The 255,679-nt window shown below is 41.6% G+C and overlaps 5 protein-coding genes across 10 annotated transcripts; 2 read left to right on the top strand and 3 right to left on the bottom strand.

Moving 5' to 3' along the window:
* The first annotated feature begins 39,621 nt into the window (after positions 1–39,621).
* On the top strand, positions 39,622–69,271 carry SWSAP1 (SWIM-type zinc finger 7 associated protein 1). 2 transcript variants are annotated; one of them, XM_070741717.1, is made up of 3 exons: positions 39,622–39,880; positions 40,300–40,738; positions 68,830–69,271. In XM_070741717.1, the coding sequence occupies exons 1-3, from the start codon at positions 39,647–39,649 to the stop codon at positions 68,877–68,879; spliced, it is 723 nt and encodes a 240-aa protein (XP_070597818.1). In that variant the 5' UTR covers positions 39,622–39,646; the 3' UTR covers positions 68,880–69,271. The 2 variants fall into 2 exon arrangements, with proteins under 2 accessions (XP_070597818.1, XP_070597817.1); XM_070741716.1 differs by lacking the exon at positions 68,830–69,271 and having other exon boundaries at positions 40,300–43,848.
* On the bottom strand, positions 47,021–74,739 carry EPOR (erythropoietin receptor). The gene is made up of 9 exons (XM_070741681.1): positions 74,537–74,739; positions 74,071–74,313; positions 68,780–68,921; positions 67,521–67,705; positions 66,332–66,483; positions 66,087–66,237; positions 56,197–56,284; positions 51,342–51,429; positions 47,021–48,698 (listed from the first exon to the last, which is right to left on the bottom strand). Exons 1-9 carry the CDS (start codon positions 74,604–74,606, stop codon positions 48,126–48,128), a joined length of 1,692 nt encoding a protein of 563 aa, XP_070597782.1. The 5' UTR covers positions 74,607–74,739; the 3' UTR covers positions 47,021–48,125.
* Positions 74,740–80,233: 5,494 nt separating this feature from the next.
* Positions 80,234–145,657, bottom strand: RGL3 (ral guanine nucleotide dissociation stimulator like 3). The gene is given in 20 exon segments (XM_070736817.1): positions 80,234–81,020; positions 85,947–86,061; positions 93,056–93,205; positions 95,153–95,297; positions 96,485–96,574; positions 98,201–98,335; positions 98,337–98,368; positions 98,532–98,564; positions 99,517–99,594; positions 100,952–101,020; positions 101,212–101,296; positions 101,508–101,611; positions 105,376–105,591; positions 105,971–106,104; positions 128,727–128,905; positions 132,675–132,889; positions 133,500–133,604; positions 141,233–141,521; positions 141,660–141,930; positions 145,600–145,657. Coding segments are annotated over 20 exon segments (3,078 nt in total). The 3' UTR covers positions 80,234–80,445.
* Positions 145,658–148,913: 3,256 nt separating this feature from the next.
* Positions 148,914–170,928, bottom strand: ODAD3 (outer dynein arm docking complex subunit 3). 2 transcript variants are annotated; one of them, XR_011558177.1, is made up of 13 exons: positions 170,159–170,683; positions 167,062–167,183; positions 164,775–164,852; positions 162,154–162,333; positions 157,716–157,817; positions 157,190–157,315; positions 156,137–156,259; positions 155,690–155,845; positions 153,106–153,266; positions 152,751–152,907; positions 152,231–152,382; positions 150,644–150,728; positions 148,914–149,557 (listed from the first exon to the last, which is right to left on the bottom strand). XR_011558177.1 is itself a non-coding variant. In XM_070741682.1 (13 exons), exons 1-13 carry the CDS (start codon positions 170,238–170,240, stop codon positions 149,427–149,429), a joined length of 1,659 nt encoding a protein of 552 aa, XP_070597783.1. In that variant the 5' UTR covers positions 170,241–170,928; the 3' UTR covers positions 148,914–149,426. The 2 variants fall into 2 exon arrangements, 1 of the variants encoding a protein (XP_070597783.1); XM_070741682.1 differs by having other exon boundaries at positions 152,231–152,386; positions 170,159–170,928.
* PRKCSH (PRKCSH beta subunit of glucosidase II) lies at positions 170,750–245,317 on the top strand. 4 transcript variants are annotated; one of them, XM_070741685.1, is made up of 18 exons: positions 170,750–171,024; positions 174,185–174,297; positions 175,170–175,286; positions 179,798–179,893; positions 179,987–180,044; positions 183,043–183,160; positions 183,443–183,572; positions 197,900–197,984; positions 198,679–198,757; positions 200,598–200,684; positions 205,569–205,730; positions 213,874–213,970; positions 229,958–230,027; positions 239,933–240,022; positions 240,597–240,671; positions 241,810–241,909; positions 244,399–244,535; positions 244,758–245,317. In XM_070741685.1, exons 2-17 carry the CDS (start codon positions 174,210–174,212, stop codon positions 244,528–244,530), a joined length of 1,584 nt encoding a protein of 527 aa, XP_070597786.1. In that variant the 5' UTR covers positions 170,750–171,024; positions 174,185–174,209; the 3' UTR covers positions 244,531–244,535; positions 244,758–245,317. The 4 variants fall into 4 exon arrangements, with proteins under 4 accessions (XP_070597786.1, XP_070597784.1, XP_070597785.1 ...); XM_070741683.1 differs by having other exon boundaries at positions 170,918–171,070; XM_070741684.1 differs by having other exon boundaries at positions 170,983–171,282.
* Positions 245,318–255,679: the final 10,362 nt, after the last annotated feature.

Genomic DNA, 255,679 nt, shown 5'->3' with positions numbered 1-255,679 from the left:
CCTTACAGATCAGGAAAACACTGGAACTCCAAATAGATACACGAAGGCAATTGTTCATACAGAAACAGACGAGGCTGTTGAGCTAACAGACACACACCTCCCACCAATCTTCAAGGCTGCTGGTCCACGAGCCAGGAACAAAAACGCTGAGAGAAAATGCAGATAACACCAACTCCCCTTTGATAACACTCCACGCTACCTGAATGGTTCTCATGCCTTATAAATCCTTCCCTGCTAATGAGGACCACACCCAACCCCCTGGTGTTTCTCATTCAACACTGATAATATCTACGCAGTTGATTTCTCCTTTGAGCTATGCATCTCTGCCGCATACTAATGATAGCTTGTGCGTCATCATCCAGGGACTCCAGGGAATCACAGCTACTTGCTTGAGATAGCCCTTCCCCAGGGCTCCCAGGCCTTGCATCACCTTCACTTTCGTGACTGCTGTCTGCACTGTCTGACTGCAAAGAACTCTCCTCTCCACTCTCAGCCTCCCCCGGGCATGGAGCCAGCAGAGACGCAGCTGGTCTTTGATCTGGCTCAGGCTGAACCACAACAGTAGTTTAGAATTAGAATTATCTAGGACTATGGAATTACTAATTCCACTCTATAAAGCCATAGTTAGACTACACCTTGAGTACTGCATTCAGTTTTGGTCACCACACTACAGAAAAGACCTTGAAAGCCTAGAGAAGGTGCAGAAGAGCGTAACCAGGATATTAAGGGGACTGGAAACTAAAACCTACGAAGAGAGGTTGCAGCAACTGGGCATTGCTAGACTAGCAAAGAGGACCAGGGGAGACATGATAGCAATGTTCCAATACCTGAGAGGCTGCCACAGAGAGGAGGGGATCAGGCTATTTTCCAAAGCACGAGAGGACCAGACAAGGAACAACAGATGGAAGCTGACCGAAGAGAGATTTAACCTGGAAATGAGGAACTTTCTGATGGTGAGAGTGATCAACCAGTGGAACAGCTTGCCCGCAGAGGTTGTGAGCGCCTGGGACTTTCAAGGGGAGATTGGACTGCCATTTGTCCGAAATGGTGTAGGGTCTCCTGCTTGGGCAGGGGATTGGACTAGATGACCTACGAGATACCTTCCAACTCTAATAAATAAATAGTTCCAAATCCTTGTATAGGTATGAGTTTCCTAGATAGTTACAGGCAAGTTTCTTTTTCTCTGATTCTGTTCTCATGGTGACCTAAAAACACTATTGCTATCTTCAGGGCAGGCAACAGGTTTGAGAGATACTGTATCTAATTGAAGTGTCCATAAGAACATCAGCAGTGTCCTGAATTCGAACCCCTGGCTCACCTAGTCCAATAGTCTGTTCTCATAATGGCCAACCACTTTACAGGAAGCCTACTAATCTCCCAGTAGATGGCTTTCACAGGAAGTCACTGCCACCAATCTTCATGACTTCCATGCATTGATCCAATCCTATTTTGAAGCCAGCAAAAGCAGTAGCCATCATCACCTCTTGTAGTCCCCCTGCAACAAAATGTCTACTTTGTTCCCATATCTGCACAACAGTACTATTACAGACCCTTCTGTATGTAGGTAGTTCTCTATCTATGATGGCAATTGGAACTGGAATTGCTATAGCTCAGCAACATGATTATAAAGTATGACATTATTGACTGCATCATTTACCAACAGCAATTTTGGCATTCCTGTTTGCCATAGTTAGGTGAATCATTGTGGGTCCTTAAGTAAGAATATCATGCGGTCGCTATTTGCAACCTCCTGCCAGTTTACTCATTGATTTTGCTTACCTGCTAAGACTTTTTCTAGCTACAGCGATGTCCAATCTCTTAGCAAGGACCACTATGGGATCTTGCCTGCGATAAACATATATCCATCCTAAGATAAAATACAGAAAATAGTATAAGGGCAGACTAGATGGACCATGAGGTCTTTTTCTGCCGTCAGACTTCTATGTTTCTATGTTTGTTCAGAATTGGAAACTAAGCAGGGTTGGCCTGAAGAGGCATTTGTATGAGAGACTCACAGAAAACGTTAGTACACAGTTTGGATTAGGGAAGCAAATGACTTCTGGAAGAAGGAGGCAATAGCAGGCCATTTCCATGCTGCTATCAGGGAAACAGCCTTAAGATGTCCATATTTAATTATTTAATAAATTTATATGAGCACCCAATGCATACATAATATGGGCTGCATAGAATAGCAGCTGAGAATAATCAGAAACACCATGCAATCAATATAACTAGACAACAAGCCCATCCCTACTACTCAAGGTTCCAGGCTTGACAGCAAAGCCCAGTTTTAAATGCCTTAGGAAAGGCTAGCAAGGTCAGGGCAAGTCTCATCTTGGGTGAGGAGGGAATGAAATTCCAAAGGGCAGGTGCCATAGCAGCAATATGCAGGTAATGCCAAGAGTCTGCTGAACTATGGCTAGTATAGGCATGTCACTGGTCTAGGTATGCGCAGACCTGAGAAATGGCAATAATAATTGATTGTGAATATTTCTCATGTGCATTTGAGTAAGGCAGTTTCCTGGGCCAGCATAGATCAACGTGTCCCTCCTCCTCTATCCATGCATACAATTATGAAAAGTTTTATAACAGTCAAATTCCTTACTTATTATAAGGTTATATGCTGTTTAATCAACTTAATGAGATTAAGTGGATTATAAAAGCTATTTAACTTTCAGACTTGCACATTTCTGTTAATGTAGCCTTACAATAAAGTTAGAGTTAGTACTGTCAGGTGTGCTAATTATCTGGACTATTCGCAAAGCTTTCAGATCTCAGGTGGATACTCATTGCTTCTTCAATCCCAAAAAGGCCATTTAAGAAAACTACTCTGACTTTTCAACATGTGTATCTGCAACAGAGAAGACTAGATAGAAATTAATTCAAATTAATCCATTGTTCCCCAAGAAAATACATTTGGCAGGTTTAGCCACACAATAGGAACTTACAATAGGAGACAATTTCCAGGTTTGTATGTTTCTCTCGAACTTTAGCTTGCCTGTAGCAGTTCTGTAGACTGGAGGCCTTGATAATCAGATCCAGGGGGGGGGGCAGTCTGGACTGTGGACATTCATGTTTTCCCTCTTATATGGATTATTTGAATCCTTTTCACTCAGAATTCAGGGCAGGGTATGGAACAGAAACAGCACATAATGACTTCTGGTGGTGGTGGGTAGATATGTGTCCATTTTTGCCTTACTTGACCTCTTTGTAACTTTCATATCATCGACCATATATCCTTTTGGATCAATTCACAGGACCAGAGATGGGTGTTGTTGTTACTCTCTTCAATAACCCCTGTTATCTGGGACTGATTCCAGTCAGTGATAGTTGGATGGGAGAGATAACACATTCCATAGCCCCTATTATGTCTGGTGCTGCAGGAATTTGGTGCTTTCTCCTATTTAGCCTCTATATGAGGCACCAGGTTTGTTCATTAGTTGCCCCCAGTTATACACCTCTGCCCCTAATGAATTAGGTGATAACTTACCCTGATCCTGGAGGCTATGAGGATCTCATAGGGGAACACCAGCAACAACACTCTGACAAGCTGAATGGCTTGGATTTTCAGGGCTGCTGGTTTAAATCTATGCCATGTTTGCTGCTGGATGGGGTTGTGTGGCCCTAGACAGATGCAGAATGCAATCTGGGAATCCTCCTGGGACTCACAACTCCTACTCAAACTTCTAGTTGCAATCCTGGCTAGGAAATTCTTTGCACAGCTTTGATGCTGGATTGGGAGGGGTAGGGGAGGGATCTGCCCACTTTATACATGCCCTAATCACCACCCCCCATTTGAACCTCTGTAATACTAGAGAATATGAGACTGCCATTGAATTATATCTAGAGTTTCAACTAGTGCCTAATGCAGTGGCACAGGTAGTATATGCCTAGAAAACCACAATCATTATTTGTTAGCCACATTGGTCTGCTTCTGAATCCAATGCAGACTTACAATCCTGGGCATAGAATGCTTAGAACTAAGATCCTTAAACATGATCTAAGTATTTCCCACAAGATTATATGCTGCAACGTCCTGCATGTCAATGACTACTTCAGCTTCAACCACAACAACACAAGAACACAACAGATTCAAGCTCAATATTAACCGCTCCAAACTTGACTGTAAAAAATATGACTTTAGTAATAGAGCTGTTGAAGCGTGGAACTCATTACATGTAGTATCATCCCCTAACCCCCAACATTTTACCCTTAGACTATCCATGGTTGACCTCTCCAGATTCCTAAGAGGTCAGTAAGGGGCGTGCATAAGTGCACTAGAGTGCCTTCTGAACCCTGTCCTATTGTCTCTCCTATATCCCATATATCTTCTCTTCTCTTCTATCCCTATATCTTTCTTCTATTCTCTCATCGATTTATTTTATCCTATATTCTCTCTTCTATTCTTTCTCTAATTCTATTTCCTCGAAGGTGTCTTCTATTACCTTCATTGTGTATTATTGTGTATTGGACTAAACAAACAAACAAACAAACAAAATACAAAGTGAAGGTGTTGACTTTTAAAAGTATTCATGGCATAGAGCCAGGTTACTAAAGATCCATCTCTTCCAGATTTCATCTGCCCAATCCATCAGATCCAGCATAGGCGGCAACTTATGGGTTCCATCAGCTAGGAAACTACATTTGGCAGGCCTTAGCAGTGGGGTTTTTCTGCTGTGGCTCATGTATCGTAGAATTTTCTCCCTCTGAAGTGAGGCTGGTCTCAACACTTCTGAGAGCCATTAAGACTTAGTTATGCCAGCAAGCCTGGAGACCCCAGAGGATTGAGGATCTTTTGAGATGGCTCCATGTATTTACATTTATTTATAGTATTAAAACTCGCATGGATGTTATCTTTAATTGGGAGAAATGGTGCAGGACAAAACCTTTTGTTCCCAAAAATTAAAATTTGGCAGATCTTATAAAACATTTTATGACATAATACAAAGTATCATAAAGTATTTCCTGAGATCAATTCTTGAAGCCTGAAGTGGTAAACAGTATAATATGAGCTACCTGAATTTTAAATAACTTTTCAAATACATTGGAAGCTCTGCTAATTTTGAAGGCATTGGGGAATCTGATAAGGAAATATCCTTGAAAGGATGACCTTTGACTGGGCCAAAGTATGCACCTAAAGTGGGGCAACAAGTTTTGAAGCAGGTACCCTAAAATAGTCCAACTTACAGAATGCACCCAGAATTCAGAACCCATGTCTCCCATGAGATTGAAGTTTGGCAAATTCTATAAAACATTTTATGATTAACAAACAAACAAACAAATAGGATAGCCTGCTTCAATCATTGCCAAAAGCTGACATTTTTTCACTCCCACAGCTGGGAGGAAAATTTCTCCGTTCTTCTCATTGTCTTCCTCTGTCAGTGAATGATGTTGTTGTATCAGATATTACATTCACTGGGGATGTATATAGACAAGCATTGGATCCAGCATACAATTAAAGTTGGGGGAGCATTAATGAGATTTTAACCAATTGCCCTTGGTAAGCCTCTTGTCCAGATGAGGGCAGTGGAAAGCTGCATCTGCTATTTGTACTGAGAAGATGGCTCCCCTGGGTCCCAGCTTTATTTTTTCCCACGTGACAATAAAGAGCAGTCCCATAGTTTTGTCAGCACATGGGAAAGCAGCATGCTGGCTTTCCAGATTTTCTTTTTTCCTTTCCTTGCGTGGTTTTTCATCTGAATTTTGCATCCCAGGCCTTTGTAATTTTCATAGAGAGATGCTAGTCATCTCATTCCTCTGATAAGGAGCAGGTGCTTCAGTTTATCGATGCAATCTGTTGATAAATATTTCAGAACCCCCTCCAGGCAGGCATTGCCACCATTAGCCTCCCATTAACAGAGTTCAGGTACATGAGATGGATTCTTGGCCAGACTATGATTTAATCATTGCCTTCCCAAGGGTCCTCCTTTTATGAGTGTGGCTGTGCTGTCATCGCAGGAAGGTAAGCATGAGAACAGACAGAACAGGCTGCTGTTTGCACAGGCTTGGCCAAAGTGATGGATGAAGAAGATGCTCAGAGCCTGGATTGTGGCTGGATGATGGCCCTTTACAGATTGTGCTCAAATCAAAGTTCAATATGGTGGGCATGGAAATACCATCATGTATGATTATGTCTGAATTATGAAAATCCAGAATTGCTCACAGAAGAATGCCTCCTTCTTTGAGCAATCTTCTGTGCCTGTAGTATCTGTGTCTTCACGTATATTAAACATGAGCATCATACAACATATAGCATTTAGCTTAAGAAGCTATTATAAGAAAACCTGCAGATCTCATTAACAGATAAGAAAAGAGCATGTTTTGCCATGTGTATCTATGTTAGCCCAAATTTCTTTTTGTTTTTTTTGCTGCTCTTGGTGAAAATACATGCTCTTTCCTTGCATTTTATCAGGCAATTCCCCTCCCATTTGAATTTGCTCAATAGGGGAATTATTTTGACAAGTGTCCTGGAGGAGCACTAAATTCTCACTAAAAACAAGCCTAATGGGCTTTACCTGCCAAATCTGCCTATCAGTGCCCTTGATGTGAGTTTTGGCAGTGGGCTTTCCACTCCAGGCTTCATGAATTCAGTAGACAAGGTGCTACAACACTAATTTCATTGTTACAGATTCAGTGTTTAAATTATTGGTGTCAAAGCTTTAGGGCAGTGATGGGAAACCTTTTTTCCCTCAGGTGCCGAAAGGGCGTATACACACACACACTATCATGCCTGAGCGAAGGTCCACACCCATAATGCCTGGGGAAAATTTCCTCCCCCCCCCACCCCCACCCCCGTGGCCTCTGGAGGCCAGAAACAGCCCATTTTCCAACTTCTGGTGTGCCCGGAAGGCTTATTTTTCACCCTTCCCAGGCTCCCCAGGCCTGCCTGGGGAAGGCAAAAATTACTCCCCCCCCCCAGAGGCCTTCCAGAAGCTGAAAATGTCCTCCCAGAGGATCCATGCGAGCCAAAAATCAGCTGGCCAGTGTGCATATGAGTACTGGAGCTGAGCTAGGGCAACAACTCATGTGCCATCAGATATGGTTCTGCGTGCCACCTGTGCCATATGTTCACCATCACTGCTCTAGGGGTTCTTGGGAGATGTCTCTTCCACAGAGTTGTGGAGAAAGCCCCCTAAGTTTCATCATGGAATATATCCTTGACCTTCCCTTCCTTTCCCATAGATGAGTATTGTATTCTGGAATCTATGGCAAGAGAAATCATGTGGCCTGAAGTTATTGTATAGATAAAGTATCAGCTCCTTCTCTTCCCTTCAGTTCTCCTTTCTAGATTTCACCAGACTTTCCAATATGTGAAATAAGCCTAGTATCAGCTGCAGAGGGCAGTGATGTAAGGGAGCAGACAGGCATCATGACCTTTGTCCCTGCTTAATCAAGAGTAGGGAGCTTCAACACTTCAGAGGCCTTTGCTTTGACATCAATAATTAAAACACCGAATCCGTGACAATGAAATTAGTGTCTCAGTACCATGTCTGCTGAATTCATGAAACCAGGAGTGGAAAGTTGAGACTTTGCTCTACAGGTCAATCTTTTGACAGACATTGGGCAGCAAGAGTGTGTGCGTTTTAGTCTCTGTTTCCATGAAGCAAAGGAAATAGTGGGTGTCATTGAAAGACATCAGTGTAAGGAACAGGAAAATAGTTCTGACAGGTAGTAGAGAGATTTTTCTGCAGAGGTATACTATACCAATGAATTTCCCCCCTAAAATAATATCACTGGGGGTTGTTCAAAAGACACTTCTCACTGCCACCTTCTCTATATTAAGGATTTGTGAGCATGTATTGTATGTGTGTGAACTGCTACATAAAACTCCTTATCCTTGTGCCTATTGCCCCTGTTTTGCTGTACAATTGAATTATGCTGCCCTATCTTCATATGGTGAATTCTCTGGATTTGTAATCTTCCCATTTTCTAAACAGAGAAAACCCATCCACTAATCAATGTATGAAAGCTGGGATAGAGAACTAGTGACTTTTGATAGGTCAGTAACCTGCTTTTCTCACTTCATTGTAGGCATCAAAGTAGGAGACCACTCCTTGTAGGGGAGCCATGCATTAAGGCCAGAAGAGAAAACACTTGCAACCAGCTACAGATCAACTGTTTTGAAAATTATGGCTACCAATATACAGCTATTGAAAGAAATTTGGAAAAGATTTATGGTTCAGATATTTTTATGTATGCGTATAATTTGAATGTAAATAATTTCCAACTAAAATACATAAATATTTATATTTATATTTATATTTATATTTATATTTATATAAATACAGCAAGATCTCAAGCAGCCTCTCTGTGAACTGCAAATACAGACACACAATTGGTCCTGTATTTAGAGACTAACTTATTTACAGTAAGCAGTAGTCATCTTGGCTATGCAATTGCTATTGTTAATTTTAATTGGCCTAATAAAATTTTTCCCTCCATGGGTTTTCTTTTTTCCTCATGGCCAATATGTCTTCCTCAAACTCCTTCAACTTCATCATTTTACCGTTCATCACCATTCATCATCATTTAACTGACATAATAGGATAACTGACAGCCTGTGAAATGCCAGCTTTAAGATGCAGAAATGCGAAAATGGAGATTAGGAAATGTAAAACAACATTTCCCAAGATAAGCCCTCATATTGAAACCCGGAGGGGTGAAACCGACAACAATGTCCCGGGCTCTTTTGTGCCCTCACCCTCCCACCATTCCTCTCAATTTGCACTAGTTCCTTCAATTTGTGGGGCCCTCCAAATCATTTCCGTGGGGAGGGGACGAAAGCGATACGGGCCTTTTCATTCAAGGGCGCCTCGATGCCTCCTCCTCTCAGGTTAGGACCGGCTCGGGTGCCCTGGTCCTCGAAAGCGACTGAGGCGTCGGATCGCCCGGGCGGTGGCCCAGCACGCGCGGCCCGCTAGGCTCCAGCTCCACCTGGCCCTACCCACGCCTTCCCAGGCCAGCCGGAGAAGCGACGTGGTAGCAGGAGGCGAGGTCGGGCCGGGCCGGGCCCAACCATTGGCCCCTAGCTGGGCTTCCCACCGCTCGGCTCGGCGTTGTCTCACATCCCTCCTCGCCTCTCGCCTCCAATGGGCGGTGGGCTTCGGCCCTTGCGCGCCCCGAGAGACGGGCTTCTCTCCGGCGGAAAGCGTCTGGGGTGTCAGAGCGGCAGGCAGAGCCCGGTTGGGGTGGGGGCCGCGTTCTGGGCGTCCTCGCAGGTCGGTTAAGACGCAGGAGAAGGCAAGCTCGGCCGGTTGCCTTCTTCCCCCTTTGTGCTCGGCCGAGCGGCTGAGAGTGAAAGGTTGAGGTTCTCTCTCCAGAAACATGGAGGTTTGTGGACCTGGGTGGGTGGGGAAGAGGGAACCTCGCCGGGATCGTGGAAAGGGGGAGGGGAGAGGAGCGGGCAAAGAGAGAGCGGGGGGAGGCGTGATCTTCCTACACATCGGGATGGGATTCCAAAAGAAATCCAGGGCTTTCCTTAGCTGGGAAGAGAGAAGGTACCAGATCGGAGGCGAGAGGCGGATGGAGCTCCTGGGAAGAGTGAGCTCTCCTGGGGCGGCGGAAAAGAGAGGGAGAGAGAAACACACGGGTGAGTCGAGGGCTGTCTTGTCGCGGTGTTTTCGCCTCGGTTTCAGTCAAGGCGGCATTTCTGCTTGAAGCCTCCGGAATTCGGGGTCGTTCGAGCTTCCTTCACTGCCTTTACTCTTGCACGTTGGAGATCGGACGAGTTTCAATGGTGTATTTTGGCTTCTCTACCGAGATGGCATTAACTAAGGTGTGGCAATGTGGAAGGGGGAAAAGCAGGGCTTGCCAAAATAATCCTCCCCCCTCCACACCTTCACATTTCCCTCTGTTTCCACCGCTACATCCTTTCCTTTTGTTTGGGTGTGTGTTGTTTTGGTGTGGTTTTATAATGATCCCCACCTGACTTTTCTTGCTTCCTCTCCTCAAGGCTGTGGGTTAGTTCATATTTTCTCTACCAGATTTTTCAACAGGCATTCTTTATTACATGGAGTTTTTTCTGAGGAGGGGGAGAGAAATGATTTAATTGTGATTTTTTTTGCTCCCTCCCCACCTCAACTCATCAGATTAATTGCATTTTTTTTTTTTTAGGAAGCTGGGCTTTTAAAAAGGAAGGTTTACCAGACAATAATTATTAAATTAAAGACATACCCAATATTTCTTTTTTTTTTATTATTACATGGGTTGCACTATTAGAAACATGATGATTTCTGCATCTAACTTACAGCCTTGGAGGCCTCTGGTGAGTCAAAATATGGGATACATGGAAAAATCACATTGTGGTGTGTTTATGTATATGTGTGCATGTATGTTTTCCTAAGAAACAATTTCCTTGCTCCCCTATGTGCTAATTCATACAAAAACAGGCACTCGTTCTAAATCCAAGTGTTTATGCTTATTCATATAGTTTTTTAACTGGCATACACATACAATATAATCACTCTATCTCTCAAACAAGAACATTATTGTTGTTAATGCATTTGATGACAATATCTTTAAAAATGCAATGCTATAAATGTCTTGATTTGCTTTTGGAGGGAAACCTTGCATTAGAAGTTGCATTCAGAGTTACTTAAAGAAAATCCATCTAAGTATTAGCAAGAGTACGATGACATGTCTAGTACTGTCAAATGTAGATGAGGCATAGAAATTTGGGTTTCTTCTATCTACTTTCATTTCCTGTCTTCAGAGCAAAAACATCTACTGTCTTCTGAACTAAAACCAGTCAGAAATACATATTAGTGCAAAGTTAATGAAAGCTTCTTTTTCCACCCAAAGCAAATCCAATTGCATTACTGTATGGCTCTGGTAGCTCTCTGTAGTTTCCAATCCATTTTGCCTGGTGCAGTCTTCTTCCAATACAAGTAAAACAGACTGAATGTGTGAGCTGCAATCTGGAGCCCTCCATTAATGGAACTCATTGCCAACGCCTCCATATTTCCACCAGGCATTCTGCAATTACAGTATTACTTTGGTCAATTAAGAGAGGCTGGTGGGAGCTGTCCTTGGTGCTGGAGGTAAAGCAGCCGTGGCAAATAAAGTAGCATCCAAGTAGGAAGTTGGCCTGCAATTCAGTCCATTCTTTATTACTGTCAGGGACAAGCAACAGGATGAGGTGATTTGCTTCAATGTCATCAAGAGTGTGTGATAAGGTATAGACATGACAGAAATGTATGCATGAATTGGCATTTGATAAAGTTGACCATAACCTACTACTAGATATAGTAGAAAAATGTGTGTTAGACAGCAACACCATCAGATGGATTCAAAACTGTCTGACCAACTGCACTCAACATGTAGTGCTCAATGGAACTGCATCTACATGGAAGGAAGTATGCAGTGGAGTACCCCAATGCTCTGTTTTTGGTCCAGTGCTCTTCAACATTAATGACTTGGATGAGTGGATAGATGGGGAACTCATCAAATTTGTAGATGACACCAAACTGGCAGAAATAGCCAACACTCCAGAAGATAGGCTCAAAATACAGACGATTCTTGACAGACTTGAACATTGGACGCTATCTAACAAAATGAAATTCAACCGTGAAAAAAGTAAGGCTTTACATTTAGGCAAGAAAAACAAAATGCAAAGGTACAGTATATGTGATACCTTGCTCAACAGTAGTATCTATGACTGGCATCTTGGAGTCCTAGTGGACAACCATTTAAATATGAGCCAGCAGTGTGCAGCAGCTGCCAAAAAAGCCAACACAGTTCTAGGCTGCATTAACAGAGGGATAGAATCAAGATCAGTGAAGTGTTAATACCACTTTATAAGGTCTTGGTAAGACCACACTTGGAATACTGCATTCAGTTTTGGTTGCCATGATGTAAAAAGGATGTTGAAAAGAGGAACAAAGATGACTAGGGGACTGGAGGCTAAAACATATGAAGAACGGTTGCAGGAACTGGGTAGGTCTAGTTTAATGAAAAGAAGGATTAGGGGAGATATGATAGCAATGTTACAATATCTTAGGGGATGCCACAAAGAAGAGAAGTCAAACTATTCTTCAAAGCACCTGAGAATAGAACAAAAAGCAATGGGTGGACTAAGCAATGAGAGAAGTAGCTTAGAACTAAGGATACATTTTTTGACAGTTAGAACAATTAATCCATGTAACAGCTTGCCTCCAGAAGTTGTAAATGCTCCAACACTGGAAGTTTTTAAGATATTGGATAACCATTTGTCTGAAGTGGTGTACGGTTTCCCGCCTAAGCAGGATTAGAAGACCTCGAAGGTCCCTTCCAACTCTGTTGCTGTTGTTGTTGCTGTTGTTGTTATTATTATTGGAAACTGGCAGCAGCAATTCTGAATCTCTGTGTACAAACATGTGCCTTTTGGACATAAAAAATGCTCTGAGTCTGCTTAGCCACTCTGAGTCCACTTTGGAATGAGTGGCATATAAATACAATAAATAAATAAAATAAATAAATAAAAACAAATCAAGCTTCAAATCAGGAAGAAGATACAGTATTCCTAAGATTTTGCTTTTAGGGGATCTGACAACAGAGGTTTAAATAGAGTTATATGGAAGTGAAGGGATATAATGAGATACTTTATCTTGGGGAAAGCTACAAATGCAGAAGCCCTAATCCCCATGTAGTATGATTTTCCAGCCATAAAAGCCACGTCCATTTCCTTATTCCAGTTCCCATTTCTTAATCTGACAGAAAAGGTCAGTTTATCAGGTGCAACTAGGAATTATCTGGCCCAATCACTTTTCTACCTCAATTTCTGCAACTAGAAAAGAGGAATTCAAATCAACACTTATAACAGGATAGGTTAAAACAGTAATGGCAAACCTATGGCACATGTGCCCCATACAGAGGGCACGCAGAGCCATATCTGAGGACATGTGAGGCGTTGTCTTATGTCAGCTCCATGCATATGCTGGCCAGTTTATTTTTGGCCATCTTTTTGGCCTTTTTCACTCTCCCCAGGCTTCAGGAAACCCTCCTGAAGCATGGGGATGCCGAAAAATGGCCCAACCGGACATTCACTTGTGTGCTCACCCCCAGTCTCCTTTTCGCTATCAGAGGTCTTCAGGAACTTCTTGGGCTTTGGACAGTTACAGCCAAGCTTCCCCCACCTCGGCTCATTTCTTCTTCAGCCTGAAAAGTTTTCCTGAAGGCCTCTGTAGCCAATAGCAGATCTCCAAATCGATCTGGAACTTTATTATTGGCTGCAGAGGCCTTCAGGAAAAACTTGCAGGCTGCAGAAGAAAGGGGCCGAGGTGGGGGAGGGCTGGTTGAAGCTATCTAAAGGTAAGTAGTAGAAGCCAGCTCCACTGAAGGTAAGTAGTAGGGCAGCTTCACAGCTTCAGTGAAGCCTGTGCACCTACGCGGGGCGGGGGGCAACATGGGAGTTGTGTGCAGATGTGTGTGGAAGGGCATTGCACTATGGGTGTGGGCACCCATGGGCACGCTATCGCGCACACGCACATCCTTTTAGCAGCATCACTGGTTTAGAATATTGTGCATAAAAGAATTTGCATCATGACATTCATCTATAATATTACATAAAATGTGCATGTTGATGGGGTTAGTTTTGCTATACAGCTTTGCATTGTAATCAGAAATAGGATAAAACATGAGCAATGGTGAAATTTGAAGAACAAAATGCTAGGAAGTACAAATACTTTGGTATTTACTGTATATTGGTATTATCTTCGTGATTAGTCATCTATTTGTGTGTGGTGTCTTTGTTAGGCCAGAAAGTCTTAACATTGTCAAAAAAGAGACATAATGATTGCCAAAGTAAAGCAAAACCCTCCCTTAATTCCTTCTGAGTGTCTGGATTTAGCTGGTTAAAGATCCACTCTCCTCCACATTTAAACTACTGCTTTCAACGGACACTATACAACTATGGTCATTTGGAGCTATGAGAAAGGCAACTGTGAAGGTTTTCTGCTTCATGTAATTCCATGTCTTCAAAAGAATCTTTATGACACCAGGTTTAGATAGCTTTACGAAGTGAGTCATCCTCAGTGGGCATTTGGACGTGCTTGCACACTGGTCTGTGCAATTAAGAGGAACACTAAGGTTTTGTTTTTTAAAAAACTTTGCGCTAATATATCTACAAATGAGTGTCCTGCTCTATTGCCTGTAAGGTGAAGTCACATTGTAAGACCTCTATTGCAGAAGTTCATGGTGTGTGCGCACACAAAGGGTCACAAAGCTCTAAGTGTTAGTTTCTTGCCCCACTTTTATTTCCATTCTCCATTTGCCTATGTTGTCAATTCTTGTGTCATCTGAAGCTCTTTGCATTGGAGCCTGCTAACTTGAGGTTTTATTAAGGATTTGGAGTAATTATTTAGATCAAGTTAGATCTATAAGTAATTCCATTCCAAGTGTTAACATAAAACAATATTCCCTTATTTTACTTTCATGTCAGATTATTTTGAAATTTCACAGGTGGAGCATGAAGTCACACTGTTATGATAGTCTTGGATTTGAGTTCATGTCAGCCATGGTGTAGCCTCATGGGCATAGCAAAGAATTGTTTTTCTATGGTCCTTGTTAATGACATAAATATACAGAAATACTTGTCCCATAAGGACAAATCAATTAAGATGATTGCTGTTGATTTTTTTTCTTATTGTTGGCTGTGTCATTAAGACTACATAGCTGACTTGTTCTGCATTTGGTTTTTAGAATGAATCCTTTGAGGGCTTGCCTCTGTTTGAATTCTCTTTTTTTTCTTCCTCTCTTGCAGACCAAGATCCATTAACTGGGACATTTCGCTTTATGAGGGATTGCTGAAGAAGACTCAGCAGGTTGGCTTGGTGACTATGCTCCTTTCGATGACGGGTATTCTTGGGTATATAATACAGATAGCGTTGTTATTGCTTGAGAATACGCGTAGTTGAGGGGAAGTTGCTTCAACTCACTTTCTCTTCAATCTCCTCCTTTCTTTATCCTTCCTGTTATATGCTCAGCAAACAAACGTGTCTCCTGATTTTCCTTGAAAGAGTCAAACGGACAAATCAGCCATTTCTTGGATGGGTCCCACAGCTTCTTAGTACTTGTTTTTTTCTTGCCCAGATTTCCAAGTTTCATGTTTGTTTGTGGAAGTTACCACCTTATGGTTTTACTAAAAGACAGAGCTTTGTAAACTTCCAAGTAAGAGTGTGATAGAATATCTCTTTCTTTTAGGTTTATGAGAGAAATTTAGGGTGTATTTGGGACTTTTACAAGTTGGGAAAATTGATCTGAAAGTATCTGTGCCACTTGTTTTTGAAAAACAGACAAATCTGGACTGGCAACCTTTATTTATAAGATTCTTCTGATATTCATGAATATATTTTGGACATATTTTTCATTAAGTTTTGATATGTCATCCTAACAGATATTGTCCTTGCTGAGGGAAAGAAAAAAGACAATATCCTTACGTCTCCAGTTTATATCCTTAACTGCACATATGTGAGGAGAAATTATACAAATGAGACTCCAACTTACAGAAAGGGAGTTTTGCAAACTTGCCAACCAAAAACTAACTTGGACCTGCAATTCAGATTCCAATTCAACTTGGATTTTTTAAAAAAAAGTAGCAACAAGGCAAGAAAGGCACAAAAGGCAGAAAAAATGAGGTGTGATTCAGGCAATTCACAATGGAATGGAAAATTGTTTGTTTCTATGAAGTGGGCATGTGTATGTGTGTATCACTTGTGTATCGCTGTCTCTCTTCCTTTCTCTCGGATTATTATTATCTCTATATCTTTCTGCATATATCTATGTATAAATATAAACAAGTCCCTGTAAAGAAAATATATTTGAAATTTATATATATACATACTTAAATGTGGTAGGATTGAAGGATGTTCTACACTATCTCTTTGACAACATTTTTGAAACCTCAAGGCAGAAGTGCCTATCAGGAGGTGGCAATTCCTGCATTTGTCCTATGTGCCCTCTCAGGTGTTTTATTTGGCTTTTGTTCATTACATGCAAATTAACAAGGCAAATCAGACAGTGTCCTGTATTAATCTGATTTTTTTAATGTCTGGATGCAAGTTTAGGACAGTAGTAATATCTCCTATTTTTTTTGTTTAAAAAGTGATAGAAAGTTAGTCGCCAGAGTCTACAGTCTTTGTTTCAAGACAATGCATTATTAGAAGAATTTTACATCTTTGCAGTAAACAAAGAAGTGAAAGAGATATTCTGTCCATGCATTTTAATTGGAGTGTTTGTGAAGACATTTGCATCAACTGCATCAATTGTTATGATAATTAATAGTTATTAATTAATCATTGTTATTAGTTCTTGTGATGGAAGAAAGAAAAATTTTCTCCTTCCACAGCATAGCTCTAAAATAACCCTCAACACCTTTCTCTTCTGTAACATCTGCCATGTGTATCTTTATCAGGATTGGGTACATTTGTTCTTGTTACTAAGAAACACATAGAAAGCACATATTGAGCAAGATTTCCCCTCCCCCCCGTCCCCAATGCCGTGTGTGCCCGACTTTTTCATCCTGAAATGAAGCCATCATTTCTAAATAACTGAATGAGACTATATGGGGTGTTATGTTTTTTGTAATTAATAAGGGCAATGGTATTATGCCATTCAGAAGGTAATGCAGGATTGTTTTTTCCATGAAATTATTTCTTGATTCAGTTTTATGGAAATGAATGATCTGACAGCTTTCCAGTTATGGACAGCAGAAGAAGGGATTATATGCTTCACACTTTTATATCATCTAGTTGTCATCTAGAGCCCTATTTACTAAAATTGAAGTAAGAAGTGACTAAGAGTCCTGATTGTTTTTAGGAGCAAGGTATTGAGGGCAGTTGTTCAAAGAATGGTCCAATATGCAAAATAATATTGCCTGATAAGCAAAGCAGTGAAATTTATCCAATAATTCCAAGCTTCGTTTATTTGGTTTGGATTTTATCACATGCTACTATTTATTTAACCATTGGCTTTAGTGGCCAAAATATTATGTAAAAAAGAATCATATTGCCACTAGAAACAAAAGAAGAAATATGATGGAGAAAATGAACATTTTGTCCTGGATTCTCAGAGCCTTAAAATACCATGGGTAAGTGAATATTTTTCTAAATATTTTTGAGCATTTTAATATATGTCTTGATTATCTAATCTCATTAATGGTGGAAGAAAGAGGAACTGCCATTGATTATTTTGAATACAATTACTACAGTACCGAGAGACAAGCCAATGGTGAATAACATGCAAAGTTTCACTGATTCTACACAGACAAGGGAGGTTTCAGTGTGTGGGTGAGATGATGCTCTTGAACAGTGGAACTTAGATGTCTTACCAACAGGGATACATTTTGGCTTGACTTAAAACCAAATGGAACCAGATTCTGAGTATTTAGCAATTTTAACAGCAACTTTAACATGGCAATTTTAAAGGCAATTTTGCAAGGAAATCAATTACTAGATTTTCATTATTTAAATAGTAATACTGTAAGCCCAGCAAAGAAGATATAATAAAGTTAGTAATCAAGAAGGACGTAGGGCCACAGGGGTAATCTCAGAAAAAAATGGAATGATATTTCATTTACATGCAAATCCTAGACGAATCTTGGACTAAATGAGAAAGTCTGAGAACTAGATGTTTAAGAAAAACACAGATATAGAAAAAATAATAGAAAGTCGGATGAATGGTAGTAACTATGAGATACAAATCTAAAATACACAGCTTGAATATGTAGTGAATATGACCAAAATAATGACCATGCAAGTTTGAACACTTCCAACCATTTCTTTAAGCCAGATATTATAAAACACAAAAGAAGGGAAGAAGCAAGAAAGTGTAAGGAAGGCTGAGAAGTTTGCAGTTTGAAGTTAGCCTTGACATGGACTTTGTAATTTTATGCAGAATCATTGTTAAGTGTTGCTAGATTATCAGCTTTTAACAATCTTAGGGACAAAAGCAATGGTTGTTTCATCAAGCCCATGAACAAAGTGGCTTTGGCAGGAGTCAGAAAGAAGAAAATAATATGGTCTTCACACCAGTAAAGCTAGAGAGTCAAGTTGGATGGTACATTTTGTATCAATTCAAATTAAGTTAAATAGAATAGTATTATTTAAAATGGTTATTGCCAATCATTTTGTCTGAAATAATTTCAGTCACATGAATATAATAAGTGACAAAGCTCAACTTTTTGAACTAGCCCTGAAGGATGTTGGAATAAGAGAAAACTTTTTTTTTTCTACAAGGTAAAGGCATCCTCCTGGAAGCAATTCATAAAATGTTCCCAAAGCTTATTTCTGCCATGGTTAAGTGCCAATGGGAAAGATCCTCAGTCAGGAATAACTAATTAGTAATTTACTGTCCAATTTAAATACAGAAGTCCTTTGCTGAGCTACTATTAAATTTATTTAAAATCACTTGAGAGCAGGTCTTGTGTTTTACTTATATTTGAAGTTGTAACATACTAGATTTATAACATAGTAATTTTGAATTAGGCAGAACATCATGAACCTTTGATCTGTTATAAACGTAATTACAACAACTATGTACCTGAAGTGATTAAACTATACAAACACTATATCAGCTATATAATTACAATAATACAAGTACTCTTCCCTGGAAAAATAATTCTTACAATTCAGATCCTGTGATTTTAAAGCATTCTTTATTCAGAAACAAAACTCCCAAAAGTTTATTTTAAAACTTGGAAATAAGTTCACCCAAACCATTAGAACAAAACGAAACAAATGGTTTAGATTGTTAGCAATTTGTGGTATAATGTATGTATGTATGTATGTATGTATGTATGTATGTATGTATGTATGTATGTATACAGGGGCGGGCAGCAGGCAGGATGGGGTGGAACACAGTTCCACCAGTGGAAATGAAGCTGTGTGCGCAGCTCCAGCTGATCGGCAGCAATCACTTCCTGGATTACCAGTCTTGGCTTGGCTCTCCTTTTTGTCCCTGCTGCTGCCGCTGCATCTGTACTCCTTGTTTTTTCTCTCTTTCCTCCTTCCTGGCCTCGGATGAGGTTCCCTCTCTCCTGCTTGGTTCCCCTCCAGCCTCCTGCGGCCATCTTCCGCCTGAGGTGCAAGCAGAAGGCATGGATGAAAACAGCGTTGGCAGCATTTATGCTTCTGGCAGCACCCGTTCACCTAACTATCCAGCCTGAGGTGGTGGTGGGGGCAACCCAGGAAGGAGAGCACGGGAAACGCGAAGCAACTTGTCACCCCAGAGAGTGACATTGGTAAGGTTGTAAGTCGAGGACTTAACAGTTCCCTTTGATGATGATGATCGTTCAACCCACTCCCACCTGGTCACATGGCCAGCAGGTCACTCCTACCCAGTCACATGACCATAAGCCACACCCAGAGTGTGGCAGTAAAAATTTTGGTTGCCCATAGAGGGGCGGCATACAAATCCAATAAATAAATAAATAAATGTATGTGTGTGAGTGGAATCTCCTGTAAAGCTTTCATGTTATTTGCAAGATCTGTTTATCAACTAAATAAACACACCCTGTTTATGAAACAGAAGCTGAATTATTTTTTATTTATTTATTTATTCTTTGTCCAATATACAATACATATGAGAGAGAATATACATTAGGAATATATATATAAAGATAGGAAGTAAAAAGAAGGGAAGTGGATAGGAAGAGAATATGTATAGAGGAGAGAATATATAAGATAAAAGAGGTAAGAAAAGAGAATTGGACAGGGGACGATAGGCACATCAGTGCACTTATATACGCCCCTTACTGGCCTCTGAGGAATCGGGAGAGGTCAATCGTGGAGAGTTTAATGGAGAAGTGTAGGGGATTGGGGTTGACACTATTGAGTCCGGTAATGAGTTCCACGCTTCGACAACTCGATTGTTAAAGTCGTATTTTTTGCAGTCAAGTTTGGAATTAAAGATGGATAGCTTAGCCTTAGGGCAGTGATGGCAAACCTTTTTTTCCTCGGGTCCCGAAAGAGCATGCACACATGTTATCACACATGCACAAGTACCCACATCCATAATTCAATGCCTGGGGAGGGCGAAAACACCTGCCCTCACCCCCCAGAGGCCCTCTGGAGGCTGGAAATGGCCTCTTTTCCAACTTCTGTTGGGCCCAGTAGGTTCGTGTTTCTCCCTCCCCAGACTCCAAAGGCTTCCCTGGAGCTGGGCGTGGGTAAAAATGCCTCCCCATCCCTCTGGAGGCTCTCTGGAAGCCAAAAGAGAGAGCCTCTATGCGAGCCAAAATTCAGCTGGTCGGCACACATGTGCGCGTTGGAGCTGAGCTAGGGCAATGGCTCTCATCTCAGCAGATATGGCCCTGTGTGCCCATAGGTTCACCATCACTGCCTTAAAGTATCTCTTTTTACAAAAAAGTTAGTTTAAATGAAAGTTCAGTTCTGACTAACTGCTAAAACTCAGTACAGTAAATAAACAATTCATGTTGGATGTTGATTAATGGTGATAATGGTTTTTCTAGAACCTAATTGTACTTTGGCCATCAGGATGACAAAAAATATATAGGAATCAAAATCTAATATTTGAAACTAGCATCTTTGGCAGAAAATAGATGATCTGATCATTTAGAGGAAAATTTCATCAAGAAAAGAAAAAATATTTTATACTTTGCTTCATTTTTAAGCACTTTGAAACAAAAATTGGGGAATTTGGGGGGTTTAGGATCTTGCTGGTTTATATGAAATCTTTAACTGTATTATGCATTTATCTTCTAACCGGAACTAGAGGGAAATATTGGTGATTTGCTATTAAATTGTGGCAGTGTAATCATGTGACCCACAAAAAGGCTTAAAATGCATGTAAAGCATGGGACTGGTCACCATGTTTGATACCCCAACTGAAAGCAGGCATCTATGGTTTGCACAGCTCTGCTCTCATAATTTATTCTGTGGGTTTCAAAACAAACCAGCTCCATGTGATACTTCATTCTTTAAAATTTTTCGTGATGATTCTGCTGCAGAAATGAACGGGAGGATTATCATCATTTTTCTTTATTTATGAAAGACTGAAATTTGTTGTCACTAGCCACAGCACAGGAGAGGTGCCTCTGACCAACATCATCTCTCTTAAAGATGTCTTTTGAGCTCTGCTTCCCAATTGATGGATCTGGGGAATGCTTCTGAGGCCAAAGATTTTTTTCCATTCTCTTCTGAGAACCCTGAACCCTGAACTTCATCATACAGCTTCCACTAGGTGACATAAGAAGTGGACTACTCATTATTTGGTGGACAATACTGTGTACAGTATTAAATGTTGGTAAAAGACATCTAGAAATGTGATCATCAACAGTTTTCAAAGGATGATTGAAGAGAGATCCTTCTTAGATCTGTGAACAGATCAATGAGATTCAATGTCAGGAAACAGAGCAAATAATAACCATTTCCCTTTTTGCTAAAGGGTTTCCATGTTGATTAATTTTCCATGATTTTGCTGTTATTTACCCTGCTATTTATCATATTATATATTAGCAGTGGCACATGTTCTACACAGTAACAACTATCTCTCTCCAGGGATTTTCATAAACTGTACTATTTGATTTAGAGCTAATCAAGAAAACAGGCTCAATTAATCTTCATTGTACTTGAAGTACAATTTCAATATCACTCAAACCTCAATCTTGATCCAGAATTCCAAAATCGCCTATTGGATAGCGATAAAAGTTAACAGCTTCTACAAACCTTTTCAGTATGACTTAGAATAATAGGACTAGTACTAATATATAGTAGTAATTTTGTTTATTTATTGGTATCCCACCTTTATTATATTTATTATATTATTATTATTATATTGTTATATTTATTTGTATTAATATATTTATATATATTCAAGGAAATGAACACATCCAAAACATTTTATTCCTCCTACTTTCTCCACAACAACAACCCTCTGAAGTGTTCTGCTGGCATGTCTCAACAACACTGAAGTAGGCTGGCTGAAAGAGAGTGACTGTACCAAAGTCACCCAGTTGGCTTTCATGGCTAAGGCAGGACTTGAACACATGCACTTCTGCTTTCTACTTGGTGCCTTAGCCACTAGACCAATCTGAATAATAACAATAGCAGCAGCAGCAGCAGCAGCAACAACAACAAAAGAACAACAACTGTATTTTGGGAATAATAGAGCCCTATTTAGGGGAGAACCATGACATATTTTGTATTGATACATTTCATTGTTTTAAATAAAGCAAACAAGATAACCTTTTTTTTGGTTTCATTATAGAATTGTTTTTGATAATACGTACAGAAAAACACCATTCTATTGAAGGTGTCTAGCCAACCAAATCCGAGTTAAAGAATCTTTGTGCAGAAATACAATTCATGGTATTTTGTTTTTGTGGTAATTGTTATGAAAATGGCTTACAGCATAGATTCTAGTTAAGAAACCTGTATGATATAAGGATAGCAGGATTATGCTTGTGTAAAAAGAAACTTTGATTTTCTCTTCAATACAAATTCCATATCAGTATCTCTCTTCATTTGAAAGTGAAATAACATCACCCAAGAATCACACTTTTTGGAGGAAATAATAGAAATGTGTAGGAAAAATGTATTTGTAGTTTTGTTAAAATAAACAGAAAGAAAAAAATGGTTTTCCTCTCCCTTATGAGGCCCGGAACCTCCCTGGAGGGGAGGTGAAGAAGGGGTCTTGTCGTCCTCTGTTTTTGGGGTCAGCATACCACACGGAGGCCTGGCAACTGATGACTACGTGCTAGAAAGCGAGAGTTAAAGCAGTGGGAGCCATCTGGGAGGAGAAGTAACACCAGTTTTTAGTGCTGGAGATTGAGGAGAAGAAGAGCTTGGAAGAAAGGATGAGCTATTATGCCGGAGGAAAACTTTGTTAAAGAGCTGATATTTTTTCTTTGGAACTTAACTAAAACAGAAGAGGGAAAGCAGCTGTATTACTATCAAAATTCTTTAATTAGCACCAAATCAACATAAAAAATTAACTAAAACCCAAGAACTATATTTGTCAACACCCCATGTATAAGAAGGAGGAGTAGGCATGGTGTAGGTAATATCCGGACATTAATTGAATAAGATCAAAAGGAAATCAATATGGAATTCAATTAGCAGAAAATTGTTTATCTAGATGACAAAATTAGAGGCCAGGGTTTGGAGATTTAATGTACATCGAAAGTAACTATTTTGGAATCAGTAATTTTTGAGGGTGATTATACTTGTTGTACTAACACGATACTGTTTTTATTATATCGGGAATAGAAGGTATTTTGAAATGTATTGACAAGGATTGTATGGAGGAAAAAAATAAAAAAAAATAACCTGAAGAAAAAGAAAAAAAGAAAAAAGAAATGAACGGTAGAACTAACAGAGAAAATGATCTTAGTAAAGTTACTGGAAGCTTATAAAAAGGTTGTGTTTCCAAATTAATGCACTTGTTTTCTTTCTTCAGAAGAAGCTAAGTAGTAAGTTAGAAGATAACCATTTTCCGTAACTCTTGGTGACTACATGGATTCAGAACACACAATCCAGCACTGCAAGGCAAAGGTATCCAGTCAGGTTCTTAGGTTCTCTAATTTCCTCTTTTGACAAGCACTGGGGAAGAGCTGTCATTCATTCCCTCCAAACCATTGGCCCCCAAGCTTTGTACACCAAACAGCTTCCAGTTGGGATGCTCTGGCTAAGCCTGCTCACTCGTCAACTGCACTTCAGTGTGCGCTGAAGAACTTATTGTCCAAGTGACTTAAGCACACACAGTGGGTCATCCCAAACTCTCAGTTTGAGAGCATTTTAGCAAATGTCGGGGCAAAAATTTAAGAGATCCTGCTGTTGTAGAGTTGTCCTGAAGTGGCTTGAGATGAAGCAAATGGCTTCAGTGAGGAAAATTAGGTCAATTCCTTGCTACAGTCAAGTAAATTACAGAATTATGTCACTTCCAAGACAGGAATGGCTTCACCGAAGCAAATCTATGTTGCTTAACAACTGGCCCATCATCTGCTCTATTTTGATATTTGGTGATGGTTGTAAATGAGCAGTAAAGATCCAGTTTCCAAAAGATATGTTGAAGGAACAGATAGAAAAGCCTTCAATATCTTTCCACTTAGAAATTTGTATTCCTTGTGGTTTGCATTTAGAAGACTTCTAGTGATTTTTTTTATCCCCTGTCATTTCAGTGATTTCTGGGGAAAGATATGTGAGCACCTTTCAAGGTGTTCAAGCGAAGTGTCTCACCTGGATTTCTACAATGAGCAGGAAGTTGGACTCACTGCCTCCATGACTCTACCCATGATTCTTCCCAAGAGCATGTCAACAGAGCACTCTGCTATGTGGGCCTGTTTACAATTTTAAGTTACTGAATTCAGTGGAGTCTACTTTCAGTATAGCTTCTGTATAGCTGTGGTGCTGAAACTCTTAGCCAAATCAGGCAGGAGAGCTAGCACAGAAAATTCACATGAATGGTAAAGTTAATGTTTGGAACCTTGGATTATGGCTCCAGGTAAAAAAATTCTCACTTCAGAGAAGGAAGAATTAGAACAAATCTATCTAAAAACATAAGAACATAAGAATGGCCATGCTGAATCAGGCCAAAGCCGATCGAGTCCAGCATTCAGTGTCACACAGTGGACCACCAATTGTACATGGGGTCTTGAGCAGAAAGAGAAGGCAAAACCCTCTTTTTTCCTTGACCTCCAACAAATGGTACCCAAGGGAATCCTACCTGCCTCAACCAACATAGAGGCAGCACTTGGACATCAGTTTCAATAACCACCGATACACTTGGCATCCATGGATCTGTCTAATCCTGCCTTGAAGCTATTAAGGCTGACAGCTGTCAAGACCTCTTCTGGAAGTGAATTCCATAAACCAACGACCCTCTGGGTGAAGAAATATTTCCCTTTATTTATCCTCACTTTCTTACCTATGAGCTTTAGGGAATGCCTCCTTGTCCTAGTATTGTGTGATAGAGAAAATAATTTTTCTCTACTCATCTTTTCTATCCCATGCATGAGTTTAACACATTTCTCCACTTCATCATCAGGGCTGCTATATGAATCCTTAAGCCCATATTTTTTTCTCACCATCTGCTTTTTCTTTCTATTTATCTTACCACTTAGTAAAAAGGATGGACCATTATTTCATTCCATCTGCTAGGTTTCTTTTTTGTTGTTGTTGTTCAGAATATAGATGCTGACTGTGTGTCTCTGATTTATTTATTTATTTATTTATTTATTTCTCTTGGCTCTAGTAGTCTTATTTCTAACAAGCCTGACTTTATCACACTTCATTGCTGGACATGCTGCATTTCCATCTCAGTTTTGGCCTGCAACTTGTACAAGTCTTGTAGATGGATTCAGCCTACCATCAATCTCAGTCTGTTAGCAGTATGGCATCTCATTCTGCAAAAACAGGATGTTTAACTGAGTTGTTTGTGTGTGTGTGTATGTTTAAACGTGCATCACAATATAGGATTCTGAAGCTTACATTTGGGTTGTAAGTTGCCTTGGCTGATTCTGAATCCAAGCATGAACAACATTTAGCTCTGCAACTAAAATACCCAGTAGCCCAATCTAGGCTATCCTCCTCTATTACCATTGCTGTGCAGATCCTACAAATTAGAAAAGCCCCCGCTGAGTAAAATTAGGTATGGAGAAATGTAAGTGAATCAAAAGAAGACTCCCCCCTCTGTCTAATAATATTATTCCTTGAGGTCATCCAATGAACTTAATTATCCATGGCTTGAAGACAAACAAAAGATAGAATTATTCCATATAATTAACTTATTGAATTCATTGTCACAACATGTAGCAATGATCACAATATGAGATGGTTTTAAAAGAGGATTAATCAAATTCAGAGGAAGCTGACCTATTTCAGACTAATTGTCTACCTAATCAAGTGCTTCTTATTATGATAGACAGCAAGATCTCAGAGAGGGAACTGTCATATAACTTGCTAGAGACAGAATCTTATGTTACATCCTTTATATATTTATTGGGTCATTTTTGTCAAGTGGACCAGGTGTCCACTTGACTGACTTTTGCAGCCTTATTTGAAAAAAAGCCATCACAAAAATAAGATATATATGATAGAAGAACTTGTGCTCTTTCTAATGAAATAAAAATGAAAATGATTCAAGATGAGAAAACAGAGTGCTCTGTTTCATCACCTTCAATCATATTCATTAGCAAGAGCAAGTATTTTTTCTATCGCTCTGTTTTTTCACCTTTGATCATCTTCATTTTTATTTCATTAGAAAGAGCTAGGATTTTTTATCATATATGTTGTTTTTGTGATGGTTTCTTTTCAAATAAGCCTTCAATTTCACCTAGTCCACTTGACAAAGAATGACTAAGTTTTACTTTTAATTCCTACTTACCATTCTAAAGCATGCACATCTTGCATCTCCCATTCTTCATGCCCACTAGAACTCCTGTCAACTCTGACTTCAGATTTTTAAAAGGAAGTTTATTTTAAAAGAGACTTTGATTTATAGTTGTTTCCTACTATTTTTATTGATTTTTTAATTAGTTCTTTTATTATTTTATTTATGCTTCACTTATTACCTATTACAATGGAAAATTAATTATACTATGGATGTTTTAGATCAGTGATGGCGAACCTATGGCACGGGTGCCACAGGTGGCACACGGAGCCGTAATTGCTGGCACGTGAGCTGTTGCCCTGGTTCAGCTCCAACATGTATGCGATTTTTGGCTCGCACAGAGGCTCTGGGAGAGCATTTTTGGCTTCCAGAGAGCCAAAAATCCGGAGGGATGGGGGAGGATATTTTTACCCTCCCCCAGCTCCAGGGAAGCATTTAGAGCCTGGAGAGGGTGAAACACAAGTCTACTGAGCTCACCAGAAGGCCCTCTGGAGGCCAGAAACAGGCCATTTCTGGCCTCCAGAGGGATATGGGAAGCTGTTTTCGTCCTCCCAAGGCACTGAATTATGGATATGGGCACTCGCATATACGCGATAGCGCACACCTACACTTTTTCAGCACCCAAGGAAAAAAAGGTTCGCCATCACTGATATAGATAGTAAAAAAAAACAACAACTTGAATGTAGTGTGGAAAAAATGAAATGAGTGAATGCATAAAAATACATTTTAAAACTGATGGACAAAAGCTGATGGACATCCTGTAAAACCTCAAGAATAACACTTAGTTTTTGTCTGAAAACCACAATTAAGACCAGAATTTTTGTTGCCAAGTAAGGCAGTTGGTTAAGTGAGTCACACACAATTTTATAACAGTTGTTAAGCATATCATTGAATTAAGTGAATCACATAGTTGTTAAGCAAATACAGTTTCCACTACAGACTTTGCTTATTGGAAGCCAGGTGGGAAGGTATCATGGCCTCATCAGATCCCAGAGATCTGATGGGAGAAGGAGGAGTTGGAACTGGGACCATTCGACAGGCGTGGTGCATTTCCCTTGGAATATTTGGAGAGACCTGCTGAAGACGATGCTGTCCCAGGAATTGGGGGAGATGGTCGACCTGATGGAGAGTTGCCTGCCCTCAACAGACATGGGGGAGGATTGGTTGCTGTCAGGAAGTGGTGTTAGAGGCAGCAGATCCCCTATGATGAGGAACAGCTACCTCTCTCCCTTGCTCCGAGGGCATGGAGAGTTAGAGTGGAGGCAAGTTCCAAGGTCTGCAAGGCTATGCAGGAGAAGGTCACCCAACCCCTTCTCACAAGGAACACCTGGCTTCAGCAGAAGCCGGAGCAAATTGTTCTTTGTTGGAATTGTTTGCTTTGGCACACACTCCCCTGGCTTTGTAAAAACTAAGCTTGACTCATGTTTTTGCCTGTCCCTTGCCTTGTGTCTTTGCCTTGTGGACTTGCCTTGCCCTATGAACCTGGACCCATGAATTTGCACCTTGTTTTTTGAATTCCTCTCTGCCTTTTTGAATTGGTTTGTTGCTTACTGACTTTTGCTTGTGGGATTGCGGTTGGCTGCCTAAAGGGAAATGTGGGATAGAGCCTTACTGGCCATTGTAGGGGAATGTTGTGGAATTTAACAGAACAGTAAAGGACTCTATTGAAGACTATCTCTGCCTAGGCGACCTGGGTCATAACAGATGGTCACTAATGGTCATCATATGACTCTGGGGTGAGTCAATCAGAATACAGCTGGAAGGGACCTTGGCGATCTTCTAGTCCAGTAATGGCGAACCTTTTTCCCCTTGGGTGCCAAAAGAGCATGCATGCACACTATTGTGCATGCACAAGTGCCCACACCCATAATTCAATGCCTGGGGAGGGCAAAAAAAGGCTTCCCTGGAGCCAGGGGAGGGTAAAAATTCCCTCCCACATCCACCCAGAGGCTCTCTGGAAGCCAAAAATGCCCTCCCAGAACCTCTGTGCCAGTCAAAAATAAGCTGGCTGGCACACACATGCACGTTGGAGCTGAGCAAGGGCAACGGCTCATGTGCCAGCAGATATGGCTCTGCATGCCACCTGTGGCACCTGTGGCATAGGTTCGCCATCGCTGTTCTAGTACAATACCCTGCTGAAATAGGAGATCATATAGCCGTGATGACAAACCTATGGCAGTGACGTGCAGAGCAATTTCTCCAGGCATGCAGAGCCATCACCTTCCGGATTCCAGTGCACTGATCAGCTGGTTTTCACGTACACAGGCATGCCAGAAATGGGAAGAACGGCCGCCCATTGTGCATGTTGTTGCCAGATGAGATGCTGTTACTGGCTCTACACATCCCCCCAAGACCAGCAAGCTGCCACTACTCGGGGCCACTGGCCACTACCTGGGTGCAGAGGAGTGTGCATGAAAAGCTGGCAACAGCATGCAAGTAGACAGAAGGCACTTTTTTTGCCCCCAACTTGTTTGAATGGGCACTTGGAAGAGATCAGACAGCGGGTTCTTTTTGGATGGTGAACACGGGGGTACTTCAGCAGGGAGGCTACGTAGGGAGACCCATTTAGATGGACCTGGGAGGGGTCTATGAATGAGCTGGGGGCATGAAAAGTACTTCTCCTCTACTTGCATGCTGTTACTGGCTTTGCACACCCCCAAGACCAACAAGATGCCACTACTCAGAGCCACCAGCCGCTACCTGGGTGCAGGGTGTGTGTGAAGAACAGGTAATAAACAATATGTAGGTATAGAGGGGAAGAGCTTTTCCTGCCCCCAGCTCATTCACTGCAGAAAGCAGGTGAATGGAAGAGCTTGGAAGGTGGGCTCCTTTGGGGTGGATAATCAATGTCAGGTCACATAATTCAGCATGTAGGCTATGTAGGGAGACCTTTAAGGGGAGCTGGGTGGGGCGAGTCTCACCTAATTTGGCTGTGTTTTTTTTCTTTCCAGACAAGCTCCAAGTAAGTGGTGCAGGTGGCGGCAGAAGAACTGCTGAGGTTTGTGCACAGCTTGCTTGGAGTTAGTCTGGAAAGGGAAAAAAGAATCTGGCAAGGGGGAAGGAAACCCCTGCCTGCTGTTTCTGCTGTCCCCACTCCTTCACATTTGGTGGCAGCAATTCTCACATTGTTACTTCCCTGATGGCTGTGGTAAGTGGTAAGAGGTGCGCTGGCCAGGAATGGGAGGGGGCATGTGTGGGTGGCACATGTGTGGGAAAGCACACATGTGCGGGGAATCGTGCACATGTGCACGGGAGGCAGTCATGTGTGCATGTGCAGGTGGGGCATGCATTACATTATGGGTGCCTGCATGCGCATGTGTAATCACAGATGCACACACACAATTTTGGCATGCAACCAGATATAGATTTGCCATCATTGCTCTAATGGGACAATTGACATACTGAAAGAGTTTTGGTAGCTCTTTCCTTAAGTTTGCCTTGTTTAACTCTCCCAAAATAATGGCCTATGAATCCGGATATTTGGCTTCAGCCTCCATAATTTGGTCAGCTAGAATTCTTAATACCTTGTTGACACAGGTGTGTGGCGGGACATACCCAGCAATTAGTAGAAATGATGAAAACTCACGTGGAGAGTAAAACGGTTTACAGTTGAAGTAAAAAGTTTTCATCACAAAATTTATATATTATACTTACATCCTGAGACCAGCTATTGTTGATATATAAACATAAACCTCCTCCCTTCTTTTTACCACATGTTCTTGCAATCCTGTCTGGTCGTTGAATCTGAAACCCTGGGATATGCAGGCTGCTATCATCAAATGATTCATTTAACCAGGTTTCAGATAAGAATAATATTGCTGAGTTGTAAAAATCAAAATTGTATCTGTTTAAAAGGAGTATTTCATCCATCTTATTTGCAAGTGAATCTAAGTTGGTTAGGAAGATTGATGGGGGTTATTTCTCCTATTCCTTAGCCTGTTTGAAATTCCTGCCTTTTTACCTCTCTATCTTCATTTCCTCTGTTAGGTTTTTTTGGTAATCCATATCTGTGGGGAAATTGCTCCTTGAGGTGTTAAAATCTCCTCCACATTTGTAAAGACAGGGGTGGGTGGGATCACAGAAAGCTGCTCTTTAAAGAAACATTCCTTAATTATGATGGTTGCATCATCCTAAGATCACATGACCACTTTTTGTGACCTCTCCAGACAGTTGCGAACAAGCAAAGTCAATGGAGGAAGCCAGATTTGCTTATTGACTGTGTCACTCATTTGACAACTATAGAAAAAAGGTAATAAAATTGGCCATGACTCATTTAATGACTGTATTGCTTAGCAACAGAAGTTCTAATCCCAACTGTGGTCTTTAATCAAGAATCACCTTATTTATTTATCTGTCAAATATATAATTGCATATGAAATAAAAATTTAAAAAGAAACAAAAGCATTTGAAAAAACATCCATGGTGGAACTAGAATAAAAATATTATAAACATTAGTAAAATTAATTGATGTTTTAAGGCTGACCATATCCATTGCAGTTACTTTCACTTGGATAACTCTTCAATGGCAGCCATTTTTAGAACACCCACAGTGTGTTATTTTTGTTTTTTCTGCCAGTCTCAAAATTTGGAGAGGATGGGACATGGATTTATTAAGTTATTAAGGAGAGGTTGAGACATGGAAGAGAGCAGTGGAAGTATACACATTTTAATCAACTGCAGCATTCAGTTGTAGAGAGTTTGTTGTGCAGTTTTGCTTGTTTTGGCATTCAGACTTTAAAAACACTTCATCGCATAAACATCAATTGCTCAGGGCCAAAGCAACAGTAATTTAAAAGGCCACTTTTATCGCAGTCACGTTTCATTTTTCTGAGCCTCTAACTCTCAGGTCATCAGCAGTCAGGGGATAACATCTGTAAAAATGACTACCAAAAAAATTAGCTAGACAAACTCCACTGAATCTGTGGACATTATGCAAGCAATCTAATTTTGAGGGCTCTCACAATTCACACTTTATGAAAGTAAGATGCAAAGAGAAGCATAAATGTACCTGAAAATCAATTGCAGCTGCTTATTGGTTTAATAATTACTGGATTATTATTCATCTTGGGAACTTACATTACTTATTTCAACAGTGATTAGATCATTAAATGAAGTGAGAAATTGGGATTTAGCTCAGATTAAGACTAGTCTGCAAGTGATTCATGCTGCTATTTTTCACAGAATGGAGCAAGAAAATTTCAGAATACTAAGGAGTGAGCTTTGGACATTGTAGAATTTTTAAAAATCCAGTTCTTAAATAGTTTTATCAACATTGACAATTAATAAACTTGTATACAAGTGATCACCTGCTAATTTCTACATATGAAGATACTATTCAAACAATGGACTATTTATTTATTTTATTCATTCATTCATTCATTCATTCATTCATTCATTCATTCATTCATTCATTCATTCAACTTCTATGCCGTTCAATACCAAAGGACTCAGGATGTAGATATATTTGCTGCCTGGTTTATGATTGAACCTATTATATTTATCATGGTAGGAACTTTTATAGATGAGAAGTTAATTCTCCCATGTTTTCCTTCTATGAAGGGAATTAAATCATTGATTGGGGAATACCAACTGTCCACATGAGATGAGATATAATCAATGCACTATGTCTGCTTGCCTATCCAATCATACATTTCTGCCAGAGAGCTGAAGTACATGTTCTTACACACCATCTCAAGGTACTTTACCACCTTGAGATAGTGTATAAGAACATGTACTTCAGATAAATAAATAAGGTGATGGGACAGAAAAATAAATAATTGTAAGTTGCTATCTCTTTTTGTCTAGGGACCTTCTGTATTAACCCAGCTGCTGTGGCCTAGAGGTGGAGTTGTTGCCTCCCAATCACGAGGTTGTAAATTCAATGCTAGGTAGAAGCAGATGTAGGGTCTCCTGCTTGGGCAAGGGGTTGGACTAGATGACCTGCAAGGTCCTTTCCAACTCTGTTAATCTGTTAAATATTTTGGCAACTTAAACAAATGAACAGATTTCAAATAAAATGAATATTTAAATAAAAAAATTAAAATCTGCCTCAAATTTAGTTTGTACAACATGCAATAGACTGAGTATTTGGCAGGGAACTCATGTTACACCTATGTTGTGGGTCCAGCAGTGGCTTCCCATTAATTTCTGAATGTAATTTGAAGTCCTGGTTTTATCTCCATGCTTCTGTAAGAGCCTAGAAAAAAACGAATTTGCTTTTAAGTAGTTACATTAAAAGACACAGTACTGCAACTTTAAAAACCCAACTCCTTATAAGTCTTGCCTTTCTCCAGACTGTGGCTTGTACAGTTCTTTCTGTTCCAACCTGTGCCAGGCAGCCAAGCAGAATTAGGTTAAGAAGGGAGCAGCCATTAACCCTCAGAGTCATTGCCCAAGAGCACTGGGTAGATTCCTTCAGGATTTCTTTTCTCTTGAATCCCCAGCTGGATGCAAACCATGGTCAACCTGCCATATCACCTTTGATCCCATTTTGTTGATTATGCTGCTGATGGAGAGAGGCAGACATGGTCCCAAAGTCCATTTACACAACTTCTTTCTAACATTCTGTTCGATTGGAAAAATTAAAATCAGAGTGAGGGATTGTCATATGGGGTCTGTTTCAAACATAATCAAATACCTGCTGCAGGTGGATGTGTGAGCAGATTTGAGCCTGTGTTCCCATGGGTGGCTAAGATTGAAGCAGAGGGAGAGCTGCACACAGACATACTAAATTATCAGAACAGTGAGGTTGCATTGTGATGTTGGCCAGCCAGAACTCCCCAAAAACAGAAACCATCCCCTCGCCATCTGAGAATTCCCTCCAAGGTATGGTATCTGAATGGCTAAGTACAGTGATCCCTCGAGTATCGCGAGGGTTCCATTCCAAGACCCCTCGCGATAATCGATTTTTCGCGATATAGGGTTGTGGAAGTAAAAACACCATCTGCGCATGCACGCCCTTTTTTTCATGGCTGCACATGCGCAGATGGTGGAGTTTGCATGGGCGGCAGGCGGCACCCAGGGAAGGTTCCTTTGGCCGCCCAGCAGCTGATCTGCTCCGCAGCGCGGCAGCAGCGAGGAGCCGAAGATGGGGTTTCCCCGTTGCCCAGGCAAAGGGGAAACCCCATCTTCGGCTCCTCGCTGCTGCCGCGCTGTGGAGCAGATCAGCTGCTGGGCGGCTGAAGGAACCTTCCCTGGGTCTTCCCGCCGCCCAGGCAAAGGGGAAACCCCAAGATCGCTTGCCGCTTGCCCGTCACCCGCCCGCCCGGCCGCTCGCTTGCCGCTTGCCTGTTCACCCGCCCGCCCGGCTGCTCGCTTGCCGCTTGCCGCTTGCCCGTCACCCTCCCGCCCGGCTGCTCGCTTGCCGCTCGAGAGCAAGAGGGGGAGAGATAGAGAAAGAGAGAGAAGGAAAGAAAGAGATGAGAGAGGGAGGAAGAGAGTGTGAGAGAGGAAGAAGCAAGATAGAGAAAGAGAGAGAGAAAGAAAGATGAGAAAGGAAAGGAGTGACGTCATCGGGTGGAAAAATCGCGATATAGCGTTTCGCGAAGATTGAGATCGCGAAAATTGAGGGATCACTGTATTGTTGAAAACAAAATCAGAGACCAATATAGCACTCTAAGTGGGTTGGTTGCATGAATTTAGGGAGAAGAGATGGGGGAGGGATAGTTTGATTTCATAACTATAAAAGTCCACCCATTGGCACCTTGAAAGGAATTCCTTGCGTAACCCGGCAACAAGCTCAGCAATCACTAAGCAACATGATTGCTGGGCAGCACAATGGATGATTGGCAGCTCTGACTGGGAGGCTGGAAGCAGCCCTTGACCCAGGAAACTACTAGTAAAAGTGGTGCCGCCTCCACCCAGGGAGCCATGGCCTTTTCTAAGGCTCCTAGTTCCTCTCTCTCGCATGTTCACCTGCGATTGGAGCGGATGGAACAAAGGCTGTTGCTATGTGGGTGGCTGAAGGTGGTTGGTGAAGGCTCTGTGAATGGTATGTCAACCAAAATACTTTAACTTGGATAATCGATATGTCAATCAAAGTACTTTAACTTGGAGAATCGAAAGAGAAACAATGTGAAATTTCTTTTCCAATTTCTGGTAAAGATAGAAGGTGGGGACAGAAATTTTCAGCTAAATAGGGAAAAATTAAGTATTCTTTCAGAAGTGTAATGTCCTAGTTCTTCATGTACACAAGAAGGAAACCCGAGAGTGTTTTAAAGCATTAGCTAAAACCATTTCTTCAAAAAAAAAAAAATTTAAAGTAATTGTAATGCCTTTTGCACCATTTCCTGATTATAATAAAGCCTAATAAGATGAAATGTTGTTAAAGTTAATTCTTCCTGCTGAAAATTTGAAATTGTTATTATTATTATCATTATTAATTAGATTTGTATACTGCCCCTCTCCGAAGACTCGGAAATACTTAAAAACACATAAAATCAGTACTGTGTTAAATAAAAAGTATTAGAGTGGGGCTAAAAATACTGCATTGCAATAGCTTGAAATAAATGTCGCCTGGCGGGACCCAGGGGAAGAGCCTTCTCTGTGGCGGCCCCAGCCCTCTGGAACCAACTCCCCCCAGAGATTAGAACGGCCCCCACCCTCCTTGCCTTAAAACCCACCTCTGCCACCAGGCATGGGGGAATTGAGATCCTCTTTCCCCCTAGGCCTTTACAATTCTATGCATGGTATGTATGTATGTATGTTTGGTTTTTATATTAATTGATTTTTAATCATCAATACCAAATTACTGTTGTACACTGTTTTATTGTCGCTGTTAGCCGCCCCGAGTCTCTGGAGAGGGGCGGCATACAAATCCAATAAATAAATAAATAAATAAATAAACACTTTCAGACATACTGTATTTTGATTCTGGAAAAATATAATCAAAAATTGAGAACACAGAACATCTTCAAGTACTGTACTTAGTTCCAATCTTGAAGTTTCTGAATTTATCATTCCTAGAATAAAATGAAGGGGATTTTATACAAAACAGCTTCCAATGCCTCTTCTTATTTTCAGACTCAAGTAAAACTTTAGTATAGATCAGTGACCCAGACTTCATTAAAATATATAATACAAATTATAACATGTATGATAAAAATAAATGTCATACTTTGCCTACTTTGCTGTCAACAATACACATTTTTTACAGGTTACAAATACAAACTTGGAACAGGAAAAGTTATCTTGTGATATTTATTTGTCCAAAGAAGCTGCATATAGAATACTTTGGAGTTAGGAAGAAATGGTAATAACTCACTGCAGATATCTTGGTAAAAATTACAGTACAGCAAATATGATCTTATGATGCAATGATCCTATCTTTGTAAGGATGAAGTCTTTCAGTGTTAGGGACTTGCCTGGCAAAAAATTTTTGCCAACAGGTTTCTTTTATGCACCAATGGGCAATGTTAATTTATTTTGGCTGTCTTACCGGTACTTCTTTTTCATTAAATCAGTTAGGGTTACTAATCAGTAATTGATAGATATCTCTTGAATGTATGTTGGTGCTTTTGAGTCCCTGCAATTTTATTGGCAAGATTTGGAAGTAGTTTGTCCTTGCCTTCTTTCCACAGCTGACAGAGAATTGGGAGACTGAGGATTCTAGTCTTGCTTGAGGTATGAATCCAATTTTTAACCTGGTGCTATATATATATCACAACAGAATAAAGAGCCCCTAAAGTTTCTTATTTGTAATTTGGGTGAGATATGTGCATGTGCATGGATTAACAGTTGGCTGACTAACCACACCCAACGAGTAGTCCTCAATGGATCCAAATCTATATGGAAGGAGTTAGGATTCAGTCCTGGACCCAGTGCTCTTCAATATATTCATCAACGACCTAGCTGAGGGAATAGAGGGGGAACTAATCAAATTTGCAGATAGATAGATAGATAGATAGATAGATAGATAGATAGATAGATAGATAGATAGATAGGTAGGTAGGTAGGTAGGTAGGTAGGTAGGTAAGTAAGTAAGTAAATAAATAAATAAATAAATAAATAAAAGATCTAGATAGATTAGATACTGTGGGCTCAAACAAACAAAATAAAATTTAATGTTGAAAAAAAGCAAAATCTTACACCTAAGTAAGCAAAACCTACGACACGGATACAAATCGGAAGAAACCACACTTAACAGCAGTGATTGTGAGAGAGATCTCAGAGTCTTGGTGAATAACCAACTAAATATGAGTCAGCAATGTGCAGCAGTGGCTAAAAAAGCCAATACAATCTTAAGCTGCATCAACAGGGGGAGATACACTCCAAGAGTAAGGAGATACTAATACCACTCAATAATGCCCTAGTCAGACCACACCTGGAGTACCCCTTTCAATTTTGGTCGCCCCCTACAAAAAGGACATTGAAACTCTAGAGAAAGTACAGAAAAGTGTGATCAGAATGATAAGGGGACTGTAAACCAAGACATACAAAGAGAGGTTGCTGGAACTGGGCATAGTCTAACAAAAAGGAGGGCCAGAGGGGAAATGATAACAGTATGGAGATATTTGAGGGGTTGCCACAGAAAGGAGGGGGTCACACTATTTTCCAGGGCACCAATGGCCCAGACCAGGAGCAACAGATGGAAACAGACCAAGGAGAGATTCAACCTGGACATAAGGAAGAACTTTGATGGTGATGGCGATGAACCAGCCAGCGGAGGTTGTGAACGCCCCATCACTCGACACATTCAAAAGGAAATTGGACTGCCATCTGGCTGGAGTGGTGTAGGGTTTCCTGCTTGATTGAGCAGGGGGCTGGACTTGAGGCCCTGCAAAGTCCCTTTGATGTGATAGGAAACAGAACAAATAAGAATGGCTCCTTTGTCCAAAGATGCTGGTGATACTCTCTTGTTCCTCAAATGCATCAAAAGGCTGTTTGGGATACGGAATACAGTATAGTCTTGTAAACTGTAAATTGAACAATTCTACCACCACCATGAACACTAAAAGAAACACCTGCTGGATCAAGTAATATTTCTACCATGACCAACCAGATGCCTAGAAAAGCCATTGTATTAATAGTACCACACGCCTAATACACTTAATACTACCACCATTGTGGTCTCCTTCCCATTACATGTGCATGTAGTGCGGACTCCACCATGATTGTACCAGGATTCCTAGCATAGCCCATGTTTATTTTTATTTGTCAAACATGTACAGGATAGTAGTAGTTTGTATAAGCATAAGTAAAAAATGATAAGAGGACAGTAGGACAGACACTCTAGGCACAGTGGTGTGCTGACGCCCCTTACAGACCTCTTAGAAACGGGGAGAGGTCAACTGTAGACAATCTAAGGTTAAAATTTTTGGGGTTTGGGCAGCGGTGGGCTACAAGCCGGAACGCTAAATTACGTTCGCCACCGCGGCTCGTAAGTTCCTGTGGGGCCAGCACGATTTTGCTGCTGCACCTGTGGAGGAAGCAAAATTGTGCACAGAGCTGCAGGTGTACCCGTGTTTCAGTGAGGTTTTTTGCTTCCATGCATGCCGAAACACGGGCATACCTGCAGCTCCATGCGCGATTTTTCCTCTACAGGTGCAGCAGCAAAATCGCGCTGGCCCCGTAAGAACTTACAAGCCGCGTAAGTAACCCACCGCTAGGTTTGAGGAAGAAACCAGAGTCAGGTATTGATCACTATTGCTGAGGTTGTATTTTCTGTAGTCTAATTTGGAGCATTTTATATTTAGTTTAAATTTATTACATGTTTGTGTATTGCTGCAGTTGAAGGTGAAGTAGTCATTAACAGGAAGGACATTTTGGTATATGATCAACTGCCAAACTATACTATTAACTACATTCAGATTGGAGATGACTAGTTATAAATTGTCTAATCCCAGTATTTCATCTGGTGGAATGAGGTATTTTGATGCAAGCAAAGGTGTGAAGGACTCTTCTTGTGAAATATTTCTGGGCTCTCGATCAGTGTTCCCTCTAATTTTTTGGGGGGGTGGGCAGGAAAGTATAGTGTCTGAGCGGCAGTCCCTTCGGGACTGGGCGGCACAGAAATAATAAACAAACAAACAAACAAACAAACAAATAAAAAACCCACCCTGTTTTGCCTCAGAGAATTTCAAAATAAAATACTGTACTGTGTGTCTATAACAGTGAGCTCATAATAGGGCAACTCTATCAATATCAAAATGCCACTTAAATAGTTGAGCTAGTTTCAAACTAGATTTTGATTTTCTTTCTCTCTTCCTTACTCCCATTCTTTTTCTTTCTCTTTTCCTTCCTCTCTTTTTTCTATCTGTTTCTCTCTCTTCCTCTCTCTCTCCTTCCCTCTCACTCTTTCCCTCTCGGCTTCTGGGCAGGTTTGGAAAACTCTGAGTGATTATGATTTTTAAGTGAGCGATTGCTCACTGCTCAGCTTAGAGGGAACTATGGTCTCGATTTTATTAATGTCTGATATGCAATATGGGTTTCAGACAGGTGAACTATATTCCAGAATTGGTTTAACAAATGTTTTGTAAACTCTGGTTCGCAGTATATTACCAGAGAAGTAGCTGCGTAAAATTAGATTAACAACTCTTATTGTTCTTTTGGCTATGTTGTTACAGTGAGCTCTAGCACTTAGGGGCATTGGATACCAGTATTCCAAGACCTTTGACAGAGTGAGTGTCATCTACAAGTTCGTTTCTTCAAACTTTGTATTTTGTATTCTGATTCTTTTTTGCAATGTGTAAATCTTGTTCACGTTTCTGTTTAAATATCCTAGTTCTGTATCGAGCCAAACGCAGGCGTTTCTGCGGAGCAGCTGCATTCTCCCCCACTGTGAATCTGCTATTCTCTTGGCAGCCCACAGAAAAGCATATCAGGCAGCCACGTATTATAAAAGAAGAGAAAGTTGCCAAACTTTCTTGCACGTGCTTCCTCCGTAATTTTCCATAACAGTTCCTAGAACAGCGCTTAAAGAAAAAACTAATCAAGCCCCCAAGGAAATAAATAGATGAAATGCAACAGGCAAGGAGCCTGTCGTTTTATTAAGAAATAAAAATACATCCCGAAATCGGCGCTCAAAAAAATCGCAGCGTGGGCACAATTTCCTACACTGAAGTTGCGAAAACCAAAGCAGCGCCCATCCTCAAGGCTGTCTTTCTCGGCGTCAAGTTCCAATTCACGTGTCAGAAAGTTCTAAAAACGTATCCGTGGATTGGTCGCCTTTAGATGACTGTTGTTTGCGATTGGCTTAAATTGTTGGTTTTACGTACCTCTTGAATACGGCTACATTGGCGTCGTTAATCATTGGCCGACTCACCGTATACAGACTTTTGATTGGTTGCTGTGCGGCCGGGCTTCTAATTAGGGTAGTGCTCTGGCAATGTCGGCCGAGCTGCTGGAGATGGAGATGGTGGGAGCGGGAGCGGTACCGGTTGGGCCACGACCGCGGCCGTTACTGCTTCTCGGTCCTTCCTGCTCGGGTCGTTCAGCACTGTTGTTCCGCGCAGCACTAACAGGTGCTTCCATTGTCTCCTCCGCCCGCGTGTTGTTTTTGGCACCGCGACCCCTGGAGCGGCTGCCCGGCGGCAAAACAGCTGGAGGTGGAGCAATCCAGGTGTGAATGACACGGGGACAGATTTTGCAGTTCTAGGCCCGCAATATGCTCGAATATATAAACAGTATATCTGTATGAATTGGTGGGAATTTACTTGGGATATTATTTTACATTTAACAGGTAGCAACTTTTTCTTCTTCAATATTTCCTATGATTTTAGTCATGGGGTGGAGGTGAAGGGTATGACTGGAGTTTTGGGGTATTTATTAATTTTCTGTCATTTAGCCTGCCATGGGGATTAGTTTTAAAATTAGTTACTCTAGCCAGTGCTGGGTATTTATTGCAATATGTAAATTGTGGGTTTCAGATTTTCAGTATCTGCCATGATTTAGGGAAAGTGTTTTTACAAAGGCTATCTTGATATCATGACTTTGTGTCTAACACCCTTGGTCACTAATGTGTTGTTTTTTTGTCTCAAGAAAATCCATTTCATCTACCCGTCTTCCTTCCAGGAGCTATTTCAACTGTTGGCCTCCCTGCACCAAACCTTACCTAATAGCCCCTCCATGATTGTGCTGGATGATTTGGAAGAATACCTGAACAGTTGTCCCACTGCCTGTACAGCAGCCCAGTTTGTAGCCCTGTTGGTGGACACATCTAATCATTTCATTCAGAAACGTAGCCATTTGCCTGTGGGATGCCAACTGATTGTTTCCATGAGGTTTCTGGGAGAAGTTGGGGAAGAAGCAGAACGTTTCTCAGCCATTGAACGCTACTTCCCAGCAAAGCTGTGGCTGTATCCAGACACTGGGAAAGATGGTGTTTTAGATAACCAAAGTTTAACCAGGCTGATTAGGGCACAACTCTTCCAGCCAGGAACAAAGGATCAAGAATGGATGGTGAAATTTGATGCACAAGGTAGTATGACAACCTCTTCATTGCCATGCAAAAATGAAACTGAGAATGAAACAGTTTCTGAAAATAGGCTTTCTGATTCTGAAGTTGATAGCACTCTGCCTATTTCCCAGATTTAAGGACTTCTAGACAATCCTTTGATCTACAGCAAACACACCTTCCCTTAATACTGAATGTGATTTTTTTTAAAATCAATGTTTGGGTTTTTAATTTAGACTGAACTGGCAAGTTGACAATTAGACATTTAATCAATTTTAGTGTTGCACAAAGTTGGAGGTAGCTTGTATGCTATTCGATCAGTTAGGAGAGTATTCTCTGCATTGTGATTCCTTTGCAAGGATGGTGGTTTGGGCTGGTTCAGTTTCTTCTCATTGATATATTTGTTAGCCCTTGGAAGAAAGGAGAGGGTCCCATAATAGAATATACTCTGCACAATAATTGTCCTAAATTCTCCCAGGAAGCTATGTAGGAGAAGACTTCTGAAATGTCTACTCGGAGAGTGTCAGAAGGGCTTTTCGGCACAGATCTTCAGCTGCTATTTGCAAACTGGCTGAAAATGAAACCAGATTAAGGAATCCCTTTTCAAATTTCAGCCCCCGTCTTTGCTTTGGCTAAAGTAATTGCCTGATATTCATCGTGCATTACGTTTACAGGGATCTTTATCAGTGGATTTTCCTGTTTATCTCCACTGAATCAATAAAAAGGCCATCCTTTTCATTGGTCTATTAGTAAACTTGTAAAAATACTTTTAATGCCACAATTCCAGATGCATACATACGTAAAATGCAGCTTTTGCTGCTGTTCTGGTGAACCTGTGGGGAAAAAATGCAGTGAAAGACGATGACTAGATGGAAAGGATCTTCCAATAGGGCCAAGTGGACCAAGTGAAATTGAAGTCTTATTTGAAAAGAAACCATCACAAAAACAACATATATGATAGGAAAAAACATGCTCTTTCTAATAAAGATGATTGAAGGTGATGAAACAGAGCTCTCTGTTTTCTCACCTTCAATTATCTTAATTTTTATTTCATTAGAAAGAGCACGTTTTTTCCCCTACCATATACAGTATATTGTTTTTGTGATGGTCTCTTTTCAAATAAGGCTGCAAAAATCAGTCGTGGACACTTGACTTTTCACAATTGAAGTACATGGAAATATATGGTGATGATGATAAACCTGAAATATTCCTTAAAAGGAATGTTTCTAGAGCAGGGATCTCTAACCTTGGCAACTTTTAAGACTTGTGGACTACGACTCCCAGAGTTCCTCAGCTACCTTTGCTGGCTGAGGAACTCTGGGAGTTGAAGTTCACAAGTCAAAATGGCCAACATTGGAGACCCTTGGATATATATGGTACAGAGTCCTTTCCAAGTCTTTCTCCCTCTGTGTGTGTGTGTGTCCGATTTTCCCCCTGTTATACATCCTCTATATTGAAATACTACTGAATAAAGTAAGAGCCAACCAAGATATTAAAAGCTTAAAAATAAAAGATGAACATTATAAAACTCAGGTCTTTGCAGATGATATAGTTTATATTATTGAAAAGCCATTACATTTGGGACCCAAATTATTAAAAGAGATAGAAAATTTTGGGAAGGTAGCTGGCTTTAAGATGAACAAAAACAATACAAAAATGTTAACTAAAAACTTGCCTAAAAAGCATATAGAGGAGTTGGAAAAGGTCATGGGAATAAAATATACTCTTATGCAATGATTTAAAAAATCATTATATCAGAGGTATTCTAATCAAAAATTGGTTGGAAATCAGGAAAAAATTCTATGTTCAGATCCCTAAATGGCTATCGCCCTTAGAAGCAGTAATGTACCTGAATTTATTGTGTGCAAATAATACAATCACGTACAAAAAATTACTAAATGAACCAAATGAACTCAAATCAAGGGCAAAATTAGCAGAAGAGAGATTAAGCATTGATTGGTGGCCTTATTTCCAACTGCAAAATAAATATAAAACAGATTTGGCAAGATGTGATTTTCAATCGAACGATCAAGAAATTGACAAAATTTTAATAGGTCTTGAGGAAAAAACAACTTCACGTCTGTACAAATGTTTACTTAAATATAATATGGAGGAAGAGAGAGTAAAAGAAGTTATGATTAAGTGTGCTCAAAATATAGGCCACTCAATTGAGTTGGATGACTGGGGAAACATTTGGAATTATAATTTGAAATTAACTATTTCCTCTGCTTATAAAGAATGCCTTTATAAAATTTTCTATCGTTGGCATCTTACTCCAGTAAGACTTGCAAAAATCTACGGAGGGATCTCTCCCAAATGTTGGAAATGCAAAAATGAGCTAGGAACATACTTTCATATGTGGTGGACTTGTGCAGAACTTATTGGGAAAAAAATTGGAAGTGGATAAAAGAAATTACACAAATTGACATTAAATTTGAACCAGAAATCCTCTTACTAGGGATGGTTGACACAAATTTTAATAAAGATGACAGATACCTAATTGTATATTTGATCACTGCCGCAAGAGTCTGCTACACCCAAAACTGGAAAAAAGACTCCACTCCCACTAATGTACATATCAAAAATAAAATAATAGAATTGGCAGAAATGAATAGATTAACCATGTGCATTAAAGAGAAAGAAGACTCAGTCTTCTACAAAATTTGGGATAAATGGTATAACAGGCTGCAAAACAACAAGAAAGGGGAATAAATTCTTTTTATGTCACAATGAGGAGATGTAAGAACGAAAATGGAGAATTCTCTCTTTTTGGATATGCTAAAATATACATAAATAAAAATCAGATAAATATCAGATGTTTCACGATCTGGTAAGAATTACTTATTTGACTTAAAAAGAATCTTATTTGTAATTTACATTTAACTTCTGTTTTTGTTTTTATCTTATTTCTTTTATATAATGAACTTAAGTAACTACTACTTATAAAAGACATAGATTTAAGTTTGAAAGCATGCAAAATATCGATATGATAATCTGCATACTAAAGAGATAAAATGTAAGGGAAGAAAGAGCTCTAGTTTTTTAAAAGTTTGTGTGTACTTTTGTTTGTCTTTTTATAATGTACACGAATTTATCTTTCGTAATAAAATTTAAAATTAAAAAAAAGAAAGAAATGGGGCAGAGTTGTCATGCATATGACTCCTAGAGCAAGACTCTGCAAACTTCAATCCGATTCAGATGATCCATTGATCCCCATTTATTTATTTATTTATTCATTCATTCATTCATTCATTCATTTATTTAATTTGTATGCCGCCCCTCTGGGTATGCTTGGTACCTAAAATTCTCAGCTTATGCACAAGAATATGTGGTGGGATTGCCTTCTGCTTGTTCTAAGACAAAGGGCAGACAGGTTCCAGGGCTGGGTATCCACTTGTTCTCAATTCAGGCCCAGAGAATCCACGGCCTAACTGGAAGGCAGTATCTTCACCCTAAGGCTAGACCTAAGACAGACCAGCAGATTGGACTTGCAAAGAGTGTGGATATTATTTCCAAGGACCCATGTGTAGTCACTACAGTGTTTTTCCCCTTCCACAATCCCACCGGTAAAAGACTTCCCCATGTTCTAGACTGAAAGTCATCTCTTAGCAGCTGGAAGAGTTGAAAATTTGCATAGTGACCACAAAGAGGCTTCTGTTACATTGATAGAAATTATCATTACCATTAAGCAGGACCAAGCCCGGGACTCTAGCATGGTGTTCAAAGGGTGTAAGATTAGATGTAACAGTTTCTGAGTGTAAACTCAGAAGCTGAAGTCTTCAGAGACTGCCCACTGTCTAACTTTCCTGTGTGCTTTTTACAAGATTGAATCTGTGAAATCAGAATATGCTAGTAAGAAGAAGCTTTCACTGAGTTCCAGCAGATTTGATAGTATTAGCAAGGTTGTGGAGGTTATTTGGGGAGAAAAAAATGCTTAACATTCTAATGGAGTAGAGCAGTGATAGTGAACCTATGGCAGGGGTGCCACAGGTGGCACATAGAGCCTTATCTTCTGGCATGGAAGCCATTGCCCTAGCTCAGATCTAGTGTGCATGTGTGTGCCGGCCAGCTGATTTTTGCCTTGCACTTCCTGGGAAACAGGCCCTTTCCAACCTCCAGAGGGCCTCCGGGGGGGCAGGGGGAGCTGTTTTCGCCCTCCCCAGGCACTGAATTATGGGTGTGGGCACTCGGGCATGCGTGATAGCACGCACGTGCAAGGACACTCTTTCAGCACCTGAGGAAAAAAAGGTTCACCATCACTGGAGTAGAGCAATGCTTCTCAAACTCAATAATGTTAAGATGTGTGGAGTGACTCCCAGAATTCTCCAGCTAGCATAAGACTGGTCTATGTTATGTGTGTGTGTGTGTGTGTCTCAGTGGACTGGTGACATTTTAAGATGGCTCCATCATTAATATTTTTAATATGGGCTGTTTTTATATTTTTAATAATGTATCAGATCTGTCATGTTTGGCTTGGCACCTCACTGGCACCCTGCCATTCAAAGACTAGGTGGGAGTGGGCACAGGGAGAACAAATGGGCAATAAACATGTATGGGGATGTGAAAAGAAGTAAGGAGGGAGGTGACAGCTTGACTAAGACCAGGGAAGTGTGGAACTAGTTTGTGCCAGGGCTTAAGGCCACACATTCTGAGATCGAAATGTGAATTATCACATTCTAGCATCTCTCAAAATACCTTTGCAGCTTTGTAAGTTTTTGTAAGTTTTTATGTGGGAAATTTAATTCTAGCTTGTCTTTACTGCAGCCAGCAGCCTTTAGAAAAAGAACCTTTCCCTTTGCCCAAATGGAGTTGAAGGTCTTTTACTCCTAAGGGACCAGATTGAGTCTTATCTAGAAAAATGCAGAGAAGAGCAACCAGGATGATTAGGGGACCAGAGACTAAAATACACGAAGAGCAGTTACAGGAATGGATATGGCTAGTCTAGAGAAGAGAAGGACCTGGGAGAGATGATAGCAGTGTTCCAATATTTGAGAGGCTGCCACAGAGAGGAAAAGGTCTATTTTCTAAGGCACCTGAAGGCCAGACAAAGAATAATGGTTGGAAACTGATTGAGGAGATATTCAACCTAGAAATAAGAACTTTGCTGGCAGGCTGTTCCACTGGTTGATCGCTCTCACCATCAGAAAGTTCTTCCTTATTTCCAAGTTGAATCTCTCCTTGGTCAGTTTCCATCCGTTACTCCTGGTCTGGTCCTCTGATGCCCTGGAAAATAGGGTGACCCCCTCCTCTCTGTGGCAACCCCTCACATATCTGAATACTGCTGTCATGTCCTCTCTGGCCCTCCTTTTTGCTAAACTGTCGATGCCCAGTTCCAGCAACCTCTCTTCGTATGTCTTGGTTTCCAGTCCCTTTATCATTTTAGTTGTTTTCTGTACTTTCTCTAGAGTTTCAATGTCCTTTTTGTAGTGGGGTCGGGTGACCAAAATTGAAAGGAGTCTAGGTGTGGTCTGACTGGGGCATTGCCTTCAGAAGTTGTGGGAGCTTTCTCACTGGAGGCTTTTAAAATGAAACTGGATATTTTTTTAGATTTATGGACTTTTCATAGAAGATAGTAACACCACCCCCTCTACTTTAATCACTTTAAAATGGAATATAGGTTTGAGTGTTATTGCTCTGTATGTTCCTCAGTATGATTCTCAGCTGGTAATGGATGTGACTCTCACAGCTGAAAAGATGGCCTGTCTAATGTCTTAACTACAGTCATCTGTTTCAACTACCACCTTAAACTGTGGCTTATTTAGTGTCTGGGTTTGCCTTGAACTAAGCCATTACTAATAATTTAGTACTTGTGAGCCACCCGAGTCTGTGGAGAGGGGCAGCATACAAATCTAATATATTATTATTATTATTATTATTATTATTATTATTATTATTATTATTATTATTATTTAGCCCATGATCATTGCAGATCAAAGGTCTGTTCCTGGCTGATTACAGCCATAAATAGAAGTATCCTGTCAGATAAAATTGCCCAAATCCCTGGACTGTAGATAAATTTGGGAATTCAAAAAAGCATATTGGAAAGAATCAATTCTGTACCATCAAGAATTATATTGTTCTGTTCACAAGGTCACCTGGAGTGGGATCTGACTTGAACAAAATCTTCTTTTTCTTTTAATCCTGCAACTTGGACTTCTTAGCCGCCCCGATACAGGGCTATCTACACATTTATTCACAAGGCAAAAGAAAACCTCACCTGTTCATCAGCTATGTGATGCAAATCAAATTTAACCATATGAAGTGATAAGGGCTGAGAGAAGGAATGAGAAAGCACTGTAATAAATGTAAGATGATAAAGTTGTGTCCTCGTTCAATTCTCTCAAATGAATGAGAAAATAAGGATCTTTATTTTTAAAGATCTAAGTTAAACATACACATATTTCCAGTCTAAATTACCATAATAATTACAAAAAATACTATGTAGTCATGTCAATGACATTTAAATTAAAATCTTGGTCTGAAACACCTGTGATTTCAATCCAGTGTGCTGATTTTGAAGGAACTCAACACAAGGGACTTGCCTAGAGGAGCATGAACATGCCGAATCATCCTTATGAGGACAAATAACAGTAATTTTCTATACAATCCATGCACGGTGACAGTAAACAGCTGGTGGAATACCAAAGCAGTGCTCTAAAAATCTGATAATTGGGGCATCTTGTCTGTCAGATATTTCCTTAGTGTTTTAGCCAGTTTTTGTAGATAGGGAAGCAAAAGCCATTGAATGAATTGCAGTTGAATTGAAACTCCAGACATCCTGAATTTGTAAGAATCCTTGCTCCAGCCCCTGAATTTTGCTCTCTTCCTGCTGCTCGAAAAAAAATTGCAGTCTCCTGGCCCAGGCCCAGCTGGTATATTTAAAATATTTGTTTTTATAAAAGATCATGAAAATATTTTTTTCTTAAAAAAAAAAAAAAAGATAGTCTCACCCAAGAACTTAGGCAAAGACAGAACCAAAGAAAACTGTTCATTCGTCACCTTATTCTTTGAGATGACATAAAGAGAACGCCATGCAATCTTAATAGGGAATATTGGGGCTGATAGTTACAGCTAGCTGGAAAGCTGCCGTCCCATGCCTCTTAAGTTTAACAACTTGTCTGTATGAGCACAAATACGGTTGGGGTCAAAAGTAATGCCAATAGTTTCAGTGCATAATCATGAAAATAATTATGCTGCCTGCTTTTTATCCAGTCTTCCCCATTCCTTTTGTAAACCACTTTTTCTCCTATAGAAGCAGCTTGACCAGCCTGAGCTGTTGTGGTAATCCATGGCTTTCCCACTACTGCAGCTTTTTCTCCTGGGAGGAGCGAATGTAGTATGGAACAGCTGGGCTGGTACCTTTTCTGCTTCAGTTCTTCTGATTTGTCGACGGGTTCCATGCTTATCAAAGCTATGAACATGCAATGTAGGTAGGCAGAAAAGGTGGTGGTGGTGGTGGTGCCCTATCACAGAGGTTGGTGTAAAGACTGGTGGGGCCAGCAGTGGAGTCCACCAGGCTGTAGTCGGCAGAGATCCCTGAGTCAGAGACCATCTGGTAGCTGCTTTTGAACTGAAGCTCTGCCTGTTGACCTTGTGGAGAGAGACTCTCAGAACTTGGATCAAACACAGTGTATTCAAAACTAGAAGAAGCTTGGCTGAGCTCTGTAAACCTTACTTCTTCAGCCAGCACCAGGTCTGAATCCTCACTGCTGTGCCTACCCAGCAAAACTGGGGAGCCATTTCCCCCTAAGCAGCATGGCATCACATTTTTATCCAGTACTAGGTAATCATCCAGGGACAGTTCTGGAGCATAAGGGAGCTCCATTACAGAGCAACGCTTGGGGGGAAGGGGAGGAGGAAGGGGAGGGTTGTCTACTTTGTGGTTATTACATTCGGATAATAGTTCCACCAAAAATGGCTGCTCCTCCAGATAGTGGGTATTCTGGCTCCACCATGGGTAAGTGCTCTGATGGCCCAACCACAACTGCAAAAAAGGGAAATGTTTGTGTCAAAGAACAGGATGTAATTTCCCTTCTCTCCCTTTTTTGAATTAAATTTTTCACCAGTGTCTTCGTATTTCCCTTTTTTGGCGTCCCATTATATGAATTTCTTTGGATTTTCACTTTATTGCATAAGCATTCACATTTTCAAACATTTTATATTAAGCTAGCTACGTACAGCTGGTTAATAGCAATAACCAGAATATATTGAATACTGAACAGTCTCAAATCCCCTAAATCCCACCTTCCTAAATCCCACCTTCATTTTCCTATAGGGTACCAATATTTATTTTTCATTAGGATTCTTTGGCCCCACAAGTATGCTTGTCAAACAAGTGGCCACGACGAAAACATGTAATACCTTACCCCTATGCTTATCATTAAGAGACTTCATTTTAAATAGCTTTCACTGTCTTATGTACTCTTGTCTGTTCTAATAGGTAAACTAATGGCTTATCAAATAAGTTGTCAATTATTGCTGAAAAATTTCAAATGCTGCAGATTTATAATTCTTTTTAGAGAGCGTGGCATTTTGGGGAAATACAGTGATCCCCCGATCATTGCGAGGGTTCCGTTCCAGGACCCCCCGCAATGATCGGTTTTTCGTGAAGTAGCGCTGTGGAAGTAAAAACACCATCTGCGCATGCGCAGATGGTGTTTTTACTTCCGCAGCGCTAGCGAGGAGCCGAAGATTGGGGTTCCTGGGAAGGGGACTCAGCTGGGAAGCGGCGCTGGGGTTTCCCCACCGCCCACGCAAACTCCTCGCTGCCGCTCGCCCGCCCTTCGCCCGCCCACACCGCTCGCTCGCGCCGCTTCCCAGCTGAGTCCTGAAGCCAATTCGCTTCAGGACTCAGCTGGGAAGCGGCGAGAATGAGCGGCGTGGGCGGGCGAAGGGCGGGTGAGCGGCAGCGAGGAGTTTGTGTGGGCGGTGGGGAACTCCTCGCTGATGCCCGCCGCTCGCCCTCCCGCCAGCAAGAGGGGGAAGACCCAGGGAAGCCGCCCAGCAGCTGATCTGCCCGGCGCCATCTACGCATGCGTGCCCATAGGAAAAAGGGCGCGCATGCGCAGATGGTGTTTTTACTTCCGGGTTCAAAAATCGCCATATAGCCGTTTCGCAATGATCGGGAACGCAATACCCGGGGGATCACTGTATACCAATTGGTCCACACTATTCTTATTCTGTATACAGTGGTACCTCGAGATACGAGTTTAATTCGTTCCGGACCTGGGCTCTTAAGTCGAGCAGCTCTTATCTCGAACGACTTTTCCCCATAGGAATTAATGTAAATAATTTTAATTGGTTCCAGCCCTCAAAAAACTCACAAAGTTAGTCTAAATTATGCAGAAAGACAAGTTTTTAATGAAGAAATGTACATGTACATATAAATGAATAATGAAGTTTCTTTCACTTAACTTGTAAACTTTCTTAAACTTTTAAATTTACATATGTTCAACTTCTCTGCCACCCAATCCTGTAGGACAGAGGTCCCCAACCCTTTTTGCACCAGGGACCGGCTTTAAGCGATCAAGAGAGGAATGGGTGAATGAATGGACGGAGGGTGGGAAGGAAGGAAGGAAAGAGGGAAGGGACAGGAACAGAGGAAGGAAGCAAGGAAACTTATGAAAGGGGAGAGTAAGAGAGGAATGAGTGAAGGGAGGGAGGGAGGGAAGAAGGTGGGAAGGAGAAAGAAAAGAAGAAATAGAGGAAGGGAAGGTAAAAGAGAGAAAGAAAAAGAGCTAACTTCCGCATTCAGCTTCAGGAGACAGCTGCCAAGCCGCGCGCGTGTTTTAAAAGGTTGCAGCCGGCCTGGGGGGCTCGGGGGGGTGCTGGCAAGGCCCCCAGGCCGGCTGCAAGCACCCCCCGAGCCCCCCAGGCCGGCTGCAACCTTTTAAAACACGCGCGCCGCTTCGCAGCTGTCTCCTGAAGCCGAACGCGGAAGTTAGCGTTCGGCTTCAGGAGACAGCTCCTTGGCGCTCGTATCTCGAATTTGGGCTTGTAAGTAGAACAAAAATATCTCTCCCCTCCCAGCTCTTATCTCGAGTTGCTCGTAAGTAGAGCAGCTCTTATGTCGGGGTTCCACTGTACAGTATTAATCAAATATTTGCACATGCTTTAATGTGCTTTATTTTTCAGACATTTTTCAGTTCTTTGTTTTCTAGTTAATCTGGATCCCAGTTTGGATAATGGGACATTAGAAGAAATGTGTTTTAAAACTTGTTAGTTGTGTCCTTGTCATTTTTCAGATTCCCATACAAAGGGAATATATTTTATGAGTACAGTTTCACTCCAATGTGCTGGCATACAAATGCATGCACATGGACATGTATTTTCATCAGAGTCAACAAAACGAACAAGATATTGCTGTCTACATGTTGGAGGATTTTTCATAACACCCTTAATGAAATTCTAGTGCTAAAATTTCCAAATTCCTTGCCCCATTTATATTCTTTTAAATGCTTGTTCCTAATTGTCCTTTTTGATACCCTCTGATTGAAAGCGTTTGGCCACCAGTTATTCCTTAATTTAGAATTAAGAATGTAACTGGAGTGCTCTTAAGAACGCCACTGAACTTTGCTGTAGTGAGATTAGGAGGAAGTAGATTAGGAAGGGCAGGCAAAAAAAATACCTGGAAGTTGCCTTTGTAGATGGTGAAAAGGTCTTTGAATTCATGCTCTGGGGAGGGTATGGCAGGCCAGATCTTCTTTTTCAAAAATCTGGTGAAAAATAGTATGACAGAAGAATACTATTTAAAACAAATATGAAAGCACTTCTCCCCATCCTTCATGCTTAGCATAGGTAGTCTATGACATACAGCTATTCCTTTAATAACCATTCAAAATTACAATGATACTGGGGGGAAATGTGACCATTTTTCACAGTCATGTGATCAAAATTTGGGCACTTGGTAACTTATATGTATTTATGACAGTTGCACTGTTCTGGGGTTGCATGATCACTATTTACAATTTTCCCAGTACCTTCCAACAAGCTAGGTCATTGGGGAAACTGAATTCACTTAATGACTATGTAATTCACTTAACAACTCTAGTGGTTCACTTAAGAACTATGACAAAGAAGGTCATAAAATAGGGCAAAACTCACTTAACAACTGCCTTGCTTATCAACTGTGGTCATAAATCAAGGGCTGCCTGTACTATAGCTAAGTCTAAAATGCTTTTATATTGGCTCAATCTATAACTCTGGAATAAAGAAGAATAAGGAATCTGAGCTTCAGGGGGTAATTTGCATACTCCTGGTGCATGCTGGGAAGAAGCTAAAAGCTCACCGCGAGGCAAAAGAACACCAGGTTTGCTGACCAGGGAAGTAGAGGAAATCACCAACCCAGCAACAAGAGCAGACATGTCACCTCTGCACTCTCCCGCACCCACCCTGCAACCTACCACACACATAAAGAACAACACAGAGAGAGAGAGAGAAGATACACCAACCATGCACACAGAAGTCACTCCCCGAACATGCATAGATGAAGACGGAACTGAATCCATGGTGTGCTGCAGTTTGTGCTCCATGTACTCACTCCTCCCCTCAAACCTCCAAAACTTTACCTGCAACAAATGCAAACTCATCCAGCTACTTGAGGAAAAAATCGAAAACCTAGAGAAAAACCTAACAACCCTGAAGCACCAACATCACAATGAGAAAATCCATCAGACTCCCAACAAAACCAACACCCCAGAGGAGCTAAGCCGAATCCACGCCCCAGAAGCAGTAAATAGCTGGACACACATCACCCTAAGACGAAAAAACAAGCCTCCACCAACTCCAACCCTCCTCCTCCCAATCCCACTGCCTACAAGCAACAAATATTCAGTACTCTCGGAACAAGAAAACCTGCAAACATCTGACAAAGAACCACCAAGAACCAAGCACAACACAACTCCACCAAAAGCCTCAACAACAGAAGCTAACCTCCCTCACCCCAAGCCAGCCAAAAAGAAAAGGAGAGTACTGGTAATTGGAGACTCAATCCTCAGGGGAACTGAGCCTCCCATCTGCAGACCAGACAACCAATCTAGAGAGGTGTGCTGCCTCCCTGACATAACTGAAAACCTCACCAAAATACTCAAACCCACGGACTACTACCCACTATTGGTGATTCATGCGGGAATCAACGACACAGGGAAAGACATGAACCAAATTATGAAAGACTATGACCACTTGGGCAACACAATCAGAAAAACAGGTGCTCAGGTTGTTTTTTCTTCCATCCTCCCCACTAGAGGACGACACCCCGCCAGAGAATGCAAAATCCCGCAGATAAATCACTGGCTTAAAGGATGGTGTCGCCATAAGAACTTCGGCTTCCTCGACCATGGCCTGCACTATCTCCAAGAAGGGCTTCTAGCAAGCGACGGGCTACACCTCACTAGAGCGGGGAAGAACCTCCTAGGCAACCGACTAGCCCAACTCATCAGGAGGGCTTTAAACTAGCTCTGAGAGGGGAGGGTGACCAAACTATACGACAAAACACTGAACAAAACAAGGAAGGGGAACGGGACAAGCCTACAAACAAACCTGAGAATAAAAAAATTCTACCTGCAAACAAACACAAACATCTAAAATGCCTGTACACGAACGCACAAAGCTTGGGAAACAAACAGGATGAACTGGAATTATTAATACACGAGGGCCAATACGATCTAATTGGAATCACAGAAACCTGGTGGGACGAAACACACGCCTGGAACACACAGATAATGGGTTACAACCTCTTCAAGAAGAACAGGTCAAACAAGAAAGGAGGAGGTGTTGCACTATACATCAAAGACCACTACACTGCCACAGAACTACATCCAACCAAAGATGATAACCCCCTAGAAATCATATGGGTCAACATAAAAGAAAAAAAGAGCAACACCACAATTGGAGTATACTACAGACCACCCAATCAAACAGACACAATGGACGACCTCTTCACATGCCAACTAACAGACATATGCAACAAACACAGCACGAAAATAATGGGGGACTTCAACTACCCAGACATCAACTGGAAAACTAACTCAGCACCAAGCGGAAAGTCTGCCAAATTTCTTTCCAGTCTAGCTGACAACTTTCTAACCCAAAAAGTTGAAACAGGAACCAGAGGGAATGCTATACTAGACCTAATACTAACAAACAGGGAAGAAACAATAGAGGGAACAGAAGAAGAAGGGAAACTGGGAGAGAGCGACCACGTCATCCTCAAATTCAACATAGTGCAATCACTAGCTACTATACCCAACACCACTACAGTCCCAGACTTCAGAAAAGCGGACTTTAACAAGCTCAGAGCGAACCTTGAACAATGCCCCTGGAACGAACTCTTAGAAGGAAAAACCACTCAGGAAGCCTGGGTGATCCTAAAAAACAGCATCATAGACGCCCAAAACAACGCAATCCCCATGAAAAGGAAAAACAGGAAAACCAAAACTAAACCTGCATGGCTAAACAAAGCCCTCGCAGATGACATAAAAGGAAAAAAAAGCTAAGTACAAACAATGGAAAGAAGGACTCATAACCAAAGCGGAATATCAGCAAACAGCCAGTTCCTGCAAACAAAAAATAAAAACAGCAAAGGCACAATATGAACAACACCTTGCAGCGGAAGTCAAAGACAACAAAAAAAGATTCTTCCAACACATCAACAATAAGAAGAAAATCAAAGAAACAATCGTCACACTAAAAAACGAAGAGGGTAGAGAAATCACAGACAGCAATGACCAAGCACAGCTACTCAACGCCTACTTTGCATCAGTCTTCACACAAAAGGGAACCTCCCTCCAACCAATCTGCAATTTAACTGCAACAAACTGCCCCAGAACCGAACTCAACATAGACAAAAGCACAGTGAGGGACTACCTGAGGGAACTCAACGAATACAAATCACCAGGGCCAGACGGACTTCACCCCAAAGTCCTAAAAGAATTGGCAGACACCATAGCGGAACCACTCCTCCTCATCTACCAAATATCCTGGATCACTGGAGACCTACCGGAAGACTGGAAGCGAGCTGACGTAGTCCCCATCCACAAAAAAGGCAAAAAGACCGACCCAGGTAACTACAGACCTGGAAAAATACTGGAGAAAATAATCAAAAAACAACTTACCCACTTCCTAGAAACAAACAAGATCATATCCAATAGCCAGCACGGATTCATCAGAAACAAATCATGCCAAACCAATCTCATATTATTTTTCAACACCATAACCAAGTCAGTTGACCAACGCAACTCAGTGGACCTCATATACTTGGACTTCAGTAAGGCTTTCGATAAAGTCGACCACAATCTCCTAATCCACAAACTAGAAAAAAATGGAGTAGATTACTACACATGTAGATGGATAAACAGTTGCCTGACCAACCGCACCCAACGAGTTGTCCTCAAGGGCACCAAATCCACATGGAAAAAAGTAGACAGTGGAGTACCACAGGGCTATGTCCTGGGTCCTGTACTCTTTAACATCTTCATCAACGACCTGGATGAGGGAATAAAAGGGGAACTAATAAAATTTGCAGATGACACCAAGCTGGCGGGAGTAGCCAACACCCTTGAGGACAGGCTCAGAGTACAAGAAGACCTAGACAGACTATCACAGTGGGCCCATACCAACAAAATGAGGGTCAACACCGACAAATGCAGAGTCCTCCACCTCGGCAAAAAGAACCCTAGACATACATACAGCCTGGGAGATACCCCACTCAGCAGTAGTGACTGCGAAAGAGATCTTGGAGTCTTGGTGGACAATCAACTAAACATGAGTCAGCAATGTGCAGCAGCAGCCAAAAAAGCCAACTCAATCCTAAGCTGCATCAACAGAGGAATACGCTCCAAGACCAGGGAAGTACTAATACCACTCTACTATGCCCTGGTCAGACCCCACCTGGAGTACTGCATCCAATTTTGGTCACCTCACTACAAAAAAGACATCGAAACTCTGGAGAAGGTGCAAAAAAGAGCAACCAAAATGATTAGGGGACTCGAAACCAAGACTTACGAAGAGAGATTGAGAGAACTGGGCATGGACAGCCTAGAAAAAAGAAGGTCTAGAGGGGACATGATAGCAGTTTACAGATACTTGAGGGGTTGCCACGGTGAGGAGGGGGTCTCTTTATTCCCCAGGGCACCAAAGGGCCGGACGAGGAACAATGGTTGGAAGCTGACCAAGGAGAGATTCAACCTGGAAATAAGGAAGAACTTCCTGACGGTCAGAGCGATCAACCAATGGAACTGGGTGCCAGGGGAGGTGGTGAACTCCCCAACTCTGGACACCTTCAAGAGGAGATTGGACTTCCATTTGGCTGGGGTGCTGTAGGGTTTCCTGCTCAGGCAGGGGGTTGGACTCGATGACCTAACGGTCCCTTTCAACTCAATCAATCAATCAATCAATCAATCAATAAATAAATAAATAAATAAATAAATCCATTTGATTGATTTCAATGGGAAAAGAACACTAGTTTCTCAATGTGATAGCTGTACCTGCGGTTAGACATCAGGGTGATGAAAGCCAAAAGCAAGATAATCACAATTAAAATGGCAGAGAGTATCAGAATGAGTGGGTCCAGATCTGCAAGGAAGAAAATTGGGTTAGGTTAGCAAAAGTTACTCTTAAAAAGGTTATATTTCTTAATTAATTATCTTCACTGGAAGGGCCTGACCTTCCACAATATAAAACCACAGATATTATCTAGTGAAGAAATTGCATAAATTGAAGTAGCAGCAAATTTTGAAAGATGATTTACCAATACTGATACTTTTTCTGTATTGTAATCAACTACCATAGTTTTTTGAAAAGTGAACCATGATGATAAAGTACTGAAAATTAACTAGAACACTATTATAATTGGATCACCATGTTAGAATCTATGGAATAAAGTTGTGATGATGATTGTCACTGCATTTTAAGTAGTCAAATTCATGCTCACAATGTATTTTTCTGTGACATCAAGACATCATTCCTAATGTCTTCCTGAAAGTTGTAATTGAACTGGTGTGAATGAATAAATCTTTTGGATCAAATAATGAAGCAAATAAGTTTTTAAAGTGCATTTCTCTCTCTCTCTCTCTCTCTCTCTCTCTCTCTCTGTGTGCGTTTTACAATGCATTCAGAAAGTATTCAGACCACCTTCACTGTCAATTTTGTTATGCTGTAACCTGATTCTTACAGTTTTGAAATTCATTTTTTCTCAAAATTAAGAGAGATATAATTTTATTTAATGCCAAATTCTAACAAAATATTAATAGTATGGCAAAAGTGCAATCCTTGCCTCTGGATTAAATTATTATTATTCTGGAAATTTTTCATAGTATTTCATTTTGACAGAGAGTTAAGTACAATAATTCCGTATACATGCCAATAAACAAATAGCAAGAAAGCGGCAATACAGGAATACGCTAGCAAAGGCACACTTTGGTTATTCTAAATAAATAGACCAAAATTTGAAGAATTTGGGAGCTTGGGGGCTCAGAAAAATTCTAGAGCAAAGATGTTCCATCTCTTTTCAATGTTTAATACTTGGAACCTCAGAACAGGTGGCAGAACTTATAACTCAGAACAAGTGGCAGAAAAGTGGCAATAAGACAAAATATGCGCTATTCCTTTATGAAAATGTATAAGTTACAGCAATTTAAATTTCCAAAAATGAATGTTCCACCTATTGTATCAGAAACTACCCACACACATAAATGTAAAAACAAATGATTTATTGTGCCTGCACTATGCCTTTTTCCAACGTACAAAAAAATTAAAATTTGAATTCCACAATTACTTAGGAGACTAAGGTTCTAACCAGACCAATCAATGTTCAATACGTGAGCTATGATTACTTTTCCCTTCAAATTATGGATGTCTCTGACTGCTCAAATGCCCTTTTTAGGGGTTGGGGTTTTCTTTTTGTATTTTTTTGGGCCCTGTATTCTAACATGGAACTCTTTCTTGCAGAACCTCATGGTTCCAGGAATCAATCTCAGTTTTAAAAATCCTACTTTGGAGAAATTCTTTCATGGAAGAATGGAAGATTTAGCTCATATTGAAATGTGAAAAAAATAGGCATTGCCATGTCAGCAATGGAATTGCCCATAGTTAATTATCTAAATGTACCACTCAAAGTACAAATGTCAGTTATGAAAATGGACTCTAGGAAAGAAAAGGAAAATGAGATGAAAAATAAAAACAAATAGAGAACAGTTGAGTCATAGAAAATGAATTGGGTACCTATATCCACAAAATAGTTAAAGGATAATGTATAGAAATCATAATCTACTTTTTATATTGGTGGGATAAAATCAGATACTTTATTACATTTTAATGTTGAAAATGTTTTCAGAATATTGGTCTTTTCTTTTTGAAATGTTAATGTCTAACTTGGTTGAAATTTTGATTGAAACTATTAGTAACTGCTCAGTTACAAGAATATAAGCTAAAAGCCACATTTCAAAGTTATTCTGTTTGAGTACAAGTACAAGAAACAATGTCTTTATTTTCTAGAAATCTTCAGGAATAATCCTAAAATTGCTTTTAAAACAATAGGTGTAGTGAACAAAAAGTTGGTTACTTAAAAAAATAGCTAATAAAAGATGACACTATTTTAAACCGGAATGTCTTAATAGCAGAATGTAAGTTTTATCTGGAGCTGGAGATGTTCATTTCAATACTGTCTTCAAGCCTTAAAATTAACAAAGATAAAACAAAAACAATCAGACTTCTGAATGCATATTGTATTACTTGTGACATACTACAGTTGTTAAAATTAGTCTCTTGCAATTACTGGTTTTGACTTTGCTCATATTGACAGAAAAATCATATTTATAAATGTAATTAGTTTATGCAGCTGATCAAGTGCTTTCAGTTTGAACGCCTGTTTTTTTTAAAGTCTGCCAAAAAGGGATTGCTAAATTCTATTGAATTTCTTCTAGCTATTGCCTCTTTAATTAATAATTTTGTGATTAGAGTCAGGAATTGCTATTTCCTCTTTCTAGCCAGAGCAATATAGCATCAGTCCTTGATGTCTCTATACTAAGTCAGGAAAATAAAAGCCTTTATAGCTTTACTGCAGAAGAACACATCCCTTTTTTAAAATTTCAAGCCAGTGCCCTATGCATAGCTTAGACACAAGCCTTACAAAGGAGTTTGATAGAAAACCTTGTTGGCAATGAAAAGGTTAGGAAACTAGCCAAGAATCTTGGATGAAATTGTGTTGCATCCAAAAATCCGCTTAAATATATTTTATTTAGTATTACGGTACTTTATTATTTTCCTGGACACACTTAAGAATTTTTTATGTATGCCATCAAATTTCCTTGACAGAGAGAATATGTTTCTCTCTGGCGTCTTAAATACTCATTATTTTTTTTAATTGAGGCATTATCTTTTGTTAATTAAACTCATTTGTAGGGAAAACAAATTACAGAAAACTATGAAGTTAATTTCACATTGCATGTATAGCATTCACACAGGCATCTAATATATCTAATATCTTTATGCATGAAGATTTGCAAATCTGTTTAATTTATTTGACTTCTTTGCCGCCTAATCCTGTGGGACTCGGGGTGGCTTACAACAATAAATAATACAATACATTCAGGGGTGTTCTGCTGCCCGGATAGGTGGGTGATGCAGTGGGGAAAAATGTAAAATAGAGTTCCACCCCACCCCAGAGCACCCAATTTGCACTGAAAGATGTTGAAAGAAAATGCAGGGCGTCCTGCATAAGCCATACCAACAGTGTGGTAGTAAAAATTTTGGTAGCCCTTCACTGATAAAAAAAAAAGTTAAATATTAAATAATTAAACAATAAAAACCTCATTATAAACCTCATTATACCCAAGCGAACTATCTAATCAAACACACGCATACAAGTCAATCACAGTTCAGCCGTGACTGAATGTTAACATTCATGGCCCCGAAGCCTGCCGGCAGAGCCAGGTCTTTGTGGTCTTTTGGAAGGCTAGTAGGGTAGGAGCAGTGCGGCCATGTTAGTTCCATAGGGCCAGGGCAGCCACAGAGAAGGCCCTTTCCCATGGGCTCACCAACCAGCATTGCTTGGTCAATGGGACCCAGAGGAGGCCAACCCTGTGTGATTGAATTAGCCCCTAGGAGGTATGTGACAGGAGAGGGCCCCATAGATATTTGACAAATCTATCTGAACTTGATCTAGACAGAATTGTACAATTCTTAGCTGAAGAGGGTCCATCTGAATGAGTTCCCTTGGGAGCAAATATTTATGACCATGCAATCTGGATATTGTCTACTGGGTATTCTCAAGCTTTGTGATGCCATAACCTCCTAAAACCCCCCGTGATCCATCCCCAATGAGGATTTAATTGGGGCGAGGTTGGGCAAAAAAGAATATGCTACTTACTGAAAGATACACATCATTTTCTTGAATTAAGCTTGCTGTTTATCAGCATTATTGGTCAATTGATTACCTTAGTTTTTCTCTTACAACCCAGCCATTTTAAGATAGTAGCAAATTAAAACAGTGGATAAAAATACAGACGTTCCCTATCATGTATATTTGTACAAATTCTCCAAAGATTATGAATATTACATGCCATGCCATAACTGGCAGGAAGCCATCCACCAATTAAACCAGTGTGATGACTGAGACTTGGTCTGACAAATGACTAGATCTACAAATGCAGTATGTCTCACATGTAGATGACTTTGTGCCACAGCTCAGGCTGTTTCTTTTGTTTTCACTGGAGATTTTCTATGCTTTAATTTACTGCATGTAGTTTCTAACTTAAAACCACTTATTTAGTGACCATTTGAAGTTACTATGGCACTGAAAAGTGTCTTATGACAGCTCCTCACACTTATGACAAACATAGCATCCCCATAGTCATACTTTGGGATTTGTAACTGGCATGTATTTTCAATTATTGCAGTGTCCTGGAGTCATCACCATTTGTGATCTTCCTGGACAGTTTCCAACAATGAGGGTAGCCAGTTTCACTTAATAAATATGTGACTCATTTAACAACTGTAGTGATTCATTTTGTAAAAAAGTTGTAAAATCAGGCATGACTTAATTAACAACTACCTTGCTCAGCAACACAAATGGTGCCAGTTGTGGCTGTAAGTCAAGGGTTACCTGTAATACACTCCATATTAAGCTCTACTGGTGGGACTTTCCCTATTGGATTGTGTTCTAATCTTGATAAGATTATGAAGCCTCTCTGCTCTTCCTTTCCATTTTATCTTGTGCTATATATTGTTTTACCATAGTTTTTACTTTATGTGACATTTACACTGTGTTTCAAGGATTTGGTAACAGTTCCGGCATGTTTTTTATTATTATTATTGTATTGATCATTGACTATAAAGTAATTACTATAAAGTAAAGTTGCGTTGATGTTGTTGTGACTGGTCCATGTCCCGCTCAGCTTGTCATAGATTTTGAGGACCAGGAGACGGATGAGTATTGGTATTCTAGGCCAGTGTTCTTGTCATCCGAGTCTGAGATTGAGAGCGAGGTGGAGTCAGAGACTGAGGATCAAGTAGAGGCCTGTAGCACCCCCAGTTGTGGTAGTGAGGGAATCAGAGGACGATGGGGAATTGGAGGAGCTCCATCTTGGTGTTAGTAGCTCTAGGGAACACTTGGCTACACCTTGTCCCTGTATAATGGACAGTCTGGAGATAAGGGGACATGGTGAAGAACGTTTGTAAAAGATCATAGCTGCTTGTGAACGGAAGCTGAGAGAGCATTTTCTGATTCCAGAGCACTTTCACTCATGCAATCTTCATGTTCTGCAAATCTTTTATGAACTGTAAGTAAGTAAAACTGCCAGAATCACTTTAAAGACAAACCTTAATGACTCTTTGGCTCTCAGCCTAGACTATTCTTATCTCTGAGTCATTCATCCAGGAACGCTACCAGAATGAACTAATTAGAATTAACCATTTTTTGCCTGAGAGTGTTTTAATCAATGTACTTTTGATATAATCATCTTTGGAGAGTGTGTGTCTTTTTATTCTGATCTTTGACCCATCTAGACAGAACAGATGGTATGTTTAGCCAAATTCCATGTAGTAGGGGAAATTTAAGTCCACACCTGGAATACACATCCAGTTTTGGTTGCCACATTAAAAACATGGTGTTGAGACTTTGGAAAAAGTGCCAACAAGAGCAACTAAGATTATTAAAGGGCTAGAGACTAAAACATATGAAGAATGGTTGCAGAAATTGGCTATGGCCAGTCTAGAGAAAATAAGGACTGAGGGGGGACAGGATAGCAATATTCCAGCATTTGAGGGGCTGCCACAAAGAAGAAGGGGTCAACTTATTTTTAAAAGCATCAGAAGCCAAGACAATAAACAATGGATGGAAATTAATCAAGGACAGTAGCAATTTGGAATTAAGGAGACATTTTCTAACAATAAGGACAATTAACCAGTGGAACAGTTTGCTTTCTGAGGTTGTGGGTGCTTCATCACTGGAAATTTTAAGAAAAGACTGGACAACCACCTATCTGAAATGGTGTAGGCTGCTTGAGTAGGAAGTTGGACTAGAAGACCTCCAAGGTCCTTTCCAACTCTGATTGATTGAGGATTTAAAAAACAAACAAACAAACAAACAAACATACAAACAAACACATAGCTTATCCAATTGCTATCTCCCCAGAGCTTTCAGCCCTCTGTGAAAAGACATGTAGCTCCTTTTGTTTGATTTACAGAAAAGGGTTGGTTGGTTCCTTAGTCCTGAAAGGAGTTGGTATTTTGTCAAGAATCAAGCACCATATAGTTTGTATTTTTTATATTCTTCCATTCTAGAGAATGAACAAATGAAGGAAGAGGATCCTCTTGCAGGTATTCTCACCAATGAAAAATATAAGAAAAATGCATATTCAAGCCACTGACATACCGTGTTTCCCCGATAGTAAGGCAGTGTCTTACTATCTTTTTACCCCCAAAAGCCCCACTGTGTCTTACTTTGGGGGTATGTCTTACATTGTCCCGGGCACCGGGGCCGGCTCGTCTTCGGGCGCGGGGAGCTGCCGGAAAGGAGGCGGGCGAAGGAGGGCGCCTGACCGCGGCACTCACCTTTCCGCTCGCCTCGGAGCCGATCGGCCTCGCTGGCCGCTTGTAGCTGAGCCTCGGCAGGGGAAGAGGCAGTGGCGCCGTGGCGAGCGAAGGCGAGGGGCGCGCAGGGAGCTGCCGGAAAGGAGGCTGGTGAAGGAGGGCGCAGCTCCGGCCGCTCGCCTCGGAGCCGATCGGCCTCGCTGGCCGCTTGCAGCTGAGCCTCGGCAGGGGAAGCGGCCAGCGAGGCCGATCGGCTCCGAGGCGAGCGGCCGGAGCTGCGCCCTCCTTCACCAGCCTCCTTTCCGGCAGCTCCCTGCGCGCCCCTCGCCTTCGCTCGCCGCGGCGCCACCGCCTCTTCCCCTGCCGAGGCTCAGCTGCAAGCGGCCAGCGAGGCCGATCGGCTCCGAGGCGAGCGGAAAGGAGGCGGACGAAGGAGGGCGCAGCTCCGGCCGCTCGCCTCGGAGCCGATCGGCCTCGCTGGCCGCTTGCAGCTGAGCCTCGGCAGGGGAAGAGGCGGTGGCGCCGCGGCGAGCGAAGGCGAGGGGCGCGCAGGGAGCTGCCGGAAAGGAGGCTGGTGAAGGAGGGCGCAGCAATAGTATTTGTCTAGTTTTTTCCCCCTCTAATTCCTTTTATACTACCGTGTTTCCCCGAAAGTAAGACATATGTCTTACTTTCGGGGTATGGCTTATATAAGCCGACCCCCCTGAAACCCCCCATATGTCTTACAATCGGGGGGGTCTTACTATCGGGGAAACATGGTAGCAATGGAAGGAAAAGCTGGTCTTATCAGAATACAGGGAAAGGAAAGCTGCTCAGGTTTTATCACTGAGACCACTGTGCAGCACAGGTCCATTGTAGATATTATGTCCTTCAAGAGAAGAAATTTAGGGCTCAGCTACTGTGTATTTAGTTAGGAAGTTTGTACTTGACCTAAAAGGTCAGCTTCACTGTCTGGAAATGTGCTTGATTCTAATGTTGTCCCCAGTGACTGAAAAAGTAGCCTTGATCGCTTGAACTGCTTTTTAATGAATTTTGAATGGCAGGGCAATACTGATCTACAGGTAGGCTCCAGTTATTTTTATTTCATGTATGGCAATACTGAAAGCTTTCTTTGCCCAGCCCTCATTCAACTAATATGCCTATTTTCCCACTGTTAACAAAATGTGGAAATGGCAATCCTGAGTAAGGCCACAATGGTGAGGTTTTCATATGCCCTCTTCCTGAAATCAAAATGCAACTGAAACTAGTTACTATTTCAGTTACTTTGTGCCTAGAATAGCAGTACAGTAGCAGAAAGTACAGTAATTGATTGCAATAGAATTACAGAGAATCACAGAGAATTGAATAGTTTTGATATTCTTATCATTCCCAGATCATTAGCTTTAGGGGGGAGTATTATTATTATTATTATTATTATTATTATTATTATTATTATTATTTATTAGATTTCTATGCCGCCCCTCTCCGTAGACTCAGGACTCACAGCAATAATAAGAACAATATACGGTAACAAATCTAATAATTAAAAAACCAGAAAAAAACCTTATTTAAAATAAAACATACACTCAAATATACCATGCATAAAATATATAGGCCGGGGGAGATGTCTCAATTCCCCCATGCCTGACGGCAGAGGTGGATCTTAAGAAGTTTACGAAAGGCAAGGAGGGGGGTGCAATCCTAATCTCCAGGGGGAGCTGGTTCCAAAGGGTCAGGGCTGCCACAGAGAAGGCTCTTCCCCTGCGTCCCACCAGCCGACATTGTTTAGTCGACGGGATCCGGAGAAGGCCAACTCTGTGGGACCTAACTGGTCGCTGGAATTCATGCAGCAGAAGGCGGTCCCGGAGATATTCTGGTCCGATGCCATGAAGAGCTTTATAGGTTATAACCAACACTTTGAATTGTGACCGGAAACTGATTGGCAACCAATGCAGACTGCGGAGTGTTGGTGTAACATAGGCATACTTAGGGAAGCCCATGATTGCTCTCGCAGCTGCATTCTGCACGATCTGAAGTTTCCTAACACTTTTCAAAGGTAGCCCCATGTAGAGACCGTTACAGTAGTCGAACCTCGAGGTGATGAGGGCATGAGTGACTGTGAGCAGTGAGTCCCGGTCCAGATAAGGCTGCAACTGGTGCACCAGGCGAACCTGGGCAAACACCCTCCTTGCCACAGCTGAAAGATGGTTCTCTAATGTAAGCTGTGGATTAAGGAGGATGCCCAAGTTGTGGACCCTCTCCGAGGGGTCAGAGATTCCCCCCTCAGGGTAATGGATGGACAGATGGAATTGTCCTTGGGAGGCAAGATCCATAGCCACTCCGTCTTATCAGGGTTGAGTTTGAGTCTGTTGACACCCATCCAGACCCCAACAGCCTCCAGGCACCGGCACATCATTTCCACTGCTTCGTTGACTGGACATGGGGTGGAGATGTACAACTGGGTATCATCAGTATTGTGTATTGTGTTGTGGCCCGTTTGTGTCCTGTGCAATTAGCACCTGAGACTGACAGTGAAGAGGACGTGGTGTCAGAGGCTGAAGAGCAACCAGGGCCTTCTAGAGCTCCTGAGATGAGTATTTCAGGAGGAGGAGCATTTCCTTTATGCTAGGATTTGCAGGGCCTATAGAAGGCAAGAGTGGTTACTCAGGGGGAGGCTTCCTTGTGAGTAGCACTGCTGACTATTGGGCCACACCCTCAGGCTATTTAATGAGGAGTCACACGATGCTTAGGTGCAGAGGACAACGCAGTTCATTCTCGAATCTTGTTGTAGCTCTTGTCTTTAGCTTGTGTTTTAAGAGAATCACATTCTTGTCTGCAAGAATGTGCTCTGGGCTTCCAGCCAACCTCTGTAAGTCTATGATATGCAACTTTGCTACAATCTAGTAATTACTGTTGTCTTTACCTATTCTTGGGACTCTGGTCAGCTGCTGAGATATTATAATCAGCGTGGTAAAGACTTTGTTAGATTTTACTCTCTTTTTTAAAAAACTGCTAAAACTTTTGTTACTAGTCAAACTTGTAGTATTAAATCCGGTGATGTGCATCTTATTTTGGGGGCTCGATGCTGAGACAGAATGAGGGGCGGGGCTTGGAGATCTGTATTTCTTCCTCTTGAGTTGGAGGATCTTTTTATGTTTATAGGGTCCTCCATAAGAAAATTATTTGTGCCGTAATAGTGTGGACCCAATTATTGAGCAGAGTATGTAGCTATTAAAACCCCAAGATGCTTCATGGTGGGTTGATGCTGTCTAGAATGCACTTTATCACTTTGTGCTTTGTGAGCTCTCCAGACAATGGTGGCACTGGGTGATCAACATTTAACACCACAAATAAATGGGACACTTGCCATTTGGTATTTCCACTGATACTTCCTGCGACCACTCACTCCAGTAGCCTTCATAGCTGACTCCATTAGGCTTGGCCCGAACAGCCAAAGTGTAGTGAGCGCCTCCTTTGAGATTCAGGAGATAATATGTCTGCCCACTGGTACTTTCCACCTGAGGAAAGGAGGATGAAAACTGAGCAAGGAAGAGGAAAGCGGGGAGGAGGGGGGTGTTATTAAAGTCAAGGAACTGAAGGCTAGAGACTTACCCGTTGGGGTCTGTAGCCCTTAGGGGAGACAGACACTTCATAGTGGATACTGTTTTCCATGTATGCGATGGGGGGTGATTGCCAGCTCACATTCAGCTGCCGAGAGGACTCCATAAACTGCACTGTCAGGTTAGAGGGGGGATCCAGGAAAACTTGGGACAAAGAAATATAGTGGTGAGAACAGGCAAGCAACCTTCATCTCTCCAGTTCAGCAGATATGTCAGGCAGTGGCCCTGCAGCTCCTATTTCCCATCTAGAACAGACCACAATTTATAGATGTATTTCCTTATTCTAGCATTCCTCCTAAACACAGATATGCTGTTTAGGACAATGGGAAACAAAAAGCTCAGACACATGTCACCCTAAGAAGGAAAAACAAATCTAACATCATCAATGACCTAGACGAGGGAATAGAAGGGGAACTAATCAAATTTGCAGATTACACCAAGCTAGCGGGGCGGGTAGCCAACACCCTAGAGGACAAGCTCAAAATACAGAAAGACCTCCACATCCTCCACAAGTGAATGCCAAGCTGAGCTTCCCATTGTTTGCAAATAGGAACTTTCAACATTATTTATATATTAGATGCATCTCTCACAGTTTTTCCAGGAGCTTATTTTTTCCTCAGCTCAGTCTCAGTTATTTCTACTTTCTTCCCTTGAATTATTTTAGTTATAAGAAAAAGGAATAAATAATAGGATTACAACTGAAAGATGGTGATATGACTATTTGGAAACAGCTTTAAGTATTTTATCTTTCAAGGGACTAGTTCTTAATTTTTGCTTATGAGAAAGCCCTATAACCAGGCAAATTAAACTTTCCAATCTGTTTGTCTCCTTATCAAACAAAGCTTCAGTGATTAGATATTCATATATCAGGTAGTTATTAAATGAACCAACATACTGTGGTGGGGAAAACTCCATGCTCAATATAGTAGATGAATTTCCTGCATCACATTAAGCTATTGGCTTAGGTTTGGGTTTATTATATTTATTATGCTGCATGTGCCTATTGTATAAGAAGAAACCTGAGTAGGATCAATCAGTTGTAGTCTTGCTACCAAATTTTGAATGCACTGAATATGGATTCCTTCTATTTCTGGGTCAGAAATGGATCAGACTCCAACACACACAAACATACACAAAGATATACAGACATACAGACAGAAAGCCATCTGCAGAAGACTTACCAAGTCTTTCCACATATATTGTTCGGGTGTAAAGGGTGTTATTAGAGGACAGCCCTTCAAAGACTTTGATCTCCAGGGGGCTGAAAGCTGAGATATCCTGCCTTTGAAAGAAGCAGGTGTAGAGTGTTGTATTCCTGGATGTGTTCTCCACAGTCAAATTACAGGACTTCAGGAAGTCATCTTCCCTGGGTGAAATCAAGGGACAAAATAGGATTAATCTTGGGAGGAAACTATTATGAAGGGGTTTTCTGCTTCCCCCACTGTTCCCAGCAGAAGCCACAGAGTCAAAGCAAGAGGATAGATTTTCAGCCTTGAGATTGGAAGTGTAGTACCCAGCCCCCTCCTGAGAAAATGAGATATTTTAGGAAATATTAAAAGTGCAGAATATTTCTCCTAAAAGGGAGCCAGAAACTCAGCCCCCCTTCCCGCCACCTTTGTCAATGAGTTATTAAGATCTGGCCAGTCTATTCTATATAACAAAGATCTACCTCCTTCAGACAGAGCCATAGTAGAAATTGCCCAAAACCCTTTCATCATAACATCATTCAGCCAGGCTCAACCAAGCCTGGGACTCAGGACAGTTTATAAAGTTTCCCCTGTATAGCCCCATGGGAGTCTCACAACCAATCAGAGCACAAACTCAAATTCAAAACCCAACAGAGGGCAAAAAACCCAGGACCTCCCAGTATCTCTTCCCTTCCCCCCCCCCAGGACCTCAAACCATGTGATCCTGTTTATCTTTCCAATCAGCCACCATGTTTTCAGCGTCTTTCTCCCCATTTGGAACTGAACCCAAAAGGATATTTTTTCAAACAGAAGGTTGACTGCTACTACATAATTTTTTGCTATCTGGCTTTTTAAAAGCTCCCTGGCAGTACTAATTAAAGTATGGGACTGACATCTGCAAGTATTTTAATGAGGACCTGGTTGATTGTTTCAAATTCACATGTGAACTCTTCCTCATTTTACAACTCCTGAGTGGGCTTTTCTCCTGAATCTCTAGCAAAGGATTAATCAAACAGACTTAACTGATAATGATACTAGTCTACTCCCTATAGTAAGATGAAAATAGGTCTGATATGACAGGAAGTACAGATCGCAGGAAGGGAGCAGACAGAGTCATTTGAGGAAAGAAGATGCTTGGTCAGGGCTAAGCGGATTTAAGACAACAAAGTAGTGCTTGACATTCTTAAGAAAAAAGTTTGGAATGAGACCATGGCCTGGAACAGGCTAACTACTACAATGTATAAATCACTTACTCAAACTTGTAGCAAAAACTGTACATGCTCTGGTTTTTTTGTTCCTTCAGATGATCTGATATTTCCCAGAAACAGGCCAGATCTTCTAGCTGCTGAGTGAAGCATTTGGGGTTCAAGAGCTCTTCTGCCAACAGGCGTGAAACTGGATGCAAAGCAGAGAGAGAAAAGTTTAATGTTACCCACTAATATGGGATAGCAGCGATCACAACACAACCATCCCTATCTCATCACTGGGCAGCAAAATTGTACCTTCTGAAGGTCACACAAAAGAGTGCTGTAGGGTTGTTTGCCAATTATGCCAATCTGTTATGTTCCCCCAATTAAATAAAGTCTCAGGCAAAAACAAAACACAAACAGCCCAAAACTGGTAGCATCAGTTAATTTAAGTCAGAAAAAATAAGTTGGTTATTTGAAATGGAATTACACATACTGGAAATGTAAGAAACTACATAAGTTACAAGGATTTGAAAAAAAATAAAGAAAATACCACATTATGGCTTGGTTAGATCACATCCACATTCATCATGAGAAGTTATTTTTTTAATGGCTCTCAGTACCTAAAGAAATTCAGTCTACAACACTGCGTCCCACAAACACATTCAGAAATACCTAAAAGGGGAATAGTTCCTGCTGTTTCTAATTCGACCCTTATCTACCAGGAACTGCAATTCTGCTAATATATGATTCCAGGGAAATGCACTCCCTATATGCTTGAGAAAGCAGCTTAATAGCATTAAGGCTAGTGCTACTGGACACAAGCTGTAAAACCCCAAACAACTACAGTATTAGGGGTTAACAGCTGCCCTGAGTCTTCGGAGAGGGGCGCCATACAAATCTAATAAATAATAATAATAATTATTATTATTATTATTAATCTCTAACAGGTTTTTGTGTCTCTCTCAGGCCATCTAGCGGTCAACTGATCTTTGCAGTTCAGCCTTGAGAGCCCTGCAATATTGTACAGCACAGATTCCTTCTTTACTATTCCTGATTGCAGCCTTCTGTAGGTTGGACTGAAGCTGAAAACTAGTTTATAGCGGCTCTGCAAATACTGTTTATTGTCTTCCTTTCCAAATGTAGGTTGAACTGTGAGCAATAGCAATAGCACTTAGACTTATACACTGCTTCACAGTGCTTTACAGCCCCTCTCTAAGCGGTTTACAGAGTCAGCATATTGCCCCCAACAATCTGGGTCCTTATTTGACCCACCTTGGAAGGATGGAAGGCTGAGTCAACCTTGAGCCTGATGAGATTTGAACTGGTGAACTACAGTCAGCAAAAGCAGCTTGCAGTACTGCATTCTAACCACCGCGCCACCAAGGCTCTTATAGAGCATACAATAGCATCCAGTGTATTGTAAGGCTGGATTGAGAAATAACTTTACTGTAACCTGGTAGTGCAGTCCCTTGTTAAAATTATACACTGCAGAATGAGTTTGGTTCAAAATCCCAGTCAAAAGTGTCTTGCAGCTTGAAGGGGGTGCATAGCAAACTTTGATTTACTTAAACTCTTTCTGGATGAAATAGGTTCAGACTGATAGACAGGTTAACAGAGTTTGACCAACACCCCACCCCCAAGCAGAGATCCGACACCACCTTCTCTAGGAAGTCTCAAGTGTTGGACCTCTCACCACCTCAGAAGGCAAGCTGTTCCACTGGTTGATCGCTCTCACTGTCAGAAAGTTTCTCCTTAGGAGAGGGAGAGAAGAAGTAAGAAGGTAGAAGGAGGAAATAGAGATAAATGGAGGACAGTGTAATGGAATGAAGGGAAACCGACAGATGAACAGGATAAAAATAGGTGCAAAATAGGACATTGATTTTTGATTAAACAAAAATGTATAGATATATATGTCATTGCTATTTTAAGGTATATGTGTTGATATAAAAATGGAAATTACGGAGAAAAATTAAAAAAATAACAACAATAACAGAAGAAAGTTTCTCCTTATTTCCAGGTTGAATCACTCCTTGCTCAGTTTCCATCCATTATTTCTTGTCTGACTTTCTGATACCTTGGAAAATAGCCTGACCCCCCCTCCTCTCTGTTCCTAGTCCTCTCTGTCCTTTGTTCCTAGTTGCAAGGCAGAGCCTTCTCCATTGGACTAAAAGTAAAGAAAATAAAAGCTTTTCTGTCCAAACAAAAATTATAGTGCAGAATCATGGCTGTAATTTTCCTTTCTTTCAATTTCTTCAGCAATATGTATACCTCAGGGATATATAGCAATGTGCTCTGGATTCTAGCTGGTGGCAGTGGATCATAAAAACAATAAATCGTTTGCCAGAATCACATGATCCATTATACTGTATGCATTGTATGACTCTGCTTCCTTGTGAGTACATATACCTACACACTCACTCACACACTTCTATAACAACCATCTTCATCTGACATGTGTTTCCTGAGATAAGGGACTCTGTCCCTGCTTTCTGTTCCCGCCATAGGTAAATTCACATTAACCAAAAGGTTCAGTTATACATAGAAATGCAGTAAATAAATGAATACAAATAGTAAGGCATCGGCACATAGCATTCTTTTGGGGTTTTTTACATTCCTCATGCTTTCCTTTATACTATGAAATAACCTGCATAAACATAAGAAGAGCTGATATACATGCTAGAAATTAAATAAGTCTTGGTAAGTACTTTCTTCCAAGACTGCTGAGTTTGCTACTAAGGTCTGACTATAATTTCTTAACCATTTATAGCATGGGGCTATTGGTTGGGAGATGGGAGTAAACTACAGGGCTCCAGAGATGCAGCAGAGTATGTGATAGCATTTGTGCCCCCAGCTTGCACATGGTTTCGTTTAGAAGCACTTTACAGTTCTTTTTTAATGAATGGGATTTGAACAAAAGGCTTCTTTTGAGTAGCTTTTTGGGTTTCACTCTGGAGATTCACAAATCACATATATGCACACACATGCACGCTGATGAGGACACCCACAAGAAAAAGGTCAAGCGCTCTTAGAGAGTAAACTTGAAGTGGGGAGTGGAGGATTAAAAGGTGGGAATTAAGCACAATAGGTCCATTCTAGAGAAAACACATGTAAGAGAGAAAACCTGTGAAGAGTCTCATAGATACGGTATTTAGAAAAATATTTGCTAGAGAGAGGACAAGACAGAAAAGGATGTGGTGAGAATCTCCCTTTGATTAAAACCTTAATTCCTTGGCAAGAAATCTGCATGCTTTGAGGCAATTTTTTCAAAGGTCTTTGTGGGGCAATCCCTATGCCCTATTGCAATGTACAACGTGCTTGAAAAGAAGATGCTGAAATAGCACATGCTCACCAGTTGAAAAAGTACCCTCATTTCCTATTGTTAGATTAAGATCACATTTTCAGTGGAATCTTTGGTTTAAACAAGAGTCTACCCTGACTGAATATTCAACCCATGACACTTTTCATCCTACAATGTAAACTAAAGCAGAGTTCAAAGTAGCACAAAGACCTGCTTTATTAGCAGAGCTAGATCTGTCAGGGTTTATTTTTTATTACAAGTCCTCACTGGATGTTGTAGTCAGAAAATTGAATTGTGAAAGATGCTTACACACACAAATGCATCGAGTGAGACAAATCACACATGCTTCACAAGGCTTGGGTTGTAACTTACCTCGCTGCCAGTTCGCTTCCTCCTGGACTGCCATGCCGCACTTGCATGCGCTGCTTGGCTGTGCCGCATGGGCGCAGGTATACTTTGTGCAGCTACAGCGCATGTGCAGTGCTGAAAACTCAGCTTATGCACAGAAGCAAAACACAGCTTCTCCACATGCTCAGAAGTGGAAAAACAAGATGGCGGTGCCATCACTCCCTCTTCGGTGAGCAGGGGGAATTTCTCACTACCTGTTCTAAAGAACCGGTCTGAACCAGGAGGAACCCACCTATGATTACTTTCACTCATAATTAGTTCTGGATATTTATAACATTGGTTATACTCTTTTTTAAAATAAACATTTGCTCCATGTTATAAATAGGTAAAATGAAATAAAACTTAGACAGCACTTTTTCTATTATCTTTATATAAATGAATATTTTTGGATTTCAGAATGTTAAGATTACCATAGCAGGTAGAAACCATCTTGAAGTGGGAAGTATATGTGATAATATCTTTGGCCTCCTATGCCTGCTTTTGCTGATGTATGCAACACAAGCCAAAAATATTGTAGATGCTACTAAGGATCTCTGTCACTTTGTGTAATGTCTCTTTGTAATCCACCCCTCCCCCACTCTTGCTTAAACGGCTATAACTGAGCATCAGCCTTTTCTGACTTGATGTTCTCTTGAGAAAACATCTCTTAAAGCCTTTAGCCAGCATGGCTTTTAGCACTGCAGAAAAGTGCTAAGCTAAATCTGAAAAGCTGCTACAAAGTTGACATCTTTAGAATATCAAAGCATGGAAGGCTCGGGTTGTGCCTGCAGGTCTCCAGGGATCATCCCTTTGATGCCAGAGAGCATTGTGGATCTCTGCTCCTCAACAGAGGCATCAGCAGTTTCCTCTCTTGGCCCACTTTGACTGTTTTCTCTTCCTCCTTGTTAACTGTGCAGTGGGATCTAACCTGCACAGGGAGGGAGTTTTCCGATCCCTGTGGCCTTACAAGAAACTGCTCTCAAAGAGAGAAAAAAGAGACCCGTAGTCTGCCAACGTTTTGGAAGTCTGGTAGCAGCTTTTCTGACTCTCATATATTATTAAAAGGCACATACTTTCATGAGTTCCAGCTGACATCATTCCATGCAGAGAATGGCTTATCCTCTCTTGATCCCTTGTGACTTTTGCTACATAAACTAACATGGCTCTCCTCCTCCTCCTCTTCCGCTCTCTGCCCAAAATGTACAGGCTAATTTTGTCAATAGTAGTGTAGTAAGAGTAATAAAATGACAGAGAAAGAGATTTTGGACATACTTCAGATAAGGCAGGTTATATGTGACTTGATTCAACCAATTTTGCATAGAGTGACTCTCCTTTAAAAAAAAACTCTTCCCAGTAGCAATGTTTGTCAAGCCCCAGCATGGCTGGCTGGGAGTTCTGGGAGCTGAGGTCTACATGCCTAGGTTGAGAAGAACTGCTCTGGTCCAATATGGACTGCGTGAATTCAAAGGTGTTAAAAGCAAACAGCACATTAGACCCTGGCAGGCTGGCCTCAAATGCCACTTCTTGACAACATGGTACCTCACCTTTCATTCCTTGACACTATCTCCTCTGCCACCACCACCCTGACATGCTATAACGACACTCACCAGATTCCCCCCCCCCTTGTCCTTACTAGCCCCGCTTAGCCCAGCCTGCTCAAGAAGGGTACCTTTGCTGTTGAAGTGTGTACCAAGATTCCTAGGACGCTCCTGAAGTGAGCCAGAAGCCCAGAACACCAGGATCCAAAAGGCAGCAATGGATCTCCAGGCCTGCTCCATGCTTTGGTGGGAGGAAGGGCAGCCGTTCTTCCAGAAAAGACTTTTCACCTGATCTGCCAGTTGGTAACTGACTGCAGAAGCTGATGCCTGGGTCTTTGCTCCACAGCTGGAGGTTGCTGATAAGAGGGCGGGCTCTGGATTGAGAGAGGTAGCGGCAAAGCAACAACAAATTGCTGCAACTGCGAGCAGACTGGAGCCCCCTCTCTCCCTGGGGATTTCTCCTGTGCATGACAAAGTATCATCTTCTTACATTTAGAGTACAGCTATGTCAAAATTATTGTAACCCAAAGGAAATTGCAAGTCGAACTCCAGACCCAGCATACTTCTAGCCCACCCCAAAGCTTGAAACTTGCTTACTTTCCACAATCATATTCTTCTTGGGACCAAGATCCAGATCTGTGTCTCTCCAATCCCATGCCAAAGGCATTCCTTTTGCTATTCAGTGTGCAGTGCAGGTTGCGCCTACTTCACAGAACACCCCAAAAAGCAAAAGGGAGAGGAAAAGGATTGTTAAAAATCTAATGGATGAAACAGGAGTAAACAATACCTCACAGAATAAACAAATTGCCATAAAGATTATGTTAATGTCAGGCAGGAGTTCCCAAGTCCAGGAATTCACAGGAATAGAACCTTTAATTGTTTATGTGGCATATAGTCATTATTTGGGATCCCCACATTGCACTAAAACACAATTGTGATGTATTTGGATTTGGCTTTAAATTGTAGGAAGTTGGCTACTGAAGCTTGTGCCCTCTGATTTATGTCTTCCAGTGGCTGTGGGAATAGAACATAGAATAATAGGTTGGGGAGAGCCCTTGGAGGTCTTCTAAACCAGGGGTAGGCAAAGTTGGCTCTTCTGTGACATGTGGACTTCAACTCCCAGAATTCCTGAGCTAGCATGATTGGCTCAGGAATTCTGGGAATTGAAGTCCACAAATCATAGAAGAGCCAATTTTGCCTACCCCGTTCTAAACCAACTTGCTACCTGTGGCAGAAGATTCTATTTGTTTTTGGACTTGATGGCATCATAGAAAGACTAACAGAATAGAACAATAGAGTTGGAAGGGATACTGGAGGTCCTCTAGTCCAACCCCCTGCACAAGCCATTTGAGACTAATTGTTATATCAGGAAATTTCTCCTTATTTCTAGGTTGTTTCCATCCATTGCTTCTTGTCCTGCCTTCAGGTACTTCGGAGAATAGCTTGATTCCCTCTTCTTTGAGGCAACCCCTGAAATATTGGAACACTACTATCACATCACCCCTAGTCCTTCTTTTCATTAAACTAGACAGACCCAATTCCCACAGCCATCTTTTATATCTTTTCACCTCCAGCCCCTTAATCATCTTTGTTGCTCTTCTCTACACCCTTGCTAGAGTCCCAACATCTTTTTTTATATTGAGACAACCAACAATGGATACCATATTTCAAGTGTGATCTAGTATCCTCTTTCAAATCATCCAATCATCTCTATAAGTTTAAAAGGAATTTTCTGGATTTGCAGAGGAAAAAAACCATATCTCTAGCCAAGACTAGGGAATAAAGACATGATACAGATTATTTATTTATTGGATTTGTATGCCACCCCTCTCTGAGGACTTGGGGTGGCTCACAACATATCAAACAATATATAATATACATATCTAAAAAAATCAATTAATATAGCTAAAAACTTTTAAAATTCTAATAACATTTAAAATCATTCATTCCCATTCACACCGCAAGACATACTATATTCATCGGCCAGGGGCCTAGAGTCTAATGGCCCCAAGCCTGGTGGCATAGATAGGTCTTTAAACTTTTACGGAAAGCGAGGAGGGTGGGGGCAGTGCGAATCTCTGGGGGGAGCTGATTCCAGAGGGCTGCCCCCCCCCCACAGAGAAGGCTCTTCTCCTAGATCCCACCATTGTCTAGTTGACGGGACCTGGAGAAGGCCGATTCTGTGGGACCTAACTGGTTGCTGGAACTCATGCAGCAGAAGGCGGTCCCGGAGGTAATCTGGTCCGATGTCATGTAGGGTTTTATTATACCCTCTGACTCTTCTTAATGCTGCAAGGGAAAAGACCTTTCTTTGGGGATTCAACTGGGCACCTCCAGGGGATTATTGGCACTAGAAAGCCAGACAAGGAATAATGGTTGGAAGCTGACCAAGGAGAAATTCAACCTGGAAATGAGGAAAATCTTTCTGATGTTGAGAGTGATCAATCAGTGGAACAGCTTGCCAGTGGAGGTTGTGATAACCCCAACACTTGCGACCTTCAAGGGGAGATTGGACTGCTACCCGTCTCAAATAGTATAGGAACTCTTGCTTGAGCGAGGTGGTTGGACTAGATGACCTACAATGTATCTTCCAACATAGATAGATGGATGGATGGATGGATGGATGGATGGATGGATGGATGGATGGATGGATGGATGGATAGATAGACAGACAGACAGACAGACAGACAGACAGACAGACAGACAGACAGATTTCTGATGGCATGGGTAGCATAGAGTAGAAAATAGGAAAACCAACAGATTTAATTCCTTTTTATTCTGAATCAATTTGGAAATTATTTCTCTTTGCATTTTTTTGTCTTTTGATGAGACCAGTGGCTAGTAGTGAATGTGCAGCCTGTGTTAGGTGGGGAGATGTAAAGCTGAAGGCGAAAAGGAGGAACTACAAACAGAAAGTTGTTTAGGGTTGATAAGAAGGCTTCTTCTGCAGAGGACTTGTTTATTTCAGGCACTTGTGCTTTTTGAAAACAGATAGTAAAGCTGTAATCCCTTATCTGATCCCCCCTGCCCCCCAAAATTGGCTGTTATTCAGCTTTTAAAAAACATTTATTTTCAAAGAAACTTTTCTCTTTATAAATACATTTATTGATTTGCTATATTGCTATTGAAATAGTAATGCCATAATTTAACATACCTGATACATTTGTCCAATTTGTAGGATCTACTTTATTATTGTTTCCTAGAGAAACTCCAGCAGTAAAAGGTTGGGCAAAAGACATTTGAGAGTACAGAGTTCTGAATTTGATTAATGCATTTTGAGAACTAAACTGAATGGAAGTCACCAGTCTACCACCCTCACCCCCACCCCCAAAAAGAAATGAATTTTTTGTTTGTTTGTTTGTTTGATTGATTGATTGATTTCTATGCCACCCTTCTCCTCAGACTCAGGGCAGCTCACATCAAGAAGAAAGTACATCTAGAAATCTAAATCTAAAAACATTCTAAAACACCAATTTCTTAAAACCAGTCACTCACATTCACCTAATCACATATACTGTATATAAATTCATTTGTCAGCCCGAGCTAAACTTAGTGGCACCAAGCCAATCAGGAGAGGTAGGTCTTTAAGACCTTATGAAAGGCGGTGAGGGTGGTGGGGTACTAATTTCCACTCATCCCAATACAATTTTCATCATTTTAGTAGAATAATTTATGACACTAAAAATCTATTTTATTGCTGTAGTCATTGAACAAGTTGGGGTTCTTGTGCTCTCTGAACTTGGTTGTTTTCTTGCAGATTTTATTATCAGGCTAGGTAACTTCAGCAGTGTGAGGAGAAGTGAGTTTGCTGGATATTTATAAGATAAATTATCAGATAAACTATCCAAGAAGAAGCAATACCTTAATGAAGGAACATTTAAGGAGGAAGTGACATCCTCATTAAGACTGACAGGGCAAGCTACTCTCTATAAACAGCCAGCAAGCCCCATTCCCCAACACACTGATGGTGTTACCCAGTTAGATAATGAAATGTCTGCAAAACAATCAAACTCAGAGAACACCAGGTCCCCAACAATTCAACCCTGAACTACACACACACACATATGATGCCACACATATAGAATACATCCATATTTTATTGTTGAACAATTTTAAACAATTCATTTTAAACCTCTCAGATTTTTGGCCACTTCTTTTATTTTGTCAAAACTGAACAATTTCCTTCTTCTTTTAAAGAAGATGCTATAATATCTACATGAAACTGCTGGGTGAGATCATCCGGTGACACAGGGTGAGTTACCATCAGTATGCTGATGATACTGAGCTGTACATTTCCACCCTGTGCCAATTCAGTGAAGCAGTCAAGCTGATTTGCCAGTGTCTGAAGGCTGTGAGAGTCTGGATGGGTGCCAACAGACTCAAGCTCAACATCGAGAAGACGAAATGGCTGTGGACATTACCCCTCAAGGACACTACCAACTGTCCATCCATCACCCTGGGGGAGTTCTTTGACCCCCTCAGAGAAAGTCCGCAACTTAGGAGTCCTCCTTGATCCACAACTGAGTTTGGAACAACATCTCTCAGCTGTGGCAAGGGGGACATTTGCACAGGTTTGCTTGGTGCACCAGTTGCAGCCTTATTTAGACAGGGAGTCTCTCCTTACAGCCACTCACACCCTCATCACCTTGAGGTTCAATTACTGCAATGCTCTCTACATGGGGCTACCTTAAAAAACGTTTGGAGACTGCAAACTTCCCAAACGCAGATGCGCAAGCTGTCGTGGGGCTTGCTAGGTATGCCCATGTCTCGTCAACACTCCATGAGCTGCAATGGCTTCTGATTAGTCTCCAAATGCAATTTAAAGTGTTTGTTGTTTCCTATAAAGCCCTATATGGTTTAGGACCAGATTACCTATGGGGCCGTCTCTTGCCTCATGTATCCCAGCAACTGGTCAGGGCTCACAGAGTTGGCTTCCTCCAGGTCCTGTCAGCCAAGCAATGCTGGCTGGCGGGCCCTAGGGGAAGAGCTTTCTCTGTTGTGGCTCTGGCCCTTTGTAATCAACTCCTCACCAGAGATTCACATTATTCCTACTCTTCTGGACTTTCAGAAGTTACTGAAGATACATCTTTGCTGGCAGGCTTGGGGCTGTTGAATATAGATAATTCTCCCACAGCTACTTATGATCCAGTTTTGAAGTTCCAACAACTGCTCCCTCCTGCAGTCACACAATTGCTTGTCCATCAACATGTATTTCAAGTCCTTAAGTCTCAAACATCAACAAAGGAAAAGAATCTAGCAGCTATGTATGCAGGGGGGGGGGTTCCAAGCTGGAACGCTAAATTGGGCTCGATGCCGCGGCTCATGGGTGCTAACGGGGCCAGTGTGATTTTGCTTCTACACCTGTGGAGGTAGCAAAATCATGCATGGAGCTGCAGGTGCACCCATGTTTCGATGGTTTTTTTTGTTTCAGCGCATGCCGAATGTTTTGCAAGATTCTGTCTTGTGTGGAATAATAGAGAAATCTATTTGAAATCTATTTGGAAACCATGTGTCTTTCATGGTTTCTGGACCTGACACATTCTCAGTTTAAGACAGCAAGAATAAAGTCCTGACCCCTGTTGTTTTTAAGCCTACAGGTAATCTATTTTTTTTCCTCAATCAGGGAAAGAGTTAAATGATTGAATTATATCTTTGGGGGAGTTGGCAGTATCTTCAAAACCTCAGGGAAGTTGGGCAGGCTTGCCTTAGCAACTATATGGACTACTGTTTGGTTCTTATATTAGCTGTCTCAGGCATCTTGTTGATACAGTTATTCCAACCCCATTACTGATAACTGTGATAGAATTGAGCAAGCCATACTAAATTATTTTCTGGCATTTCTGCATATTCTGGAATTCAGAGAATTTTGATTAATTTAATTTTAAAAAGATTTGTATTGCTATATGAAACATGTGTACATTCTCACAGTAACTGGGATATTTGGAGAGCAGGAAGGAAGAAAGCTTAAGGGATGCAGCACAAGTTATTGATGCTTGTCATACCACTGTGTTTGGGATTTGGTGGGTTTCTGCAGCAAAACTGGGATAAATTGTGTGGACTCCACATGGGTAGTTCTACAAGCAACAAAAATAGGAAATATTACAGAATCATTTTTTAAAATGTATGCTTTCACAAAGCATAGATAGCACTATTATAGAGCATCTATCTACACCAGTCTGCTCTTGACTACACTATGTATTAAATTTTGGGAGTAATTAATATATGGACATTACCTTCCCTTAAAACCAAAGACTAGCTCAGTTTTTGAAGCAACCAGGCACTATCATTTGGGGACTTCTCAAATTGCTCTTTATAACCAGAGATGGCAAAAGCTGCCTTTTGGAATTTATGGCCTTTGGAAGTATGGCTATAGATCTCCCAGGAGGAATCTGAGTGAACCAAGCAGGATTCCACAGATGACCAATTCAGAATAATTAGAATCTTTCATGGGTTCTTTGGTTCCTTAGCCACTTGCATGTGTTGCAGAAGTGTTATAATAAGACAAGCTATCTCTGGCTTTGAAGATCTGTTCCTACGCTGTTCAACTCTTGATTGCTTTGGATTTCTAGAGGAGAAGTTGGTGGGGACTTTGACCAAAATGATGTCCTCTTGGAGGCATAAGAAGGTGATTGTGGCAGAGAAGGAGGTGCCAACAATTTCTGCACAACATGAGGGAGAACTGGGGTCCTGGTTTCCAAGGGAAGTGGGTGTTGAGGAAGAGACAGACAGGGAAGCGGAGAATCAGAGTTGGCTATTGCTGACTCCAGAAACCAGGAGGAAGGAGCTGGAAATGGGTGTGTTGAAAGACATGTTCTAAAGTGTGGATCCTCAGCAGGGGATGATGGAGAAAGGGAAACTGGGCTATTTGGTGCACTATGTGAAAATATGAAGCATGAACTGGCAGCAAGGGAACTAGTATCAAAATCTTTGAGAGAGGGAATGCGGCAAAGAGCAGGTTTTCTGCTAGGCTTTATCCTCAAGTGTGGTTGGCTGGTGATTCCCTTTTTCTGGAGGAAGAAGTCATGGGGTCCAGCAGGATTCATGGCATAGAAAACATTTGCACTGTCTGGAATCAGCAGCTCTTCAGGGGATAAAAAGAACAAAAAACAAAAAGAATGAGAATGAGCAAGACTAGCAGCACCTCCCCTCCATCTATCTTAACAGAATAACAGAATTGGAAGAGACCTTGGAGGTCTTCTATCTAAAGTTCATGAGTTCCCCTTCTATTCCTTACATTCCAAGGACAATTCCATCTGTCCATCCATTACCCTGGGGGGGGGGATTACTGCCCCCCTCAGAGAGGGTCCGCAACTTTGGCGTCCTCCTCGATCCACAGCTAACATTAGAACACCACCTTTCGGCTGTGGCAAGGAGGACGTTTGACCAAGTCCACCAGGTGCAGCAGTTGCAGCCCTATCTGGACAGGGAGTCACTGCTCACAGTCGCTCATGCCCTCATCACCTCGAGATTCGACTACTGCAACACTCTCTACATGGGGCTACCTCTGAAAAGTGTTCGGAAACTTCAGATCGTGCAAACTGTGGCCATGAGAGCTATCCTGGGGCTTCCTAGATTTGCTCATGTCTTGGCAACAGTCCGCGGCCTGCACTGGTTGCCAATCAGTTTCCAGTCACAATTCAAAGTACCTCCGGGACCATCTTCTGCCACACGAATCCCAGCGACCAATAAGGTCCCACAGAGTCGGACTTCTCCCGGTCCCGTTGACTAAACAATGTTGTCTGGCAGGACCCAGGGGAAGAGCCTTCTCTGTGGCAGCCCCGGCCCTCTGGAATCAACTCCTCCTGGAGATTAGAACGGCCCCCACCCTCCTTGCCTTTTGTAAGCTACTTAAAACCCACTTATGTCGCCAGGCATGGGGTAACTGAGTTACTCCTAGGCTATGGTAGATTTGGGTATGGTATGACTGAGTTGGATGGTTTTAATAATGGGTTTTTATGTGCTTTTTTAACATATTGGTTTTGTGATATTGTATTCTGTTGTGAGCCACTCTGAGTCCTTGGAGAGGGGCGACATACAAACTAATAAATAATAATGATAATGATAATAATAATAAAATGTTACATTCCTCACTATTAAATTTCATTTTTTTAGAAAGGGCCCAGTGTTCATGTTGAGATCCTTTTGGATCTTAAGGCTATCTTAAGTGAGCAACCAGGATGATAAGGGGCTTGAAAATTAAAACATACAAAGAGAGGTTGCAGGAACTGGGCATGGCTAGTCTGTCAAAGAGAAGGACCAGGGGAGATATGATAGCAGTGTTCCAATACATGAGGAGCTGCCACAGAGAGGAGGGGGTCAGGCTGTTTTCCAGAGCACCAAAAGTTCAGACAAGGAATAATGGATGGAAACTGACCAAAGAGAGATTTAACCTAGAAATAAGGATGAACTTTCTGAGGGTGAGAGCAATCAGCCAGTGGAACAGCTTGCCTGTGGAGATTGTGAGCTCTCCAACACTTTAGACTTTCAAGGGTAAATTGGACCGCCATTTGTCCAAAATGGTATAGAGTCTCCTGCTTGAACAGTGGGTTGGACTAGATGACTTACAAGGTCCCTTACAACTCTAATAAATGAATGAATGAATGAATGAATGAATGAATGAGTAAACAAACAAACAAACAAACAAACAAATAAACAAATCTTCTGGGGTGTTGGCTATTCCTGCCAGCTTTTTGTCTGCAAATTTCACGAGTTCCCCTTCTATTCTTTCATTTAAATAGTTTATGAAGATATTGAAGAGTACTGGGGCTAAAAGAGAACCTTGGGATACACAGTCTTACTTTCCTCCATTAAATAGGGTTCCATTAATATGCAGATGATATCCAGCTTTACATCTCCAACCCTTGTCCAGTCAGTGAAGCAGTGGAAGTGATGTGCCGGTGTCTGGAGGCTGTTAGGGCCTGGATGGGTGTCAACAGACTCAAACTCAACCCTGATAAGACGGAGTGGCTGTGGGTTTTGCCTCCCAAGGACAATTCCATCTGTCCATCCATTACCCTGGGGGGGGGGAATCACTAACCCCCTCAGAGAGGGTCCACAACTTGGGCGTCCTCCTCGATCCACAGCTCACATTAGAGAAACATCTTTCAGCTGTGGCGAGGGGGGCGTTTGCCCAGGTTCACCTGGTGCACCAGTTGCGGCCCTATTTGGATCGGGAGTCATTGCTCACAGTCACTCATGCCCTCATTACCTCGAGGCTCGACCACTGTAATGCTCTCTACATGGGGCTACCTTTGAAAAGTGTTCGGAAACTTCAGATCGTGCAGAATGCAGCTGCGAGAGCAATCATGGGCTTCCCTAAATATGCCCATGTCACACCAACACTCCGCAGTCTGCATTGGTTGCCGATCAGTTTCCGGTCACAATTCAAAGTGTTGGTTATGACCTATAAAGCCCTTCATGGCACCGGGCCAGGTTATCTCCGGGACCGCCTTCTGCCGCATGAATCCCAGCGACCAATTAGGTCTCACAGAGTGGGCCTTCTCCGGGTCCCGTCAACTAAACAATGTCGTTTGGTGGGACCCAGGGGAAGAGCCTTCTCTGTGGTGGCCCCGGCCCTCTGGAACCAACTCCCCCCAGAGATTAGAATAGCCCCCACCCTTCTTGCCTTTCGTAAGCTTCTTAAAACCCACCTCTGTCGTCAGGCATGGGGGAATTAAGATATTCTTTCCCCCTAGGCTTCTACAATTTATGTATGGTACGTTTGTATGTGTGATTGGTTTTGAAATAAAGGTTTTTAGCTTCTTTAGTATTGGATTGTCGCATGTTGTTTTTACCACTGTTAGTCGCCCCGAGTCTACGGAGAGGGGCGGCATACAAATCCAATAAAATGAAATGAAATGAAATTAAGGACTTACAAATTGAGTGTGATTTGTCAGCTAGTTACAATTCCATCTGGTAATGATGCTGTCCAACCCACATTTTTAAAGCTTACCAATAAGTAGGTTGTAGTCTATTTTTTCAAATGCCTTACTGAAATCCAAGTATACTATGTCCACAACATTTTGCTGATCCACTAAATCAGTCATTTTGTCAAAGAAAGAAATAAGATTTGTTTGGCATGATCTGTTTTTGACAAACCTGTGTTGGCTTCTGGTTATAACTTTGTTTGCTTCTAGGTCATAGGCGTCAAACTGGCAGCCCGTGGGCCAGTTGTGTTATTTATTTATTTAATTGGATTTGTATGCCGCCCCTCTTTGAGGTGTTATGTACTAGCCCTGACCCTGCCCAGTTTAGTGAAAGGGAAAAAAGTCCCCATATGTCACATTATGACACTGTGACAATGCGAGTTTGACACCTCTGTTCTAGGTGTTTGCAGATCTGATGGTTGATTAGCTTTTCTAGGATTGTCCCAGGTACTATATTGATGTTAGGCTGATTGAGCTGTAGTTTCCTGTATCTGATTTTGCCACCCGTTTTTTGGAAGATGGGAACCACATCAGTTATTTTCTGATCCTATGGTAGCTCCTTAGAGCTCCAGGGTCTTGAAAGATATGTTTCAATGGTCCCGAGATGATCAGGACCATCAAGTGTCTGATGAATTGAACTCATCTAGAGTGGACAAATGTTCTCTTACCATTTTCTTGCCTATTTTAATTGGAATTCCTTGTCTGACTTTCATGGTTCTGTCTTTTGTAGTTTGGGATGTCTTTTCTCTTTGTGCGTGAAGACAGAGGTGTAGAAAGAATTAAGCAGCTCTGCTTTTTCACTGCTGCCTGTCACTTCCTTGCCATCTTCTCACATTGATGGACCTTGTTTTTTTATATGTTGAAAGCATTATTATTGTTATTATTGCTGACATTTGTCTTAGTTCATTCTGAGCCTTAGCCTTCCTGTCTTCATCTTCATAGATTCAGACTATTTGTTAGTATTCTGCTTTAGTTATGTGTCCTTCTTTCCATTTTTTATACGGGTTTTATACAATATGTCTCAGATACTGGTTTATGTTCTGTTGCTTATGTCTACATTATGTTGAACTCTAATATGGAATGGCCACTCTTGCCCAAAGTTCCTGCACCTTCAATCCCCTCTATCATTTGTTCTTTATTAGTAAGAATTTGGTCATGCATACCTGTATCAGTGTCCTTTTAATTCTTTCCTCTAGCTTTTTAATGACAAAATTGACAGCTAGGTTGGTCAGGAACTTGTTCGATCTCCTACAATGTAGAGTTTGTCTCCTGGTTGATGTCAGGGTAGTTAAAGGCTGATAATTACTGTGGTGTGCTTCCTACATACATTTGTTAACTGGTTAGGAAAAACATTGTCTATTTCTTCTGCTTGGTTGGGTGGCTTGCAATATATGGCAATAACATTCTTTTTTATTTTCATATTAATATGCATGCTAAAAGGTTTTAATCCTTGGTTTTAGCATTTCTGTGGAGATATAGTGATCTCTTACATATACTGTAATACAATAATAGGTTGAGGGAGTCAATCTATACTCCAAAGCACCAGAAGGCTAGAGAAGAAGCAATGGATGGAAACTAATCAAGGAGAGACGCAAGAAGAACTAAGGAGAAATTTCCTGGCAGTTAAAACAATTAATCAGTGGAATGACTTGCCTCTAGAAGTTGTAGATGCTCCAACACTGTTGGTTTTAAAGAAAAGATTGGATAACCATTTCTCTGAAGTGGTATAGGGTTTCCTGCCTGAGCAGGAAGAACTCCAACGTCCCTTCTAAATCTGTTATTCTATATTCTGTTACAATGCAGTTCTACTTCCTCTAATCTGTTTCTTTGTACAGTTTATATCCTTCCATCAATACATTCCAGTTGTGAGTTTCATCCCACCAAGTTTCAGTAAGGGCAAATATATCATACCTGACCTCATGTACTAATACTTCAAGCATTCCCTGTTTGATACACTTTGAATTGGTGTATCGGCATCTGAGTCCTTTATGGCTGATCCTGCCAATCACATGCTGCACCACTGTTTTGCTGGTCTATGGCTGTCTCGGCTAGGATATCTTCTAGGATTCTGTGATTCTTACCTTGACCATCTCCCAGAAGTTGCAGAAGTTGGTAGTTGCATGGTGAGTCCTCTTCCAGTTTGTGCTTCTGCAAGGCCCGTTGTATCACAGGTGTGGTCTTATCCTGGCTAGTGATCTGTGGGGAGAAATCATCCACTTATAGATAACCACAGGTGAGTCTGATAGACCCAGCTACATGACAACACAGTTTAAAACATTGTTAAAGATTAAACAACACATATAAATGGCATATTACTGGCCAAATAGAAAAGCAGTCTCAGTGAAGACATTGTGGGTTCTGAGTTACCCATTCTCCAGTGCAGTGATGGCAAACTTTCTTTTTGCTTGGGTGCCAAACGGGCACACACACGCAATGGCATACACGCACGTGCCCACACCCATAATGTAATATCCTCCCACCACGCATATATGCACAATCCCCCCAGTGCTTCCCTCCCCACACACACTTGTGCGCAGACCTCACTGAAGCTTCCCGACTTTCAATAGGGACATTGGGCCACTTTTCACCCTCCCTGGGCTTTAGGGAAGCACTCTGAAACCTGGGGAGGGCAAAAAAAAGCCCAACAGCCCAACGGGAAGTTGGTTTCCGAACTTCTGGTAGGCCTGTTGGGTCCTGAAGAGTCTGAGGCAGCTCAGGCTTTTTAAAACGGTTCCTTTATTCAGCTATTTAGACAAGTGACTCCAGCAAGGAAAGCGTCTGATTTTACACAGTGACAGACGCTCCTTTTATACTCTCAAGCTTCCCGCCGAAAACCAACTGTCAGCGTCTTAGCCAATCAGGCGCTTCTTCTATTTTTCCAACTATTTACATGGAGTATACAGTGATCCCTCGATTTTCGCGATCTCGATCTTCGCGAAACGCTATATCGTGATTTTTCCCACCCGATGACGTCACTCTCTTCCTTTCTCATCTTTCTTTCTCTCTCTCTTTCTCTATCTTGCTTCTTCCTCTCTCACACTCTCTTCCTCCCTCTCTCATCTCTTTCTTTCCTTCTCTCTCTTTCTCTATCTCTCCCCCTCTTGCTCTCGAGCGGCGGGCGGCGGGCGGGCGGGCAGCAGCGAGGAGCCGAAGATCGGGGTTTCCCCTTTGCGTGGGCGGCAGGGAAGACCCAGGGAAGGTTTCTTCGGCCGGCCAGAAGCTGATCTGCTCGGCAGCGCCGCAGCAGCAAGGAGCCGAAGATCGGGGTTTCCCCTTTGCGTGGGTGGCGGGGAAACCCCGATCTTCGGCTCCTCGCTGCTGCGGCGCTGCCGAGCAGATCAGCTGCTGGGCGGCCGAAGAAACCTTCCCTGGGTCTTCCCCGCCGCCCACGCAAACTCCACCATCTGCGCATGCGCGGCCATGGAAAAAAGGGCGCGCATGCGCAGATGGTGTTTTTACTTCCGCACCACTATATCGCGAAAAATCGAGTATCGCGAGGGGTCTTGGAATGTAACCCTCGCGATACTCGAGGGATCATTGTACAGATACTCAACACCCCTCCCTCCTTAGTAAAAAAAAAACAGTTCACACTGAACGCCATGTGACAAAGTCCTCCAATCGGCTTGGTCTGCGTGCAATCCTTTCGGACCTGCGCAGATCATTCGAGTCCTGGCAATCGGCCGAAGAGGAGGTCGGTTCGCTAGCAGCTCCACTGGCAGTCCAGGGCCGTGGCTGTGGAAAGGCCCCAGTGTCGAGTCTGCAGGCACAACACCAAGCTCCAATGAAGAAGGCTCGACATCGCTGGAGGAAGACCGACGGCTCGGTGAGTCAATTTGGAAGTCCATTACATTTTGTTGTACAGTCTGTGCGTTGTAGTCTAGCGAAGGGGAACAATCCATGTTAGTGTCTCGGGTCGTTGCGGTGTTGGAAACAGGTGTGGACTCTTGGCACCTTCATAAATGGTCGATGTGCCTTTTCCACACTCGGCCATCGTCCAAACTGACATAGTAAGTTTTAGGCGCGGTTTGTTGTACAATTGTTCCTTTTACCCAATTGAGTCCACCATCAAAATTCTTTGCAAATACATTCTGTCCTAAATACAGATTTCTTTCTGGACATATAACAACATCTTTAGATTCACAATACATAGGATGGAGTCTTATCTATTGGGGATCTGAGCTTTCTCCCCATCAGGATCTCAGCAGGGCTCCTTTGAGTGGAAGCGTTTGGTGTGATGTGCTGAGTCAACAAGAATTGGTCCAGGTGTTCTTGCACCTCCCCTGGACCTGACCTGCGCAAGGCCTCCTTTGCCACGCGCACGTACCTCTCTGCCAATCCGTTAGCCCAGGGGGAGTAAGGTGAGATGAGGACGTGCCTAACCCCTAAGTGATCTAAGAATAGCTCAAATTGCCTGGCTGTCAATTGAGGACCATTATCTGACACCAATATGTCAGGACAGCCATGAGTGGCGAAGAGGTGGCACAGGGCCTTAATAGTGATGTTACTTATGGCAATAATCTCGACCCACTTAGAATATGCATCTACAATTATTAAGAAATATTGTGACCCAATTGGGCCTGCAAAATCGATATGAATTCTTGACCATGGTCCCTTTGGTTGTTCCCAATCCATTGGTGTTGTCCTAGGGGGCTTTGGCCTAGACTCTTGGCATGGATCACAAGTGGCTACCCATTTTTCAATTTCTGCATCCAGTCCTGGCCACCATAAGTGTCCCCTGGCCAAACTCTTCATTCTTACAATCCCAGGATACCCCATATGCAAAAGCTTTAAGACCTTGTTCTTTAAGCTAGAAGGAATTATGACTCTATCTCCCCACAAAAGGCATCCTTTTAGATAAGACAGTTCAAGTCTTTTGCTTTTAAAATCCTTCAACTCATCTCCCTGGCTTTCGTTATGCCACCCCCTTAATACACAGTTAATTACTTTTTGTAATAATGGGTCTTGTTGAGTGTGCTCAGCTACCTCTTTGGCTGTCGTTATTGGGTTTTCTTCCAATTCCAAAATTAATACATCTGCAGCTGGGGCTGGATCTTCTACAGTTACTGTCATGGGGCATCTACTTAACCCATCTGCGTGGTTAATTTCTTTTCCTCCCTTATGCTTAAGTTCATAATTATATCCTGCTAAAAAGATAGCCCAACTAATTAGATGTGGTGACATAAAAGGAGGTGTGGGCTTATTTGGCGCTAAAAGGCCTAATAATGGTTTATGGTCTGTTATTAATTGAAATTTTCGACCAAAAATATAATTGTGGAATTTTTTAACCCCGGCTACTAGGGCTAAAGCCTCTTTGTCTAGTTGGCTGTAATTCTGCTCGGCGTTAGATAATGTTCTAGAAAAGTATGCTATCGGGGCTTCTGTGTCGTTTGGCAATACATGTGCCAAAACAGCGCCTACCCCATAAGGTGACGCATCACAGGTTAATCTTACAGGTAGCAAGGACCACTACATATATTGGACCACTACACTGTTTGATGTTAAAAGGTTTTTTTATTTGAGAGAAAGCTTCATGCTCAGTTCTCCCCCAGGTCCAAAGAGTTCCCTTCTGTAGCAATTTGTGGAGAGGCTCGGCTGCTGTTGCTTTCTGTTTTAAGAAAACAGAATAGAAATTTAGAAGCCCCAGAAATGCCTGTAATTCTGTCTTGTTTTGTGGTTCAGGGGCTTCTCTAATGGCTTTTATCTTGTCTGGTGTTGGATGGATGCCCTCTCCATCAATCCTATAGCCTAAAAATTCTACACTGCTGGTTCCCCAAACACATTTATCTGGTTTGATTCTAACGCCCTTTTGCTGTAGCCTTTTAAAGACTTCTCTAATTCTTTGGTTTAACTGAGACTGACTTTCCCCTGAAATTAAAATGTCATCAAAGTAAGGGATTGCGGCTTTTATCCCTGCTAACAGCCTTTCCATAAGGCTCTGGGAGATTCCAGGGGCTACGCTCACCCCGAATTGCAGCCTTGTGCATTTAAATGCACCTCTGTGTGTGACTATTGTCTGTGCGAGGGCGGTTGGCCCATCAACAGGTAGCTGCTGATAAGCCTGTGCCAAATCGATTTTGGCGAATACTTTCCCTTCCCCCAGGGAGTGAAGCAGTTGTTGAGCCACTGGGATAGGGTATGGATGGTGTTGTAGGGCCTTGTTAAGCGTTGACTTGTAGTCAGCGCAAACCCTCAGTGAGCCATCAGGCTTCAAAGGAGTCACTATGGGACTTTCCCAAGGTGCTTGGTCAACAGGGACCAAAATGCCTTGACTAATAAGTTTGTCCAGCTGTTGATCTAGTTTTGGAAGGAGAGGTAGGGGAACCCTACGAGGTTTAAGCCGTACAGGGGGGACTTTAGGGTCTAAGGAAAAAGATATAGGTGGCCCATTGTAAGACCCCAAGGTGGAGCTAAAGACATCAGGAAACTCCTGTAGGAAGTTAGGAGTTCCTTGAGAGCTGACATTGTAAATACCAGAGATTTCAATCCCCAGGGGAGCCATCCACTGTAACCCCAAAAGGGAGTGCCTAGCTCCCGAGACCACAATTAAAGGTAGCATACATTGTACAGATTTGAACAAAATTGGTACATCAATTTTCCCCAATACAGGAATAATTCCCCCTTGAAAATCCTTAATAACCAAAGCAGTTGGTTTTAGAGCAGCTTGGGTAAGATGAGGCGTATACAATTTTAGTTTTTCCCAAGGCATTATAGTATATCTAGATCCAGTGTCTAGTTCCATCTGGCACGGTTTTTTGTTAAGGAGCAGGGAAATCACAATTTTGCTCACGTTTTTTGTTACCGTGCTATTAATTGAATTGTCAAAGTTACCTCGTGCGTAGTCTCGGTTGGTGTTTGCGTAGTTTCTGCGGCCAGGAAAGTGATGATTTCTGTTGTTGTGCGGCTGGGCTGGTTGACCCTGGAAACGAGGAGGACGTTGAGAAGAGAAGGAGTCCTCTGGCATGGCTTCAGCGATGTGCCCCCGACGGTTGCATCGGCGGCAGATGGATTCCCGGAACGGGCACTTCAAGCGCGGATGGTTTCCTCTGCAGCCAGAGCAGGGAAAGACGGGACGAGGTTGTCTCGGTGGCCTTGAGGTGTCATGTTGGAGCAGGAAACAGTTGTCCTCGGAGGTGGCAGGTAGACTGTGGTCGTCTGGAGACTCGGCTTGAGAGTCAATCTTTGCGACGACTTCCTTCTTGTCGTTTTGTTTGAGTTCTTTGGCGGCAGCTTCAGAGATTTCCGCTGTTTGGGCTGTCTTGATGACAGCTTGTAGAGAAGGCTCATCTTCGGTGAGGAGCTTATTTCTGACAGTTGCATTTTTCATGCCGAAAATCAGGGCGTCGATGAGCCGGGCTTCTGGGTTGTCAAATTTGCACTTTGACAGCACGGTGCAAAGACGGGTGGCATACTGGTTGATAGTTTCGGTTTCGAGCTGGCTCATTCTCGAGAATTGATGCCGGAAAATGATGGCTGGTTTTGTCGGCTTGAAGTGGGCGGCGAGCTTGGTCTTCAGGGCGTCCCAAGTCATGGAGTTTGCCGGTAGCGGATCTGTCAACGTCTGGGCGAGATCGTAGATCTCCGAGCCGCAATAATTCAGGAAGATCGCTCTCTTCCTGTCACTTTCGGCGTCCTTCATGCCCGCAGCCTCGAGGAAGATGTTGAATTTCGAGATGTAGTTGTCCCATGTGGATTTCCCAGGATCGAAGAAGTCAGGAGCTCTTCCGACAGGCAAGTTGTCCATGGTGGAGAGCGTAGGTTCGACCGTCCGACGTCGCCAGTGAAGAGTCTGAGGCAGCTCGGGCTTTTTAAAACGGTTCCTTTATTCAGCTCTTTAGACAAGTGACTCCAGCAAGGAACGCGTCTGATTTTACACAGTGACAGACGCTCATTTTATACTCTCAAGCTTCCCGCCAAAAACCAACTGTCAGCGTCTTAGCCAATCAGGCGCTTCTTCTATTTTTCCAACTATTTGCATGGAGTATACAGATACTCAACAGGTCCATTTTTCATCATCCACAGGCTCCAGTGGCTTTCCTGAAGCCTGGGGAGGGCAAAAACAACCTCCTTCACCCTCCAGAATGCTTAAAATCAGTTGGCCAGAGCACAGCTGACTTAGGGCAAAGCCTCACATGCCTTCAGATATGGCTTCACATGACACCTGTGGCAGGCGTGGCATAGGTTCATCATCACAGCTTTATTTATTTATTTATTTATTAGATTTGTATGCCGCCCCTCTCCGCAGACTCGGGGCGGCTAACAACAATAAAAAGACAATGTAAACAAATCTAATATTAAAAGTAATTTAAAAAACCCCAATTTAATGAACCAATCATACATACAGACATACCATGCATAAATTTTATAAGCCTAGGGGGGAGGGAATATCTCAGTTCCCCCATGCCTGATGACATGTATTGCTTTAAAATTATCCAAAATTATCCCTTATCCAAAATTGCTGTCTGCTTCTGGAAAAAAAAATACACTAATTATATCTCCATACACATCACAATCCTCAAATATGAAGTTGGCAAATCTTCAGGAATGCCTTCTCTTAACTAATGTCCTCTAGTCGCATAGGGCAGCTCCCATAATTTCCAGTCTTTGCTCACAGCAGATAGGAAGTGTAGAGGCTTGATATTGAGTACATTTGAAAAACATCAAATTGGAAAAAAAATTGTTCTAGATGATGGAGCCAATCCAGTCTTATTCTCATCCAACAAAAATATTTCCAAATGCTCAAGGTATAACCATCATAAAATTTTCAGAGGTATGTATGGATTTGCTTAGCTCTCTTCTTTCCTGTTCATTTCTCAATCTTGGCATGTAGATTTAAACTCACAGCAAGCATGGCTGTTGTTGAGATCTCCAGGAATTGAATACCACACACCTGAAAACTGTCAAAGCTGAGAAACCTTGTTCCAGATACTTTGGTTCCTTTTGGTTCACTTATTTTGTGAGATTTATTTTTTGCTTTTTCAGTTCAATTTCCATAAACAGAAATTCTAAACGGGAGGAATTCCTGATTCTCTTCACCTTTCTGGGACAATCAGAGAACCCTCATCACTTTAATCATGTGTAATCTTTTGGCATGCTTTCTAGTCATGTCCTTATTAAACCTGTCCCGGATAGTTCCTGCAAGCCAGAACCTGTGGCTTCCCTTCCACAATACTGCTCTCTCTTGGTTACTTACCAGAATGCTGCGATAAAGGTTTCCATTTCCACAGATATTGTTCATATAGACACGGACAATGCGAGATTCTGTTTCTCCCTGTTTAGAGATTGAAGGTGGCACAGGCTGCTCACGCAGAGGACAGGTTTTCCATTGAGTTACAGGTGGATCCTAAGCACAGGAAAATGACCAAAAGTGAAATAACATGGTTTTAAAGTGATGTACTTCGCCATTTTTTATGGGCCACAAGAGACTTTTGTGTATGCAAATTGTAACCTATGATGTTGTGGGAACAAATAGTAAATTCTTAGAGCCTAACCAGAGAACTAAGTGTCAAAATCTAAAGTAAAACACATTCCAGAATTCTGGGATGTGTTTCAGGAATTCTCCAGGTTTATAATTTCTGTGCATGGAACCTGAGAATTGAGAAAGTGAAGAATAAATCTCACAAAATAAGTGATCTAGAACAAAAATGAACCAAAGTATCTAAATCAAGATTTCTCAATCCTGGCACTTACTTCAGGTATGTAGATTTATATTCCTGATGACTTCAACAAAAGCCAGGCTGGCTGTGAGTTTCTGGCTGTTAAAGTCTGTAAATTGCCAAGATTGAGAAATGAATGGGAAAGAAGAGAGCTAAGAAATCCATACATACCTCTGGATTAGGCAGTGAAAAATAATTGAAATTCATTTAGGAATTAGGGAACTAATTGATCACATCATTTAGCAAAATTCTAATTTGGTAGAAAAAATGACTAGGAAAATTTAAATATTTTCTAAATAGCATTTGTGAATGATCAATATTTTCCAGCACAGTATCAGGTTGCCATCCATGTAATATTTTGGGTAGAAACTTAACATAGAAACATAGAAGGTTGATGGCAGAAGAAGACCTCATGGTCCATCTAGTCTGCCCTTATACTATTTTCTGTATTTTATCTTAGGATGGATATATGTTTATCCTCACCTACAAAAAGATATTGATAAAATTGAACGGGTCCAAAGACGGGCTACAAAAATGGTGGAAGGTCTTAAACATAAAACTTATCAGGAAAGACTTAATTAATTCTATCTGTATAGTCTGAAGGACAGAAGGGAAAGGGGGGACATTATCAAAACATTTAAATATGTTAAAGGGTTAAATAAGGTTCAGGAGAGAAGTGTTTTTAATAGGAAACTGAACACAAGAACAAGGGGGCACAATCTGAAGTTAGTTAGGGGAAAGATTAGAAGTAACATGAGCAAATATTATTTTACTGAAAGAGTAGTAGATGCTTGGAACAAACTTCCAGCAGACATAGTTGGTAAATTCACAGTAACTGAATTTAAACATGCCTGGGATAAACATATATCCATTTTAAGATAAAATACAGGAAATAGTATAAGGATAGACTAGATGAACCATGAGGTCTTTTTCTGCCATCAATCTTCTATGTTTCTATGTTTCTATCCCAGGTATGTACAAATATAGAGATACAATACATACTATAGTTTCTGTATTGGAATATCAACTTCAACAATTGTTATTCATGTTACTTTATTATCCTTTACAGCACTTATTAGTAATGATGATATCCATTTCCTTCTATTAGTCTCTGGGTCAATTTCTTCATGATGCCTGCATTTAATCTTGTTTGCTGTGTCCAAGATCAGTAGTCCATATCTATATCATGTTCTGTTATTCCTTGTAATGTTGTTACAGACCCAACATCTTTGGAATAACACCATGCAGAATGTTCTCATTCCCCCTCCTGCCCCCCATAAATAGGCTGGGTACCCTCATTAATACTTTCCAGCTTCTTGGTTTTAATTAATTCATTGGAACCAAAGAATATGCATTTGTTGTTGAAATTTTCTTCCTTTCTATTCTGTGGCAACAATATAATAATGCCAAGTTTTTAAATCCTGTTTTTGACAATACTTATGATGATAATTTCCCAAAGTAGCTTTGTCCAACTGCAAACATCAAAAGAGTAAAATATAGCAATTTAAAAAGAGAGATATTATAAAAGCCAATTGTGGCATTTGTATTGGTGATTGTGTTCCACCAATTGCATGTCCATTTCTGATTTGCAAGAATCCCAAGACTATTTTAGAAATAAAAAATAAACATGTCACCTTGACACCAGGGGATACCCATGTTGGAGAGCAAGGGGCACTGGATCCATCTTCAGAGTTAAGGCTGCTAGAGGAACTCAATGGCATAGTTCCAGTCTTTTCAGGTCCAGAGGTAATTGCAGATGGTTCTGAGCTCAAAAGGAGTCTGCAGAGAAGGAGAGAAAAGGAGGCCAGACAGAGAGTTAAGGAAAACATGCAGCTCCACATTTTCTTAAAAACCAAATGGATCCCAGCATATCCATCTGATTATTTAGCCTTCATAATATTCTGATCTAACTTGGTTTCAACCCAGAAGCATAAATTATCTATGTGTATCTGAGCAGCCCATATATGAGTGGCTAGTATAGATCTGGGAGTAGAATGTGGATTTTGTACTTCAGAAGCTGCTCAGGTCAGAGTTATTCCTTGGCATGTAATTAATCACTGGATTTATGTTATGCTTTCATCATTTCCTCTGAGTATCATTTTTCTAACTCTCAGACCAACCTTTTTGTGGTTCAGAAATAATTTCTGAATTTTTGTGGTTCAGAAATAATTTCATTGATCATTTGGAAAGCTTTACCAGCTTGCAAATCCAGTTAGAGTGCCTCCTTATTCAAAGGGTCTAATCAAAATTAGTAAACTTCTGAATGTGTCTCCTCATGAGTATCTAAACATCTAATTCTAGTACTAGTTATACATTTAAAATATTCAATCATTCTGCATATTGATTATATTTCTGCAACAGCCCATTTCTTCTGAAAATTCCCTCTTAGGAAATTTATTTTAATTTAGGAGCGCCATTACTTCTGACTTGTATTTAATACTTAGAAAAAATTAACTTGCAGAAAGCTGAGTACTAGGACTTCTCACATTATACTAGGGAAAGTGGGTTATAATTTTACTCTGAACCTGGAACTGTATGATCTGGAAAGCCCAGACTTCTTGCAAATCTCCAGAGGTCTAAGTTGCCTGAATTTGATGGTATATGAAGAGGGTGTCATTATGCCCCATATTTCTAAGATCAGCCTTAAGTGCAGCCCTGCCCCTCTGAATACTACCCTATTTTAATAATGGTGAGCCAAAAATGCTTCAGAAAACCCCACAAATAAAGCATGAAGTAAACAGCTTAATTTGTTGATTTATAATTGCACCCTGGTTTAATCTGTCCACACACAAATTAACCCAGTTTTGGTTATCCTTCCCCTCAGCATGACAAAAGCAGACTATAGAAGCCCACCTCCCCAAAAATAAACCTCAGAGAGTGGAGGGAAGGTTTGGGTGGCAGGTGAAAGGGCAGAGGATAGAAAGAAACAAGAATGCCTCCTCTCACCAGTTACTGCGATAACTTACGAGCTGAAGCGTTTGGTCAGACTGCGATGCAGCTTTGGTGAGTTGGGACAGGAGTTAGCAGGTGGCTCTATCATACAAGATATGTAGTAGCTGGAGGAGAACAGTGAAGACACATTATGTAGCTACATCTTCTCAACTGTTGACTGAGGATACACATGGCACTTTGGGGTTTATGGCCTGAAGTCTGAGCTCCATATCTCCCCTTACTGCCTGTTTACTCATCAATTCCCAGATTCCTCTCTGATTCTTTGCCCTGTCCCATGCTCTCATTGATGTACTGCTCAGTACTGTTCACCCATCCTTTAGCTGACAAATACCAGTATAACATTTACTGCTCTCATTGCTAACCCTATCTTGCCTCTTTTGAGGCTATTCTGAGTCATTGCCAAAAGGTATTGTCTTCTTTGAGTAAGATGCCTTTGCTGTCTTTGCAACTGTCCCCCTTTCAGCATTCTAAGGGGGAGCTTTTACTATCAGTTCACTGCAGCCGCAATTGAACTATTTTATCTTCAAGACTCTATCTGGGCTTCTTGAAGCTGGTTTCACACCATATTTGGCATGTTCCAAGTTGTAGTAAAACAATATGGAATATAGGGGCATGGAAGGACAACTGGGCCAACAGTCTCTTTTTCTCCTTTCTCCTGCCTTGATTGTACGATGATCTATATCTTGAAAAGCAGAAGAGCTGAATCTAACGTCATAGTGGACAGCCACCCTCTTCCTCTGGTAATCAGGAAGGAGAGGAATGACTGAACTTTACAAATATAACGAATTTGTGAAATTAGCAACAAAAGAACCATAAATATCATCATTAATACCATTTCACAATCCCCTTCCCTGGTACAGAGCTGAAGGGATTGAATACTGTAGCTTAAAGGTTAATTCTCTGCCTTACAAGACAAAGGTTGCAAGTTCAAGTCCTAGTGAGGGTATGGCTAGCTGATGAGGCCAAAATAAGGCCGAAATAGATCTATCCTAGTCTCCCTTAATTTTCGAATTCAGCAAAAAAAACATGTGATATATATATATATATATATATATATATATATATATATATATATATATATATATATCATGTGTTTTTGCTGAATTTTGCTGAATTAAGGGAGACTAGGATAGATCTATTTTGGCTATAGATATGTAGGTGTTGGCATATTCGTGTAAGGTTCAGAGAAACCTGGTGACATTTCACCGAGGTCCCACTCATCATTTCAACGAGGTCCCACTCATCATCTTCAGGCTGGTGCTTTCCGCTTTCGAACAGTTTGCCTGAGTACAAAGCTGAAAGCACAAATGCCTCCCCACCTCACCATTTCCTGATGGCAGCCAATGCAGTGAAGAAATGAAGAATAATGCAGACAGGCTGACAGATAGATAGATAGATAGATAGATAGATAGATAGATAGATAGATAGATAGATAGATAGATAGAGATAGAGATAGATGAACTGCACTTAGGGACTAATCCAGTAAAGTATATTGGAAGGAAACTATTTGGATGATTTTTTTTTCAGCAGGGAAAGGGCACACATAGCACAGAATCAAACTGCTTCACATCTGCAAATGATTTTTTCTGATGTAAAATTTGCAATTATTGTTGCATTTCAAAAGCACTAACTAGAGTTGCAACCTGAGTGATACAAGCTTTATGAGTGTCTAGTGCTTTCGCCCACCAAACAATTTTTTGTCCATCCCCAGCAAAAATCTCCCTTCCCACCTCTGGTCTTCAGAAAGCTGCCGCTGGAGATGGAAGGCCAAGTGGAATGATGGATGGGGGGGCAGGCTCGGGGGGGGGAAGGGGGGGGCCAGGGGGGAAATTGGTGGGGGGGCAAAATTGTATCCCTGACACGTGCAGATGGCAGATGCGGAAGAGGATTGCTGCTTCCTGAAGAAGAGGGGTGCATATGACAGAGTCATGGTGTTGCTGAGATTGCACCCATGGCCATTCTCTTGGTGACTAATATGCCTCCCCATCCCAGAGCTAAACACAAAACTAGGAAATATTAGATCCTACCCCTATCCTTCCAGTTCCTCTATCTTTGATTTACCTTGCGCCTCTTCTCAAAGTTAATGAGCTGACCCTGTGGAATTGGAAATAGAAAACAAAATGGAGACAATGAGTAGCACATGGGGACAGAATTTAAGCAGCAGCTATTTGAGCCAGCCCCCATTAACATTTTGTGGGCAAAGTTTTAGGCTCAATCATCCCCCATTTATTTTTAGCAAAAAAGAAATACAAATAGGACCCTGAAAATTTAGTCAACTGAGACCAGCCAGAAAAGTAAGAAAGAATATTTTAAAGAATAAACAAGGTTTTGGGACACATGATAAATTGGACAACACTTCATGTGATACAAGGCAAAAATAGCTCCTTAGCAACAACTAACAAGTTCTCCCCTACTCATATATGCACACACATACAATCATGGATGGCCAGCAAATACTCCATCCTCAATTACCACTGTCCTCTAGAGGTGAACTGGCAAGCAAGTCCATAACAGAACCAGTACTCCACAAGATTCTCAGTTTCTAAATTGAATAGGGCCTTGTACATAGTAACAGATCATTTAAATTTGACTCAGTAATGGACTGGCATCCACCTTGGTACAGTGTCTTTAGAACAGGTGTTGATTACGGTAGTTATGGAATGTTTCTTTCTTGAGTAGTTGTGCCATTTGGTGTGAGCTGTAGATTCCTTGCAGAGTGATAGTAGAGGAATCCTGTAGATTCCTGCAGAGTGATCCCAGATACATCACATTGCAAAAGTCCAAACTTATGTGCTAATCATTCTTTAATTAATTTATTTACTTATTGGATTTGTATGCCGCCCCTCTCCGCATCCCTTCTTCTAATGATGTTTGATACAAATAAAGTCATTCACATCCATTCAGTATTTCAAATAATATGAAGTTGAATAAATAAGTTAATTTGAAATGCCTACTTATGTGTCATGGGAACAATTGTTTGTCCTTTCACCAGATGCTCACCACATTCTCCTTCCCCCTCTTTAAGCCCTCTTTCAAAGATGCTCACCTCCACAAAATCTGGCAGTGCAGTATCCAACATGATGAGATCAGTTAAAAAGATGCCAAGATATGGGATGGTAGGAATCTGCAACAAAACCCCTGGATTCATTAGGTGACTATGTCATGCCATAACACTAGCAATTCCAAGCAAGGAACGAGGATGATATAATTCTCTCTGTCTCCTTGTGAGATTCTACCCACATGTGTGCATGTGTGTAAATCTAAGATCATGATATGAAAACAAAATTGCAAAACATTTAGAAACATAGAAACATAGAAGATTGACGGCAGAAAAAGACCTCAGGATCCATCTAGTCTGCCCTTATACTATTTCCTGTATTTTATCTTAAGATGGATATATGTTTATCCCAGGCATGTTTAAATTCAGTTATTGTGGATTTACCGACCATGTCTGCTGGAAGTTTGTTCTAAGCATCTACTACTCTTTCAGTAAAATAATGTTTTATCACGTTGCTTCTGATCTTCCCCCCAATTAACCTCAGATTGTGCCCCCTTGTTCTTGTCTTCACTTTCCTATTAAAAACACTTCCCTCCTGAACCTTATTTAACCCTTTAACATATTTAAATATTTTGATCATGTTCCCCATTTTCCTTCTGTCCTCCAGACTATACAGATTGAGTTCATTAAGTCTTTCCTGATACGTTTTATGCTTAAGACCTTCCACCATTTTTGTAGCCCATCTTTGGACCCGTTCAATTTTATCAATATCTTTTTGTAGGTGAAGTTTCCTTTTTTAAAAATATATTTTTATTGATTTTTAATTTCAAGACAAGGACACATACAAAAATACATAGCATAAAAAAGATGCCCAAGCTGCTCCATACTTTTCAGAAGTCTAAGAAGTTTAAATAGAAATCTTATAGATCATATTTAGATATTTCCAGAACTGAACACAGTATTTCAAATGTGGTCTCACCAGCGCTCTATACAGCGGGATCACAATCTCCCTCTTCCTGCTTGTTATACCTCTAGCTATGCAGCCAAGCATCCTACTTGCTTTCCCTACTGCCTGACCGCACTGTTCACCCATTTTGAGACTGTCAGAAATCACTACCCCTAAATCCTTCTCTTCTGAAGTTTTTGCTAACACAGAACTGCCAATACAATACTCAAATTGAGGATTCCTTTTCCCCAAGTGCATTATTTTACATTTGGAAACATTAAACTACAGTTTCCACTGCTTTGACCATTTATCTAGTAAAGCTAAATCGTTTGTCATATTACAGACACCTCCAAGAATAGCAACCGTGTTGCACACTTTAGAGTCATCGGCAAATAGGCAAACATTCCCTATCAGACTTTCCCCTATGTCACTCACAAACATTTCTATGAATACTGGCACATGCAAGCAGTAAGCAATTATGGCTGGATGCAATCAAGAAGGCAAAGCTCTTACCACTTGCTCCAGTTAAAATCTCACCTTCAGAGAAGTCCTGGCTGGTATTTGATGATTTCTCCATCTATCACAAGGACCCTGAGTATCTCCTTCCTAAAGAAGAGCGCCAAAGATCAAACTGATGTTCAGGTGATATAAAATTAAAATGTACCAATTGATCATGTTAGACTACACCCATAATCAGTCAGTGAAAAATGTTAGTATTTTCCCTCACTACTTCCATGAGAGTTGGAGAACCATTTGGAAAATCACACTTGTGCACTACATTCTTTTATTTCCCTTACCTGCAGCAAGATTTCTCGGCAGTTCAAGTGATTGTGGTCTTCAGAGAAGATCTCTGAGAGCTTTTGAAAAGAGCTCCTGGCGTCTCTGCGGGATAAAATGCAGAACTTCCTGATGTGTGGTCAGTCTAATGTGCTGTGTGGTCAATCTAATATGCTTCCTTTCTTCTAGAATTGCTTTCCAAGAAACTCCCCGGGATTTGCCATGTCATTGTAGCCTTTTTCCAAAGGGAAGGCAGTGAGGTACATTTGATCAGCCCCTTCCCCTCCTTTTATTTCATTCCCTTATAAAGACTTACCTGTTGACTGCAGCCCAGGTGCGCTTCAATCGGTAAACAGAGTTGGACTGGAGAGCAGAGAGGATGGCATACAGTGAAGAGAAATTCCTTAAGGCCCAGCATTGCTAGAAGTTTGGTGTTGGGGAGGAAAAGATAAATAGTTCAGCAAGGAGTGACAGGTAAATTTTTTGGGTCCTTTCCCAATAGTTAAGATTATCAACCCAGTCACAATTCAGTGTGAATTACCCAGAATATTGGGAAAGATTCATCCTGTCTTCCATTGCAGTTTATTAAAACCTGTGATTGGGTCTAAGCATAAGACCACAAAGTCAACCACCTCATTCTCAAATAGTGATTCAAGGGGAGACTCATTACAAAGTGAAGAAGATTTTAGACTCCAGAATGTATAGGGGTCGTTTACCATATTTAGTACGTTGAAAGGCTACTCTTTGTCTGAAGCTACCTGGGTAAAAAATTGGAATGTGAAAACTGACAGATTAGAGAAGCTATTCCATGATAAATATCCAAATAAGCCAGAGTCCCCTTGAGGAGAGTGGGGAGATGTGTTAGTGTTACTGTGTTAATCCCCTATGTTATTTTCTCTCTCTCTTCTTTAGGATACTTTTTTTCCCCTAAGGAGAGGCTGACTATCAGGCTGAAGCCATTTTATTTGGGTTCTTAGGCCTGCTACACTTTATACTATTTCACTATGCATTTTCTACTATGGGAAAATGGGAGGGGGGATTGTATGAGGTTGTTAGTATGTAGCCATAACCAATTCTTTCTAGAAAGCCATTCTTTCTCTCTGCACCTCTGCACTTGCACAGAAAGAGATGGGTAGATTCTGCCAGCATAGCAATAGAAGATTGGGCAATGTGATGGACTTGTGGATGTGGGGGGCAAGGATTTGAACTTTCAACGGAGTGGTGAAACCTGGGGGAATTCAAATTGTGGTTCACCCAGATTTGTCAACATGGCTCTATTAATAAATTAATAAATTACTTTGGACTCTTGATTTACTTTTGGATGCTATTTGTAACCCTGACATTGTCAGGTCCCGGTGATTTATATGGATCAAAGTCTTACCATTTTCTTGCTTATTTTAATTTTAATTTTATTTAATTTTAGTTTGTCTTTTACAGTATTTTTTTGTACATTGGGTTATAGTTTCTTTTTGCGTGAAGACTGATGCAAAGAATGAGTTAAGCAGCTCTGCTTTCTCTCTGCTGCCTACCACTTCCTTGCCATCTTCTCTCTTTAGTGGACATTTTCCTTGACTTTTTTCTTCATATTAATATGTTGAACTAAACTTTTTGAATTATCTTTAACTTTTGTTGCAAATCTGTTATTTCTGAGTCTTTGCTTTCTTGACTTCATCTTTGTATATTTTGGCTCCCTGCTCATAATTAGCCTTAGTTAAGTGTCCCTCTTTCCATTTTCTCTCCAGCCAACCAACAATTGACCAGAGTAGCTTCCCATTTAATATTTTTGCACCTTGGATATTGGAACATCTTATCTGTGGAGGCTGTGAAGATGGAATGATTTTTTTATTTACCTATTTGTGGAGATAAAAAGACTGTATTGTTGCTGAATGGTGGTGATGATGTTACATTATTTGAATATAAGGAACTATAGAGTTTTTTTCAAGCATTAATTTGCAGTTATACAATTATTTTACAAACTTCTGGAAAGATTCTTAGATTATGGATTGTTGGCATATGGAAACAAGATTGGGACAAAGTGGTGGATTTCAATATCGAGGATTATTATGTAGACTTATAGTACACATAGTGAATTTATAAAGATGATTTTGTAATATGCAAATACGACTGAGAAAATAAGAAGAATAGTAACTATTTTGAAAATATAAATATGAGGAACTAAAAAGAAATAAAGAAAAGTGGAAATAAGAAGAAGAGCAGATGGAAGATTTAGACAATGAAAAAACTAATCATAATTAATTGGTTTAAAAGGATAAGATGAATTTAAGCTTAATGATTATTTGAAATATATGATTATTATATTGGAAATTAAATGGCAAAAGAGAAATGCAGATGGATTGGGGAAATGGAAACGGAAAGATGGAGGGTGAACCAAACAGTAATTATTAAAATAAATCACAATAAGGTTTTAAACTACATATATAGAGTAAGATTATGAGAATTACCTGTTGGGGTGAATATTGGGGATAATGATAAAATTATAAACATATAAGATTGCTAAATGGACTTATAGAGATAAATTTGAATCTATTGATTATTTGAATTATAAGATTACTATAACGGGAATGATAATGGAAAAGAGAAGCAGGGGGAAATAGAAAATGGAAATAATAAAGGTCTGATTATTAAAGGAGGATTAATCTGGAGAAAATAAACAGTGTAGAGTGTAATTAATATTTTTGGAATTATCTTAGGGAAAAAATTAATAGAATAGAATTGGAAGGATATGAATGTCATAATGATAGTGAAAATAAATAGATTGGTAAGATTACACATTAAATAGATTAGGGAAGATTATTATACTGGAAATGACAGTGAAAATAAATAGATTAGAAAACATTACTACACTGAGATTGACAATGGAAAAATAGATTAAGGAAGATAATTTACACTGGATATGACAGTGACAGATATATAGATTAGGGAAGGTTACTACACTGGGAATGACAATGACACTAAATAGATTAGGGAAGATTATTACATTGGGAATGATAGTGAAAACAAATAGATTAGGGAAGACTATTACACTGAGTTTGACAGTGGAAGATACATAGATCACAAAAGATTATTATACTGGAAATGACAGTGAAAAAATAAATTAGGGAATATGATTATGCTGGGATTGACAGCAGAAGATATATACAGTGAAAAATAAATAGAAAAATATGTTATACTATATTTTTTATTTCTTCAATTTGAAATGATATATTTGCAAAAGGAAAGAAATGATATAATGAATAAGTACAGAAAGAAGATAATGTAATTTGAAATCTTAATAATAATTTTTGTTTTCCCCCTGTATTGCTATTCTTATAATTAGATTCAAGGCATGAAATAGCTGGTATGAATTGATATTTTTTGTTGTTTGAAGAGAAGTAAATTTGGATTTTTCTTCTTAAAGGGAAGTTATATTAAAATAAGAATTAAAAAGCATGAACGAGATAGGTAAGAATACAAGAAATGGACCAAAGCACTTTGGCATGGATTTATTAGATAAAAGCAAGTAGTGAATAGAAATTTTGATAGCTAACAGCGTTTTGAACTTGAATCAGAACAGAAAACAATCTTTGAAATACAGGCGATAAAATTAGAGGTAGTACACGATAAATAGTGTAAAATAGATATAAATCAAAAATTTCAATTAAGAATTTGGTGATTGATATTACATTGTATTGTATTGAAATTTGAAGGTATGTGATTTTGTATGTCTTTAAGGGCAGAGAAAAATAAAAAATATATACCTCCCTCCCAAAAAATATTTTTTCTCCTCTTGCCTGTGTCCATATGCATTCTGTGCCCATCAAGCACGCTTCATTTTCCCACTTGCAGTTTTCTACCCTATTTTTTGTATTCATCCAGAAAATTCAGGATCCTTTTACTTTGGGGAACAGAAATGTACAGGCTCAGAGCATACAATAATTGAGAGGAATTCGCCTCGTGCAGAAAAATAACAAGAAAACACTTTCAAGGATGTCAGTTGAAAAAGGTTGCAAGAGGCATTTGTGGTTAACATTGCCAAGAAATAGTCACAAATAAGGAATGCACCTCAGCAGTCACTACATCTCTGGCTCACAGTTTCCCAAGAGATGAACTATGCAATCCCTAACACCATGCTCAGCTCTGCTTCATTTTCCACTTCCCCCACTCTGACCCTCTTCCTGACTTACTCCAGCAATTTGGATCCACTTCTCCAGCAGGTGTGCACGCTGGGGAGTACGCATGGCCAAATCTCCCAGCACAGATGTGATGACACAGCTGGTGACTGCATTAAACTGGGTCACAGTAGCACGGACACTGGGAGCCATGTGCTGATTCTCCTTCTTGTCTCGTTGGGACCAAATGCAGCCAAGGCAGTGGAAGGGTAGCACTTCTCTAAATAGGAGCTGGGGAAAGGGAAGGGGAAAGAAGGAGCTTGGCACCATTTGAAAACCATTCAGTGCATTAAGTGATTTCAGAGCAGGTTTTCAAGATCCAAGGCCTCAAATAGACATGTTGCAAAGCAAAGAACACCCCAAATTCACCCCACAGCAGCCACATCCATCCCATCCACTTCATGGTCCTTAGCATGTTGTATTTTTACAACATAAAATATAGCTCACGGCCACAAAAAGGTTGCCTACTGAGACTGTAAAAAGTGATATAGGTTCTCTGTTATGCCATCAAGCCAATTTCAAAAGATTTTCAGAACTACCCTATTCATCATAGCCATAGCCTATTTTCTTTTCCAAGTTATTTTCAGTCCCTGGCCCCAATAGGTCTTACAGCATCCATCAGTGTCAGCTGTTCGGCCACTTCATCCACAGAGAAGGACATCAATGTTGGTATCTCCTCACAGTCATTTGTCCCAACTGCCTCTGTGATAACCTGTGATGGTCTCATTCCTGGGGAGTTGCCTCCTGTAGAAAAATAATGTAATCTATAGAAAAAAGAGGATTCAAACAATGACTGTAAGAAAGCCATTGCACCAGACCAAAATGCACCATCAAAAACACTCATTCCACACTAGTTTTTAATATTTGCTTCCTCAAGAAGTTCTGGACCTCTGAGAGGTGACGTGCCAGTTATGGCTTATTTCAGAAGAATGTTATAAACAGCCCTTAAAAGTTCTCTTTGGATCATACATAATTAATTAATTAATTAATTAATTAATTAATTAATTAATTAATTAATGCACAATTGATTTAATAATTTAATTAATTGATTTGCCCTCTGTCACACTAGCCCAAGTCACTCTGGACAGCTTACAGTTGTATAAATACAAAAGCATTAAAATTAACAACTAAAAGGCCAAAAACCAAGAACACAGATGGAATGAGGGTTGGGTTGTTGTCTGTCTGTCTGTCACTCACCAACCACCTCCAGCATAATGTGCCCTTATCAGGACTCCAAGCCAATTAGCATAGCCAAGTTTTAAGGGCCTTCTGGAAAGCCAGAAGAGTAGAGTTTAAACTCACCTCCAATGGCAAATTGTTCCAGGGAGAGGGAGCCATAGGAGAGAAATATTTTATCCTGGACCCCACTAGCTGAAATTTTTGAGCCAATGGGGTTTGCAGAAAGCCTCTTCTGCTGGAGCAACTAGAATGGGCCAATCCCATTGTGGTGAGATGGTTCCTCAGACATTTTGGTCCCATGTCATGAATGGCTTCAAAGGTGAACAACTTGAATTGGATTCAGAAGCAAACCAGCAGAGGAGGGGTGGAGTTTTGCAGCATTACCAGTCACAGTGAACAATCTCTCCATTCACATGCCGTGTTCTCCCTGTTTGTGTGCTCTGAAAAGACCCAAAGCTGCCTTATAAAGGCAGCAAAGGTAAGGGGGGCGCTCTGAAAGGTCACAAGAGAGATTGCAACTCTCTTGTTGAACTCTCTCTATATTTTTTCTCTTTGCCATGACAAAAAACTGTCTAGATGGCTGCCAAAAAGCTGATGACTATTTAAACACAGTGCAGGAGCGGACTTTGGTGAATAGCGTATGAGCTGGGTGAGAAAAATTCTTTTTATTCAAATTTTAAAGTGTAAAGTGGGCTTGCTTGGAAAACAAATTGATTACCATCAAAATGATTGCATTTCCTCCCCTTTCTGGGAGCTCAACTATAAAATCCATTGTAATCTCCTCCAAGGGACACCTGGGGTTAGCCACTTGTTGGAGGAGGCCAGGTTTCCCTGGTCTCATCGTCATGGTGGCACAAGTAGCACAACTCTTTAGGTAGTCATCTATGACAGCTGGATGTCAACTTGCAAAAATTTCAAGTTGCCATGAAAAGAAAGGAGGGAATGCTGGAGGAAGGCTGATTCCCTAACTGACAATGCATTCCACAAATGTTTATTTTACTGGTTGTATCCTAGGCTATCAGAGTCAGAAGAAGGGGCGTGTAGATCACAATCCAGATTCAGATCGTGCAGAACGCAGCTGCGAGAGCAGTCATGGGCTTACCTAGGTATGCCCATGTTTCACCATCACTCCGCAATCTGCATTGGCTGCCGATCAATTGCCGGTCACAATTCAAAGTGTTGGTTATGACCTTTAAAGCCCTTCATGGCATTGGGCCAGAATATCTCCGAGACCGCCTCCTGCCGCACGAATCCCAGCGACCGATTAGGTCCCACAGAGTGGGCCTTCTCCGGGTCCCGTCAACTAAACAATGTTGGTTGGCGGGCCTCAGGGGAAGAGCCTTCTCTGTGGTGGCACCGGCTCTCTGGAACCAACTCCCCCCGGAGATTAGAACTGCCCCTACTCTTCCTGCCTTCCGTAAACTCCTTAAAACCCACCTTTGCCGTCAGGCATGGGGGAATTGAAACATCTCCCCCTGGGCATGTTTAATTTATACATGGTATGCTTGTGTGTGTGTCTGTTAGTATATGGGTTTTTTTTAAAGCTTTAAATATTTTAACTGATTGGATTATTTATGATTTGTACTACTTGCTGTGAGCCGCCCCGAGTCTTCGGAGAGGGGCGGCATACAAATCCAAATAATAAATAATAAATAAATAAATAATCCACCAACATGATTAATTGGACAATGATTTATAACATGGCTAACGAGAAGGGGGAAAACAGGGTCAAGATGATGTGCAGCTGGGTTGAATTCAGTTCTGGATGGATGGTATATTGCCAAGATTCATTTTAAATAAACCTTTATATTTCTTTTGGACTTTGGCTCACGGGTTCTTTAATTAGGGTGTTTCTCAGAAATTTCACAGACAGCCAACTCCTAAATCAACAGGATTTCAGAGCAACTTGAATCCTGCACTCCCAAGCCATCCCCCGATACCTGGAGATTGGAGAGAAAATCAGGCAAGCATGGAAGAGGGAGGGCTATCCAAAGAAAGTCTGCTAGAGGTTACTGCAAAGAGGAGACTGCAGTCGAAGCATATCTACTCCCAGACATCAAAGTTGACACGGTTGCTCCAAGAAGCAAGAAAGGGTGAGTACTGGTTAAAATTAACCCCTAAAGCTGTTGAAGCTGAATTCCCCTATCCAAATGTCCAGGAAAAGAGAAAGCCTCTGAGTGAGCTGGGAAAAGTGGATTGGATGTGGGACTGGGAACAAGCCAGACTCTCAAAGGTCCTGAGAGAGCCCATGGGGAGGTCCATAAAGCAATTGAGGGAGGAATTTGACCGAGCCACTATTCAGGAGGGGGGGCTTTCATGCTGGCCAAAAGAGGTGGGAGGTACAGCTGATCCTTTTGGAAGGAAGAGATACACACAAGAGCACAGCCCCCTCTCATGAATCAGAAAGGGGAAGAGCCTGGGACTGAAGGCCCTACCCCTCCCATGTAGTAAGCAGGCCACCCAGGACAGACAATTACCTCCCTCTCTCCAAACCAGAGATGAGGAGGAAGGCCAACTGCAGTGAGCACATGCCTACAGAGGCCAACAGGAGGAGGGAGAAGCAGTACTAGATGAACCACCCTGCTTTAGGGGAAAATTTGATGGAGGCTCAGACCAACTAGCCTTATTCTTCGACTTGGTTGAGGTCCATCTAGAATGCTATGGACACTTCTACCCATCCGCAAGAGCTATAGTGAACACCATCACAGAGGGGCTAGAGGAAGAGGAAGGGAATGGCTAGCAGTCATCCATAAGAGGAAAGCTCCTCAACTGCAAAACATAGATGACTTCCTACAGCTGCTAGAAGCCAGATTTGAGGAGGCAAAGGAGGACCTGTGTGCAGAAGATAATCTCAGAAACCTAATGCAAAGGGGCCAAACCATCAGAGAACAAATCCAGGAATTTAGGAGAGTCATCAGAAGGCTACTTCACTTACCAAAACAGCTCTTGGTACAGTTCTTCAGAACAAGTCTAGACAAGCAAATCGCCGAGGTAACTGTTTACCAGGACATCCTGAATAAACTCTCCAAGTTGTTCTGAGTGGCCATAAAATTTGACAATGGGCTGAGAGTCAACAATGTTAGAAAGCTACCAGACACCAGAGAGACAGGTCAACCAGACCAGGCAGCACCCAGCTGACTGAGAACCACAGCACTGCAGCCAACCCCAAGTCCAGCTATCCTACAATGTCCACTGAAATGCTACAGATGTGGGGGGATGGGCTACATGGCATCAGCATGCGCAAACCTGGCCCCAGAGCCAAGGCCAGAGCTGCCACCCAGGGCAAGACCAGAACAAGACCCCAAGTGTTGCATAAATACATCCTGGAATGCCCTCAAGACTGCAGGGATGCCTCCCTGCTCAATCAAAGGGGGAGAGCCCCCAGGCAGCAACGACCAGTCACCAGAACCCTATGACAGTGAGGACGAGGGCAAAAATGACCCAATGAACAGTGAACCTATTCTCCCTTTTGTTTTCCCAAAACACCTGATGGCCCCAAAAACAGAGACCCAGGGGGATTTTCAGATCCTGGTAGACTTGGGCTGCCTTAGATGCCTGATCAACTTAGCCATGGTCCTGAAACTGAGAGTCAAAGCTAAGAGGCTGGCCCACCCAATCCATTTCAAACAGGTCGATGAGTCCCTAGTTGGGGGACCCCATGCCACCCACCTAACTGAACCCATGAGGCTGGAACTAGCAAACCAGTGGAAAGTAATTCCATTTGTCATACCTCCAAAAATGACAGACACATTCACACTGGGATCTCCTGACTGGAGAAGTGGGGGGGACTGACCATCTGGTGGGAAGGGGGCACCTGCAGACTGAGCATAGCAGGGGGTTCCCACCCCCCTCCACAACAGCATGCGGAAACACTGCAAAGGCAGGAAACCCCCCCAAAAGAGCCCACCAGAACAACTGGCAGACACTTCTGACATGACTCCAGAAGCCGTTCAGATTCCAAGGGAATATCAAGACCTTGTGTGAATGTTCAGCAAGGCCGAGTGCAACATCCTGCCTCCCCACCATGAGACAGACTGTACCATCAGAATCATCCCCGGGACAAAACTACCCAAACCTAAACCATACATTATGACATCCTGGGAAATGCAAGAGATGCACAAATACATAGACAAAAAGGGAACGTGTAGAGTGTTTTATCACAGATTTGTAAAAGGGAAACTTGTCCAGTTTGGAATATAGATATTCTAACAGACATTTAAAGCTTAAAATTTGGGGGGACTTTAGCCAAGCTAGGGGTTTAAGGTTCTAATATTTAAAGAGTGCCTAGTTTATAGATTTAAAGTTCTATAGTTCTAATTGTCTAATTTAATTTTTTTTGTTCTAGTTAGTCTTTTATTTGCTAGTATTTAATATGTTAGGCAATCAATCAGTTAATCAATTGTGATAGACATTCAATTATATTGATTAGTTAGATAATAAGTCAATTTTTGATCAATCAACTAATCAATAATAATTAATGACTTTGGTAGACTATCATTTAGTTACTTAGATAATAAATCAATTAATTAATCAATCAACTAAACCAATTAATTGTTTAACTAGTTAATTATGTTAACTAGCCAGGCAATGGATCTATTAGGACAACCTATTCTTTTAGTAGTTAGTCATTGCCTTGGACGGGAAATGAACACTCGGACACCAAGCTGGGTAAAACGGGTCACTTTATTAAATATTAACAGAAAGACCTGCAGGGGTCGCTAAATGGGGCGGAGTTTCCTGAACACAACATACTTGGGCAACTCAAATGGGCGTTACTCCATGCCTGGTCAGGGTGAGGCATGCTCCGCCTACTCCCGACCAGTAAGCCACGCCCAGCATGTGGGAGGGCTCGCCTTGCATGACCCGGAACCGGAAATGACGTAGGTGAGCCCCAAGGGCACCCCCTTCACACCTCTCTGTCCGTGGAGGAAGCATGAGTTGTGCAATGGGGGTGCCAATCATCTTACAAAAGATGCCCAAAGGAGAACACAGAGTTGCTACTGATACCCTTTCCGCCCCGTTTCTGCCATATAGTGACCAAGAATATAAACATCAAATTGCTGAATCAGAACCTATTTACATACAGATGCACCCCATAACCACAAATCCTTACCCTCGTCCAGGATGGAGTAGGCGAAAAACAATCCGTAGCAAATGCCCAAAGATTGCAAAAATTCCTACTCGGCCCCTACCAGGCGACCTATAAAAAACATCCTGGATTGAGCGGAGGGTGGGTGGGTGTCCGTTCTGCGGCGAGCTCGGGGGGCAAGAGAAGCCGGGGGGGCAAGCAAACCCTGATAAAGGGCACACGCCCCGCCCCCTCGGCTTTCCCAGAATGCCCGAGCGGCCGCTGATTGCTCTGGGGCGTTCCCGCGCTAACGCGGGGAACGCCCCACAGCTGATGGGGGGAGCCGAGTTGCTTCCCGCCATTGGCAATTTTCGTCCAGGCGTTATTTCGCCTGGCCTCTCATTTGCCTTGGACGGGAAATGAACACTCGGACACCAAGCTGGGTAAAATGGGTCACTTTATTAAATATTAACAGAAAGACCTGCAGGGGTCGCTAAATGGGGCGGAGTTTCCTGAACACAACATACTTGGGCAACTCAAATGGGCGTTACTCCATGCCTGGTCAGGGTGAGGCATGCTCCGCCTACTCCCGACCAGTAAGCCACGCCCAGCATGTGGGAGGGCTCGCCTTGCATGACCCGGAACCGGAAATGACGTAGGTGAGCCCCAAGGGCACCCCCTTCACACCTCTCTGTCCGTGGAGGAAGCATGAGTTGTGCAATGGGGGTGCCAATCATCTTACAAAAGATGCCCAAAGGAGAACACACAGTTGCTACTGATACCCTTTCCGCCCCGTTTCTGCCACAGCAGGGGGTCAGATCTCTATCTTGGCCCCCAGCTCCCCACCTAAGCCTGCTCCAGCTCACGCAGGCACCACTGCAGGTCTGTGTAAAATTGCCACTCCTGACATCTTCCTAAATTGACCCAGCGAAAGCTAGGGGGGGGGGTTAAAAACACATGCCCGTGTGTCAGATCACTTTGCCTCCCCCTGCCAAGTTAACCCATAACCTGGTCCCGTCAACAGCTGTTGGTGCGACGGCGACTCCGCCTCCCCTCCATGTGGGGGGTCTCAGAACCACACACCAGAACCACACACCACGGCCGTAGGCCCCGTACGACCGGTGGTTCACCATGACATGACATCACTGTGCCAAGTCCTTCACCGACACCAGGTCGTTGCCACCTGTGTGCAAGACCAACAATCTGTTCCATATGCTCTGCAAGCCCCGGGGGACTGCTACGACTTGACGCCACTGGGCCAAGTCCTTCACCACCACCAGGTCATTGCCACCCGTGTGCAACACCAGCAATCTGTTCCATATGCTCTGCAAGCCCCGGGGGACTGTCATGACTTGACGCCACTGAGCCAAGTCCTTCACCACCACCAGGTCGTTGCCACCCGTGTGCAACACCAGCAATCTGCTCCATATGCTCTGTCAGCCCCGGGGGACTGCCATGACTTGACGCCACTGAGCCAAGTCCTTCACCATCACCAGGTCGTTGCCACCCATGTGCAACACCAACAATCTGGGTCCGGCCCATCACTGCTCCCGACTTTTCACAATGGAAGAGACCCGTCTCCAACGAAGACCTCCGAGCTCGAGCCTTTCGCTGAAGCCCCAGCGACTCAGCAACCTCCATATTCCTGAAAATAATGTTGCAGCTCAACGTTCAGCCACCAAGCCACGCTGTGGCCGCAGTTCGCTACTGTGGGCAACGGAAGGGCAGCTCCTTCGCACTTCGCACGTAATAAAGTGGAGCAGGGCCAGGACCTAGAGAAACAACAAGGATACCAAGACAGTGTTAGCCACCCGATCCCAAAAGCGCTTGTACTCAGGTGCTCTGAATCTACTTCATGAAAGCCACTGACTTCCATCTGCCACCGGATTCATTACTTTGCTGAGAACTTGTTGAAACCTGCATTCAGTATTGTTGAGGGAATACCACCCGATATCGGCCCTTAACTGTTATTTATTCAGTGGAGGCCTGTCTTGTGGTAAAAAGGGGGACCATTCCCTGGCTTCATTGTTTTACTTGCACTGAGTCCATCATACCCCGGCATATATCCTTGCTTGATATACCCGGGCAGTGATCAATCCCCCATCTGCGTTACTGGTCAGCCACCGTGCGTAACCAACGCGGCTGCCGTAGCCCCCATTTAACATCAGTTTGCAGGCCCGGGGAACCTTGCATGATCCACTACTATGCGATCATGACAGCACCTTGCAGACCTACCATATCCCAAAGGCCATTTTTATGGCTGTCGTGTGAAACAGCCTCGCCTCGTTGGGTGAGGATCTGGGTCTCATCCAATGACCGCTGCCCCTGAAACTGGGCAACGTATAGTGGCTTACTAATTTCTCCCCAATCTGAGTCCTTTCCTTGGACCATCTCTTGATCATTCCCCCTATCCTCAAATAGTTTGACACCAAGGTCTTTTGTTAGGAGAGCTAAGCCCACCTGTTGCCCCTACATGATGGCATGTAACCATGTGGTCCAACCTGCACTCCTTTGCTTGAGCGATGGCGCCGTCCACCAATTCTGGTTACCCTGCGCCCCAGCCTATGCCGTGTGGCTGCCAACCGCCTGCCCGTGCACACATACTCCCTGTTAACGGATTGGGCCTCCTGTTGCTGCCTCGCTTCCTTCCACCGATGGGCCAGCTGTACACCATAGTCGCAGGCCCATGTTCCTGTATTCCTCTCAGGCAATCATAATACTCTTCCTCCCGCATTAAAATGCCAGGGAAATTAGCCAATATGCTGCGTGGCCCTGCCTGCTCACCCTGGGAGTAGAATAATTGCAAGAAATTTATGAAGATAAGCAAAGGCCCATGCCAATGATTTCTTTACCGTTAGCACATGGATTAGCTTTACCAACATGACTTAATCAATATAACCATAATATTAATGGTACCATCCTGACACCACGACTTCCATATTGTTTATGATAATAACATTTCTAAATTATTATTCACTAAAACAATTAATATAATGCTTAATAACTCATATTAAGCTAAAATCAACTCAAGCGTGAATTTGATTCAGATGCCCTCAATGCTTAGCGTTCTTGCAAGCCCCCCATTCCAGTAAGTGACTACACCATTTCTTATGAACAAACTAAAGGGGGCTGAGATAAACTGACTTATTTATTTATTTATTTATTCGAATTTTTATGCCGCCCTTCTCCTTAGACTCATGGCGGCTCACAACATGTCAGCCATAGCACTTTTCAAACAGAGCCAGGCAATTGCCCCCACAATCCGGTTCCTCATTGTTTTACTCCTGAGGGGATTAACCAGAAATTAGGAGATTTCCAACCTTCAGCATGGTAGTGACATGGGGATCTACAGGCTGTAGTTATGGTATTAATAGTATCTTTCAGTTTTGTTGGTACAGAAAAAAGGCCTGCTACCAACTGCACCCGTACTGTTATAGCTTTCAGTACAACTTTACATTTGGAAATGTGGCAAAATTCAGAATATTAGTAGCACCATTCATGGAGACATAATGACTTCCATGCGCAACTGCTCCAGGCTCCGGCACATCATGAAAATAATAATAATAATAATAATAATAATAATAATAATAATAATAATAAAATTACCCAGGAGCAAGCACATAAAACCCTGTTACCAAGTAATCCCTTAGTGCAGTACTTCAGTAGTTAAGTATGGCCATCACATTAACAAAGATAATTCCTCAGGAAAAGGGATGGGGCCTATTTGACCAGGAGGATTGCCATTAAGCCAACTTGAAAGTGAAGAGGAAAACATACAAAAGTAAACCTCCGGTCTGATAACATGTATATATTCTCGACAAAAGCTTTAATAAGCCAATTTTTACTATGTAAGGTGTAGAACATAGCTCACTATATTCGACTTCCTATAACACTTTATATTAACACTGTCAACCCTTATTGAAGCGTGAGAGCAATTATTTATGTATTTATTTTAAATTGAGGGTAAGGGAGCAGCATGAGGCTATATTTACTTACCGCCCAATAACCTCATTGCTATTTTCATTGTGGTAAAGAAACATATGCCAGACCTGTCTGCCAAATAGCTTCTTAGGTCCCCCATTCCACCGTGCTTCAAAGAAAGGCCAAGATATATTTCTGCACAGTACTCTCAGTAGGAGATCCTTACATAGGAAAAGACAAATCCTTTTATATTCAGCAGCGCTGTTCCAAATGGAGTGCAGAGGTATATGTTTGATAAAAGTGTAATAAAGGTTAACAGTCTCCTAAGCAGCAGAAAGCCTTCATCATTTGTTGTAGTGTTTCTGCTAAACCCGCTTATGAGCAGAAGCCAAGGTTTTAACTGCAAAGTTGCTGTCAGAAGCCAGCTAAGTCCCCTGAAGTTATGATGAACCAAAGGGGCCAAGGTCTATAGTAATGCTACCGTCTTTTGATCACTAAAAGCCATTTTTACTGACAAAGCAGTCTTTCCATAGACCCAGTTGCTGAAGCCCCACCTAACCTGGTTTCATGGCTACTATCCCTGATTGACATTGTACCTCTTGTGAGAAAATGCCATAGGAGGGCACCATTATCCACAGGTATGAAAGAACTGTTAACAAATGGTGGTGAGACCAGACTGCTGAAAAGCATTTCCGAATATGAAAGTTTTAATCCCCTTACCATTTCTATGTCCACCACATTATGACTCAATTATAAATCTTGTTCTAACCAGTGCTCAAAACCTAGTGGCTTGTTTGGCCTGCAGGAGCCCTATTTCTCGCTAAAATTGCCTTAAAGGGATGTTCACAGTGCCCTGTGGAATTGGTGGGGCGCGCAGAGGGGGGGGTTTTGCCCCACCACCCCCACTGTCATATCACAACCCATGTGTTGTGCCCCCCCAGTAAATTAGTTTAATTGCAAATTAATTCATTTTAAGCTCACTCAATTCAAATATATTAATTTAATAAATTAAATCATTTTGATAAATTATTAAGCACATTCAAGTTTACCTGCTTAGATAAATTAAATCGTTTTAATTTGTCCATTTTTGTCCCAAGCAATTCAAGTATACTTAACTTTACAAGATTGAAACATTTCCATTCCGCCATTTTATGCACAATCAAATCAAGTAAACCAACTTAAATAAATTAAGGCATCTTAGGATGGATATATGTTTATCCCAGGCATGTTTAAATTCAGTTACTATGGATTTACCAACCATGTCTGCTGGAAGTTTGTTCCAAGCATCTACCATTCTTTCAGTAAAATATTTTCTCACATTGCTTCCGATCTTTCCCCCAAACAACCTCAGACTGTGCCCCTTGTTCTTGTGTTCACTTTCCTATCAAAATTGCTTCCTTCCTGAATCTTATTTAAGCCTTTGAAAAAAAATTACATGTATTAAATGCCTCGTGTGCCTTCAGATATGGCTCTGAGTGTCACCTATGGCGCACGTGCCAGTTTCTCCATCATGATAACATTTATCTACTTTAATATATCTGACAACTTATTTACTGAATGTAACAGCTCATTTGCATACTTTGGGAAATCATTCTTCTAGGTAAGTTGCAACTTAATATGAGGTGGTAGCTTTGACAGTTTTCAAAATGCTGCTAATATAATTATAAATTTAAATTCTACTTCACGAGGTAGCCCCCCAACGCGGCAGCCCCCCCTCCAGCGCCGCCCTGCACGCGGAACACAACCACGTGGGGGAAGGGGAAAAATTTGCCGCTACTCGTTGCCAGCCGGGCCGCCAGAGCCCTTGATCACCTGCCCCGGCGGACCCATGGTCCCTGAAGCCGCGATCCCAGCAGGCAAGCCGGCAAAGCCCCTGTTGTCTTCCCGGCCATCCCCCTTCTCCCTCCAGCAAACCTGTGTTGCCCCTGGTGATCGCTTTGATCCCAGGGGCTCCGAAATGGTGCTATTTCTGCGCCGTCCAGGAGGGAAAGGAGGGTGGCTCCATGAGCCTCGATCCTGTCTGCACGAGCAGCAGAAGCAGCGACAGCGGCAGTTTGGGAGGGGGAGGAGACGCCTCGGATCGCTGCTCATGAGGCTGCATTTATTAACAGCCAGACCGAAGAAGGAGAGAGCCGTCTGCAAGGGCGACGTCCTCCTCCTCTTCTTTTGACTGATGGGCGCCCGGTGAACAGTATGTTCCCGGGTGCTGGATGCCGTTGCCCCCTGCTCGCCCGCAAACCTGAGCTGCCCCTGGCGAACGCTATCGATCCCAGGGGCTCCGAAAAGGCACAGTCCTCGATTTCTTCCTTCCATCCAGCGAGGAGAAAAGGCTCGCTGGTCCCTTTTCTGTCCGTTCTGCGGCGAGCTCGGGGGGCAAGAGAAGCCGGGGGGGGGGGCAAGCAAACCCTGATAAAGGGCACACGCCCCGCCCCCTCGGCTTTCCCAGAATGCCCAAGCGTTCGCTGATTGCTCTGGGGCGTTCCCGCGCTAACGCGGGGAACGCCCCACAGCTGATGGGGGGAGCCGAGTTGCTTCCCGCCATTGGCAATTTTCGTCCAGGCGTTATTTCGCCTGGCCTCTCATATCTATCAAGTAGTGGGTATTAATTAGTTAATAAGGCAATAAACTATACTGTAATCAGTCACAGGTAATTGTTAACTATTAACTCTTTTAACTCTTTAACTGTTAACTCTTTTAATAGAGAAACAGTTTATGTAAGTAGGGCAATAAGGTTTAAGCTATAGAAACAACACCAGAATGTTATAATTCCTTTTAGTATTAACCTTGTAAAGTGGTGGCGGGGGACAAAGGAGATTTCTTCTAACAACCGGTTCTCAGAACTGCTTAGAAAGTTAACAACCAGTTCTAACAAGCTGGTGAGAACCAGTAGAATTCCAGAAGACTTGATTATCCTGGCTGCTGTAGATTACATTGCTTCAGGCAGCTTGACAGGAGCTTGGTGGCCCAGAGTCCTCTTCATTGGTTTCTCTGAGTTTGGCTTCCTATGCAGATGACTTTCCAGGTCCATGGCCATGGCTATGTTGTACAAGTCTTTGTATGTGATTGAGAACTCCTCTGAAGCAGCAGGTTTGGCTGAGGTTCTGGTCTAGGGCCTCTTTGAAGTGGTGGGTGAAAAGTGGCGGGACCCAGGGGAAGAGCCTTCTCTGTGGTGGCCCCGACCCTCTGGAACCAACTCCCCCCAGAGATCAGAATTGCCCCAACCCTCCTCGCCTTTCGTAAGCTCCTTAAAACCCACCTCTGTCATCAGGCATGGGGGAATTGAGATATTCCTTCCCCCCAGGCCTATACAATTTATGCATGGTATGTTTGTGTGTATGTTTGATTTTTAATAAGGGTTTTTAGCTATTTTAAATATTAGATTTGTCATACGCTGTTTTATTATTGTTGTTAGCCGCCCCGAGTCTATGGAGAGGGGCGGCATACTAATAAATAAATAAATAAATAAATTTGGGCCAGTCTCTTGGATTCTTGGCTAGCCTCCAGAATTCCCACACTGTCTTTTGGGGGCTGACTCACTTGCTTCAAGGTTTTAATCTGGGCTTTGGCTTCTTGCCTGCGCTGTGTCCTCAAATTGGGCTCAGAACAGCTGGACAATTTGTCAGTGACCTCTAGCTCCAGGGCTTCTTCATCGTGTAGTTCAGCTATCCAGTCTACTGTGTCCCCCTCATTTATACTATCAGAAATTGCCAATATAATATCTCAGTTGGTCTGACATTGGTCCCCATATCAGTTGATGTGGGACCAAATCCAATTGAGAAAGTAGGCCAGCTTTCCTGGGGTCCCATTGAACTTCACTCTAAACCATGGAGGGGGGAAATGGTGAGTGGGGCAAGTTGTCAGGGCGGTGCTGATGGTGGGATCGGAACTGGCATCCACTGGTATTGAACCCACATTAGCCAGGAGGGACCTAGTCAGCAGGAGGCAACCTGAGGACCAGTTGGTGAGGGGGATGTTGGGTTTTGGCAGCCCAATAGTTCTCCTAGAAACTCCAGACTGGACTGTTCCAATGGACCTTGCAGCTGTGCTGCACTCGTTCCAGAAGGAGCTGTCATCCCAGTAGACCAGGCCCGATAGGGAAGGCTAAGTTGTGATCTGCTTCACACTGAGTGAAACAAGGCCGCTGCTCCACTATGGGCAGTTGTGGTTCCCTGGCCCAGGAAGGTAAATGTGGGCTGAGCCAGAACCCATCCAGGTGGTCCAATGATGGGAGGTTGTGTGGTGGTCCCCACGCTGAGCTGATAGAATCACTCAGGTAGACCTACCAGTGACTGGCTTCGCATTGGCAGTGGAAGGCCCCACTCCCGGGAATTTCTGAGATCAGCGGGGTTTGGTGCTCTCCACTCAAGGGCCTGAGGGTGCTCCACTCTGCTCACCCCCATTTGCAGTTTCTGCAGCATCCACCCAATCAGCAACTCCTAGGATGGTGAACTCCCCAACTTTGGACATTTTCAAGAGGAGATTGGACTGTCATTTGGCTGGGATGCTGTAAGATTTCCTGCTTAACCCTGCTGTTCTGTTTAAGAAAAGTAACAAATCTTCTGTTCCCGGGTCACCCTGACCCGGACCGAAAACTCTTCATTTGCAGTGCTTATGTTTGGTCTTTTTGAAAGCTTTTTTCACTTGGAAAGTAGTCTGAACATTTCTGCACACAATGATATGAAAATTGAAATGAAAAAAGTAAATCTTATTGGTTTATTTTGCGGATATAATGCACGCCCCCCCCATTTTTGTGAAATTTTTTTCAATTTATGGATAGTTTTGCTTGCAAAATGCATTCTATTTTACTAAAGTTGGTATGGGATTGGTAGCTTGAACATTTCTGAACATAATGATATGAAAATTGAACTTGAAAAATTGATGCATATTGGTTTATTTTGTTGATGAAATGCATGCCCCCCCGTTTTTTTTAAATAGTCTTCACTTTATGGATAGTTTTGCTAGCAAAATACATTCTATTTTACTAAAGTTTGTGTGGGATTGGTAGCTTGAACATTTCTGAACATAATGATATGAAAATTGAACTGGAAAAATTGATGCATATTGGTTTATTTTGCACATAAATGTATGCCTCCCCCCGTGTTCAATTATTTCAATTTATATAAAAATTATGCTGTTAATTTCAAACTTACATACTTTTTTTTAGTAAAATGGATTTGTTTCATAAAATTAGTCCTCTGGCTACAATGTGGTTGATTTTCAAAAGGATATTCCAAATATTTCTAGACAAATATGTATAAACAGTGACAATAATGGCACATAGCAAGGCCGGGGGTGGGGGGTGGCCTTTTTGTGGCAAAAATAAACCAATAAGAACCATTTTTTTCAGTTCATTTATATTTTTCTTATATTCAGAAATGTTCAATTTAGTATATCAAACCTTTTGGGGGGAAATTCCTTAGGGATTTGTAGCCTTAAAAAAATAGAAATTGACACGAAATTAAAAAAGGATGGGGGGGGAGGGGCTTTTTGATCAAAATAAAAATATAAGTCTCAATTTTTCCAGTTCAATTTTCATATCATTATGTTCATAAATGTTCAAACTAGTTTTCCAGTTGAAAAAGTTTTCAAAAAGATCAAATTCAAGTACCTAAAAAAATTATTTTTGGTCCGGTCATATACGAACAGAAACAGACTCGAAGTTATGATTTTTTTTTGCCCAGAAAACAATTAGCCACCACCCCAAAAATATTTTTTGATGATCAGCATTGTTAAATTGAGTAAATGAATGCCTAAGATTTTAAAGAATATTTCGGATTTGGAGGATAAAAAAATAAAAAGTGAAAATGGTTGCAAGCAGCCGAGGGGGGGGGAGGCCTTATTTCTGATATTAAAAAACCAATAAGAATCATTTTTTTCAGTTCCTTTATATTTTTCTTATATTCAGAAATGTTCAAGCTACCAATCCCACACCAACTTTAGTAAAATAGAATGCATTTTGCAAGCAAAACTATCCATAAATTGAAAAAAAAATCACAAAAACGGGGGGGCGTGCATTATATCCGCAAAATAAACCAATAAGATTTACTTTTTTCATTTCAATTTTCATATCATTGTGTGCAGAAATGTTCAGACTACTTTCCAAGTGAAAAAAGTTTTCAAATTGACCAAACATAAGCACTTCAAATGAAGAGTTTTCGGTCCGGGTCGTATGTGACCCGAACAGAAGATTTGTAACTTTTTTTGCCCAGCAAAAACTAAGCCCCCCACCCCCCAAAAAAAATTCTCATAGAGAGAACCCCTGAAGTGATGGATAGTCATGAAATTTCAAGTTTCAGATATGCAGGGAAAATTTTTTACAGGGACTCAAACTTGGCTTCGGGTCACATACGACCCGAACAGAACAGCTTAAGCAGGGGGTTGGACTTGATGACCTGCAGTGTCCCTTTCAATTCAAACAAACAAGCAAGCAAGCAAACAAACAAACAAACAAACAAATATCCTGGAATTAATAAATTCATTGGAGCAAACTGTCCAACTCTAGTAAGAGGGTCCTCCTCCTCCTCCTCCTCCCCCCGTTACAGAACCAGCATTCTCATGGGAAGAGAGATTGTGGCAGATTTAGCAGCCACCATTGCTTCTCTTCTTGCTATTTTCTTCATCCTGGGATCAGAATTGTTATGTTTGCAAGTTGTTAGAATAAAGATGATCTTGTTGCCTAAAGCTTCCTTTGCCAGCCTATTACAATTCTTATCATCTATAACTAAGCTGGTGTGAATGTGCATGCCTTTTTGCTTCTGTAAAGGAAATGGATTGCAATTTGAAACTTCCTTTGTGGAAATAGCAAGCCTGCTTATACTTTATTAATGCCCCCATGCTTATTCACAGATGTGGGAAACTTCAGGGTCTGTTGAAATACAATTCTCAGTAGCTCCAGCCAACATAGTAACAATCTTTTCCTCATGTTTTAGTCTGCTACATATAGACAGTCTTTTATAAAAAGAAACATTTAAAAAAAGGCCAAACCCCTTTTCACCTACAGCAGAAAGAGGTACAGTTCAAAATTTTACCACCTCATTCCAGAGGTGTTAATTTACCACCTCTTCTAGCAGCAGGGAATTACAAGATAATGTTTCTTATTCCTGCCAGCACATCACTAGATGATGGGCTGAGAGTTTTAGCCTCAGCATCCGAATGGCACCAGTTTAGAAAAGGCTGTTGTAGAAAGACTAATAATAGCAATTTTAAAAGAGGCTAAGTGTGAGCTGGATGATGCCCTGGGTTGATAAGCAGAAAGGGGGAAAAGGATAATTTCAGCTCAGTCTAACCTGGTGTCTGCCCCCCCCCCCTGGGATTACATGTATGAGAAGGCAGCCACCATTTGTATTCTGTTTCTTTGAGCTGAGAAAGTTTTGCAAAATCTGTGCAACCATGTTGATTTGAGTGCACAGGCTCTAATTTGATCTATTTTAAATAATGTTGCATATGTAGTACTAATATATTAACCTACCGTATTAAGAGCTGTGGTGGTGCAGTGGTTTGAATGCAGTACTGCAGGCTATTGCCCGCCCCCCTCTCCAAAAAAAATCAGTGTAATTTAGGGTGACTAGACATCACACTTTTGGTGGGACAGTCCCACTTTTGGATTATTTGCCCCATGTTCCATGGTTTTTGAAAAATGTCCCTCTTTTTTAAAAGATCAACTGCCACGCAGAGGTAGCCGACAAAACAGTCAGTCTTCATTGGCAGCTCCAGGGCGAGTAGCCTCCCATCAAGCCACCCCCAATGGCCTAGATATCCTCCTGGATATGACCCGGGCAGATTCCTGAAGAGGCAGGCAGAGCCAGCAGCCAGTAGGAGAAAGCCGAAGTGGCCAGGCATTTGTCAAGCCTCGGCAGCTCAAGAAGCTCCCCTTCTTCCTCCACCTCCCATGTCAGTCCTTCTAGCCAGCTCCTTCATTGAGAAAGGCTCAGGCAGCTCAGAGGGAGGGAAGGAGAGAGAAAGAGACAGGGAGGAAGGAAGAGAGAGAGAAAAGAAAAGGAGGGAGGGAGAGAAATAGATAGAAAGGGAGGGAGAGAGAGAAGGAGAAAGAGAGAAATAGAAAGGGAGAAAGAGAGAGAAAGAAAGAGAGTGAGAGGGAGGGAGGGAAGGAGGGAGAAAGAGAGAAAGAAAGAGAAAGGGAGGAAGAGAGAGAGAGAAAAGGAGAGGAAGAAAGGGAGAGAAAGAAAAAGCAAAAGGGAGGGAAGGAGGGAGGGAGAAGGAAAGAGAAATAGAGAGGGAGGAAGACAGAGAAAAGAGAGAGAGGAAGAGAAAGAAAGAGAAAGAAAGAAAGAAAGAGGGAGGGAGGGAGAGAAAGAGAGAAAGGGAGAGAAAGGGAGAGAAAGGGAGGGAGACAGAGAAAGAAAGAGAAAAAAGAGAGAAAGGAAAAGAGAAAGAGAAAGAAAGAAAGAAAGAAAGAAAGGGAGGGAGGAGAGAAATAGAAAGGGAGGGAGGAAGAGAGAGAGAAAGAAAGAGATTTTTTTTTTGCTCCATATACTGTAGACCAAAATTTTAATCAAGAACCCCCCTCACCCCATTAATGGTGTCCCGCATTACCAGTGTTAAAATCTGGCCACTTTAGTGTAATTACATAGTTTTCAGGGTGAGCAGGCTATCATGCCCGAGAGTAGATGGTTTGTGTCAATTAATTTGAAAATTAATTTAGCCAGTAAGGAGCTGGATTGTTAGTACTCTGTGCAAAACACTTGGTTTTGCAGTAAATAAACAATGAATGTTTGTATTGAAGTACTATAGCTTTAAGAAATTGTGTTGCAAATTGCCATAAGAGAGAGCCAGAAAGCATGATTTTCTCTCTCTGCTCTGTCTGTTCTTTCTGCTGATTCACTGTGAGTGATGTAGTAAGCTCTGATAGTTTGATGTATTTTTAAGCTGTAATGTATGTCTGATACGTAAGACAAAGGCAAGTTTGTAATATTATTATTGTATTGAGAGATATTGACTGACTTGAATGTGTATAACTGGGCTGTTTGACTTGACTATGCTATTCCATAGTACCTTGTGGAACTTGGGGTACTGCCCTCTTTGCATTAGGACATCTAGGTTAGATGGCGAGATCTCTAGATTGCAGTCCTTAGTTTGTAGCTTGCAGTCAGAAGTGGAAAGATTGTCCCAGCCATGTGCTGCAATGCAGCCATGTGTCCAGCCTCCACTTCCACAGCGCCCCCCGAGGAGGAGGGCTGTGTGGACAACTGTCGGTTCAGGAAGATTGCGTGCAGTTGAGCAAAAACATAGCAATTTTGGTCTCTCTGTATCTAATCCCTATAATGTTCTTGCGGATTTAAATAGTAAGGATGTTGGAGATATTAGCAAGGCCCCTCAGGCAGAGAATGAGGGGATGTTCAAAGGGGAAGTTGTCGTAAATGTCACCGAACCATCAAGTGCAGTTAGTAGAAATAAAAAGAGGACACATTTTCTTGTGGGTGATTCGACTGTTAGAGGTGTTGATTTGGGACAGAGTAAGGACGTGGTGAAGGTGCTGAGGTGTCTCCCAGGGGCCACTGCCAGCAGGGACAGGAGGCGGATTACAAACATTGTCAAGGCTGTGAGTAAAGGTAATAACATTGATGTGGTGGTGCATCTTGGCACAAATGATTTGTCCCAGAGAAATGTCAATGTAGTGAAAAGAGATTTTCAATGTCTAAGTGTGGAGCTGGGTAAAATAACAGATTCAGTGACTTTCTCAGAGGTGTTACTGGTTTGTGGTCAAGAGGATAAAACAACGTGTATCAGAGAGTTTAATGTGTGGTTAAGGCAGTGGTGTAAAGCTGAAGGTTTTGGCTATGTAAGTCATGATGTCAGTAGGTGGTCTAATAGGGAGTTGTTTAAGAGGGATGGTTTGCATCCATCATACAGAGGTACCAGGTACTCGGTGAGGAATTCAGAACTTTTTGGGACAGGCATTTAAACTAGGTAAAGGGGACAGAGATGTAACTGATGTGGGTGATTTCTGTCCCCAACCAATGAGGATAAAGCAGTTTTTGGAAGCTTATGAAAAGGGAGCTGCAAATAAAATAGATGTTGTTGTTGATGATGAGGGGCAAACTAATAATGAAAATAATGTTCTTCGGGTAATGTGCACGAATGCTCGAAGCTTGAGCAACAAGCTCTGTGAATTAATGGCCATAATATCTAGAGATAATTTGGACCTGGTTGCCATATCTGAGACATGGTTTAAGGATTCTAATGAATGGGAAATATCCATACCAGGATATACACTGTATAGGAAGGATAGAATAGAGAGAAGGGGAGGTGGAGTAGCCATTTATATTAAAGAAAGTCTAAAAACAACACTAATTCAAAATACATGTCAAGATCTAGAGACTCTCTGGATTTGCATGCAAAATAAAGAAGGTTCTGTCATTAGAATTGGGGTGATCTATAGGCCTCCAGGGCAATCTGAGGAATATGACAACAAGATGGTGGATGAAATTACCCAAATGGCAGTAAAGGGAGATATTGTGGTTATGGGTGATTTCAACATGCCTGATGTTGACTGGAATATCCCCAGTGCCCTTACATGCAAAAGTAAGAATATAGTAGAGGCCTTTACAGGAGCAGCTCTGGCACAGCTGGTTAAGACACCAACTAGAGGGGAGAATATTCTAGATTTAGTTTTTACGAATGGGAATTGGGTTTCAGATGTCAAGGTGGGAGAAAATTTAGGTTGCAGCGACCATCTATGTTTGTGGTTTGATGTAAAAACGCATTGTGAGCAATCCTATAATGCAACCAAAGTATTGGATTTCAGAAAAACAAATTTTAATGCAATGGGGGAATATTTAGATAATGAATTAAAGGGGAGGGATAAAATGGCAGGAGCGAGCACCCAGTGGACTGTATTAAAAAAGGCCATCTTAAAAGCCACTGGACTGTATGTAAGACAAATAACTAAAGGTAAAAGGAAGAAGAAACCGCTATGGTTTAGCAATGATGTAAGGGCTATAGTCAATGAAAAAAAGGCTGCCTATAGGAGGTATAAAGAGTCTGGAAGTATAGCTGATAGGGAGGTGTATAAAATGAGACAGAAGGAGGCGAAACAGATAATATATGCTGCTAAAGCCTCAAAAGAGGAAGAAATTGCCAAATCTCTAAAGAAGGGGGATAAAACCTTCTTCAGATATATTAGTGATAAGAAGAAGAAAAACTGCGGCATCACGAAGCTTAGTACCGGGAATAATACATGCATTAATGGGAATAAGGAGATCGCTGACCATTTCAATAGCTACTTCTGTTCAGTTTTCTCAAAAGACACCTTACAAAATAAAACTATAGGGGGATATAGCATTGCTTCCAGCTGTACGGATTCAGCTCCAGTGATCTTAGAAGCCGATGTCTTAGAAGAACTTGAACGATTAAAGATAAATAAGGCAATGGGTCCAGATGGCATCCACCCCAGAGTTCTTAAAGAACTCAGATCTGTCATTGCTACCCCCCTGACTGATTTGTTTAACCAATCCTTGTTAACAGGAGATGTTCCTGAGGATTGGAGAATGGCCAGTGTTGTGCCTATCCACAAGAAGGGCAGTAGAGAAGAAGCTGGTAACTACAGGCCAGTTAACTTGACATCAGTTGTAGTTAAAATGATGGAGACTCTACTCAAAAAGAAGATAAATCAGCACCTAAAAAACAATAACTTATTGGACCCAAATCAGCATGGCTTTACTGAAGGCAAATCATGTCAGACTAATCTCATTGATTTCTTTGACTATGTCACAAAGGTGTTGGATGAAGGTGGTGCCGTGGATATTGCCTACCTGGACTTCAGCAAAGCCTTTGATACGGTTCCACATAAAGAGCTGATAGATAAATTAGTGAAGATTGGACTTAATCCCTGGATAGTTCAATGGATTTGCAGCTGGCTGAAGCGTAGACATCAGAGAGTTATTGTTAATGGCGAGTATTCTGAGCAGAGTCAGGTTACAAGCGGTGTGCCACAAGGGTCTGTTCTGGGTCCTATTCTTTTTAATATGTTTGTGAGTGACATAGGGGAAGGTTTGGTAGGGAAGGTTTGCCTATTTGCTGATGACTCTAAAGTGTGCAATAGGGTTGATATTCCTGGAGGGGTCTGTAATATGGTAAATGATTTAGCTTTACTAGATAAATGGTCAAAGCAATGGAAACTGCAGTTTAATGTTTCCAAATGTAAAATAATGCACTTGGGGAAAAGGAATCCTCAATCTGAGTATTGTATTGGCAGTTCTGTGTTAGCAAATACTTCAAAAGAAAAGGATTTAGGGGTAGTGATTTCTGACAGTCTCAAAATGGGTGAACAGTGCAGTCAGGCAGTAGGGAAAGCAAGTAGGATGCTTGGCTGCATAGGTATAACAAGCAGGAAGAGGGAGATTATGATCCCGCTATATAGAATGCTGGTGAGACCACATTTGGAATACTGTGTTCAGTTCTGGAGACCTCACCTACAAAAAGATATTGACAAAATTGAACGGGTCCAAAGACGGGCTACAAGAATGGTGGAAGGTCTTAAGCATAAAACGTATCAGGAAAGACTTAATGAACTCAATCTGTATAGTCTGGAGGACAGAAGGAAAAGGGGGGACATGATCGAAACATTTAAATATATTAAAGGGTTAAATAAGGTCCAGGAGGGAAGTGTTTTTAATAGGAAAGTGAACACAAGAACAAGGGGACACAATCTGAAGTTAGTTGGGGGTAAGATCAAAAGCAACATGAGAAAATATTATTTTACTGAAAGAGTAGTAGATCCTTGGAACAAACTTCCAGCAGACGTGGTAGATAAATCCACAGTAACTGAATTTAAACATGTCTGGGATAAACATATATCCATCCTAAGATAAAATACAGAAAATAGTATAAGGGCAGACTAGATGGACCATGAGGTCTTTTTCTGCCGTCAGACTTCTATGTTTCTATTTCTAAAAGTAAACACTATTTTATAAACTTTAATGTATCTGTTTTGTATGACTTATACCTCCTGGATATTTGCTGGAATCCCACATTTCCTCTGTACATGTCCTTGATAACTCATGGGTTCTGTATACTCCTTAATATGGATCAGGTAAAATGCATGGGATATGAAAATAACATCTCTATTTGAGAACAATAGGATATTGATGGGAGCAGAAGTCAAACTAGAATGGATCCAAACTAGAAACTCTGAGAAGATAGGTCACGCTTGGCAATTTTGGTACTAAATTATTCTTACCATTTGCTTCCTTTTCTTTGTGGGCTTGTAGCAGTCCCTTTGCCAAACCACACACTGAGGAGTTAGGAGCAGATTGATGAAGGAAACACAATACTTTGTGTAGATTAGGGTAGTCTGGGGGTTCCCAGAAATCCTCAGGTTGATGCTGTAGCCAGTGTTCCAATAGATGAAGTACTGCCCTGAAATCAGAAAATAAATTCAATCAGGAGTGGCTTGGGGATAATCACCCCAAGCCACTCCTGGCTTTCAACTGTCTCTACTTTACTCTAATAATCTCATTCAATAAAGTTGCCTCTCCTGTATCAAGATCACATTAAACTGGAACCTACAGGTAGTCCTCAACTTTCACTTTTTTGAAAATATTTTTTTATTGATTTTAAAAGATAAAACACACACACAACATACGACAAGTGCTCAGTGATTTGTGCCCACCACCAGACAGTCCTCAACTTTCACAATTGGGATCAGAACAGTGATAGGCTACCAAAATTTTTACTACCACACTGTGAGCATGGCTTATGCATTTTATTTCAACATCTTTCAGTGCAAATTGGGTGCTCTGGGATGGAGCTCCAATTTTGCTACCGGAACTGTGTTCCTGACCGTTCCCGTAGGAGCCTGGATCAGAATATCTATTACTAAGCAATGCGATTGTTAAGCGAGTTTAACTCAATTTTATAACATTTTTGCCATGGTTGTTAAGTGAATCACTTCAATTGTCAAATGAATCAAATGGTTATTAAGCAAATCCAACCTCCCTGACCAACTTTGCTTGTCAGAAACTGATTCTGAAGGTCAGAAATGGTGATCACATGCCAATTGCCAAGCACCCAAATTTTGATCTTGTGACAGTGGGTATGCTGCAGCTATTGTAAGTGGGAAAGATAGATTGTAAGTCACTTTTTCAGTGATGCTGTAACTTCAAATGCTTGCTAAACAATTGCTTGTAAGTCGAGGGTTACCTGTAATGGTTTTTTTGCATAAGAAAACCTCTGATAAGAACCTCCCTTTTTTTCCAAAGACATGAAATGAGATTTTTAAATATCCTTATTGTTTATTTATTTGTTTATTCATTTATTTATTTATTACATTTGTATGCCGCCCCTCTCCGAAGACTCAGGGCGGCTAACAACAATAAAGAAAACAAAGTAACAAATCTAATATTAAAAAATAATCTAAAAAACCCCAATTTAAGAGACCACTCATACAAACAAGCATACCATGAATAAATTCTATAAGCCTAGGGGGAAGGGAAAAAAATTCAATTCCCCCATGCCTGACGACAGAGGTGGGTTTTAAGGAGCTTGCGAAAGGCAAGTAGGGTGGGGGCAACTCTGATATCTGGGGGGAGCTGGTTTCAGAGGGTCGGGGCCACCACAGAGAAGGCTCTTCTCCTGGGTCCCGCCAAATGACATTGTTTAGTCGACGGGACCCGGAGAAGGCCAACTCTGTGGGACCTAACCGATCGCTGAGATTTGTGCGGCAGAAGGCGGTCCCTGAGATATTCTGGTCCGATGCCATGAAGGGCTTTATAGGTCATAACGAACATTTTGAATTGTGCCCAGAAATTGATCAGCAACCAATGCAGACTGCGGAGTGTTGGTGTAACATGGGCATACCTTGGGAAGCCCATGATTGCTCTCGCAGCTGCATTTTGCACAATCTGAAGTTTCCGAACACTTTTCAAAGGTAGCCCCATGTAGAGAGCATTACAGTAGTCGAACCTCGAGGTGATGAGGGCATGAGTGACTGTGAGCAGTGAGTCCCGGTCCAGACAGGGCCGCAACTGGTGCACCAGGCGAACCTGGGCAAACGCCCCCCTCGCCACAGCTGAAAGATGTTTCTCTAATGTGAGCTGTGGGTCGAGGAGGACGCCCAAGTTGCGGACCCTCTCTGAGGGGGTCAGTCATTCCCCCCCCAGGGTTATGGACGGACAGATGGAATTGTCCTTGGGAGGCAAAACCCACAGCCACTCCGTCTTATCCGGGTTGAGCTTGAGTCTGTTGACACCCATCCAGACCCCAACAGCCTCCAGGCACCGGCACATCACTTCCACTGCTTCATTGACTGGACATAGGGTGGAGATGTATAACTGGGTATCATCCGCATACTGATGATACCTTACCCCATGCCCCTGGATGATCTCACCCAGCGGTTTCATGTAGATATTAAATAGCAGGGGGGAGAGGACCAACCCCTGAGCCAACCCACAAGGGAGTAACAAATAACAACCCTTCTGTTCCTCCTCCTGGAAATATTTCCTTTTATTACTGAGCCATACTGTCAAAGGCAGAACATTCTTACTTTTTTTTTAAATAAAGTCTTAATTATATATGGTATCCTTTTACAGCAGCAAAAGTTTTATCTTAGCCCCTCTTGAGCATCATAATTTAGACTTAGAGCAGCTAGAACTAATGACTTGGGGCTAGTTTTTGATACAAGAAATCATTTGCAACTCTTGGATTAATCACTAGGTTGAATTGTTTGTTTGGATCCACAAAATGTACTATGCATAAATAACCTTTTCTCAATCTGCATTCTCTCCAGATATGTGGAGAATTCTCCACTCAGCAAAGCTATTGTTAATAATGCTGGGAGTTGAGATCTCACAAATAAGGATGAATCAAAGATAATGTTTGTAATTGTAAGCCTACCTAGTCGCCTCTGTGTGAGATAGGCAAGTTGAAAAACCATAGAGAAAGCAAAAGGAACTTTATTTAAAGGCCAATTTTAAAGGTGTTTTCTTTTAAAAGACTGGGTGAAACTAAAAGGATTGAAAGTGACTGAAAAATAAAATTTAGAAAAGAATATTTTAACACTAAGTGAATTTTAATATACAAAGAATATATTCTATAAAGAAAAAATTGAGTTGTGATGTTTGGGGTGCATGGTTGGAAGACTAATTGCATCACACTATGGGAATCTATTTGTGTTGACAGTTGAAACTGTCCTTAGGCAGAAAGAGTTACCTTGGAACTGAAAAGAAACTCAAAAACAGTGCTATGATTTGGACTGGATTGTGCTGTATTTGTGAAACTTGGTGAACTGGATTAGATTATTTTAAAAGATTATTAATGAAGAACTATAAAAAACTGGTATTCTTTGTGCCATATGCTTTAGTCAATGTTGTGATTCAGCCTGAGGCTCCTCAGGGAACGGCTGGAACTCTGCCAGCTCCATGCTCTGAGGGGGAGGACGAGGAATAGGAGGAGGAGGAGGACCTGGCAGATGGGGAAGAGGAATGTCAGGATGAGGAGGAGGGAGAACAGCCTGAGACCCCCGGGGGGGAGCTCTCCCCAGCGAGTAGCCTGGAATCATTAGATGAGAACGCACAAGCCATCATAGATATGAGGCAGAGAAGGGCAGCACAACGAAGGGGACAATTAGCCAGGTATTTCCATCCCTAATAGGCAACAGCTGGGTTTGGGTGTGGTTCTCCTCAGAAAGGTTGAAAAGGCAGGCCCGCCCTTCCTGTATTGTGGAGACTTATCTTTTGGGAGTCCTGTGACCTTGCTTCGATCCTTGGCGTCTCTGATTCTGGCTTGTGGCCTCGAAGGCTGAAAACTTGGGGGAGGCGTGGGTTTTATTATCTACAGTGGTGTGTGTGCCAGCAAGAAGCCTGTTGTATTGTCTGGCCATCGTGACTCTTCTGTGAAGCTTCATAGTATTCCAGTTTGTAAGAACAGTTTTTGTTATCTGTGTTTGTTTTCAAAGATATAAAATGACTTTGCTTTTTACCAGCGTGTCTGGCTACTCTTTTTAGTTGGTGTTGACGTCTGGGGGAACCCAGACAGAACAATCAATAATTAGTTTTTTATGAACCTACACTAAGCTAGGGTGAACTAGCATGAAAGAGTCTATTTACAGTGAAGCTGCCACTTTCTTTTCTGCATCTACACCATCCACTCTGTCTTACTGTCTTTCTCCATATCTACAGCATCCACTCACTTGTCTGGTCCTAGAGGCAGCAGCAACTCCAACACCTGCACGAGAGTAGCAAAGGCTTGATAGGTAGCCAGGAAGCTAGATGTGTAGTCGAGGTCACCCTCCTTCTTGGCTGTCAGCAGCCATTTCACTACCTGGGGAAGTGTGGCAGCCCGCAATGTGCGCCTCTTGCAAGTACGGTACTGGACAAAAGGACATCCTGACTTTTCTGGATGCTCCTGGGAAAGAGGTAGGCATGAGATAAATGGTAAATCATGCAGCAATACTGTTCTTGCATATAAATAATTCAAAAGTATGTATTTGAAGCTCGCCAAAGTAAATGGTTGCTGTTTGACTGATCTGAAATGGTTAAGCTAATGGGACATTGTACTTAAGTAGAAAACCATCAGCACATCTCAGGGTCTTATCAACAGAAGCTGCCAAGAAAACCACATGCTTGTGTTCAAGGAGTCATCATGATCAGTTCAAAGGCATTCTCAGCTCTGAGTGCAGGATCACTGGGGCTTTGGAAATGCAAAATATTATGAGAAGGCAGCATAACTTTCCCGGTAACTGCTATTGAGCAGTAGGTTGCTCAATACTGTCAGTATCATGTAGCAATTGAGGCCATTGGCCATTCAGTGCCCTTTCTGCCAGCTAACATTAAACCTAGGGATAGGTTCCATCATTTCATGGAATGAATGTTTTTCTTAAAATTAAATTAATACTAGCTGCATGAAAAATGCCTCATTTTCAGTGAATTACTTTTTCCTCCTGACCTGCCCCAATTTCTGTCCCTTGTGATAAAAGAGGAGAGGGCCTCGTTCTTTGAGTGATAACAGAACCTACCAAGGAAGAGGCTCCACTGGCTGCAGGCTCTGCCTTCACTCGCTCAAGAGCGATGCTATAGATGGCTCCATCTTCAGCCTCTTCTCCCCACGGCTGTAGGGGCGTCTGGTAAAAGATAAGGAATAAAGCTAGAGAATGCATTTTCTTTGTTTTCAAGAATGCTTCTATTCTGATATAAGCGCCAGAGATATTATTAAAAATTAAAAATGACAGGTGATGCGCTGGTCCACCAGAAAAAAGAGGGGGAAAGGTAAGTTGCAAAGGGTCATAATGAAAGCCTTAAAGAGCAGGAAGCCAACTCAGTGGGATTAGGCAGCCTCATCTGTTGGCTAATGTGATAAATGTGTTTTTTGTGAGAAAGCTTCAAAGGGTTAGGAAACCCAATTTTATTTCACTCACAATCTTTGTAACGTAAGAGTACTGTATTTTTTATCAGGCTTAGTCATTTTCAGCACATTGTAGCAAAAGCAAAGCCACAAATAAGCTAGAGATCTGTTTATGAATAAGATTTGCAAGTTAGGAAAAAGGCCATCTATGAAACTGTGCTGAGTCTATCTTTGGAAGCCAATGACCTGACCTGCACATTATTATTATTATTATTATTATTATTATTATTATTATTATTATTATTATTATTATCATCATCATCATCATCATTGTTGTTTTGTTGTTGTTGTTGATGTTGTTGCTGATGTTGTTGCTTGTTGTTTGTTGTCGTTATTGTCATTGATGTTATTGTTGTCAATATTGTTAATAATAATAATAATAATAATAATAATAATAATAATAATTATTATTATTATTATTATTTAGATTTGTATGCCGCCCTTCTCTGAAGACTCCGAAGACTTCACTTCCTAAGTGAACATGCAGATTAAACAAAATTAACCTTTGGATTTCATATGTCTCCAAATATTGTGATGTGGTTGTTAATCAAAAATATGCACCAAGATCTATATATATTTAATGGTGAGATATTTTTAGAACAATGTATTTTGTCAAAAATTGAAAAAAAAATGTTTTAAAATATTGTTTGATGCAGCATATTTTGAAAAATTACAAATCAGTTTGGCAATCTGATCATAACGTACTTATTCATAGATATTTAAGAAAAACTGCCATGGATGATAAATAAGTTAACTAATCTATCCCTAATTAATGTATGTATTATTTTTCCAGTTCTAAAAACAAAGAGGTGGGAGAGCTAAGAAACATTAAATATAGTTTCCAGAACTCTAACACATGAAATTTCACTCTCTTCAAATCAGGTGTAGATGTGCAAACACATGCTCACAATCCCAATGAGTGTCATTCATAGAGACAGTTGTAGAGATGAAATAAGTCTCTCCCTGTTTCATCCTGGTCTGCTCACTTCCATGTCATGCTTTACTGCTCAGGAGCAGCAGATTCTTATGAAATCAGCCAGGACCTATTCCTATCATAATACTCTTGGGATCTGTTTCTTCATGCAAACCATACAGTAATTGATTAGAGGGACACGCTTTGTGTTTTTACAATTTCCTCTGAAAATAAGTTGCAGGTGTTGTGGAATGTACATAGTATGTACAAGGCAGTATCTACAAGGAAGCCTGCCGCACATATTTTGGTTGTCTCAATATGTAGTTTTGTCCCCTGGAGGAGTCTGGAATAAGAGACATAGCTAGGAAGGAACATCAGCTAGAATTCACCCCTTCCTCTCCATCTCCCTCCCTCCCTCCGTCTTCCTCTCTCCGTCTCCCTCTCTTTTTCTCTCTCTCTCCCTTTCTCTCTCTCTCCCTTCCCTTTTCTTTCTTGGAAACTCTTCTGTAAGAACTGAGATGAGAAAAAAGTTGCCTTTAAAATAATAGTAGGGGGGAATTTTCAAGATGGTGAAATCTTGACCCAGCTGGAAGCAGAGTGGTTTGAAGTACAGGAGTAACCATGAGTCTTATAGACTTATTGTTTCCAGCCATATAATTTATCTGCCAGGTTGAAGTCCTGGATACCATTCTTATACCAGATAGCTTGAAGCTGATAGCATTAAATGTTAGTCCAGTGTTTCTCAACCTTGGCAACTTGAAGATATTTGAACTTCAATTCCCAGAATTCCCCAGCCAGCATTCGCTGGCTGGGGAATTCTGGGAGTTGAAGTCCAAATATCTTCAAGTTGGCAAGGTTGAGAAACACTGTGTTAGTCCTCTGAATGACCACTTTCTTCCTGCAATCACTGAATACAGAGCATTCTTCGATGGCAGAGGAAAAGGATCAAGGGGCTATCTTCACAGATTTCCAAAACGCTTCCTGACCTGGAATTCCTAGTCATATAAACAACAACTGTGCTTGAATATGCAGCTACAAAGAGGGCCCTTTTGTATGGAGAGGTCGGTATATTGGCAATGTTTTCCCTATAAATGATATTAGAAGGTACAGGCTAGACAACACATACTCCTCTAGAGCAGTGGTCCCCCAACTTTTCTGCCTTTGTGGACAGACGGAAGAGGAAATGGTTCTATACATGCAACTCCATTTGCATGAGTAGCAGACACTCATGCACATGTGCATGAAGCCCCATTTGTGTGAGTGGCAGGCACCTGCTGATCATACAAATGAAGCTTAACACACACACAAACACACACAAAAGTACCCACCACTTGTTGTGATTCCGTCTGAGGCTCCTCAGGGAACGGCTGAACCGCTGCCGGCTCCATGCTCAGAGGGGGAGGATGAGGAACAGGAGGAGGAGGAGGAGGCCGAGGCAGACGGGGAGGAGGAATATCAGGCCGAGGGAGAGGGAGAACAGCCTGAGTCCCCCGGGGTGGAGCTCTCCCCAGCAAGCAGCCTGGAGTCCTTAGATGAAAATGCACAAGCCATCATAGATCTCAGGCAGAGAAGAGCAGCACAACGAAGGGGACAATTAGCCAGGTATTTCCAGCCCTAAATAGGCAACAGCTGGGTTTGGGTGTGGTTCTCCCCAGAAAGGCTGAAAAGGCAGACCCACCCTTCCTGTATTGTGGAGTATTATCTTTGGGAGTCCTGGGACCTGGCTGTGATCTTTGGCGTCTCTGATTCTGGCTCGTGGCCTTGAAGGCTGAAACCTTGGGAGAAAAGGTGTGGGTCTTATTCTCTACAGTGGTGTGTGTGCCAGCAAGAAGTCTGCTGTATTGTCTGGCCGTCAGGACTCTGCTGTGAAGCCTCATAGCCTGCCTGTTGGGAAGAACAGGTTTTTCTCTGTGTTTATTTTTCAAACTATAAAGTGCCTTTGCTTTTACCAGCGTGTCTGGCTGTTTTTTCCAGTTGGTGTTGAAATCTGGGGGCACCCAGACAGAACACCACTCATGCAAATGGAACTGTGTGCACACATATGTGCACCTGCCACTCGCGTGGCCCAGTTCCCAACACGCCATGGTCTAAGAGTTGAGGACCCCTGCTTTTGCCAAACACAGAAAACTGGGTAGAAATAAATCAGGGCTAATATGTGCACCTGCCACTCGCGTGGCCCAGTTCCCAACACGCCATGGTCTAAGAGTTGAGGACCCCTGCTTTTGCCAAACACAGAAAACTGGGTAGAAATAAATCAGGGCTAATTTACTGTAAATGTGACGCACAAGTCTTGAGAGCTCTGTTTAAATCTTGGATTAAGAGCTGATTAGTTAATTATCCTAAGTTCTTTGTTCAAATTAAACTTTTCCTTCAATAAATAGCCTGGAGTTGAGTGAAGCTTATCTTACATTATGTTATGTTAACTACAAACAGTATAAGAGCTAGTTATTCTCCTAAACTGCAAAATTATATTAAATTGTGCTTTTAATTTGGCTGGTTTTGTTTTATTATTTAGTTTTTTATTACTCTTGCTGAGTAGGGAACAGTTACAGAGAAACTGAATGTACATATTGTATTTAATGGATGCATAGTTACAGATTCTTAGTGAGTTCTTCATTTCAAAATGTATTTATTTATTTTTATTTATTTATTTATTTATTTTGTCCAATACACAATGAGGGTTTTAGTGGGTATACTGTATATCTATATACACATAGTAAAATACATGATGAAGGTTATAGTAAAATATATCTAAGAAATAATAGAAAAGAAGGTATAGTAATAGAACATATCAATGAAAGAAGAGAAGAAGATATATAGAAATAGAAGAAAGGTATAGGAGATATAGGAGAGCAATAGGACAGGGGACAAAAGGCACACTAGTGCACTTGTACTCGCCCCTTACTGACCTCTTAGGAATCTGGATAGTCAACCGTAGATAATCTAAGGGTAAAGTGTTGGGGGTTTGGGGATGATACTATGGAGTCCAGTAATGAGTTCCACGCTTCGACAACTCGGTTACTGAAGTCATATTTTTTACAGTCAAGTTTGGAGCGGTTAATATTAAGTTTAAATCTGTTGTGTGCTCTTGTGTTGTAGTGGTTGAAGCTGAAGTAGTCGCCGACAGGCAGGACGTTGCAGCATATGATCTTGTGGGCAATACTTAGATCTTGTTTAAGGTGTCTTAGTTGTAAACTTTCTAGGCCCAGGATTGAAAGTCTAGTCTCATAGGGTATTCTATTTCGAGTGGAGGAGTGAAGGGCTCTTCTGGTGAAGCATCTTTGGACATTTTCAAGGGTGTTAATGTCTGAGATGCGATATGGGTTCCAAACAGATGAGCTGTATTCGAGGATGGGTCTGGCAAAGGTTTTGTAAGCTCTGGTAAGTAAATATTTACTGACCCCTCACATCCTGGACACAAATTGTTTCAACTCCTACCCTCAAAACGTCGCTACAGAGCATTGCACACCAAGACAACTAGACACAAGAACAGTTTTTTTCCGAACGCCATCACTCTACTAAACAAATAATTCCCTCAACACTGTCAGACTTTCAACTAAATCTGCACTTCTATTCTGCTAGTTTTTCTCATCATTCCTTTCACCCATTTCCTCCCATGTTGACTGTATGACTGTAACTTGTTGCTTATATCCTAAGATTTTTATTAATATTGCTTCTTCATTGCTTATTTGACCCCTATGACAATCATTAAGTGTTGTACCACATGATTCTTGACAAATGTATATTTTATTTTATGTACGCTGAGAGCATATGCACCAAGATAAATTCCTTGTGTGTCCAATCACACTTGGCCAATAAAAAAATTCTATTCTATTCTATTCTAAGTAGTGTGAGATTGACAGAGCAGAAGCTACGTAGGATTAGGTTTACAACTCTTGAAGCCTTCTTGGCTATGTTGTTGCAGTGGGCAATGTATCATTCCATTACTTTCTTTATGTCAATTAAGTTTCCCCAACTGCTTAAGATATAAAAATATAGAAATGTAATAAACAAATAAATAACTATGCCTTTTATGCCAATGTTTGGACATGCTAAGAAACTAACTACCATAGTTTCTTTCCAAGTGTTTGTCAATAGGGCTTTCCTTTTTGGTGAAAGGGGTATCAAAGAAGTCTCTCCTTCTTCCCCTGGAATTCCATCAGCTTCCCTCATGCCAGATATCCATATCCAAGTGTAATCCTCTCCTCAGTGGGAAAGCTACCACCAAAGTTCACAAGCCCACATGGCCCCGAGAGAGGCATTCAACCCTCTTGGCCTCTCTTCTTGATCCAGTTACTGCTGTTTCACTCCAGTGACCTTCTTTGACATTCCCTACAGAAGAAAGCCACAGGACCGGTCTGGCAAGAGGTATGAATGTAATACTACCACCATGTGTGCACTGCCCAGTGCCAGGCACTAGGCAGGGCATATTTTGGTAAATGCTGGCTCCTTCAACATTGGCAAGAAAGTAAATTGCTGTATCTTTCTTCTCACTCCTCAAAGACACATATCTCTATTTTCTATATTAACTGGAATTACTCTACAAAGGCACGAGCTTATGAAATAAAAGTACACAAGTAAATTGACTAATATATTACTCAATCTCCCTGGCTCAGATTTTCATATATACTGTAAGATTCAGCATACTGATTGTCTAGTATTAGCAACCTTAAATAATCGCTGCACCAGATAAGAATATTGACATTAAGTGTTTTTATAAAGGCAGCACTGCCATATATATGGGGAGGAAACAAATTCTGCAAATTCTTTAATATTTCTCCTTGTTATATTATTAATACACACTCCAATTCTCTCCCCCTTTTTCTTTATATATTCCTTGACATGCATGTCCCTTTTTGGTTATTGAAGAGAAATCTTTACCCTTTCCTCCTGGATTCAGCATTTCACAAAGAGTTGATGATAGTCTCTCTATATGTTTCTGAATTACAAGGAGGTCAAAGCAAGGGACCTGAATCCAGGTTTCTAGGTTTAAGGTGATGCTGATGATGGATTCCTCTTTATAATGTTTGATGCTTACATAATTCTTTACAGGAAGTCAAAATTTTGTAGCACTTCCAACATGCAATACATCGCATCAACCAGTTATTGCTGTGAGAATAAAAAGTTGTCTGCATCATTAATGACATTATTACTAATATTAACATCATTCTCTATATTGTTTATGCAATACTGTATTTTGTGTGGGGGACAAGCAGTGATGGGCTGCAAAAAGTTTTACTGCCAGACTGTGAGTATGACTTATTTGTAGCTTAATGATCATGTGATTGGGTAGGAGTGGCTTGCTGGCCACATGATTAGGTGGGAGTGGCTTAAAGGTGATGGGGTGGCTTAAAGGTCATGTGACTGGGTGGGAGTGGCTTATCGATCAAAATAAGTTTTCAAATGGGTGTTTGGGCTCTTTTTCAGTTGATTAAGTCACATTATTTGAAAAGCCACAAAAACGACAAACGATAGACAGCATTATTGGTTGAGGAGCACAGTAACATTTTAAGGTTTTGTACCAAACCCACAAGGTTCAGTATGATAACAGATTAGGCAAGTATCTCAATTTTCTTTAATTACTATAAAAGTTCAGTTCTAGATAATGATTAAAATTATTAAAGCATTTATGGGTAAAAACATACTATTTAATTATTTTCTATTTTAAAAGTAATTAAGGATCATACTAAGGTACTAGAGAAGGAAGGACAATAAAAAACTATTAAGTATTCAATAAATAGTGCATAAACTTACTACCCCCACATCGTCGCCACCCCCCCCCCCGCAGCAGCCCATTACTGGGGACAAGACACTAATGGATTGTGCAATGAGGGGGGGGATGTTTCCTATACTGAGGAATCTTCCCTTCCTCAATCAGTCCGGTTTAAGGGCAAGAAAAGAGAAGGGGCTAAACCAGCAGCTCTGCCTCTTATCCGAGTAATTCATTCAGGGACATTCTCTGTCCAAAGATAAGCCCCAGAGAGTACGGAGGTCGTCCCTCAGGTCGCTAAGTTGCGGCTGGGGAGGGTGGCTTCTTTAGACAAGATCCATACAAGGTCCTGCAGTCCAATTTAAAAGGCACTGCGAGAACTAAGCGGGCTTTCTCTTGAGCTTGTCTTAGGCAAAGGTGGCGAAACTCTGAAAAGCTGGACAACTTATAAACAGACCCCATCCTCCGGAAGTCTGAGGGCGACCAGTCGCCAAATAAGACCCAGTGAAGCCTGAGACTTGTTGAGAGTTGGGCCGAAGGGGGAGGTCAACCGGCGAAGCCTCACGCAGTCCTGAAGGGAGGAGGAGGTGCACGGGTCGAAATGCCTTTTTCTCCCGCAGCAGCCCTACGAGAGAGCACCGCCCCGCGCCTCGGCTGCACCTGATGAGGCACCAAAGCCAAATAACGCCCCCCCCCTCGCCCTTTCCCAAGACCTGCCGCGTACCATCGCCATCTCCGCTTTGTCCATCGCCTCCTCGGGAACGCTGGGCTGCCACTGCTCCTCTACTTCAGCCGTCGCTTGCCGGGAGGCACCGACAGCAGCGCGTGCCTTGCGGGTGGGCGGGACTGAGCCTCTGGCCCACCTGACGATTTTCCCACACAGCCCTCGGGCTCCACAGGGATGGCAGCAGCCCAGCGGATCGTCAGGGCTACGGTTGCCCAACCTCTTGGAGCAGAGGAGAGACCAGCCCAAGTCTTGCCTACGGCTCTTGGTTGGCCCTTGGGGATCAGGTCTGAGGGGAGGATAAACGTGGAGGCGCTCCGATCTCCTTCTCCTCGAAAGATCGAAGGAAAGAAGTGGACTATTGGCGGATTGTAAAGCGGCGCATTTTCTCTTTTTGCTACGCCTCTTTATTGGGCACCAGCCTTACTTTTCGGTAGTTGTGCGCCAACCCGGGTGTGATTCGGATACTGACATGAAGACGTGTCCGCAGCTGTCCGAGCCCTGCAGTTTCCCTTCCCGATCACCCAGACAGATACCAAGGCTGGGCTCGGCCGTCACCGGCCCACACCGACCACATATGAGTAACGAAATACCCTCCTCAATGGGCAGGCCCGAGATTTCTGGAGGAATCCTCTCAAGCCCCGGGTCAGCCCCAAGGGAACTCCCTGGGGAGCCACTTTTTACCTTCTGCGCCAGTCCTTTATTTTTTTGAGGGAGAGATCACCCTGGCCCTCCAAACCTAAGAATTCTGCTAAATTTCCTCAAGTTTTACAGAGTGACACAGAAAAAATAGGAAGTGTGGATTTGCTGTTAGGCTTCATTGGGAAGGAAATGTGAATAGCAAACACGAGGGGGGTGGGGTGTTGGATGAGGTGCTATTATAGGAAAGGAAAATTGTTATAAAGAAAACTTTCAGCTTACAACCATATGCTAACTTGAAGGTAAAATGGGCTGCACAACTATCTGGGGAGAAGGCACATGTACATGTGTTTTTAAGCAAATGTAACCAAGATAAAACAAATAATAAACACAACTTGCTTCTTTATTGGGCACAATCAGGTTTCTAAATTTCCCAGGTGAACTGAAGTCCACGGAAAGTGTTTGTATTCACTGCAATGCTATTCCAGCCCTAAAGAGCAAAGTGCAAGGAAACTGGAGCTAGAAGCAAGTTTCCCCTCAAAGACCTGGAGTAGTATATGAAAATGATACATTTCCTTCTTGCAATAACTAAGAAACTACAATTATTGCAGGTACCACTTTTTAAAGATCCAGCTTTCCTCCTTTAGCATGCTGCAGGATATCAGAATACTTCCACACTATCAGATACACTGGTTGTTGTTGGATGTGAGTAGAAGAACTGGAAAACTGGAATTTAGAAAAAGAGATTTTGTATACCTAAAATTTTGAAATTAAAATGTTCGTGTTTTTATGTTTTATTAAATTTATTTGCTGCCCATCTCCTATAAATGTGTTCATGTTTAATTTTGAAATACATAAAACTACTGAAATTGCAATCACCTATTTTTCTAAGTTTTCTAAGTAAGTTTCATTGTCAAATAGTGAGATATGCATTAGAGCACACACAATAGGACTGCAATAAACATAAAAAATAAAAACAATTAACAATTTCAGCATTGTTACATCCTGTTTTCTAAAACCTACATTTATAATTCAGCTATTTATTTGTTACCTCTAGATCAGGGGTGTCAAACTGGGGCTGGATGTGTCATGCACAGGCCACGTCCTCAATTATGTCATGCTATATCATGATATTTCATGTGACGTGATTGTGCTTGACACCCAGACTCTAGAGTCTAGATTAAACTTTCAGAGAGCTTCAATTCAAAGTCACTCAGAGAGCTCCAACAAGTTATCTTCAGTTTGGGTCATTGAAATCTTAGAATAACAGAGTGGAAAGTGACTTTGTAGGTCTAATCCAACTGTCTGCTCGAGTAGGAGACCTTACATCATGCTGGACAAATGGTTATCCAATGTTTTCTTAAAACTTTCAGTGATGGAGAACCCACAGCCTTCCACGGGAATGAGCAAAGGAGAAATATGAGTTGCTCTATATAAAAAGTGTAGATATTTGAATTTTTTGAAATCTATGGCAGGAACAGTTTTAAAAACAGAAAGTACTAAAAACAGGAAAAATATAAATATTTTTGTAGATGACAAAAATATGCATTCATAAGCTGTTCTATGTAAGATGAACTTTTAGCTTTGTTTTTTTTCTCTGCGTAAAGAATTTCATCATACAGTCCTAGCTCTAAAATTAAAATTGCAGCATTTTGTTAGGAGCAATTCAGAATCTGATATAAAGATCAGGTCCAAAACAGCAAATAATTTAACCCTTATATATGCACGTTAGATTACATTTCATGCATTTGAACTTTGCAGTTTTTAATGTATGGTTTTCTTTGCAAAATTAATTTTTTGTGAAAATGTTTTGCATTATAAAGACTAATTTATATTAATTTAGCTTATATTTACATGATCTTAGATTTTTCTTATTTCTTAGAAAGAAATGTTTACCATTAAAAAATACTTGAAAGATCTTATGTAAAAAATAAAAGACTACTCGCATTTACCAGGGATTAAATTATATAGAAAATGACTGAGACTTTTGATGTTTATATACAAATGATAGCATCATTAAAGAGTTATTCCTCACTTTCAAAATAAAATTCTGTCAGATAATTCTTGAGATAGCAGGAAACTATATCAGCACAAAATGTACCGTCCCTATTGACAATACTTATCCTGCTGCTCTTATTTATAATTTACTGAACGCCTTAAGGAGAAGATCTAGTGAGGTTTCCTAGCTTTGTTTCTTTCTTTTTCCCACAAGTAGCCCCAACTGGTAGGGAAACATCTACCAATCACTGTCCTTAGCATGGAATTGAAAAGGGGCTCTTGTGAGTCTCAAAGCAGAGAACTACATTGGCAAGATGAGCATAATTCAAACTCCTCAGCATTTTCCATCTCTGAATGTTGGTGTAAATTATTTCAGTGCAACTCAATCAAGACATAACTGTCTAGTGCAGTGATGGTGAACCTTTTTTCCTTTGGGTGCTGAAAAAGCACGCATGCGCTCTATCATGCATGCACAAGTGCCCACACCCATCATTCAATTCCTGGGGAGGGCAAAAACAGTTTCCCCCACCCTCTGGATGCCAGAAATGGTCTGTTTCCCAACTTCTGGTGGGGCCAGTAGGCTTGTGTTTCACCCTCCCCAGGCTCCAAAGGCTTCCCTGGGGCCCTCATCCCCCAGAGGCTCTCTGGAAGCCAAAAATACCATCCCTATAGCCTCTGTCTGAGCCAAAAATCAGCTGGCCGGCACACACATGCACATTGGAGCTGAGCCAGGGCAACAGCTTGCATGCCAGCAGATATGGCTCCGCGTGCCACCTGTGGCACTGTGCCATAGGTTAGCCATCACTGGCCTAGTGATTTGCAGTAGTCTTTCTTATTGGGCCATATCAAACAGAGATGGTAGGGGACTCTCCTGTTTGACATCTATGCTGCTCCTTGTCCTCCACATTGTTCAACAGTGAAATTGCTTAGACAAATTATCCATAGAGTTGGAATGGAATATCATCAATTTGCTGAGGCTGATGACACCATACTCTATTGCTCTTACCATCTGACTTAATCCAGTAACAGGCTAGACAAGATATAAGTGCTGTGGGTAATAGAAAATTAGATTTGGGAGCTGAAATTCAATCTGGTTTTGACATGGTTCAATTTTTCCTGGAAAAGAAAAAAATGAGCAGCTTTTAACTTGGATTCATAGGATGCAAATGAGGGCCTTTCCACAATTATGCCTGGTACTCCAGTTGTGATTCTTTCATCTGGTTGGATCTGGATTTGATAACAATTGATACATGCTTTTACATTATATTCTGCATGAAGCTATTGTACTATTAAAAAGGATCTGAAACTTGCAAACTGATGCAAATATACTAAGTAGATTACTGCTAAGTCATGCAGAGTAATGGAACTATTTATACTATTGACTTGGCATCCTTTTGGACCGGCTGCAGGGATGGGATAGGTGGGACAATTCTGTGCTGGCTCAATTCCTTTTTCTGTGGCAAGTCCCAATTGGTATTTATAGGGAGTGATAGGTCTAGCCACAAGCCACTATTCTGTGTGGTACCAAAGGATACTTTCTCCACCCCTCCTTTTAAACATGTATATGAAATCACTGGTGAGATCATCCATCACTATGGATTAAGGTATATATGGTATGCTGATGACACTATATTTCCATTCTTGGAGACTCAAGTGATGCTGCGGCTGCCCTTTCTCGATGCCTGGAGGCTGTGGGGGCCTGGATAGGGGACAACAAACTTTGATTGAACCTTGGTAAGACTGAATGGCTTTGAGTACGCAGGGCTCCAGGATCTGGGACTTTGTCATCTTTGACTCTGGATGGGATGGCACTACCTCAGAAAGATCCAATCTGCAACTTAGATGTTCTCCTGGACTCACAATTCCCATTTGAGGAACAGAGACCAGTTACGGCTAGGACAGCTTTTACACAACTTCATATTGTGCGCAGGTTGGGGCCTTTCCTGGAACAGGATTCCTTGTGCTCAGTCATTCAATCCCTAGTCATCTCATGACTGGATACTATAATACGCTCTACATGGGACTATCCTTGAAGAAGATTCAGAAACAATGGGGTCAAGAATGGCTCATTGTTCGGTGTGCTTCTGTGTGCAATTCAATGTGTAGGTAATCACCTACAAAGCCTTTCATGGCATGGGTCCAGGTTACTTGAACAACCATTTCACCCCACTAGGATTGCCTTGTACCACTTGTGCCAGCAGAGGCAGCATGCTGTGGGTTCCATCAACCAGTTATTCTGGTTGGTGGGGTCCAGGAAGAAGGTCTTCTCTGCTGTCACTCCTGCCCTCTGGAACATCTTGCCTCACCCCCACCCCCATGTGAGGTTGGCTCCAACCCTCCTGTCTTTTCATAAGGGCCAAAAGAATGCCAGTTCAATAGTATAAAGGGATCAGTGCAATGAAGGTGTTTTGATTAACAATACTACCTCCACCCCTGCCCTCCCCGTGTTTGATTTTAATGTTTGTTTGTTTTTTACTTTTCATGTTTTAGCTTATATGTAAGTGCGCAGAATTACCCTACGGTAAGATGAGTGGCCAATAAATTGTATAAACAAACAAAAGCTAACTCTGCTGGTTTCCAGTTGATCATCAAGCATAATTTAGTGCTCCAAATGATTGGTCTTTCTCACCCATCTGACCACTAAAACAGCAAGAAAAACCTTTTGGAGCTCACGTGCTGGCATGCAGAAAAGGACCTCTTCCTTTGCTGTTCTCAGACTAGGGAATGAGTTCTCTTGTGGATTCTGTTTGGCCTGTATTGTCAGAAAAATCTGTAGGCAGTGTTATCAGGTTTCTAATTGTCACTTGATCTTAGCAACATTAGCGCACATTTTAATTTATATTTGTAACTTTTTTATTGTGATTTGTAAAGGTTTGAGTAGCTGCCTTGAGAACTTATCAGTAGGAAAAGATGAGTAGTTTATGTCAAAGGCAGTCTTTGCAGCACTGAAGGAAAAGGCTGAAAAACCCTAGGCCCATTCTAAACATGTATATCTTTGTAGACTTTTATTTACATCACTCACTATTTATCTTTTCCTTCACACACCTTCTAAGAGGAAGCAGGATCATTGACCATCACTGGATCTTTCCTGGCATCGTCACTAGTGGGAACCAGTTATGTTCTTCCTTCTAGCAAACTGATGCAGATTACATTGCTTGTTTCCCACCATTAATAAAAATGGGAAACTAACAGTCCATTTCCTGCTTGTTAGAAATTATTCCGATCAGTGAGAAAAGGCAAGGACCCCTGTCATTTTACTGATCGCATGTACGACTGCAGGTTGACCTATTTACATGGCCATAGGTTTTAAAATACTAAAAACCAAACAGTGTTAGCTGTTTGATGTTAGATGTCTATTCAATTGAATGTTTTCTATTACTATTTTCTTAACAGCATTATTTGAAATCTCTGATATTTATTTACTTTGGATTTGGACCTGGGTGTTATAACTGGACTACTGGAATTATTGAGTTTGTCATTTGTACATTTATAGCTTTCTAGTTTGGAACAGCAACCAAACAGGACAGATACAAACTCCAATTGATAGTTAGAACTGCAGAAAAAACAATTGCAACCAGACTGCTTTCTATATACAGTGATACCTTGTCTTACGAACTTAATTGGTTCCGGGAGGAGGTTCATAAGGTGAAAAGTTCGTAAGACGAAACAATGTTTCCCATAGGAAACAATAGAAAACCGATTAATGTGTGCAAGCCCCCCCCCAAATTTTTTTTTGCAAAAACAGCGCTCTGCTGAGCGCCGCCGCCCAGCTGTCACTTTCTGAAACAGCCGGGCACTTCTCGGCATTCTCCCGAACACCGAACCCGAAAAGTTTGGCAAAAGTTCGGGTGAACACCAAGAAGCGCCGCCGCCCGTCTGTCACCTTCTGAAATAGCCATGGGGCTTCTCGGCATTCTCCTGAACGCCGAACCCGAACTTTTGCTGAACTTCCGGGTTCGGTGTTCGTGAGAATGCCGAGAAGCGCCCCGGCTGTTTCGGAAGGTGACAGCCGGGCGGCGGGACCGAGCAGAGCACCCATTTTTGCGATCCTGGGAGGTGGGGTTTCCCATGGAGGGGAGCCTCAGTGGAATCCCAGGATCGCAAAAACAGGCGCTTTGCTTGCAACGGAAGTCCGGAGGCAGGGCATCCCGGCGCCGGCGGGTTTGTAAGGTGAAAAAACTTCGTAGGAAGAGGCAAAAAAATTCCGAACCCCGGGTTCGTATCTCGAAAAGTTTGTATGACGAGGGGTTCGTATCACAAGGTACTACTGTACCTGTATATTGCACAAGTCAGAAGGAGGGCTGAGAAAATATCTACAGGCATCTCATGTAAACTGTTTAAATTTCTCCCCTTGGAATGCCACAATAGGGCATTACATGCCAAAACAACTAGACATAGGGATAGGTTTTTTACCCCCTTGTGCCCTCACTCTGATGAACATCTAAATGTATTATCTTATATCTAAGAATATTTATCCATGTTGTATGGCTGTAGTATTATTACCCTTCTCATCCTCTCTACTTCTCCCTTTTATTTGTATAATTATTATGATTATTATTACCCTGTTGCTTTTTTATATATACACTGACAGCTTCTGCACCGGAGACAAATTTCTTGTGGGTCTTGCTCAAATAAAGTTTTCTAACAGGGTAGAAGAAAGGTGCCTGGGTAATCAAGAACAAGGAAGTATAGCAGGGGAAATGAAAGAATTCACATCATCCCATGCATACATTTGGAAAGTTAAAATGAACGTCTGCCCTCTGTTTTTTATATAAAAGGGATCAACAATTATGGTTGCAAACCTAATTTGAAATGTTTTTATGAAACAAAGGAGGAGGAAACTGCACAGTTAAAGAAACATCAAGCTTATGTTCTAAAAGATCAAAACATTTCTTCCCATTTTCTTGGGACAATACAGTATTCCTAAGTAATTACCCATATTTATTGAGCTTGGTTTTAGAGCCATATTTGTTCTTTGGGGCACTGACAACAGCTCTGAATGCATTTTTTTAATCTAGGCAGAGGCAGACAAAGATACGGTCAATTTCAGCCTGAACAGGATTTATTGCATTATACACAGCAAACAAAGAGTGATCTAATCTACAAAGAAAGTCACAGAGCAAGTGACACCCACTCTTGTGATACAATGTTGGGATGGGTGAGTGGCAAAACCAGTCAAATTTAGGTTCAGTAGTGTACAAATTTTATAAATTCTGAGAAATAATCCGGATTATTTGGATGGGAAACTAGATAAATTTTCCTTCTCTCTTTCAGAAGTCTCAAGGTCACATCTCCAATGATGAACCCACTCTTCTTATATAGCTGAGAGATAAAAGGCAGGGAAATAGGAGCTAGGCACTGGCTTCAGCTTACTAAGTTCCTGTGTACTCTGCACAGGGAGGTGGAACAATCCACAAATGGGTCATTTCCCCCACCTGAGTTCTGCAAAACTCATGGACATAAGATGTGGGACTGGCTCATGCCAGTAACTAGGAAGCACTTTTAATAGCCAAGGAGGTTGAAGCATAGCAGGAAGATAGGGCTACACAAAATGCGATCACAGCTTCCCATCCTTCTTTCTGTAGCGAGTGCGACGTTTGGTCTTGGCTTCAATGATCTGTTGAGATTGCCGCTTCAGAGCTGCCCTTGTCACCACATCAGCATCATCCTCCCCACTGTCCTCCTCATCTGCAAATAGATTAAAAAATAGATCCAATATATCACACCGCCATAAAACGAGGAAGATTATCCACCATGACAGGAGAATATAGTAGATGAGTGGTAAAATCTGTCATAAAACAAAGGTCAGAGTCAGAAAACCACAACTCTATAGCTGTCTTATAACTAAAGGAGATAATGTATTTTTGAAGCCAAAGCCATGAGTTCAATGTCACTAGGACTGTACACAAGAGTCATAAAAGTAAATTAATAGAGACCATAACCAACTGGTGCAAGACTGTGATAAATTTAGACAATCAATTTTCAGGTTAAAAATAAATTAAAATTAGCATGCTGTCTACCTTATGTAATATACTCATCATGTGTGGTTTTGCAAAACTTTATGGAGTTTTTTCATATTGTGGAAAAGCCAAAAAGAAATGCTAAGATATTATTCCCAGCACTGAAAGTTACACCATTCAAAGTAATAAGGTTGGGACAGTCAATAATTATATTAAAAGTATAAATAAAGGACATTTTAGATCACTTCTCTTTTTTGTTTGCAAACCTATTTTAACAGCCCTAAAGGCAAGAAATTTATGTTTTAAAATGGCACTGAAAATCTCAGTAATATTCAGTAATTCCACTCAATCATGGCATAATTAAGATCACAAACAGTCCTCAATCATAAGAAAACAGTAACTTTAACTGCTGGATAAAAGTTGATTCTGTACTGCCACCACCTGTTGAATCCGGATACAGAGCCACAGAAAATGCAGGATATAGTTTTTGTTCTGTGGCCACATTGACCACCTAATATAAGAGTGTCAAACTTGATTTAGTTGAGGGCTGCATCAGGGTTGTGTTTGACCTCGGGGGGCATGGTTAGGGGGGCATGGCCAGCTCAACCTCATTCATGTTGGAGATGCCTGTGGGGGCCCAAGCACTCTGCCAGCAAAAACGGAACTCCTGAGCTCCATTTTCATTGGCAGAGACACTTGGGCTGGTTCTTCACTGTTTCCAGGGCATCCCTGTGGGCCAGATCTAAGCACCCCATGAGCCGGACCTTGAGTTTGCCATCTTTTTCCTAATCCCTATCTAGACTTGCTTACTTACCATAATACATGTCCTGCTTCTGTGCAATGGGAAGTTTCACTCTGGTATTGAAGGCAGGCAATCTCCTCTCAAGTTTAGAATGAAACTGCAACAACACAATTGCACTTTAGACTGTAGACATGGGGGAGGGCAGCAACAGCTGGTACACTGAGGTAGAGTCAAGCGAACCAGATAGTTCAGCAATTGTGATCTACATTTTTCTCACCAAATTAATAGTGTTAATTCAGAGGCACTAAAGCTTATGAAACTATAGGATATATCCTATTTCAGTGATGGCGAATCTTTTTTTCCTTGGGTGCCTAAAGAGCATGTGCACGTGCTATCGCCCATAATTCAAAGCAAAAAACTCATCTCCCATCCCCGGAGGCCCTCTGGAAGCCAAAAACACACTCCCAGAGCCTCTGGGTGAGCCAAAAATCAGCTGGCTGGCACACACATGCATGTTGAAGCTGAGCTAGGGCAATGGCTCGTGTTCCAGCAGATATGGCTCCACATGCCACCTGTGGCACCCATGCAATAGATTCACCATCACTGTCCTATTCAAAGAAATGAAGATTAGAAAGAGCTACTGGGTAAAGTAATGAGTTTTGAGCTAAAAAGCAACATTACAATTCTTTAACAGTACTTCCCAGGATGACTTCAAGGCTTACAACTAGCCTATCACAAAAATATCTATTGGCTGATTAAAAACATGCTTAATTAGGTCAGTGAAAGATCTAGAATCTGCATTTGCCTAACATGCTAAACCTAGTTACTTCAAATCTTACTTTGCTTTTGTGGTTTGTTGTTTTATGCAAACCTAGCCCATTTGATTAATTTATGGTTCACGATATCCTGAAAATGTAGAAAAGGATTAAAACAGTGCACATGTTAAAAGTGTTGTGCAAACATGGCCATTAAAAAAAGAGTTTGCATAAAAACTCAAAATCTCACCTAAACGGGCCTGAGATTTAATTTTAAAAAATGTCCTTCAAAATTGGAAACCTTTGTTAGTGCAAAAATTTAAATCTAAACTTGGGCAGTCCAGAGTAGGCCCAGGACCTGTTTCTATTTAGAATTATATGAATCATGCATACAGACAAAGAATGCCTTGAACAGTTCTACCAACTGTTATGTCTACTATGATCACTGACCACCATTAACCTCTGTAGAAGCTTGGAGGAAAAGTGCTTTCTTTGGTCATTTGTAAACATTTGACCATTAAAAACAACCTTCATTCAAAAGAAACTAAACTTCGGACTGTTATTTTTAGAATTTCACTGCTTGGTAAATAGGGAAATAGATAACTATAAAGAATCTCTTTAAACTGTGAAGTCCTTGGTGCTGCTGAAGATTGGCTATTTGCTCCAGATGTTTTGTTTCCAGACTAGGCAACATCTTCATTGCTACTTTCTTTTTTCGATCCACTTCAATAACACTTTTCTTGCACATCTGCAAGAAAATGACTAAGCTCAGAGAACACCAAGGACTCTACAGTTCAATCCTGAGTTACATAAATTATCTTCTATTAATCCTTATAAAACAATAATCAAATACATTTTTAAGAAAATATAATTCTATGTTGCTCTTAGCCTGATCTGGACTCACCTCCACTTCTTCAATTCTCCTAAGAAGCTCTGCCTTGTCTCGATCCTTCAAGTATTCCACCAAATATAGCAATTTCTCTTCTGTTTGTGCCATGAGATCAAGAACATATTCACTTGCTTTCTCATCCAACTCCATGGAAGCAAAGCGGCTATCTTCCTAGGAAAAAGAAGTGCTGCTAACTGGCCCGTGTTTCAATATAGCACAACAGGAAATTTAGAAATTTGCTAGAAATCTAATCTGCTTAGGGTCATAAAGAGAACCACAAGAAAACACCAAATGCATTGCTTTTCAGTTGTTATTGTTTCCAGTAGAGCCTTTGTAGTGTTTGTGCAAGGACACAATTAGCTCTCCCTTTTGAAAACATGGGGAACAATCATGGTGTTAAACAAACTGAAAATGGGAAGCCATGGTGTCCGCTGGGTATCAAGCAGCTTAGAGGTACTCTTCATTAGAAAGCTAATAGCCCCAACTCTAGAAAAAGGCACTTGGTGACTGCAAAAAGTAATCATTTAATACTCACCAGTTTGATATGCTGAACTTTGGAAGCCAAATGTTCAATGCCAGCCTTGGCATTCAACAGAACCCGGTTCACCTTGTCCAGTTCAGCCTGAGTTGCATCACGCCTCTTTTCTTCCTTTTGTAGGTGATCATGTAACTCCTTCATCAGATTCTGTGCTCTGGAGCAAAACAGGAACAATACTAAACTCCAGAAAGGAGCCTATGAACTTCAACTCCTAACTTTTACTGCTCAGTTTGCTACTTGCTATACATTCCTTCATACTGAAAAGCAGAAAATAAAAGTTACCATTCTGCAAGTTGGTGGCCAGTATGTGCTTAGGTTCACATCTCACAGCCAAACAAAAGCAAGTACTCACCCTACTTTCCGGGCCTCTCCCGAGTACTTAGTATGCTCTAATTCATGTAACAGTGCATCCTTTTCTTCTTTAAGCTGTTCCAAGGACAATTCATTCTCATTCTTCATTTCCTCCAGCTGTTTGAATGTTTCTTCTTGGGCCAGAAAGCAGGCCACAACATCCTATCACATGACCATGAAGTAGGCAAAGCATCATCAACCAATCCAACTTGGCTTCTTCCACAGGCTAGTCTTTACAGTCAAATTAGAGACAATGTGCCTATATAATATATCTCTTGGGGAGCTTGCAAATATTGTTAATCAAATCTAATATATTCATCTTTAAAAAAAAATATAAGTAAAAGAAAATTCCAACACCAACATAGCTCTTTGGATCTATATGGATTTTAATAACAGACTGGTTTTTATCTTATAACTTAACAATCAAGTTGAAAGGGGGGCAATCCACAACATAGATGGTGTCTTTCACAAACTTCACAATAGAACTATATGATGCAGATCTGAGAAAGATGGCTGGAGGAAAGGATAATGGGAGGACTCTGGCAGTACCAAGAGCAAGCTCAACAAAGGGCATCATTTCAGTTTAATATCATTGCATTCCCCTGGGAAGATCCTAATGACCTAGGAATGAAAAGGTATCTAGGAGCAAGAAGAGGCTTTCTTAATGGTTTGGGTTTCTGGTGATTTTCTTTGACAGATCAAATTCATTTGAGATTGGTTCACAGAACAGTTTGGGAAAAACCCACAAGGGTTAAGACCTTTCAGTGTGTGTTTTGTTCAGAACGCCAATCTTACCATAAACTACATATTCTGAGCACTAATGGAGAAAAAATCCAGGCCTTTTCTAACTATGGATTCTGAAGAGATGCGTTCCTTAGAAACCTCAGCCTTCTGCTGGCTAAGCAGCATTGTGCTTAGGGACATGATGCCACAATGTAGGAGAAGATTTTCATACTGTATTAGTTCTATTAGTACATTGTGTAGGTGGATGACTATGAGAATGGGCAAGGACAAATAGCAGGCAGAAATAAGCCTCTAATGCTGCAAGGTCAATGTGATAGGAAAAATTAACCCTGTCTCTAGAATAATGGGGAAAAAACAATTTCCTTGAAAAAAATTAAGATCCTAAATAGATGGATGACCCTAAGTGTATATTGTGTTTCCTAAATGAAAGACTAGTGGCAGCTGGTGCATGGAGTATTTTTTAGGCTGTTTTTTAGTCACACATGAATGATGAGTACTCTAAGCAGCTCTTGATTGTTGACGTCAAGTCTGCCTTGGCATGGAATGATCATGGGATGAGATGGTTGCAACAAAAACAGAGCTGAAAGAATACAAATCGGAACTGAACTTTATAACTAGCCCTTCTGATTGAGAAACAAAAAAGGCCGATAGCTACAATTATTTCAGTCTGGATCACCTTGTGCATACATTTGATTTATTTTCTGGTATTTTTCTCCTACTGATTTTGATTGATTCCTCCTGAGTTCTGTAACATTAAACTCTGTCATGTAAACTCTTGGTGATGAGGGTTAGGGTTAAGGTTAGGGTTCTGCTTGAATTATTCTTCATTGATTGATCCATCAATTAAATCCATCAATTAAATTTGGGTTACTGGGCATATGAAACAGATTTTTTTTCCTGGCTTCAACAGTCCAAAAAACAAATATCTAAGGATCACACTGCTTACGGTATAAGGAAATGTGACCGAACAGGTATACTGGATCAGAGTAAAGACCTACATAGATCAATATTTTGTATATTGGTCCAAGCGATATCAATGGGAATTTCACAAGTAGGACAAGAATGTAAATTCATTCTATCTTTTTGGTTTCTCTTATTACTTGTTTGCATTTTAGTGCAGTTTTATTTAGTTTTGTTCTCATTTGAACTAGATTTCTGGTCATTCTAAAAAACATTGGATCTCTTGATTTCAATTTCAGTTTCTATGTTACCAATCCCCTATGTTTTTGAACAATCACTTTGTTCAAGATAAATTAAACTTAATGTCATTGTAGAAACTATTTCAAATTGTTCCACAGCACTCACATTTTTTTGCAAATGTGGATGATATTTAGGATTAAATCCAGTGGCCTTTCCCCTCCATTAAATTTCCATCGGTTCTAGGATTCTAAAGGGCTTATCAGTCTTTTATTGAATTATATGAGGACTGATTTAAGTTACCAATTACAGAAAATTCTATCCTTTATCTAGCTCTCTAATTTCATTTTCTAATATACGAGTACCTTGAAAATTTTGGTCACAGGAATGACCAAAATGACAATGTTATCTACAGCACTTCCATGGAATTGTTTTTTCTTCTGGGCTTTCTTTTTTGTTTGACATGCTGTTTGTGAGCTACAAAACAGTACTTTCTAAATGTCCTCTTCTCTTTTCTTCTAACTAGGGTTTCTAGAAGTACAACCAGACCCTTCCACCATGTATGTTTGGCCATTTTATCTACCTCTTCATGGAAATCAAATTCCAAATTCTCCATACCTGCACAGAGCTGAATGGGAAGCCAAAACCCCACACTTTAGGAAGGAATTACAAAGGATTTGCAGCACAATACATAAAGCTCTTACATTAGCCTCGGTGACTCCAGTGGCTGCTCGGACTTTGTCAAAGTTTTCAGATGCGATGAGCACAGCCTGTTTGGTTTTCAAGATGTTTGTTTTCTTAAACTGAGGTTCTCTAAGCAGATCTTCAGTTCCAAATGCTATACGATCCTTCTGGGAATGCTGGAACACATGAAATATACATGGGACATGAAAATTGTAGGTCAGCAAATAACTGTTGCATGACTTTTTTTATTCCATTTTTATATATACATATCAAAGCATAGAATGTGGTAGTGGAAAACAAATTCATAATAAACTGTTGAACTGTTTTTTATGATTTTAGAAATTGCTTGTTTTTCTTCGTACATCTTTTCTTTTGTCATATGCCAGGCATAACAACTCTTGGTCGGTAATCAAAATGAAAAGAAAAATAGGCAGTCACTTCATGGATAACAAAAAATGCTACACTACCCGTCTTTCTGCACGCTCATTCTGTGCTCTCTTTTCTTCTGTCATTTTCTTTATGTCTTTCAGTTTCTTATCTCGAATCTTTCTTTCTCGGTAGATGGTTTCTTCTTGAGTCAAAAGCTGCTCCTGCATTGTAAGGGTAAATAAACATGACATACTGCCCTGATCTGCATAGTTCTGCTATTCTTAAGGTTGTTTGAAATGGTCCTTTAGATACATTGATGCGATGATAGCACTGGTTTATCCAAAGCTGATAATCCTTTTAAAAAGGTTTGGGGATTAATGGCTATTAGTGTTTATGGCAGTATGACTGACTCTGAATGCTATCTGCTGGGTTTCCTTGAACAATTGGTTGGCCACCGTAAAAACAAATTGATGGGCTACAATGGTCAGAAATAATCTAGCAAGACACTGCTTAAATTCTTATTATTCTTTCCCCAACCTATATCAATTTTTTTCATGGAAATCCACCCCATTTGCTCCATTTACCTTTAATAAAAATCTCCAAGTATATTCCAGGAATTTGTCAAACAGAGAGCTTATTATTGGGGACACTGTTATAAACAGCGACCATATCAGTTTTTATTTCCTGTTTGTTTTAACAGGAGTTTTTCCTAATATGATTCTTGAAAGATACCTCTATAACAAATCATATCTTATTTAAAAGCTTGGAAAAAATAAAATAAAATATGGAAAGATATGTCTGTATACAAATATAATTAATTTTGCAAAATTATGAATCCAGGTAAATAACTAATAAGATAGATCTCTTTCCACGGGCTTATCTTGGTATATCTCCTGACATTCACCTGCACACTCCTGGATATCTTAAATACCATGCCGTTTCTCTCATGGCAAAGTGGCTCCATTTCTGGCAGTTATGATCTTTCCTTACAACTGCTAATACCCATTATAAATGGAGCAGTCTGGACAGAATCAGTATCTTATCTGAATTAGATCCTAAGCTATGGTTTGTGATACTGCACAGAGAATTGCATATTCTCTTCCACTGCTGATACCTCATCTCTTAATACTGTGTTTCTCCCATTCCCCTACCCTAGCAACGTTGCGAGCATGTTGTGCATCAGTGTTCACGCTTTCCAGTTCTTGGAGCTCATGGCGCAGACGTAAAATTTCCGCTTCCAGGGCATCCAGCTTGTTCTGAAAGTGCAAGCTTTCCTCCTGGAAAGGGGATGAAAATTTCAGAGTGAATTATAGAACTATCCGTTTTAATGTTCTTACATTTTCCACCATGGGCCATAAAGTTACAGGTATTTATTTGTTAGATTTATTTATTTATTTGTTAGATTTTGTTGTATTGTTAAATTATTTGCATTGCAGATATAACAAAATTATTGAGAATATAAATTCCTAAACTAATCCAGATATTAACAGGAGTTCAGTGATTAGGTACCTCCTCCACAGGAAACCCATGAGCAAAAGCTGTTGTTTTTTGATCACTTCAAGTTGAATAGCACTATGCTAGTGGCTAAAACGTATCTTCTTTCTTTCAAGATTGTGGGGAATGCCTAGAGTTGGGTATCTTTTTTTGAAATAATTTATTTTGACGAAGGCATCAAACCTGCATATGTGCTTTTAGCTTCTTATACATGTTGGTGATGCGTACAGCCTCCTCAGTCTTGAATCGGGCCTTTTCCAAACGGTTCTCCAGTGTTCGCAGAGTCTGGATGCAAAGAACAACAAACTAAGACAGCAGCTGAGCCAAGGATATTGAAAAGCCTCTAAAACTCCATTCAATTTGATTTTGTCCCTGTTGTAAAGTGCTATATAGTTGCTGAAAGGTGAGAAATTTAATTGCTTTAAAGTAGCTCAATGCCCCAAAGAGTCCAATTTTCCTTCTCAGTGTTTTTCACATTGTAGAATTTAACAATTTAAAAACAACACATCATGTCTGGAGTCACTCAACTCCATATAGCCACAATACTAATAGTCTTGTCCAATGTCTGGGGAAAGAAACAGATCTCCAGTATCTCACAAAAGATTAGCAGGACCAGGGACTCAAGGGATATTTTGTGCCATGGGGGAATGCTGCACACAGACAAGGCAAGTTCCTTCCTTCTATTAGGCATCATGGTTTAACAGAAGGGTCACAAATATGCCTACCCTAAGAGACCTCTGGAGATGGAAATAAATTACTGGAGACATGTTGTTCCTTTATATACAGTAATCAGCACACTGAGCTGCACTTGGAAGCCCACTGAGAACTAGTGAAGTTCACAAAATAGATACATTACACAGGTATACCAATGTGTACTCAAAAACATTTTTGCTGCTGTATTCTGGACTGGCTGTAGATTACAGCTGATCTTTAACAGGAGAGAGACAACAGTAACAGTGAGCAAGACATTCTAGACTAGGAATGGAATGTCCACATCAATCACACTATTATTGAAGAAAAGATTTCCAATACAGTATTTTTTGGAGTTTGAGGGAATTTACAAACAAAAGAAATAGAATAGTTTGCCTCCTGGGGATGTGGATACTCCATCACTGGAGGTTTTCAAAAACAAACTAATAACCATTTGACTGGTATAGTATAAGACTCCTGACTTGAGCAGGGGGATTGGACTAAAAGACTTTCAAGATCCCTTCCAGGCTATGGTTCTATACGTCTGTGGTGTTGCCTTCTTGTTAGATTATATTGTTCTGTTCTTCAAAAAGCGTGAGTTGTAATTTGGTAAAAGTTCTTATTGGACACTTGGCATCTGGTTATTCTTTTCCCCTTTTTTCAACATATATAACTTTAATTGTACAGCAGGTATTGTATGAAGTGATACATAAAATGATCTTGTGCATTTTATTTATTTTGAGCATACCAAAATAATGATTGATCTGTTTGTGGTCACATTTAGAGATGCTTTTGTTACCTAATGAATAATTCAATCATCTCAGTACTTCAGTCTTGTTACATATTAAAGAGCAACTGTATCTGACTAAAAAGCGTTCTCCCAAAAAGACATTTTATCAAATTTTAAAAGAAGTTAAAAAAAGCCCCAGAGCTTTATACAAATTGATTATAAATGGAAGACAGCAATATCTGGTCTCGACTCTACAAAAGTCAAATATATAAACACCTGAAACTCTTAAGCTATTGATAACTTCCAGTGCAGGACATCTATCTCTGTTTTTAAAAATGCCTTTAAAAAAAAAAATTGTAATTATAAATACAAACACACCCCTTCAGAAAAGAATCAAACAATAGAAATACTTGTCAGAATTTCTAGAATAGTACCTTGTATTACAATTTAACCCCATAACATATAGCCTCCTATGTGAGTATAATGCTAGAATGTGAGTCCAGGGATCTTCTCAACTCAAACCAAGTATTGAATCCTTGAATTATGGGTCCTTCCCTGGAGCTCTTTTTCATTATAAGCTAAAATGTAAAGAGCTAGCTATTATAATGTGGCACATGCACAGAGTTAACAGAATGTATCTGTGTATCATTCTTCTTTATTTTCAGGTGAGCAATAATTCAAATCAAAATAGCTGAACATTCAAAATGGCAGAACATCTCTATCAAAACCATATGGAAAAATAAAGAAATCTGGTATAGAAATTAATAGTAAGGATCCAAAAGACCAAATTTTTGTCCATTGCTTAGAAATCTAATCATGCTACTCCTTCATCTTTCCAGCTTATCTGGAATTAGAGTACATAAATCATGTCTAATTTTAATACCTGGATGTACATCTAATAGCTAGAATTAGGACAGCCTTAAGGGAGAAAATGGTAAACTTGTTTTTTGCCTACCTCTTATGGTAGATTTACATACTTTTACAATAATAACCAACAAACTACATATTAAAGCTTATAATTAGCAAATACATGCTTGATTTTCATTGTCAAACAGAGGAGGTGGTTAGGAAATGCATTTATTTATCAACTTTATATAGGTGTCCATTGCATAAAAAATTATTCTGCAATCATTACTGTTGTCACAATTCCAATCCAAATCAGCCCATCCCTCCTATAACTACTAATTGTCCCATGAGGACAGCTGCCACTAATAAAAAATGAGAGCTGATATCTGATAATGTTTGGAATGTCTAAACACTAACTTTGAAAAGTGTTCGGAAACTTCAGATCGTGCAGAATGTGGCTGCGAGAGCCATCGTGGAGCTTCCTAGATTCGCCCACGTTTCTGCAACACTCCGCGGCCTGCACTGGCTGCAGATCGGTTTCCGGTCACAATTCAAAGTGTTGGTAATGACCTTTAAAGCCCTACATGGCATTGGGCCAGAATACATCTGGAACCGCCTTCTACCGCACGAATCCCAGCGGCCGATAAGGTCCCACAGAGTTGGCCTTCTCCGGGTCCCGTCGACCAAACAATATCATTTGGCGGGCCCCAGGGGAAGAGCCTTCTCTATGGTGGCCCCGGCCCTCTGGAATCAACTCCCCCCAGAGATTAGAATGGCCCCCACACTCCTTGTCTTTCGCAAATTACTCAAGACCCACCTTTGTCGCCAGGCATGGGGGAGTTAGGATATTCCTTCCCCTAGGCCATTACAAGTTATGTATGGTATGTTTATGTGTATGTTTGGTTTTTATAATAAGGGTTTTTAGTTGTTTTATTAAATTGGATTGTTACATGTTGTTTTTTATCATTGTTGTTAGCCGCCCCGAGTCTGCGTAGAGGGGCGGCATACAAATCCAATAAATAATAATAATAAATAGCAAAACAGCAAAATATAAGAGATCTTTTAGTCATCACTACATTCCATGAAGAGAAATTGCAGGAGGGCAACAGTAACATCTTTGTTTTAAAGCATGACCCTTGTGCTGCTATCTGGATGGCTTTAGATATTGGCTTCGCTCAGATTGAAGACATTTTCATACTTTAATGCACTGATTCCTCTGGTCCCTCTTTTGTAAGAAAACAAGGAAGGCTAGGATCTTGGCTCTCAAGCCCTTCCATCCTACTGCTCTGCACTTCTAAAAGGGAAGATTTAGCCTTCAACACAAGGTTTTACGGTAATGCTTTATTTTAGATAACCATGAGGAAAGACATCACCAATTTGAATATTGGGAAGGGGCCCCAGCAGTGGTGGCCTGCTCCCGGTTCAGCCTGGTTTGGCGTACAGGTAGCAGTGGCGGCAGGAGGCTCTGCCCCCCAAACTGGGCTGCTTTTGTGCATGTGCATTGCACATGCAGGCAAGTGCACGCACAAACCAGTAACAACAGGTTTTAGAACCCACTACTGGGGCCCCACCCATGTGAGGAATGGAATAGGATAACTCACCATGGCCAAATTGTAGGGAGGGCTCCCGATTTTCATCACTGCCGGTTTCCTGAGTGCATACTTCACTGTATGCCCAGTTCAGAGGGAAAATAACTTCTACGTTGCAAACTAGGCAAGGTTGCGAAGCAAAAATTCAATCTGCAACCCATGATCAGCTGGGCTTTGGAAGCAGAGATAAAGGTCAGTATAACCCAGGGGCGGGTGGGCAGGTCAATTTTCACAGATACAGAGATCTGGTTCTCTCTCGGCTTTGAGTCAGCGCTACTGGGTCTAAAGAACTGGTCCAAACAGGAAGCAACCCACTACTGCCAACTTGCCATGGTCAGTTCGCCGCAACCAATTTGTCATAGCCAACTTTCTACAGACAACTCGCTAATGGAAAACTCAACATGGGCAACTTGTCACAAGACAACTTGCTGCTGGACAATTCAACACTTCAATTTCATTATTTAAAATAATTTTAAAAATATTTTAATTTTTGTCATTCACTTTTCATTTTGTCCCTCCTTTGGCATCCTTTCTTTAATTATTCCATTCCACCATTCCTTCAATATTATTGTAACTGTTGTCCTGCAGTGAGTTGGCCATGGTGAACTGTCCCACAGTGAGTGCCAAATTGTCCACAGAAAGCTGGCTGCAACAAATTGGCCATGGTTGGTGATGACAAGTTAGCTGTGAGAAATTATTGTAGACTTTTGAGGAAAGCTTAGGGAAGGTATTGGCTTCCTCTTTCCAAGGGATTCAGGCTTCTCACCTTGGCTGCCTCGATGTTCCCTTCTTCCATTTCTTGCATATCATTGATTTCTTGTGCCTTAGTACTGTACTGAGTCTGCAGCTCCTCCAGCCTGAGCTTCCTCATCTCCACTTGATGCTTCAAATTGTTTAACTGATTGATTTTCTCGCATAGTCGATGATTGATTATCTGAATAGCACCCTTTAGTGAGGAAAGCAAAGGTTTAACACAATCTGAACAATTGAAGAGGCTGCTCATTTACTGACAAAAGGACTACAGTGTTACCTCTACCTAAGAATGTCTCTACTTATGAACTTTTCTAGATAATAACTGGGTGTTCAAGATTTTTTTTGCCTCTTCTCAAGAACCATTTTCCACTTACAAACCCAAGCCTCTGAAACTGTAACCGGAAAAGGCAGGGAAAAGCCTCTGTGGGGCTTCTCTAGGACTCTCCTGGGAGGAAACAGGGCCGGAAAAGGCAGGGAGAAGCCTCCCTGGGGCCTCTCTAGGAATTTCCTAGGAGGAAACAGGGCCTCCATCCTTCCTGTGATTTCCCCAATCGCATGCATTATTTGCTTTTACATTGATTCCTATGGGAAAAATTGCTCCTTCTTATAAACTTTTCTACTTAAGAACCTGGTCACGGAATGAATTAAGTTAGTAAATAGAGGTACCACTCGATTTGAACTATAGACAGAAAATAATTTTTAATAGATCAGAAAAAACTTAAATTGAGAAATCTTCCTTCTCATGAATCTTCAATCTCATGGTTTTGTCAGGAATAGACATTAAATTGCAATGCTTGTTTTGTCATTTGACCCTCCATAGTTATTCCAACCTCCCTTAGATATTCAGATACTTTTGGACTTTCATTTGAGCAAGTAGAGTCTGCAGAGCAGAGGTGAAATGTGAATTTTTTCCCTGTCACTTCTGTGGGCATTGCTTATTTTGTGGGCTTGGAGGTCAGGGGGATGTGGCTTCAGGTGGCATGGCCATGTGACTAGGTGAGCATGGCCAAGTTGTCATGTGACTGGGTGGGTCCATTTTGCCAGGAAGCAGAGGGTTGGAGATGAGCTCTGAGGTCCCTTCCAGTTTTTGCTGTGCTGTTTCAAACCATCCTCTGAAGCTGTGTCTAGTGTCAGCAAATTTGTGGTCCTCCCTCCCTCCTTTCTCTCTCCTTCCTTCCTTCCTTCCTTCCTGAAACAACCCCCCCTCCCAATAAAATACTACTCATAATAAAAGGCTCACAGAAAAACATGGAAAAATCAAGGTGCTAATGAAGAACTTGCCTGAAGCTCATTCCACATTCCTGCCCTATAGAGGTAATGACTGTATAGAAAGTGGAAGGCTGACGGTTGGCTCCATTCACACAAGCAGGCAGACAGATCTCTAGAAAAGCATTCTAGATGGGCTATTTTGAAATTTTCCCATGGCAAGATTTGACAGCTAACAAAACATAGTACTGTAGTAGAATTAGAATAAGCAGCCCCACACTCGTGACCCGACACAGGATGAAAGTCATTTAGCCACAATGGGAATCACTCAAATCCTTTTAGAAACACAAAGCCCATATTGCACAAATCCCAAAACTTCAAAAACATAGAACCATATAAGAATCCTTTTATCCACTGCTGAATGTCACTTTGCTTTTGCGGTCAAAAACTTCCTGCTGAACAGTTTCTGAAGGCTTTTCAATTTGAAGCAGGGGTCTCCAAAGTTTGCAACATTAACACTTGTGGACTTCAACTCCCAGAATTCCTCAGCCAGCCATGTGGCTTTGGAGATTCCTAATTTAAGCAATAGCATTTGTTTTTCTTCTTTGCCAACTGATCTCCCGGCTGGAAAGTAAGTCCTGATTTTTTTCCTTCTAACACTTCTCTCTTTCTTTCTCCCTTCTCCCCTCCCTCCCCTCCCTCCCCCTCCTTTCCTTCCTCCCTCCCTCCCTCCTTCCTTCCTTCTTGGGAACTGGCAGGGAAAACCCAGGAAGTGATGATGTACTGCCATCACAGTTCTCCAAACCAGCAGTTGCAACTGTTACCTACTTGCCCAAACCGGGCCAAACCAGTAGGATTTCACCTTTGCTGCAGAGCCTGAAATTTTTTTAAAAAAACACAACAAAACGGTAGTTTTCCTTTCAATTCTGTTAATTTTAATTTTCCTCATTTAACAAAATTAAAATATGTAAAGAAAGAATATTTAGAAAAAGCAAAAGTTAATATAAACCCACATGCTACAAACAGCTAGATGAATTCCTTATTCTCTAAAACTAATTATTTGTTTCTGATTAGAATGTGATCAATTTCAAGACGGCTGGTTTCTTGACGCTATTTCTTGACGCTATTTTTTGCTTCTACGCATGCGCAGAAGCTTGGTTTTCTGTGAACTGGCAGCGAGGTAAGTTAGAACCCACCCCTGCCCTTCATGACTTGTGGACTTTAGCTTCTAAATTCTTGAATCAGATGTGCTAGTTCAGGAATTCTGGAAATTGGAGTCCACACGTCATAAAAGAGCCATAGTTCCCCACCCTGCAGTAGAGGCATCTTAACTTGAGTTTGCCTAGAATTCTCAAACTTCTTTAATCCTGTAATGCAACTCCCTAAATGCCAGCTTTTTATATAGCAATGAATTTCAGAAATGTTTACCTCCCCAGTTTTATTTTTCACAGCTCCTTGTTCACTTGGATGTTCCTGAAATGCAGCTTTAATTACTTTTTCCTCTCCCTGGGGGAAAAAATATTCCAAAACAATTATAGTCATTAAGTGAAGGTAATCTAAATCCATTTTTTTGAAAAAAGTAATACCATTATTGACTGGGTTTTGGTATTAATTTTTGTTGAATAAGAATTTGTTGTCTGGTTCATACATAATCCTAAAACACAATGAATGGCTCCATATATCACAATAAAAGGCCAAAAACAAATAAGTCAGATTATAGGTTCATATAACCCCTGAAGCAAGCTCAATGGAGGATGAGAAATGGACATAAACAAAAGGCTCTGCTGACTTCCTTCCTTCCTTCTTTCTTAATATAAAATATACAGAAGATACAGAAAGGCTTAAAATACAATTTTCTGATAAATACTACATATTTATAATAAACCTTGCTAGTAGAGCAGCATTAGGAAAGAAGCATTTGTGTTAAGTTACAAGCAAGCCAATCAGATACAATGAAAAGAGAACAGTTTTTAAATAATATTTTAAGCTGTAACTCTGATTTTTTTTAAATCACAGAACCACAGAATATGTATGTATGTATGTATGTATGTATGTATGTATGTATGTATGTATGTATGTATTATGTTTCGGTGAGTTCAGGACTTTTCCCATGTAAGATTGAGTGTCTTTGCAACATTTCAATGAGATCACACTCGTCATCTTCAGGCTATAGTATAGATCTATTTCAAGCTATTTTGCTCTCATCAGCTAGCAATACCCTTACTGGGATTTGAACCTGAGAAGTCTGCCTGTAAGGCAGTGGCTTTAACCTCTAAACCACAGGCTCTCCACTTCTCAGCTTTTACCAGGGAAGAGTTATATTTCTGTCAAATATACATTCATATATACAGTGCTCCCTCGATTTTTGCGGGGGATGCATTCTGAGACCGCCCGCGAAAGTTGAATTACCGTGAAGTAGAGATGCAGAAGTAAATACTGTACACCATTTTTGGCTATGAACAGTATCACAAGCCATCCTTTAACACCCCTAAATTACCATTTCCTATTCCCTTAATAACCATTTACACACCATTATTACTGGTATTCACCATTGAATAAGACACTTAGTGTTCCTGATATTTATAAACATAATTATTTATTAACAATTTTTTTTTTGTTATTTATTTGCAAACATTATTAGTTTGGTGATGATGTATGTCATCATCGGGTGGGAAAAACCGTGGTATAGAAAACCCCCCGCAGAATATTTTTCAATTAATATTTTTCGAAAAACCGTGGTATAGGCTATTCGCGAAGTTCGAACCCCCGAAAATCGAGGGAACACTGTATATATGTATGTATGTATCATTGTATGTATGTATGTATGTATGTATGTATGTGTGTGTGTGTGTGTGTGTGTGTGTGTATATATATATATATATATACCGGTATATATATATATATATATATATATATATATATATATATAAAAAATATAAAAATGAGTGTGAGTGTATGTATATACGTAACGTAACATAATATAATGGTATTTCTAAACATTGAAGGAAGAGGCAAATGGCTGTTCCCTGTCACTTTTGGAATATAAATGCAGACATACACACAAATGGATAGATACACAGACACATAAAGGCATAGAACTGCTACAATATTCAAAAAGTGACAGGAACAGTGACTTGCATTAAGCTACCAGATCTGAGCTGAAAAATACAGACAGACTTCAGATGCCCAGAAACGGTTTTTGTGTTCTGATTCTTTTTGCCATTTCAAACTAGTCAGGATATGTGCCACTTTGATCTGGCATCTGCACATTTATAGTCAATGAAATCAGAAGTTACCGTGCTTGACAAATGAACTTGCCAGTAACATGTTTCAATCTGGCAAAATTGTAAAACAATTTGCCCTGAAGACAACATAAACATAGCAGACTGTTAGAAAATCCATTTGATGAGAACCCAGATTGTTGGGGTCTGTAAACAGCTTAGAGAGGACTGTAAAGCACTATGAAGCGATATATACGTCTAAGTGCTATTGTTATTGCTATAGAACAGAGCAGCCTGAATTGAATAAGCAGAAAGCTTAAAGATATTCCACCAAGAGAAGATGAGGTTAGAGTCACTATACTTTTCTTTTCCAATGTCATACTGTATGAACCCACAAGAAAAGATAAGACATTTCAAAGACAGGGAAAAGAAGTGGGGATTATGATTTGACAAAGCCTCACTGAGACAGGGCAGTGGAAGGCTACAAAGCTCACCGCTAGAAGGTCTGCCAACCTCTGATGCAATTTCTTATTCTCCTGCCTCAACCGCAAAATGGACTCCTTGTTCTTCTTGATGTTCCATTGGGAATTCTCATAGAAAGCTTTACGGTCACCTTCTGTAATGAGCAGAAATGAAACCACTCTGCTAATCAAGTAGTTATTGGCTCATTGAAAAAAAATGACAAAGCCAAATAATTTCAAACTGACAGGTTATTAATTTTGAATGAAGTTGTTTAATGCATCACTAAAATGAAGGAATATTGCTGTAAATCAGAAGATACAACTGTGATGATAGAATTTCTATCTATATGAACTTATATTTTATCAACAGAAAATGAGATTTTGAAACTATATTCATTCCTACACTTCAAGCGTGAAAACAGGTGAACTTTTACATGTTTCCATAAAAGAAAATAGGAACTTTGTATAGTATGATATTGTAAGGCCATTGGCCATGGCAGAAATATCTCCGATGCACTTTCACTAATTCCATATTCCATCAAAAATAAATTAAATTGAATATATTTTGCTAACTTTGGTTAGATTGATACTATTGGAATATTTAGATGAATACAGATAATACCCATAAAGGTTGACTCAGCCTTCCATCCTTCAGAGTCCAGTGAAATGAGGATTGAGATTGATATGGGCAATAGGCTGACTTTGTAAATCACTTAGAGGGGGTTATAAAGCACTGTGAAGTGATGTACTATAAGTCTATTGCTATTTTCCTGTGATTCCGTGTGTCTAATTGGACTTGACAACAATAAAAGTATGGTTGTGATATGATCCTAAAATGCCTTTTTCATCTTTATGGGGATTGTTTATACAAAACCGTATTACTGTATTATCAAATTCTTGTTAAATTCAATCGGGTGTGTTTAATTTGAAGAAGTGAGCAAGGAACTCTTAAGTCTTGCAAAAGCCTATTCTTCCAAAGAATGAATGGAACTACTTGTGACCTTTATAGCAACTACCAACTCATTATCCTTCTTTCCTCCTTAATTATCATAATCTTTTCATCCCTTTATTCAATCTATTTTCAGTCATCATCATCATCCAGTTTTTTTCTATTGTCAGCAAAAAGTCAACAAAGGATTTCCAGTCCATTATAAAAATATTTATTGTGTTGTCCCTGATTAAACAAGTCACTTTTATCATTTCTGCTAGTCCTGACTTCTTCAATTTCTCTATTGTGGGTTCAGTATTTCAGTATTTCTCTATGTATATAGCTCTTCATAATTACTGTAAAGTCACCAAGCTTCTTGAATGGCTACTTAAACTATTTTGATTTCAGCCAGGATAAGAACTGCAAATCTAGAAATAGCTATTTACCATAACTTGCTTCCTCTTGCTTTCTGGTCATTTTCACCTCATTTTTTGTTTCTCAGTTTTTTCAAAAAGACAGAACAGAACCAGTTTCTGGTTTTCTTTTGAGGAATATCAATTATAATTTGTTTTTTAAAAAGATTCCCCCCCCCAATATTATTCAATAATATTATTTAGTTCTCTTTGTACTAATTATAACTTCTAATACAATAAATGTTTGATTGCAAGTTTTATCTTACTCCAGGTATTGAAATCCCTAAAGGACCTTAATCAACATAAAATCTGACATATTTCAATAGTTATTCTTAATTGTAACAAATGCTTAATAACTTATTTCACTTGTTTTAGTATAAAGTTGGTAGGTAGAAAAGTCTATCAACCTCTTTTACATTCATAAACACAGAACCTGTTTTATTAGTGAAACAGAATTCAAAATCTCTTTCATAACCTCATTTGAACAGTACCCCATAGAAAAAAGCCAGCCTATGGTTTAAGTTGGAGAAGTGAGGTAGGATCTGGGCAGGCCACTTATTCACATGCAAACTATGTATTATGATCAGGGGTGGGCTACTGCCTGGACCGGGGGGGGGGGGAATCGCAGTGGGGTAGCGAAAATGGAGCTCCACCCAAGAGCTCCCAATTTGCACTGAAAGATGTTGAAAGAAAATGCAGAGCGTCCTGCATAAGCCATGCGCACAGTGTGGTAGTAAAAGTTTTGGTAGCCCTTCACTGATTATGGTTTTCTTAAGAAAATCCTACTTCCCATATGTTGTGTCTTTTTAAAGTTATCGTTTTCCACATGTTAAGCTGATATTTCTTGAAGAAACTTTTGTGCTTTTTTGGCCTTGAATGAATGGATCTCATGTATTCTTTCACACAGATTGATTCACATAAATACATAGCATAAAGTTACACATTATTACTACATCTAACAATGGACTGTATGGTACCAAGCATTATGTGCTAGGGACCAAATTCTAGTATTAATATACTATACCGATACGTTGCACTCCTCACAAGAAATTCAGTTTTTTAGATTTAGATTACAGTGTAGTTGTAATTATTCCAGGTTTGGGGAAGGAGCTTTTTTCTTCTATCCAGTTAAAAAAAGGATAATTCAGATCTAATTTTAATGCCAACAACAATGAATGAATAAAATCTTTTGCTAGGTATTCTGAAAGTCTCATTAGCACATATGTCTAGGCAAACAAGGTGTAATAATTAAAATTTCTCTAAGGGATTAAAACCTCTTAAGGGTTTAAGATGATAGTTGATAGAAGGGTGGAAGGCATTAATGTATGTTTTTTCAATGTCTTTTTAATCTTCGTCTTTATTCTGTATATTTTTTTTAAAAAAATTGAATGTGTGGACTATTTGGTGTAATTACTTACTTCAGGTGCCATAGAAATTTACAAGAGCAAAGAGTCACTCTCTAGGCATAATGAGGCTTCTTTCTAAATGCCCAGTTTTGCAATTTATACACTGCTCAAAAAAATAAAGGGAACACTAAAACAACACAATATAACTCCTAGTAAATAAAACATCTGTGAAATCAAACTGTCCACTTAGGAAGCAACACTGATTTCACATGCTGTGCACATTTAACTTTTTATAGAACAAAGTATTCAATGAGAATATTTCATTCATTCAGATCTAGGATGTGTTATTTGAGTGTTCCCTTTATTTTTTTGAGCAGTATATTTAGTGGATGTACGTATCCTGTCCTTTTCCTCTCACCCTCTATATTTTCAGCACCCCTTACCTAGAAGCTGAATCTTGCTTTGCAGCTCCGATATCTGCTCATGAATAGGGGGTTTTATTCCTTCCAGATGTGTTACTGGCATGGCAGCAGTGATGGTGGTGAGAGGGTGAAGTCAGGAAATATTAAAAGTGGACGGGAGAGAAAACACCAGCTTGGTTCAACCCGGGCTTCCTGAGATAAAAGCAGGCAGAGCCTGGCGGTAATTCTTCGGATGCAGAGGGCTAAACAGGGACTGAGAAGGAAAATGAAGTTAGCACACGCATACAGACACACTTGACAGCAAATGGGCTTCAGCCTGGGAAGTCTTAGAGCCCTCTCTCGTTAGCCTTCCACAAAGGCCACTGCCGCCCATCCAGGCTTTCCTCGCGTCTTTTGTTGGAGGCCGCAGCTCACTTGCCCACCAGCATCCCTACGCCTAGATGGGTCTCCATGACAACCACTTCCGACGCAAAGCGCTCATTGGTGGAAGGAAGCGAGTATTGCAGGGCACGATGGGAAAAAAATCAAACTCTCCATGCATCAGCCGGAAGTGAGGCCGGAAATACACCTCGTAATCATCACACGGGGGGATAATCCCAAGTTTATTATTAATTTGTCACGCAGGAGATTGAAATGGAAACATTTCATTTTCCACGTGGAACAAGAAACAAATAAAAGACGAACTGCAGTTAAATCCTCTTTGGTCAATCCTATCGCATTGGCAACATGACTGGGAAAGAAAGCACTTCCGCCACTCTCATGATGGTCACGAAGGAAAGCCGAAGTCAAAACAGCGACCCGGGAGAAAAGGGCCGTTTAAAAAAGCCCCACCCATTCCGCGCGCTTTGGGAGCGGATCTTTCATAACTTACTTCCGGTTTCGAGGCGGTGGGACTTGGGACCTTTTTCCACGGGAATTTTCGGCGGGAGGCGGGTAAGGAGGGCGGCGGGGGTGCTGCATTCACGTGGAGGGGCGCGCCTGTCGGAGGTTGCTGTTGGGGGCAGATTTCGCGGGGAGTGGGGGAAACGCGGAGCTCTATTGGACTTGCCCCTCTGCTCGGCTCTCGGTGTCAGTCGCCACGTAGCTAGAGAGCCAGTTGGGTTAAAAGGCAGAGCATGGCACGCACCGCATCGCGTTCACACTCTGTAAGCTTACCTTAACCTGCAGCTGTTCTGACAACTTGTTTTGTACCTTCACCCTCTCTGGACAAGTGTGGACAGAATTCTAGTCCAGCACGTCTGGAGGGCTCTGGAGACTAGGAATGGCTGAGATAATTAGCCATTGTTGCCTTGAATGTACTGTACTCTCGTTTCAGTGCGAGTTAGGTTCAAGGTCTGCCTTTCTGCAAAGCAAACATTCACGCTTTGTATTATTGTTCAAAAGTTTAGAAAGTGGATTCGACTAACATTCTATGTATTTAACAGTATTTAACTATTAAGTCTTTGTCTTTTAGGTACAAAGGGCAGTGAACACTTAATCTTAGTCCTTAATAGCAAGACTCTGGGTGAACTCAACTTTTAAACAGAATGGCTAACATGAATGAGAGGCATTTGTATTGTTCATTTTTTTTGCTTTATGTGCCTATCAGGATATTTCACTTTATGAAAACGTTTGAGGCTTATCTCAGCTGATTAAAAAAAGATGTGAGATTTCAGTTTTTCAATTTTCCAAATCTGGTTAAAATGCTGAGCTATAGTTTTAGACAAGTTACTGTTTCAAAATGACTCTGGGTGGTGCATCCAGGCATTAAGTAGTTTTAGAGTTACTGAGCAGTAATTAAATTATTAATTAGGAAGGTGGGAAGATAATTAAAGTTTGACTTAAGTATTGCATTGTAATTTACTACCTTAACTCTCCAACAGGAGGATTTGTATTTCAAAATGGCAACTGGTAATAGGAAGCAAGTAGAATCTTGACTCTGTTCATCACAGCAGAATTTTAAACTCAGAAAGTGGGAGGTGCATGTTTCTGATTTGTAAGGGCTGCTGCATTTGTGTTGTAGCTCAGAAAACAATAGTTTCTTGAGAAGAATTTGCCTCTTACCAGTTTTATGGGTTTTGGGGTTGTTGTTTTTTTGCAACATTAAGGAAATGGTTTACCATTAAAAAAAACATTGTGATTTAACCTATAGCTTCTAGGGCAGTGATGGTGAACTTTCCCCCCCATAGGTGCCGAAAGAGTGTGTGTGTGCGTGAGTGCCCACATCCATAATTCAATGCTTGGCGTGGGCAAAAACAGCTTCCCCTCCCCGGAGGCCCTCTGGAGACCAGAAATGGCCTGTTTCCCATCTTCTGGTGGGCCCAGTAGGCTTGTGTCCCCCCCCCCCCAGGCTCCAAAAGCTTCCCTGGAGCCAGGGGAGGGTAAAAACGCCCTACCCCATCCCTCCGGAGGCTCTCTGGAAGCCAAAATCATCCTCCCAGAGCCTCTGTGTGAGCCAAAAATCAGTTGACAGGCACACACATGCACATTGGAGCTAAGCGAGGGCAACGGCTTGTGTGTCAGCAGATATGGCTCCACGTGGCACCATGCCATAGGTTCGCCATCACCGTTCTAGGGTATCTTGTGGTCTCATTGAAATATGAGCTGTAGAGATCTGAAATTCTAGAAAGCAGTACAATGCTAAAGTTCAGGTACTGTGAGTTTCAACATGTAGTAGAAATACTGCCTATATAAGCATATTCAAGCAAGGTATTGCACAGTAAGGTTGGTAATCAGAATAATCAATATTTGATTAACATCTGTGGAGGCACAAAATTGACCCAGCTTTCTGAGGACAATAAAATGACCCAGATTGTTGAGGGCAATTGCTGACATTCTAAACTGCCCAGTGGATGCTATAAAGCCTGTATTTAAGTCTAAGTGCTATTTCTATTTGTAGGAAGCTTGTAGCGCCTGAGTATAGTGCTATTGATTTGATTTATTTTAAAGGATGAACTGAAATATCTCTTGAGGGAAAAGAAAAATTTCCCTAGATCTTTTGTCAGCTCTTGGAAGTTGAATATGTGAAGCCATACCAAATCCCCAGGCACCAGAGCTTATGTTTGCCATGGTGATGATACCTAATTACTTCTATTCTGGGCATAACAACTTTATCATCTTGCAATGGGAAAAACCATAAAAATACTTAGTGTTATGATGCTGCCCATATTCCAAGTGCTTTGGTATATTTTGTCCAGAACATGAAACTTTGTTAGCATCCTTATGGCAGGTGCAATGAGCAATCTTAAGAGTTGTAGAGGTCATTTGGAAAAGCAGACTAACTTAACTGGTCCATGTATATTCTTGTTCAATTTTGGGATAGTCCTTAATTAAAAATCCTTAATATTTGAAATACGTCATTACCATAAGTGGGAGGGAGACACATTGGAATAGTTTAAATATCTTTGGAGTATTTGTCTAGTAGTAAAGATGTTTACCACCACCTTGAAATGTGGAGAGTTCATTCCTAGGTAGAGGCAGATTTTTCCTAGAATGTAGAGAAAAAATACCTGCTGGACATCTGCATAGGCAACAGGAAGGGCATTTACCAGCAAAATCTCAGTTCCATTCAATTACCTGGACCTTAACCTGAATTAGAGGGTTTTAGGGTCATAAATAAAGAGAAAATGATATCAAAACAAGTACAAGTCTTGGTCAAGTATTTACCAATTCTGTTAGAAATTGAAAATAAATCTTTGGGCTTGCATTTTAGGCACTCAGGAGATGAACTTCATAGAATTTTTTGACTGCAGATTAATACAAATCAAGTGAGGATCCTACCTGAAACTTGGGCAACTTAATAGGGAGTTTTATTTAAAATAAAGTTGGATGAGAGGAAGGAATATTCTGCCTCTTCCTCCTCCATATATTCATGGTAACAAGGATTTAATTTATAGGGCTACCCATCTCTAACAATTGGCTCTGGGTGGCAGACCATTAACATAAAAAGCAGTTATAAATATTGCAAAAATTAAAATTCAAAACAACTCTGAAATGTCAACTTATCAGTAGCAACCAAGAAATGGAAATTTCTAGAGTAACAAGTCCTTTGTTTGCATTTTCTTCCAGGAGTTGCTGGTTTTGAGCTTACATTATGTTGCTTCTATATCTTGGACTGCTCTCACTTTCTGGCCTGGCCTATCCTGTGGAAGTGAAGCGTCCACGAGGTGTCTCCCTAACAAGTGAGTTTTCAAGCAGATAAGTTATACCCACAGTTGAGCCCAAAATTTATGTTGCTAAGTGAAAAATGTGTTAAGTGAGTTTTGCCCTATTTTTACAACTTTTCTTGCCATATTTGTTAAGTGAATCACTGCAGTTGTTAAATTAGTAACATAGTTTAGTGAATCTGATTTCCCCATTGGCTTTGCTTGTCAGAAGGTTGCAAAAGGTGATCACATGACCCCAGGACATTGCAACTGTCATAAAATGTAAGTCAATTGTCAAGTCTCCAAATGTAAATCATGAACATGGGATACTGCAGCGGTCATAAGCATGAAAAATAGTCATGGACACTAAGTGAACTGTTGTAAGTCGAGGACTAGCTGTAGGTTAGATGGCAGGTGTGATCTCCTCTTGCAATGTATCACTTGGACAAGTTTCGCTATTTCTAGCAATCGGAGGTTGGAAACATGACTATGTTTTTGTATTATAAATCAAAAGATTGCATCCATGTTGTATAAGGAAACCCCCATAATTCTGCAGTGTTTTTCTTGGATTTAAAATGGAGGTATGAGAGAGAAAGCTGGTCTTCAGATGAGTGATTTAAAGCAAACTTTAAAGATTTAAAGAGTTATTTAAAAGAAAACATTGTAGTGTTTGAAGTTTGTTTAGAAATTCAACTTTCTCTTGCCCTCCATACCTATTTGTTTAGAATGCTAACAAGCTACAGAAGTGGAGTGATTACTAATTGCATCCTGCTCAGCATCCTTTTTTGTTATTTAAATGTGCTATATAGACATAAAATATGGAATGGCTGAACTAGACATAGAATATTAAATGCTGAATACTTTTCTGAATTGACATTTGTGTGTGCGCGCATTTCTATTGTTTTTAGACCATCACTTCTATGACGACTCAAAATCATTCACTTGTCTTGATGGCTCTACAACAATATCCTTTGATAGAGTCAATGATGATTACTGTGATTGCAAAGATGGTTCGGATGAGCCAGGTAAGTGGAGCATATTTAATTTTGCCTTATTTGTACATATTCTCTTTCCTATACAGATTCTTGTAATTACTGCTCTAAGGATGTTTGCTAGTACAGTGATACATCGTCTTACAAACGCCTCGTCATACAAACTTTTCGAGATACAAACCTGGTGTTTAAGATTTTTTTGTCTCTTCTTGCAAACTATTTTCACCTTACATACCCACTGCTGCCGCTGGGATGCCCCGCCTCCGGACTTCCATTGCCAGCGAAGCACCAATTTTTGCGCTGATTCCCCTGAGGCTCCCCTCTATGGGAAACCCCACCTCCAGACTTCTGTGTTTTTGTGATGCTGCAGGGGAATCCCAGCAGCACAAAAACGGGCGCTTCGCTGGCAATGGAAGTCCGGAGGTAGGGTTTCCCAGCGAGGGGAGTCTCAGTGAATTCGCAGCATCGCAAAAACACAGAGGTCCGGAGGTGGGGTTTCGAAGCACTCATTTTTGCGATGCTGGGATTCCCCTGCAGCATTGCAAAAACACAGAAGTCCGGAGGTGGGGTTTCCCATGGAGGGAGCTTCAGGGGAATCCCAGCAGCAGAAAAACGGGCACATCAGCTGGCAAAAGGGGTGAATTTTGGGCTTGCACGCATTAATCGCTTTTCCATTGATTCCTATGGGAAACACTGTTTCATCTTACAAACTTTTCACCTTAAGAACCTCATCCCAGAACCAATTAAGTTTGTAAGACAAGGTATTGCTGTATTGCATTTCACATCAACCAATATGTATCTCTCTCTTAACAAGGGACAGTAACTGATCTCCTAGTGCTCCCATCCTCATTAATTTTATTAGATTGCTTAAGCAGTTAAACACTAATCTCTGAAGATTTCCTTAAAATTTGGTATCCAGACATAAAGCCATATGTCTGGATGACATTTATGACATTTATGATATTCATTCATTCAATTTTTTTAATGCCGACCTTCTCCTTAGACTCAGGGCGGCTTACAGCATGTTAGCAATAGCACATTTTTAAACAGAGCCAACATATTGCCCCCACAATCTGGGTCCTCATTTTACCCACCTCGGAAGCAATGTTCCCTCTAATTTTTTTTCGGGGTGGGCGGAAAAGTATAGTGTCTGAGCGGCAGTCCCCTTGGGACTGGGCGGCATAGAAAGTATAAATAAATAAACAAATAAATAAAAATCCCTTCTTTTTTATTAAAAGAAATTAACAATTAAACCCCCCCCCCAAAATCCATTACTATTAAAACTAAAACAACCAGCAAAACCAAAAACATAACTATTAATAAAAACAGGTGAGGGATGGTGTTTTTTTCTCTGTTATTATTTAAGTGCTTTTACCATATGCTTTAAATCAAGAGTCACTTCTCTCTCTGTTTCTCTCTGTCCTGTCATTTTCTGCCTCAATCATTTTCTCATTTCTCTTTTTTCTCCCCTTTTTTCTATCATTTCTCTCTTCCACTCTTCTCTCTCTCTTGCTTTCTGACTCTCTCTTGCTTTCTTCCTCTCTCACTCCCTTCCTCTCTCATCTCTCTCTCTCTTTCTTGCTCTCTCTCTCACTTTCTCTCTTTCTTCCTCTCTTCTCTCTCTCTTGCTTTCTTTCTGTCTCTATCTCTCTCATTTTCTTTCTCTCTCTCTCTCTTGTTTTTTCTCTCTTTCTCTTCCTCTCATTCTCTTTCTCTCTTGTTCTCTCTCTCTTGCTATCTCTCTTTCACTCCCCCCTCTTTCTCTCTCTCTCTTTCTCACTTTCTATCTTGCTCTGTCTGTTGCTCTCACTCTCTCTCGTTCTCTCTCAGTTCTTCAAACAGCGGAGGCCGGCAAAGGTTTTTCTTATTTTGAATGTTCCAGGTGGGCTGGCAGGGGGATGGGGAACCTGACATTGAAAATCACCTTCACCTGCCTCTGTTGTGAGAAGAACGCCTGCCCCACCTCTCCTGTAGCCTCCTCGCTGACAGCCCGGGACGAAAGCGCTCTCGGTGAAGGGACTGCGAGAGGAGTGGGGCGGGCATTCCCAAAGTGCTCGGAGCGGCTAGCGGCCAGATGAGGAGGACGAGAAGCCGCTGCCGCTGCAGGAGGCTTCCCTGCCCCTCACCTGTGGCCGGCAGGACTGCCTCCCAAGTGCTCTTGCCTGGCGGGAGGCGAAGCACTGGGGTGGGGGGTGTCAGGACACCTCCCACCCCAGCGCTTCGCCTCCCGCCGGCCAAGAGCACTCGGGCAGCAGCTTCTGCCAGACACGGGCAATGAGTGGGACAGAGCGGCAGGGAGAATCAGGAGGCTTAAGCCTCCTTTGGCAGCTGGGGGCTGCCCGGCTTTGTGTTTTTGGCTGGAGGGGGGAGGCAGGAGGGCCAGCCTGGCACCCCCCACCAGCGTTCCTCGTAAGCTGCGAACATGAGCCCACGTGCGCCCCCCAAAATACCCCCCCCGCGTGCACCCTTTTCCACGGGCACTCCCCATCCCCCTGCCAGCCCGCGAGGGGGGGGGGCGGGGAGGCGCCAGCAGTAGAAGGAAAGGGAGCCGCGGCCGCCCCAGCCTCCCCACCGTGCCTCCGGCCCCCTCGTGCCCCTGTCCTCTCGGCGCTGCCCCCTGCCCGATCCGCCCCCTCTACTCCTCTTCTGACGAAAGAAAAGCGTGGAGGCTGCCTGTTTGAGCCTCCCATTGCTCCACGCCGCTTCGGCTGTCATCCTGGACCTCCGTTGTGTTTTCGGGGGGGGGGGGTGGCGGGAAAGCCCTGTGCCAGCCAGGAAAGCCAGCTTTCCGGGAAAGCAGCGCGCCTTTTAAACACGCTGCTTTCCTGCACCTCTTTCCTGGGGGGGGGGAGTGGCCTCCTCCCCCCCCCCGCCCAGGAAAGAGTTGCAGGAAAGCAGCGCATTTGAAAAGCGCGCTGCTTTCCCGGAAAGCCGGCTTTCCTGGCAGGCACAGGGCTTTCCCGCAACTCCCCCTGGTTGTTTTAATTTTAATAGTAATAGAGTTTGGTTTTGTTTTATTATTAATTTCTTTTAATAAAAAAGAAGGGATTATTTATCTATCTATCTATCTATCTATCTATCTATCTATCTATCTATCTATCTATCTATCTATCTATCTATCTATCTACCGCTCAGACACTATACTTTTCCGCCCACCCCGAAAAAAAATTAGAGGGAACATTGCCCCCCACCCCAGCACTTCGCCTCCCGACAGGCAAGAGAGCTCGGGAGGCAGCTTCTGCCAGCTTTTCTCCCTTAGGTGGACCGCCTCTTGGGAAAGAAAAGGAAGGAAGGAAAAGGAAAGAAATAAATAAATAAAGAAGTTAGGAAGAAAGGAAGGCAGAAAGATGGTAGATAGGAAGGAAGGCAGGCAGACAGAGAAAGAAAGTGGGCAGAGAAGAAGGAAGAAATAATCAAGGAAGGAAAGAGACAGAAAGAAAATGCCAGACCGTAAATTGCCTGCGATTTCGACGAGGGAAAGGAGAAGGCGAAAGTGGAGAGAGAATCAGGTCACCCGGGCTGACTTTGCATTGCAGAGCTTTGCATGGAGACAGAGAAAGTGTGTGGGGGGAGAAACACACAGCTACTTTGTCAGTTGCAAAGACTGATTTGATGTCCTTGATTGTCATTCGAGGGAACTCCCTTCCCAGCCCCCCCCCCTCCGTCTTCCCAGAGCAGTCCGGAGTAGTAAAAAGCAGGAGGAGGAGGTGTGTGGATTCCGCCTGGCTCAGCGATCATGGGAGCCTCCGCATCGAAAGCGGCCGCCAGGAGGGTTGGGTGCTGGCCAAGCCAAGCTTCCCAGCCGGCTGCTGTGGAGGTGAGGGGAGCGCGGCATCAGGAGCTTCTCCCCGAGCTTCTCCCCACCGATTGGGAGGGCAAGGACACCGTGGGGAGAAACTCCTGACACCCCCCTCACCACCACAACAGCTTCTGCTGGCTGGGAAGCTTGGCTTTGTACGAAGCTTGTGGGGGCAGGAGGGGCATCCGAACCTGGAGAATTGACACCTCCCCCAGCGCTTCATCGCAGAAAACTTTCAAGGAGGGTGGGAGCACCGCAGGTTGACAAGCCGCAAGGCAGCTTCCCTCACGTGTCAATGCACCCAGGAGGCTACCTCCAGGCAGCCTGTGCTGTCTCCACCCCCTCCACCCGCCCCCCCAACAAGGATCCGAATGCCGGCAGCAATGACGCAAAAGGGGTGAATTTTGGGCTTGCACGCATTAATCGCTTTTCCATTGATTCCTATGGGAAACATTGTTTCGTCTTACGAACTTTTCACCTTACGAACCTCCTCCTGGAACCAATTGAGTTCGAAAGACGAGGTTTCACTGTACTGTATATTTCACTGTCATAGCTTTTCGACACCTTATTAATAGCAAATAAATTGTGATTGCTAGGAGAAATTAAATTAATATAAATTAATCAACACATGCAAGCTCTGTATAGTGAAGAGATTTCCTGTGTGACTTAATTTATACTTTCTTCTCTTCCGCAGCCCGCTTTTCCCGTTTTGTTTAATATACAACTGTCTTTTCTTTCTGCCCAGGAACTGCTGCATGTCCCAATGGCCGCTTCCATTGCGCCAATGCTGGATACCGTCCTATGTACATCCCCTCTTCCCGCATCAATGATGGGATCTGTGGTAAGTATTGCTACTTGTTGTGAAGGAATCATTTGGCTCTGAAAAGTAGAACTCAAGTGACAGATGTCAATAGTTCTCCCCTTGCCCCCTTAGATTGCTGTGATACAACTGATGAGTACAACAGCGGCACAATGTGTGAAAATACCTGCAGGTAAGATGTCACTTTTTTTAGAAGAAGCCCCTTCTTTGTTCAGAGGACTGATTCAGAAGCAGACTCAAGTATTAGTCATCAAATATGCAACTTAGGGTAGAGGGGTGAATTTAGAACAGTTATTCTTAAGCAGGTTAGTAATAGTAGCACTTAGATTTATATACTCCATAGTACTTTACAGCAGGGTTTTTCATCCTGTGGGCCACTAGTGGGCCATGAGGGGATTGCAACCGGGCCACAGAAATGATCAGCAAACACAAATGTGCACACAGACATTGTCAGTTATGCAAGCAGTGGGCAAATATGTGTGCCATTTGTGTGAGCAGCACATACAAATGCATGCCTCTTGTGTAAAAAGAGTTGTGTGTGTATGCTTGCTGGCTGCTCGTGCAGAACTATCTTCTCTTCTCCACCCCACACCCATGGCCAGTCTATAAAGCCAGAAACAATGGGGAACTCTGCTTTACAGCTCTCTCTGAACAATGTTAGCATATTGGCCTTAACAATCTGGATCCTCATTTTACTGACCTCATAAAAATGGAAGATTGAACTCCTGGCATTGAGCAGAGTCAGCCTGCAATGTTGCATTCTAACCACTGCCCTGCCACAGTTAATCCTCCATTCAGTAATATGGGCATATGCCGGAGCTAATGGAGCAATTTGTAATTACAGTGGTAACTCAAGATACGAACCCCTCGTCTTACGAACAACAATTTGCCTCTTCTTACGAACTTTTTTCGAGTTACGAACGCCAAACCCGAACTTCCGGGTTCGGCGTTCGGAGGCTCCTGGGAAGCCGCCCGGCTGTTTTAAAAGGTGACAGCCGGGCTGGGGGGCTTCCCAGCAACCTCCCGAACCCCGAACTTTTGCCGAACTTCGGGGTTCGGGGGGGTGCTGGGAGGACCCCCAACCCGGCGGTCACCTTTTAAAACAGTCGGGCGGCTTCCCAGGAGCCTCCGAACGCCGAACCCGGAAGTTCGGGTTTGGCGTTCGGCTTCGGGAGGCTCCTGGAAAGCCGCCCGGCTGTTTTAAAAGGTGACAGCCGGGCTGGGGGGCTTCCCAGCAACCTCCCGAACCCCGAACTTTTGCCGAACTTCAGGGTTCGGGGGAGTGCTGGGAAGCCCCGCCGCCCGGCTGTCACCTTTTAAAACAGCCTGGGGGCTTCCCGAACGCCGAACCCGGAAGTTCGGGTTTGGCGTTCGGCGTTCGGGAGGTCGCTGAGAAGCCCCCAGGCTGTTTTAAAAGGTGACAGCCGGGCGGCAGCGTTTTTTTGCGGGGGGGTTTTTTTGGTTGCACGGATTAATTGACTTTACATTGTTTCCTATGGGAAACAATGTTTCGTCTTAGGAACCTTTCATCTTACGAACCTCCCCCTGGAACCAATTAGGTTCGTAAGGCGAGGTATGACTAATTGCTTGTGAGCTGAAAATTCAGTTAAGAATTGCTGCAGAGATGTAAAATAGGTTTCTTTTGTGAATAACATTATTCACGACCAGTAAAAACTGGTCAAACTGTTTAAAATCTAGAATTTGAGACTGTCATGGATGCTTATATAATAATAGAATGGAATTCTTTATTGGGCAAGTGTGATTGGACACACAAGGAATTTGGCTTGGTGCATATCCTCTCAGTGTACATAAAATAAAAGATACATTTGTCAAGAATCATGAGGTACAACACTTAATGATTGTCATAGGGGTCAAATAAGCAATGAAAAAACATTATTAATACAAATCTTAAAGATACAAGCAATAAGTTACAGTCATACGTGGGAGGAAATGGATGATAGGAATGATGAGAAAAACTAGTAGTGTAGACTTAGTAAATAGTTTGATAATATTGAGGGAATTATTTGTTTAGCAGAGTTACGACGTTCAGGGGAAAATGTTCTTGTATCTAGTTGTCTAGGTGTGCAGTGCTCTGTAGTGACGTTTTGAGGAGTTGAAACAATTTATGTCCAGGATACGAGGGGTCAGTAAATATTTTCACAGCCCTCTTTTTGACTTGTGTAGTAATCAGGTCCTCAATTGAAGGCAGGTTGGCAGCAGTTGTTTTTTCTGCGGTTCTGATTATTCTCTGTGTTGGTCTTGTTGGGTTGTCTGTCTTGTAAACCAGACAGTTATAGAGGTGCAGATTACAGACTCAATAATTCCTCTGTAGAACTATATCAGCAGCTCCTTGGGCAATTTGAGCTTCCTGAGTAGTCGCAGAAAGAACATTTTTTCCTTGTGCTTTTTTGATGATGTTATTGATGTTACGTTATTATTTTAGGTCTTGAGATATGATAGAACCTAGAAATTTGAAGGTCTCTACTGTTGATACTGTGTTGTCTAGTTTTGTGAGAGATGGATGGGAGGGTTTCTCCTAAAGTCTATCACCATTTCTACGTTTTTGAGTGTGCTCAGTTCTAGATTGTTCCAGTCACACCACAAGGGTAGTTGTTCAATCTCCCATCTGTATCATAGTTGTCTAGAATGAGACCAATCACTGTTGTATTGTCTGCAAACTTCAGTAGTTTAACAGATGGATATTATTATATAATAATTGTCATGGGAGTTGTCTGTTCACAATTTGGCTGCTAATGGTTATGAAAGGAAATGTCACTACCACCAGGTAAACTGGTGAACGTGTAAGATTGTATTTCCCTCTTAGGATATTATCTACTACTACCAATTTTCTTTCATTATTTTGCAGATCTTTTTTTAAAAATTGCATAATGTGATGTTTTGTGGAATACCAACTTTATAATTGTTCTTTTAAGATTATTTACTGCTATATGGTGTTCAGAATTATGTGCCATGCTTATAAATTTGAAAAGCAACAATATCTTTCAAATTGTTAAACAGTGTTCTTCATCCATGCCATTCTCTAGAGTTATGCAGAATTTTTCACTTGTGCAGATTTTTCTAGGATAGGATTCCTTTCCACCCATTGGTAGATGCCATGACTGAACATCTTGTCCTAAACCTTGGCATTCTATTCCCTTGTCCCTTTACAGAGAAATGGGACGAAAAGAACGGGAGACACTGAAGCAGATGGCCGAGGTGGCCAGAGAAGGCTTTGAAATCAAGAAGGCCCTGATGGAAGAAGCAAGTAAGAGAAAGGAAGAAAAACAGGTGAGAGGCAGCCTGTAGAGAAAACGCTTTTTGCTAGCTGCAGTTGTAAGACTGGATATTTTAATTTTTGTCAAAGCACTTTAAGAAAAGTGAAAACTTTCTGATTGTAAAAGCAAAGTTTGGGAGTGTGCCCTATTCTTGAGTATCTTCAGTAGACTGAATTTTTCTATACTCTGTAATTTGTTATAGAGCATAGCAATTGGTTACAGATTTGTATTGATTTCCTATGAAGCTATTTGGATTTGGATAAAATTCACAGTCCTTTCCCCCCTCTCTTTGCAGAAAAAACTAACAGAATTGCAGGAGGGTAAGAATTCTGTGGAGGAACAAGTGGAGGCACTACGGTTAGCAAAGGAAGCTGCTGAGAAACCTGAAAAAGAGGCCAAAGATATCCACCAGAAAGCCTGGGAAGGTCAGTCTGGGATACTCTATTGAAGGCTTTAATGACATTGAATATTAGCATCTTTCCTCTTAAAAGAATGAGGGAGATATTGATCTATGTTAGAACTACAATGGATGGCAAGTTAGGAATGTAAACAATGACATTTTTTCTCATCTGAAGTGAAAATTTAGTCCAATACGTGAGAAATTTTGTGAGATTTGGGGAAACAATGGGAAATGTATGAATCTGGTTCAGAAAGCTACATTTCCTATTAGGGATGTGCAAAGCTGAATGTTTTGGTGCATTGGCATGGTCCAGAGGAGAAATTAAGTGTTTAAGAATCATCTAAAATGTGCAGTTTGTAGAACTCTTGGTCTTGTTACATCGCTGTTATTATTATTTTTTTGCTTTTTCCTCTTCAACAAAACAAACAAATGTTTTTAAGCAAACTTTTTAATGTTCTGCTGTTGTAGTTGACTTTCTTGCAGGTTGGGTCTCCCCAAATTAGGTTTTCTTGGAACCAGACTTAAGATGCTTGATGCAACTCTCTAAACTGATCATGACTACATTGTTCACTGTTGAGCCTTCCCTCCAAATGCTTAGATTAGACTAAGGATGCCAGAGAGATTATTTTCTTTTTTTCTAACTATGGGAGAGTCAGATGCAACTTCTTGTCTACATATATGTTCTAGAAGATTTAGCTTATATGCTATAAGATTTGGCCATTGACACTGGTTTAATGCACATTAATAAGGGAAAGTTTAATATAGAATGCTTCAAAATATCATTTGTATAATGATATTGATAGTATAGGAAAATGTCATCATTATGATTGATAAATATCATGTATATCTTATTCTGACTATACTATAATTAGAAATAGAGTGTTGATTGAACTCATCTTGGCCTGTGCCAGAAGGACTGAACTTTTACATTTTTAGTTTTGATTACAAACCAGCACAATACCAGCTTAAAGAAATAACACAAAATTCTTAATAAGGAAAATGTTAGCTGCAGTTGAGGGGAAGCAGAATTTCATTTAATTTTTTAGGAATCCATTACACTACTTTAAAAATGTGAGTAGTTTAACCATTGCTAAGAAATATAGCAGTATTTAGCCCTGCTGTTCTGTTCGGGTCTGTGAGACCCGAAATCAAGGTTTGAGACCCTGTAAAAAATTTTCCCTGCATATCTGAAACTTGAAATTTCATGACTTTTCATCATTTCAGGGGTTCTCTCTATGAGAATTTTTTTGGGGGGGTGGGAGGTTTCTTTCTTGCTGAAAAAAAAAAACTCCCTAATGTTATGTTCCCGGGTCACCCTGACCCGGACCGAAAACACTTCATTTGCAGTGCTTATGTTTGGTCTTTTTGAAAGCTTTTTTCACTTGGAAAGTAGTCTGAACATTTCTTCACACAATGGAATGAAAATTGAACTGAAAAAATTAATCCTTATTGGTTTATTTTGCCCATAAATGTGCCTCCCCCCCCCGTTTTTGTGAAAGTTTTTTCAATTTATGGATAGTTTTGCTTGCAAAATGCAGTCTATTTTACTGGAGTTGGTGTGGGAATGGTACCTTGAACATTTCTGAATATAAGAAAAATATAAAGGAACTGAAAAAAATGATTCTTACTGGTTTTTTAACATCAGAAATAAGGCCTCCCTCCCCCCCTCGGCTGCTTGCAACCATTTTCACTTTATATTTACGCAGGCTTCAAATCCAAAATATTTTTAATATCTTAGGCATTCATTTACTCAATTTAACAATGCTGATCATCAAAAAAATATTTGTGGGGGTGGGGAAAAAAATTTTTTTCTGGGCAAAAAAAAAGTCACGTTTAGTCTGTTCGGGTCATATAGACCCGGACCAAAATGATTTTTTTTAGGTACTTGAATTTGGTATTTTTGAAAACTTTTTCAACTGGAAAACTAGTTTGAACATTTATGAACATAATGATATGAAAATTGAACTGGAAAAATTGAGACTTATATTTTTATTTTGATCAAAAAGCCCCTCCCCCCATCCTTTCTGAATTTCGTGTCAATTTCTATTTTTTAAGGCTACAAATCCCTAAGGAATTTCCCCCCAAAAGGTTTGATATACTAAATTGAACATTTCTGAATATAAGAAAAATATAAATGAACTGAAAAAAATGGTTCTTATTGGTTTATTTTTGCCACAAAAGGGACACCCCCCCGGCCTTGCTGTGTGCCATTATTGTCACTGTTCATACATATTTGTCTAGAAATATTTGGAATATCCTTTTGAAAATCAACCACATTGTAGCCAGATAACTAATTTTATGAAAGAAATCCATTTTACTAAAAAAAAGTATGTAAATTTGAAATTAACAGCATAAATTTTATATAAATTGAAATAACTTTATATGCAAAATAAACCAATATGCATCAATTTTTCCACTTCAATTTTCATATCATTATGTTCAGAAATGTTCAAGCTACAAATCCCACACCAACTTTAGCAAAATTGAATGTATTCTGCTAGCAAAACTATCCATAAAGTGAAGACTATGTCACAGAAACGGGGGGGGGAGGCACATTTATGTGCAAAATAAACCAATAAGGATTAATTTTCTCAGTTCAATTTTCATATCATTGTGTGCAGAAATGTTCAAGCTACCAATCCCACACCAACTTTAGTAAAATAGAATGGATTTTGCAAGCAAAACTATCCATAAATTGAAAAAACTTTCACAAAAATGGGGGGGGGAGGCACATTTATGTGCAAAATAAACCAATAAGGATTAATTTTTTCAGTTCAATTTTCATTCCATTGTGTGCAGAAATGTTCAAACATGTTTCCAGGTGAAAAAAGCTTTCAAAAAGACCAAACATAAGCACTGCAAATGAAGAGTTTTCGGTCCGGGTCAGGGTGACCCGGGAACATAACATTAGGAACTTTTTTCGAACAGAACAGCGGGGTTAGAGCCCTGCAGAATATTTTCCTTAAGTATCACAACAGTTTCGTTTTTAAAATATTTTAGAAATTTTTAATACACAAGGTTTCGGATTTTGTGTGGCAAAATCAGGCAAATATTTACCGTATATACTCGAGTATAAGTCAAGATTTTCAGCAAAAAAAATGTGCTGAAAAATCCAACCTCGACTTATAATAGAGTCACTGATTTTTAGTGACCTGAAAACTGCTGTGCAGCATTTTCCAAAGCTGCAGTTCCAATGTGAAAGGCAGGGAGGAAGGAAACCTCATGGCTCTGGCAACACGAGCTTTTTTTCTTTCTGCTCTTGCTACAGTCCAGCCGGCAACACCCCTCAGCTGCCTGATTGGCAGCAGGCTGAACCAATCACAGTTCCTCCTCTACAGAGAAAGGAGGCACTGAGAGAGCTGTTTGATTGGCAGCAGGCTGAACCAATCACAGCTCCTCCTGTACAGGAAGCACTGGGGGAAGGGGTGGGAGTGTTGAAGAGACTTTCAGAACGAAGGAACCATGGCTTTCTCTTATGATCAACCAGCAACAATATTTTACAAATAAATAAAATGTACAAGTAAAATGTAAGTTACCCATTTAAATTTGATTAATTTCTAATAACAGAAGAGATTATTTTGTAAGAAAATGTTGCTTCAAGTGGGGATAACTCTGTGTAATTAAACTTTTTCTTCCAATCACTGTTCACTCTAAGCTGCGCGCACGCACCCCAAAACACCCCCCCGCGTACCCTTTTCCAAGGGTGCGCAAGGAGCTGCGCCCGTGCCCGCTCCCCCAGTGCTTTCAGCCCCCTCGCGCCCCTGGCTTCTTTCCGCTGCCTCCCGCCCGATCCGCCTCTCTTTCTCCTCCTCCGCTTTCCACCTTGGGGCGCATCTCCTCCCGCAGTGGCGGTGGCGGCTGCGGCTTCTCGTCCTCCTCATCAGGCCGCTAGTCGCTCCGAGCGCTTTGGGAACCCCGCCCTGCCCCTCTCGCAGTCCCTTCTCCGAGAGCGCTTTTGTCCCGGGCTGTCAGCAAGGGGGCTACAGGAGAGGCGGGGCAGGCGTTCTTCTCACAGCGGAGGCAGGCGAAGGTGATTTTCAATGTCGGGCACGCAGGCGCACGCACTCCCCATCCCCCTGCCAGCCCGTCTGGAACATTCAAAATAAGAAAAACCTTCGCCGGCCTCCGCTGTTTGAAGAACTGAGAGAGAACGAGAGAGAGTGAGAGCAACAGACAGAGCAAGATAGAGAGAAAGTGAGAAAGAGAGAGAAAGAGGGGGGAGTGAAAGAGAGATAGCAAGAGAGAGAACAAGAGAGAGAGAGAGTGAGAGAGAGAAAGAAAATGAGAGGAAGAGAGAGAGAAAAAACAAGAGAGAGAGAAAGAAAATGAGAGAGAGAGAGAGAAAAAGAGCAAGAGGGGGAGAGAAAGAGACAGAAAGAAAGCAAGAGAGAGAGAGAGAGAAAGATTGAGAGAGAGAAGAGAGGAAGGAAGAGAAAGAGTGAGAGAGAGAGAGCAAGAAAGAGAGAGAGAGATGAGAGAGGAAGGAAGCGAGTGAGAGAGAGTGAGAGAGAGGAAGAAAGCAAGAGAGAGAGACAGAGAAAGCGAGACAGAGAGAAGAGTGGAAGGAAGAGAGAGAGAGAGAGAGAAATGATAGAAAAAAGGGGAGAAAAAAAAGATGAGAAAATGATTGAGGCAGAGAATGATAGGAAAGAGAGAGAAACAGAGAGAGAACTGACTCTTGATTTAAAGCATATGGTAAAAGCACTTAAATAATAACAGAGAAAAAAAACAGCCCTCACCTGTTTTTATTAATAGTTATGTTTTTGGTTTTGCTGGTTGTTTTAGATTTAATAGTAATGGATTTTGGTTTTTTTAATTATTAATTTCTTTTAATTAAAAAAGGGATTTTTTCTTTCTTTATTTATTTATACATACATACATACATACATACATACATACATACATACATACATACTTCTATGCCGCCCAGTCCCAAGAGGACTGCCGCTCAGACGCTATACTTTTCCGCCCACACCGAAAAAAAATTAGAGGGAACATTGCTTCCAACTATATTTATCATACCCAAGAGGATTGTTAATGCTGACTTTTTAAAAACAATACAAAGGTTAGGATAATATAATAGTATAAATTTTGTCATTAATCATTTGTTCTACATAATTAATATGAATAGATTTACCTTTTAGAGTATGGTTTCTCCTTATGCAAGATAAATATCATATAGAAGAAAGATTTTACAATTAATGATTGAGTAAGTAAGCCCCAATTGTTATTTACTGATCTATTGAGATAGTAATGATTTTAACTTATGAAATATGTTTTAAATGGAAAATCTGAATATTTATCATATGGAAGTTTGATTTAATTTGTTTTGAAAGAATATATGAAATCCCAATTATTAAGAAAATTATAATGATATTGTAATGAAGATTAAGATAACAGGTTTTAAGATTAAGATAACATTCCTAAAAATATTTTAAGAGGTTTTTGGAATTTAAGAAAAGAAAGATTTTGGAAGGGGAGGAAGAAAGGTGCAAGAAATAAACATTTTGGAAGGAAAAATGTTACATAACGATAATAACAACAGAGTTGGAAGGGACCTTGGAGGTCTTCTAGTCCAACCCCTTGCCTAGGCAGGAAACCCTACACTACTTCAGATAAATGGGTATCCAACATCTTCTTAAAAACTTCCAGTGTTGGAGCATTCACAACTTCTAGTGGCAGGCTGTTCCACAGATTCATTGTTCTAACTGTCAGGAATTTTCTCCTTAGTTCTAAGTTGCTTCTCTCCTTGTTTAGTTTCCACCCATTGCTTCTTGTTCTGCCCTCAGATGCTTTGGAGAATAGATTGACTCTCTCTTCTTTGTGGCAAACCCTGAGATATTGGAAGAATGGTATCATGTCTCTCCTGGTCCTTTTTTCATTAAACTAGATATACCCAGTTCCTGCAACCGTTCTTCATATGTTTTTTTTAATTCTACAAAAACAATTTTAAGAAGCTACGATAGAAGAATATTCCATTTTTATTAGTTACCAGTAGCCACTGTATTTTCCACCCTGGGCTTATATTCAAGTCAATAGGTTTTCCCAGTTTTTGTGGCAAAAGTAGGTGCCTTGGCTTATGATCGGGTTGACTTATACTCAAGTATATACGGTACCATATTTTTCAGAGTATAAGATGCGCCGGACTATAAGATGCACCTACCTTTTTGGGGGAGGAAAAAAAATCTGTCTCTGCCTCCCAGTAATTTGCTTCCTTGCAGCAAACAGCCTATGTCAGTTTCACTTTCAGTTTCAGCACAGTCTGATTAGCACAATAAAAAAAAATCTGTCTCTCCACACCTGGAGGCAACAATGGCAATCCCTGCATCCTGAAACAGCTGATGGTCGGGGGAGGCATCCAAATCAGCTGCTTGTGTTAATCAGGCTGTGCTGAAGCTGAAATTGAGATGAACTGTGTGTTGCAAGGAGGCAAATTGCTGGGAGGCAGAGGCCAAAGGGTGAGGGCCAGCAGGTGGATAAAAAGCACTATATTTGGTGGATAAAACACACTCAAATTTTCACCCTTTTATGGGAGAAGTGTGTCTTATACTTCAAAAAATATAATAAGAACAACTGAATTTGCTTGAGTATGGATAGTCAGAAATAATTTAGATTCAATATTAAGCATCGGTTACATTTTAATTTATTTTTTAGATTTAGGTTTGTGCTTTCTGTTTCACCTATTTTCTTCTCAGATTTGACAGGGCTCTAGGACAGAAGTTTATAATCCTCAAATGTCTTTATATTACTATGTCAAGACTTAAGCACAGGCATAAGTAAAAAACAAATGTTGGGCATACTCCGACTTTTTTAAAAAAAATCAATTTTATTAATTTTTTTGAATCTGAGCTTCAGGGGGTAATTTGCATATTCCTGGTGCATGCTGGGAAGAAGCTAAAAAACTCACCGCAAGGCAAAGGAACACCGGATTTGGTGACCAGGGAAACAGAGGAATTCACCAGAATTTTTAGACCTAAAAAGTGACAAACATGGAAGAGAAGAGTGACCACATGGTCTTCTGCAGTGAATTTACAGTACTGCCAGAAGAGAAGACAAACTTCACCTGCCACAAATGCAAGCTCGTGTTGCTGTTGGAAGAAAAGGTGCGAAGTCTCGAGGAGAGATTGTCCACTCTGAAACTCATTAGGGATGCAGAGGCTCAAACAGAAGAGCCCCTTCTGTTTAATGAAGAGAAAGAAAATCCTAGCATACCAGTAGAAGCAACGGAATGGAAATGTGTCTCAGACAAGAAGGAGGGGTAGGAGGCTGTCAGCATCTCTACAGCTTAAGAACCAATACCAGGTTGTCATGCAAGAACACAATGAAGATGAGCAGAATTATACATCTGGGAGCAGTCCAGTTAGCACTCAGAAACCTCTTTAACTGAGGAAACGAACTGCCCCAGAGAAGAAGAAAAAAGGGAGAGTGGTGGTTATGGGGGATTCCCTATTGGGAGGAAAAGAAGTGGCTGTGTGCAGACGTGACATAACTTCACAAGAGGTATGCTGTCTTCCAGGAGCATAAATCAAAGATGTGTCTGAGAGGCCTTTTGTCCTACAGATGACTACCCATTTCTATTGATACCTATAGGGACAAACGACACTGCAACAGAGGATTTTGAAACTATCTGCAGAGATTTTGAGGACCTAGGCAGGAAAGTGAAGGAACTGGGAGCACAGGTAGTCTTCTCATCTATCCTCCCAGTGGATGGTCACAGAAGAAGAAGATGGAAAAAGATTTTGAAGGTAAACAACTGGCTATGTCGATGGTGTTACCAACAGGGATTTGGATTTCTAGACCACGGAGTGAGCTACTTATATGATGGACTCTTGGTAAGGGATGGGTTCCACCTTACAAGAATGAGAAAGAATATTTTTGGAAGGCGTCTTACATCACTCATCAGGAGAGCTTTAAACTAAAGCAGAAGGGGAAGGGAAGTAAAAAGGCAGGCAAACATGCACAGCCAATGAATGCAGAGGACAATCATACTGGCCAAATAAAAAGAGAATAACAAAGGTATAACGTTTGGGAGAGACCCAAAGAAGGCAAGCTAAATCACAAACTAAAATGCTTCTACACTAATGCACATAGCATGGGAAACAAAAAAGAACTGGAGATCCTAACACAAGAAAATAAATATGATGTCATAGGTATCACTGAAACTTGGTGGGAGGAGACACATGATTGGAATACAAAGCTTAGAGGTTACAACTTATTTATAAGAAACAGACTTAACAAAAGGGGAGGTGGTGTTGCATTATATGTTAGGGAAACATATCATCTAGAGATTCAAGTTTCAGAAAATGGAAGCTCTGTAGAAACCATCTGGGTAAGAATACAAGGTGAAAAAAACAACGGCCACCATCATGGGAGTTTGTTATAGGCGTCCTGGACAAACAGAAGATATAGAAACATAGAAGACTGACCTCATGATCCATCTAGTCTGCCCTTATACTATTTTTTGTATTTTATCTTAGGATGGATGGATGTTTATCCCAGGCATGTTTAAATTCAGTTACTGTGGATTTACCAACCACGTCTGCTGGAAGTTTGTTCCACGGATCTTCTACTCTTTCAGTAACATAATATTTTTTCATGTTGCTTTTGATCTTTCCCACAACTTTCCCCTTGTTCTTGTGTTCACTTTCCTATTAAAAACACTTCCCTCCTGAACCTTATTTAACCCTTTGACATATTTAAATGTTTCGATCATGTCCCCCCTTTTCCTTCTGTCCTCCAGACTGTACAGATTGAGTTCATTAAGTCTTTCCTGATACGTTTTATGCTTAAGACCTTCCACCATTCTTGTAGCCCGTCTTTGGACCCATTCGATTTTGTCAATATCTTTTTGTAGGTGAGGTCTTCAGAACTGAATACAGTATTCCAAATGTGGTCTCACCAGCGCTCTGTATAGCAGGATCACAATCTCCCTCTTCCTGCTTGTTATACCTCTAGCTATGCAGCCAAGCATCCTACTTGCTTTTCCTACCGCCCGACCACACTGCTCACCCATTTTGAGACTGTCAGAAATCACTACCCCTAAATCCTTCTCTTCTGAAGTTTTTGCTAACACGGAACTGCCAATACAATACTCAGATTGAGGATTCCTTTTCCCCAAGTGCCCCATATAGATGAACTCTTCCTACAACAGATGACTATAGTCTCAAATAAATATGATACCGTGATTATGGGAGGTATTAACTATCCAGACATTTGTTGGGGACCTATCTCGGGCAAAACTTACGGGCCTACTATTTTTTTATCTTGTCTAGATGATAATTTTATCTGCCAAAAAGTGGAAGAAAAAACAAGAGGCTCTGCTATCCTGGATCTAATTCTTACCAACAAGGAAGAAATGGTTGAGGAAGTAAGGGTGGCCAGGACCTTGGGCTGCAGTGACCATGCAATAATTGAATTCTACATAACAAAGGGAGGAAGACCTGAGAGGACTCAGACTTCAAGACTGGATTTCAGAAGAGCAGATTTTGATGGACTCAGAACAGTGATGGACTACCAAAATTTTTACTACCACACTGTGGGCATGGCTTATGCATTTTGTTTCAACATCTTTCAGTGCAAATTGGGTGCTCTGGGGTGGATCTCCAAATTTTGCCACCGGAACTGGGTTCCTGACCATTCCCATAGGAGCCCATCACTGACTCAGAAGGAGGGTAGGAAGAATCCAATGGTTGGAAGTCTTAAAAGACAGAAATGTCCAAGAAGGATGGGAAATCTTGCGACATGAGATTCTAGAAACACAATCTTCAACAATTCCCAAAAGAAGAAAACATGGGAAGCATTTAAGGAGGCCACTGTGGTTGAACCCAAATCTTAATAATTTACTAAAAAGGAAAAAACAGTTTATGAAATGAAGGGGGACATTTCTAAGGAAGAATATAAGGCAGTCTGCAGCAACTGTAGGGCAAGTGTCAGAAAAACTAAAGCTAAATATGAACTGAGTCTCGCAAGGAATGTAAAAAGCAATAATAAAAGGTTTTGGGGGGTACGTCAAAAGAAAAAAGCTAAGGATGCTATAGGAGTTCTACAGAGGGAAAATTATGAATTGATCAAAAACAATACTGAGAATGCTGAACTTCTGAACACTTATTTTGCATCTGTTTTTTCTGAAAAAGGACATACAACAGCTGGCCTTTATTCTACTATTGAAGGAGCAAAAGAACCAAAACATTTAATAGACAGAGAAAAGGTGAGGCAACTCTTAGCTAATTTAAATAAATTCAGATCTCCATGCCCAGATGAATTACATCCCAGGGTACTGAAAGAACTAGCAGAAGTAATAGTGGAACTACTTGCAGTGATTTTGAAAATTCATGGACAACAGGAGAAGTTCATGTAGAATAGAGAAGGGCAAATATTATCCCTATCTTCAAAAAGGGTAAAAAGGTGGAATCAGGAAACTACAGGCCTATGAGTCTGACTTCAATACCAGGAAACCTCCTTGAACAAGTTATAAAGTAGCATGTGTACCAGCACTTGGATAGGAATGCAGTAGTTAACCAGAGCCAACATGGATTTATAACAAACAAGTCATGCCAGACTAAATCTTTCCCTTGAGTATCATTTGGTTGGTGGTCAAGGGAAAGGGAGGTTTTTGCCTTCTCTTTCTGCTCAAGATCCCCATGTACAATTGGTGGGCCACTGTGTGGCACAGAATGCTGGACTCGATGGGCTTTGGCCTGATTCAACATGGCTCTTCTTATGTTCTTAATCTAATTTCTTTCTATGATAGAATTACCAAATGGGTTGATCAGGGAAATGCAGTAAATGTGGTATATCTTGACTTCAGTAAAGCATTTGACAAAGTATCTCATTCCATTCTTATTGAAAAAATGGTCAAGTATGGGATTGACAAAAGAACAGTTAGATAGATTCAAAACTGGCTTAGTGATCGTATTCAAAGAGTGCTAATAAATGGTTGCACATCCAATTGGAAGAATGTTTCAAGTGTAGTACCACAAGGGTCTGTCCTAGGCCCAGTGCTATTTAACATATTTATAAATGAGCTAGATGAAGGAATTGAAGGAAAACATATTAAATTTGCTGATGACACAAAGCTAGGTGGTGTTGCTAATACTAAACAAGATAGAGATAGGATTTAAAAAGATCTAGACTTGAACAATGGACTAAAACTAACAGAATGGTATTTAACAGAGAGAAATGCAATATCCTACATCTGGGCAAAAATAATGAAAACAGCACATATAGAATGGGAGGAATGTGTCTGAGCAGCAGCACAGATGAGAAGGACCTGGGTGTATTGGTAGATCACAGATTAAACATGAGTCAACAGTGTGAAGCAGCTGCAAAAAAGGCAAACACAATCCTGGGATGTATCAAGAGGAGCATAGAATCTCGCTCATGTGAAGTAAGTATTCCTCTCTACAGTACTTTGGTACGACCACACTTGGAATACTGTGTTCAATTCTGGGGGCCCCAATTTAAAAAAGGACATTGATAAACTAGGGCAAGTTCAAAGGAGAGTTACAAGGATGGTGAGTGGTCTGGAAACCATGTCCTATGAGGAACAGTTAAAGGATCTAGGGATGTTTAGTCTGCAAAGGAGAAGATTGAGAGGAGACTTGATAGCTGTCTACAAATATCTGAAGGGCTGTCACAGAGCCGAGGGATCAGCATTGTTCTCATTAGCAAATGGAAGGACTAGAAACAATGGAATGAAACTGCAAAGGAGTAGATTTAGATTAGATATCAGAAAAAACTTTCTAATTGTAAGGGTGATAAACTGGTGGAACAGTTTGCCACAAGATGTGGTGAGCTCGCCTTCACTGGAGGTCTTCAAACAGAGACTGGTCAGTCATCTTTTGGGGATGGTTTAGTGAATCCTGCATTTAGCAGGGGGTTGGACCCGATGACCCTGGAAGTCCCTTCCAACTCTATGATTCCATGATTCTAAATACACACTACATAAAAGACAATGCACAGTGATGCGTGCTCACCCAACATCATTCGTTCTGACCCCTCCACCAAAATGAGGGCGTACCTCTGACTCTTGTGATTTTGCATAGTGCACTGGTGATATTCACGATCTTGGATATGACAGTCATAAAACTGATCACCAGATGACCATGTGTGATTTTACAACCTTTTTTGTGGTGATCATTAAGTGAACGTAGCAGTTGTAGAGTAAACCTATTGTTTGCCAGGCGTTTTTTGGTTTGTTTTTTTGCTAGAAACCAGAAGTAAATGACAGAAATATTGTAAATTCTATAAATGTGGGCTGGTTGCCAAACACCCAAAATGTCACGTGATCCTGGGATGGGAACAGATCTCAGAATTTGGAATCTGATCATAAGACATCTTTTGGAGTCTGTTATAAGCTTTCAGCTGTTGCTAAGTGACCAATTGTAAGTTGTACCTTTTTAAGGGAAAGATAATTAATTTAAACAGATGCTAATATTTTGATAGCTTAATGGTGACATTTTAGAAATTGGTAAGTTGTTCTGTAAATTCAAGCAGTAGTGACCTTTTGGGTATGGTCTAGTTTTCTGTTATCCTGATGTTTCATTAGCAGCTGTGAATAGAATATTAGAATAAAATAGAATTCTTTATTGGCCAAGTGCGATTGGACACACAACAAAAAAGACAAGATACATTCATCAAGAATCACAAGATACAATACTTAATGATAGTATAAGGTGCAAATAAGCAATCAAATCATACTAGGAAACAATATAAATAGTAAGGATACAAGCAAAGTTACAGTCATGCAGTCATAAGTGGGAGGATATGGGGGATAGGAATGATGAGCAACATAATAGTAATAGTAATGCAGCCTTAGTGAATAGTTTGACAGTGTTGAGGGAATTATTTGTTTAACAGAGTGATGGCATTGGAGCAAAAACTGTTATTGTGTCTATTTGTTTTCGTGTGCAGTGCTCTATAGCATCGTTTTGAGGGTAGGAATTGAAACAATTTATGTTCAGGATGAGAAGGGTCTGTAAATATTTTCACAGTCCTCTTTTTGACTTGTGCAATATATTGGTCCTCAATAGAAAGCAGATTGGTAGTAATTGTTTTTTCTGCAGTTCTAATTATCTTCCGAAGTCTGTATCTGTCTTGTTGGGTTGCAACCAGACAGATGCAAAGGTGCAGATGACAGACTCAATAATTCCTCTGTAGAACTGTATCAATAGCTTCTTAGGCAGTTTGAGTTTCCCTAGTAGGCGCAGAAATAACATTCTTTGTTGTGCTTTCTTAATGATGTTTTTGATGTTAAGTGTCTTATTTTAGGTCTTGGGATATGCTAAAACCTAGAAATTTGAAGGTATCTACTGTTGATACAGTGTTGTCTAGCATTGTAAGAGGTGATAATATGGGAGGGTTTCTCGTAAAGCTTACCACCATTTCTACGGTTTTGAGTGAGTGTTCAGTTCTAGATTGTTCCAGTTGCATCATTAGGTTAATTGTTCAACCTCCCATCTGTATGCGGTTTCATCATTGTATCAAATGAGACCCAATCACTGTTCTGTCATCTGCAAATTTCAGTAGTTTAACAGATGGATCATTTGAGATGCAGTCATTGGTGTATAGAGAGAAGTGGAGAGAGCACACATGGGGGGGAGTTTGCTAATTGTACAGGTATTTGATGTGATTATGCTTAGTTTTACCTGCTGCTTCCTGTCTGTTAGGAAGCTTCTGATCCACTTACAAGTGTGTTCAGATACCGCTAGCTGATTTAGTTTAGTTAGAAGAATATCCATAATGATGGTATTGAATGCTGAACTAAAGTCTACAAAGAAGACTCTTACATAGGTCTATGGAAATTCAAGGTGTTGTAGGATGTAGTCAGAGCCATATTAACAGCATTGCCTGTCAATTTATTTGCTCAGTTTGGAAATATCAAAGGTCTAATGGTGGTCTGCAATGGTTTTCACGTGGGACATTACTAGCCTTTCAAAGGTTTTCATAACTACAGATTTTAGAGCAACTAGTCTGTAGTCATTCAGTTCCTTGATGGAGGGCTTCTTTGGCACTGGGATAATAGTGGAGCATTTGAAGCAAGAGAGAACATAGCACATCTCTAGTGATTTATTGAAGATTCAGGTGAAAATTCAGACCAATTGGTCAGCACAGACTTATGCAAGGAGGAGTTATCTTGTTAGGTGCTGATTCTTTTCCTGGCTTTTGTCTATGAAATAGATCTTGCACTTCCTTTTCTGTGATCATCAGGGGTTGTTAACCCAATGGGATGGGGTCAGTTTTAGGAGGTTTGGCTGTTATTGGTGTGTCTGAGAGGCAGAGTGAGTACTTCGTGGTGTAACTCACTCTTAAGATATGTTCATTAAAATAAATTATGTATCTGCTTTGCTATAGAAAAGAAAGCAGCTGAAGAAGCAGCACAGGATCGAGCCAAAGCAGAAGAGGCTTTTCATGAATTGGATGATAACACAGATGGAATGTGAGTCTAATAACTTCATTCAATGATGAAATTTTGGGGTATCTGGATTAAGGGGTAAAAAGAGCAGGTATTGTGCTCCTCCCTTTCCCTAATGTGCAATTCCCCATAGAAATGGGGAGTATCCATTGCCACCTTTACAAGGAATGCTTTCTCGTTAAATAAACCAGGAATATGAACCAATCCTTGCAATAATTCTAATTTTTAAATAATAACTGAGCACTTCCTAATTCTTCTACTTCCAAGAAAAAAGGTTCTGTAGATTATCTAATCCAGTCTCAATTGCTCTCTTTCTTTTTGAGGCAAGATACTCAGTTGCCAGAAATGCCTTATAGTATAGATCATTGGTCCCCATTCTTTCTGGCTTGGTGGACCAGTGGAAGGAGGGGGGGGGAGGAATGGTTCCATGTGAGTAGCAGGTGCACATGCAAGCGTGTGTAACTCTATTCTCACAAGTGGAGCTGCATGTGAGCTTGCCCACTGCTTGTGCAGCTCAGTTCTGAACAGGCCATGGCCCGGTAGTGGGCCGTGGATGGGAGACTCCTGCTGTAAATCCTCAAGACCAATTATTACTGAAAATATCTATTTTTGATTAAAATAAAAACCAAGAAACTAATTTCATTATGGCAATTCCTGTTTCAAAATTTTGGCCATCTGGCTGTCACTCTAACTGGCTTATTCCTTCCTCCTTCTCCAGAATATCTGTTGTAGAGCTTCAAACACATCCTGAGTTAGATGTTGATGGGGATGGGATCTTAGCAGAAACGGAAGCCCAGGTAAGAAAGGAAATGTCAAAAATGTTCTATTGTGATTCTTTTGACACTCTTTCATGTAAGATCAGAGTGGATATTACTTTAAATTTGAAAGGAAGCTAAAGTTGTGGGTATAAATCAGGTCAGCTTAGCAGATGTTTCTGTGAAGTCATTTTCTTTAACCAGTTCCTCTTTCAGCAATTGCCACCATGGTTTGTTCTATTTGTTCTTAGTAGTTTATGGGTGCCTGGTTGCCTGGCAAGAGGTACTGGATTTTCAGTGTTTATTGCATCCATTCATCTTCCAAGGTCAAGAGCAAAAACATGCCATTTATCTGAGAGCCAAGCCTAACATCTACATGGTGATGTAATTTGCAGAACATTTCCTATGCCAAAATTACAATTACTTTTTGTTTGTGCTTTGCAATATTACTTCCTAAGACTGTAAAAAATGTTGTTTCTATAATATAAATTCATTGGTCTGTGATATAATTCTTCTCCAGTGATGCCTACAGAGACTTTTCCCAAAATATCTTTTAGTCATGTGACAATGGAAATCCATATGGAGGCTGAGAGTTAAATTACATTTAATTCTTCCACCCAAAATACTATTGACCCATAGGATCAGTATATGGTCTAGGGCAGAAAAAATTTCCCTATTATTAACTATAATTAAGGAACAAAGATGATTAGGGGACTGGAGGCTAAAACATAAAGGCAAAAGTTGCAGGAACTGGGTATGTTTAGTTTAATGAAAAGAAGGACTAGGAGAAACATGATAGGAGTGCTCCAATGTCTCAGGGGCTGCCACAAAGAAGAGGGAGTCAAACAATTCTCCAAAGCACCTGAGTGTAGGACAAGAAGCAATGGATGGAAACTAATCAAGGAGAGAAACAACTTAGAACTAAGGAGAAATTTCCTGATAGAACAAATACGGTAATCAGTGGAACAGCTTGCCTCCAGAAGTTGTGAATGCACCAACACTGGAAGTTTTTAAGAAGATGTTGCATAACCATTTCTCTGAAATGGTGTGGAGTTTTCTGCCTAAGCAGGGGTTGGGTTAGAAGACCTGCAAGGTCCCTTCCAACTCTGTTGTTGTTGTTATGATGGTGGTGATGATTAGGATGTATATTGCCCAGAGTCACTGTGTGTGAGCTGAGCAGCTATATTAAGTATCCAAGTATTATTCTTGGAAAACTCTTATTATTTATTTATTTAGTCAATAAATAAATAAACAAGAGCTTTCCAAGAATAATACTTTACCTCTTATTCCCTGCACTAATTTGCTCTTCCAGCTGTTAGTTGGAATTACAGTGGATTGAAAGCTGCTCACAACTAAAAAAAACCCAGGGGAATACCATTTTGCACTAGACACATCATTTATGTGAGCAAATTCTGAAGTTATAACTGTATGTATTGAATCACTTATTGAAAGGCAATTTTTAAACCTCTTTTTGGAGACTAGGGAGAGAAAAAGCCATATTAAACACATTTGTAATTTTAAAGATTTGTGCAGAATTTTAAATATTAATATTCAAAGTTCTACTCCTAAGCTATCTGCAAGCCACCCAGAATCACAAATATGAGATGGGAGAAAGAAAGGTAGGATTAGGGTTAGGAGGGAAGGGAAGAAGGTAGTAAACTGTTAGGGTTACTATAGTCATGTCCCTTATTGTAATTGGTCATATTTAAGATAAATACTATCTTGTTCTTGCAAATTTCATCCACATACTGAGAAAGGGGTAAGTAAATTTGCTAAGTTGTATTATTTCATCCACATACTGAGAAATGGCAAGTGCATTTGCTAAGTATTAGTACCTCCATGAGCACTATACAACGGCTTACTTCTGCTCTTTTCCTTCAAGACTCTGCTAGGTAACTCCTTGCAGGTGGAAAGAGGCCATTTCCAGGACGTTGTGTGGCCAGCAATCAAGGAGAAGTTCAAAACAGAGGTCAGTGTCTTAAAACCTTGAGAATAAGTACTTCTGGAAGAATGGTTTGGAATATATATATTTAGAGCAGCTGCTCCTTCATAACAGGATTCATGCTGGGTGGGAAGACCCATCCTCAGAGGATGGCATCTTTTATAGATTGATTGTACTTTTAAATCTTGGCAGGCATTAATATTAAGCTTTCTTTTTAGGAAGCGAGTCTGTTCCACACAGTATGAAACTTAATACATAAATATATTTATATCCTGTCTTCCTAATACTCATGCAGCACTCAGGGTAGTAAATGGCAATTAAAATTGATGAAAAAGACTGAAAATGTTGATTACAAAGAAAAGTGATACAATTAGGAGCAAACAAATAGCAAAGCAAAAAAAGAGAAGAAGATTTAAATTTACTTTCCACATTTAACAAATGCATTGCTAAATGAAGAATCCATCAATTGTTGAATAAAGTGAATGCCAGTTTAACTTCTTGTGACCCATATCCAGAACTCTATCAAGTTTCTTTCACTCTCAAATTGCACATGTAACATATGCAGTCGGATTATGGAGAAGAGTCTTTGATGTGGCCAAGATAGTATGAGAAGGCAATAAAAGACTGAAGACATTTCTATTCTATGAAGCCTTAGAGTAGGGGTGTCAGTCGGGCAGCCCACAGTTTGGATGCATCACACGCAGGCCACATCCACCCCAACTCCATGAAAAGGAGAAATGTCTCAAAACATCATGGGATGGCAACCTGACAGTACGAGTTTGGCATCCATGCCTTAGAGGAAAGATAGAATCATCTTTTTTCCTTTTTTAAAAATATTTTTTTCATAATTTTTAGTATAATAATTCCATACAGATTTTGTGGACAATGTATTGACTGGGTCAAGTCTTTTTTTAAACAATGCTGACAATAATGCAAATAAGTATGTAATATAATCCTTCTAACTAACAATACTATTCTCTCTTCATAATCCTTTATCATTTTTCCCATTAACTTGTTTAAATATAGATAACATTTCTTTATGCATGTATTTATTATCTTCTATTAAATTACTATTTAATGTTTTAAGAACTACTCATTATTCTACCATAGCTTCAATATTCCAAATGTGTAGTATTACTAATAACACCAGATATTAATAATATTTAATAAATCCTGGCAGTGTATCTCAAAATCTCCACAATTTCTGATCATTATTTTAAATTCACAATATACTTTAACACACTATTAATATTAATAATACAATTAAATTGCCTAATCCTAAATCTCTATCTACTAATCTTAATTTATTTTAGTTGTGGTAAATGATATTATCTATTAATATATATATACTACTGTTTTCCCTATATGTATTTTCCCATTTTATTATTAATATATTTTCTCATTATCCCTCATAACCTTTTTAAAATACTGTCATTTATTGACTTTTTAGTCAGCCATTTGTCTCTCTCAGAATCTTGTATAGTGGTACCTCTACTTATGAACTTAATTCGTTCTGTGACCAGGTTCTTAAGTAGAAAAGTTTGTAAGAAGAAGCATTTTTTCCCATAGAAATCAATGTAAAAGCAAATAATGTGTGTGATTGGGAAAACCACAGGGAGGGTGGAGGCCCTGTTTCCGCCCAGGAGATTCCTAGAGAGGCCCCACAGAGGCTTCTCTCTGCCTTTTCCGGTTACAGTTTCGGAGGCTCAGGTTTGTAAGTGGAAAATGGTTCCTGAGAAGAAGCAAAAAAATCTTGAACACCCGGTTCTTATCTAGAAAAGTTCGTAAGTAGAGGCATTTGTAGGTGTTGTGCTTGGCTCTGGGCCAGTTAATGCTCTGAGGACTGTGGGTGTTGGTTTGGGAGAATCCTCACGTTATCAGAGACCGGTTTTGCTGCCAACAGTTTTGGACAGTGAGGATTCTGTGTCAAGGGCAGATTCTGAGAGTGAAGCAGGATCTAATGATGAGGTAGTTACAGGCAGCCATTTAGCTAATGACCCCATTAGTGAATCATCATTAGATTCAGAGGAAGAGGAATTCATAGATGCTCGCAGGCGCAGGTTTATGACGAGAAGGAAACAACTCTGCAAGTATTATAGAAAATAAGGGAGAACACCTGTGGCTGGGGCAATTAGGCTAATGGGGCTGCTGATAAATTGCCAGCATCGCTGAGAGTGTGTGTGTGAGATTATCCGTTTGGAGAGGGACGAGTGTTGTTTGATTTTGGACTGCTTCAGTATTTACAAAGACTTTTTGAATATTTCACAATTAAGTACAGTGTGGACTCTTGAAGGGGGGGTGGCTGTGACATCTTCACAGTTGCCTTTATCTGCTCTGCTTTTGTTTTTGCTTTTCACAGCATTCCAGGCTTGTGGTTTGTGGGAGAGCACTTTGGCTGATTAAAGTGCGTGTGTACAATACTTTCTGTTTTGGTAAACCAACTCTTTGTTTACTTTACAACAGTGTGTGTGTTTGAATTTACACTTCGGACTTAATTGGGGCTCGTAACGTGAAGCCCGGCATAACAGTAGATAGAGGTACCACTGTATTTCTTTTTGATTTTGTGACGGCTGAACTTTCCCTTCTGGGCATCCTTTATCTCCTTCTGCTGGAGTATTTGAACATCTATGAACAAAACTTCCTTTTTTTAAAAAAAAGATTTTTCTCTTTTCCTTCTGTTCTATCATAAGCTTTTGAGATGTTATCTGATTGATTCCTTTCTCTTCTTTATTTTTAACTTCTTGCATCTCATTTTGATTTTTTCCTTCCATTACTTTTTCTAATTTCTCATCTATTTCTTGAGTATTGTGCCCCACCCCCTGTTATGCCGGGCTCCCAGTGAGTTAGGAATGCAAATTCAAACACACACCGGCACAGAACAAAAAAAGTTTATCCAAACCGTTTTTTAAAGCACACACTTTAAAAAGAGCCAAATTTCTCTCACCCAGATAACAGCCCTGGAATGTGGCCAAAGGCAAAAACAAATGAGCAATTAAGGCAGTTGTGAATCCTCACAGCTACTCCCTTCTATGAGTCCACAAGAGTTAGTTAACTGTGAAGTGTCCACAAAGTCTGTAGAAGTCCTGGAATAATCCAAACATTTGCAATGGTCTTTCTCCAAACAGATAAACGCCTACCCGCGCACTCCCCAATGCCCGTAATTTATCACCAAACACATTAACCGAATTGCCTCAGCAACAGGTGTTCTCCCTTATGTTCGACGATTCCTGCGCAGCTGGTCCCTTCTTGCCATGAGACTGCGCATACGGGCATCTACCAGCGGATCCTCCTCCGAGTCTGACGTCTCACTAATGGGAACATTAACTGATGGGCTGGCTGAACCCATCTCTCCGTCAGATTCCCCTCCCCCACTTTCTTTCCTTGGCAATGAATCTTCACTATCAGAATCTTCTGGCAATAACACACATCTCTGTGAACCCGAGAATTCCTCTGAAGCAACATCCAAATTCCCCGTTGCAGAAGCTGGCCCAGAGCCAACCACAACATCCCCAATTGTTGACTGATATCTACATTCATTTTTGTGTCTTTAAACAATCCTCTTGTCTCCTTATTATTCTTTATAGATTCATGCACATTTTCTGGCATTAAAATATTTCTTCATATAGCTCTATTGTCCCCAGTAAATCCATTTTATAACAATTTGATAAAAATTGTAAGATGTATATTTCTATAGTTCCAAAATCTCAATATTTAAAAACTCCTGTTTAATAAAATTTCACCAATCCCCTAATTATACTTCCAAACCCCCTAAATTTATTATCTCTAAAATTCTTAATAATTTACAGCCTTATAGTTTTCCAATTATATATCTCTCCAATTGTCCACATTTTAAAGTTTTATTTACCTTTTCTTTTTTCTTCTGACACCTTTCTTCTTTTGTCTTGTAGAATATTCTGTTGAATAACATTAATAATCCAAATCCGAATTAATCCACTTGATTCCTCCATTCTTTTAGATCCATAACCCAATAGCCAATTTTAATAAAGTTTAATTATTTGCAATTTAGTTTCTTTTTAAAACCTTCAGAAGGGGAAAAAACTCATTAAATATTTTCAAATTATTCAAGTTTTCTTCTAACATAGAGTCAAGGTCAGGCTGTCCTCCAGATGTCATTATTTCTATTCTGTGTATTAGACTTTGTGTATATTGGATTGACTTTCACTGAGTATGCTGCAGCTATAGTGCTGTAGTACTTCTCGTCTTCCGGTAGATGGCTCTCTTATTCCCAAATCCCAGGTTAAACTGTCAAAAACTGCTGATTATCCAATAAATCTAGGGCGGTTAAAAATACAAATAAACAAGACAGTTTCTCCTGAAAATCACCTTTCAGATTGTTTAAGCTTCTTTCAACCTTTCTGTGTTATAAAGCTTCCCTTGGCCTTCTTTTGCCTCATGATTTTCAATTTCTGTCCTTCCTCTGTAAGAAAGTTATGCTTTCTTAGGCTTGGGAATTATCTTTTAAAATTCTTGTACTTAAATCAGGTATTTAGAGTAAAAATTGATCATTACCTCACCCAGTTTCAATGCTTGCCCATGAACCGGCCCAGCACAAATCTTATGGTCCTGGTTGTTCCAGCTTTGTGATTGCCAGAAAATGTCTGTTATACCTGTTGTCGTTTGGTAGAACTTGCTTCAGACCTAAGGAAGAAATTGCAAGTTCCTTGTGGTCAGCGAAGCACTCTCATTTCTTCACCATCCCTACAAGACAGCTATGACTCTGGATTTTGCGGGACTTGGCAGAGCTTGCTATTTTCCAGCCATTCTTGCTGTAACGTCAACCAGGAGTCAGACCCTTCTTATTTAGGATTCCTAAATAACATCTGTAGTACTCAGTTTTCCTTGCTTCTCAAGTTGAGTAGTTTTAGACTGAACTCAGTTTTCCCCTTACAGAGCTTGGCTGAAGGACAGCCTCCTCAAAATACTCCAGTGGAAGAGGAGTCAGATACTCAGTCTGATGTCCAGGTGGACCAGTTACCACCTGAAGAAGACTATGATGAAGACGAGGAAGATGAGGAGGAAGCTGATGATGACAGTTTGGATGAAGAGATGAAGGTACAACATTAAACTGATATGTGGCATCTATCAATGAAATTTACAAGGAAATTTCTTATTGTATTCCTAACCTAGATTGTGTTTACACAGTTGTGCTCTCCAGGAAAATGTGTGCAGATTTGCTTATTTTATTTATTCAGTTCTTTATGGTTTGTATGACTTCAGAAAAACTGATCAGTAAATTATGTATTGGGGGTAGAGGAAAGAGATGTTTTACTAAACTTTGACCAAATCTTATGAAAGATCAATAGTGAGGAAACTTTATTGATCACAGACTTTTGCAACATTAATTGCATATTGAACCTTCCAAAATAACTTAATAGCTTAATATTCTAAATTACCGTATTTTTCGCTCTATAAGACGCACCTGCTGATAAGACGCACCTAGATTTTAGAGGAGGAAAATAGAAAAAAAATATTTTGAGCCAAAAAGTAGGCTAAAATATTTATTACAATAACACTGCCCTAGGGGAATTGGGAAAATATACAAACAAGCAACATCTCACTTGGATCATTTTGATGTTAAATATAATTGACTTTCTACTAAAGCTCAGATACAAGGGTAAATAATAACTTGTATGACAATGCCAGGCAGCATCTTACATAAAGTAGCTAGCAGCTATCACTGTTAAAAGAGAATTTAATGAGTTTCAATCTCCTGGGCTAGATTAACTACACTTTGTAATACAGTAGAAACTTAATAATAGTCTCGCTAAAACTTTGGGTTTTTTTCTTCCTTTCAACAAATTTTTGAGAAGTGGAGGAAGTCAAATATCTGGGGATTTGCAAACTAATCAATCTGACACGTCTGAAAAAACTATAGTACAGAGAGAGAGAGATCTTGAAAACTGCAATAGTAGTTCACAACCTGGATATGGATAAAACTCTGAAATTTAGGAAATTTCACAGAATAACTTGTTAGACAACATAAAGAAGAATCTTGCCATGATATATTTATAAAGTTTAGATATTTCAAGACAAAATAGGCAGTACAGTAGAACCTCGACATGAGGGCGCCCGGTCGGACGCAGCGCGGGCCCACGCACCGGGAGCGAGCGAGCAGGCGGGCGGGCGGGGGGGGTTGTCCTCCAGTCCCAGAGGCGCTCGCGGGGCAGAGCATCATCCCGGGCGAGCCGCTCAGCCCGAGCCACAACGGGCCGCGGGTGGGTGAGCTTCGCTCCTGCCGCATCTGCCCGGAACGTCAGGCTCGGAGGGGCGACTTCTCCGGCGCGGGGCGGGGGCGCTTCTGCTCGGCCTGCTCCTGCCACTCCGCGGGCGAGGAAGAGGTCGGCGGCGGCTGCTCTCCGGGGCGAAGGCGCTTTTGGGGCGAGCCCGCGGGCTCCCGGCCAGGCCTTTAGGCGAGTGGGGGGGGGCTGTCGAGGCTGATCCTGCAGGCGGGAGGGCCCAGCGGCCTGCGCTGCCAAATCCCCGGACGGGCAGCTGGGCGGACGGGAGGCTGCTTCGGCTCCTCATCCCTCCTGCAGCGGTGCACGTTACCTGCCCCTCTCCCGCCCGCCTCCGAGGGGAGGCCCCTAATCTCTTCTTCCCCCGCGGGAGCATCTCTGGCTGCTTTGCGGCGCGGGACCCCCTGCCTCCCCCGGTGTTACGGGCTCTTTTCTCTTCCGAAATGCCCGCAGCCAGCGAAGCGCCTCTCCGCTCGCCAAGTGCCGCTTTGCTGCTTGCCTTCCGCCTTCCTTCCCGCTGATGCAGAGCGGCTTCCAAAGCGACGCGAAGACGGGTGAAGGTGGCTGGGCCGCTGACAGGGACAGGCGGCGAGCGCTCGGAGGGGGCACAGACCGGAGCGAGACTTGGCCTCCGCTGCGGCTGCTTTTTGGGCTTGCGCCGCCCCCCCCTCCCTGCCTGCATCTTCGCTCCATAAGACGCGGCTGATTTTTCATCCTACTTTGGGAGGAAAAAAACTGCGTCTTATGGAGCGAAAAATACGGTACATAAGTGTAGACTTCTAAATGATAAATAAATATATTTCATAGTTAAATAGATAAAATAAGGCACTGCCCTTTTTAAGGGCAGTGCCTTTATCTAACTATGAAATAGATTTATTTATCATTTAGAAGTCTACACTTATGTAATTTGTAGTGCAATGGGGGAGGGGCTTTTCTGGCTCTATAAGAAACATAGATTGTGGTTAGTGTGAGTTTGAGTAATGCAATATATTTGATTTACTGAAAACTATAAATTAATGCCAGATTGCATTTAAAGCAAGTCAAAATCCCTAGCACCAGACTATCACATGCATAGCTGGGGTTTTTAGGTGCTAATCATCCTGTGTAAGAAATGTGGAAAAGAAAGATTCAGTTTAAAGAAACCTGAAAATGAAGAGGCTAATTTTGAAGAGCTATAGCAGAATATATTATGAATAAGGGTTTATCCTTTTTTAGTGTTTCACATTATTTGATTGATAAGTGCATAAAATTTATATTTTAAAAAATTAGTGGCCTATTTCTGTCAAATAGGAACCAATTTTGTTTTCCATAGAAGTATAATTTGAGTACAGTGTTCCCTCGATTTTCACGGGGGATGCGTTCCGAGACTGCCCGCGAAAGTCGAATTTCCACGAAGTAGAGATGCGGAAGTAAATACACTATTTTTGGCTATGAACAGTATCACAAGCCTTCCCATAACACTTTAAACCCCTAAACTGCAATTTCCTATTCCCTTAGCAACCATTTAGATTATTACTCACCATGTTTATTTATTAAAGTTTATTTAAAAAAATATTTATTAAAGGCGGACGAAAGTTTGGCAATGACATATGACGTCATCGGGCGGGAAAAACCGTGGTATAGGGAAAAAAACCGCAAAGTATTTCTTAATTAATATTTTTGAAAAACCGTGGTATAGCCGTTTTGCAAAGTTCGAACCGGCGAAAATCGAGGGACCACTCTAGTGCAAATTTGAATAATGTGACCATTCATGGGATTTATCAACTACACTAATGGGGTCCTCCTCTATCTAATATTAAGCCTTCAATTAAAAGCATACTTGCTTTTAAATCATAAATTACATGTTTGATGTAATTTGTAATTTAAGCAAAAATTCTAAAAAATCTTTAATGTTCGGAACTTCTCCAAGTATTAGAAAAAGAGCTTGTTTGCTTGTTTGTTTTGTTTTGTTTGTTTATTTATTTTTATTTTTATTTTTTTTAATTTATTTATTTATTTATTTATTTATTTATTTATTTATTTATTTATTTATTTGACTAGTATGCCGTGCCTCTCCAAAGACTCGGAGTGGCTCACAACATGAGATACAAATATAATATTAAAAACAATTTTAATAACTCTTATAAAAAAGTTATACAATCCAAACAAACCATACATAAAATGGAACAGCTGGGGGAATGTCAGTTTCCCCAGGCCTGGCGGCATAGGTGGGTTTTCAGAAGTTTACAAAAGGCAAGGAGGGTGGGGGCAGTCCTAATCTCCGGGAGGAGTTGATTTCAGAAGGCGGGGGCCGCCACAGAGAAGTCTCTCTCCAGACGACATTGTTTTGTCAATGGGACCCGGAGAAGGCCAACACTGTGGGACATAATCAGTTTAGAAGTGATTGAATTACAATTCCTATATTTTTGACCAGGCTCTCTAGAACTGCCAGGTCCTTGCATTGCTTTCCAAGTCTTTAAAAATAAACTAGAGGGGAAAAAATACAATGGTCATTAATGTCTGCCTCTTCTTATTGTGTTTTGCTTTGCTTTGCTTTATTTGCCTAGTTTCTCTCTCAAGAGCCAGATATTTCATAGAGAATTATGCATGCAATAGTCATTATCTGTAAGTCATTTAGACTTATAGTGTTGTCTGCTGCATGCTAAACAATTTAGGAGAGATTTAAAAGATGCCATTTGTGTAACTCAAGGGTAATCTTGTTGGCCGAGCACAACTTGCAGCTGGGAGGCTGAGCAACGCAGAGGACTAGAATCACAAATATCAGAATGAGTAGATTTGGGGAAGGAATTTGTTGTTAGGGTTTATTTATTTCTTTTTAACTGTAAAATCTTTTTAGGGCATACACATTCACAGTTTTCCCTACTCAAAATGGTGGGAATCTCTGCTAATTATTTTTCAGCAGTTGTTATCAGAAGAGCTCTGAGAATTGCCTATCCCTATTACTTTTCCTCCAATGCATCTTTAAACATCTCTTCTGGCGTTTCATTCCCTGGAGTTCCTTGTTAAACCAAGGAGCTCTCCGGGGTCAACTGCCACAAAGAGGTTCCAAAGGCACAGTTTGGTCTAGAGCCCCCTTTGCGGCCATATTCCAGGCCAATACCAGAGACTCTGCTGAACTGTATAAGCGAATCCAGTAGAACCCCAAGTGCCCTCTGAAAGCCCTCCGGGTCCATCAGATGCCTGGAGTGGAACCACCTAATGGGTCCCACCTCCCTGCAGGGAAGAATTGGAGCCTGAAACTCAAACCATAGCAGAAAATGATCTGACCATGACAAGGGCAAAATGTCTAGGCCCCTTAGTTTCAGATCAGATCTGGGCTTAGGACCAGACTACTTTCGGGACCGCCTTCTGCCTCATGCATCCCAGCAGCCGGTTAGGTCTCACAGAGTCAGCCTTCTCCAGGTCCCGTCGGCCAGACAATGTTGTCTGATGGGATCTAGAGGAAGAGTCTTCTCTATGGCAGGCCTGGCCCTCTGGAACAAATTCCCTCCGGAGATATGGACTGCTCCCTTCCTCATCCTTCATAAAGCTCTGAAGAATCATCTCTGCAATGTTAGGGGGAATGTATTTCGGTTGGAGGAATACATGGTTTGAGGAAAGGGGGATTATTTAATTTGAACAAAGATATTTAGGTTGTATATGATGTCAAAATAAGAGTTTTATGAGATATAAAGAAGTATTTCTTGGGTAAAATGCAAAATTAAAACTTAAAGCATAAACTTTGAAATATCGAAATATTGAAATAATGAAGACAGAGTGGGTTATGATTTATTTTATTTTATTTTAATTAGGAAGATTGATATTAATGATTATTATAAATATATTGATCTATTCGGAGGAGAGGAGTGAAGTAAAGCTAGCACCTCGTCTTACGAACCCCTTGTCATACAAACTTTTCAAGATACGAACCCGGGGTTTAAGATTTCTTTGCCTCGTCTTAAAAACCCTTTCCGTCTTATTAACCTGAGCCCAGGTCCGTGGGCTCTCTTACTGCGCCTGCGCTCTCGTATTGCACATGCGCTCTCTGACCTCCGAAGGGATTCCCCTACCTTGTGACTGTCACCGCCGGGATTTCCCATTTGCTTGCATGGGAATTCCCAGCTAGAATTCCCCGCCCCCTTTTACTTGCACCTGAAGCGGGGAATGCTGGAGCTGCCCCATTTCCCTGCCACTTTCCCCTCTAGCCCTCCGCTTCCTCTGCTCCCTGCAGCTGCCCCATCCTGCTGTCAAAATCCTGCCTAGCCTGCCGCTTCCTTCGCCCCACCTCGCTGCTAAAATTATCCCTCCAAAAGCTTCCTACACCACTCCAAATTGCCCACAAAATTGCTTCCCCAAAAGCTTCCTATCTTGCCCCAAATTGCTCCAAAAATCGCCACTCCAAAAGCTTCCTATCTTGCCCCAATTGCTCCAAAAATCACCACTCCAAAAGCTTCCTGTCTTGCCCCAAATTGCTCCAAAAATCACCACTCAAAAAGCTTCCTATCTTGCTCCAAATTGCTCCAAAAATCACCACTCCAAAAGCTTCCTATCTTGCTACAAATTGCTCCAAAAATCGCCACTCCCAGAGCTTCCTATCTTGCCCCAAATTGCTCCAAAAATCACCACTCCAAAAGCTTCCTATCTTGCCCCAAATTGCTCCAAAAATCGCCACTTCCAGAGCTTCCTATCTTGCTCCAAATTGCCCCCAAAATGGCTCCCCCAAAAGCTTCCTAAGCCATCCCAAATCACTTCCAAAGTCTTCCAAACTCCCCTCCCCTTTCAAAATGCCTGGAAAGAAAGAGGGAGAGAGAAAGTAAGTGAGAAAGAGAGAGAGAAAGAAACGGGGGGAGAGAGAGATAGCAAGAGAGAGAAAGAAAGCAATAGAGATAGAAAGAGTGATAGAGAAAGAAAACAAGAGAGAAAGAGTGAGAGAGAGAAAGAGAGAGAGAGCAACAGACAGAGCAAGATAGAAAGAGAGGGAGAGAGAAAGTGAGAAAAAGAGAGAGAGCAAGAGGGGGAGAGAGAAAGAGAGATGACTCTTGATTTAAAGCATATGGTAAAAAGCACCCAAATAATAACAGAGAAAAAAAACCCCAGTCGTGTGTGTGTGTGTGTGTGTGTGTACTCTTGAACAATTTCCAATAGCCCTCACCTGTTATTGGAAATGGTTCAAGAGTTCACATACACACAAACACACACACAAGGTGGAAGGAGACAAAGATGGAAAAAGAGGAGAAGATAGTAATAATAGCAATAGATTTTGGTTTTGTTTTATTATTAATTTCTTTTAATAAAAAAGAAGGGAATTTTTTCTTGTTTATTTATTTGTTTGTTTGTTTGTTTGTTTATTCTTCTATGCCGCCCAGTCTGAAAGGGACTGCCACTCAGACACTATACTTTTCCGCCCACACGGAAAAAAAATTAGAGGGAACATTGGCTATAGTGATACCTCGTCTTACAAACGCCTCGTCAGACAAACTTTTTGAGATACAAATCCGGGGTTTAAGATTTTTTTGCCTCTTCCAAACTATTTTCACCTTACAAACCCAAACCGTCGCCACTGGGATGCCCCGCCTCTGGACTTCTGTTACCAGCAAAGCGCCCATTTTTGCACTGCTGGGATTCCCCTGAGACTCTCCTCCATGGGAAACACCACCTCTGGACTTCCGTGTTTTTGCGATGCTGCATGGGAATCTCAGCAGCGCAAAAACGGGCGCTTCGCTGGCAACGGAAGTCCGGAGGTGGGGTTTCCCAGCAAGTGGAGCCTCAGCGAAATTGCAGCATTACAAAAACACAGAAGTCCGGAGGTGGGGTTTCGAGGAATTCCGTGTTTTTGCGATGCTGCAATTTCGCTGAGGCTTCCCTTGCTGGGAAACCCCATCTCCGGACTTCCATTGCCAGCAAAGCATGGAGGGGAGCCTCAGGGGAATCCCAGCAGCGCAAAAACGGGCGCTTCGGCTGGCAAAAGGGGTGAGTTTTGGGTTTGCACGCATTAATCGCTTTTCCATTGATTCCTATGGGAAACATTGTTTCGTCTTACAAACTTTTCACCTTACAAACCTCGTCCCGGAACCAATTAAGTTCGTAGGACAAGCTATCATTATCCAGATGTCAAAAGTCAAGGAGGTAGCATTGGTTTTTGCATATCATAATTTGTAAAATTGACCTATTGTAAAGCAACTGGATGTTGTTGGTATTTTTTTTTAAATTGTATTGTGATTGGAGAAAAAAATAAAAAAAATCTTTGCCGATTGAATTGGATGAATGTGTATGAATGTATATGGGTTTTAAAAAATACTTTTAGTAATTTTTATAATTCTTTTAAAGTAATTTAGATTTCTTTTATATAATATTGCATTTATAATATTGTACGCCGCTCTGAGTCGCCTCAAGAAGAGCAGCATAGAAATTTTAATAATAATAATAATAATAATCCCAGCATAAGGACATGCTTTTCTTGTGTAGAAAAAAGAATATGTAACATTTTTACAATATCTATTGAAATATATTCACTCATTTGAAGCTGGCAATATTTCAAGTTAGTATGGAGTTACACATAAAATGAGAGCCAGGAAATGTGCTGCACTGGGAGAATGGAGTCCCAGGTTCTTCTTTAGATATTGACACCATCTGGGTGAACTTGGGCCAGCCACACATACTCGGCCTTGAAACATCATCAGGCTCTGCAGCAAGCTAACTGAGCAACAGATCCCTAGTTGTACCATGCAGTGCAAAAAAAAAGGACCCTGCAACAAAGCAGGACAAATGATAAAAAGGGGAAAAAAAGATAATCTACTCTTAGTTATAGCATGGGTTAATTTTTCTTTTCTTGATTTGGCAATGCACTTGGACGCTATGGTCACATAGTATCTATAAAATTAACACTTTTTAGTCAGCTTATCCTGCTTTTTTATGCCACAAGAGTTATTGATGGATTTCAAAAAAGTGAATAGAATACTTTTGGTTTAATGTCTCTATAGGTTTCATCACCCAAACCGTCATCAGATGACAAGGCAGCAGAGGAAGAAATAGAGAAGATGCCTCCTTATGATGAAGCAACTCAAGCTCTAATTGATGGTAGGCTATTGAAAGTACTATATCAAACTTTATGGTTGTAGGAGGATCTGGCAAAAGCAGGTTTCTGCACATAGATTTGAAGATATTTTTATAAAAAAGAACTCTCTTGGTTTCCTATTGCTCTCTTTAAACTTTGTGGTGGTGGTGACAGTTATAAATGCAGCATATATTTACTAATTTTGATAGTTCGTAAATATTTTCAAACATCAAGAGGAGATTACAAGGGCATTTGAAAGTATAAAATTGGTGGAATTCCTACTGCTGGGTCCTTTGGGGTTTCTCTTTATAGGGTCAATATTAAATAACTGATAGCTTGGTATTGGCAACTAATATTTTGAGAGGACATGTTGTAAGAGCTGAAGTTTCTGCACTCTTAAATGAACAAGCTGCCCTGTACTGAGTAGTTTTTGCTAGGAAGGCGCAACCTATCGTATTCAGCTTCTCTGGGAACCTTTTTCCTAGGCTATGTTGAAGGATGATTTTTGTTTAGTGTTGTGGTTGGCTCTGGGCCAGCTCCTGCCCCAAGGACTGTGGGGGTGAATGTGGGTGAATCTTCGCAGTGTCAGAGGCCAGTGTTACTGCCGTCTGCTGCTGACAGCGACACAGGGAGTGAATGTGAACTGGGATCCTCAAAGGAGGGCCTGGCAGACAGCCAATTAGGGGGCAATTCATCCTCCTCCTTATCTTCTTCGCTGGACTCAGATGAAAAAGCATTCATTGACGTACGCAGGCGCAGGGCAATGATTAGGAAAGAGCAGCTACATAGGTATTACAAGAGATAAGACTGTTCACCTGTGGTTCAACTAATTAGGGCAGCTGTTAAATGGGCAGCATGCCGGCCTCTCATTGTGGAAGATTATTTTTCGGAGAAAGAGCAAGTGGCTTTCGTCTCAAGGACTCTCTCTGCATCGATCCCAGGACTTGGACATTAAACCATAGTTAATTGTGTGAGTTGCCAACAGTTGAAGAAGGGTAGCTGTGACGTTTTCACAGCTGCTTGCTAATTGTTTTGTGTTTGTTTATTTGTTTTCACTGCCTTCAAGTCTGTTGTTTTGAAAGTGTGCCCTTTGACTGCTAAAAGGGTGTTTTGCTTTCCTTTTATTTTCGATAAACACTTTGTTCTTGACTTTTCAAGTGTGCATGTTTGAATTCATACCTTTGCACCTAATTTGGGGCTCGTGCCGTTGAGCCCGGCAGAACACTTAGCAAGTGTGACCATTGCAATTCTTGGCACAGAAACTTGGTCTCTTGAAGTGAAAAAAGTACTGGACTAGGACCAAAGTTAAGGTCCTTTTCGATTCTGCCTGCTAATTGAAGAATAGTATATGTCTGTTTGTTTGTGCAGAAGTTCTTTTGGGCATTTCATAACCTCAAAGTGCTCAAGTACCGGGGTGGGGTGGGGTGGGGGGGGGAGGAATTCTGTAAATAAGGCAAACTCAGCTCAGATATTTTTCCCTCTGTTTATTTGTGCTGCAAGGGTTGCTTTAAAACATTTTGCCATCTGTAAGAGTTTAAAAATGCTTTTGGAATGAAGATTTGTTTGATTGAGAAACAGAATTCTGAACTTAAAATTAAATTGTAATTTTGCGCTCTAGATGTATATCACTATCCTTTCTCCATTGCATCTGGAAGGAGAGTCCAATATGGGTTATTCTCAATCCTATTGGTCGAGACTGAGTTTAAAATTAACATACTATTAGGCACCGCCCCTTGCCTGCCCCCAGTGAGCTCAGTTTTAAAACTCAGTCTAAGTATCGAGACGTATGAGTTAGTTGTAATAAAGAAAATGTTATTTAATTCTGTTTTTTACTTGTTTTAACTGCCTTTCTTCCTTTTGTTTCTGTTTCTACAGATGATGCAAAGGAGGATGGGGTTTTTGCCCTCCGTGGGCAGACTCCCCCACCGAGTTTTCCCCAGGAGACCTCTTCCCTCATAGAGGGTACCGTCCCATAAGGGGAGCAGCCTGGTGTCACTGGCCTCCGTGGCCAAACTCGGCTGGGAGTCGAAGGTGGGGGGGTCCGCCCCCCCCACTGGGAGACTCGGGGACGCGGAGTCCCCCGAAGACAATTTAATTATCCCAGCACTACCCTGTACCCAGGGGAATCAGTTGCTGCTTGGCGCTAGTTCGGAGCCGCCGGGAACGCTGCCGCCGCTCTCAGAAGCAACGCGGCTTCTTCAAAGCGCTCCTACCGCCGATCATATGTTCGGCGGCCAAGCCGAGCGCCGGAAGCAAGGAGAGCGCTTTCCAGAGGCCTCGCAGCAAGCCGAGAATGCGGAGGCAGGATCCGCCAGGGGGAAAGAGCCGGCGGAGGAAAGGGCTGTCAACCCTCTGTTTTTAGCTTGCCTCAGACAGCGCCCGCCATTTTGAGCTCCCGAAGGGGAACTTCCCCCCCCCTCCTCTCCCTTCATTGTCTCAGCGTCCTGTTTTAGGCGCGAAGAACGGTTGGAAGGGCTGACAGGCGCATGCGCACTGCACAGTAGCTCTGAGAAGCCATTTTGAGGGAGTTTATCAATCTGAGGAGAGAGAGCATAATTGATTCAGCTCTGTGCGTTAATTGCTTTTAATACTCTGATTCCTACTTATACTGTGAGTATTATGGATTCCTGTGGCAATACAGACCCAGCCCCTGTCTTGGGATCTGCAGTTCCTGCTCCGGTGGCCAAGCCCAAAGATAAGGGGAAGATAAAGGCTAAATCATCCCAGTCCTCTTCCTCAGCCATCAAGGAGGCCGAGAGGCGAATTCAGGCCCTTGAACAAAAGTTGGAGGCTGCACTCCACAGTGTTCCACTGCCTAGGCCTGGACCATCGTTATGCCTTGATGTGCCTGCTGGCCCACAAACCCCAAGAGAGAGGGTGGAGAGAGACTGGTCTCCTGATCACCCAGCCCTGACTCAGCTTCAGGTTCCCAGGAGCAGGCCGGGATCAGCCACCCAGGAGAGACCTGTATGGGGTTTTTCACCTCAGGCCAAAGCTGTCCCAGCAGCTACCTTCACCCCTACAGCTGCGGGGCTCAGGGACAATCCTGATACGTGGCAGGATATGCCACCGGCCTTCCAGGAACTACTTTCCAATGTCTATACCAAGGGCATAGCAGTGGGAGCACAGCAAGGGCCCCAACAGCCAAGACAAGCCACGACCCGGGACCTCTGGTCTGCACCGCCCCTTTCGGGTTTAGGATCTGTACTTGAGGAACCTGTGTTAATGGAGGATAGTGATAAAGACTATGATATGTCAGAGGATGAGGCACCTCCAGAACAACCTCAAGTGGCGGGACTGTTCAAGCAGTCCTCCTTCAGGACTCTTTTATATAAGGCAAGACAGACTATGGAGTTGAAGGATCCGGCCCAACCATCGCAGGCCATGCCATCTAGATCCTCTACTCTGCTGAAGGAGCCTAAGCCTGAAACAGACCATGTTCCGGCATCGGAAATTTTTGTACAAAGTATTAAAAGACCGTGGCAATATCCGGCAGCAGCCCAGGGGCCATCAGTGGTAGAGAGGAAGTTCTACACGTTTGACGACGAAGTAGAGGCTCTTCTCCAATTCCCCCCAATAGATTCACCAGTGGTGACACTGGTTTCCAATGCTCTGGTTCCCGCAGAGATGGGTGATAACTTGAAGCCAGAGGACAAGAAGGCTGAGGTGCTCCTCAGGAAGACCCACATGATGGCCGGATGGGGGTTCCGCGCAGCAGCGGCTGCATCGTTTTTTAATAGAGCCTCCATCGTCTGGATTGAGGACATGATGTCTCGCCTGGGGCCGGAGGAAGGACGGATGCGCCAGGACCTTAGTAAGTTGTTGGCGGCGGCAGAATTTTCCGCCGATGCCACCTTACATGCTGCCAAGTTTGCGGGGAGAGGGATGTCTGCTACTCTTGCATCACGCCGACTACTATGGCTGCGCAGTTGGCAAGCTGACACCAAATCAAAATGGCGTCTGGCATCATCGCCTTTTCAGGGGTCTCAGCTGTTTGGCGACATATTAGAGAAGGTCCTCATAGAGGACAAGGACAAACGGAAGATCCTTCCCAGGTCCAGGAGGGGTCAGGATCGTCGTCAGACTCCATACAACCGACGTCAGTCCTTTCGTTGGGACACCTCACGGTCAAACCAGCAGTTTAGATCCTTTCCCCAGGGCAACTTCGGTCAGAATACCTACAGGAATGACCGTACCCCCTTTCAAGACAGGGCCAGAGGCTATCAGTCTAACAGACGCCCATTTCGAGGTTCCAACCAGCGTGGGTTTAAGCGATCCAAATGACTTTGCTCTGACGCAGCCAGTAGGAGGGAAATTACACCTTTTCAGCGCCTCCTGGCTGGCCACCTCTTCAGACAAATGGGCTCTATCGACAGTGACACAAGGACCACGGTTGGAATTCATTCAGCCCCCGCCCAACCGATTCTTACACTGTCCCACGCCAAAGAACCCTTCCAAACGGAAGGAATTGCTTCAGGAAGTAAGTCACCTCCTTCAGATTCAAGCCATAGAGCCTGTGCCAAAACACACAGAGGGCAGGGGATTTTATTCTATGGTGTTCATAGTCCCCAAGGCATCCGGAGGCTGTCGCTTAATTCTGAATCTGAAATTGTTAAATCAATTCATCCTCTACCGCAGATTCAGGATGCACACCTTGCATACTATTCTGGCGGCAGTACGGCCTCAGGACTTTCTCACTTCCTTGGATCTGAAGGAAGCTTATTTACATGTGCCGATATTCCCACCACATCGCAGGTATCTAAGATTTTGTGTGGAAGGGAAGCATTATCAATACCGGGCCATGCCATTCGGCCTATCATCGGCCCCTCGTACCTTCACAAAATTACTCGATGTGCTCACAGCTCATCTTCGTACACGGTCCGTCCGCCTGATGGCATACTTGGACGATATCATCGTGTTGTCCAAGTCCCAGGCAGGAGCGCACCGAGATCTCCAACTTACGATGACATTCTTGGAAGAACACGGCTTTACCATCAACGTTCCCAAGAGCCAATTGATCCCGGCTACAAGACTTCTACATCTGGGATCAGTGATAGACACCACGACGTGCACAGTGTCGCTTTCTCCAGACAGACTGGACAATATCTTGGCCTTGATAACTTCCATCCAGAGACAACCAAAGGTATCCCTAGCCCTTTTGTCCAGGGTTCTGGGAACCATGGTTTCCTGTATAGGGATTGTGCCATGGGCCAGGCATCACATTCGTCCATTACAAGGATTGCTGCTACCGGCCCAGAAGGCGAAACTCAGCCAGTCAAACCGGCTGATCAGGCTACCAAGGAGCGTCAAGACCTCCTTGGACTGGTGGACTTCTCCAGCACTGTTCCAGGGTTGTTCCTTCCTGGCTCCCGACCAACTAGTCATGACTACAGATGCAAGTTTGTCGGGTTGGGGCGCACACATCGGTTCCCAGGTAGCCCAGGGACTCTGGACCAGGGAGGATCTCCTTCCTGTGAACATCAACCTTCTAGAGCTCAGGGCTGTGTTTTTAGCGCTCCAGCATTTTGTAACCTTGGTTCGGGGTCAACACGTCTTAGTCCTAACGGACAATGTGGCCACAAAAGCTTACCTCAACCATCAGGGAGGCACGAGGTCCCCTCGCCTCATGAGGGAGACCATGGCCCTTTTCACATGGGCCGAGTTCAACCTGGCTTCTCTATCCGCGGAGCACATAGCAGGCGTCAACAATGTCCAGGCCGATTGGCTCAGTCGAACCACCTTGGACCCCACAGAGTGGAGGCTGGACCCGCAATTGTTCCACAAGATCACACTACGATTCGGGACACCGCTGTTGGACTTGTTCGCCACTCACAACAATACACAGCTCCCCAGGTTCTATTCTCGGTTCCACTCTCCCATGGCAGAGAAGGCAGACGCCCTACGGTCGAGCTGGCCTCGCGGTCTGCTGTACGCCTTCCCTCCGACAAATTTGGTCCAGAGAGTGATAGACAAGATTATACTGGAGGAAGCGGAAGTGCTACTGGTTGCACCACATTGGCCACGCCGCCCGTGGTTCTCGGACTTAGTAGCCCTGTCGATCTCCCCACCTTGGAGGATCCCGGACAAGATAATCTCACTCAGTCAGGGGTCAGTATTCCACCCAGACCCTCAATGGCTCCAATTAGCCGTTTGGCATTTGAGAGGAACAAACTGAGGGAGCATTGTTTGCCGGACAGCATCATTGACACAATGCAGGCCGCCCGACGGCCGTCAACATCCCGGATTTACCAGGCCACGTGGTCGGCCTTCTGTAAGTTCTGCACCGGGAAAGACATACAACCAGAAAGAGCCCAGATACTGACAGTCCTAGAATTCTTGCAGTCAGGCCTTGAAAAAGGACTGTCTCCAAACACTCTTAGGAGACAGGTGGCTGCATTGGCAACCGTTATCAGACTACCGGAGTTCCGCTCCTTAGCGATTCACCCTTGGATACGGGACTTTCTAAAAGGAGCTTCAAACAGCCATCCCCCGCCTCTTCATAGGTTTCCATCGTGGGACTTATCTCTGGTGTTGAAGGCCTTGACTGGGCCTCCCTTTGAGCCTCTAAGATCTGTTCAGCTCAAATTTCTTTCCATCAAGACGGCCTTTTTAGTGGCTGTCACTTCAGCCAGGCGTGTATCGGATCTGTCTGCATTATCCATCAGACCAGACCTTTGTATATTTTATCCGGACAGGGTGGTTCTACGTTTAGACCCGTCATTCCTTCCTAAGGTCAACTCGCTGTTCCATAGGAAGCAAGAACTAGTTTTGCTGGACTTTTGCTCGCAGGGGAGCCATCCTACAGAACTTTTGCTCGCAGTGCAGCCACGTCTGCGGCTTGGAGGACTCAAGCCTCGATTGAGGACATCTGCCGGGCTGCGACGTGGAAGACTCCTTCTACATTCACTAGACATTACAGACTGGATGCCTATGCTTCAGCTGAGGCATCTTTTGGGAGAAGGGTATTACAGAGGGTGTGTTCCTTTCGTTTTAAAACTGAGCTCACTGGGGGCAGGCAAGGGGCGGTGCCTAATAGTATGTTAATTTTAAACTCAGTCTCGACCAATAGGATTGAGAATAACCCATATTGGACTCTCCTTCCAGTGCACTGAGAAGACCGTTCAGGTAGGTACAACGGTTCTTCCCCAGGGCAAATCTACACTTTAAACTTCTGTTTTAGTTTGTAAGCTGTCAATGCATTTAGCTGCATGAACATTTTAGTAGAAACTCTTTAAAGGGATTGGACTGTTTGAGACTATTAGTTCTTCTAATGGAATTAACTGCCAGTGATAATACCAGTGCACATATTTTCTTTTAGTAAATGTCATAAAGAGGCCTAGAGCAGAAACAAAAGGCTTCTGCTCTAAAAGAAGATGAGCAACTGCTTTTATTTAGTACGTGGTTAAAATGTGGGACTCTCAGAAAGTAGGGCTCTGAGTCCAACCTCCTCAGTCTAGGAATCCCATATTAAAGCATCCTCCTGTAGTCTGAATTAATTACTTTTAGTATTTGGGTTCATGGCCGTGCACTGCATCCTGGATGTAATGTCCTGATAATTATCTCCTTATTCATAGAAGGAAATATGTGTTGCCCTTCTACCATTGTCTAGTCATGTTCTTAAATATTATTACTAATATTTAGGTACTTAGTTTGGAAACTGGTGCACTGGAAGGCCCAGGGAAGTATACCTGCCAAACAAGCAATCTAAATTAACAATTTAGGATGGGGGGAATCTGTCATAAACTAGTACTTTATTTTACAGCCCCTTATTGACAAGTATTAGTCCTGTGCATGGCATTCACTGATTTAAAATAGTTTTTGACTATTTTTAAAACAGAATTTGAAAATCTTATTGACAGGCATATGCTGGCACTTACTAAATGTTGCATGATAATACGTATTTACATCCAAATTAAACTTGACATGGTTAGAGTTTTATGCTGTGATTCTGAATAGGCCTAATAATGATTAAAGCATAATGATCTAGTAAACATTTTCCAAGTCATTTTCTTGCTTTATCATTTGTATTTCCCTTTTAATTTTTGAAACCTCAGTCAGTATATCTGGTCTAGTATCCTTTTCTAAAGCATTTTAGAAAAAACCATTTGTTGTTCCATTTTCAGTACTCAGGAAGTATAAGAAGCTTCTTTTTATTGACTATGATGTAATGTAAACAGTTGCTTCAAGTGAGAGTAGGTATGTGTTGTTTTGTATTAAGATAATTTAATATAACTTCTATAATATTACTTTAGTTACATTTAGTTTTTATTCAGATAGTCCTCAACTTACAATCATTTGTTTGTAGTTCTCACACTTAAAATTGGCACAATGTCTCTGTGGCCATGTAATCACCATTTGCTACCTTGCCAGGGAGCTTCCAACAAGCAAAATCAATGAGGAGATTGGATTGGACTTAACAACTGCTTGATTCGCTTTACAGTCATGGCAAAAAAGATAATAAATTTGGGCACTACATCAGGTTCCAGTTGAGGACTACCTGTATTTGTTTCTGTCTGTGAGCATAATATACTAAACTTCTTATTTTTCTATATTTTGATGACTTTTGTTGGCATTCTCTGAGCTTTGTTCAGTTTCCATGTTTCCTTCAGTTTGGAAGTCTAGAACTGGGCACAGTATTAGAGAATAAAAGGAAAGTGTCAGCTGTTGCCTGGAAGCTGTACTTTGGTTGAAGAAATTTAAATTTGTCATTTTTTATAGCCATCTCACAGTGATGACTCAGGTTGAAAACTGAACAAATGCTATAGGAGGACCTTTTTCAGATGTCCCACAATCAACCTGGTATCTCCACCCTATGTGTGTGCATTTGATTTTTATCTCCTTAGTGGAGGACTTCTACTTCTTTCTTTCACATTTCCTTCTGTTGCTTTCAGTCCATTTCTCTAATCTGTTTTTTAATTTTGTTTTTTGTATTATCATCCAATTTTCAAGTTTAATTAATCAGTCACCTCAACCATGAGATGGGTGGCATTTTGATGAATAAATAATATATATATATATATATATAATGGACTATCACAGTCAAGGGCAATGGTCAGCAGTTGGTGGGGTCAGCCCAGAATATTAAAGTTGATTATAAGAGTTTCAAAAACATTGAAGAAACACATGTATGTGAGGGAACAAACCTCATAATGATAAAGAATTATGATCATTTTTGAAGGGCATTTGGGAAGGTAATGCATTACATTTGCATAAAAGGCATCTCAGTGCCTTTAGAGGGCACCCCAAGTCCTCAAAATATGTATGCTAAGATAGGACAGGGGATTGATGGAGCCATTTCTAGTTCCCTTGGCACAGCAGTCTTGCCTCCAAATGATGATTCTGTATAATTAAATATGGTTTGGAAGAGGTTATAGATGTAATTCTCTGATCTGCTTTTCAAGAGTAATTCTTCTTTAATAGAGCTTCTATGTAGATTGTTTTTTTAAGCATATGGCTTGTGTTAGCCAGGGATCACCAAGGTGGCTGCCTGCCTCTGCGAAAGGAATTTTTTCAGGTGGTCTTGTCTTGTCACAGGATGCCTGTATGCCAATAGGCAATTGGGGGAGGCTCCTTTCTTGCCCTTACGTGGTTTATTTGCTCATGTGAATCAAGCTGCCAACCTCAACAATGCGCAGGCCCAGTGTCTTACCACCGCACCCCTGGTCTTTAGGCATTATCAGGGTCAGACAACCATTTGCCACCAGCCACAATAATTTTAAAAGTATTTTTCCAGGCTTCTGGGGCCACTGGGGACTGTTGATATAAAGCATCACTAAAAGGCACAAGATGGAATTTGTGGCATTTTTCATTACTCCTAGTGGTGGTGGGGGATTCCTCTTACTTGGTGCTACCGGTGCGCTGTGCGCGCAGCATGAGGATCCTTGCATGTGTGCGTGCATCCCTAGCATGATTTTGCTTCCCTGCATGTGCAGGAAGCAAAACGGTGCTGAAATCTCCCAAGGGGATAAGCCTCTCGAAGTCTGGGGATTTTGAAAAACATCCCAACGGGCCAACTGGAAGTTTGGAAACAAACTTTCATTTGGGACATTTTTCGCCCTCCCCAAGCTTCAGGAGTTTGGAGGCTTCAGTGAGATCTGCATGCTTACGGGGAGGGGGGGCACTGCAGGAGTTGTGCAAATGTGCATGCACACACACCCTTTTGGCACATGAGCCAAAAAAGGTTCGCCATTATTGAATTAGTGGTTTAAGAACAGCCAGCAAGGTTAGTGTTGTCATCTAGCTGGCCATTATGTTAAATTACTGCAAACTAAACAGAGATCTGATCCTGGGTCCATTTTTGCATTTTTCTTGCATCATTATGTAAAGCATTTTATATTGTTATAGCTTGAATTACTGCATTTAGCCACCTGGAAGGCCAGATGAAAACAGGGCAGAAAGACTTTCTCAGTTTGACAAAATGTTTGGTGTCTGTTTTGGGCTTGCAGCATAAATAATATCTAATATATTCCAGATATTTTGAACCTTAGTTGCCATTAGATTTATAGTGCTGCTCCACATTTGGATAGATTATTTTTTGGTGGAGGATCATATTTTAATTAGAAGATACTAAGGCAAGTCATATATTTTCCGCCTAGAATGCCTTTGGAACTGATGCTTCAGTTGGGTTTATTCCCACAACCCATGTTTTTGTGGGTTCATGGCTATGCATATGAAAAGTTGGAAGGCCTTGCTGTTTCAGGAGGCCGGGGTGTTAACTGATTTGTCACTTTTTGGAGTGTTCAATGACTGGTAGCATGTTAATCTTACTGTGTGTGGTGGTGGTGGTGGGTTGTTGTGTGTTCTTCATTGGTTTCTGTAAGCAGTCATGTATGTGCCTTTGAAAGTGGGATAAAAATACCTTAAATTGATGTATTTCTTGGCCATATCTGCTGTTTTAGGGAGACCAAGCAGGAAAAGCTGAGTCACCTCCCTGGAAAGGGCAGAAGAGCTGTTAGCTTTACCTGTGTCTAAAAATAGAACTTATTGTCTATGCATATGTTCAGCTAGATGTGTGTTGCAGTATCTTAACCATTCTTCTGAATTTCCCCAGACCGCTTTCTGACTAGAGCTGAAATTCACACTCATAGCTATAATGTTTTAATTTCCTGAGCCATGCAGTGTTGGATTCATTCTGCTCCCCATCCGATTTTTCCTTGAACAGATTCCATTTCAATGACAAGGAGACAATGCTATGAAAATCAGCAAACTTTGCATGGGCTACTGCTAAATAAAGAAAATATGTTATCAAAAGTTCCTACGGTTGTCTAATAGTTTACTTGCTGTGATGGCAGGTTTAATGTTTTTACTGATTTCTGTACATTTTGATGTGTTTTATGAATGTTTGGCCACAGTTGTACAGTCTTATTTTACAACCAGTGATCAGAATAATAAATTGATGGGTTAATGATTAATTGACTCCATTTCTGCACAGGACTTAAGTTTCCTGTAAATGTTACTGCTCTGGAAAAGGCCGATTATTTTTAGTGGAATGTATCTGGACCTTCCTTCCCTGGCTTTTTCCAAACAGATAAAAACATTTGTCTTTAATGTTCCTCAAATATTGCCCCTTGCTCAGTTCCTCCAAAGCCTGTCCAACCAAGCTCTCACAAGTGCTGTAAGACAGAGCTTGTCAAAATGTATCAGATGAGACAAAAAAGTTTTGTAGCTACAGTAAAATGAAGTAGGAAGCTCAAGGCATGTCTGCACTTTGCACGGTAATGGCATTAGCTATGTAGGTGCCACATAGCAGAAAATGTGGCACCTACACAGCTAATGCCATTACCTTTTTTTAAGCGGATGCATAGTTTCTCAAGTCTCACATATCCAGGAGGTAAAGGGCAATCAGTAGTGGTAGCTGGTTGCTTAATGTTACTCCATCAGTTTAAAATGAGTCTTCTGCTTCTAATTTCACCCTGAGCAGAAGTGGAGAATTGTCACCATGTGTTGATTTAGCATTGGAAGCTAGGAAACATCCTGACTTTTCCCATACTGCATTTACGTATCAGCACTGGGTTTGCTCTAGTTTTCATCCTTCTGGCTTTCTGAGAAGGTAATGGGGAGCCTACCTGCATCAGATAGAATTGAAATGAAAACCTAGTTTAGTTTTTATTTTTGTTCTGAATGAAAATGGTTAAATTCTGTAAGTAGAGTACAGCAGAGTAAAATGCACATATCTAGAATAATACTTCAGTTAAATTTTGATTCAGTGATACCTTTGGCCTTTTTACACATCATCTTTTGTTTTAGGGCAGGAGTAGGCAAAGTTGGCTCTTCTATGACATGTGGACTTCAAATCCCAGAATTCCTGCGCTAGCATGATTTGCTCAGGAATTCTGGGAGTTGAAGTCCACAAGTCACAGAAGAGCCAATTTTGCCTATCCCTATTTTAGGGGATTGAAAATCTCCATTACTGGTCTTGTATGAAATCATAATCTTAGTCTCTAACTAATATTCCTGAAATATTACCTTTGGGCCACTGGCTCATGACTAATGATTATTGAGCTTGTTGCTTCTCCTAATATCCACTAGATCAAAGGTCCACAACCCCCGGCTAGCAGACCAATACCAATCTAGGCCAGGCAAGTGAGTGAATCTTCATCTGAGCATTTTCAGGTTCTAGATGGCATGAAAACACAGAGAGAGAGAGAGAGAGATAAAGTTTGTTCCTCCACAGAACCAGTCTCAGGTGCCCAAAGGTTTCGGAGCTGTTACAGTAGCTAGTGTTGGTGTATCCAGGATGGCAAATTCTTCTCTTATGGAGAAATAACTGAAGCATTGGTTACACACAAATATTTCATATTGATGCTGGCTATGAATATATAGGTGGGGGGAAGAGATGGGGGAGTTCTATTTTACTTTAAACTGCAATAAGAAGGAAATGGCCCTTTCACATAGTTATTAATAGGTTGATCAGAGTAGCAAATCTATTATTTCATTATGTCTTTCATTTGGACAAAAATCAGTGATGAAAAGAGGAAATTTAAATCATTTGGCTTTCCCCCCCTTTTTTTCCTTGCATTTGAATCATGCAAAGCAGTTCCCAATGACCTCATGATACTTGGAACTATGTCTTAACCATGCAGTTTGAGGCTAGATCTAAAAGTATTAAGTTTGGAAAGACTGAAGAGGAATAAACTTACAAAGGAGATACTAACCACATAAGTCAGCGGTCCCCAAACTACGGCCCGCTGAGGCGATTTATCCGGCCGGCAGGGAGCACACGAGATTTTATCGATAGATATAATAAGCTCTCGAATCTCCCGTCCATTCACCGCGGAGGATGAGGTGAGGAGGAGACGGTGCAGAGGCAAGGGGTGGGGAGGAAAGCGGGCCTGCAATTGGCCCCTTGCAGGCCCACTTTCGTCCCCGCCCCTTGCCTCTGCACTGTCTCCTCCTCACCTCATCCTCCGCGGTGAATGGACGGGAGATTCAGGAACCCCCGAATTTGCCCGAATGGAGGCAGTGGCGGCGGCTTCAAGGGACCTGGTCCTTCTCGGCGCTGCGTTGCTGCAGCCTCCGAGCTCCGCTGTTGTCCCCGGGCACTGTTACCTCAGCTGCGCTGAGAGAGAAAGAGAGAGAGCGTGGTGGGCGGCTTGCCGGTCCACGGCCCCCTGGATGAGCGGCCCCGCATGGCCCCAGCACCGGACTTCGCCGTCGCCTCTGCCCCCGTCCGGCTCTCCAGCAAAGAGTCCACCCCTTTGCCCTCCATGGCGCCCAGCGCCCGGCCTCAGGCCACCGCCACCTCCTCCTCCGGGTAGCGCACCCGAGCTCTTCCTGCAGGAACGGGTGGTGGGGTGGAAGTGGTTGGACTTATCTACACGCGCGCCTGCTGATTGGGAAGAGGGGGGAAAAAATCTGCGCCTCCAAAGAGGGGAGGGGGGGAAGAAAGAAAAAAAGAGCTCCAACTTGGCTGAAGGCGGAGGGGAGAACCGAGCGTGCTGCAGCAAGTTTGCTTGGCTTTCTGGGGCTTTTTTTTTCTCCCCTTCCACCACCCCTGTCTGAATGTCATTTGCCGCTTAGGAGTGACCCTCTCTCGGGCTTGTTGTGGATGCGGCGCGGATGAGGGGGAAAGCGGTAAGCGCGAATTAGCAAAACCAGTTCAACCTCTTCTTCGCCTCCTTACCGACTACTGAAGAAAAAAGAAGCTTTGTTGGGATTCTGGCTCTCCACAGAGACTTTCCAAATGTGCTTTTCAGGGCAGCCGGGCTTTCCCCCTCATCCACGCCACATCCACAACAAGCCCGAGAGAGGGTCACTCCTAAGCGGCAAACGAAAGCCAAGCAAACTTGCTGCAGCACGCTCAGTTCTCCCCTCCGCCTTCCGCCAAGTTGGAACTCTCTTTTTCTTTCTTCCCCCTCTCCCCTCTTTGGAGGCGCAGATTTTTTCCCCTCTCTTCCCAATCAGCAGGCGCGCGTGTAGATAAGTCCAACCACTTCCACCCCACCACCCGTTCCTGCAGGAAGAGCTCGGGCGCGCTACCCGGAGGCGGAGGCGGTGTGGGGCTGGGCACCGTGGAGGGCGAAGGGGTGGACGTGATTGCTGCCTCTTAGCTAGAGAGCCGGGCGGGGGCGGAGGTGACGGTGAAGTCCGGTGCTCTCCGCTCTCTCTCTCTCTCTCTCTCAGCGCAGCTTAGAAGTAACAATGCCCAAGGACAGCAGCGGAGTTTGGAGGCTTTAGCAACGCAGCACCATGAAGGACCGTATGTTGGTCCTTTGAAACCGCCGCCGCCTCCGTTCGGGTGAATTCAGGGGGTTAGCTGGAGAGCCGGACGGGGGCGGAGGCGACGGCGAAGTCCAGTGCTGGGGCCATGCAGAACTGCTCATTCAGGGGGCCGTGGACTGGCAAGCTGCCCTCCGCTCTCTCTTTCTCTCTCTGTTGCCAGCGTGGTGTATGAGAAAGAGAAAGCAAGAGAGAGAGAGAAAGAGGGAGAGATAGAGAGTGAGAGAGAAAGGATAGAAATATAGTGAGAAAGAAAGAGGGAGAGATAGAGAGGGAGAGAGAAAGAGGGAGAGATAGAAATAGAGTGAGAGAGAAAGAAAGAGGGAGAGGGAGGGAGAGAGGGAGAGATAGAAATAGAATGAGAAAGAAAGCAAGAGAAAGAGGGCGGAAGAGGGAGAGATACAAAGAGGGAGAGAGAAAGAGTGAGTGAAAGAGACAGAGAAAGAGAAGAGAGAAAGAGAGAGGGACAGAGAGAAAGAGGGAGAGAGAGAGGAAGACAGAAAGGGAGATAGATGGAAAGAGTGAGAGAGAGAAAAAAAGAGAAAGAGAAAAATGAGAAAATGAGGGAGAGGAAAATGAAACGAGAGAGAAGGAAGAAAAGAGAGGGAAGAGAGAAGTAGAGAGGAAGGAGGGAGGGAGGGAAGGAAGGAAGGAGAAATGGAGGGAGTTTCTTGATTTAAGTTTAAATTTACTTGTTAATAAAAATGTATAAATTACTTTATTACTTAATTACTTCTTATTTTAAATATTGTTTTTGTTCCCATTTTGTTTTTTACTTTAAATAAGATATGTGCAGTGTGCATAGGGATTTGTTCATAGGGGCTTTTTTATAGTCCGGCCCTCCAACAGTCTGAGGGACAGTAAACTGGCCCCCTGTGTAAAAAGTTTGGGGACCCCTGACATAAGTGAATGACCTTGAGTCAGATTTGCACATTCACCAAAATGACAGAGCTGGGTTCCCAACTTCACTTGTCCACTGTGAAATCTGTCCACTATGAAATGGGATGAATACTACCTATTCTTCCAGGTGGGTGTGATGCTTAACTGGCTTAGATAGCAAGAAGAACAAATAACTGCAAATGGAAATGGGGCATCTTGAGTGCTTGTTATGAAAATGCTTTTGTTTTTGTCCAATTCTCTCCCCTCTAATGCTCTTTGTGACATAGGAATACAGTATGGTGATTTAATCAGGCCCCAATACTACTACCCAGAAGGGAATTATATAGAAAAGCAAATGTACATAATGATTTTATTCAATTTTTCAGCCAGTCTTAATTTTACCTGTCTTCCAGTTGCCCAAAAGGCCCGAGAACAATTTGAAGAAGTAGATAAGTCCTTGAAAGAAATGGAGGAATCAATCAGGTAGGACTTTGGAGAGGAAAATTGTGACTGTTCAATTGAGTGGTGGCTTTTGTGAATATGAGCATGAACACTGCTATTTTGGCCCATCTTTGTTTAGGTTCCTGGTGCATTTTAACCTCCTGGCAGTCAGTCCCTTAGTAATAGCTACTAATAAGACAATGATTGAAAGAAATTTTGGAAATTTAATTAAATTTAATTTGAAACCTGAGCATTTCCTGCTGGGAATAACCATTGATAAATACAACCACCCCCACCCCCTCAAGGTATATTTAATGTTACATATCTTAACCACAGCAAGAATAGCATATGCTCAAAAATGGAAAAGTAAAGATGTTCCCACAGAAGAAGAAATTTTATTTAAAATTCTATCATGTGCAGAGATGGACAAAATGACACCAGAATTCAAGGACAAATCAGATACAGACTATTTTGAAACCTGGGACAAATTATATAACTGGATGGAAAAAAGGAGATTAGATGTTACAAATTTCTCCGTACTGAAGGAGCGGGTCCAGCAGTCACATGGGTTGCTCATGTCCAATCCGGTGGAACTGAGCCTAGTATTAAAAAAGCTTGCCGGATCCGCCCCTTCCCCAGAATTCGCTCAGTTCGCATATCCTGCGGTTGTATTGTGATAGCTCGTTCAACATTCTAACACCTTCCCTTCGTTCCTTTTCTTCAAAAGTAGTAAGATTTGTTTTATCATTATTATTTACTTGCACTAATAGCGCCAGCCGTTTGCGGCTCGGCTTTTTTCCTTTGGAGAAGTTGCGGTTTCGTTTTCCCCCGGCGGTTTTGCCGGTTACGATTCCTGCGGCCGCTTGTGGATTCTTCTAATCCGTTGGCCTGGAGGTCCTGGTGCAAGTATTAATCTATTGAATTTATTGTATACAATATATTTAAGGGCTTAAGAAATACCTCCTGCGGAGTGAGACGCCTTCTAGTCTCCTGGACTTAGTCGATCGCTTTCCCTTTAAGAAATTTTACGGAGCGATTTTTTCGGCGCGAAGGCCTTCGCGCCCTTTTTAAATCTAGGCCTCTCGTGTTGGCCTCCTGCCAGCCGCGTAGGCCTCAGTCCACCGCTTGGATCCCGGAGCGGGCCTTGGGGGTCCCAGGCTAAATTCTCCACCGGCTAAGCCTCCAACCAGAGTGCCTTGGTTTACTTAATTATAAAGTTTAGGGAGGCTGGCCCCGCTGGGTTTGGGGGCACGAACTCTGGGTTTGCCCAGATTGTCCTCAAGTTTCAGCAGCTTCGAGGCCTCGAAGCAGGATCCATTCCTCTTGGGAAGTCCTTGAAATTCTTCTCCTTATTATTCAGTTATTGGCTCAGCCTTGTCTTCTGTTAATTGTCAGACTATGGCTACTTTTCCCAAGAGAGGCACAACTAAAGGTCCCAGAGAGGCCAGGCCTACAGGCGATGAGATTACTAGTATCCCCCAGGCCTCTTCCTCCTCTTCTCCAGGGGCCCGCCCCTCGACCAAGGTCACCAGGGCCGAGAAGAGAAGGGACCTAGCCCTACAAAAAATCCATGACAAATCAGCAAAACGTTTGAAAGTGCAGGCCCAAGTGATCAGTAGTCAAGACCCCCCAGAGGCTTCTAGTCTACCTCCTTCTGGGGTCCCTGTGTTATCTCTGGATGAGCCAAACCTAGACAGACCCCAACCTAACCTATGGGGCATAGGTCCAGAGGAACCAGATATTATTGAAGATTCCCCCCAGCCAGGATCCTCCCAGGCCTTTAGGGATTCTTCTGCCATTTCTGCTGATATTTCCAGTTTACCTCCTGAGTTCCAATCTATTTTTGCTGTGTTGTCCAAAGCCATTGATGCCAAACTCTCCACCATCAATGAGCTTCCCTTACCTCTTCCTCCTTCTCGTCCCTCCCGCCCCTTGGGTTCTTCCCCAGCGGTCAGAGCTCCTATTCAGGAGGATTCAGATTCCTCCCAGGATGAATATGAGGATATAGAGGATGATGAGGATCCTTTTCAAGGCTTATCAGATGATGAGGAATCCCAAATAAAGGTTCCTCCTCCAATTACTATTTTTCCTTCTCAATTATTCAAATCTCTCCTCCTCAAAGCTAGAATTTCTACGGGATTAGCGGCCCAGGAGAAACAAGCCTCCACTTCCACTGATCCCCCGGAGGAGAATTTACCTTACTTCACAGAGGAACAGGAGGATAACGAGGTAATTCCTATGCCTAAATTGTTTAAAGATGCTTTACTCAAACAGTGGGAATTTCCAGCCTCTGGCCTTAATCCCTCCACCAAGGACAGAAAGTTGTACAAACTTTCCTCTTCCTATGAAGAGCTTCTATCCTTTCCCAAACCGGATGAACCTGTCAAGATTCTTCACTCGGCAGCGGCTGTGCCAGGCGAGGCGGAGGAAGTCCTCCGCCCAGAGGACAAGCGCATTGAGCAAATGCTCAAAAGAGGATTCACCGCTGATTCCTGGGCCATTAAAAGTTCTGCAGCGGCTTCCTTTTTCTCCAGAGCCATGCTGCTGTGGCTTCGCCAACTTCAACAGCATATTCCTCCCGATGACTTGAGAGGTCAACAAGACTTCAACAAAGTCTTTGCAGCTGCCCAGTACGTGGCTGATGCCACCTTGCAATCTACTAGATTTTCTGCTAAGTCTATTGCAGCTTCTACAACGGCAAGAAGACTCCTATGGATTCGCCCTTGGCAAGCGGGAGTTCGCCAAAAGTGGCAGTTATCCCAGGGTCCCTTAAAGCGCGACCTTCTCTTCGGTGATCTTCTGGATCCACTCCTCACGGAAACCACGGACAAGAAGAAAGTTTTGGGTCCAACCACAAAAAAGGCTACCAAAACGCAGTCCTTTCGTCGCCCAGGGCGCCAGCAAGATCAAGCGGCTTCCTTTCAGAGATCTCCAGGTCAGTATTCCCCCCGCTTTCGTTCCCAAGGCAGGAACTCCAGGGGTAGAGGTTTTCGCTTCCAAAGGGGAGCTTCCTCTAACAGGGCTTCAAAAAAACCTAGATGGTAATCTTACCTCTATTCCCATAGGGGGTCGCCTAGCTCATTTCGCCTCTAATTGGCGTCTCACCTCCAAGGACCCTTGGGTCATTGACACTGTTCAAACAGGCCTTCTTTTAGAATTTATTTCTCCTCCCCCTAAACGTTTTATTTCCTGCCCTTCTCCCAGGTCATCCTCAGATTGTAACCGTATGGAGGAGGCCATTTCTCATCTGTTGTCCATCAGAGCCATTCAACCGGTCCCTTCCGGTCAGAAGGGCCTAGGTTTTTATTCCATCCTATTTATGGTTCCAAAGTCCTCCGGAGGTTGGAGAGCTATTTTGGATTTAAAGAAACTAAACCTATTCATCAAATATAGGAAGTTTAAGATGCACTCCTTGTCTTCTATTTTGGCCGCCATTCACTCGGGAGATTTCATGGTCTCCTTAGACCTCACTGAGGCCTACCTTCACATTCCTATAGCCAAATGCCACAGAAGATTTTTACGTTTTTCCTTTCAAGGCAGGCATTTCCAGTATAGGGCGATGCCATTTGGCCTTTCCTCGGCCCCTCGGGTCTTTACGAAGCTCTTGGGGTCCCTGGCGGCCTATATCCGGGCGTCTCCCATCCACATTTTATGTTATCTTGATGATATTTTGATTCATGGGAACTCCCTAGAGAAAGTGAAAACAGACCTTTCTGTCACCATGTCAGTCCTTCAGGGCCATGGTTTTTCCATCAACTTTGATAAAAGTCACCTCCAACCTTCCACATCCATTTCTCACCTGGGATCCATTATTGATTCAGAATCCTCCCAGGTTTTTCTCTCTCCCGAGAGAAAACTCAGTATAGTGGAGTTAATTTCTAACATTTTATCTAATTCTTCAGTATCCATAGTTACTCTATCTTCCCTTTTGGGGAAGATGGTGTCATGCATAGGCATCATTCCCTGGGCTCGCCTTCATGCTAGGGAACTCCAGTGGCTCCTGTTACCTTTTCAGAGATCGGGGCACAGCAACTCAAATCGACGCATTGTCATCCCACTGAGTGTTCGCAGATCCTTCAAGTGGTGGAAGTCTCCGGCCATGGACAGAGGATCCCCGTTCAGGTGCCCGGATCAATTTGTCATCACCACAGATGCCAGTCTATCGGGATGGGGCGCCCACGCCCAGGGGATGATAGCCCAGGGCACGTGGTCCCCGGAGGAAGCTTCCAGGCCAATCAATTGGCTAGAGTTAAGAGCCGTTTCCCTGGCTCTGAAGCATTTCTCTCCTCGCATTCCCAACCGGCACGTTCTCATTCTCACCGACAACATTGCCACAAAAAGCCATATCTGCAGACAGGGGGGCACGAGATCCAAGGCTCTCATGAGGGAGGCCCTCAAGTTGGGCCTTTGGGCGGAAAAACATCTCCAGTCGCTCCTAGCCGATCACATCTCGGGGAGTCTCAACGTCCAGGCGGATTGGCTATCCCGAGCGACGATAGACCCAGGAGAGTGGAACCTCCATCAAGACCTGTTCCATCAAATCACCCTCAGATTCGGCCTACCAATCCTGGATCTCTTCGCGACCAATGCGAACGCCCAACTCCCTCGCTTCTATTCCAGATTTCCATCCCCGGGAGCGGAAGCAATCAATGCCCTCCGGAGTCCATGGCCTCCAGGCCTACTCTACGCATTTCCTCCAATTCCAATCCTCCCGGACGTGATTCACAAGGTCCTCACCGAGAGGGCCCGAGTAATCTTAATCGCCCCTCATTGGCCCCGTCGGCCCTGGTTCGCGGATCTCCAACAGCTGTCCGTCCAGGACCCTTGGCGACTCCCCGTTTCGGGGGATATGCTGCGGCAGGGGGCCTCCTTCCATCCAGACCCGGAGTGGTTCCACCTCACCGCCTGGCTGTTATCAGGAGAGATTTAGAACTGCGTGGTCATGACCCCGATTCAGTGGAGGTCATTTTAAAGGCCAGAAGGGGTTCGACCAATCGAATCTACGACCACACGTGGTCCAAGTTTCACCAGTGGTGTCTACAGGAAGGTCTCTCCCCTCTGTGCATCCCCATACACAGAATTATTTCCTTCCTTCTGCAAGGCTTCCATAAAGGACTTTCCACCAGCACCCTCCGGCGTCATCTGGCAGCCATTTCATCTGTCCTAGGGGGTCCCCGCAGACAGCCTCTCCGATCCTTCCCTGAAGTTCAGGAATTCCTCAAGGGCATAGCCAACCTCAGACCTTCCAAGGTCCACAGGTATCCATCCTGGGATTTGCCACGGGTTCTCCATTCCCTCACGCAGGCACCATACGAACCCCTAAAATCGGCGTCCCTCAGGTACCTATCCTTTAAGGTAGCTTTCCTGGTGGCTATTACCTCTGCCCGACGCATTTCGGAGCTGGCTGCCCTCTCAATCAGGCAGGACCTTTGTCAATTCCATCAGGACAAGGTAGTCTTGCGACTGGACCCCACCTTCTTACCCAAGGTCAGTTCCATGTTCCACAGATCTCAGGATATTGTCCTACCTTCCTTCTGCCTCCAACGAGACCATCCCTTGGCATTTAGATGGCATACCCTGGATCTCACCAGAGCGCTGAGAATCTATATCCAACGCACGGGACCCTTTCGGAGGTCAGAAGCACTTTTTGTAGCCTATCATCCCAGAGTCATGGGGGCCAAAGTGTCTTCAACAGTAATAGGCCGTTGGATCAGAGGGACTATATCTAAGGCCTATGAGTCGGCCTCCCTCTCAGTTCCAAGGAACATCACAGCGCATTCCACCAGGAGCGCAGCCACCTCGGCCGCTTGGGCGACTCAAGCCCCGTTGGAGGAGGTCTGCAAAGCAGCCACTTGGGCCTCGCCAAATTCCTTCATCAGGCACTACAAGATTGATTCTTACGCTTCAGCGGACGCTGCCTTCGGCAGAAGGGTACTCCAATCCGTTATCTCACACGATAGCAAGCTAATCCCACCCTAGGGAACATCTATTGGGTATGTCCCATGTGACTGCTGGACCCGCTCCTTCAGTACGGAGAATAGGCGTTGATTGCTTACCTGAACGCCTCTTCTCGTACGGTGAGCGGGTACAGCAGTCACTTCCCGCCCTTGTATGTGTCTTCTTTACCTTTCTATATCTTTCTTCCTCTAACAATGAGAGTTGAACACTACAGAGCTTCACAACTGAGCCTAGTCTATGGATTCGCGAATTCTGGGGAAGGGGCGGATCCGGCAAGCTTTTTTAATACTAGGCTCAGTTCCACCGGATTGGACATGAGCAACCCATGTGACTGCTGTACCCGCTCACCGTACGAGAAGAGGCGTTCAGGTAAGCAATCAACGCCTAATTAATTCAAATTTAGATTGATATTTGAAAAAATTAATTAAAAATGAATGATTAATGTACATAGGTAAACTGGATAGTCTGTCAAGTACTCTTTTCCTTTTCTTATATTTTCTATTTGTTTGTATTATGTTGTATTATTGTATGTATGTCTTGTTTTTAACTTTTCTATAAATAAAAAACTGTTTAAAAATAAAAAAAGTAATAGATACCCATGTCTGCTTCAGTGACACCCATTATGTTTTTGAGCAGTTCTGAATGTGGCAGTTTTCCCTATAGATAATCTGGAAGCCCATTTTTATTAGCTTCTGTCACATTGCTTTCCACTAATTTCTGGCATTTATAGCTCCTGGCTGCTTCCAGGAATCCAAAAGTAGATTGTCCATTTCCTTGTGGCCAACTGAGAAAGCCAGCTTATTTTCATGACCTTTTCTAGAGCTCTGGTCCAAAGGGCTCCTTCCCTTTGTATTTCCATTCACCTATTCTTAATCTCGATGGGGAGATGCCATTTTTTAATCTGGGAACCTAGCAGGATGGTATTTATTATTGTTATTATTTATTGAATTTATATTGCCAACTATTCGCCCATAGCAACTCAAGGCAACTTATTAAAAGGTTCAGGGGCTTAAAATATCAACATGAATTCTATCCTGGGGGTGAATAGGTGAGTGAATCTAAGAACACTAGAACAACAAACTGGATTTTAATAGTCCTCTCTTAGTCCTAATGTTCTCTATTGTTTTTTGCTAACTTGATGTGTCTTAACTGGTATATTTCATTTGAATTTTCCATAAAGATGAAATGGTTTGCTTTGGAGGGATTGGTGCTATTTTGTCATTCGACTCACATCTTTTACTCCCCAGGTCTCAAGTGAGGGAGGGTAAAGGATGGAAGCCAGAAATAAATTTCAAGCTGTCTTCTATTGATTGCATACATAATTATTGCAGTAATCACACCACTCCTGAGCTCATAGACTGGGAGGGTTGTTTCAGGGAGCAGATGGGAGACCTCGGCATGCTTAGTTTAGTTGACCCTAGTGACAGACACTTCATTTTTAGCTGGGGAGGGGGGTTTATCTTAATTTGGGAGATTCTTCCTCCTCCCAAGAAACATAATACAAGATATATTGAATCCTTTGAATGCAGCCATTCTCACTGCTTTTAATTTCAAAGCTCTTTCCCACTTTAGCTTGAGAACAATTTTGTGTATGTTTAACCTGAATACAGATTTGCTCTAATTCAAAGCAACCAGTCAGTCCTTTCCAGATAATTTTTAAAAGTTTTCTTTACCCATAAAACTCTATGTTGCATAATTTCTGGCAAAAAGTCTACTGTGAGAGATGACTAGGTAAGTTTCTATAGTGAAATGTCACTGGAGAAGGATGTATTCTGTCCATCAACTTTCTGTAATTTATATGCATCTTAAATATAGTTGCCTCCAGCTGTTGGGAGCCTCTCTTGCACAAATCATCTTTTCCTCATCATACCATTGCAGATATTTATGTTTGGTGCCCAGTATATTTCCACTCCAGAAATACATGGGCGCTTGAAGCCAAGAGATGCAGATTGTTTTGTCTCCATCAAGAGAGGTCCAACTAGAGCTTTCCTTGGCTGAATCTTAGTTGACCTAGATCTGTGAAGCACTTAAGGGTATGGACTTTCAGTTCCTGCAGTAGCAGTTTCTGTTTCTATAATTTCCATTCCCAAGTTTATAAAAAAGTTATATCAAAGCCACTGTTATTTCCATTAGCAGTAGGCGGTCATACTTAAGTCTCATTCCCTGCACAGAGAAAACTAGCATGTCAAGGCTAGGCTAGAATTTTTGTCCCTGAAGTTCTATTTAAATGTCAAAGATAAAATGGTGGGAGGGGTTAAGAGAGAGCATTTTGTCATCTGAGGTAGTGCAAGTAATATGCTGGATCATGACCTTGGGGAGAAAATTGCTTGCCATGGCAGGTGCAAAGCAAGAGCCTTAATTGAAGTCCTTTAAAATTGACTGTAGAGGGGGTGATTTCCATCTAGCCATAATTTAGCTGTAGCTGCAAGCACAACCTGCCCTTCCTCACCCCCTGGGAGGTCTCCGGTTTGGCCCATTAGGAAAGCTTTTAAGGGGACAGGAGGGGCACAGGATCTTTTAGCTAAGCACATAGTTAATGGAAGCTGTGAGAAGCAGCTGAGACCTGTTTTGTTGGTGTCACTTTTCAAACCAATTTTTTTTTTGGAAATGAAATACACCCTTCCCTATCCTCCTTCTGGAATTTGGATCCCTGGAGCTCACTTTTTAGATTACCAACCCTTTTTTTCTTCAGAGTTGACTGTTAGCCTCCCAGCACAGGCTTGCTCCTGTTTCCTAGTACAGGTGGGGCTGCTCCTGGCAGAGAGGTTGAAGACCTCTTTCCTCAAGGCTTGGTTAAAGAATCCATATGTGCATCGGGAGCATTCTCTTGCAGCTTGACTTGGGTGTGTAATACAGGTGAATGGAAGGATACTGATTATAATAGTCTCTGAAGAATGAAGAGGAGAATTAGTTTTGCCCAGGGAAGAAGAAAATGCTTCCTTCTTCATGAAAGCTCTTTCCATCTGACTGGGGCCAAGTATTAACTAAGGGCAGGTCTTTCATCAGACAAAGAGCTTTGCATCCATCTGTGTGCCTGGGAGAGAGACCTGTAATTAGGGGTAGCCTTGGTGACAGGGCGGTAACCATGGGATTCAGCCTTCCCAACTTGCCTTCTTTCTGCTCTGTGGGGTCCCATGGGTCTGCACACAAATGATAAGGGCAAGAAACAAAGAAGTCAGCTTCTTGACAAAGATCAGACTGTAAGATCTGAGCTGCTAAACAAATATACAAATAAACAAACAAACTATATCCAGATGACCACTACATGAAAGCAAAGAGATTCAGAAAAGCTCTACATACTTGTTGTCATCTAGAGATTGCCTGAAATTTTATAACACAGACAAGGTAGCCCTATAAAGGGAGAATTTGAGTAAAATTTGTACCTGGACTATCATTAAGTGTTGTACCTTATGATTCTTTGACAGACTTAACTTTTCTTTTTTATATATATACTGAGAGCATGTGTACCAAAACAAATTCTTTGTGTATCCAGTCACGCTAGGCCAATAAAATTCGATTCTATACTATTCTATTCTAAAAAGGAATTGATCATTGATGCAGGTAAAGCCTGGCTTTTACTATTCTGTGGGTATTGGGGTGAGTGAGCAAGACCTGTGTTCATGCTTGAGGCCCAATCATGGACGAAGTGAAGAAGCTGTTGCTCAATGTAGCCCCCACTATATGCATCTTAATGTTGATGGGTGAACTCATTTTCTTTCCTCTCTAGCTACTTTTGATTTACTTTAAATAGCTGGGTAACTATAAAGGTCAGCTACTCTCTGAGTACAGCTTCAGCATTGTTTTGAAGGAGTCAGATATCAAGAATAATTTATTTGGAAAGGATTTGGAACTGGGATTTTGGGGGGAAAATCATACCAAATTCTCATAAATGGGCCCACACATATTCTATAGTTTAGCAATGTGTCTTGTGATTTTTATGTATTCATTTTCTTCTTTAACAGTGTCCTCTATTTTATTTGTTTTTCTAGGAATCTAGAGAAAGAAATTTCCTTTGATTTTGGTCCAAATGGAGAATTTTCTTACATGTATGGCCAATGCTATGAACTCACTACTAATGAGTAGGTCCTATTTCTTTATATTGAATTGTGTTTCTGTTGAGAGTGAGCTCAGTCCCCAGTTCAGCCACATTTGAATTTCTTTTGATTATATACTTCCCTCAAGCAATACAGAATGTAGTAAGTTTTTATCAGCTGTAGTATAGTAAATAGTTATTCATGTGGGATTATTGAGCTGATTCAGTGCTCCTACCAGATCAAAGTTATTTAGATGAAAATGAGATGCCCAGGCATATATATACACACAAAGGTTTCCTAGCTAGCAGCAATTCTGGAGATGTTTGCAGGATACTCAAGGATGCAGCCAACCTGGTTGTCTAGCAAAGCATTATAAAAGCAATTCACAACCTCAGTTTTATTGGCTTTTGTTTTATGCAAATATTATCAGTGGCTAACTCCTGCTATTTGCCTAATTCTGAGATGGGGAAAGAAGAGAGTCCCAGGACTGCCTTTACTTAATGGACTAGAACTGCAGCTTACTGTGGGAAGGGAAGGGAATTAGCTTACTCTGAGAGATATGGAAATCATCACACAAGGCATGATATACATTTCTTTTCTGCTTTTTCCTTTTTTCTAGATATATTTATCGCCTCTGCCCCTTTAACAGAGTGTCTCAAAAACCTAAGCATGGTGGCTCAGAGACTAGCCTTGGGTAAGAGACTTGGATGCTGTTATACCCTTTGAGGATTGAGGGCATGGCATCCATGCTTCTCATAGCAACAGGAGGTCATTTGCTTCTTGAACCAAATTGAGAAGTGATCTGGTAGAGTGGTCAAAAGGCTGAGCAATGAATTAGAAAGGCTGTGGTTTGGGTGTTGCTTCTGCCCTGAAATCCCTAAGTATATCCAACCTTAATCTAAGTGTACCAAGCCATGATCCTCTTTTCATCCATAACCCAACCTTTGAAAAAGATGGGTGCAAGAGCCGTGGTGGCACAGTGATTAGAATGCAGTTCTGCAGGCTACTCCTGCTGCCTGCCGGCTGCCAGTAGTTCCACAGTTCAAATCTCACTGGCTCAAGATTGACTCAACCATTCATCCTTCCAAGGTGGGTAGAATGAAGAGCCAGATGGTTGGAGACAATAGGCTGATTCTGTGAGCCTCTTAGAGAGGGCTGTAAAGCAATGTGAAGCAGTATATAATTCTAAGTTCTATTGCTACAGCTAATCTATTTCGGAAGGCAGTAGTAATAATTGTGTTTGGAGTCACATATTTAAAGCACAGATGACACTTAATATATTTGCCATGTATTAATTTTATGTATGCGTATTAAAAACATTTCCATAATCTTTATTTAGTGAATGCTTTGGACAGTGTCCATTCACAGTGGTGAAAAAGTAACTTAGTGACCAAACTTTGCATTTACAGTCTTTACAGATCTGGAAAGCAAAGGAAATTTGAAGGAAGGTCATAGTCACAGTTTCACTTAATGTCTGCTTCACTTAACAACCAAGTTGTTTTTCCCAATTGTGTTTGCTAAATGAGATACAGTATCAAGATTAAATTCTTCTCAATCAAACTGAAAAAAGTCATTCACTAAACATGTTGTGAAACTTTTAAAATACTTATCTTCAGGCTTTTGTATCTCTAAAGGGTTACTTCTCATCACCTGAACTTTCTTGATAGAGGGAAGAGCAGTGTGTATATGCATCCCAATTTTTTTCCTGGGTCTTGAAATGGCTGACTTTAAAGTGGCTTTGAAATGAGATGTGCATGCTTTTCTTCATTGAACTTTCTGGATTAGGTTGGCAAGAGTTCATTAGTGCACTGACTAGCTTCCTTTCTTTCTAGTACATGGGGATCCTGGGCTGGTTCAGATGACAACAAATTCAGCATCATGAAATATGAGCATGGCACAGGCTGTTGGCAGGGCCCCAATCGATCTACAACGGTGAGTTCTTTCAACGGGACAAAATGGATACAGCTAATCTTTGTGGAAAACAAATAGTTGTAGTCTTGGAAGAATATTGACTTTCATAGACTTTAGAATTTGGAATTCCATCACATGTTGTACCACCAAGCAGGTCTATTATAGGTCATCTCCAGACTGTGTAAACTGGCAGTGAAGTAAGCATTAAATACGCTGCTGAAACGTGGTGGGAAATGAGTGGCTGTGAGTGAGCTGGCAGATATATAGAAAACCAGCTAGAAGATTTGGGCAGTGAAGATGGAAGTGGGGAGCATGTCTTCCTTGCATTAGTAATTGAAAAATTATACAGATTAGGAGTTTTATTTGAAGTTCTGGATTGGATTGGTCTCCTGCTTGGGGATTATCCCTTCCTCCTTCCTTCATAGGATTTGTTTTTGGCTGGTCTAGATAAAAGAAGGACTAGATGGGGTGATGTGATAGTATTCCAGTATTTGGGGGTCAGCTTATTTTCCAAGGCATCAGAGGGCAGGACAAAAAAACCCCATGGATCGTAACTAATCAAGGAGAGAAGCAACCTGGAATTAAATAGAAGCTTCCTAATAGAACAATTAACCAGTGGAACAGCTTGCCTTCAGACCTTCATATTCTACTTGCTTCAAGTAGAACCTTAAATTTAATTTCAAATGTGTGCTGATAGTTTGAGGCTAGTTTATTTAGATTTCTACCATGTTTCCCCGAAAGTGTCTTACTTTCTTTTTACCCCCAAAAGCCCCACTACGTCTTACTTTCGGGGTATGTCTTACATTGGAAAAAGATTGAAAGGGTCCTTTCAGCGGCGCAGCAGCGAGGAGGCGAAGATTGGGGTTTCCCCTTTGCGTGGGCGGCGGGGAAGACCCAGGGAAGATTTCTTCGGCCGCCCAGCAGCTGATCTGCTCGGCAGCGCGGTGGCAGGGAGAGGCTTGCGGCCGCCGAGCAGGTGGGAGAGCTCGGCGGCAAGGCACAAAGGATTTCCCTCGGTGCAGGCGTGGAGCCGCAGACGCGTGTCGGGGAAGCGTGTGTCTGGAGGGGAGGAGCCGCTCTGCGCAGTTGGGCAGCCCCACCTGCCTGCCGGAAAGGAGGCGGGTAAAGGAGGGTGCAGCTCCGGACGCTCGCCTCGGAGCTGGTCGGCCTCGCTGGCCGCTTGCAGCCGAGCCTCGGCAGGACTCGGTTGCTGGGATGAGTGCCTTCGCTGCAAGCCGCCGCTCGCTCGGCTCGCTTCGGACCAGCGCCGTCCTTCGCCTCGCCGCGGCGCCACCGCCTCTTCCCCAGCTTGGCAAAGCGAAGGACGGCGCTGGTCCGAAGCGAGCCGAGCGGGCGGCCGGAGCTGCGCCCTCCTTCACCCGCCTCCTTTCCGGCAGGCAGGTGGGGCTGCCCAACTGCGCAGAGCGGCTCCTCCCCTCCAGACGCGTGTCGGGGAAGCTGGGTCGGTTGCTGGGTCGGAAGCTGGGTCGGTTGCTGGGACGAGCGCCTTCGCTGCAAGCCGCCGCCTGCTCGGCTCGCTTCGGACCAGCGCCGTCCTTCGCTTTGCCAAGCCGGGGAAGAGGCGGTGGTGCCGCGGCGAGGCGAAGAACGGCGCTGGTCCAAAGCGAGCCGAGCGGGCGGCGGCTTGCAGTGAAGGCGCTCGTCCCAGCAACCGACCCGCTTCCCCGACACACGTCTGGAGGGGAGGAGCCACTCTGCGCAGTTGGGCAGCCCCACCTGCCTGCCGGAAAGGAGGCGGGCGAAGGAGGGCGCAGCTCCGCCCGCCCGCTTGGCTCGCTTCGGACCAGTGCCATCCTTCGCTTTGCCAAGCCGGGGAAGAGGCGGTGGCGCCGCGGCGAGGCGAAGGACGGCGCTGGTCCGAAGCGAGCCGAGCGGGCGGCGGCTTGCAGCAAAGGCGCTCGTCCCAGCAACCGACCCGCACCGAGGGAAATCCTTTGTGCCTTGCCGCCGAGCTCTCCCACCTGCTCGGCGGCCGCAAGCCTCTCCCTGCCACCGCGCTGCCGAGGGAACCGCCGCCAGGGCTGCTGCCGCGCTGCCGAGCAGATCAGCTGCTGGGCGGCCGAAGAAACCTTCCCTGGGTCTTCCCGACGTCATCGGGCTCCCCCCCCCCAATACCCCCGTGTTTCCCCGAAAGTAAGACGTATGTCTTACTTTCGGGGTACGGCTTATATTAGCCGACCCCCCTGAAACCCCCAATACGTCTTACAATCGGGGGTGTCTTACTATCGGGGAAACACGGTATCTCATGGCGAGCAAACATGCCTAATACTACTTCCTCCTCCTATTTTCCACACAACAACAACCTTGTGTAGGGAATTGGGCTAAGTTAGAATGACTGGCCCCAAGATATCCAGCCAGCTTTCAATACTTATACTGTCTGTAGTATCTTGTGGGATAACTAGGGAGTCGGACTCTTCTTTAATTGCTGGCTTCAATTACAGTAAGGATTAAGATGCAATGGCATTTGCTCTGATTTTTCTCCTACTAAGGTAAAACTTTCATGTGGCAAGGAGACAATTATCACCTCTACAACAGAGCCCAGCCGCTGTGAGTATTCAATGGAGTTTATTACCCCAGCAGCTTGCCATGAGCCAAAAGATCTCGGCCACGATGAGCTCTGAGACAGGTGAGTTGCAACATCTTAGATTCATATTGTTTGCTTAATACAAAGGAGGAATAATGAAAAGACCAATGTGTTTCAAATAATCATCATCTCCCTTCAAGGGCATTGGATGAATATCATCTTTCAATACTAAACCCTTCAGTTAAGGATTGCATTGAAAAAAGATTGTTGATGTTTCCATCTTTGTCTTTTTTACTCATTCTCATGTGTACCACTTTCTTGCAGCTGTCTACAACCAAACCTGCCAGAGAAGCCAAATTCTAATTCATATGATTCCAGGCAATTTTGTAAAATTCACCACACGATTTGCCTAAAAATGTGCTCTTCTGAATTACAGCAGTTATTGTTACTCTGGCCCAGTGGACTTTGAGGTTTGAACTTTCATTTTTCTTGTCAGCTACTGGGACATAAGTCTTTTCCCCATTCATCAAGTTGTGACCAAATATCCTCTGCCCTAAACACATTCACTTAGGATTGCACAACTATCTGGGCCTTTGTTCTGCTGGCAGAAGGCTTCCTCCTCTCCTAAATGTGATGCTTTTGTGAAGAAGGAGATACATTCACTTCTCATTCAAAGTGGAGAGACCTCAAAGCTGTCTACCTGGCGCTTTTCTCTGCTGGCCTTTTTCCGAAAACCAGTCAGTGATGATTTTTCCACTTAGTCTGAAACTTTGGACACGTGAAACAAGAAGAGGAGACAAAAATCATCACCTGTTTTTTTATCTGCTGTTTTTTCCTGGGGGGAAACCCCTCACATCCCCATCCAATAAAGAAAGAGTCCTTTCTGTCTTGTCGTTTTCTGTGAAAATGAAGGTGGGAAGTGAGCTGGGCCTAAACAGGGCCTATTTAGGCCAGCTGGTATCAGCTGTACAAACACATCGCCTCTCCCTCCCCTGAAATTGTCTAAAAGCATTAATGGGGATTGGGGACATGGGTTTCAGCCACAGACCAGCCTCTTCTCCGCCCATCCCCAGGGTCCTTGGGGATATGAAGGCCTCGCCAGCTCTTCTGGGCTTCCTCTATTGATGGAGGGGGAGGGGGAGAGGAAAAAGCTGGTGCTTTTCACCTGCTCTCCTTGATTGCTGTGGAAGCCCAACCATTTCCATAACAAAACCGGAGGCTCTTTCTGTTCCAGCCCCATTGTTTTTCATCTGAACCCTTCTTCAAAAAAGCATCTGCTGCTTTCTGGGACTGGATGGGGAAGGGATGGGGGGTGGGAGGCAGGCAGCCTTCTCACAAAAGGCCCTCTGGTGATGGGGATTACATTTTTACTGTATATCTTCAGATCTCTGCTGGAGTAGTGGGTTGTGAAGGAAGGAAATTCTGTGAGGTTTTAAGTTGAGCATATTGGAGGATATTTGAGTGAGGAAAATGCTCTGTCATTTCTTAGGTTATGTGGCATTTTCTACTGATGAGGAGAGCAGGCATTAAATTGAAACAAATGATATCAAAGGCAGCCGACTAGGTGTCCTCCAGATTTTTTCTGCCTTGAACTTTTTCTTCCTTAGTCAGCAAGGCAAGTAATAGGGGATTACAAAAGTTGGTCTCATGCATCTGAAAGACACTAGCAGGCTTGTATATAATTTGAACCAGTTTCTGATTAGCAAAGAATGGTCGCCAAGATGAGATGTTTATAATAGGAAGACATAGCTAGAAGAACTGATCCAGGATATAGAGATTTTTCTCTTATCATCACCAATGCTATTAGAACACCAGGTTTACTTTACAACAGAGATATTTGGATTGTGTGACACCATCAGGCCTTCCCATTGTTTTAACCCTGGTGTTCTGCTCAAAAACACATCCTCAAGTTCTGTTTCCGGGTCTATTTGACCAGGACCACAAATTGTTCATTTTAGGTACTTATATTTGGTCTTTTTGAAAGCTTTTTTCACTTGGAAACAAGTTTGAACGTTTCTGCACACAATGAAATGAAAATTGAAATGAAGAAATTAATGCTTATTGGTTTATTTTGCTGATAAAATGCCCCCCCCATTTTTCTGAATTTGTTTTCAATTTATAGATAGTTTTGCTTGCAAAATGCATTCTATTTTACTAAAGTTGGTGTGAGATTGGTAGCTTGAACATTTCTGAACATAATGATATGAAAATTGAACTGAAAAAATTGATGCTTATTTGTTTATTTTGCACATAAAAGTCCCCCCACTGTTTTCAATTATTTCAATTTATATAAAAATTATGCTGTTAATTTCAAAATTATATACTTGTTTTTAGTAAAATGGATTTCTTTCATAAAATTAGTTGTCTGGCTATCATGTGCTTGCTTTTCAAAAGGATATTCCAAATATTTCTAGCCAAATATATATAAAAAGTGAAAATAATGGCACACAGCAAGGCCAAGGGGGGTGGCCCTTTTGTGACCAAAATAAACAAATAAGCATCATTTGTTTCAGTTCATTTCTATTTTTCTTATGATCAGGAATGTTCAATTTATATCAAAACTTTTGGGGGGAAATTCCTTAGAAATTTGTAGCCTAAAAAAATATAAACTGACATGAAATGCTGAAAAAATGGGGGGGGGGGGCTTTTTGATCAAAATAAAAATATCATTTTTTTCAGTTCAATGTTCATATCATTACGTTCAGACTAGTTTCCCAGTGAAAAAAGTTTTCAAAAAGACCAAGGTTAAGTACCTAAAAGAATGTTTTCTTTCGGGTCAAATAGACCCAGGAACAGTACAAGTGTAGTTAAATTTTCCCCCAGAAAAAAGTTAGCCCCCACCCCTCAAAAATATTTTTATGATGATCAGCAATGTTAAATTGACTAAATCAATGCCTAAGATATTAAAAATATTTCGGAGTGAAAACGGTTGCAAGCAGCGAGGGGGGGGGGGCGGGGAGGCCTTATTTCTGATTTTAAAAAACCAATAAGCATCATTTCTTTCAGTTCATTTATATTTTCTTATGTTCAGAAATGTTCAAACTACCAATCCCACACCAGCTTTAGTGTGGGAACACATTTTGCAGGCTAAACTATAAATTGAAAAGAAGTTCACAAAAAGGAGGGGCTGCCTTTTATGATCAAAGTAAACCAATAAGCATTATTTTTTTCAGTTCAATTTTCATATCATTGTGTGCAGAAATGTTCAGACTACTTTCCAAGTGAAAAAATGTTTCAAATTGACCAAACATAAGCACTTCAAATGAAGAATTTTCGGTCCTAGTCAGGGTGACCCGGGAACAGAACTTTAGGGACTTTTTTTCCAGCAAGAAAGAAGCCCCCCACCCCCCAAAAAAAATTCTCATAGAACCCCTGAAATGATTCAAAGTCATGAAATTTCAAGTTTCAGATATGCAGGGAATTTTTTTTACAGGATCTCAAACTTTGATTTCGGGTCTCACAGACCTGAACGTTAACAGCAGGGTTAAACAGGATTTGTTGATTTAACTCAGTGTTGTGGTTTTTATATAATATACCAAACTATCACACTGATTAGTTTGCACACTTTTTCTTGTGCCTTTGAATCAGACTTGATTCCTGATGGCTACCTCAACAAGTCTCTGCAAATTTTTTGTTAATATTTTGGAAGTGTCTGCTCTTGCCTGCTTTCTCAGACTGAGTGACTAGCCCAGGATCACCCCTGCTGTATTTTGTTTTTTATCACTCAGTCATCCAGTTTATAGCCTGATGCATTAACCCCACTTGTACTTTTGAGCTCCATCCTTAAGAATGCTCTCTAATGATGTCCAGCAGGTCTCCTTGCTTTCCTCAAGATGCCTGTACTATCCCAAGCATCATAAGATGCCTGAATTTCCTCTCAGTGAGTAGAGTGCTCCACACAGACAGCCAACATTTCACCTCCACCCTCTTACAGCTCTTCTCTTTCCAAGTCTGAGGATGAATTACATATGCTAATCTGATCTAATAAAACAGCAACCTAGCAAAACTGAGCAAAAAGTAGCAAAGTTTGGAGCTTTCTGGAGACAGAAATGTCAAAGGAAAACAATGTTAACAGGGTTGCAGCAACTTTGGAGAACCAGGTCTTAAAATTTAGCAGAGCTTGCTGTCTGATATAGTAGATGCTTTCCACACCTGCTTACATTTGCAGCACTGGAGTATCCGCAGGCCCTGATGTAGTTCTGTGTATTAACCAAGCCATTATTTGTTGTTAGTCTTCAAGCATAGAAGTAAACCCCAGAAAGCACATGATTTATTTTTCTGTTCCAAGTAAAAAGAGCAATCTTCACTGGTGAGTGCTGTATGGAAGTACAACTCCATGGAGGTTCCTGGAATTATCTTCAATATAAGACACAGACTCTCATAAGATTCTGAACTTTTTATTTTCTGGCATGAAAAGTACAAATAATTAAACAATTCCATGTAAAAGTTTCATACAGCCACCGTGCCTGAAATCCCAGTAATAAATAGTCTAAACTAAATGCAAAGTGTCATTTTTATTTTTTACAATTTTTAAACCTTTCCCACATCAACTGACTCATTTTTTTAAATATATTTTTAAAAACTCCCATGTGAAGCTTCAAGGAGCTCTGGGGGCAGGCACTCCAGACCTATCCTTTCCTCCCCTGAGTCCTGCCATACCCCATGACTAAATACATTGGTGGGAGGCTAAGGGGCATGTAAAAGTTATTAGGAACTTGCCATGACAACAGACAATTCTTTTAACCCTCTGCTACCTTCAATGTTGCACCCTGACCCACCACTGGCAAACAGTAAGGACTTCTCATGAGCCCTTCTTGCTCTGATGCCACCAGGCAAAGTGCTTTAATTTCCTCCCTGCCCTCATTCAATCCTTAATCAAGCCACTTCATTTCTTAGTAAACTTACACTAGCGCTTATTGCTACTTGAAAAAAATACACTTGAAAAGGCTAGATTGCTGTAGCTGTTTGGTAATCAACAAATCCTAAAAGAGAAAAAAAAAATTGCCACTAAATGCCCTTGTTGCAATGCAGGCTAAGGTTGCAGGATTAGGCATTTAGTAGGATCTTACCAAAGGCAAAGCAGGCGGTTCACGCAACTGAAACTGGTGGCAAAGCTCCTGCTATTAGTAGCTGTGAATGCCAGTTATGCAGCTTGGCTTGGTGGCTCCAGTTCATAACAGCTCTTTAAGCACAGAAGTAATTTCAAGGGATGGCAATAAAATCTTCAAAAGGCTGTGGGGTTTTTTAATGTCCAGATATTCATTTCCCATCTTCGTTGTTTTCAAAGTTTAGCCTTAGGTATTGAAGCATTTTGAAAAATGGGGACAAAGCAAGTGCTCTACTGCTGTGATGTTATTTTTGAAAACAACCTGAAACCATGTCTCATTTGTGCCAAGTCTTAAAAGGGGTGACTGTTCCTATTCTGATCATCTCTAAGGCACCAGACATAGAGGATTAGTCTTAGCCATTCCTTTTCGAGACTGGTTAATTGCATAAATGGCTCAAGCTATTGCTTAAGGTACACTGAGAAACACCATCCTTTCCTGAATGAAAATGCAATTATGGTTGCAATGCACATTTTTGTAATAAAAATCCTTTTGTAAAGTACTTCCTGCTATGCAAAGCACCTATTTTATGTGCCCTTCTTCAGTAGCCTGTTGTACAGATGAAAAGCAAAAAAGCCTCCATTGTCACACATTAAAAAATCCCATTATGATTAAGCAAGTTTATGCTATCTATATGGCAGAGCAGATTTCATGCTAAACAGTGACCAGCATTTCTGCACATGTGCTAATTAGAACATGTGCCATAAATCAGCTATGGCCATTTCTCATTAAGTGGAGAGCATGCCCGAGCCTATTCATCATATTGGATGGCTGTAGAGCCTGGGCAGGAATTGAGCTTCCAGATGAACTCCTGACAGCCTGACCAACTACTGAATCAAGGATAGTGGGAGTCCAGCACCTACAGGAAGGGCTGTCCTGCACCTCTTTGCCTTTTGTGCAGCAGCAGCTTCAAGGGGTGATAGCTTATGTTTGGGGGTACAGTGAAGTTCCCAGAGTGCCAATTATTTCTTTAACCAAACGATTAACTTTTCTGTCCTATCTGAATGCAAAGCAGCCACAATTTAGGATTTGCAGAAGCCAAGTATTTGTCAAATAATACTTTTAACAGTAACCTATCTGATTCAGATATACTAACAGTCCTGGCTGAAAAGTCAGATAAGTGATCTTTAACTGATTTCTGTGTTGAGTTCCCCAGAAGACTGAAGTGGTTTAGTTGTAAGAAATAATTATTAGTAAAGATGTTTTAATCAGCCATGAAACTGATTAAATGTGGAGGAGAAAAGTGCATTCTTACAGCCCACTTTCTAGTTGAAAACAAGGAATATGATATGATATTCTTTTTTTGAGGGCTTTATTATGCAAACTTTCAAATTTGTTTTAATGGGGTTAAACATCCATTTCTTTTTATTTCATCAATTAGGAAATTATTTTTTAAGTATTGGAACACTGTTTAGAGGAAAGAAAGGTTTTTCTTCTCAAGCCACATAACCCTAAAGAATGGAATAATTTCTCAGTAAATCTCAGTTTTGGTAAAAATATGCTATAAAGTTAGACAACCTATTTTTGGTCTAATTTTTTTGTTAGAGGATTATCTTTAAATCACAGATATCTTCTGTTCAGATAAAATATAGCATGATTTCCAAGGCTTTTTGCACATTTCTTTGAAATGTGGACTAATACGATTTCTCTTTGCCTTGGAAACGTATCAGACCTTGACTACTTTGGCTGCAGGCCCCATTTCTTGCACTAGATTGCTTGCAAATGCCCAAACCTTTCCAAGCCTGGGGTTTTACCTCCCCCCCCCCCCAAATTGTTGCATGATTCTAAATCATCCATTTGGAAGGGAAGAAATCAATAAACTGGAAAGATTGATTTTCAATGTGTTTCTCTTTGTTCAGAATAATTTAGTGTAACTCTTTTCTCAAATTGTTACCTGGGACTTCAGCAAAACAGTTGCATTGATTCCAATAATAGGGGCCATACATGACAGCCAAGAACTGTCTGTATACTTCAAGTACCCTTAATGAGTGGCCTTGTGTATTGAAAAATCATTTACTACATTATCCCAGAAGGAGGAAATGCATGTTTAAAATTGTTTCAGTTCTTCTCTTCATATGCAAAGTATTGTGAATTCACTAGGACTTTTTCCCAGGTAAATATTTAGAATTTAACAGAAGGTGCTATCCATGCTGTCTAAACCTAAATAAATTTCCCTTTGTGCTTAAGGATCTCAGTGAATCAGAGCCAGAAAAGGTTAGGAATGTCCTGTACGTTAAAAAAAACCAGTTGCCTGTGATGCTTGCTTAAAATATTTAAAATAAAAAAGCAAATTATCACTGAAATAATTTTTGTTAACATGTGGGAGGTATGCTGAGTGGCAGCATGTGAAGGCCAGAGGGTACAGAATACAAGAATAGAAAAAAATGACAAGCTACACGTTCCCTTCCCACCCACCCCATAACCTTCTAATAGAATGAACTCAAAATGTGTTTTTTTCCAACAGGACAACAAAACAAACTTGTCTATAGATTTTGCTGTATATGCCACATTAGTAGATTGTTTTTAAAATGTTTACCTCTGTGCACTTTGCCCTGGTGGAGAGCCTGTCATTGAGCTTTTAGTATTGTTTCAATTTTGTTTGTTATTTAATAAATAAATAAGGAATAATTATTTTCAGCAAATTAAAAATATTTCCCTTTTAACTTGCAACTCTGATGAGAACATAAATATACACAAATGTATTCTTACAAGGCAGTAATAAATATTTAAGTTAACAATAAGTTAAAACTACAAGAAGCTAAAATTCGCAAAAAGATACAAGAGTTAATGGTGCCAGGTTTTTTTTGTTCTTTTTCTCATTTTATCGCAAACAGAAGCTGCCACAGACTCTTACAAAACACAAGTGAACACATTTATTGTCAAAAAATCAAGAAATTCTAAACTAATTTCTAAATCATTAAACAATTAAAACTCGAACTAATGCTAAAATGTTTAATTATCATTAAGTTCGTCTTTTAAATGTTGTTCATTTTTTCCATTTTTCCTTTGAGAGCAAAAGAAAATAAAGTCCCTTGCTCGAGTGCTATCGATGACTCATCATTTTTAGCCAACCAAAATAAATAAATAAATAAAAATGGAAATTAGGTCATGTGCATTTTCAGGATGTGTTTGTTAACAGAGATCCAAAGAGATGCCTTGGGAAAGGCAACCACAATTTCATCCCCTTTTACAATTAGATTTTAAGAGAAATTCTCATTCCCTTCAGCATGTGGGAAGGAAGACAGGGAAAGGAAGGTAGACCTGGGTGTCACTGGTGTACAATCTGTACAAATAAATTCATCCCACTTCAAGGCTCCAATCTAAAGGGAGATGGCCATAAACATAAACAGGTTTTTAAGCAGCAGCAGTCCTACAGAAAAACCATGTGACATTTTTTTAAAAAAAATCTTGCTGGATTCTTTTGGCTTAATTTGAGAAACAGGGTGATCCTTCTGAAGAAATGGTTAAAATGCCAACAAAAGTATTTATTCAGCGTTTATGGCAGCCAGGCAGGCTAGAAGCTCAAAATGTCCTGCTTTTAAACAAATAGAAGCTGACTAACATTATAGAGCACTGTTCTGAGAAAAAGCCTTGGCCTGTATCCTTACCCTCTGCCTTTCTTCTCCACCTATCTACAACCAAGGTTTAAAAATGGTTTGTTGACAGCAAGGAAAAGAAGTCTGACTTCTTCCCCTTGGCATCTAGCCTGCCACAGTACTTTGTTATCGCAGGAAAACTTGCATACTATAGGATGACACCCTCCAACATTTGTCTCAATTTATTATGAGGTCACTGAGAATACATTCAGCAGGAGGACCTACCAGGAAAGCATCCTCCAAACCAAGGATGATAGGACAAAGGCCAGGTGGTAATTATTGAGCAGCCCATTTTTTTCTTTTCTTTCTTTTTTTAAAAAAAACAACCTTTACATTATTCTGGCTTTTTGTTAAAAAGCATCACCCCACAGAGAACGATTAAAAGGTAGGGGTGGGCGAGTTTGTTTTAGTTTCACCCTGACAAGAGTTTTAGGTTAATGAGAGAGACAAGAATGGCCTTCTGGACAGGAGTCTCTGTTCAAGGCTCTACAGGGTTAGATCAGTCTGTTAAAAAAAGGAGTGTCATTGGAGAATCCCTTCATTAATTTTGGAGAATCATCCCTTGCCAGGATGTGAAATTGAGAAACAGTTTATCATTTGTAATAGTGATTCATCTTCAAATAACTAAAAGCAAGACTAGAACGGGAGGCTACTTGAAAGATTTAGGCTTCCATAATACGAATATTTTAAAATCCCACTGGATAGATGTGTGGGCAGACTACCACCCCAGCCATGTCAAAGCACCTGAATCTCTTGCTCTGTGTTATTTTTGCAGGTAGAAATTAGTGCCAAGGATCCAAGGTGCATGCATTTTCACAGGCAGATTCTGAAAGTGTGATACTACTCTGGTGTTTTCAGGAAAAGGATACACATAGCTGGAACTTGCAGCTACATTATTGGCTGCCCCAAAATCTTGGCTAGGTTAGTATGTTTGCAACATGGATACAAGATTACTGCCTTTCTTCCCCACATCTGCCCATACATGCGCACCCCCCCCCAGGTGTCTATGTGGTCCTGTATCAAAGTACAGAGGCGCACACATGCCGTCAGGTTAAAATTAGAGAAAGAAAATCATGCTGAAAGCTAGATGTCTGACAAGAAGACATGAAGCGTGTCTTTGGCAAGGACCAGAAAGGTAGTCTTAAGTAGCCCACCTTACTGTGAGATAAGCACAAGGTAATCATGCTGGCCTGTACTACAACCAGCAGCCCGTGCTGCCTCAGACTGCAAAAAAGGCCAAGAGCCCAAGCAGGAGTGTTCATCTCAAAGGACTAGAAGATTTATTGCTGCCACGAAGAAAAGAGAAGTCCCCTGAGAGAAATCTTAAAGCATGGGAATCAAAGGCCTTCTTATGGTCTGATTGCTCCACAATTGCTTTACGGCATAGAAGAAAAATTGGATCCCTTCATCTAAGAGTCCTGCACAGCAGCTAGCATTGGGTGGGCATCAGAGCAAAGTCTCAGTTGTTGTAATCCATGATGCTAAAGTGCAGTGTTGCTTACAGGGATGATTGGCATTGAGGAATATAGTGTCTCTTGGGGATGGTCAGCTACTACACAGTGGCTCTAAATAAAGTTGAATGTGTAGATGTGCACCGTTTCAGAGCTGGGGATTGTGTTTGGTTAATTTGGAGAGAATAAAATATTAATTTAAGAGAGATGGAACCCTAAAAAGGATGCATATCTTGGTTATAAAATCCTAGCTAAAATGGGAATATGTTAGTAGGCAGTTAAGATCCTTAGATGTTACCACTGCCTGCACTACAACCTGCTAATTCATTTGGGAAGTGCAAGGAACAATGAACTATGCCTTTTACTGAACTTGCTGCATCACTATGTCTTCTCACATCAGCATTTTCTTCCTTCCCTATACTAGCGGCCGTAGACCTGGGAATGATTTTGAGTCCCCTTCCCCAGACAAGCAAGAAATATTCTATTGTGGGGATGGAGTTACATTCAGCAAGCAAAATAAATGTGGGTGTTAAAAGAGACATCCAAATCCATGTTAAGTCCAAGAATTAGTCTGGGGTTGTAATAGTGTGTCTGGAAAGGGCAAGTGGCAAACATTCCACTGAGATCTATTCAAACTGTATGGAAAGAGACAGGTGGGTTAGAAAGAAAGCAGTGCCTTCCAGCACACAGACCTCCCTTTCAAGACAAGGTAATTTGGGAAAGAAGCCCACAGTGTCCCAGAACCAAACAGACTCGCTGTAGCTATGCTCCTTTGAAGGAGCAGGTCAGCCCTTTAGGGTGATAGAATCAGATACAGTAACTAAGATGTTTTCTGGAGTATCCCCCCCTACCTCCTATTGTCCAGAACAGACCTTGGTTGTTTTTTTTAGGGCAACCATGCCTCACATTAGAAGTACTGTAGAATCCTCTTTATGCTTAAAATGGTAGGGAATCCAACTTTAGTAAGCTAAATGTATTCCACAGAAATTCCCAAATTCTCTCTGGCTTTATCTGTCTTGAAGTTTTCTCTTTTATCAGGTACTGTTTACAGTGTTGAACCACCAATTTCTTCCCCTCACTTTTGAAGGGGACTT

Source organism: Erythrolamprus reginae, chromosome 2 (assembly GCF_031021105.1).
Source record: "Erythrolamprus reginae isolate rEryReg1 chromosome 2, rEryReg1.hap1, whole genome shotgun sequence".
NCBI classification, from domain to species: domain Eukaryota; kingdom Metazoa; phylum Chordata; class Lepidosauria; order Squamata; family Dipsadidae; genus Erythrolamprus; species Erythrolamprus reginae.
The sequence above is the reverse complement of the archived record's forward strand: the minus strand, read 5'-3'. Positions and strand labels throughout refer to the sequence as shown.

What these genes read in the sequence shown, in the direction of transcription:
- ODAD3 (XM_070741682.1), bottom strand. Translation starts at nt 170,240, where the DNA reads ATGCCAGTAACACATCTGGAAGGAATAAAACCCCCTATTCATGAGCAG. An exon ending in CTGGAGTCACCGAGGCTAAT is followed by an intron (nt 153,267 to 155,689) that starts GTAAGAGCTTTA and finishes GTCATGTGATAG; the next exon opens with GATGTTGTGGCCTGCTTTCT. An exon ending in GAAGCAGGACATGTATTATG is followed by an intron (nt 149,558 to 150,643) that starts GTAAGTAAGCAA and finishes ATCTATTTGCAG; the next exon opens with ATGAGGAGGACAGTGGGGAG.
- EPOR (XM_070741681.1), bottom strand. Translation starts at nt 74,606, where the DNA reads ATGCCTTTGGCATGGGATTGGAGAGACACAGATCTGGATCTTGGTCCC. An exon ending in TACACACTTCAACAGCAAAG is followed by an intron (nt 68,922 to 74,070) that starts GTACCCTTCTTG and finishes CTTTGCATCCAG; the next exon opens with TTTCACGCCTGTTGGCAGAA. An exon ending in AATATATGTGGAAAGACTTG is followed by an intron (nt 66,484 to 67,520) that starts GTAAGTCTTCTG and finishes CTTTGTCCCAAG; the next exon opens with TTTTCCTGGATCCCCCCTCT.
- SWSAP1 (XM_070741716.1), top strand. Translation starts at nt 39,647, where the DNA reads ATGTCGGCCGAGCTGCTGGAGATGGAGATGGTGGGAGCGGGAGCGGTA. An exon ending in CTGGAGGTGGAGCAATCCAG is followed by an intron (nt 39,881 to 40,299) that starts GTGTGAATGACA and finishes TTTTGTCTCAAG; the next exon opens with AAAATCCATTTCATCTACCC.
- PRKCSH (XM_070741685.1), top strand. Translation starts at nt 174,210, where the DNA reads ATGTTGCTTCTATATCTTGGACTGCTCTCACTTTCTGGCCTGGCCTAT. An exon ending in GATGATAACACAGATGGAAT is followed by an intron (nt 197,985 to 198,678) that starts GTGAGTCTAATA and finishes CTCCTTCTCCAG; the next exon opens with AATATCTGTTGTAGAGCTTC. An exon ending in TAGCAGAAACGGAAGCCCAG is followed by an intron (nt 198,758 to 200,597) that starts GTAAGAAAGGAA and finishes TTTTCCTTCAAG; the next exon opens with ACTCTGCTAGGTAACTCCTT.